General features: G+C 43.6%; 7 protein-coding genes across 10 annotated transcripts; 3 read left to right on the top strand and 4 right to left on the bottom strand.

The window, feature by feature from the left end:
* The first annotated feature begins 9,763 nt into the window (after nucleotides 1-9,763).
* On the top strand, nucleotides 9,764-25,318 carry Prp3 (pre-mRNA processing factor 3). Its single transcript, XM_084606316.1, has 9 exons — nucleotides 9,764-10,100; nucleotides 10,180-10,582; nucleotides 12,360-12,453; nucleotides 12,834-13,440; nucleotides 17,693-17,792; nucleotides 17,865-17,978; nucleotides 21,346-21,539; nucleotides 22,425-22,468; nucleotides 24,996-25,318. Exons 1-9 carry the CDS (start codon nucleotides 9,947-9,949, stop codon nucleotides 25,143-25,145), a joined length of 1,860 nt encoding a protein of 619 aa, XP_084462442.1. The 5' UTR covers nucleotides 9,764-9,946; the 3' UTR covers nucleotides 25,146-25,318.
* On the bottom strand, nucleotides 25,130-31,928 carry LOC146185373 (protein KTI12 homolog). 2 transcript variants are annotated; one of them, XM_084606318.1, is made up of 8 exons: nucleotides 31,573-31,919; nucleotides 30,892-30,943; nucleotides 30,780-30,832; nucleotides 29,600-29,655; nucleotides 29,465-29,544; nucleotides 29,237-29,402; nucleotides 28,479-28,559; nucleotides 25,130-25,270 (listed from the first exon to the last, which is right to left on the bottom strand). In XM_084606318.1, exons 1-8 carry the CDS (start codon nucleotides 31,712-31,714, stop codon nucleotides 25,142-25,144), a joined length of 759 nt encoding a protein of 252 aa, XP_084462444.1. In that variant the 5' UTR covers nucleotides 31,715-31,919; the 3' UTR covers nucleotides 25,130-25,141. The 2 variants fall into 2 exon arrangements, with proteins under 2 accessions (XP_084462444.1, XP_084462445.1); XM_084606319.1 differs by having other exon boundaries at nucleotides 25,234-25,334; nucleotides 28,434-28,559; nucleotides 31,573-31,928.
* A 650-nt stretch (nucleotides 31,929-32,578) lies between these two features.
* mRpL9 (mitochondrial ribosomal protein L9) lies at nucleotides 32,579-45,150 on the top strand. The gene is made up of 7 exons (XM_084606317.1): nucleotides 32,579-32,915; nucleotides 33,191-33,353; nucleotides 35,863-35,987; nucleotides 37,263-37,310; nucleotides 40,167-40,268; nucleotides 42,518-42,619; nucleotides 44,393-45,150. The coding sequence occupies exons 1-7, from the start codon at nucleotides 32,841-32,843 to the stop codon at nucleotides 44,612-44,614; spliced, it is 837 nt and encodes a 278-aa protein (XP_084462443.1). The 5' UTR covers nucleotides 32,579-32,840; the 3' UTR covers nucleotides 44,615-45,150.
* Nucleotides 45,151-46,119: 969 nt separating this feature from the next.
* Rfk (Riboflavin kinase) lies at nucleotides 46,120-63,325 on the bottom strand. Its single transcript, XM_084606320.1, has 4 exons — nucleotides 63,054-63,325; nucleotides 51,524-51,675; nucleotides 49,626-49,728; nucleotides 46,120-48,012 (listed from the first exon to the last, which is right to left on the bottom strand). Exons 1-4 carry the CDS (start codon nucleotides 63,169-63,171, stop codon nucleotides 47,870-47,872), a joined length of 516 nt encoding a protein of 171 aa, XP_084462446.1. The 5' UTR covers nucleotides 63,172-63,325; the 3' UTR covers nucleotides 46,120-47,869.
* Nucleotides 63,326-63,939: 614 nt separating this feature from the next.
* Nucleotides 63,940-73,558, top strand: LOC146185370 (serine beta-lactamase-like protein LACTB, mitochondrial). Its single transcript, XM_084606314.1, has 7 exons — nucleotides 63,940-64,409; nucleotides 64,503-64,569; nucleotides 64,926-65,116; nucleotides 66,178-66,267; nucleotides 66,437-66,536; nucleotides 67,183-67,348; nucleotides 72,613-73,558. Exons 1-7 carry the CDS (start codon nucleotides 64,068-64,070, stop codon nucleotides 73,136-73,138), a joined length of 1,482 nt encoding a protein of 493 aa, XP_084462440.1. The 5' UTR covers nucleotides 63,940-64,067; the 3' UTR covers nucleotides 73,139-73,558.
* A 1,785-nt stretch (nucleotides 73,559-75,343) lies between these two features.
* On the bottom strand, nucleotides 75,344-116,774 carry l(3)72Dn (UTP4 small subunit processome component l(3)72Dn). Its single transcript, XM_084606313.1, has 17 exons — nucleotides 116,454-116,774; nucleotides 108,295-108,349; nucleotides 108,109-108,228; nucleotides 104,831-104,899; nucleotides 104,337-104,418; nucleotides 101,622-101,790; nucleotides 100,186-100,261; nucleotides 97,966-98,013; nucleotides 91,101-91,257; nucleotides 89,768-89,829; nucleotides 88,827-89,087; nucleotides 86,988-87,172; nucleotides 83,919-84,018; nucleotides 79,100-79,195; nucleotides 77,967-78,146; nucleotides 76,041-76,097; nucleotides 75,344-75,481 (listed from the first exon to the last, which is right to left on the bottom strand). Exons 1-17 carry the CDS (start codon nucleotides 116,642-116,644, stop codon nucleotides 75,371-75,373), a joined length of 2,019 nt encoding a protein of 672 aa, XP_084462439.1. The 5' UTR covers nucleotides 116,645-116,774; the 3' UTR covers nucleotides 75,344-75,370.
* Nucleotides 116,775-118,867: 2,093 nt separating this feature from the next.
* On the bottom strand, nucleotides 118,868-214,652 carry alpha-Man-IIa (alpha-mannosidase 2). 3 transcript variants are annotated; one of them, XM_084606309.1, is made up of 24 exons: nucleotides 214,633-214,652; nucleotides 176,241-176,420; nucleotides 173,733-173,975; nucleotides 169,753-169,900; nucleotides 168,366-168,537; nucleotides 167,744-167,871; nucleotides 165,511-165,684; nucleotides 164,816-165,002; nucleotides 162,384-162,561; nucleotides 160,172-160,374; nucleotides 157,530-157,715; nucleotides 157,029-157,143; nucleotides 156,561-156,634; nucleotides 155,238-155,400; nucleotides 151,621-151,751; nucleotides 148,893-148,989; nucleotides 144,182-144,307; nucleotides 140,761-140,872; nucleotides 140,464-140,600; nucleotides 139,735-139,876; nucleotides 137,409-137,542; nucleotides 135,739-135,959; nucleotides 126,651-126,765; nucleotides 118,868-120,473 (listed from the first exon to the last, which is right to left on the bottom strand). In XM_084606309.1, exons 2-24 carry the CDS (start codon nucleotides 176,397-176,399, stop codon nucleotides 120,315-120,317), a joined length of 3,504 nt encoding a protein of 1,167 aa, XP_084462435.1. In that variant the 5' UTR covers nucleotides 176,400-176,420; nucleotides 214,633-214,652; the 3' UTR covers nucleotides 118,868-120,314. The 3 variants fall into 3 exon arrangements, with proteins under 3 accessions (XP_084462435.1, XP_084462437.1, XP_084462436.1); XM_084606311.1 differs by lacking the exon at nucleotides 214,633-214,652 and adding an exon at nucleotides 197,020-197,093; XM_084606310.1 differs by lacking the exon at nucleotides 214,633-214,652 and adding an exon at nucleotides 181,243-181,348.
* Between the last annotated feature and the right edge of the window lie 14,463 nt (nucleotides 214,653-229,115).

The following is a 229,115-nucleotide window of genomic DNA, read 5'->3' as shown; positions in this document are numbered from 1 at the left end:
GACACTTTCCTCCTGATACTTTTTTTCCGCAGAGGAGTATGTGCCGGATAACTTCGCAGAATTGTTTCGGATAGCCAGTGATAACAAGCTAAGAGAGCGCGTGCACCAGGAAAGGGCCTGACATACGAGGAAAAAGGTAGTATAGCATTTGTTGCCTGAAGTAACGAAGTCCAGGAAGATGAATCTTCATCCGATGTATAGTAAGGCGACACAGCGCATATGTATTAGTCAGGGATTTTTTTTTCTTTCTCTCATCGGCATCAGTATGCCATTGTCTTAAAATAGCAAACTTTTTCTCTTTAATCGTGTTATGATGGTTTAGGAAAAGCCTGGCGATCCGGGGCATCCCTCTGAAGCTGCGATAGAGCGTGAGATCAACCCCTTTATCGAAAAATTCCAGGAGCATTGCAGACTCTCCACTGGAGAAAAGCGTAAGCCTGAGCGTTGTTGCTGCACACAGTATATCGCGCGCCCCAGGTAGAGATTTCACACTGCGGAAATTGATAGCAGCTGCGCCGCTGACGACATTGTTTAGCAAGCTCGCATGATTTTTTTTTTATTTTTTCTTCGAATAAACGACACTTAAACATTTTCTGATCAATTTTACTCATTTTTATTTCTGTTATTTTTCTCAAACGCCAAACTTGCGGTCAAGTGACACAATGCAAACAAGTCACACTTACGGTCACATGACCATTGTGACCCCACCACACATCACTATGACGTCACATTCGGAAGTCGCTATTATTCTTCCTGGGTATTCGACGTCCGATTGACTTTTCTGGCTATGCTTAATTACCGAATTGCTCAATTTTACCCGTACAATTTCCCAGACTAATTTTCTCCTACTCTAGTGCAATCATTAGTTCCTTTAATTTCTTGGTAACTCTTTCAGTTACGTCGAAATCGTGTGCACAACTTTTGGGGACGCCACTGCAAGACACGGGACACTTAACGCTTACGCATTAATAAATTCGAATCGAAGACTGAACGAAAGAAGCTCCCAAGGCTGCGTGGGCCTATAGGCGGGATGATCTGCTGCTACGCGAGTTGCTCTCGAGCAATGTTAACAGCCCAGTATTTGTAATAAAATTTCCCATTCAAACATGAGTTTCAAGTTCGCGGAGCGAGAAAGTGTGCTTCGGATCGGCACCCTCAGCCAGCGAGCAACGGCTCACGTTTCGCAACGGCCCATAAACTAGAAGGGTGAGCGTGCCCATGCGGTGCTCGTCGTGCGCGCCCCTGGGTCTTGGCGCCCCTCATACGTTTAGCGCAAGCGAGTGGAAGTAGAGAAGGGACGGGACTAAATTCGCAAAGACCGCTTTATTCTTTTGTACATTTTTTTTCCTCTTCGCGGGCGTACAGACAGTGGCGCACTCTGCGTGTGCGTCTCCACTTCATTCATTGATTCACCGATTGGTATATTCATTCATTCATTTATTCTTTCTTTCTTTCTTTCTTTCTTTCTTTCTTTCTTTCTTTCTTTCTTTCTTTCTTTCTTTCTTTCTTTCTTTCTTTCTTTCTTTCTTTCTTTCTTTCTTTCTTTCTTTTCCTTGCCTGCCTGCCGGTGTACCCCGCATGCACATAATGCGGTCGCGTTTGTCCGCTGTTGGAAGTGATCTCCTGCCTTATCAGGCCACGTAGGTGACCCCGGAAATCATAAATGTGAATTTTCAAGAACAAAACTAAACATGACATAAACCTCAGATACGGTGAAGAGAGGGCAAGAACGCGCGTGTCTAAGAGAGTAGACACAAATTCAGAACCAAGCACAAAATGGTAAGATATCATCGTACGCCTGAAACTAACTCTGATAAAATATTGAAAAACTTAAACGCGTACGGCAAGAAGATAGGCCAAACCACAGAAAACAAACATAAAGCCATCAGGAAGGAGAAAATAAAAGATCGCTAAAAACATGACAGTACGCACTAGGAAAAAAATAAACTGGTGAACACTGGAGCAGACAAGAACTAAAACAGCAAACCATGAAAAGCTAAGAAGGGAGGTAAAATAATGGAAAAAGAATAGAAAAGCGAACTGACATAGCAAAAAAATATATAGCAAGGAAGGTAAAGTGAAATCGGTAAATATGTGACAGTGATTATGATGAAAAACGCGATTAACAATAGAGAAGCCAACTAACATCGCAAAACATAAAAACAGTAAAGAAGTTAGGCACCTTGCTGTGAAAAATAACAAGCAGCTTAAACACTGTTGTTAAAATGTAAAATTTCTTTTTAGAAAGGCCAACTCTCAGGCAAGAAATTGAAGGCGTGCTCACACACTGATCATTCGAATGGAGTATGCCGGCAGCCGCTATCATCTCACGTGTCAGCTTATTGCCATGCTTCTCGTTCACTGTGGTTCTTTTGAAGTCAGGCAAGCAATCTAATTCCAAAACTCTGCTGTCGCTGCAGTGAATGCCAAGATGGCAGGTCTTTTGCTGCACATTGTAATCGTGTTATTTCAGTCCCGTTTAAATCCCAACCCGTCAGACCACTGTTCTTTTTGCCGCATGACACAGGAATCGAGTAGATGACTGACTCCAAACACTGAAAAAACGCCTGCTGGTGGCGAGTGGTGCTCCTCTCTTGTTTCCTTTCGTTCCCGCGGATGCACAGACCAGATAACCGCTGAGGAGCACCGAAAACAACCTCGGCGCCTACCTTTTTTTCATTGTTCCTGGATTATGGGCAATCTTATGCTTATAAGGCACGTCAACTAATTTCTTTCTACTCTTTTGACTTCTTTTGTCGGTCCACTTTAAAATTTTTTACTAAGCTACATAGTATATCGGCGCATGAGCTCGGTAGGAAGGCAAAATCAAGTTTCTAAACTACAGAGCATCAAACAAAATCTATCACTATTTAAATTGTTTTTACAGAAAATTTGTTCAAGAACTGCTTTCTGTGCTGCGTGATGGTATCGGCGATATTATGCCTCTTTATTAAACAGTAGGACACTAAATTAAAAAAACAACGCTTTGCAATCGTACTCCACGTCCTCAGCGCGTCGCTATCAAGCCATTTTCATTCATCGCTGCTTGTGAAGCTGTCTGTGAGTGTCTACTCTATGTTTGCCTACAGTTTATCAGCTCGTCGAAATTCCACCCAGGGCTGCTGCCTTTATTCGGTCTCTCGGACGCGCGCGCAGCCTGAGCAGGTCAGTTTGAGCACCTCATTAAATCCACTCTCCCCTTCTCCTAACAATTTCTCAGAAGGGTAGAAGAGTGCTTCATGTCGTCGTTCTGTTTAACCCTTTCGCTGTCGGGTGTTTTTGGCTGTGACGCACCCCCAGTGTCGGCTTGGTTTTAGGGAACGAGCATAGCGATTTATTTTTGATTATGATTGGTATACAAATAACATAGTCAACGGAATATGCACACTTCAGTGTTCTGCAGGCATTGTAAATAACATCATCATCATTAGCCTGACTATAAATGAGATAAATGAGGATAATATAAGAAAAAACAAACACTGCTCGATACTTCTTGAGGTTCCGAATCCGGGATCGGCTCGTATTCATAAGAAGAACCATCAGTCCACAGTCGAAGGTCCCGCGCGGCCAGCCATCCGAAAGAAACCGCGCACACGAAGGGCGCACTTTCGGTGGCCTGCACAACGGAGAGAAATAGAATGTTGTGAAATCAAGACGACAGAGGGAGATGGAAAGAAGCTAAAACAACCTCATTTGCCACTGCTAGTCGCAAGCAAGAGCGCGGCAAGAGAGCGAAAGCAGCGATTAAGACATGTGCCGACCTATTGGAGAGGCAGCAGCGTACACCCCTGAACTTGATGCGTCATAGCAGATACGCCAACAGAATAGAGATAAAAACCTGTAAACCTGCCGCAGATGGCGGAACAACCTTTGAACCCGTAACCGGACGCGTGTGGAGCGACGCCCCCCAGCAAAGAAGGTGGCTGGTACGGGCGCAGTCACTCCATAGTGTTATATATATATATATATATATATATATATATATATATATATATATATATATATATATATATATATATATATATATATATATATATATATATGATCGAAATCTCCGGAGTCCTCCACTACGGCGTCTCTAATAGCCTTAGTCGCTTCGGGACGTTAAACCCCACAAACCAACCAATCATCAACCGCGGCTCTTTAACACAGCCGCCTGTAACGTAGTTGTCTCCTTCGAGCGGTCTGTAGGCCTGCAGTTGGTTTCTTGTGACGAAGCTCGCCCGTAACACAGGAAAATCATGAATGTCGCACATATTTATGCGCGGCCACAGGTCGACGCTTGCCGTGCAGTTGCTCACATCGACTGCAAACTAGTCGGTGCCGAAGTTTTTTTTTTATTGCCTAATTATTTTTTCGGGCACATTAAGTCACCCTCTATCGATTGACACTACTCATTAACCTCTACCACTTCTCACTCTACTCACAACTGCTGCGGACACGATTTTGCTGACGCGGTCTGCGGACAGAAATCTGTGAACATAGCGAGGTAATGCTTTCGCATTAATAAATTAATAAACGTTGTCTCCACCGGGAGCCGAACCTCCATTACTTGTGTCCCCAGCTGAGCGCTGTGCCACGCCCCGGATAGTGAAACGCTCTTCATAATTCCGCTTGTCTAAAGTGAGGATGATGGCGGGATTCTACGACTGACAGATACTGCTCCTTTCCTTTCCTGTAAACGAATTATAGAACGCCGGTGAACTTCGATGCGTTCAATGAAATGCTGGTTGTGTTCGACAAGGGGCGCGCCATGTACCGTCACCACAGGTCATGACGTCACCAGGCGATTTAAGGTGGACAATAAAAGTTATCCATCCATCCATGCATACATGAAGCTGACACCGCCGGGCGTCCGATACAGGTGTCCGTGCGGCGCCTTTTATTTGCTGCTTACTCGAACGCCGCACCACACAACAAACAGAAACAGACCCAGATGTCTACGAGGCTTTAGTACGTACAGCAGGCATCAGCAGCGTTTGAAATTAATTTCCAGGATAGAGAAGGCGCAGTATATGTCGCAAATCTCCGCGGACACGCGCCGTAAAGGAAGGGAGGAAGGTGGAAGTGAAAGGAGAGAGGGAGATAAAAGTGCCGTAGGGGATACGATCCACCGCGCTATAATGGCTTTTGCCTCATCACACTTTAGTGGTCCAAAGTGCCCTCTAGAATTGTTTTTCGCATTTTCCTTCCATTCACTGTGGATTTTCGCGTTACAACGAACAACAACGCCGACACCGTTTTTTCTGCGACACGGGGCTGCGTTTCTATGGAGGCGAAACGGAGAGGCGTCCCTATGCTGTGCGATGTCACTGTTGTTGTTGCGACTGTAGGACGAAGGAAAAAAAATTGCACGGGCCTGCTACTGCCTCAGTACAACAGAAGGGGCGGTTGGGAGATTGGTGGAGTAGGGCAAGGGAAGGGCTTAAAGTCGGTGGGGGGGGTCTCAGAGTGTCTGAACAACACGTCTGAGACCCCCCACCAGTATTTAGCCCCGCCGGGGTGGCGCAGTGGTTACGGCGCTCGACCACTGTTCCCAAGGACGCGGGATCGAATCCCGGTCTCGGCGGCCGCTTTTCGATGGAGGCGAATAGCAAGGCGCCCGTGTGCTGTGCGATGTCAGTGCACGTTAAAGAACCCCAGGTGGCCGAAATTTCCGGAGTCCTCCACTACGGCGTCTCTCATAGCCTCAGTCGCTTTGGGACGTTAAACCCCACAAACCAAACCAAACCAAACCCGCCAGTATTTAAGATGGGTTTGAGACCCCTTGCGCTCGAATGTATAGACAAGTTGTTGTTGTTGAGCTTTATTTTTCCACCGATGTTGGAGGCCCCCTACTTCCCGCCCCGGCACGCAGGCCTATGGGAAGGAGGCCGGGACCTCCAGGACTAAAGACAGGCGAAGCGACAGTGTGTCTTCGCGGCTTCAGCCGCCAGGCGGATAGCTTGCTGTATAGTTGGGGGGGGGGGGGGGGGACTCGCTCCGCAGTAGCAGTTTCCAGGCTTTTCTACTATTTGTTTTCTTTGGCGCCAGGGGAATCAAAGCATTGCCAGATTATATGATCCAGAGTACCTCTTTCTACGCAGGTTTCGCATTTATCGTCCGTCTTTTCCTCCACTTGCGTGTGGAAAAGCCAGACGGGACTTGGGAAATTCCCAGCTTGCAGGCGCTGCCAAGCGACGGTGTCCTTGTTATTTAGCGTTCGGTCCGGTGGTGCCAAAGACCTTCTGCTCAGTCTGTAGTGTTCTAAGATTTCCTTATACGTTTGCAGCCTCTCGTTCATCCCATCACAATCAGGTGGCTCTACGGCTGTCCGGAAATAGAGAGCTCGGGCTAGCTCGTGCGCCGCTTCGTTGCCGGGCGCGGATTCGTGCGCGGGGGTCCAAATAATTGGAATCCTTCATTCAAGTTTTCCTTTCTCTAAAATTTTGGCTGCCTCCTTCGAGACCCTCCCTTTTCCAAAGTTCCAGACAGCCGTTTTGCTGTCACTAATAACTATGCTGGCTTCCATTCCAACTCAAGCGAGTGCTATCGCAACTTTTTCAGCCGTGTCAACATTTCGGCTTCTAACGGACGCGGCGGCGGCAGGTACGCCGCAGCCGTTGACGATCGCAGCCACCGCCGCCCCCTAAAGCCCCTCACTTCCCTCCCGCCAGCCGCGTCCACGTATGACGACCTCCCCTAGCTTCATTTTCCCCACTTTCTCTTCGAGCGTCTCGGCCCTCTTTTGTCTCTTGTTGTACGCAGCTAGGGTGCATGTGTGTGTGTGTGGGGGGGGGGGGGGGGGGGGCACACTCTCGTGGAATGCCACTTTGGCGCATGTTCCTCTATCTGACTGCAGTCCCACCCAGCCGAGGATGGCTCTGCCCATGGTGGTTCTGCTCAATCTTTCTAGTCGCGAGGCGTTCAGTCGAGGTCGAGATGAGTATTCCCATGGCCCTCTTCGCGCATCGTCTGACGAGTGCGTCTATTCTCTGCTTTTCGTCTGATCTGTGTTTAGGAATGGTGTGGCGTAACATATGCGGCTAGTGATGTAAGCCTACATTAGTTTCAGGAGGTTTCGTTCCTTGCGATTCTCTAGAACAGACCCGTGACTTGCGTGGCGTACGAGTTCAGTTTCTTAACCGTTGTATATCGTACCCATCTGCTTGTAGAAACAGCCCCAGGATCCTAATTTGTTCGACTTTCGGCACTGTTAGGCTGTCTACTGTTATGTTGATGTTTATCTGGCGTAATTGCACCGGGTTGTAGATAAACAGTGCCGATTTTTGCGGAGAGCACGAGAGGTCCCTTATTTCGGCCGCGTAGGACACCACGGTGTCCGCCGCCGCCGCCTGCAAGCGCTCCTCGATGCTCGCGTCACTCCCCTGGGTGGCCCACAGGTTGACGTCGTCCGCGTACGTGCTGAATTTCAAGTTTTCCACCTTCCTCAGTTCTGCCGAAAGGTTTCGCATGGCAACATTAAAGAGGAACGGGGACAGCACCGAACCTTGCGGCGTACCCCTGCTTCCTAGTTCGACGGTGGAGGATTCAATGTCCTGAAACTTTATCTTTATCGTTCTACCCGACAGGAAGTATTTTACGTAGTCGTACGTCTTCTTTCCGACCCCCAATTCTTGGAGGCCAGTGACGTTAATGGAGATGCGGCGGCGCTGGCGACAGCAGGGAGTTTCGTGGTGTAGGCAAAAGCATGGGCCGTTTGCATTGGATGCGCGGCGCTTGCAGTGTTTTTGAGCATAATTCCCGATATTCCTGCAATGTGTGGGGCGGTTGGTTGCACCACAAGGCACAAAAAGGAAAATGGTGCCTGTTTTCACTTATTTCTTGCGGTCGGATAAAGATGAGAGCGAATGACAGAGGCGTTGAGCGCGATTGTAGACCCTTCGGCGACGGATTACCGTGGCAGCTAACGTTCATTGCACTTCTGCACTGAAACTTGATCAGTTTGTTTGCAACTTTGATTTGTCGTGATTGCTTTTCGGCCACACGACGAATAGCGCAATAGCAAACGCATGCAGCTCGTTCACGTTTTGGTGTATATACTGCCAGACCATAAGAAGTTTGGACGTGATATTCCGTGCGCGTATGATCATAATCGAACGCAGCTAGGAAACCGCGCTGTAAGTTCCATTCATCTGTGGTACTAACTGCAGTTACCTTGAGCGGTCACTCCAGCGCGATATTGCCGAAAAGGCCGAGAGTTGTGAAGTAGCTTTTCTCTGTTTTCATATTCCCGAATTTCAACGAGTGACGCACTCTTCAACAATGGTCCTAGAAATCAAGTGAACATCGTTAGAATTCGGACAAAGTCAAGCAGCGCTATTTCTCAGAGTATTAAATTTTATTTTTGAAGGTCATTAAGATCGCAATGAACGAATTAACCACGTATAGCAAGCTCTTATCAAACAAGATTTTTAATTGTGGTATACGCGGTACATTAAGTTTAATGTCCCAAAGTGGAAATGGCTATGAGGGATGAAAAATAAGCAGAATAAAATGGCGCATATTTGAATAAAAATTTTTCAAATAAATTAAGAAAATGCTCAGCAGATCGCGCAAATTGCACTGCAAGTGATCGTGGACAACATATTGCATTTGCGCTCATAGCAAAGAAAAAAAAAAGAAAAAAAAAAGAAACAGCATTCTTACGAGCCTTCATGTATATATTAACCTGTGGATGAGCCTGACTACATCTGTGCGATTAAACAGACTTCAAACGTCTTTTTGTCGAGCACAGGATAAAAGTAGATAAAAGAAGTTAGCAGCGCGCCCACTAGGCGAATGTTACAAAGAACTAGAAGATTGTGTTTTTCTTATTAAGTGAAATTCTATGACTTAAGTTGCTGGTACAGTAAGCTAAAAATATGATTTCTAGTTCAGTATAGTTGCCGCTAATTTTGGTCTATAGAGTGAAGATTATTGGAACAGCGGAAAACGTACCCATCAATATAGTCGCCATATGAAAAACGCACTTCTAATCATTCATATCATCGTCCTTGCATGCACTAACAATAGGCTCGGAAGTTGGACAGTGTTCACTATATATTAGTTTTTCTTATACATTGTGATTTCTTGTTTTAATTTAATTTAATCAGTCACTAACTACAGTCCAACGTTGCTACAGTCGCCTACCGTAGCCATGCGCTATTGAGGCCACGGAGAAGAAAGCCAATGCAGCGCTTTTCGCCAGGTAATTCCAGCAGTAATCGGCTAGTAAAGAGCTGAACTACTCTCCAGCATAGACCAAACTTACGCTTCAGAATATTTGCACGCGCAAACTGGTTTCGAAGGCGGCGTCGCTTGGCGCCCTTGTCGCTGCTGATCGCAGCGCTACCTTTATTTACAAACATGACGCTTGCCCAGCTCGCCTGCATATGTACGAACATTGGTACCAATGGTTCTAGTAACGTTGGTACGAATTCCGAATTCCTCCATGGGTACGAACGTGGAGGAAGGGTACGAACCATATAATTAATACACAAACTCTTAGCTCTATGGTACGAACACGGTGGGTACGAACATGGAGAAAGCGTACAAATCAGTCCGCCATTTTTTTTTTATTTTTGTCAGTGATTTTCCAAATATTTTTCTCTATTATTTCCGCACTTTTGCTGAAAATTTTGATGAGAACCATTAACATATTTTCGAAAACCCAAGGTAGCGAACAATAATTTCTCCTCTTTGTAAAAATGGCAAAGGTGCATCCGTCCATTCACGTCCATCCATAGGATGCCTCCATCCATTCATTCATCGGAAGCCACGAACAAGTCGCTGCGAGCCAAGACAAGTCATTTCTACACGCTTGTTCAAAAAGAAGTGTTTCGTTGCGTTTCGCTTGCGTTGGAGCGGTTGTTGTACTTTGATATGTGTCTAACAGTCTAGCGCGGGTGTTCTGCTTCAAGTGCCGCGTCTGAGTGTATGGCAGCATCCCAAATTCGGCGAAAATATGGCTGGTGTGACCATAACTCGCAAGGAAGCCGAAGAGCTGAGGCCGTGGGTCGACCGGACGGTACAAAAGTTCCTCGGCTTCGAAGAGCCGACTCTAGTGACAGCTGCTGTGAGCTGCCTTTCAAGCGGCTTTGACCGCGCCGAGACAGCAAGTAAGCAAACGCTCCGCATATTTTTTTTAGAGTACTAGGAGGGGCCTAACGGGAGGGGCCTAATGCTGATGGTTTGCAGGGAAGCTGTCATCACTGTTGGATGATGCCAAGGCGGCATCTTTGGCCGAACAGCTGCTGACTGGTGCCGTGGAGCAGCTTCGCACGAAGCAGCGCCAAGCCCAGGAGGAGGACGGGCCACGCAAGTCCCGTTTCTCAGAAATGCCGCTTGCGATGAGCCAGCCGAGTCCTGGCCAGCTGACCACCCTGCAGATCCGCGAGATGATGGCCAATGCGCAGCGCATGATCGAAGAGCGGAAGAAGGCTATCGGGGGCAGCGTGCCGACACCTGTGATTCCGGTTGCTGCGGCTGTTGCTGATAGTCGCAACCGCATCGCCGAGCTGACGGCTCAGATTCAGGCCAAATTGGGCAATCGTCCTGGTTTCCTTCAGCAGCCGGCTGCAACCCCGGCCACTGTTGCTACGTAAGATCTTATCACACTCTGCGAGAAAGGCTTGCAAGTTCGTTTCAAACTGTGCAAGCCCATGCAGAAAGCAGTTGTAGTTGGGGCCCTTGATGTCACGTTTGGAGCTGAAGTTTGCTGCAAGGAAGAAAAAGGTGTGGCTCAGCTGTGGGGTGTGGCTTGAATGTGCGCTGTGTGCATTCATACAGTCATTGTGCGCTGAATGAAAATGCTATGCAACAAACTTGGTTGGACATGTACAGCTGCAGCCTAGTGTATTTTTATACTCCATGATGCATGGTAGTTTGATGTTGTGCTTCATAAACAATGTCGTCTTCAGTTCAGTTCAGTTCAGGCGTTCAGTCGTGTCCGACTCTTCGTGACCCTATGGACCATGTCACGCCACGCTTTCCGGTCTCTCACTATCTTCTTAACATCACATAGCTTCATCTGCAATGCCTCGAGAATGCCATCTAACCATCGCGTTCGCTGCCTACCCCTTCTCCGGCGACCCTCAACCTTTCCCAACATCAAATCTTTCTCCAGCGACTCCTCTCTTCTCATCAGATGACCAAAGTAGCTGAGCTTTAACTTTAGAATTTGACCCTCCAATGAGCAGTCAGGGTTTATGGTCGACAATATCGACTGATTTGATCTTCTGGCAGTCCAAGGAACTCTTAAGAGTCTTCGCCAGCACCACAATTCAAACGCGTCAATTCTTCGGCGGTCAGCCTTTTTCACAGTCCAACTCTCGCATCCATACATCACAACTGGAAAGACCATAGCACGGGTTATACGGATCTTGGTTGGCAGACTAATGTCTCTGCTCTTTACTAGGCGGTCAAGGCTAACCATTGCTCTCTTTCCCAGAAGCAGGCGTCTCCTAATTTCATGGCTGCAATCTCCTTCCGAAACTTTTGTGCTTGAAACATCACAAGTGCTCAGCAGAGTGTAATGACTGCAAACGCAATAGCTCTGGAGATGGGGACAAGAAAGAATACGGACAAGCACTTGTCTCCGTCTTCAGCGCTATTATGTTCTCTATGTTTAACCAACCAGCCCAAACCCACACCTTGTAATGACTGCTTTGTCACATGCAATGCGGAGCAACCATCATGTGTTTGACAAAATATGTAGCAGTCACGTAAGTAACACTTGCCAAGCCTTGGACAATGTGATTAGTTCTTGTGTGAATATGCTTTACAAAACTAATTTTAATGGTAGCTGTCGTGCAAAGTTCACTAATGCATATGCATAGATCCTCACAGTTGCAACAGCACACCTTGCATCATTAGCTTTGTGTGTTTGTCAGTGCCATAGTATTTCTGGGCACAGTATCAACGCAGCACTGTTCACTAGATCAGGAGCAAGCAGGACCATCATTTTGCATGGCTTTTAGGTGCATGAATTACGAACAGATAAGTCTGTCCCGTGGAAATGCAAAATGACATTCATATTGTTTGCATTTGTGCTAATGGTATTGACACCCTATGAAGGCAAAGACAATATCAGTTTGCTTAATTTCTTAGCATAAAATTTCAGAATTTAGTGTGCTGTAACCTTGGCTTACAAGCTTAAGTTAACGGGAGGCTTATTTATTTACCTACATTGTATTTGCTTCAGAAGGTCATCTGAATTTTCGCACTGGACAAATCTGCTTGGTTGATCAGAAGTCCTTTTAAGAGACTTTTTTCTTTCATCGACATTAGTTCTGCATGCTACCTGTGGGATTAACAAAGGCTTGACTTATTCATGTCATGCTGGGTGTTATCTTAGTATTGCATGCATGTATACACAGGCGGCCTACGCCTCTCATTCTCAATGCTGAAGGCCGAACAGTGGATTCGACGGGCAGGGAAGTGCAGCTAGCCCACCACACGCCAACACTTAAGGTAAGGCCCTGCCTAGATCAGCTGCTATAATCAGCAGTACCTTGTGAACAATCTTCTTGCACCACTGTGTATTGGTATATTGCTTATCACTTACCATAACGGTGCTGTGTTATAGGAGAACGAAAAACTGCTCTGAAAAAAATTATATGAGTGGGTTTCTCATCCTCATGCTTGGGTAACCTTAGCAAGCCTGGAATAGGTTTAAAAGGTCCCCCAAAGGTCCTCCTGTAGGGCTAAAAATTAACAGCAGAATCTGACATTCGTCATCAAACATCACCAGCCCAATTCAGTCCTTGTTATACTCTCAGCACAAAGTAGGCATACCCTTGATGCCGGATCAAATTTCCTCAAGAATCAGAGCTGCGCATTTTGTGGTGCAGGCAAACATCCGGGCTCAAAAGAGGGAGCAGTTCAAGATCCATCAAGAGAAACTCAGTGAGGATGTCGCCGAGCAGAATTTTTTTGACCAGCGGGTCGGGGCCAAGCCAGCACAGCGTGGTCGCCGGGGCTTCCGTTTCCATGAGAAGGGCAAGTACGAGCTGCTGGCCCAACGGCTACGGACGCGAGCCAAGCTGGAGCGGCTTCAGCAGGAAATCGCCCAGGCCGCGAAACGCACGGGCATATCTTCGGCCACCAAGATTGCACTAATGGTGCCTGCGGCACGTGCTAAGGAAGGCAAGGAAGAGATACCCGATGTGGAATGGTGGGACACATTTATCATCAAGGGTGAGAGCTACGACAGTGTCATTGAGGCTGTAGTGGCAGGTGGGGCACCGCTTGAGAACCTTCTTGAAGGTGTCACCAACCTGGTGGAGCACCCTATTCAGATGAAGGCACCCACCCTACCACCTCGAGGCCCACCTCCGCTGCCTGTCTTCCTAACGCAGAAGGAACGGAAGAAACTTCGCCGTCAGAATCGCCGTGAGGCATGGAAAGAAAAGCAGGAGAAGATTCGTCTGGGGCTAGAACCTCCACCTGAGCCGAAAGGTATCTACGCTGTGCATGCATCTCACTCTGTGCAAACTTGACCTGTAAAAAACTCGGCTAAACTTGAGTCATGCAGATCCTCAAACATTACTTACATTTTCAGTGAGAAAGCAAATGGACATGCTGGCCTGGGGCGTATGACTAGGACACATAACTGTCATGCCATGTATGAGAAGTTTTGCAGACATCATTTGATTTACCTCAACAAAGTTTCATTTAGCCAGAAATTGCTTTTGGGCCTTGCTTCTGTCAATCAAATCAAATGGTCACAGTAAACAAGCTCTTGGCTGTACAGGAATTAAGGCTTGTAGGTGAAATGAAGAAAAAAGGGGGAGGAGGGGGCACCTAACCTTTTAAGAGTATGACGCAGAAATGTTAATGGCTCACGTCTGCAGCTCCCTTCGTGGATTCTTGTTTGTCCAAATGCGCTTTGCTACTTGCTGAATCAGTAATCCCTTAATTTGTGCCTTTACATTCTCGCGCATACTCATCAGCATACAGTCATTAGGTACTGCATTATGCAAAAGACAAAGTCCCCCTTCAGCCAAGCCATATGAACGTGCCTGCATGGCCTAGCAGTAGTATGTTAGATTTGGGATACATGGGTCTCGGACTCAATTCTCATTGCCTGCCAACTCGGCCCTGTCGTTTGGTCTTATGACGTTGCACAATGTGCTGAGCAGTCAGTGCCTGGCCACTTCACCTTCCACAGGCATGCTTGGAGTTTATTTGCTCAGCCATTAATTTGTACAAGGCCGATGTCAGGCTTCCTGCTGAGTGGAAGTGTTAATTAACACTGTTGCAATAATAAAACAACAATTTTAATAACGATTCTAACCTGTTCTGCGATGCAGCTCGACGGATTTCTTCTTTTTTTTTTTTTTTTAAATTTGCTTGAGCATTTTTTTTTTGTATCATTTCACCCCAGAAACGCTGAGCTGCATTGCAAGGAGAAGATGGTACCCATTGAAAAATCAGTGCTATGCTTGTACTTGAATTGTTTGCCTAATGAAATGTGAACAGTGCCATTATACACTACATATTTCACATGTGCTGCAGGCTTTTATGTGATATACCTGGTTTCAGGCACAGTAGTATTGTAGGTTGTCCCAGCTAAAAGCAGCATTTGTATTCTTTGTAGGATTAGGTTAGAGGTGTGCAAATAGTATCTTCCCAAAGCTCAATTGAATACAGTGTGAGTAGTAGCCCTGCTGCTGAGTTGATTTTAGTGAACAACCAAATCGACTGTGGATGAAACGCCTTGAAACTGACATTGTTATTTTGTGTATGCAATTTACAGTGAAACTTCACTTGAACAAACTTCAAGGGACCTTAGGAAGAACTTTGTTAAAGTGAAAGTTCGCTGAACTGAAATGAGTGCATGGAAACTTCTTTCCATTAGCTTCAAGAAACATCCGGTGTTCAAATCTTATCTCAACCCAATTTCCGTTTGTCCCTGCGCTAATTTGCAAGCAAAGAATGTAATGATCTTTTGCAGTACTTTTGAACTTAGGACTGCACTAGTGTTAAACTCAGTCACTGTGTACATGCTCCCATAACCCTTGTCCAGCACAAATGTCTGGTGAGCAGCAAAGGCCTTCATTTCGTCCAAGCAGATCATTGCTTCCGTAGATCACAGTTAACCAGCATGCATACCTACGCCATTCTTGGTGCTAAAAGGCTTAGTATGGCTGAACCTCTGGATGGCTACGACTGTGGAGCCAATCACGCGTACAAAGCTAGCTATGGATTCCGCTGGCTACAAGCTTACTTAAATAACCAGTTCTATTTAAAGCTCAATAGCGACCAGTTTGCATCACGCGGTAATAAAACAAGTTTCTCATTGTACCAACATTCAACAAGAAGTGCGGGTTATGCTTGTTGAAGTGCTGTTGAAGTTGGCCTTGTGGTAGAGCATCCGCCTCGCATTCCGGAGGTACCGGGTTCGATCCCTGGTGCCGCCGGTTACCCACCGGTTTTTAAATGGGTACAAGCTTTCCCCCGGCCTGGTGCTCGGCTCTTCTGGGGTGAAATGCTTGGGAAAAGGGGTCACGGCCCAAATAGTTGCGCCGATGTGGCAGTGATTCGTTCCGCCATCGGACAACAATAAGTCCGCCTTCCGCGGCAACAGCCCATTATGTGGCCCTTTTTTTTTTTTCGTTTTGTTTTTTTAGGACTGCTGCAGCTGAGGCTCTAAGGGAGCACTTCAGGTGAGGTTCAAAGGATGTACCTTTGCAAGACAAACAGAACCACCTTTGCAGGCTGCGAGGTTCGAAACTGGGTTTGGGCCCACTGCGGAGGAGGGGCGCGCAGCGGGGTTTACGGAGCTTCTCCCAAACGCACACCCCTGTAAAAGCCGAGCACCAGGCCGGGGGACGCTTGTACCCATTTTTACCGGTGGGTGTCCGGCGGTGGGTTTCGAACTGACCACCTCCCGCAGCCGAGACGGGCGCTCTAACCACTAGGCCAAGCATAACATGGGTTGACATGACAAGTATGACATGGGTGACACAAGATGACGTCGCGGAAAATGTTCGTAGAACTGAAATCAGGAATACTGAAATTCGTTATAGTGAACGGTGTCTGCATAGCGTTGAATGGAGCTTCAGCGAGGGAATTTAATAAAAATCATACAACTGAATACTTCGTTTAAGTGAGGTTCCTTTAAGTGGTATTCTACTGTGTTAAAAGCAGCAAAGTATTTCAAAAGCACTTTTACAACACCGTAATGTGGGGAGCTGCTAAGCATCTCATATCATGCCAGATTTTACTAGAACTGGAATAGTTTCTGATAAAAACAAACATATTTGATACTACACTATCATATTACCATCGCTAGGCAAACACAGAGTTATCTGAGGTTCAAGCTTATGATTGTTTTAATGAATTGAAAAATAAATGTTCAATTAGATTGTCACTTGGCACTACCAGCCTGAAAACCTGACTACTAGTTACTAGTTGTGGCCATCAGGAATTAACCATCATATGGCTACACAAAAGTTTCAGTGTTGCTTGGCTGTACCAGTGAAAGGAGAGAACCACTAGAATTCTAAAAAAATGTGACTTGCCGATTGCTCGTCATGAGTCGTGGCGTTGCAGAGGATATGCCTACCAGCACGAAGAAATTGTGCTTGCTCTCATGCATTTGTGTATTGGAATTGTAGCGGCAGTGTTGCACTAACTATTTTAGTCAGAGAGAAAAATACTAAAAGGAAAGATTCACAGTGCTGACAAATAGACACACAAGACAGGCGCTGACTCCAGCTTCTTTTTCGAAACAAAACAACATAGAAACTTCTTCAAAAAACAAATGCTCCCACACCGTTGGCAACTTATGTATACTACCAGTTTAGGCCTTCCCTACCTTAACAAAATTCAAAAGATGACTTTCACCACTAAATAGTGATACAGATGAGTCACTGATGCATTCCGAACCAAGCCTTTTTATATAAGAAGTTGGAGTCAGCGCCTGTCCTGTGTGTCTATTTGTTGGCTGTCTATTTGTTAGCGCTGTGAATCTTTCCTTTTATAAGCAATGCACCAACTAGCGCAGCATTTAGTTTTAGAAAAAAACTAAACAATGCATATGGGGATTTTAAACTACATTCTCCAAATGTTTTTTGCTTACAGCGCCTGCCTTTGGTACTAAAAAATGTACTTTGTTTAATGTTAATGTTGTTTCTTAATGTATTTCATTTCTGCAGAATTATGTCATTTTGGTGCCTGTTGTTGAGCTAAGGTGCACTGTAAAATCTTTTTTTTCCCCTCCTGCTCTTACTAACCAAATAGCCACATTGATATGTCTGGAACGCTGAACCACTAGCATAACGACACAAAATCTGGATATATGGGCCCTGTTATCGTGTATTCTATAAACACCAAGCTTTCTCCCACAATCTTCCATCATTACTAAACAAATACATACTTGCAATTTGGTTTGAATATAGTTGACAGATTAGATCTTTATTTTTGTATATGGATTAGGTTGTTGTTATTTTTTATTCTTGCACCTCTGCGAGACACCTTCTTAGTTTTTCGCCATATTATTGTTTTGAAATATAACTATATTGAGGTGCTTTTTGCTGGTTTGGATGTTTTTCAAATTCCCATCAGCTTGTTATTTTTATTGGTGCCAACCATCCTCTGGGCCTCAATCAAGCTGCTTGAGCACTTCTTAGCCCAGGAGACCACGCAGGATTTTAGAGAAATAAACTCATTTGACTTGAATTGAGAATATGTTGTGTGCATTCAGTGCGCATGTCCAACCTGATGCGAGTCCTGGGCAGCCAGCAGGTGCAAGATCCGACCAAAGTTGAGGCACATGTGCGTGAGCAGATGGCCAAACGTCAGAAGTGAGTAGGCGGCTTTGAGTGAAATATCTGAAGCATGTATTAACATGGTCTCATGTTTTTGTGGTAATGCAGGGCTCATGAAGAGGCCAACGCATCACGAAAGCTAACCACTGAACAGAGGCGTGATAAGAAACTCCGAAAACTCAAAGAAGACACAAGCCGAGGTGTGCACGTGGCCGTCTACCGGTAAGAGTGACACTTCTCTCTATCATTGAGCAGTGGTGCTTTCTCTTGGTTGCATTAAATTTTTGCTGCGGGCTTCATTGCACTTCCATGAAATAGAGGCTGAATAGCTTGTATGCCAGAGATGCCTTTGCACTAAAAAATTTATTATTGTAATCATTATCATTCCTTTTGGATCGACATCCTTTTGCTTGGAACAAGCAGTTGTGTTAGGCTGTATTAGGTGTTAGGTTATAGTCGGTAAAGTTATGACTTACTGCTTAAAGAAATAAGCACAATATTCACTGTACTCGCATTTCTTATATCTCACTGTTATCACATTTGCTATAGCACTTCAGCAACAACTTGAGTGACATCAGGCTGGAAGATACTGAATTGATAGTGGTGGTGATACTGCCCCATATCTCGTAGGTTTACAATACATGGTTTGGATGCATTCGTTGTCTGGTACTAAGATGTCATATGATCTTGTTCAGTACTTTGAATATATTGAATTACCCAGCTCTCTATGCTAATACCACCACTACTCGACTGGAGCATGCTTCGTCACGGAATTGGCTGTATCTAATTCAGGTAAAGCAAGCTACGCTTATAGACAAGCGTCATGTTTGTAAACAAAGGTGCGCTGCGATCGGCAGCAAGATGGGGTGTAGGCAAAAACGCAGCGTGCCTACGCTGTGCCACGCGACGCTGCCTTCGCAACCAGTTTCGTTTGTGCGTAGAAATAGTTTGGTTTATGCATGGAGAGTAGTTCAGCACTTTTGCAGCCGATTACTGCTGGAATTACCCGACTAAGAGCTGCATTGGCTTCCTTCTCCGTGGCCTCAACAGCGCGCGGCTACGGTGGGCGGCTGTATATAGTGACTGATTAAGTTAAATGAAAACGAGAAAGCGCGATGTATAAGAAAACCTAACAGTCAACATTATTCAACTCCCGGACCTATTGCTAGCGCATAAAATGAGGACAATGATATTGTTACGAAGAAGAAGATTGGCAGTGGTGTGAGAGGAGTCCTCGCCCTAGGCCAGCCATTAAATCATCCTTCACCATGTCACCATGTTGTGCCATTCTCTTGCTTAACGTTTTGGTTGGAGGTGCGGGGTACGTCATCCCCATCCTCGCCTTGGAGCATCGACAACATCCTTACGCCGGGACGTTCGACCGAGAGCCCTGGGATAACGCCGCACATCTTCGCCCCAGCCCTTCCTGCCCAGACCCGACCAACTACTGCCACCCAGCCCCCAGCCCGAATCTGAAGACAAGGCGCACACATGAATTGAGTTGTACTAGACCAGAGCAAAGACCCGACAAACCCAAAGAGCCAAAAGACAAAAACACGCAACCCCCACCCCGGCCAGCTGCCTGACGCGACCTTGAGCCATCGGTCCCATGGATGCTTCGGTGGCATATGGCTGAAGAGCTCCAGGGCAGGCAGATCACCTAAGCATCATTGTGGTCATCGTCATCGTGGTGGCAAGCGCATCATTCTCTTCTATCTTTTCTTGGAACATCTACACCGTCACGTCACCACCGACTTTGACGAACCAATCGGGACGATCGCTCGGTGGCCCCGGGAAGTGTTACGAAGAAGATCGGCAGTGGCGCTAGGATAGCCATTAAATCATTCTTCACCATGTCACTATGTTGTGCCGTTCTCCTGCTTGGCACCACGTAACAATATGAATGACTGGAAGCATTTTCATATGACTCTTTTGATGGGCTTTCTGCGGCTCCAAGCACCTTCACTCTAGGAGCAATATTGCCAGCAACTATACAAAACTAGAAATCATATTTCTAGCTCACTGTACCTGCAACTTAAGTGACAGAATTTCATCGAATAAGACTCAATCTTTTAGTTCTTTGTAGCACTCGTACTGCCAAACTGTTCTAACCTGCTCAATAAAAAAAGACGTTTCACATCTGTTGACCACTATCTACAAGTCATCCTTTTATGGATTCGTTTATGCTTATTTTTTTTCCTTTGTGTTGAATTTAATCATAAAATAAAGTTTGAAATCTCTTGATTTCTTCTAGGCCACACTTTGTGTGCTAAACATATATGTAATGCTTACCTGCTGACTGCACTTTTGTCTCTTCCTTAAATATTCCGGTTAATACTCATTTCATTTTAAACTTTTGAAATTCTTGAACTGTATTCAAGACATATGGTATATATACTTATTTGCCCTTGGCTGTTTTAACTTTCTTTCATATAAAAAAAATATTTATCTCTTCCTTAGTACTCAATGCTTTAACCAGGCTGACCTGCTATGTGTTCATGTCGACTATTCTCAGTTTGCACAGACAAGCCAGCTTCCTAGTAATGGCGATTTTACTGAACATTCCTCATACATGTTCAAGTGATGCTGTGGAAGTTTTTTTTTCCTTTTTGAATATGTGTACATTGTCATTGTGGTGGGTTTGCTTTAGCTGTAATGTATCTGTGTGAATTGTCTTGATGGGTTCTGAGTATTTCTGTCTGGTCACTCCTACTCATATATATTCAGCTGCTTTGTATTTGAGTGGACCTCGCGCCTTTCACCACTTTAGTTATCCTTGATCAATCCTGCAGAACGGGTACAAGTGGTTTCCACACGCTCTGACAATCTTTGCATTGGTTAATTATTGGTTTGAAGTCATGTTTGCATGTATAAATTCAACTTTTCAGTATATCTTCAAATAGATTTCTGCTGGTTTCAGTTTTGTCTCTTCCTTAATTATTTCGGTCAATACTCATTTCATTTTAATCTTTTTAAGCACTTGGAACAGTATTCAAGGCTCTTCAGTATTTGCATACTTATTCATCTTTGGCTGTTCTAATTTTCTTTCATATATATCTCTTCATTAGTACTGTTTTGTCCAGACAGCAGATTTCACACTTTTTTTTTTTCAGCTGCTTTTTCTAGTATGAATGTGGAAATATATTATCCAACTTGGTGTGGCTGTTTACTCAGTTATCTGCCATATGGTATGTCGTGAGCTTTGCAGTCATGCAAAGCATGACTATAGTGCCGTGAGGTTGTAAAAGTAGATTTGTTGAGGGGCAATATGCTAGCCACAGCACCGGGAGCAACTGACCCTAGTGATGCCACTGTTTCAGCACAAGATTTCGTGTCAGCCAGTAGCAATTGTTTATTTAACTCGGACACCCTTGAGTTCAGAGGCGTGATTGTGGTGTGCACAGTTATAAAAGCAGACATGGTAAACAAATGTCATTGTTGGCAAGGCATTTCAGGGCTCATTGTTTTTGCAATTGTGTCAGGTGTGTTGGAGCTTTATGGTTAGTGACTGTAATGTGTGGTACACTTCTATAAAGTACAGGTAGTTGCGTGCGAATCTTGACACAACTGCCTGTTGCTGTTTGTGCAGGGTGCTAAGCCTGATAAACCCGGCCAAGAAGTTCAAGGTGGAGATGAATGCCAAGCAGTTGTTCCTGACTGGCTGTGTGGTTTTGTACCGCAATGTAAACCTGGTTGTAGTTGAAGGAGGACCTAGGCAGCAAAGCAAGTACCGTCGGCTCATGCTTTCTCGCATCAAGTGGTCCGAGGACACCATACAAGGGGGTGAGCATTTCGTTTTAAGGGGGGATGCAGGACTGAAGGGTCAACTTTTGAACCATTGTACCAATTTCAGTAAAGTTTACAGGGATGGCTTTGGAGAAAGAGCAGTCTTTGGAGAAAGAGGCTGGAAATGGTAGTTTTCTTAATGGTCGTGCTCTTACAAAAGGTGCAAACTGAGCAAAATGAGTTCACAGATTTACAACATGCTATTCAAGTTTAGGGCCTAAATTAATGAAACGAAGTGGCCTGGTGCATACATTGGGCTGCCCTTTTCAACACAACACTACTTTGTGGTGATTGCTTTGAGTTGCCTCTTTTTTCTTTCAGCTTTACAGCTGTACAGCGCCATTTTCTGCGTTTGTGAAATGCTTTCCTTGGTTGCTTGCTGATTTGAGCGCAGTCCTATTATTTTTCGTTGTGCTGAGCAGTTGACTACTTGCAAAACATCCATTATTAGGTGCAACCTTAATATAGAAGTGGCAAATTCTCTTCAAAAGTGAGTGGTCTAACCTGCAGTCGCAAAGGATTTGACGTCATTACAATATAAATTGATGCCATTAGCTGGAGAGCCTCCCTTTAGAGGTGTTTGCCACTCCATTCTTGAGTTGTACCTTACTGGAGGTTTCATTGCACTGAATGCATTTTCTATGTTGTGGTGTCACCATGCACCTCCTAGCATGGCATCACAGGTGGCCAGCAAGTGCAAGGCAATTGACTGTGACATGATGACAATTAAACTTCATTGCTTAGAAGAGCCTTTTTTGAAGGACATTTGCCACTTTGGTTGAGTTATATGTATTTACACAATAATGCACACCAAGCGTGTTTTCATATTGTGCACTTTGTGTGCCCAGTGCTCATTTTGATATGGAACATTGCATTTTTCAGAAGGGGACAAGACAGAAAAGAACCAGTGCATACTTGTTTGGGAGGTAAGTGCTTAGGTTACTCGCCTCTCAATTGCTAAAATGAAATAATAATAATTAAAAAAGAAAGAAAGGTGGCTTAAAAGGCAACTGCGGGCGTTTTTTGAGCATTTTGCTACATCACACTCCTTAGAGTTGCCTCTTTTTGGTACAAAAGCCATTTTTCAAAATATCAGGCAGAAGTACTTTAATAGAGCAAAAACTGAAAAACGGAAACCAAAGGTAGGTTTCATCCTACATTTGACATTATGACTGACAGATTAACCTATGATGTCCCTAATACGACCACAAAAGCTAACATGTGTGCCTTGATTAGCTAAATTGGCAACTGTAAGTTACAGCTGGAGTCGCTATCTGTCAGAAGTGACCAAAAGCAAGCTAAAACATCTGTCCTGCAGCAAACGCAGAGCAAATTTAGACAGCCATGCATCCAATGAAGTCATACACCCAAGGTTGTCCATAGAATCTCCCTGAATGAGGCCACAAATGAAAGACATAATTTATTTTAAACAGCAAAACATTGAACTACTGTGAAAATTGGCACAAATGACTAGCTAACTGATGAGAATGTACTGTAAAAGTTTCAGTAAATTGAGGAGGCTGAGAAAACTGGAGTTGCCCATTGTGTCCTAGCATGCAGGAAGTTTCATTGCAGCTGTTATTAAGCCTTGTTAAAACAAACAGTGTTGATGAAATTATGAGTGTTACAGGAAAAAATACAATTTTTTTTAAATCCTCTCTCTGTAGGAAGAAGCTTACTACATAGTAATGAATTTTTGTGAAGTAAAATTTCATTATCTTTGTGTACGCAGAAACTTTCTTTAAACAGTGTGCAATACTGCTGTGCAGTATTTGATGCAGCAGTTCATATATTTTCCAATGTCTTGTTCCTCCGTCTTGCGAGTGCTTGACGAGTTATTGACATTGTACACAGCATTAGTGTTTTACTATATACGGCAGGAAAAAGTTGCTATCATTGGAAAGGTGTGCCTTTGTTTTGGAATTTTCAAAAAGATGAGAGCCTTTTGATTGCAAAGCTTATGTGAAAAACTGACATATTTTTGCGTTATGCTGCATACTGTGAGAACTCGGCGATGGCTGCTGTGCGAAGTGACAATCTCTCCCCTTTCCAGCTGCCAAATATTGCTCACCCTTTATTTTTGCACCGCTACCGTCTTGCGCTTGCTGCTGCATGCTCTAGCACTCCACGCTCTGCTGTATCACAGCTGCAATTTATTTTCCACCTCTCTCCAATAATCCCCTTTCACCTACATTTACGCCAGTGCCACAGGTGAGGGGAAGGGGTTCATACCATTTGTAGCTGTCCCACTTATTGCTGCAAAAATGACAATCAGGCACACCATGTAACGTGGTAACGCTTTCTTTGCAGTGACAGTTTCTTGCAAATACGTTTTCACAACATGCAGTATGAGCAAGTGCCGTCATAATTGCAATTGTGAATGAGGATGTTTATTTGGTGGGTCGCCGCAGGTCTGATCATTCCTCTTTAGCAGAGCACATTTCCTGTGACAGTTGGTGTCAATGAAGTGAAACCACAGTTACATGCCAGCCTCATTATGATAATGGCAAATTGCAGTAGAGTGCCACAGAAAAATAGGCTGCTGATCTGCTGAAAATGGAACATGGATAGTTAAAAAATGTGCTGTTGAGAGGAAGTAAAAGCGTTGGGCAGTAAGCAAAACAAGTAATAACAATGCAACACCTTTTTCTCACACTTGAGTTTTTGTGGCATCAAGATGAGTACAGTCCACCTCTTCAACGAGATGTATAAACTTCATTCAGGCACTGTGATATGAAGGGTAGTATACTTCCTAGCCAGAGCTCTTGGATAATACCAGTTGCAAAACTCCGCTTCAAAAAGGGACCGGATTTTGCATTTTTCAGGTGCTTATGAATTGTCACGCCATCTGGAAGTGGTCAAGAAAAGCTTTTTGCAATGGTCGTCATTGCCTTTTAGAAATCGCATTTTTCTCTCTTCTTTTCCATCTTAATTAAATGTATGGTTGTTATTTTTAAGAAGTTTTGATGCTGCAAGTTTTCAACTAATTTTATTTTCCATGGTGGTTATGCAGTTATCAACAATCTGAAAGTTTGCAATTTAGACACAGTTTCCTTAATGGTCATGGGCGATGCCACCATTCGTGTACACCCGAATTTTTAATAATCAAAACCGCCATTTTTTGATACATGGGCCCTATGGAAAGTTTCACAACAGCTAGTATTGAAGAGCATTGCTCCCAAGCAAGACAAGGTTTTCAAGGTCGAAACAGTGTGTACTTTCAATACCTGGTATGTTTTATGAAACTTTAGTGTCGGAAAATATCACATGCTGATAGCTGTAAAACAGTGCTGCTGAAGCTAGGGGTGGGGCACATGTACAGAGATGCCAAAGCGCCACTAAAATTGATGACATCTTCAACACTGGTTCATTTTGGCAACCTCGGTGTTCCATTAGAGGTGCATCCATGGCTTGTTGCTTGAAAGAGGTTGACCCGTTGCTGTGTTCCTCCAGGGCACGGTGAAGTCTCGGAGCTTTGGTGAGCTTAAGTTCAAGGTGTGCCCGACCGAGTCACTGGCAAGGGAACACTTCCGCAAGCACGGTGTGGAGCATTACTGGGACCTGGCATACAGCAGCACATTGCTGGAGCTGGCTGATGCCTAACTCTCGCTGCCACCACTACGGACATACTGATTGAACAGCTGTGGCAGTTCAGACAATGGCTGTGTCCCGCTCCAAGCCAAGAATTGGCGTCGCAGACGGTGGAGCTGCCCGGCAGGTGGTAGCGTGTGCAGGTCAGTGGTCAAGGACAATAAACCGAGCGGCCGTCTCCATTGTATTTTCACTGTGGTTCTGCGGTGTCATATTTTACGTGAAATGAAGGTTTATGTCATAATTACCCAAACCTTGTGATTCTTTCTGCTGAAGAAGGGCCTTGTATTGCAGTTTGCTCGTCTTAATGGTCAGTGGTGCCACTACCCATGTTTCATATTTAAAATATCTTTAGTTAGCATCGTAGTCATTAAAATGCAATACAGTGAAAGTTTGCTAAACTGAAATGAGTGTGTGGAAGTTTTTTCCATTAGCACCAAGAAGCCGTTTTGCAGTAAATAATATACTACTCGTAATGCAGTAGCTTTTTGCAACACTTTTGAACTTAGGACTGCAGTGGCCTTGGCCTCAGTCACTGTGTGCAAGCTCCCGTGAACCTCATCCGGCACAGCGGTCTGCTGGGCAGCAGAGGCATTCATTTCCTCCAAGCAAATCATGATGAACCAGCATGCATACATACGCCTTACTTGGAGCTAAGAGGCTGGGCTGAAGTTGTGGATATATGGGTGGCTATGACTGTGCACGATCCAATTAAGCATGCAAAGCTAGCTAGTGATTCCGCTGGATATAAGCTTGTTTAGATAGCCAGTTAATCTTAGAGCTCAATGACAGCCAGTTCTCATCATGCGCTAATAAAATGTTTCTCAACGTACAAATATTCAGCAAAAAGTGCACGTTGTACTGGTTGAAGTACTCAGTATGACGTGGGAGACACAGGATCACGCTATGGAAAATGTTCGTAGAACTGAAGTGAGCAACAATTGAATTTCATTAAAATTCGTACAACTGAATACTTCATTTAAGTGACGTTCGTTCAAGAGGGTATTTTACTGTAGTCTGTCAATAAACAAGCCAACTCTAGGTTGTCCTCAGTGTTTGAAAGTGTCTATTTATAAAGAGGCATTATTTGTTCTCCTGGCCTAGGTGTGTGGGTGTCATCCTAAATGAACAGTAGGACAGCAAGGAAAAACACCAAATTTAGATATACAGTCGAACCTCAATGTAACAAATTTTTTTGTATTTCCCAATCTCCATCCTATTGAAATCTATGTATTTCATTTCGCGATTTAACGAAGCAATTTTATGTCGCACTTTCAATTTAACTGATGTGTTACTCAGCAGCCATTTTGACAATGGGATGAGAGCTAAAACTTCAGCCGAGACACACCGCATTTTACATTTGCCCGACATCAATCTTAGCGGAAAGTAGACTTTTTTTTTTTTTTTTTTTTAAGCAAAAGCTACACTGCACTAGGTTTTCAAGCCGTCGGTGTGGCACCGTGCCACGTGAACACAGCCTAGCAATTGTCACATGGTATAGACCGAGAGCTGGGCCATGAGTTGGGGGAGGAAAGAAAAAGAAGCAAAAAAAAAAAAAAAAGTAGATGAAAAACATTACCTGTAGTTTAGCTTGTGGCTAAACCTGGAGTTACGCGAGAGCTATCTGCATGGCTACGCTAAGGTTTGGCTTAAAAGTAAAGCTATGGCTTTTGCACATAATAGCTTACTCTATGGTTTCAGCTTTATTTATTCCATAGGAGCACTTTTAACCACTGAAGTGCGATGAGGCGAAAGCCTCTATCGCGTAGTGTTCTGAAGCCCTCCACTACGGCATTTTTTTCTTTTCACTCCCAGCTTTGCGGTGACGCAATAGTGTCCACTAACAGCCAACATATAAAGCCCCGCTTTAACTGAGCCGTATGAACGCGCCTGTGGGGCCTAAGGATAAGGTGAATGCAAGGGTTTTGGAAGGCTGATTGTGCAAGCCATGCTTAAACACCAACTTTTTTTTTGTAGCGAGAGCTACATTGGCCACAGTCTTGCCATTTCGCCGTGCCTGTCTGAAGAGCGAAGAAAGAAGAAGAATAATATGTCGTGGGAGGAGGTAGCTGGCAGCTGACATGGCAGAGTACTAACTGTACGTAGGGCTTCCTGATGTTACATTTGGCAGGAGCTGCCAAATCGGGCCTCTCCTTTCATATGGAAGGGTGATATCACAATCAGCCTGCCAAAAGCATTGCATTCACATTTGTACGGCTCGGTTAAAGCGAGGCTTTATATGTTGGCGGGTAGCTTACACTATCGCGTCATCGCGAAGGTGGGAGTGAAAACAGACAGAAAGAGGTGCCGTAGTGGGGGGCTTTGGACAACCGCGTGATAGAGGTTTTCGCTTCATCATATTTTAGTGGTCAAAAGTGCCCCCTATGGCATAAATAAAGCTAAAACCATGTGTAAAAGCCATGTCCTTACTTTCTAGCATAGCCATGCAGATAGCTCTCACTTAACTCAGGTTTAACTACAAGCTAAACCACAGCTAATTTTATTTACAGCAGTCCTCCATGCTTCCATCTATCAGTCGTCGAAGAAAGCATGCGATCAGCCGCAATCATGACACGGTCTTTTAGCATCGTTCGCTTTAAAAGGTGTTTGCTGCTACACACATTCCAACGATTTTGTGGCAGCGGACGACACCCATCCCAATCGCTGCGTGATAAAGGGAAAGCACTGAGCAACCGGACGAGCCGAGCAAGCCACCGCCGGCACTCCTATTGAAGCCGGTGGCTCTCAGCCGTTCGTCAGTAATTTTCGGCTGCAAGTAGGACTTCGTTATATCGAGGTTCGACTGTAGTGTTGGTAGGCAGTGGGTAACTGACACTAAGCTGTGCTTTCAAAATCTGTTGTTAACGGGAAGTCTGACAGGCAAAGGAAAAGGGTGGTATGTGTAAGAGCATGCTTTTGGATGCCGCAACACTACAATGCTCCATGTCACATGAAGATCCCAGTAAATAATCTCATAGCAAAAGAAGAAAAAGCATTGTTGTTCCCCAGCTTAATATCAACTCAGTTCTGGTGACTTGTTATTTCTGCAGTATGAACGGCTGCCTGAAAAAGCACCGTCCTGGCCTACTATGAATAATAGTATCTAGAATAGGGTGATCAACAAGCTGAAAAGCATTTCAGCAGAAGCCTTGCACCACCACTGCACACAATGAAGCAACATTTAAACAGGCTGCAAAAGTTAACTATGGTACTTTTAAGGAGTAACTTTAGTTTGCAAGGAGGACAAAAATTTCCTGGTTAATGGAAGGTCAGCCTAATTACCTTTCTGCTATGCCTTACATCAACAAATTCATAGGTGCTCTCTCAATGATTGTGGAAGGATATAGGGTCAGCCGACTGCAGCATTGTCTGCACGAGGTTGCGTGTCAGCTGGTCACGCTCGTACAGGTCTGCAACCAGGGGAGCCTGCACAAACCAACCATGATGAGCATCTTTTTCAAGCTTTTCATTACAGCCGCCATGTTTGCTGAGAAAAACAATGTATAGAGAGGTAACACATATCCAAATATGTGAATATTGTGCGTGCACCGCTGACAACAAAAAAATTAAATGGCTGCCTGGCTTCTTGCATTTGCCACTGCTGCCATGTGGACAGCAGATTACAGCTCAGCTGGCCTGCGCACAGGCCTGCGTAGTTTAAAAGGGTACCACTATTTCCATTTGCATCTTAAGGTACTCCTATTGACCATATTGCTACTGCACAGAACAAAGTTAGCATATTATACAGTGTATATATATAAATCTACTGTAACTGCGTTCAATAGTATAGCAGTAGTTGCAGTGCTCGTTTTCAGGGAATGGTCAAATGTCAAATCCTGAAAGCAACAAACCATCTACCAAAGGGAAATCGAATGAATAATTTTGGTGATCCTGTAATGTAAGAACCGACATCCAAGAGGCCTAAAGAAGAAAAAAAAGCCAAGATAGTAAAAGCCAGCGTGATAAAAATGGCAGCTGAACTTTAATTTCAAAGATTCATGTAGATGCTAGCATTTTATGTCTAGATAATACTACTAATAAAAGTGCCTTCACAAAGCAGTTCGTTTGCATTTAGTAGAAAAGATATGATAAAGGGCCTTTACATTCTGCGTGGCACGGTGGGGTGGCAGTGGCCGTCGGTCCGTCAGTGCATTCTCCACTTCCTTGGCGGCTTCTGCATCATCTGCATCCCAGGACAGCTGGACAAGTGGCCGGTCCCAGCGGTTATTCGCGTCAGGAGCCTCAAGACGCTCGGCCAGGGCAGTCATCCTGGAAGCAGAACAACGGGAGAGCTCAGGATGCACTGCCAAGCAAGTGATATGGTTGCCCACACCTCGGGAATATACTGCTGTGTGGCTGGTCGCTGTGCGTTCCACTGTTCGCACTGCTCCTGGGTAGCCAGTACTTGCACCTGCAAAAAATATCTTGAGGCTGTGCCGCTGTCGGCACGTAAATTCACCACTCACTATGCAGTGATTTGTCCGGGCTCCTCGCACCAGGCAGTACAGCTCGTAACGGTACCCTGAAAACAGAGAGCTCAAGCAACCTGTAGCCAGGCTGCTCCAAAAAGGTGTCTCCACTCTTGCATCCTGACAGCGATAGGTGAAGAGGACCAAAAACATTTGCAGTGGAATCTGCCAAGAAGTTACTGCGATCATATTTGTGTGAAGAAAGTGCACATGAAGTTTTTGAACATGTGCACATTTGCAGGCAGTGGTGGCACATTGTGCCTTGAATTGTTACTCCTGAAATGGAATGCTTATTTTGCATAGTGGCTCCATGCTAAGAGTTGCGATAATGGAGACAAGTGTGCAATGCTGGGTTCACTACTGTTGCTGTCAGATGCACTTTCACACTGTCTTGGCAACAGCTGCAGTGCCATGGCACAGCTGCTGAGAATTGGCATACCCAATTCTGTAGCTTCACCTAATTTCTGTTATGCAATGCATGCCCCAGAGGAATTTGCTCACATATAGCTATGGTTGGGGAAATAAGTGTATATCAATCTTCAGCATGTCTTGCCATAGTAGTAGTTATGTTCTCTAAAAGCAGTTTGCATGAGCTAATGTTATGCACACTGCCAGATTACCAAAAACAGTGCTTACATGTTGCCACCGGCCGTTTGAACAAATGAAGATGTTTGAAAGTGCAGTAGAAGTTGTAAAAAAACAAAATGCACAGCTTCTGAAACTTATTGCTCCTAGAGGAAGCAAGGAAAATGTCTAAATTTAAATAATCTAAAATTAACTAATTTGTGCTAAGCACATTACTCAGTCTGTTATGACACTCGCAGCATTAGAAGAACCTTGTACTCATTCAGAATTGCTTGTTTTGTTGGTTAGGATTCAACATGTCAAACCTACATCATCTATGAGGGACGCAATAACGGAGAGCTCTTAATTTTTTATCCACCTACAGTCTCGGCAGTGCATCATTCTACTCCAAACATGGTAATAAAACATTAAATATATGTAGTATTAATTTTGTGCAAGTTCCATTATATGAGGTTCTGCTTGTTTTCCTGGAAACATTCATAAACGCTTGGCAGTAAGCTTTACAGGTACAGCCAAGGAGTTTACTGGCATCGGTTTTTTAATGCTGGAAAATCCAGTGCAGTTCACATGTTCAGAAAGCACGAAACCGCACCTTTGATGTAGTTTGGAGCATCTAGGATCACCAGCCGGTCTCTGGACAGCAGCCTGCGTAAATGGGGTGGTCGTCACTCAGACCAAACCAGTGATTGACTGCGGCAACATACCGTGCAACATCCGACTTGAGCTTTTCCCGCGACTGCTTCTCCTGACCTGCATCTGTAACCACAGGTATTCCTCTCATTGAGTCTCAGTACCAGCACAAAACGCAGTAACTGAAACAATATTATGGGCGCAGCGTAGCAATTATTATTACACAAAAATCTCCTAGCTGACACCAGGCGCACTTATCAATGTGAAATCTGTCTTCATTAGCACAGTTTGTGTCATTTAAAAAATACGTGACTGGAGTGCAACAAAGTACAGTAGGTTTTAATGCACTGTGTAGCTGTTCTGGAAAGCAGAACGTGAAATTCATGATCTGAATTTCAGTTCTGCTCACGATCATAAGGTAAAAAATGCCATTGTGATGAAAAGTGGCAAGTAAAAATAAAGCGCGAACATATTGCCTTTTTTTTTTTTTTTTTAACAACGCTGCACCTTTTCTCACACCTACGTCGCATTTACTTTGCACTGCGTTTTGTGCTTGAAATGCAAGACTCCCAAAGGGCAGCTGGTTTCAGGATCCAGTTTTTATGCATCGGTAATCCCAGGAAGAGTTCCGGGCGCTTTCCTCTCAGCATTACGAGCAGTAATGACAAGCTCACTGCAAGACCCTGGAGCTACGTTAAAACGAAGACGTGTCGCGCCTGCTTTTTTCCAGTTCACAAGAGCATGATAAACGGTACCTGTGTAGACCTCGTTCCGCAGGAGACCATCGTCGTCGGAGACGAGATCAACGGGCCAAACTTGCTCCAGAAGTTTCTTTAGCTGTCGTGCACGCACCGATTTCCCGCTGCAAGGAAGTCCGCACATTATCACGAGCGGCATAATGCCCCAAGTTTAAGAGCTATTCGAGTTCACTACTTCGACTGGCACGGCAGGGGAGGCATGGGTACAGCGAAAAGTATCGGGCACTGTGTGGTCATGGAGGTAGGAATCTCCTTCCAGACTCCATGTGTGCGGTAGTACATGCGGATATGGCAATGACCACTTGCTTTGGCTTTGGCTCTCATTAATCGCTCAAATATTCAAAAGCTACACATTGCCGCACTCAAGCCGTTTTTTGCTATGGCATTTTTGAGCAAAGTATGCAATTGTAATAATTTAAGTATATTTTTTTCCCTCTTTTTTTTTAAGTTGCCACCAACACCAAATTTTGCTTGCATTTTTCTTGTTAATGATACGTAGGCATATGTAACTGATTGTTACGGTGGCTAGAATGTGCAATTTCCGTCATAGAGCCAATACAATACACAAGCACTGCATAATAGGCCAATAATTTATGTTTTTCTCACCAATTTCGGTTTCGGTTTCAACATTTGTTGCGATTCCTGTTCTCGCGGAACGCTGGCTTTGGCTCTGCAAAATCCTTCTAGAACACTGTAGCTCTGCGACCATAGAGAAAGGCAAAAATTTCCTACGTGGCAACGATCAACGTGAACCTTGTAAACGTCAAAATAACGATTATTTCGGGTTTTGTACATCTCACGTGACCTAATCCACGTGGCGTCACAATCATCATCTCACTGTTGAAACCGAACCAAGTGCGAAACTTATCTGTCAGAAATACGCACGACGAAACATTAGGTATTCGTGCTTCTTTAATGTCAACTTTAACGTATTGTTATGTATTGTATTACGTTTGTTTAAATTTTGTTTCTATCATCATCAGCACGCGCCCATGTCCAATGTCCCATCCATGCGCTCGATACGCTCCGCTCAATGGGCTTTGGTGGGGAGTCGCATGTCGCAGCTTCGCAGTGCTTTGCTGCGTGTGGAGTTCGGAAACACCGGAACGAATTTCTTGAACAGTAACTGGAAGCACAAACGCCTCAAAGAGTGCAGTGGTCATCTGCAAAGCATGCCTAAAAGCCGGTCTACCTAGGACAAGGTGCTAATTTGAACTACCCAAATTGTACAGTGCCCGAGTTTGAGGGGCACAGCCGAAGTCAAAATGCTGAAAGCTGCTGCATCGTCGACGACACGTGCTTTATTAAGCGCTCAATCAACGGTTTGCGCTCAAGTTAGGGTAAGCATCTTGCACTAAACTGGCTGCTTGTAGGACCGTCTGGTTTATAGCACTGAGAAAACAGTAAGCTAGTGGACACCGCAGTGTCCATTCGTTTCGGTTACTAAAAAGCGAAATTCTTATTTCTTATTTTTATTCTTTTTTTTAATGTATGACACTGAGAGCAAGTAGCAGATTTCGAACCACAACTTCGAGTTTCTCGAAAGTTGTGTGCTAAGGTTTTGTTTGTCGCTGAAGCTTTCGTCGGTTCTCAAGCCGTTATTTCGTTTATTTAGACGACCAAAGTTCTGCGTCGGATTGTCGTACCGCGTCCATCAAAGCTGTGGTACAAGACGCCTCGAGGCCTGAGGAAAGAAAACTTTATTTACGATTATGAGGAAATCACTGAATTCAACAAGAAGCCAAACATTGATGTCATTCTTACGCAGTTCGTTGAAGGTAAGTTCGTACATTCGTTTTAAACCGACTAAATTGCATGCGGTAAAACACTTATTGGACCCGCTGGCTTATAAAACTGAAGCCCCTGAATCCACAGCACGGTTACTGCACACGGAGCAACGCAGCGCGCTGGCCCCTACAGTAGAGTCTAAAAGCTTCCTACTCTCATCGTGGTACTATTCCCGTCTTATAGGCCTTCCTAACACTGGTCTAAAAGCTCTCGTTAGTGTGGCAGAGATGTGAGGCATTGTGAGGGCTTGTGACATCTTCACACTAGATTTGTGCCTGGCAAAGATAAGGAGTTACAAATAAAGCTTTACGAAACCTAGACAGAAATTCAGTAAAATCACTCACTGAATTCTTCATTCAGCACTGGCAGGCAGGCTTCCAACTGAATGGAAACATGCCAAGGTAACATTTACCCCAAGATTTGGCTGGAGTTACCTCTGTTAAACTGATATAGTGCGAAAGCATGGGCCTTTCTTTCTTTTTTGCAGCTGCAGCTGTTTATATGGTCTGTGATGACATTGTGTAAGCTTATAAATGTTTTTACCAAATACAAATTGGAGAAAATTCTTGTACCCGCTATAGTGGCTCAGTGGTTAAGGTGTTCGGCTTCTGCACCGAGGGACCCAGGTCCGAGCCCAAACAGTTAAATCGTCTTCGATGTATATTTTTTGTGTGCATGTGAAAGCAATGGCACAAAAAATAAAAATCGGATAAGATTTTTGGTCGATGGTGGTGTATTAGTGCTTTGGCACTAAAACCAGGCAAGACCCTAAGCCTCTGTAAACTCTGACCAATATCTCTTCATGTATGGGAAAGCTCCTGTTCTTAACAACAGACTTGCTAAGTAAATAGAGGAGATCACCTATACTTAAACTCAATGTTTGGCTTCCGAGCCAAACTTTCCACTCAGGATGTACTGCTCCAGATAAAAGAGTTCATTCTAAGTCCAAATATTCTTTGCCTTATCAAAGCCATATTAGCATTAAACCCCACCAATGCTTTTGATAATGTGTGCCATGCGACTTTCCTTCAGGCACTCAGCTAAATGTAGATAAACGAACGCATATATCTGTCTGTGCCAGCCTGTCTTTCTAAACACACCACAGAAATTCACCTCGATTCTGTTTACTATCTCTCCCCCCTCCATTTCAAGGTTGGTAGCAGGCAAACACCACAAGGAGCAGCACTTTCCCTGATCTTTGTTAACATTATTCTCATCCCTTTGGCACTTCAGCTTTCAGCGATGCCCTCCCTTCATTACTCTATATATGCTGACATTAAACTGTGGACTGGGACGGGCAACTTTGGGGAAATCAAGGTCACTCTGCAGGAGGCCACTGAAATAGTTCAAGCGCATGTTCACAGCATTTGCTTAACCTGCTCTCCTCTAGATCCGAATTGCTTCTCATTTGACCCAAACTGATAGATTCCCACCCAGTCTCTATTTTAACCATCCTTGATAGAGCAATCAAAGCAGCGATGGGGGCTAGTTGGTTGAACATTTCGAGAAAATTACACACTATGCTGTAAACAGGCACACAAGGAAGCAGGAAAATTGATGTACAGAGGAAAAGCACACTGACAGGGCAGAGATGGGTGCTTTATTGAAATTGATAGGGCACCCATTCCTGAAGTTCCTGACAGCTCTATACTACACACTCAACTAAAGCATGTCATCACGTCGGCGTTGATGTTTGCACTGTCCTCCTTGCCCATTTTTCTCACTGCACCTCTCACGCTGGATATGGATGGCTTGTTGGCAGGCGTTCGTCCAGTGGGACATAGAGAATGTCCTGTTTGGGACAATGCATGTAAGCAAGGTTTCTGAGCCCCGCAAACATTCATGCTAGTGGATAGAGGTTGAATGCAATTGGAATGCTAACCACAGGTGGACTGCACGACAGGAAGTGTCCATGTTGCTGGTGTCACAGACATTCAGCAGTGTATGCTGCTGAGGCTATCGCTGAAGTTCACATTACTGTTGGTAACTACATATTCTGGGAGTCATTGATGAATGTCCTGTACCCTTCATAGAAGCAAGACACATAATGTGTGAATGGCATTGCTGCAGACCAAAATATTCATCCACTTGTGTCGGGCTGCATGTCACAACTCTTCCTTCGTGTCTTAATAAGGAGTCTGCTTGCTTGGGGCAATTGTCATCAGGTCATATATATATTCAGTTATTCAACCTGCTACAATGCCACCACAGTGGTGGCATTTGGCCACCAAGTCTAAGGTCAAGGTCGGTGTGGTCATATTTTATCGGAGGTGGAATTAAAAAAGCACTGCATACTATGTGATGTTGGCGCTTATTAAAGAACTCTTGGCAGGAGGGGTCTAAATTAATCTGAATGATTCCTCTACATCATTCCTCATAGCTGATGTCCAGCTGAGTTTAATCAAGTATCTGTTGGCAATGCCCTTTAGTCGTAATGTCTAGGTCCAACTTTGATGTTTGCTAATTGTCACAAATGCATATGGCTCTGATTCCTTCTAGGACTCGGTAACAAGTGGGATATTGTTTCTGTGAGGCCATTTTATGGTCTCACTCAGCTGATTGTGCCAGGACTGGCCATGTATGTGACACCAGAAAACTTGAAACTTCGTGATGAGATGAAGGTGGTAAGTTGCCATTCAAGACTGATATGTCACTTGACTGTCATCGCACATGCTGTATTTTCTGTGACTGTATGTGGAGGTAATTTTGTCATATAGAGCTAATCATACTGTTTTTGTTGAGCAGATGTTTTTCATTTTGTTTTCATATGCGCTTCTTTTTTTGGTGTGACTAGGCATCTCGTCATATTCATTCAGCTAATGGCCTGGGCTTGACAAATGTCTGGTGTTGAGCTCAAAAAATTAACTCGCAAAAATATAACCTCTATGCCCTGTCCACGTCACCTATTTACTGGTGGCTGAAAAATTGTAAACGTGTAAATGCACAATGCTGAAGTGAAACTTTATGCAAGTAAAAAAGGAAAGAGGCAAACCTAGTTCTGCAAATCCTTTAGCAGTAAAGATAAGATTTTTCAGGGTTTCAGTGTGATGTTGAAATAATGTCTTCCAGAATTGCTGTTGCTGTCTTTTTTTCGGGGTCCTCACTTTGCTCTGTTAACTTCTCCTCTGATTCTGCATTCTTGGACTGTGCAAATCCATCGCCTACCTGAAGAAAACCATTATACCTGTTCATCCAGACTTGGTTATTATACGAAGTTTTATTTATCTAGCCGAATATTATTATTATTATTGCAGATATTAAAGCACTGCTTAAAAAGGATTTGAAAAGTTCTACTCAAATATCATCATATTTTTGTGCTTTATTAGGCTTTTTTTTTTGCTAATCAACATGTTCTCAAAAGAGTTTGAGGTATATTTTAATCATGTGCTACACATTCCCCTCCATAAAATATATACAGAATATGCCGGAATAACAAATGTTGCAAAAAATTTGTATGATCTAAAATGAGCAAATTTCAAATGCAGAAGCATGGGAAACGCATTCTCTCAGATCTGAAGGAATTTTTTTATGGTCATGCAGCCGCAGCTCACGGCTTGCAGTGCGTACATGCGCTTGTCACTTCTGATGTCGATGTGCAGGCCGTGTGCCACTGCTAACTGCTCCTTTTGCGTACAGCGAGAGTAGCGGTCAGAGAGTCAGCGATGTATGGGCCATGTGCAGCCGTGCATTGCTTGTAGCAGTGCTCAAGGGTGCAGTCGTAGCTCGCACATTCCAGCGGGTTCACACTCAGCTCCGTGCGGTATTGTGCTCTTATTCTATACTACACGGCTAAAACTGAAATTCTTTTTAGCGTTCGTTTGTCTGGTTGCCCCATTCTCTTGTTGAGACAAAGCAGCCCTTCAAATCACAGTAATGGTAATAATGTTGTCCTGTTTTAGGGAAAGGAGGACTTAGGCCCTGTGTACAGTACTCGGTCATCTCCCGTGGTAAGTGGCATTGCTTTTTGCTAACTGGGATGTACAGCCCACAATAGAGCCTACTCTGACATATGTATATATTTTATTTAGGTTGCATTAGAGTCTCAATATATAATCTGAGTAGTAGGTTAAACTACAGTAAGCAAGGAAATGCTTGCAGGAATGTGTTTGCAGGAGATTACATTATAAAAAAATGGGCTTGTAATAGATATATATTCTATTCGGGTTCTTATTTATGTGTTTATTGGTTGCAGTGCTTGTTAAAAATAGTTATGAAATACTTACTAAAGTGAAAGTTAGCACCTACTATTCGAAATTATTTCTTAAAAGCACTGAATTGGCTCTTAAAAATAAAAAATGGTACACTAATGTGCATCTTGTTTGGTTGCAATACATTGGAGCACAGCACCGCAACACATGCATCTTTCATTGTGCTAGGTGTGTAGCTGGCACCATGAGCTGCTGCGTTAATAGGATTTACAATGGGATGTTAATAGTTTTCAGTGGTGTTTTTTAATGCTCACTGGTTGGCTGAAGCAGCAGTATTTACACTCTGCAACTGCTCTTATTGATTAGTGGGTTATGCGACATTGTGAGGCCTCATGACATGGTGGGGCCAGGGCGAGTTGGCGGGCTAGTTGGTTCAGATGGTGACAAAACAGCTCCAGGGATGAAACACAAGGATCGAAACAATGAAAGACAGCTTCCGTATGTGTTCTTTATGCATGATTCCGTTCTCTTAATGCTAGGAACCCGCAGCTTCTTTCTCTTCACTGGTTTTCTCTCTGCAAGTTAAACTGCAATTGTTGCTGAGGTGTCTACGCAATCTAAAGGTAATATACACTTACTAAAGGCAGGAATTGATTATGGTGAAGGTAATTACATAGTGTAATCGTTGTCACACTGTCACCTCCTGGCTCTGTTCACGGCTGGTTTTGCAGCTATTAAGAATCAAAAACTTCACATAATGCAACCTAAAGGGGAGCACACCCGAGGAAAGATGTTAGTAATCTATTTTAACCTTGTGAATAGAAAAAAAAAAATTCAGAAAAATTGCACTCAGGGGATTTGGACAGGTGTTTCAAATGCTGCGATAATCGGTATTAATCCATTACGCTACAGAAGTGACGGGAATGGCGAGCTTTAAATGCACTCTTATTCGTTTTGACAATAGTTCTGCTATTTGTCACCAGTTGACGCTGCTCAGGGGGCCCTACCATTGAGAGAATGGAATCACACGTCCTTCATTGTTTTGATCCTTGTGTTTCATCCTTGCTCTGTTCCATCACCTCATAACATGGCCAAGATGACAGAAGTTGTTTAATCAGGCTTTTTCTTTGAAATTAGTAAGATGGGAATGGAACCCATTGTAACTCTTGGATCTCAAGTCAGACATGCTTCTCCTAGGCCCAGCTGGAAAGTTGGCACGGCTTGGTTAAAAGCAGGGCTTTATATCTATGTTGGTTGATCTTGCACATAATGCTGTAACTTATGGCTGTTTGCTAATGAGTACACACGATGTAGTACAGGCACAAATTAAGAGATTAGTGATTAAATGCAGTCATTTAAGTGAACGGAGATCCACAAGAGAAGCCAGGAGGCGTAGTCTAAGTGTCCCCCCAGTTTTTTTTTTACGGCACGGCACATTTTCAATGTTAGAGAGCCACAGCAGGAGCACTTCTTTTATTAATACAAATTTTGGTTATTTGCAATTGCTCAATGTTTCCGTAGATGGCGTCAAATACACTATCGATGAACCGGAGCAGCCTTGCAGTGAATAATATGCAAGATGGAGATCCTGTGCCTGAAGTATTGGCGGAGTGACACAGTTGCATATGCTTCGCCTCTGTCTTTCTACCTATTGCCACCTGTAGACCAGGCCAGTAAAAAACGATGCCATACCAGCTCATGGAAATAGATGAAGCGTGAAGCTAGCTTTTTTATTGCCTCGATAACATTTATCCACTACTCACGCATAGTTGGCTTTACCAATGCAGAATGCAGTACATGCTCTCTTTGTTGTCTGTGTTTATTGTGTGGCGTATAGCAAAAACATAGTGTGCACATAAGCTATGAATGCCTCAGTGGCACTGAAAAAGAAATGTGGCTCACTTGGCACATAGCTGGGATTGAGTTATGGGCCTTGTTTCTTGAGGCCGTTTTCATACTAAGTATCCTTGATAGTCTTGCACCAGTGGAGGGTGAACATTAGACTGTTGCATTACTTGGTGAATGTTTCTTTCCACCTCGTTGGGCTAAAAGTGGCAAAAAATAACTTTTATTGACAGAACAGAACAATGCTTTACTTGGGTAGACCATCTCGTGAGGCGTGCAGGTTACCTCTTTATCTTGAACCTGCCTTGCGCGATTCATTGTGAGAAGTATGGCCACACATCTTCAGATGAGCATTTATTATCATGAAGTCTATGGGCAGTATGGCGACAGAACTTCGAATTGTTAAGTGCTATCAAAAGGCCATCATCGCTTTTTGACAGGTGAAGTTGGAGTAAACTATTCCTGAGGGGGCTACATGGAGAGACACCAGTGGGAAGCTAAGTAAATACATTGCTGTGTATTGAGTGCAGATTATAAACGGTGTCTTTTGCAGATGGGAGGCTGATTGCAACACTTTTGCACTGCAGCAGACTTCCGCCAAAGTTTCTCACTCTTCTGACACAGAATGCAAAAGGCAAACAAACTGTAGGCCAACATGATACGTGAAACCATTGACATGTCCTCTAGATTGCAGTGAAGGTCTCTGAATAGCAAATATACTGCCTCACATTTGTGCTACGATTAATTTTTTTTGCAATGTGTATTAACCTGAATTGCTCTTCCTTCCTTCCCTTTTTTTCTCGCTAACAGACCCTTCGTATGCTGAAGTCTAAAATTGTCAGGCTTCCCATGAACCAGGAACTGGGCTGGACTGTTGAGCCATGGCACCTTCGGATTGCACTGCGACAAGCGGTCAGTTACACCATTTGAACCCCTGTTTCTGTGCCAAGTGTTCCAGTTCAGCCTGCCACCATATTTTGAAAATAGGAAGGAATAGAAAACTGACCAGGATATGTAATGAGGTAATGGTAGAAATGAAAAGGTCATGCCTCATATACTATAGGATGAGCACTACAGTATCCAAGAAATGGGGATTTATAATTTTAATTTGGCACTGAAAATTACATAAAGCCAACTGAAGTGACCTCTTGCTCCGAAACGTCATAATTATCACTGTAACACCTCATGTAACCACATCGGTGCAAAATATCACTCATTTTCACACAGCACTCTGTTCACGGTATTCTTTTTTCTTATAGAGGTGCTTATCATGTTTTGTTATATCTTGCGCGCTCCCAAGTGTGCCGTTCAATAAAAACCGCCCTTCCTTTTGCATTGCCTCTTGTGCTTTTAGCATTTTTCACTAGATGGTGCCACACCATTTTGAATTCTTTAGATAAAGTGGGGACCATGACCTAATGTCTAATTACTGTCTGGCGGGTGACGTGTATATTAGTTTTCGGCACACCACTTCTGTCAACACCCAGTGGTCATCACGGTCGCTGCTCGTGGTTTCCAGTATAAGTCTACATAAAGACGAGAGCATGCACCATTATAAATTTCTTGGTAAAATTTTTTAAAGGCATTACTAACAAAACTGCTGCGAAATTGACCACTTGAGACAGGAAGCTTGAAGTGCAGTTTTCTATCCTTTGAACTATCGGACGGACGGACTTCAGCACGGCCTTTTTGTTCGAAGCTAAGCCCCCGAAGGAGCACAGCAGGGTTAGCAGAGCCTCTTCCAAATGCACACCCCTGAAAGAGCCGGGCGCCGGGCCGGGGGACGCTTGTACCCAATTTTACCGGTGGGTGTCCGGCGGCGGGTTTCGAACTGACCACCTCCTGCAGCACGGACGGACGGACGGACGCGTATGAGAATGTTTTTCTCATTATAGCAACAAGACATGCTAAGTAGGAGAGAGGCGGCGGAGTGAACGCAAAGTCTACGCTTCTCGACAGCAAACTTGTTAGAACGAAACTTTCTTTGGCCATTTCCTGCCCTGCCTCGTGCCACATGCGCACGTAAGAGACACGTGTACCATGTGTTTGTGATGAAAAATAAATCACAAGCAAAGCAAAGAAAGCCGCTACTCGTTCATGCCGTCTGGTAGAAGGCCGCCGGCGCTTGACAACACGTTGCTTGTTTGGCCTTCTGGTGTTGGTTTTGCCAGACTGCAAGTCTGTTGATGGGCCCAAGCACTGTTGCAAACTGAAGGTGAAAATCACGTTATTATATGTGACATAGCATGATTTAGTTTTCTGCTGCAGGCAGACCGCACCGTTGAAGCATGGGCAAGCTTCAAATTCACAAGATTTCTTCTTGTCCTATGTGCCCAGACGCACGCAGTTTCTATATATCAATATAGACAGATTGTGAAAGATAACGGTGACCAAGAAACAAGTGCAGCAGCACATAGAACACATCTTAGCTCGTTCACTATCTTCTGCAAATCCTGCTTGCATTTTGCCGCTTCTGTTACTGTAGTCGTCAAAACCTAGAGGATTGCTGGTGCCCATCTGCGTTTGTCACCTGCGCGTTCACAGCCAGTTATTAACTTGGGTCGTGGCACACTGCAGTGTGACTCGAATAGAGCTAGTTATAGTAACTGGCCAGCTCAATTTGAATAGTAGTAGTTCTAATAATAAAAATGCAGCGCATATTCAGTTGAATAGTCGGCTCTGTTTGCAAACTGCATTCTTAATTTTGAATACTCATACGCACCTACTAGCTGCATTTTCAGTGCAGTTTTAGTTGCTGCAGTTGGCACGTTTGCAGCACAAAGGTGAAAAACTATCAAGAGTTCTTGACATTATATCACAGGATTGTGTCAATGAGCAGTCATCTTGGGCAAGCTGTACTGTTAATGCATTTCTCATGTTTCTGAACTTACGAGTGCATGGAGTATTATTTGATGACATCCTGGTTTGGTTTGTATTATTTCTCATCATTTGTTTTGTCATCATTAGTTCTACATTGTGCGTGGGTTAGTATTGATGTCGTGCTTTTTGCTGCCATTAGATGTACTGGCTGCCGGTACTGCAGCACTGTTTTCGTCAGATTTTATCAGATGTCTGTAGAAAAGCCAGTGCAGGTAGTGCAAGGCTTGGGGGTTTCTGCTTTTTATCTGAATGTGCAGTTATTTTTTCTAAACATTTCTTAGGGTATCACCGTACCAGAGGAGTCTATAGAGCTGCCCGAAACACCAATCACTGGGCCAGACTACACTGGAAAAGAAAACAAGGTGTTTTTGGCCACCATTTATGTGAGTAAACTGATTTTGTTTGAAGATTCCACGCTTTGTATTTATGAAAGGAAGCAGCAAGGAACTTGTTCTCTAGCACATGGCTCATCTTCTGGGGCAATTGTTCCCTGCAGTGTAGCAAAAGCTTTACATTAAATGTAGCACTATGCCAAATTATATACGGAGACAAATAAAAAGTGTATGAGTGAAAGATTGTAGTAAAAGATTGACTTTGTAAGGTTCATATAACTCCTGCAGCACATTTATTTTATTTGCAAGTGTTGTCATTGGTTTGAAATTATTGGAATTCTTAGGTTTACTTCCTTTGTGCCATATGGTGAACCCAGGGACGCAACCTAACTCCGATGTCCTCAAGGATTGCTCACCGGAAGTGGGCACTATTTTGCCATAGTAGCAGGAGCAATGGCACTCCAATTAAATAGAAGAAAAGCATCGGCTGCACATGGAAACCGGCCGGTTTGGGTAGCAAACCGGTTTCTTTTACGGGTTAACCTCCCTGCCTTTCCTCATCTTCCTCCTCCTCCCTCATTTACTCATGGACCAAAACCAGTGGTCTATGCGGGTGCTTGGAACAAGTTGAATTTCTGGTATGGGGAAAGGACACTGGCACCCACAGGAGTTTTATTTTACATAAATGTGCTTATGTTTATGAAAAATCGATAGTTTTGGAGCAAGGCCTAATCTGCAAAAAAGTTTGAACCAACATCTGCTGAGGTGGATGCTATAGAAAATGGTTCTGCTTAAAAAGCAGCAGTTACTACTTATTTAACAGTGGTAATAAAAACTGAAGAGAAATTGAGCGGAGCTTTTGAGAGCCATACTGAAATGCTACTTAGAGTGTTTTAATTCACAAACCTTCCTTGTGCAATAAAAGTTATGGTTATGGCGTGCACAAAATTTTCTTTTGCTGAGCCACCATTTGTTTGTCCTTGAATGCCTTGAAAATTCTTGCATCTGGAGCTCGTGACGAGCATGAATCCTTGAGAGCCTGAAGTAAGCTGTAGTCATGCAAAATACTCAAGAACCACAGTACTCCGCATCAAATACTGTCGTGTTCATTATGAGCTGCAACGCACAAGATGCAGTGGGAGCTCAGTTGTCAAAGGCACTCAAAATTCATTTAGTTGTAGAAAGATAGAACAGAGCTCATTGACTATTTTTACCAGTAGCATGCTCTCTCTAAACGCTCATCGAGTTAAGCAGAGACCAGTTTGTTCGCTTGAGATGTGTTGCAACTCATATTAAGTGGGATCATACATTTGTATATATTGCAGTTTTGCAAGTGAAATGAAGCTATGAAACTTCTTTGAGGTAACTGGTGTGCTGTTATGCAATTATGATTGCATTTGTGTGCGTGTTAACCATCAGTTTAGCGCATTCAAATTAAGGAGTATAGTATTGGGAGTGGTACACCTCAAACGCTGCAGTGCACAGTTTACACTTTTGCTGTCTTGAGGCCGCAGGGTTGGCTCTGGGTTGCGGTGGGCACATTGCTGGTCTTCTCAACTGCCTGGGTCATTACCTGATGTGTACCATAAAACTTGGGTCTCAAGAAGCTGGTATGATGTAGTTCTGCTCTTTCTTTTTTCACTGATTGTGCTCACTGGGAACGGCATATTAATGTACTGCTCATCCCTGGTCTTAAAATCATGACTTCTGCTCTTGTAAGTGTGCTCACAGAAGGGTGTTGAAATGTAGGTACGGTTCTGAGTTTCAAATCGTTCACATTCTTTGTAGTAGTTCTTGGCTGTGACTGTAATTTCCTTTATACAGATCAACAAGGTTGACAAAGGGGTAGTCCCCTTCCGGATCCAGCATGTTGGCAAAACTATCAGAGTCGATGAGAGTTCTGAGGTGCCATTTGAGAAGCTGCCAGTGCAAGCCCTGCTACCGGAACAAGAGGCGTCACTTCAGGAGCTCTTCCCCGCTCAGTTCAAACCATGTGAGCATATTGCCACGACCGCAGCACCAGTGAAGCCAAGTGCCTCTAGCTAGCATTTTGTAGCCTTGACGGCATCTAATAAATGACGAATTTAGGAGACCATTCTGCTGAAAGTGTTTAACAGTCTGTGCTTACAGTCCAAGAGATGTGCATTACTGCAAGATTCTTTATAGTCGGCACATTTGTGTGGTAGTGAAATTTGGACGCTTATTTTTACATATATTGCAGACAAAACATGGTCTGAGCAGGAGGTCTTTCAACACTGAAGGTGGTTTTGCTTGAGCTTCATATCATTAAGGCTTCTTTGCTATCATAATGCTTTTGTGAAACTGTGGCATAACATCATTTTGTGCAATGAAAGTAAGAAAACAAAATGACCATACTGAATAGGAGTGCACATTTTGGTCCCAGACATCTCTCATATCGTACCTAGCTTGTGTGACTTACCGTCCAGTGGTGTGCACGTAGTACTGGCAAAGGATTTGATAGTGCTGACTTCATCCATTTCATTCAGAATTGAACTGTATCATAATAGTTTGGATGTCTGAACTGATGGAGCTGGATTAAACGTATTGGTTGTGTGTGATAAGCAGTGGTCACCTCTGTTCCATTCATACATGTGAAGTCTTTTTCATAGGTGGTGATATCGAATTGTCAAAGGTATTGAGTATGACCGGAATTGGTGTGCACAATGGAACAGCAGGGAGTAGGTTGCACACACAGGTGGAACATATGGTGTATTGCAGTATGGGGCACTGTTGAATGAAATGTGAAAATAGTGCAGAATCAGTATTCCCTGGAGAGTTTTGTAGACTACTGGTAGTGTTTTGCTGTGCCACTTTTATATGCCCTGCATGCTTTGAAGAAATGGGAGGAGGCAAGATATGTGTGAACATTTTTAATGAAGAACAAACAGAACAGTAAGTACTAATAAAACGACGAATCAACACAACAGAAGTACCAATTTATCAGATCTTTCTAGAAATGCAATACAATGGTGTGTTATAGTGCATAAATAATGAGTCCTGCTGGGAGGTTTTATAATGCCGACTGGCTGCATTAGTTGCATTGTGGAATAACCTACTTCACGCAGGTCACCGTAATCTCAATGGCTCATGTTCTGCCACCAAAGGAAATATGGGGGGGGGTCAAAAGTTCTCAGGCCACAGGTTTTGCTTCTGGTCAGCATATTCTGACACTTGAGATCCCATTAAAGCTATAAATTATCTCAGAGGTTAGAATAATGCTTCTCCTACCCTCCACATGTATTTTGAGATCTGGGGCCGTTGTAGCTGCCTAACTATACTGCTCAGAAGCAGACCCTGTGGCCTGGGAACTTTTGACCACCTCTGCACATTCAGGTACACACAGAGAGGGAAATGCATTACTATAAAGAAGCTTAAATAACTTTCGGAACTAATCAGCTCTCACTAGTTTACTCATGTTGTGCTCAGGAAAATGCCCGCCTCTGTGATGGCAGAGCAATGTAGTATACAGTCGAACCCGGATATATCGGAACTCGAAGGGGATCGCGGAATAGTTCGATTTGCACCGAGAATTTGAAACAAACAAAAAAAAAAGCGTTCAAGACCAGCTCGCTCACATGCAAGTGATTGAAGCAATCTCAGCGACTAGCGGCAGTGACAGAGCGAAAAATTTCCAACTTGTTGGAACTGCGTCCCTCTCTCCGCTCGAGCCACCGCGGCAGCTCAAAACAAGGTTTCTGTGTCGCCGCGGCGGAAATCGCCAGCGTTTTCGCTTGCATGTTGATGGCGCGCGCCACTCCGCTTCGGTCCTCTCATCCACAGCTCTCATTTCATGGCAGCGTGCCAAGATGCTGCGCAGCGATAGTCGCAGCGTGTTTATCTTTTGATAGCTCCTGAGGTGGAGGGTAGCAAACTTGACAGAGTGCCCGTGATGGCTTGATTGCACAAGCCTGGTTCGATTTATCACGCCGCGCTTGGGGCGGGTGTAGTCCACTGCCACAAAATCTGTAAAGCATGATAGCTAAATGCTGTTTGAAGCGAAAAATGCTATAAGCCAGTGTCATGATCGCAGCTGACCACATGCTTTCGTTCATTCATACATGCAAGGATAAACGACTCCCGCAAAAAAAAAAAAACAACAAAATAACCTGCCGCTTCTTAACGACCGCAGACGCCATAGCCACGTTAGCTGCCGCGCACAGAGGGTTCGCTTTGCAACACACCTTGTAGAAAGCGTCCGACGTTCTGTCTGAAAACAGGCCGGGCTGGCTTGGCGCATGCGTAGCGTGTGCTACTGCAAACGAAGACCGGGAGAGATAGCTCGGCAAAAGAATGGGCACACCCTTGCGCTTCGTTCTATCGCGTTTTCCCCCTCTCACTCCCACCGGTTCTCTCTGGTTCATTCACGCCCATGGTTTGCAAACGTCACGTGCTGCCGCGCGGGAAACAACCTCAGATGCGCGCGCCTTTGGTTTGGGGAATGGGCGCGCCGCTGCACTAGACCAGCCGTCGCCCAACTGTCCCCTCTCATTCCTTTCGCTCGTGGCTTGAAAACGTCACGCGGCAAACGGCCGAGGGTGATGCGATCGATCGTCTTTAGGGAAGGCACACTTTCCAGTGCGTGGTGCGGAGTTCGATATATCGACCTACCGGTGAAATTCAGTTCGATATGTGACGCGGCTTTCCTATACTTTTACATGGAATTTTCAAGGGGATATTCCGTCAGTTCGATATAACCAAAATTCTATATATCCGGGTTCGACATGTGATGTGTGACAGTAGACTTCCTTTGCTGAATCAAAGCATTGCACAACAGCCATCGACACACTGCAGCTTATAGACTATATGTATATTTCATAGGAATGCTTCCAAAAATACTGAACTGCACACGGTAACTCGGATGACAAAAGTGGAATTCGCCTAGCTTAGTTTTAAGTACATTAAATTGAAGGCCACTTATTTATCACAGGACATAAAACCTCCATTAATTGAATGAGGCCACACAAACATGCACACAATGCCAACTGCTTTGAACTCAAGAGACTGAGTTAAAATTGACGAAATGCGAATGTGCAATCGAAACATGCACTAGACTATTTGGCCCATTACATTAGGGAAGCAGTAGTGCTTTGCAGAACTATACTGAATTTCTACTTGTTTATGATGCTGATGTTCCGGCAGGGCACTGCACCGGGATTAAAGGAATGTGTCAATATCTCTATGAGTAATGAAACAGTGAGAAATAAATAATTTCATAGGGCCACAATAGGGAACTTATAAAACATGCTGAAATTTCTAGAGGTTTTTCTAGGCTGTCCGTCATCATGTTTGTTTGTCTACAATTTCAGAGCCATTTGAGATTTTCTCGCTGAAGAACTTGTGGTCCTTGAAGTGCTGCCACTCTGCACGCTCCAGGGTTTCATCCGCATCCTGTATATCCTTCCTAATTGCTGTCACAAGGTCATCTGCGCCAGATGGAATACATATTAATGACCACTGAAAAATAATACTGAGATTCACACATGCAATGCCTGTTCAGTACAATCCTGAAGTCGCACACCATCCGCTATATACAGATCATGTCAATAATAGGGTACGACACATTCCCAACCATACCATGCTAGATAAGGCATGATTCCTCGCTTTCACTACAGATTATGGAATGGAGACATGGATGTCTTTGCTATATAGAACTGCAAAGGCTACCATTTAATGTGTAATTTTCACGCCTTGAAACATATTTCATACAGCGGTAAGACTTTGCTGTAATGGACCACAAAAGGCAACCATTCAGTTCACACATTGAAAACTAATTTCGCAGCTCCGATGTTAACTACCAGTGAAGTTCAAAAGGCTGCTACGACCGGGCACTATCACAGCACTGCGAAAAATGGTAAGCAGGATCTTTGCGCCTGCACTATTATGTAATCATGATATTCTGCAGATGTGCTGGCCAGCTAGGTTGGGATGGCCAAGTATAGCAATATGAAACATCCATGCTACTGATAGAGTTATGGACTTTCATTAATGCTAGTAAAGTGATGCAACAAACAGGAACCTCATAATTGCACATATTGAAGCAGTTGCTGTCATTTAGAGTACAGCCATACAGCAAAAAAAATGGCAAACATGTATTAGTGCCGCAGTCAAGCTACAGAGAATGAAACAGCGCTGTCTGTGTCTGTGACACTGATGTATGAAGAAGCATCCCTAGTTACATAGCAATGATTCTCTCCAATGACACATATTCGAAGTTACTGTCGTGCGGAGTAAAGACAGATGATGAAAATATACAGTGGAATGTGACTTTGGTATTAGTAGTGCAAGAATTCTTTCTGTAGCAGTCACACCAATACTTGAAGAAGCATCCCTAGCTACTACACTGTAAAGGTTCCACTATCACTATCACATGCTGAGTATATCGCATTGTTAAGTTACCGAGGAGAGAGAAGGTGGAGCATCACTTCAGCCACAAAAAAAGAATGAAGTATGTAGTCCTGCACCAGTCGCAGTGATGCATGAAGAAGCATTGGTAGTCATCACACATATTCACGCAGTTAATGTCTTGTGGAGTACGAAAATATCAAGGAGAGAGGAGCGTAACTTCAGTGAATAAATTAATGTAAGTGACATGCAGCAGCTGTTTTCAGGGGCGGAAGTAACTATAGGAACACTAATGAGAAGTGCTTGGTGTTTTGTAATTGTACACTCTGGAACTTTCTGCAATTTGGAACTACAGTGGTGCAGTTTGTGCGGCTGACATTGCGAGAATAGCAGGAGCTTGGAAAAATGTGTTTGTAAAAATGACATGACTGTGCTTAAGTCTGCATATCTACACTACAAAACTAAACTAACTATACAGTATCTACTGGTCATTCCAAACCTGAACATCTTACTCTTCAGAAGGAAAAGGCATTGTGCAGGCAGCAAAGACACCCAACGGATGAAAGAACACTAACTAAGGTGCGGAATTCGGACAGGGCTGCAGTGCAGAGTGCAGCAGTCCTCCACAACAACATCCTGCTTTCGAATCTGTGCAAGCTATGTGTAACTGCAGCAATATGTGGATTCGTCTTACCAAGACAGCTGAAATTCTTTTCTGGCCTCAAGTAGCCCAGGACCACTACTTTCAGCATCGCCCCATAGAAGTCCTCATTGAACTTGTGCATTATGTGAGTTTCCTGTAGTACAGCAATGAATATAAATTTCAGAACACAGTGATCCATGCAACACATTCACATCAGTACAGTTGTTTCTCAGCTCTGACCCTGCCCTGCCCGTGCAATGTACATGAAGCAGAAGCTATCAGTGACATGAGGTTGGATGTGAAGTCTTACCAGCTTGAGGAAGACAGCTGGAGAAAGGGAAACTAGCAGATAGGCAGGCGACCTTACATGAGCGGTTCTGTTTTATTAGGCACCTTTGGTGTAGTAGGTGTTATCAAAGGGCCGTGAGCCAGCACAGTGCCAGTGTGCATAAGCTTGATTAGCCCCGACACGGAGCAGCTCGCCTTTAGGATGCCTGATGGTGCTAGATGCCCACAGTAAGTGCATGCCCGCTGCATAGAGGCTTATAAGATTTGGTGTCCAATAACACAATTGTAACACAGTACGCAGTATGCTAAATGTGCCCTTCACCTCAAGCTTCCTCGCACGCACATTACAGACTTTAGCGTAAGGTACCACTCCATGTCTTTTGCTATGTGGAGTTTTAGAATAAGGTGACATCATCGCCTCCTCAATAATCGTATCCACATCGTCGGCCTGCCCCTCACTAGCCGCTACAGCCCTCAAAAATGAGTACATCAGCTAAGAATCCTCTATGCCACACCCGTGCTCCAACTGTCCAATACTGCTAAGGTCAAATGCCTTCATCGTGCAACACTATGCACTATTACCGATCCACCTAAGCACACTCCTATAGCTGAACTTAAACGTTTGGCTGTGCTTCCACCGCTCTCTACAATCTTTTCAGAGTCCCAGACGCGTCATCAAATACAGCTTTACAACACTGTCCGAGGGCGTTGTCTGCTGGCCTGTGATCAACAGCAAAACACACCAGTCTTATATGTATCACTCTCCCCTTTAGAGATGCCAGTGATCACACACCTCCATCACTACCGAGAGTGGATCTCTGATATGCTTGACAAATACACTAACAATGCAATTGCAAACTACGAATTTGCCTTTATGGGCCGGGCATGCGGTGACAGCCCTTCCCTCTCCGGCACTTAAGCTTGCTACCTACCTCAGGGTGCCCTCTTCATGCCCAGCACCTTCGCTATCTGGGGAACCCTGTCGGGGGTGCCTTGCAGCGGTATTGAATCATTTTGCGTCCTTACCAATTCATCCTGCAATGTGATTGCTGCTTGCGGTTTGGCAGACACGACTGCCATGGTCATACAGTGCATTCTTAAACGCCACCAACTTGTGACCGGAGCCATCTTTATTCACTGAACTCCAGGCCACAACACGGACAAGTCAGACAGCAATGCTGCGGCATACACCTCGGCTGCCTCGGCAGGTGGAATGTCTACATTTACCTCCCCATCCCACTTGCTTCATCCTTACTCGGCCATGGGCGGACAACACACACACCCTTTCTCTTGCCATTGTGCACTATGCATGGACCAGTCTTCGCAGATTTAGTCAGCATCGCAAGCAGGTGGCCACACCCGACTCATGTTTTACATGCAAGACCCATCTCACCCGATGTCGGGAGGTCTTGAATAAGCTCCTCGCTCATGCGGCATACACGCCACATATTATGGCTCGCTGGCATTGGCACACACAGGAAATTAAGTGCACACACTGCATGACTCTAATGTGCGGCGGCACATTCCATCTTTTCTGGGATTGCTCTGTCTTAATATATTTGCTACACCGTACACTCCGACATCGAACCCTACCGCTTCAACTACTGCCGTTCCCTTCTAGCAATGTACTGTGCTTAGAAAAAAAATACAGCAGTACTTACCATGGACTTCTTTTCATTTTTGTAGTAGGGGTTCCAGCCAACACTCATCACCATTTTGTTCACAGGTCCATCATTGACAGAGGCCCAGCCATAGTACACCCCACATTCGAGTTCAGCTGGGGTCTTTGCAACCAGGTCTTGTGAGAAGTTGGCTGGAAAAGGAAAAGATAAAACCTTCACTCAACCATTTCTTCCTTTAGGGCAAAAGTGTATATGACAAAAAAAGAAAAAAAAAAATATATATATATATATATGCACTGTAAGAAAAAGAAGAAGAAGAAAGTTTGTTTATTCATAAGAACAGATAACGTAAGTAGAAAACAGATGGCAAACAAAGAAAATCTAAACAACTTTTTCCAGAGCTTAGAGAGCAGTAAATATGCTTTGCTATATTTAGCAGGCAGACATATTTAAAATGAAATCTAAAATACACAGCCTCTAGTATCTGCCTGTTCACTTTCCCAAAAAGTGGTGTGAGCATTAAAATCCAGCTTTTTTAAAAGTTCTTCCTAATCATGAAGTGTGACTGTTGGGTGTGGTTCAAAATATATGGAACATATTGTACGTTATTCTTTTAAACAGAAGTAAGGCCTCTCACAAAGGAAGACTTCATACTTTGAGATTTTTTTTTTTTGTTGGGGTCCTCGCAAAGTGCCACCAGGGAAAGTGAATTTAAAAGTTCTGTTATGTCAGTGCAGTTTTTTAAACGTCTTCGCCAGTGCCAGTACGCCATGCTTAAAAACTCAAATGGGCAACACAAAAACCTAGGTCACTGGATTTTTCAGACCTGTTATTGGGATTTGGTCCCTTTTATGCTCAGAGGAGCTTTGTCAAGCCACAAGTTGTGTCTATCGTCTCACTAGAGGCGCTAGTGTTCTGCAAAGTTGTGGGCGTTGGTATTACAGGCCGCTCCACAGATGTAGGGAAGTCTTGCGGGCGCTGCTGACTTGGGGATTGGCAGGCTCTTTTTAAGGGCGGCAGGGCAACTTGGTGCAATGTGCTGCTCATGTGCATCGCATTAGCAAACTGTGCAAGGTCTGTTTCTGCGGCGAACGAATAATTAGTTTGGGCTACTTGCTTTCGTGCCTCGCAGTGAATCGGAAATTAGAGTGGGGCTATTCTTTTCTATAACTCTTTAAAAGTTATGTCCTGTTTTGTCTTTTGACAGTAATTTTTTCCCATGATGGACACGACTGCTAGTATACTGTTTGGTTCTCTTCCCAGTTTGCACAGTTTGGTGTAGAGCTGCAGTTGTCAGACTGGTGCTCATCAGGTGCACACCTAGCATAGGTTTGATGGTCATAACAGCTCTGGGAGTCATGGCTGAATTACTGACACTTGAAGTATCGTTGGGGGTGGGTATATAATGTCAGACATTTATTTTCATGAAGCCCACTTAAGTCCAGGACAGTGCTGGATGCAAAAGTAAGAACAATGTGCTTAGTCGGGATTTCTTTGTTGTCTTCTCTGACCTTTGTTCTGTGAACATTTATGATATTGTGACGGAGGAACGAAGACGAAGTATTGGAAGGACAAAGGTGTGGGTGGTGAAAGAAGCGGAAGTGGTGTGCTGAACGGGATCAAGATCTGCCTTCCAACATCTGGCACAACCCCGTCCTGTGTGAAGGCTTAATTCACCTCGTAACACTATGTTCTGTTCGGCAAAGCTTTCGAGCATTTCATTTTTTCATTTTTTTCTGAGATCACACCACAGATGTTTAGGGATCTACCTATGAGCTGTGATTGAAACAGGTATCTCCCCAGTGGACACTATGTTGGACAATTACAAATATTGAATACTGTGATACCCTGTACGCTGGCTCTACGGCATCAGTTAGGCACTTCGATACTAGGAATGAGGAGATTGTTCTGAAAGTTTTCTCTGTTTCTTCACTATAAGCACACGGCATTTTTGAAAAAAATTATTTGGTTTTTGTGGAAAACTGGGCTAAGCATTCGGTCTGTCGTTTTTACTAAGGCAATGATCCTGGTATGAAGAAGAAGCCATAAATCACCTATCATGAAGACCAACAAAGGGACAGGTAGGAACTCGAAAGAAGTCCTCCCCACGCCAGCTGTACACCACTGCTATAACCAAATATGGGGAAACTCAGAGTAGCCATTCCGTATGAGGATAAACCTAGCCACAAGAAAAAAAAAAAGAAGAAGAAGGAGAAAGGACAGGAATATTATGAGAAAAAGGACAAGAAGAGGCGACTGCCGATTTCCCCCGGTAGGGTAAGCTCGGAGGTGGCGTCTATGGGAAGCTGAGGCCAAAGTGGTGTGTTGCCTCTGCCAAAGGGCCGTAAAAGGTCCACACACTCGGCATTCGCTCAACCACCAGGATCCCCTCTTCCCCAGACACGGTGATGCCACGCACAGCTAAGTATGAGTGCTCAGGGTCTGTAGTGTTGCACAGCACACCAAACATCTGCTTTAACACATGCCCCCTAAGAGTGTTTTAATTCTTTGTCTAGTAATTTAGTAATATAATGAATTATTTAAGGCAGCTATTCAAAGCTCTGTGGAAAGCCACTCCTTGTGAGCCAAAAGCCTTGGTTAGGGCCCTGCCCGTGCTTTTCAGTATTTTGTTTGTTTCCTCATCGTCCGCAAGCCACAATGGTTCAGAAAGAATGTGTTTCTCTTCCTGAAATTCACAGTCACTGCTGTAAATGTGCAACCTTCTTTAAAAAAATTCAGCCAAGGTGCAAGGTGTTGGCTGTTATGGGGCATATCGGTACCGTTGTCACCTCTAGTCAATCTCCCACATGCGCAGTTGTGTCCACAGTACCCTGGATACCACAGTACACAAAATGCTAAAAGTTAGCTGCACAGCATGTACCACAGCATATACCACAGCCCCAACCATTACTATCCACCAGCAATGGCAGCCCCAGTACTTGGGCTGAGTTGGGTTTAATGGCACATAGGCTACTAAGGCCAGCATGCTCCAAATGCAAGGTTTAGTGTGTTATATGTGTAGGAGAGACCTAAAAAGTTTTTTTAAAATACTACAACAGGTTTAAAAGGTTTGCTTCCTTTAGGAAAGACAACAGATAATGTATTGAGGAGTGAATAGTGTCCTATATAGGCATGGATGAAAAGGATTATGTACATCAAAGAATTGTGGGCAGTTTTTTTTTATAGCTTATCACATTTTTTTGCATTAGTATGAAACTCTGATCATTTTCATCTCTTCTTCACATAGTCCACATGTCAGTCTTTTCTGTTTGGCAAGAATAAAGGTGTGTGTAAGGTGCGTGTAAGGTGTGTGTGTCCGATGTGCAGGCGACATAAGATGACTTATATGAAATGTTCTTAATAAGAGCATGACTTCCATTCTTCTATGGCAGGTTTTACTAGGAGTAGCTTATTTTTCACTTCATTAATTCATTCTGACTCCCATTTTTCTTTCAGCCTGCAGTGTAGTAACATTGAGCTGTCTTTGCAGGGAATGTGTACTTTCTCAATTTCTTGATGATGTGCTTGTGCAGCATACACATCTGCTCTCTCATTTCTATTAATTCCTACATGGCTCAAAACACAGCACAATTTTATGCTGAGTTCCGGTGTTGTGGCTTTTGTTATATTGTGTATGATATCGCCGATAAATTGTGTAATGTGTAAATGACACTGTTCTTCGCATTCTAGTTTACTGCTGTTTCTACTACCATGGACACTGTCTAACACTCCACAGTAAAACAGAAGCACATTGAGGCAACCTTACTATTTTTCTTGTTTTTCATTAACTATGGCATTGCCTACACAAAATGGTGTTTTAGAATCATCAGTATAAAATGAGCTTCAGTATTTTTGTTAATTTTTTTTTTGTTTACGGTCAAGAACTCCTGCAATAAGTGTTCATGTGGTGTTCGGTTTTTGTGGAATTTTGTAAGCGTGAAGTCTCATGCACTGGGCAAACTGTACAATGGCGGCAGTGGGTGGGGTAAATGCGCAACAGTGGGTAATGTATCTAGTATGTTTAATCCTTTGCACTTCTCTTCAAAATGAATCAAGATTGGCTTTACTGCTTGAGGCTTGTTTATTGAACAGTGTCCTGGATGAAAATTTTGTAACTATTGTGTAGCAAAGGTGTTTTGGTAATGAACGAATTTTCAGGGTATAAGAAAATGTGAGCGTGGTTCTTTTTCCTGCAAGCTCAAGGTGACGTCCTGTAAGCACCAGATGACAGACTCAAACCTAAGTTATGAACTGGGTTCAGTAATTTCAGGTACAAGGCTCTTGTAGACCCATACACCATGCAACCGTAGTCCAAGCTCGAGTGTACAATAGAACGATAAATCTGCAAAAGGCATGTTCTGTTGGATGCGCAGCATTTTTGCAACAACACTTTTAGTATGTTCAAAGATTCAGTGGCTTTTTTTTTTTTAGTGTGTTTATGTGGGAAAGGAATAAGAGTTTTCTGTCGAAGGTAACGGCCAAAAATTTGTTTTCATGTTTTACTGGGAGCACAACACTGATGAGATAGAGGGTGGGGCCCATTTGCAGGCCTCGTTTGACAGAGAACAGCACAGCCACCGCCTTCCGGGTAGAGAATTTCAATACACTTCTGTCTGCCCATGTTGCTAGCTTATTTACCGTCAGCTGAGTTTGCCTCAAGCAAGTTGTTAAGCTGGAGGATGTGCATGCAATTTGGAGATGATCAACATAGCTAGAGTGCATTATAGACATTGGAATTACATTTGCTATGGAGTTCACTTTTATGGTGAAAAGTGTAGTGCTCAATATTTACCCCTGAGACACAATTTTCTTGCATAATGATCCTCGAAAGAGCTGCTCCGAGATGTACTCCCCAGGTGGGTCAGACCTGAGGTGCCGTCTATGGAAAGTATGGTCTAAAGTGGTTTGCTGGCTCTGCAGAGAGGCTTTAAAGGTCGAAACACTCAGCCAGCTCAACCACCAGGATCCCTTTTTCCCAGACACGACGATGCTATGCATGGCTAAGTGCGGGTCTTTTAGGTCTGTGGTGTCGCACAGTACATGCAAACATCTGTTTTAACAGAAGCCTCCTGCGGTAATAGCACCAGTACTGGAGTGCATGGACAGATGGCACTGTGTGCCTGTAAGTATAAGAGTTGCTGTAACTCTAGTATGTGGTAAAGTCACATAGCACCTCTGCACATTTGAAAAAGTAGCACCATATTTGTGAAGTCGGATGCGCGCTGCATCAAACTGGAATGTCTGATGAGCACCATGAGCAAAACAGTTGCGTAACTGTGTTTTTTTACAGACGCATATATAGGAACAATATTCAAAACTATTCAGGAGTGCACAGTGGCATAATGTGTTGTGCCGGCTAAGACCCAGTGCTGTCTGCTTTCTCTCATGACAACATAAAAGGAGACCTCGCATACCTGAGAGCCAAATTCACTTTTCTCGTGGGCAGTGCATTATAAATATACTGGAATCTTCAGGTGAAACTTTTACTGCAGCAAACATCTCCTGCATTTACTAAAATGCCCCTTTCTCCCTTACTGCCGAAATTGGACTAATCTAGATTAAATACCAATGAATCGCTGCTCTTCCCGACTGACAAGTTGTTGAAAAGATCTATGCCAAGTTGTGGTCTGTCTTTGGCAATTGAGGAGATTTTGTGAGTACTTGCTGGCAAGCACTGCAGGCTAATAGAGAGTGTATAGCCATCGAACTTCGAAATACATGCATATTCTGATAACAGTTGTTGGCATTAAGCATTCCTTCTCAGCGTACGAGCTTGTTCTAAGTGAGAAAAGGCATAACTTCGAGCTCATCATTCTGGAGATGGTGCTGTATGCTAAAAATTTCACGTTTCGTAGCTGGCGCAGACCTGCTCTTGTAAAAGGCGAGCACTGATAGTCACTGCGGCTTCAGACAAAAACTAAAAAGTGGCCACATATTTAAAGATGCGTCAGCAAAAGTTAGTTTTTGTTTGAGCGAGTATTTGAGTGAGTATGCTCGTAAATCGTAAATTGATAACCGCATCAAGTTCTGAACAAATGGCTTCCTGTCAATTTGATCAGTGTTTGCTTGCAGCTTTAGAGCATGAGAGGCCTGTTTCCTGGTGCTGAACATAGAATAGCTTATCTTTAAATTAACTTCAGGAGCTTTGGAGAATTATTCATACTTTACTGCTTACTGCCAGGCCTGTCAGAAGTTGTAAAAGGGCTGTAACACTGTTTCCTCAAGAAATTCCTTGTGGTAAAAAGAATGTGCCCCGGCCCTTTTCCTTGCTGAACTATAGTACAGTCTAAAAACATTGCCCGTAAAGTTAGTTTATTTATGATCCAAAAACATCCCCCTCTTTTTTTTTAATGCTGCAGATACTGTGCACAGATGTTTTGATCTGAAATAGGTTCACCTTTTCTAAGGTTTATGGTGCCTATTTTTGCAGGTTCCTGTCCTAAAATGTACTTTGAAATGCTTATTTTTGGCACTTAACACTTAATTTTTAGTGACTAACAATCTGGCCTCTATTTACAACATATAGCTCATATTTATTCTGGAGGTTGATTTCATACAAAAAGGCATGTGCACGAGTGATACATTCATTGTGTTTCATGGTAAGTGACAGCACTTCTAAAAAGAACTTATGATCCAAAACCATCCCACTTAAAAGTTAAAAAAGAGAGAGAGAGAGAAATCCCCCTATGCTCTTTTTGGCCTGGCTGACTACTGGCTTCTTTCACACGTGTATCACAATAAGCCCCTAATTTTTCCTACATCAAAAGGTTACCGATATTCAAATCTGAAATAATTTGCACTTCTGCTAATGTTTACAGTGCCTATTTTTCCAAGTTTTAGTTCTAAAATTTACGTCTGCCTGTCTATTCCTGGTGCCTAAAACTTGCTTTTTCAGTGCCTAACAATCCAGCCTCTATGATTTATAGCTCAATCTCTTCCTAGAGGTTGATTTCATACAAAAAGGCAGCGTGTGCATGAGCGATGCATTCATGTATTTCATAATAGCTAGCAGCATTTATAAGAATGTGCTAAATATACTATAAAGGTCAGACATCAATTTCTTGTTTAATCCTTGTCTTGCCCAGGCAACAGATGTGCACATATCCATAATTGCGAAAATGAAATGAGAGCTGGCAGTTGGTGCAAGTCCCCTCCATTAGTGTATTGTATAGCTCTCTGAGGATAACATAGATGCATCAAATAGTCCAACATCAAAGTCTTCTAAGCCTTTTGTGTTTTCAAGTAGACGTGATGCTCATTCCTAATCATATGTCACACAGTCATTTAGAACCATCAGACTGACTTCCATGGGGATGCAGACAACCCTTAAAAAATGCCCAACCTTCCATGGTCAAAATAAACCTATGCTTGTGCTAGAAATTCAGATATTAAAGCTTCAAACTTCAATGATGAACTAGTTGACTTCAGTACCAAGTTTGTAAGTTACGATGCCACACTACAGTTTGTGTTGGCAACCATTTGCCTGTGTGTAGGCAGGCAACTTAGTATGTATGTGCAACTATTGTGAAGAATGTTGAAAACGGCATATTATAGGCCTGTAAAGGATGTTAATGCTGTGCACAGCGCTTCAGATAGTGGGCTGGAAATAGTGATCCCCAATAATTATTTCCAAACTAACAGGCTTGAAGGTGATGTATCTGTGTTTGTCTGGTTCCAAGATCTACCAGGCCACCTGTCTTCCCTTGCAGCTAACATCTGCTCTGCAGAAGATTGACGCACACTGCACTTGGGCTTTTAATCTGAAACAGAGTCTTTGTTTCAAGTAACAATGAACCACAAGTGCAGCCAAATGTTTACACCTAGTAGGTACACGTGGAGCCACAATGCAGACTTCCCAGATAATCTTCATTTTCTTGAAAGCCTCAGTGTTTACAGCTGAGTAATGTCATACCGTGAGGAATACAATACATAATAAATTTGACTGTAGACAGAGCGTTAGCAAGATGACAAATGCTGCTCAGAAGGCACAGCTGTTCCTCAAGGCAGGCCAGCTCACAACAGCTGTGCCTCATAGCACTGTTGTTAAAATCCCTCATAGGGTGTTCTTGTAATTCTCATCCTTGTGCACCAGACAAGCAGCTGCACTCATTGTATCAGTGATTTATGACACAGCACAGAGCGGAAGATATATTGCTGCGATGATACAGGCGAGATGAAGGGAGTACCACCTGTGCCAAGGAAAAGAGTGACGCAAATTGGATGACAGCATGTTTCAAGGCAGCTGCAAGGAAAGGAACTACTTGAAGTAGATCTGATCAAAAGGAAGCTTGGAATGCCAACTAGCTGTCTACTATTACATCCCACAAGTCTCTTGGCAATAAAAGAAATGTGAATTTCACTAGGCAGTTTAAGATAACAGCATTGGAAAATAAACTGTCCCATGATATTTCTTTCCAAACGGAAAACTGCACAGTACTAGAGATTACAAAGAATATGTATGGCTACAAGGCTGTTTCAGCTATAATGAAAAAAGAAAGGAATGTGTTTTCAACAATTTTTTTTCTTGTTTCATCCGAAAGCTCCATCTCCCAATTAACCAATACAATGCTGTGGAGATGAGTTAGAACTCAAATTTCCATACAGTAATTTCATTTTCTGAGTGGTAGACTGTGTCTGCAAAATCATCCAACGACATACAGTTCGTATGGTAACTCTATGCAGCTCTATGAACATAAAGACTGCCGTGCGACCTAATAAGCATGCTGAACATGTCATTAAATAAAATGCAAGGATTTTGTTAAAACTGTAATTGAGAGTACTAAGATAGCTTTAGATAGAATGAAATGAATATATGAATTAAGTGAGACCATAATTTAGCGGTGCTGAATTATGGATCTTTGGTTGTGTGATTTTGTTTTGAACGTATTTTAAAAGCGAATCAGAATCAGCAGTGCCAATATAATTAAGGACCAAAAAGCCAACTGGAAAGGTCAGGGCCAAAGTGCTTTAGGATAAGGAAGGTGTTGCCGTACCTTCCTGACTAAGATCAATTGAGTCATTTAGACCAATACCGTGGGTTAAAGGATGCACAGAAAGAAAAAAGAATAAAAGCAAGAAAAGGTCAACCCTATGCTCCAAGGGCTGAAAAGCTGAAAGATGTTTTGACAAATATGGATTGTATCATATTTATTGTATGGTATTAATTAACATTAGAAAGTGACGATGGCTATCAAGGATGCCGTAGTGGAGGGCTCCAGATTAATTTTCACCAACTCGAGTTCTTTAATGTGCAGGATGCCTGTGTGTGTATTTCACATCCATCAAATGGTGACCATGGTGACTGAGATTGGACCTGTGACATTGGGATCAGCAGCCACTGCAGCAAGTTGATGGGGATGAAGTGCTTTGGCCATACGCACTGTTCATTAGGTCTCACTCCTTATGAATTATTGCAGTGCTTTGGAGGTGGATGCTTCTGAGGAACAGTTTTTCAGTGACTAGAATTACAGGTTTATTTGAATGGGTAAACTTAAAAAATGGGATGAATGAGTTATATAAACAAAAATGTCGCAGCTGCAGCCAAATTTCTTCTCAATCAGGCCGAGAACTTTTCAACATTCTCTTGTAAGCATTTCTTAGCTGTGATGCGGACAAACTACAAAAGCACCTAGTCTCGAGATCTTTTGAAACCCATGAAAATCATCACATTCTTGAGTAGCCATTGCATGCCCCATTTATAGATGCCTATTTCCAAAACCTGGCTGGCACAGTATATGTGATTACAGAAGCGCTACTAGCAGCAACACTGCCATTGCATGAATAGTCACACCAAGACTGTCCCTATCGTCCTGGCTTTTTTTTCTTGGGAGGTTGGGCATTTTACAGCCTCCTTAAGGATTGTTTACATTCTTATAAAAATCAGTCTGATGTTCACGTAAAATTAATGCGTGCTACATGAATTGGAAATGCTGTTATCTTTACACAGCATGTGAAAATGCTTAATAGCTGTGTACAGGGTCATCCACTTCTAGCTATAACACGGCCGCGGCTTTCAAAGCAACATGTCCATCGCAAGCATGTATTGAAGCAAAGCGATACACGCATAGAGGGACCCTGAGCTGGGGCTTCGCATGGCCTGCCACTTAGCTTTAATGCGTGGTGGGGTCAGGCGCGATGCCGCTTTAAAAGAGGCTAGAAGTGGACGACCCTGTACGCCAAGCTGATGTGGATGTGTATTAGATACAAGTGCTTTGTAAACCAGTGCATCAAACAGTAGACGTGTGGAGAATGAACTACCCAGAAATCGGCTCACTGTTATTATTCTGTGCTTACTACTCTGTCAAATTAGAGACAATAATGATGGGTTTGGTACATCAGATATCTCTATGGCTGCGTCGTGAGCTGGTTCAACCTCGCAGATGTTACGATTCTCTTCTGGTGACGACACACACGCACACACACACACACACACACACACACACACACACACACACACACACACACACACACACACACACACACACACACACACGCACGCGCGCGCGCGCACGCGCACACACACACACACACACACACACACACACACACACACACACACACACACACACACACACACACACACACACACACACACACACACACACACACACACACACTGCTTCTTGGTAAAAAAAAAAAAAAAATGTGATGCTAAACTGCTGCACAGGCACTTAATTCACTCCTCTCAAATTATCTTCACTACGCATATGCAGGAATAGTGGCCACAATTTGTAAATGCGCATGTGTACTGCATTTAAAATGCTTGGCAGGCGATCAAAAAAAAAAATATCGGTAACGACATACTACGGCATAAGACACTGCGTTTGATGTTGATAATATTATAATGACGCAAGGGCGGCTTGGCCAAAGAGCGCCATGACAACTTGGACCCGCTACATACGTGATAAAAAAAAAAAAAAAAAAAAAAAAAAAAAAAAAAAAAAAGGACTGAGAAAGACTTTACGCAAGGTGAGCTTTCGGAAAGCGTCTTTATTATGTGTCGTTCCCTGTGAACGTATTTTTTATGCTTTAATTGCTTAGTAGCACGCGCTCAAGCAAGTAGATACCCTTCAAGTTTATTCAAGAGCACACGTAGTACGTACGGTGTTTCGTTTCTGCCATGTGGGAGGTAGTTCTACAGACAGCCTTCACTTTTTGGTTTAGTACACCGAAACAGCTTCAGACGATTCGAGGAAAAGAAGCGGAGATGCTCAAGCAACACAACGCGATAACGAAATATGCGACACAGACATACGCGCCACTATACCGTGAGAGACCTTGCACGCACGTCTTAAGCACGAGAAATCCTTCGCTTGTTCGTCGAACCGTGGTGGAAAGCTTACAAGGAAAATACGGTGCCATCCAGACGCGGTTCACGGAAGCCGCGTGAGCCCGGGTGACGTAAACGACGCTATCATATTGCCAATTCCTTGGGTGAGCGAAAGTGATTTTATATATATATGAAGGACAACAACTGACACCAGACTTGCGAACCAAAGTCCCAAAGTTGTCCATGTGTTCGCCTTGACATCTATTCAAACGAGGACAGAGAAACCACGGAGGCACTTACCGGTGGGTATCCCCAACTGCTTGCTGCCGCGGCCGTAGCCTTTTACCACAGTGCCGCGTATGAAGAGCGGTAGGCATTTAACGCCATTGGAAGACAGCTTGGACGGAAATACTGGCATTGCGAACTTGTAGAGAACAATCGGACGCGCCAAGAGAAAGAACAAAGCTAGCACAACACACCGAAGCGACAACTACGAGTCTGCTCTGACGCTTGAGCACCGCTTCCGAGCTTGCGAGCCTGTGCAGACAGACTACTTCGTTATTCTTTGTTGTTTTTGCCTTCTTTGAGGATCAAGTCGACTTCTAGTCGGTCGCAGCCAGAAAAAAACGAAAATAAACAATAAAAAAGAGTTGCTTACAAGCCACTGCAAAAGGCCACTGTGCTTACAAGAAGGTTGCAAAAAAAAGAAAAAGAAATTATTATTTTTAATTATTTTTCATATAAAACCACAGCAATATTTGTGAAGAAGTGCTTTAATCCACATCTCTCTTCAATGTGCAAGTACCACTCTTGTCTGCAGCGTCTGGGTTCAATGTAGCACAGACCAAGTAGGGGCAGCACATTGTAACATCAATGCGGCACTGTAAATTAAGCGTTATTCATTAGGGCAAAATAAAATAATGAAACAAGGTGACGATTCAGTGTACGTACAGGGTCTCCTTCAAGACTGCAGGGCTTGGACCCAAACGAGTAATCGTAAAACATTGGGTACAGGCTCGGATCGTATTCAAAGTCGCTCGGCTTCATGTCCGCAGCTTCATTCAGTACGTTTAAGAGCACCAGGATGATAACTGTAACGACAAATAGCATGCATTAAACATTTTACTGTGCAACCAACCAGCAAGCATCACCATCAGCTTGATCGGCTTCACTTGTTTTTAAGCTAGAGATCCAATCCAATCCAATCTAAATTATGTCAGTTTTGTTTTTGTGTTGTTATTGCAAAAGTTTGCCTCCTAAGTTCGTGTGACTTTTCCGACGTTTCAGTTTAACTTGACATCTGAGCTACATGGAATGAAACAACTCAGGATGACCAAATCACTATGTTTAATGCGACAGTCGCTTCACCATCGCATCCATGACATAAGGCTGTCAACGCAGAGGCGGCTGCTGCACAGTGGCACGCGAAGCAGTCATTTCTACAAAATTTCGGTGATCTGCGGTGGTGCTGTCAGCCTTGGCATCGGATGTTATATAGCATGGGCTTGCGAGCCAAGGCCTTTGCCCAAAGTTTTCGCGCACTCTCCAAACACGGTGGAGTCATTATCTGTGAACTTCGGTACAAAGGTGACCAAACGGCAAACGCAACTGGAAAATGCCATTAACTATGCCCGTGAGCTATTAATGCGAAAAAAGGTTGGTGGGAAGTCTACGTCTATTCTGGTAAAAAGCTGCCATTGTACAGTCCTTTCAATCGAACCGTTTCTAATTATTTTGTGTGCATTTTAGGACGATTGCGGTGTCCCTGGAATCGCCGTGGCAGTGAGCGTTGACGGAGAAACAGTCTGGGCTGAAGGTGTGCTTGCAGTAGTGACTCGTTATTACATTACATTTACCGCGTAGGAAGAAAAAAAAAAAAAAAAAAAAAAAAACAACAACCCTGCTTAGTGATAAATGACGTTCAGCTTTTTTTCTTTTCTTTTTTGCTGCTTTTCCATGTTTATTGTGATGTTAGAAGTGCTACGAAGTAACTGTTAATGTGTTAATGAGAAAGACATTAATTAAAGTGATTGTACTGATGCAGTCTACAGCAATATGATCTGCCGCAGTGAAGCGGAAGGCATATTTTCTGGCACTTGCAATCAGTGCTCGTTTGAAGTACAGCCAGTTTTGGTGTGGCTAATGAACAGTGCACTTCAAATCTGCTCCTAGGCATAGGCTATGCAGACATTGAAAACAGAGTGCCATGTGGGACCAATACAGTGATGCGCATTGGCAGCATCAGCAAGCCAATTGCTATGATGACGGTTGCAAGACTGTGGGAAGAAGGAAAGGTTAACTTAGACAAGCCCATCCAAGAATATGTGCCAAGCTTTCCCAAGAAAACTGTCAACGGCAAGCCGGTGTGTTTTCACTTTTATTTTTCTCCCTTAGTTTGTTGAGTCATGACGTGATTCAGTTTTGGTCTAGGCATATTTAATGGCACAGAGCAGCTGCTTACAAGTACAATTATGACTCTCGATAATTTGACGTCTGGAGTGTCTTTGAACGCTCTTAACAAAGTATGCTTGACAAAGCTCAACAAGTGTGGACATTGAGTACCAGGATTAGCAGATAATTGAAGACATAGATTGTGATGAGTCAGAAAAACACACTGCTGTCGAGTCATGATTTTAACTTGTACCCTTCAAACTGTTCTCCTGATCAAGTTGCTCGTTGAACAGTCAACTATACTAATGCTATAAGTGAGATGTTTCTCATTGACGCTACCATCATTCTTAATAAGGAATTGGAACTTGGTCTGTAATGGTGATCCATGACATGAGAAGCGCCTGTGTTGTGTACCCTTTCTGTGTCTTTTGTCTTTTTGCGCTACGTTCTCATGTCATGGATTAATAAGGATATGTTGACATTTCTTCCCTTGGACAGTAGTGGTGCAGGCTGAGACACATTACTTTTCATTTTAGGTTTGCCCTCAAATATGATAAATGTTAGCTTGAGCAAATACATTTTAAGTGAAAAGAGAAGATAAAAAGAAAGCTCCTCGGGTATTATTCTTTTGAGGCGCTTATGCCCTTGACAGCTGCATAAATGCATTTCTTGTCTGTGAAATTCTTTGCGCTGATTTTCATTTGCGAAAATATGTGCCTAGGTATTTGTCCACAACAGGTGCTAACATAGCTGTAAACCCCACATCTGCATGGTGCTGTTCACTCACATAAAGCGGAATTAATTACGACATTGAATATATTAAGTTAAGCTACAAACCTCTATGCTGCCTTCAGTACCCTTGCATAACACTTGGAGATGAGGTGGAGAGTTAAAGCAGTTTATGCATCATGATATCAAGGGCATAGGTGCTTTACATATCAACAGCAGTAAATGAAAGATTGTGAACTTTTTTTTTTATTTGTTACATTTCACTGTCTGCATTTGTTACGAGTAAAACATGCAATGGTTGCAGGTTGAAATTACCTTGAGGGACCTGGTTTCTCATGTTGCTGGAATACGACACTACGCCACTGGCAAGACTCCACCTTCAAAAAATGTGAACGTAAGTGGTTTGCACTGAAAACTGCTATAGCACTTATAAAATTTTCTTAGGTTGTCAAAGGAAACCTGATTTTAATGGAACAGAAAGTTATTAACTGCAATTATGGTGTAAACAAGGATGTGATGGTAGTTTTCAGTGACATCAACTTGCATTGCCTGAACTGTTTCAGGCAGACACAGAATCCCCAGAGTTCTTCAGCAACAAAAAGTTTAACACTACTGAAGAAGCTTTAGAAATGTTCAAGAATGACCCCCTTTTATTTGAGCCAGGTAAGAAAGCTTGCAAGCAAGTCACTGAGGCATAAACCTGTATTATGTTCTTAAAATGCAAACATGGTTTTGATGCTTCTGAATTTACAACCTAGCTTTAAACTCAGCTTCTGCATGGTGCACTTCATTCACATTAAGTGGAACTGGTATTGACACTGCACATAATAGGTACTCAACTTTTGCATTGTTCAGTGTTTTGTGATAATTTCCTATTTTCATCCACCCGTCTGACATTCTGATACCCAACTTTTGCATTGCTCAGTATTTTGTGATATGTTCCTGTTTTCATCCAACCGTCTGACTTTCTGCTACCCCTTGCTATACTTGCCTTCTCTTGGCTTCCATCTCATGCCTGAGATGATAGAATGAACCTTTTTGCTAGTGCTCTTGCTCTTTTTTTTTTTTTCTTTCAAATAAATGCCAGGGTGAAATAATGTACCTCAATCCTTATCTAAAAATGCTTCGTGCAAAGACCTTTAGAAACTTTTGTCTTTTGCTTGTCAAGTTCTTGAATCCAACAGTTTTGGTATTTCCTGCTCTTTAGTATGTGTTGGCCGCATATGGATCTCTAGCTGTCTGCTGGACTCGGCAATCATGAAATCCTCTGCATTGTGGCTCAGCAACTGTATGTGTTTCTCGCGAACAGGTACAAAGTACCACTACACCACATTTGGTTGGACATTGATAAGCGCGGCTGTTGAAGGTGCAAGCAAGGAGCCCTTTGCCAGCCATCTAAGGAGGCTGCTGAAGATGCTTGGCATGAAAAATACGTTCCTCGACGAGAACGAACCTATCATTTACAATCGCTCAAGGTGAGCAGCATTGATATGCTATCTAGAGATAGCCATGCTTTATAGAGAGAGTATTGAAGCAAACACTTTGAGTGCTTTCGAGATTGGGCATCACCGTCTATTAGAAGTGTGTCGTGAAAATAAACCGGCCTCCTTGCACTTGTTACATGATCTTTCTGCGATGACCGGGTGTTTGTTGAAGTACTTTTGGCTGCTCAACAAATGGCCCGATAAGATGTTGTTTGCGACTGTGCTTACTTCATTGAATGCAAAATGTAGCATCTTGTTGCTTTTTCATACATGTCGACAGAGCCAGCTGCTTAGAGTGCTAACTTCTGCATTGGAAGAAATGCTTAGCTCAGAAGCCATGATGCATACACTCGATTTAAGAAAGATATTTTTTATATTTACTCCTTGATTAATGTGTGATTTAGTGGAACTGGGTTAACAGAAAATTTTGCCACTTTAAATGTACATCTTTGACACAGTGTCCTGTGTTGCAGCTAAGCTTGTTTTCCCGGTGAAAGTGCTATTTTCAGTATTCTTGCATACTAAGCCAAAAAGCCAGCAAGGCTTTTTTCTGTATTGTACTGCATCAACCTGAGATTTAGTAATAGAATACAATTTTAATATATTGGACTGCAGAATTTCGGGCATGCAAGATGCAGAAGGAAATTTAGTACTGCGAAGAGCTCTTTCTAAGCTGGTTTTAAAACTTCAGCTTTTATCTAAGGAGTATGGAAAAAGTTATCAGGAGTACAATTTATGGTTGCAGTAATGAAAAGAAAAGCACTTACATTCATGTGCATTTTATTAGGCAATAAGGGACTTTTAATTAGATAAGTTTGAGGCACTTTGCATACAATTGTGTACATTGCTAAGTCACAGCTTGTTTATGGGAGTGCTGCCTACCCCTAACACCAATTTCCTTTGTTGCATACAAGTTTGGAAACATTTATGTCATAAATTTGTAGTATGTTGCTTTATGTAGTCAGTTCAGAAAGCTAAATCTCATAAAATAGGCACCCATGCTTTAACATTGCCATGAAGGCTGACTTTGCCATTTTGTTTTAGGTTTATGGTTCTTACTAGCTCCAAAAATTTTGTTTGATTTCAGAATCCTCACATTCACCAGTCCAACCAATAAAAGTGTTTCACAGCAAATACTACAGTAACCTTTTTATGGCCATAATTTGTGCATGCACACAGATGTGTACAGAGTGCCTTGGTGGAACTGATCTGAGTGCTTTCCAACAGTGGGCATTTATTCTCGCTCAGTCAAATGCTTATATTGTAACATCACGAATGGTGGTGCCATGATTTAATAGTGGTGGCAGGCATTGCATGAGCACTCCTTGCCACGCCACTGGTCTTGCACAATGTTATTTAAATTGGGAATGTTTGAAAAACATATGAAAAGTCCGTGACAATATATTCATGAATCATTGAGTGCTTTTGCATAGATTATTTTCTCTCCTGCTTTCTATTCCCCCCCCCCCCCCCCCCCCCCTGCCTTTTTCCTTCGGGGAAAAAAATTCACTTTCTACAAGGTCAGGAACGACCCCCGCATTAGCTCTGGAGAAAAAGAAAGCGAAATAACAAAGTGTGAATATATTATGCTACAGCTACCTTTTCACATGTATGTGAAGAAGTGAAGGAAACATTCAAGCCAATGCTGCTACAGCCAAAAGTAAAATAATGCTGAATGAATAGAAGCCTCCTACCAATTGGTATAGAGCTTTTATACATTTCATACTCATTCTTTTCATGAATCTACAACCATCAAGGCATCTTCATACTTTTGCACATACTCTTAGAAAATAAGTTTTAAAGTTTGGTCATTGTATACTAAGTTATCTTAGAAAATAAGTTTTAAAGTTTGGTCATTGTATACTAAGTTAAACGGCTTTTTTTTTTTTCGACAAAAAAATTTCTAAAATTTTTTCATGTAAAAAATGACCGGCACCTGAAAGGGTTAAAGACCCAACAGAACTTTTAAGAAAGCAGGCAGCACCCAAGTAGCAGAAGCTCTAGAGTTGTTTTTTTTTCTGTTTCAGGAAAACCTCACAATTTTATTGTTATTGGGCATTTCTGAGTGCACAGCCAAAAGTTCGGAACACAGCAAAAGCAGTAGCTTGTTTTGAAACCCAAATTAATATGATACCCAAAACACTAATAAATAAAAAAAATCAGCAATTTCTACAGAGTTGCTCGCAAAATTAATAAGAAAATGTTAATGGTGTATTTTAGTCTAGTTATGAAAAAAGATATCAGATAAAATATATTGTAAAAAGAAAACATCCTAGAAGTTGGAAACAAACAGCAAATGAATGCTGTAGCACAAAAAGCATGTGAATACAAGCAAAACATTGTGGACCTTTCAAGCTTGAACACTGGTACTTTCAGGAAAACGCATCAATGAATTCGCAAAGTGAGCTGTCTTTGAACAAATAGCTACGCATGACCAAATGTAAAAAGCAACTGTAACCGTAGTAGCCTATTGTAACCATTTGTAAACTGAGGCTATTTCCTGCAAATATCATAGTAGGTCTTTGAATTATATTGAGGTATGGTACAATTTGCACATTGGAGTTGTTAGATACTGAAAGAGACATATAAAACTAATCTACTTGTAAAAAAATACCATTTGCGATTGAACAACAGTGCCCTTTGCATTGTGCACACATTCAGCAGGACAATGCGTGTGAACTCACGTGTTTCACCTCCTCCTCTTTGCTGTCACAGTGCAAGGATTATTGACGAACAGTGCTAGTCTTATACGAGTGAAAACTCTGGCTGAACTTGATGCTCAAGAAAGCAAATGAAGAGGGGCTTTTCGGAAATGGAAATGGCTGTGCTTACTTCAAGCTGCATCTGAATGATCTGCATTGAATACTGATTGAAAAGGAGTGGAAGGGCCAACACTCTGGCAAGGAGCTTCTTTTCACAGCATGGCGTGTTTGTAAAGCACAGAGCATTAGTACATAAACTGGGAAGGACGTGCTCCACTATGAATGCACAACTCTTATATGCCTCAACACAAGCTGTGAGAGCCTTTGAGCAACTACCACCTGCTCAACTGATATTAAAACTAAGAGGGCATGCCGCCTAGGTATGAAAGAGCATACAGTGTGGTCTGGCAGCACAGATAGTATGCTTCATGCACTCCAGACATTAGTATTGAATGAATTATTTAATAAATGTGTCAAGTACATGCAGCATTCTAGTTGGAAAGCATTAAATCAAGCCCCAGCCTTTTCATCTTTAATTTTTTTGTTTTGAAAGCATGTACAGCTGTTTTGATGTAGTCAATGAATGTCTGTTACATTTGGCATCACTTCTGGACAGAATTGTGGGGCTGGTTCATGCTTAGCAAAATAAGTTTTTAAAAGCAGGTATAAAAAAAAAAAGCATGGTCATCATGAAGACTTGCAGCAGAGGTTCTCAAACCTTTTTGCCTCAAGGAACCTCAAGAACCATCAATATGGATCAAGGAACTACCCCCCCCCCCCCCCCAACACACACACACTTTGCCCTCACAATCAGGCGATGTTGCTTGAGAACGAACCCATTTTTTTTTTTTTCTAGGTTAGTTCACTTTTTGTAAGCATTTGTTGTTGTTTTCGTTTTGTTTTGCTTCTGGCTGACAGCTTTTCATTTACTGCCCACCTCTCACTTAATGTGGCCTTTACACGCAAAACAAGAATGCAGAACACTAATTACAAAGCGACAGCCTCGTAGCATGTTGGCGCAATGCCTATCTTATCGTGGCGCCTATGTTGACGTGAAACTGAGGAAAGAGCTAGGATTAAAAAAGCTATTGCTATAGATTGGGTTTACTGAAAATAGGAATTGTACCTAGTTTGCATGTAACATGGAGGAGGGGGGCAGGCCATTAGGAGTACATGCAGTACATTCCCTTGGGTTCGTGGTGGAACCCAGTTTCGGAACCTGTTCTACAGTATGTGCAGAGGTGCTCAAGCTTCTTTTCTTACACGATGGAATATTTCACGGCAGGATACTGTAGTTGAGTTTCGTTGCACAAATGCCAATAATTGGTAGGGAAGGCAACTGTGCATAAATGCTTTCTTTTTTTCCTCAGAATATAGGGCTTCAATTTTCTCAGTGTGGATGTATGCAGCACGCATAAATTCCTGAAGTTCCTGAGGCTTGCATGTTTCTGCGAAATTGGTGTTTTAAGTATACACACGCAAATTTTCTCACTTTTCTTTATAGTCGAGCAGGATATGCATCTGAAAAGATTCAGCTAGGCCGTCGTGTTCCGAACACCACATTAAAAAGCTTGCATGATGTATGTAAAAGGAACAAAGGCTTGAAGTTAAAATTGATTTAAAACATTCCCTTGTTTAGCTATTTTTGTCCACAATTGATCTTGGATGGGATCTATATGTAAACTACAGTGATCTTAGATCTATATGTTAACTGCAGTGAAGTGGTTTATCCCTTGTTTCTCAGGTTTTCTGCACATGTATAAAATGTGGCCACTATGATCACATCTCTGCATTTTTCACATTGCAAGTTTGATTTTTCTCTTAAGTGAGGCTGCAACTAAGACAAATGGAAAGACAGGAAGGGCAGCATAAAACCACTTAAATGGATTGAACATTGTCAATGTCGACGTGCCCCCATCATTACCAGGTGCTACTTTCTGCAGATTGCAGAATTCCACTACAGTCTGCAATTTTTTCTTCAGTTTTCTCTCAGTCAGCTTTATAGTCTTTTTAGAGCATGTTTACTTTCTGGACTTTCTCAGTGGCTCTCTTCTTGCCTATCAGATGCGTATAGTAGTTATTAGTTGTGCAGTATGCGAACAGGCTGCTTTTAAAGGACAAAGAAGGTTTCAGTCAAAAAATGCAAGGAACTCTGGAAGGCCTATTTTGATGCTTCACAAGCCCCTGATCTAATTTTTAAGTTTTATTCATTTGGTTTGCAGCAAGGTCACCAAAAATGTCCTAGTCATTTTCTTGTGCAGTGTTCTTGTCACCAGCTTCATTAAAAAAGTGCACATTTTACTTGTGTCCTGCCAGCTTACCCTTTCCCAGCTCGTCTAGTATTTTTAACTTACCTTGTCTGGGTATAATTCCTCGCACAATCTCTTGCGGCCACATTTTAAAGGAGGTAAAATGCAAAAGCACTTCTGTACCAAGGTCTCACAGCCGAAATTAATCCAGAGTTGTTCACATTGGCACACTACAAAATTGGTGAGTGAGTGACCATTCCTGGCAGAAAATCTTGCAGCCTTCTCATAGCCAGTGCTGTTGCAGGTTCTACAGTCGTGACAAGTTTGGCAGCCTGGTGAATACCTCACCTGTGGACTGTTCCTACAAGTGGGCTGGTGGTGGCCTTCTGTCCACTGTGGAAGACCTCATCTGCTTTGGCAATGCCATGCTATACTGTGCACAGGCTGACGGAACAAAGTACAAAACTGGCTACCTGCGGCCAGAAACTGTTCGCATGTTGTGGACCCCGCACGCTAAAGTGCACAACTATTGGCAGAAGACATCTTTCAAAAGCTATGGCATGGGGTGGAGTCTGACAGAGACAGGAGAAAACCCCGGTGGCTGTGTCGAGTGGCCTGCGGCTGCAATGTACCACACGGGGGGCTCTGTTGGTGGAACCTCCGCACTTGTACTCCTGCCCTCTGCACAGGACCCCAAGGAGACCAACAAGCTGGGCTCACAAAACCCACCTCGAGGGGTAGTTGTAGCTGTTATCGGGAACGTCTCCAATGCTACTTATGGAAGTGTGGCCCTCGGAATAGCAAGACGATTTGCAGAGTTGTGCTCATAGTGCCAAAAATATGGACAGGTTTCACAATGTGCAGTGGATACTATTCATGTCCGGACTACTTTCTAAAGTCAAGTTTGGTCATGTTGTTAGGCTGTGCGCAATGTTAAAAAAAATTCCAATGTTGGCTTTGGAAACGGGAGCATTCCTACTTTGTGCTCTACTGTACGTAATGTTTCTCATATGAATACGCACCACAAGATACTTTATGGTGAAGCATGCCATTGCAAGTCCTCATGGTGGGTGTTGCTAGGCTGTGCTTGATAAAAAGTATCATTGTCAATTTTGAAAGCACAAGCTTTCCTACTCCAATTTAAAGTGTTGCTTACATGAATATGCACCAAACAGGCTGCTAAGTGTCTTCTGAAATGTATTTACGTGGAAATAGAGAGCAGCAAGAATGGTTGATGGCCATTGAAGAAAGGATCTCGATCCACAGTCAGCAAAGCTGAAATGGCGTGAATAGTGTGTGAAAAGTGCACATTTCTGAAACGTTTTGCTTTCCACCACTATATTTTTAATTTTCTTGCTGTGCCAATGTAGTGCAATTGTAATGGCTTAAATGATATGTACTTATACTGGCTTAGAAGCATTTAAATCCTTCATGCAGGTTGGAGGTGCAAAGATAAATAAAAGTGTTATTTCTTGCCCTGTATGCTTACTTGGATTAGTGAAGGAACCAGTAAAAGAAAATTAACTACTTCCTGGTTACATCACACAAGTTTGAAGTCTTTATTGTCAGTAAAAGAACAGAGGCTGCTGAAGACTTAAGCATGTATGCTCATAGAATTTAAATGTAGAGCCATGATTTAAATTTAGTAAAAGTATATGTCCCATTAGCATAACAGCCAGCAGTGGTGGTGTCCATGACACGCAAATCATAAGTGTGCCTTTGACAGGTGACATGGCTAGGCACAGAGAGGTGCAATTTAATAAATGGAAATTGCCATAACATATTAAAAAATTAGCATTAACAGCCATTATACAAAGTGTCATGACTCGGCACTTTATGAAGTATAACAATGTAAACCAACATATAATGGTTTTGCATTCTCACACATACGCAGTCTAAGTTTTTGCCAAATTTACCTCTGCTTCATCTTGGGAGTGATCGTGTGACGGCAACGCATCCTATACATGGGACACTGTAATGGACAACTCCAGAATAATTTCGATACCTCTGGTTCTTTAACCTGCACCATCACAGAGTACAAGGGCATCTTTGTCCTTTGCCTCCATCGAAACATGGCCGCTGCTGCAGCCAGGATCAAACCTGCATCCTAGAGCTCGGTAGTCTCGCACCTAAAAGCCGATTCACACGGCGGACGAACCACCCGTGAACGGAGCACCACGTCATCCGTCACTGGCTCCGCTTCATCCGTGGGCGGCAGACGAGGCAGTGGACGGAAACCGCTGGTGGCCGAAGCCGCACTGCTCCTTGCAGCTTCGCCATCGCAGAGGAAAATGGCAGGTGACGGTATTCCAAGCCAACTACGCATCATTGTTGACTGGGATGCCTCGATGGCAAGGGAGGTGAGAGCATCGACGCACCCGATTCTGGACACTACAAAAGCGCCCCCATTAGGTTAAGAAACGAAAATACCATTGTTGCCTCAGAAGATGTAGTTCTGCTACAAAAATAGCAGACGACCCCCATATCTTGACAGGGAAAACGTACGCGCCAGTTTTTAACTTGCGAAGGCTGCGCCGTCTGCGGACAAGGCGGAGCCAGTGACGTCGGGTCACGTGGCGCTCGTTCGCGCGCGGACTCCAGCGATTCCATCCGTCGTGTGAATCGGCCCCATCGAGCCACTACAACAGGGCATCAATCCGAGAAGGGAAATCAGATGAATTATCAGAAGAGGGCATTTACAGATGCTAAAATTGTTCATGATATGTTTCCAACAAATTGCTTAAGTGGATGAATTGTCCTCTATCTTTTATGTAGCTTTGAGTGTGTCGGCTAATGCATTACTGAGAACCACTGCAGTAGACGTGAACAATCAGAGCTTTGCTTTGAAGCAGTGATGAATCAACTGGAGGACTGAGGGTCACAACATAACAGAAAAAAGCCAGCACCCCAACAATCACCGACACCTAGGGAGGCAGAAGACTGGTGTTTTAGATGAATCCCAACAATCACCGACACCTAGGGAAGTAGAATACTGGTGTTTCAGATGAAACAAGGGTGAAAACACATAACAATGATACAACAAATAATGACTTTTATGTTGCTCAAGTGCCATATTTCTTCTTCCAAAGAGGTGACTGTAGTTGCAGGAAGTGTGATGGTGGTACCTCTACAACTATCAAGTCATCTTGTACTTGGTCAAACATCACCAGCAACTGGAAATAAGAAAAGGAAATAATGAGGAAAGCGAGATAAAAGCCTTAGGCATGATGAAGCTGCCATGCAAGACATGATATATGTGCAACAGTGCAACAAACTAGTACCCCCTGCAGTACCTGAAAAACATATACGATGGTTTGACTTTCCTTAGTTTAGTATTCTGGACGATTCAGACAGCCAGCATGGTTTCTAGTCAATGTCCATATATTCATGGCATCAGACACTTCTTGATTTGTTTGTAACTGGGTTCATGCTGGTTAATTCGGATTTCCATCTCAAGGTATGTGATGATGCAAGCCAGTGTCACCAAAAGATTGCTAGCAGAGTCGCAGTTTGTCTTGTTTGCCTACGCTTTGCCCCTGTTGGTGGCTATCAGTCATTCATTGGTCATCTAACAGAGTGCATCTATGCACTGCCTTAAGTGCTAATTGAAATGTTGTTGGTCCCAGCCTTCCCCCCCTTTTTGTTTCTGCAAGACACTGCAGTTTCCACGCCACATTCAATGACACCGCTTTACTACATAAGGACCAACTCATGACCTTTGAGCTCACATACCTTGAACTCCGTACTTCTTCGCACCGCATTGCCACTTTTAATGCCTTCCTTGAGAACCTGCGATTACAATAAAAAAAAAAAAAAAAAGAGCAAGCTTGTTTGTTTCTTAACCCCATATAGCCTGTCATTTACATTTCAATTTACTGTGCGCTAACTTCATTCATTAAAGACTGTACTGCTATGCCCTTGTGTAGCAGCTGCGTGGAGGCAACTTTGTCAGCATCCGATATAATAATAATAATAAAATTAAAAAAAGGGCACGGCGGAAACTGCCACTACCCCGTTTCAATAGGGCTACTCATATAGTCCGCCCACACACACAATTGCTAATTTTTTAGTTAAATGCAAGCTGCACAGATTTGGAAGATTACTAGCAAATTTCATAGCCATAGCTTTTATTACGACTTATTACGACTACTCTACAAGAAATAAACCATTTTCGCCTTACTTAAGTGACTTCAGATTTCTCCGAGTTATGCATACAGCACCTTCCTGCTTGTCAGCGAGGATTACATATTTATTAATTTATTTACATACATACTGCAGACCATTGGCGAGGTCCAAGCAGGAAGGGCAACAGCAGAGAACAATATATTAATATACAATAATGACATACAGTGGCAGTGCAATATTAATAGCGAAAATACATAATGCAGTAACTTCAAACATGGCTAAAAAAAAACAAACACATGTTACAATGTTCAAGGCTGCGATGGTTCGAATAGTGAGTTCCAGTTGTTGATGGTGCGAGGAAAAAAGGAAAACTTGGAACGAATTGGTTCTTTAAAAATATGGTGTTAATAGAGCTTTGTGATAGTGTCGTGTATTTCTGTATATTCTGTCACAACACATCATGATATTGACTAAAACGCATTATAACCACGCACAATGTCTATGACAACTTGAAGACTGAGAAGACCAAAGTCTAATAGTCCTTTCAGATGGCTCACCCACATATAAAACTTGCCATGCATAAGTGTTGGCTTCTTTACACAGGTGGAACAATGTTCTCAGCTTGTTCCTGTGCCAGCAATTCCGCAGACCTTGAGTTGTTGACTGATATGTTCGCTCTTGGTTGTGTACTAGGCTCGCTAGGTGTTCGATTAGCCTTTGCAAACGTTCTCATTTTATTCTATCGACCTCTGTCTCTACTTCAAATGCTCCTTCTGCCATTTTCTTCTTTTATTTCTCGCTTTTTGATATGCTTGCTCTATACTAAGGACTAAAGAATATTTCTAGAACAGGCTGTGTGCTTTCAGGACAGCATGGCAAGCATTCCTATTTGTAGCTGGCTACTGCATAACACTACACTAGGCAATGCAAAAGAGCTTTTGTTAGCCTGCCTTCCTCCTACCTAAAGATTTACTGTGTACTACAGTTTCTTAACCATCACCACTCCGGCAGCAAGAAGAGAAAAGTATTTACACCGGTCGAAGACTCTGCTGCATGTTAACTTATCGTATCGTAAAGAAAAGAATTTGCAGTGGAGAAATGTGGCAGCCTAAGCGTTGCTGCTGCACACAGAATATTGCGTGCCCTTTGTAAAGCTTTTGCTAGCCAGGCCGGGGCTCGTGCTGCACAGTGGAAATTTCCTTCCCTTAGTGCATGTTTGTTGCAGTGCTATATATTATTATCAATTGGTTTACAGGAAAGGAAAGGTGCAGTATCCATCACACCTCCTCCGGCAAGAGTGAGTTTGGGCTGTACACCATTACTCCTGTCACGTGGCATTCCTTGGCGCGCGTTCAAGTGTGGGACTGCAGATGGCAGAAACACCAGACAAGGAGAACACATCTTGTGGAATCTCGTGAACAGGTCTCACGCACGCGAGGTTTTGATCATGGGCCAAAAAAACTATTTTTTAGGCTTTGCCAATCACGGTCTCTGTACTCAATAGCAAGCATTAAATGGCCATGTACACATTACCTTTGCTTTATCAACCACGATCAACTCGCAGTCACTGTGGGCAAAAAAAATGTCTTCCTTTCTGGAGTCGAAGGCAATGCCTGTGAGTGCAGTTTTGGTTTCCAGTGTCAGTCCACCCAGCTTATGCATATCTTGGCACCACTCGCTGTATGACTTGCTTTTCACACTGAATTCCACAACCTAGGTGAGGATAGAATAAAGTGGCAAAAAAAAAAAAAAAAAAAGAAGAAGATGTGAAGGCCTCTCAGTTCCATTGTCACATGTTGATTAATATATTGCCAATAGAATATCACTTTTCTGTTAATGCTTTCATTCAAATTGCATCAATCCCCAGAACTCAATGTGTGCAGACATGGCTTCCAACCATTTTAATTAGCTACCCTCACAAGTACATATAAAAAAAAAAAAGCAAGGTCGAAAAGCAGATGTTTTACCCTAGCAATTACACACGACAACATACATGGCAAGGCAAGACAGAGCATCAATTATTTATCATCATTACTTATTTAGTCATACTGTAGGCCACTACAGGCACATACAGGAGTGGGCCTCATATCTTTATGACCCCAACATATGCATGCAAACAACAAAAATAAAGTGAGGAATAATAAATAAGCCTTTGAAAAGGTGGAAGCATGTGAAAGTTCCTGCAGAGCTGTACAATTGAACAGTTACAGTGATTAAAATTTTGTCATACCTTTCTCATCATTCGCTAACGTCAAGTAGCACTAAATGGCATGACATCGCACGTGAATGGGAAACACAGAACACTTACTGCAAGGTGCTTAGAGTACACTTTACAAGGCTGATAGAACATAGGGAGGTTGCTTTCATTTCAACAGGTCGTGAATGGCCCGAGGAGTTGGGAACAAGAGGAACAAGGCAATTAAAGTTATAAGTAAAAGAGAGAGAGAAAAACAAAAAAAGGAGTAAAGAAAGATCAGGACAGTAAATAGGGATATGAGGAAACGAATGTTTCACGTCATGAACCCTGTTCCAGAAAGATGGCCAATGTGTACAGAAAGAATAGGAAAACAGGTGCAACAATTTGAAGATGACCCGGAAGAATCTCAAGGTTGCAGGGTGGTCAAAACATGAGTATCTGATTATTGCTGTAAATTGCTGCTACAAACCTGATTATTGCTGTAAATGACCAACAAGTTGCACGAGACTGGGTTGAACCTCATGGCTGTTGGTAGGTACTGAGCCTTTGGCAACTGGCAAACAATCTAAACAGAGGGCATAGAAGCAGGAACATGTTAACAAAACGGATACTTTGGGTAGCCTCATACAGGTGTCAAATGAGAAATTTTGGAGTCACTTCCAAAGAATGCACTTTGCATCACGAAATGTCACTCTGGTGGTCACATGGGTAAAAAAAAGTGTGATTCAGAATAGATATTTTTTCAGATAACAAGCTGCACATGCGCAAAGCTTCTTAGTAGACCACTTTTGGAGGAAAAAGTTACTGAACTTATTCATCCATAACAGGCGTTTCCTCAAGCAACAACACAGCAGACTCTGGGACAATATATCAGCTGCACTGCTGGCATCTTTGATATGCATGCAGTTCTCGCACTCAGCTGCCTCAAGAAGAATGTGGTTTGGCTCACTAGCATTATCACATCAGGGATTAAGAGATTAGGTGCAGCTTTAACAGTGCACTTCATGGCAGGCCCATCAAAAGACGGCAAGCATTGCGCTGTTCAGAGATGGAAATGCCGGCCCTGCTTTGAACATTTTGCAGAAGGCTGCATTGGCATTGTAAGCACAGCAATTTTATAATCTGAAACTGCATGCAAGGTACTGGACACAAGTGAAAGAAAGTAACAGTAAGAGAGGATAAGAAAATCATGAGGGACCATTTTTTTTTGCTTTTTCATTTAACTTCTGTTGGCATGAATGAAGAGAAATAATTTTTATTGCTGAAAGATAATTAAATTCATAGCAGAGAAAAAAAACAGCAAGCTGCTAGTAAGATGACTTCTGAATATAGTGTCCGGTGCTTTTATCAAATGAACTACGGCACTGGTTGTTCAATCTTCTACTTTGTTTGGTATTGATGTTGCCGGTTACTGAATCTTGAGAGTGTTCACCAGAGCCCTCTCATCCACTGTGGTGGACGTATAACATCCTGAATTACTGCGAGCGTCGCGTGGGACGCGATTGACAGGGATTGCAAGAGCTAGACAAGAACCCTGTTACGTTGCCTATGACTTCAAGACTACCAGAACAGAGACCCTCACTAGCTAATAAGCGGAAAAATGTAGGGATAATGAGGAGCTCGTTATGATACACAAAGGAAGCCAACAGTCAGAGGGGCAAAGGAAGGCATAGAGGATGGATTTTTTTTTTTCTTTTGATTTCTGCTGTTGACATGATTTTTTGTCTACTGATGTACAGTAGACAAAAACAGGGGGCGACAGAAAGTTAGGTGAGTGGATGAGGTTAAGAAGTTAGCAGGGGTCAAGTGAATGCAACTAGCACAGGACCAGGCTAATTGGAGGAATATGGGAGAGGCCTTCGCCCTGCAGTGGGTATAGACTGGTTGATGATGATGATGATGTACCATCTGCCGAAGACAAGTGTCAGTCGCTGAAAGTGCAGTGTGACAGTGGTCACTAATGGTATTAGTGAAGAAACAAAACGCACAAGCACTGGGTTCACACAGTGGCTGAGCCCAGGCATGCACACAGGCACTGTAGTGGGATGGCAATGGCATGTGGGATGTGGAATAGTAAATAAGCACATTAAATTAGTTAAATATGACCCTGTCTTATTATTTATAAGGCATAACATACAGTAAAATCTAATTAATTTGAAGTCACTGGGACTGCAAAAAATGCTCCAGCATACAGAGTTTTCAAATTACCCAAACAAAACAAACACAAAATCTGGCCCAGGGCAAAAAAAAGTTTACTAAAAGAATGTGCTGTGCATATGGACTCCCCCTGGCCCAGAAGGCTTCTGACAAAACAAAGTCTCATGCCACTTTGAAGGGAAGCTGCAACGGTTTTAGATTTCAATGAGTTTCGAGCGGTTGATTAATTATATCTTGCACTTAAAGCAAGAGAAATATCTTGGCGCTAGCATTTGAAACAATGGCGCAATTAACAATTAAAATCGCGATGGCTATAAGGCTTCACCGTACTGCACAGCGACAGGTGGGGGACTCATGATGACGTCATTGATGGTATCAGTATGTTTCCTGCATAGACACACTTGGTTAGAAGGGACAAAAAATTAAGGCTTCTTAAAACAAAGCCCTAGAAATGCTGACTGGCACCGCCAGAAAAGGCGCCGTAGGACGTGGGTGAAGGCAACGAGCATTAGAAATATTACCGTCCGTGACGTCATCACCGAGCTTCTCCGCAGAACTTCAGTGCTGTGAGGAGAAGCTCGAGGTTTAATTGTCGATTACGCCATCAGTTTGAACGTAGCGCAAAACCACTTTGCCAGCATTACCTACAGCCTATAAGATTTGGACCCTTGAATATCGCGAAATTCTCGAAAAGTGATGCAGCTGCTCTTTAAGGTCTTAAAGCGACGTTGCCCAGGCTATGAAGGACGCCGCAGTGGAGGCAGCAGAAAATTTCGACCATCTGAGGGTCTTTATAAGTGCACTGACATTGCGCAGTACAAAGGTGCTTTTTGTTCTGCCTCCAATGAAATGTAGCATCCGCAGCTGGGTTTTAATCCAAACAAATAAAAATTCCAACCTTATGCCTTATGCCTGTCACCTTAATCTCTCAAATAGAGCACCACAATTCAAGCTTACTTTTTAGTCAAGTAATATATATACAGTATAACCCCATTATATTAAACACCCTGTGGAACAGTGACATCACGATACGTGAGCAGCCTAGAATTGCGAGACCAACATTTGAAGGCAGGCGAAACCGAAGATGACAAAACGGCACCTTCAGAGATGGCTTATTCACCATGCTCATAAGCTTTGAGGAGATGCCAACGTTTCAAATGTCTTGGAGCTGTGAGCCAAAATATTCGGAGTGCAGGGACAAAAAAAGTGGCCATGACCATATAAAGGCGCCAGCGCGGGCAGCTGAGAAAGTAGAAAAAAAAAGGATAAAAGAAGGAGAAAAAAAAATGGCGGTGAAAGTTCGCAGCATTGGGTAGCATGAAGAACGAGGCAGCAGTGGCAAGAAATGGAGACACAGTGATACTGCATGTGGAATTCTGCAGTGCTCAACTTAAGCACACTTTTATTATATATTGCTATCTAAATGAAAACGAGGCTGCGAAAGACGATGCCATATTTACGCAAAACTTTGGCTTTCACGCGGAATCAACATAAAATGTGATAAGTGAAAATAAATCATTACTACATAAAGGTACAACAAGAAGTGGGTGGACAGTATCTGTGTTTCTTTCATAAGTCAATACTATTATGTTTAGTAAAAGCCTACTTAACTCTTAACTGCACGTTATTATGGCGGGGTTTTACTGTACTGTACTATATGCATCTTATATATATATATATATATATATATATATATATATATATATATATATATATATATATATATATATATATATATATATATAAAGTAGTCAAACTCAAATATAACGAACTCGAAGGGGATCGCGAAATAGTTCGATATATCGATAATTCAATACACGGAAATCGACTTGAGTTGCCGCTTACGATCGTGAAAATACCATATTTGCCAAGTAATCAACCCATTCGCATAATGAACCCACCCTCGACATTTGCCCCCACCCCTGAGAACTAAAACAAAAAAGCATTAAAGCCGGTTCACATGCAAGTGATTGAGTGAATTGAGCGACAGGTGGCAGCGAGAAAGCGAAAAATTTCCAAATTGTTCGAATTGCGTCACCGCGACAGAAATCGCAAGCGGTTTCGCTTGCATGTCTGTGGCACATCCATACGTCGCGTTCACAGCTGCGCAGCGATAATGTCGCGGCATGTTTATCTTTTGATAGCTCCTGCGGTGGCGGGGAGTGAACTTGGCAGAGTGCTCGTAATGGCTTGACTGCACAAGACTGGTTCGATTTATCACGCCGCACTTGGGGTGGGCGTAGTCAACTGCCACAAAGTCATTGGAAAGCGTGATAGATGTAAACGCCGTTTGAAGCGAACAGTGCTATAAGCCGGTGTCATGACTGCAGCAGACCGCGTGCTTTTGTTGATTCATCGATGCAAAGATAGACGACTCTCGCAAAAAAAAAAGAAAAAAAAAAAAGCCACTCCCAGTACGTTCAGCACGACAAGGATGGACGACTCCCGCAAAAAAAAAACAAAGTGCTGCTTCGTAACGTCCGCAGCCGCCAAGATTACACACGTTCAGCACGACGACACGAGACGCGCATCGCACATTAGCCGCCGCGCGCATAGGGTTCATAAAACACGCTAGAGAAAGCGTCCGACGTTGTCTGCCATGGGCTGAGCTGGCTTGGTGCATTGTAGCGTGTGCTGCTGTGAACGAAGACCGGGAAAGAGAGAGGAAGAAGAGGGAAAGAGCGGCAGAAGAATGTGCACTGCGCTTCGCTGTATCAAGTTTTTCCCCTCTCCCGAACGTCTGCTCTGTACCGGTCGTTGCCAAACCGGACCCCTCTCGTTCCTTCACGTACATGGCTTGCAAATGTCACGTGCTGGCGCGTGACAAACGATCACTGCAGATGTGCGCGCCTTTGAGGAAAGGGCGCAGCGTGGCCCCAGACCAGCCGTCGCTGAGCTGTTCCTTCTCTTTCCTTCCGCGCGTGGCTTGAAAACGTCATGCGGGAAACGGTTGAGGGTAATGCAATAGTCTGTCAGGAAGGCGCACCTTCCAGTGCGTGGTGCTGAGTTCGATATACGACGCAGCTTTCCTATACTTTTACATGGGATTTTCAAGGCGATATCCGTGAGTTCGATATAACGAAAATTCGAATTATCTGGCTATACAATGAATACAAGAACTGTTCACATACCTCAGAAGACTTCAGGTCATAAATCACAATATTACTTTCACTATCCGCAACTGCAAGGTGTCCTTTTCGTGACAGGCATGCCAAGTAGGCATGTGCCATGCTGCCTGCAAATAGAAGCCATCCATTTAGGACATGTTAACATCCTCTCTCTCTCTCTCTCTCTCTCTCTCTCTCTCTCTCTCTCACTCACACACACACATACTATATATATATATATATATATATATATATATATATATATATATATATATATATACACCTATATACATACATTATATTCTTGCAACAAGTCTTCACAGTTAGCTGGGGTCGTGCACTTTCATATCAAACCAACATGTGCTGTTCTACAGTTGCTGAGATTTTTCAAACTCAGTGGGACCCGAAAGATGTTCTGAACAAATAATGTTCAGATCGCATTTGAGCTGGAGTCCTGCCTTCATGTCCAATGTCACCTTGTGTCATCAATATTAGGCTGTGGGATGCGGTCGCAAGCCATGCTGTGAATGTGGCACTAGGCATGTGCCTGTCTATGAAAGGTGCAACGATGGAGTCTGTTTCCCTGGGCAGTAACAGTACAGAAAAGAGAGACACGGAACCTGCGTAAAAAGTGGGTGCCTCCAGCTGCACTACGAACCATGCATGACCCCATCAGTCCCACATAGAGAGCCTAGATATTGCGCTGCGGCGCCGGCTTAGGGTGGGGACATCTCATGCCATGGTTGCCTATTTCGGCCAAAAATGGCCGTCAAGCTTGGTGGGCCACCATTTTGGTACCCAGCTTACGAGTGACACGCTCTGTATATATAGAACTAGGCTGAGGCTCTAAGAATGCTCTAAGAATCGAGCCACGTCCACGGTCGCCGCTTTTCGATGGAAGCAAAAAGCAAAGTGCCAGTGTGCTATGAAATGTCATTGCATGTTAAAGAACCCCAGGTGGTCGAAATTTCCAGAGCCCTCCACTATGGCTTCTCTCATAGCCTGAGTCGCTTTGGGATGTTAAGCTCCGTAAACCAAACCAAATCAATTTTCAGTCTTTGTTAGTACCGTTAATTACATAAATTTTGATTAACATTCAAACTTTAGGCTACAATGTCAAGTCATATATCACGGCGTGGCTTACGTCGAGTACGATTTCAGTACACTAATTGTGGGTCGTAGTTGATAGCCATTAATATTTAGTTGTGATTAAGGTTTGAAATTTAGGCTATATCAGATCATATCAGGGGATAGCTTATATCACATGAAATTGCAGTATGTTCATTGCCGGCCTTTGTCTATAGCCACCAATTAGTTAATTGTGATTAACAAAATATGAGTCATGAGTCAGGCTTATTAAAGAGTCATGATTAGACGTAATGATTACACATAAGAATCTACTCATTACAGTATGGTACTTCGTTGAGTCATGCTATGTTCCATGTGACTAAGAGTCATGAATCATGATTAACTCTCAATCATGATCAGAGGTAATAGTTTGCAGACTGCATACCGTACAGTATGCAACTTTGTAAAATGCTTAGTCATGCTACCTTGCATTATGATTGTGGGTCATAAGTGATTATGACTCTGGGTCCCACCTCTTGCAAGTTTTCATTTTCACAATTATTTCAATTGATTGATTCATTACATACTTTAAATTTATTAATCAGCATCATTAAGCATCGGATTTTCATTCTGAGCATTTTGACACCTTTGAACTCCTTCTTTCAATTTTTCATATTTAGTTACTTTAAATATTTTTTTAATTAAAATCATCAAGCATTGCCTTTACATTCTGAGCATTTTGGTATCCTTGAACTCCTTTTTTAATTTTCTTTCAATTATTTCAATTGATTAATTACACATTCTACATTTTCTTAACTGGCATCATCAAGCATTGTCTTTACATTCTGAGTATTTTGACACCTTTGAACCCCCTTTCTAATTTTTAAATATTTTTTAAATTCATCAATTAATTACACTTTCTTAGTTCATCGCTTATCACACACCAATCAATCATCAATCACTACTAGAACCACAAATTACCACGATATGATTTTTACGCAGCCCTCGATTGTTTCCGAAACCCGCTGCAAGCTACTACTACTACTACTGCTACTTCGTCAACGGCTTTTCAACCAAACAAGCTGTATAACCTATCACTTAATATTTGCGCAACTAAAATTTCATGCAGTGAGCAGCGAAGAAAAAGTTGATCCGCCGCAATGTACAAGCGCCAACTTTTTCCTGCACGCAGAGCGCCCGTCACCATCGGTTTATTTGGGAACCAAAATTACGCTGTTAGCTCAAATGGCAACACTGGTTTTTAGCAGGTGGCGGCAAGTGCCCCTTCAAAAATTGGCACCACCCTAAGCCGGGAGCCGCAGCACAACATGTAGGCTCCCTAGTCCCACACCGCAAGCAGCACTATCTATGCAGCATGGATGCTGCTGCTGTGCAGTTTTTTATGCGACTGCACACTCTTTTTAATAGCATGCCATCAAAGTGGTAACAATGACTGGAACAAAGAGCCACGTCTAAACAATTTGGTAACAGCCAAACCTAAACAAGTTGGCAATAGCCAAGCCTAAAGAAGTCGGTAGGTTTAATATACAAGCGCTGCCTTGTTCAGTTTGTAAGTGATGCAAAGTGCCGTGCCCCTAGGATAGCAACCTCCGATGTCAGAACATAGGCATGAGATATGTAGCCCCTTTAATGCTTTATGAGAGCATTTGTTCAGCTTTGTCAAGAAAGCATTAAATCGAAATGTCACACTCAACTTTTGTTTACGAAATATTTTACAAAACGTAAAAAAGTTACTCTATTTGCACCCATGGGTATGATGACTGTTGACAACGAAGAATAAAATCAATTTTGTCTTGGATTTACTAACCTCTGTTTATGGCTGTGCTTTGTGTGAAAAGATGTTCATTTTTCAAAGCTGTGCCCATTTTAAAAAGTCTGATTCCACCTTCGGCCAATTTCTATTATTAGGACTTGCTTTGCAACCAAAAATTAATTCTTTCACTCCCCTACTATAATAAATAAGCCTTTGCATAAATAAACAAGCCGAATGAAGTGAAAAGGAACTTGCCTGATGGAGGTGAAATGGTGTGCAGATGTGACGGTGGCATGCTGAACACATGGATGGTCCCATGGTGGCCTATTGCCACCAGACGATTTCCATCAGGGCTGAAGAGCAGCTGTCTGGCAGGACCCAGATGCTCCATAAATGGGGACACCTTTGTGAACACAGGCGTAATCCCATCCGCCTCCTGTGGACAGATCAACATCACATGCGCAAAGTGACCCTGTAGCCTGTCATGCACATGTGGCCAACTGTTAACTGTAATTTAAATGCTGCCTTTTTAATTGTTAATCTCCTCATTTGTTATAACCAAGTGGTACTGCCATGGTTTTTCATTTTATCTGAAATGCTGCGCCAGAGCTCTAATGCATATTTTGACAGTAGCTTCACAAGAGTCTGTAATAACCAAGGATTCGTCCTAACTGCAGCCGTTATATGTGAGCTTCACTTTATTTATGCTCAAAGGCAACAACTACAATAAAATGAAATGACAGCGTGCCGATGTAGCTACAGTGCTGAAATGATGCAAGCTTAAGAATGCCGTTTTTTTTAGCACCTATACTATAATGCCAAAGCGATTGCAATAAAACAATGGTTCCCAACAAGTATACACGGTGACATGGAGAATTAGCTTTCCCCAATCAGCCTTGCAATACATGCAACAACACAACAGGCTTTCAAGCAATCCTGAAAGGAACAGAACACTGCCTTCTAAGCGTCCAATTTTTTTCAGCGCAATGTAAAGCTTCCCGTTTCGAATGGTCGATTCCGTAGCTGTTTTACCAGAATAGTGTATAAAAATCTTAGAGAATTTTTCCATCAGTGTATGCGGCCGTGCCGTTTTTATGTAGTCCGATGCTGGAAACCATGAGTAGAGACTGCGATGATGACTGCGCATAGGCAAAAGTGATGTACAGAAAACTAATATAATTTCAACCATCAGACAGTAATAAGACATTTAGTACACAGTTGTGTTAAGTTTAGTTCTATACTCAAGGGTGTTATGGCACAGGAACGTACGCATCATCAACTAAGCTTTAGTCGGCTATGGTCACCGCTTCATAAAAAAAAAAATCGGAACACTGTGGCGCCATCTTGTAACAAATGCTAAAAGAACATAGACAATGCGAAAAGAGGCTGGTTTTTGATGACTGGCGCAGTGGAGAGAACGCAAAATATAATAAAACAACACAAGCACTCTTCAAAGAATACAGGACACTGTGCACTTATGAAAGTCACCGACATTTTGCCAAGATGTGATTACGTGGGTTACTACAGTATTTGAAAGTTTAGTTTATTACACAAAAATTTGTATACAAAAGTAAATCGCGAAATGTAATCACAATGATGTCGTCTCTTGTGGCAACATCAGTCATTTTCACGAATTTCAGTGTCCAATTAAAATTACAAACCCTTGTTTCTTGGATATTACAGTGCTCGATTTATACCATACACGGCAAGATCTTTTTATTTCCACCATAATCACATTACATATTTTGGTCAGTGTTCTGTTTGTGTCGGCAAACGTGGTACCTTAAAAACTGCAGAGTGTCTCGTGGCCAAAATCATTGCCATAAAAAAGAAACAAAAAGCACTGCACACAACTTATTTGCTCTCTCTCCCCACAGGATGCAACAATCTGAACCACTTCAAGCGTCTGTGACCCCATACTGCTTTGTTGGACAGCACGGCGTTCAACATACATCTCTGCATGAGTCCTTGCCCTTATGATAGTACGTACACTGGCTATACAAATGATACAATAGTTTATAACGCTTGTTACTTGTCTTCATTTTTTTGCTTTCCCCAGAAGTGCAGCGTGCATTCAGCTGCCTACTAACCACATCGAGGCGATAGAGTGTGGTTCTGTCCATGTCCGAACATGCCAACCAGTGACAGTCCTGTGCCAAGGCCACGGTGTGAAAGCTGGCCCCAGCCCGTGCTTTGATGCAAGCAAGCTGTACAGGATGAGAAGCCAGAGGAAGTGGGATGCCATGGGGCCCATCCTTGTGAGCGGTAGAGCCCAGCTGCCACAGCTCAAGGCGCTCACCATAGTTGAGCAGGATACGGCCACCTGACTCGGCCAGTCGAACTGGCGACAACTGTGGGAGAAGCGGTGTCATATCATCAGCCAATCAAAGGGTTTCAGCTTTGTAACTACAGTCATCATGCTAACTAAATTAAGGCTGCATAATAATAAATCATCAGTCTGGGTGGCCTTAGCAAGTGCTGTAGAAGCAAGAGAGAGTATAGTTAGGAAGGCAACTACAGCTCTTTCAAGGTATATTGCGGCATTAAGAAAGTGTGACTGTGCACCCAAATGACATACTGAAATGGTATCAGCAGTAATGCACCATCGAATGCCCTTGTCATAGCGAGAGTAGAAAAGAAGGTTGGGGGCAGAAGAGACAGGTTCAGAGCAAGCTGCTCATGTCTTTGAGCGAGAAAAAAAAGGGAAGCAGCTCGAAACATGCACCGAAACGTCCGTCGATCAACGGTAGTCTGCATTTTTGGCATAAAAACTACACTATGCAAGTCTGCATTGCCATGAAAAAGTCATGTTCATTATAAGGCTGAAATGGGTGTTAACAATTTGAAATGATGGCGATGACCACGGCTCCATCTTCCCGAATTGCAAGTACACAGCACCACCTAATTTAACAGCAGCGAGTTTGGAGCACTTTGGTGTAATATTCCCAATTTCACCAGGAAGGCACAGCTTTTTTTGGTTTGGCGCATGTGGTGCAAGGGTTGCGTCAATGTGAATAGATGCTAGCAATACCTGAAATGGGGTATGGCTCACAAGTGTAGTCTCCGTTGACACAGCAAGGAAAGAATCCAAACCTGGCCAAAAAGACAAAAACCCAAGATTTTTTTTAACAGGGCTTTTCGCAATTCCCCACAACATGATGCCGTGGTTTACTTGTGTGGCAACGTTCATAAGTCAGTCGGCAATGAGAGAGTATTCAGCCATGTTTAATATGCATGCCCTTTAGTGGAAATCAGTGCAACATCTTTTGATAGCTACTGCTTTAGTTCCAGGGCTTACAGAACCATAGTTAGTCAGTTCAGTGTCTCGCAAAAGTATTACTTTTTTCACTTTTGAATGAATATCACAACCTGAGTGAATCACAAAAGTATTTATATTTGTATTCAAATCAGTTAAGAGGCTACATTATTCATATCTGATTCACTTTATTGTGCTATTTACACACTTCTACCTTTTTTTTCAATGGAAAATCAGCTGTGCATATTCCTTTGTACTCAAACTTCGAAAGGAAGAAAAGACACCCATACATTTTTCTTATTCCATCACAGATGAGAAGTTAGCAAAACAAAAAGATCTGTGCTTTGCAAGACACTCCGAGAGATGCAACAGCGTAACTTGGTAAATTTTATTCCCCTGGCAAGTTATATCATACTGACATAATGAGGCAGCACCTAGAAAAGTGCAATACAACACGCTTGCAAGTTATTTTGCCTGATGCACAAATACAGTTTGGGCCCTTCACTTCTGAAAAAAAACCAGATTTCGCACGATTCTGGCAGACTGAGCAGAGTAATGTTCAATACTTGGGCTAAGATAGATTTTTATTCAAAAAAGCATTTAAAAAGCCAGCTTTTCTGTTTGGCCTTGCATTTTACTCACTGGGCAAAATTATTAACTCTCACTGTTGTTGCAAGGGCTCAACAGTGACTGACATGGGTCACAGAATCCACAGCGCAAGACCCTTGACTAGAATTGAAAGCAAGTCGGTGCCAGCATTCAAAAAGCACACAGTTCAATGCTCCAAGGCTTAAAATTAGCACCGAATGTGCCTGCATGACATGCATCTATGGCAAAAACTATTCAAAAAAGCATTTAAAAAGCCAGCTTTTCTGTTTGGCCTTGCATTTTACTCACTGGGCAAAATTATTAACTCTCACTGTTGTTGCAAGGGCTCAACAGTGACTGACATGGGTCACAGAATCCACAGCGCAAGACCCTTGACTAGAATTGAAAGCAAGTCGGTGCCAGCATTCAAAAAGCACACAGTTCAATGCTCCAAGGCTTAAAATTAGCACCGAATGTGCCTGCATGACATGCATCTATGGCAAAAACTAGTCAAACATACCTCCAGACAGAACTTTTCCTTTGGCAAAGGCAAGTGCTCGAACATCGAGAGCATGGCATGTTCGTTGCCTTGACTTCGCCCACTTTTTTGTGTCACTGAGTCTAGTAAATTTCACCAGCAACGGGTCCACACCAGCCACAAAAACATGTTTTTCATCCTGCAAAAAAATGAAACAAAATACAAAAAAACACAGTGATGATTCTGATCAAAAGCAGGAGTACTGCATATAGGAAAACTGTACAGAAAACTAATGCCACACGAGCAGCAACACCGGTAGTTTTAGTGAAATACAGTCAAAGCCTGTTGCAATGAATGCACATAATCTAGAAAAACAATTTCATCGTATCCGGTGTAGGTTTTGTGCGAAAAATGATAGGCACAAAAATAAAACAACCTTTTGCAATTTCATGATATCTTTTTTATTTGCTTAAAAAAGGACAGCCCCAGTCATAAACAGACAGAGCACACCTTTGCATTGCATTTCTAGTAAGTAGCTTCATATTATCAGTAAAGCATATGTTTTGATGATCTAGAATCCCTTGATTGTCTCAATGCACATAACAAGTTTGCGCGAAACCTTGTCAAAAATTTTGGGCACACTCAAGTTTTGCCTTTAAGGGTTTTCGCCTGCAGCTCCTCTTGCATTATTCATGTACATACATTTCACTATATACTTAACCGCCAATCCTTTGTTTTGTGCCTCTACTATCTCAAAAATGCTCATTAGCATCCACCTTTAAGCTACCACATTATATTCAAGATCACCGGGCAAAGATATAAGGTCTTGCTTCACACACCAGTACAAACATGCCTGTTTTGCCTAAGGGTACCACATATGACTCAATTGAAGCACACCACAGGGTTTGAGCCCCATCTCGCAGAAGCTGCCTGAGTTAGCAGCTCTTGCCAACTCAGTCATGTCATGCAGTCTGATGACATCATACTGTCCGACAACCAATCAATACAATCAATCAGTGTCTGGCCAAGTGACCTACCAACTACAATTTGCTAGAAGCATGCCCTTGACCCCTCGCTCACAATGCTGGCACCGGTTTTCACGGAGAACGAGGCCTTTAACACAGCCATATTAAAAACGGATCTTTTGCAACAAATTCTTATTTTGTAGAAGGGGGTAAAGGTAAAGGGAAGTAGGCAGAATCTTCATTGTTTGCACAGGTCGTCACTCAAATTATATTGCTCTGACCAGGCAACTAAGGCAGCCATACTTGGCAAATATTATTTGTGTGTTAGCATCAGTTTCTAGAAGGAAACGTAGTTCAGGTGGTAGGGTTTGATCTCGGAGCGTCCAGTAGAAAAAGCAGCGCAATCCCACAGTAGATGAGATATGCCGCCGCGCGTCAGAGTCGTACAGTGGGGGCACGTAATCATTTCGTATACTGATGCCAGTGGGCTATAATATGTGGCGTGTAAGCCGCATGGGCGATGAGCTTATTCAAGAAGACTTCTTGACTTCGGGTGAGGTGGGTTTTTTCGCGTAAAAGGTGGATCTGGCGTGGCCACCTGCGTGCGATGCTGACTGAGGCTATGAAGACTGGTCCGTGTATAGTGCATAAGGGCAAGAGAAGGGGTGTGTTGTCCGTCCAAGGCCGAGGAAGGATGAAGCAAGGGGCTGGGGAAGTAAATGTGGACATCCCATCTGCCAAAGCAGCCGCGGTGTGTGCCACCGCATTGCCCCCTGATTAGTCAGAGTGACCTGGGGTCCATTGAATAACAACAGCTCTGGTCGCGAGCTGGCGTTTAAGGAAGCGCTGTATGGCCGTAGCAGTTGCACATCCATGGCCATGAGCCTTCCTATTCAATAAAGGATGTTCAATCAATCAATCAATTTTATTACGTTTATTTTTATTAATCAGTTTGAAAAACACTCAGTAATGACAGTCTGCCGCATTTCAGATCGTTTTAGAAAACCTCCTTTAACCTTCCACTGCACTCCTACTAGAGAGCTGCAGAACTGGCAGATGGCATTGCGATAAAATTTTGCTATTTAATTTTTTTTTGTCCTGTTTTCTCTAGGGTCCCACAATGCCAGCACTGGCATCAAAGCAGAATGGTTTCCTTTAGTTTTAATGAAAAAGTCGGTAGTACAGGCCTTGTATAAAAGAAAGTTGGAAATTAGCATTGGAAGTGTTGGAATTAGATTGGAAGTGTTCATTTTACTTGACCTCCACCCACTAGCCACATTCGGCTAATATGCAGGTTCAAAGGCTGGCAGATATGAATATGAATTGAATAACAAACATAATCGATTTTTGTATTCGAAATTTCAAACATTTGCACATCCCTAATTTTGCGAGCTGTCTGTCTTGTGTTTTGCCAATGCCACGCCTCGCTGTTCATCAACAATTAACACTGTTCCTCCAGTAGGGAGGAATCCACATTTGTATGCTTACATGACAGCATTCAGTAAACTCCCTTTCATTGCAAGCATTAAGTTAAACTGTGATATCAGAAGTTTTTCACTCACAAGAATTGTTATCAAACTGTTATCAAACAGTTGTACACAAAGCATTACAGCATGATTACTGCTTTCTTATTAATGCCTGGTGAACCTTACAGGTACAACAAATCAGAATGCTGACGATGAGTGAAAAGAATTTCTTTTGCACTATCGAGTGCTTCCTTTCATAGCTGTGTTTTCTAAAAATCATAATTTCAAACTACTTTTACTAAAATTCAGTTCGCAATTATTTTTTCACAATTTGTATTCGAATTTGTTATTCGCACAATAAATTTGTTTTCTTTCTGGCCATGAATTACAGAAGAATTCGTTTGTAATTTCTAAACTTAGCAGTAGTCTGAACGTTTACCCTTCAGATACATACTGCAGGGATGGACCCCAGACGAATAGTTAAGCAGCTTTAATCTCTTGGACTATACAAACAAAAGTAGTGCAGATGCAATGCAATCACACACACAACTGTATGCATAGAAAATACACCAATTAAATACTACACTGTTGGAATTTCTTTACAAGATCAACACATACATAAGTGAACGGTCGAGGTAATATAAAGGACAGTAAAAAAAATGTTGGATAGTATAAAAGAAGACCAACTCATATCTGTTAACAGAGTGGAACTCCAAATCCTTACAAGAGAATGTTACAGTCGAACCGGGATAATTCGAATTTTGGTTATATCAAACTCATGGAATATCCCCTTGAAAATCCTACATATATAGAAGTATAGGAAAGCTGTGTCGTATACCGAACTCCAATTTCACTAGTCGTTCGATATATCGAACTCCGTACCACGCACTGGAAAGTGCACCTTCCCCCAAGGCAATCGCATCACGCTCGGCCATTTGCCACGAGAAGGGCACGTGACTTTTGCAAGCCATGTGTGTGAAGGAACAAGAGGGAACTAGTTTGGCAATCGCCGGTATGAAGCAGATGCAGCCAATGCAGCTGTGATGTTCAGGAGAGGGGAAACAATGCAATAGAGCAAAGCGCAAGGGTGTGCCCCTTTTTCTGCCAAACTTTCTCTCTCTCCCCTTCCTCTCTCTTTTCCGGTCTTAAGCCAGCTCAGCCTGTGGCAGACAGAGCGTCGACGCTTTTTCCAGCATGTGTTGTGAACCCTCTGTGCGCAGCGGGTGACGTGCGATGCGAGTCTTGTGTTGCCATGGTGAACATGTGGCAAGCGTAAGACATGGTGCACACGTTAAGAAGTGGCAGGTTTTTTTTTTAGAGAGTCGTCCATCCTTGCATCTATGAATCGACGAAAGCATGCGGTCAGCTGCAATCATGACAGCGGCTTTTAGCACTGTTAGCTTTAAATGGTGTTTGCAGCTATCAAGCTTTCCAATGATTTTGTGGCAGTGGACTCCGCCCGCCCCTAGTGGGGCATGATAAATCGAACCAGGCTTGTGTAATCAAGCCATCACAGGCACCCTGCCAAGTTCGCTCCCTGCCACCGCAAGAACTAACATCAAAAGTATAGCCAAAAGATTAACACGCCATGACGTTATCACTGCACAGCATCTTGGCGTGCTGCCAAAATGAGCGGGGGTGCGACAGTCGAGACGGAGGGATGCGCTACCGACTAACGCTTTCTTTCTTCAAATTTTAGGCGGCAAAAGTGGAAGGTGGGCTCATTATGCAAGTGGGTCGATTATGCAACAAATAAGGTATCATCCTTCATGATCGCAAGCGGCGTCTCAAGCAGATTTCTGTGCATCGAATTACAGATATATCGAACTGTTTCGCAATCCCCTTCGGGTTCGATATTATTCGGATTCGATTGTATTTTCACATTTCTGGTGTATATGCAGTATTAAGAACTGCAATGTTTGCTTGCCATAACTAATAGTTCCGAGTGTGTGGAAGAGCCAACTTATCAGTGTCTCACATAATGCTACCTGTTTAGATGTTAGTTTGGCAAGAAAACTGAGAAAATTTAAAACAGTACAGTAAACAATAATCATACAGGCAATTGACAGGAACAACTTGGTACTGAAAGAAAACTCAGTGTGTGCTCAATGTAACCAGCAACAAGCCAAGTTTCTTTTTTTTAAAATCCTTTTTTACGTAACCAGTAATATGTTAAGGTTATGTTTTGACGTCGTTGACCATACTAGATGGCAGTACAATCAAACCTCGATATAATGAACACGCATATGATGAATTATTGCAGATATCGAACTCTTCTGAAATATTTTTGTCAAACACATGTATTTTTAACTTCCCACAGCAAACGCCAGTTCGACATAAAACGGATATAACGAACTTCGCGACGCCAAGCATTACCTCATTTTAATAGCAGGAGGCAGGCTTCGTTGCACTACAAGTGTGTCGTGCGGCACAGCAAATGTTCAGGACTACCTCGCAGGAGCTAACGGATGCCACGTCAACGTTGAGAGTTGACAGCCAAGGAAATCGTTCGCATCTCACAATTGCTGACAGTGCCGGGTCAGCAGCGGCGCGATCGAATGTTGCTATTGCCTTTTTGTGCCTTTTGCGTCTTAGTGTTAGCAGCGGCGTGGCAGAGTGCAACAGTGCCCCAAGGAAAAGTCACTGTGGTGACTTCCTAGCAGTGTGAATAATGAATATTGCATATGGACAGCTTTGCACTAGCACCATGACTACATATATATATGACCACAGTGGCCACAACAATGCAAGACTGACTGCCATTGTGCATTAACTTTAAGAAAGATTTCAAAATGATCAACAAGCTCATTTTTCAGAAGTCACTTTAACCACACACAAGTATCAAATAGCTTCCAGCAACATTTGAGAAGGTAACTCTCTTTTAAACATAGTTTTATATAAAGCATAAGGAGCATTTGCACTTCAGTTGACCAATACAGTACAAGCTCATTCATTAAAATTTCAAGGAAATAACTATATAGAACCTCCGCCACCCGTAAATTGCCAAGAATGGTCTAAATCATGATGAAATTTTTCGGTGAAAAATGGGGGCTACCTTCCCGAATCTGAAGTGAGAACATTGAAGAAATGGCTATTTTTAACATTTCCATCAATGCATTATTGCATGCTTGATCTCAAAAGTCCTGGAGCTGAACTGCACAAAATCGTACGGGCCTGCTGCAACCATCTTGATGCAGCTTCACTAGCTTTACTGCTACCGCATCACACCAGTTTTAATGTGGAAGCATTACTAGCCCCATTAGGCTAGAAAATCTTTCGATGAACATTGTTCCTCTAAAATGACTCATCACGCCGCCTCCGAGTAAGGTGCGCACGTGCAGCCCGCTTCGACTCCAACTAGTGGGAGAGGTCAGCAGGTGAGGAGGAAAAGCGACATATGTTAAGTGACATCAGCTGATGAATCCCCATGAGTCTGGGGAGAGCAACTGCAATGGCACTTCAAGGTCAAGCGTGCTGCATAGATAAGAGGCTGCGGCGAGAGAATGTAGCTGCTGAGGCAACAAGGGCGTGACCAAAGCGGGTATCAAATTCTAGAATCAACGGCTGTCACACCGTAATTCTTCTCCTTTTATTGCTCTGCAGCTCGAAGTTTCGAATGCATGCTGGCATTCATGCACAACGCATGTACATAAACCATCTTGAAGAAAGAAATTTAACGAAAGGAACTCAGCTGCACAGAGTAATGCAGGCAGGTGTGCAGATGCCCTGCATTTTCCGCACTGAAAAGAAAGCTTCTCCTTTAAGAAGGTGCACTCCTGCAATACAGCTTCCTTGTGTTTTTGTGCAAAGAATCATGGAAGTCATTGTGTGCGGGTACGCTTTACTGCCATAGACGCATTTCATATGCCTTTTTTTTTCTCGGCAGAGCTGTGTGGACGTCTCATGAGTGCTGCTGCGAGCGGCCATTACAGTTAAAGGTGGCTGCAAAAGTTAAATCTTATTTAAAGCACATGTGAGACTGTTAGTTTTAGGCCGTTTTTCTTTTTTTACTCCAACTCCTATAGGCAACCAATAAATTGGCCTCTAATTGTTAACCTTGTCCAAATATTCGCCTTGATGAAGTCTCCTGTACTGTTCCCTACGAGAGGCGAAATGACACCGCATTGTTTACTTCATTATGCACGTGTCTATACAGTAGGAGAGTTTACTATAATGAAGTTCTGCTGAGTCACAAGCTCCGCAGCAAACATAGTGTGAGCACTGGGTGGCGTTTCATCTTCCACACGGCTGAACATGCTGCTTCATTTTCATCCTGCTCCCTCTTGTAGATACCCATCGTCATCGCGGAGTGTGTTTGGCTGCAGTGTGCGACCAAGGCTTCAGGTCTGCAATAAAGCCTGATCTCCCAAGTCCGACCTTCCTTCGCGTTACCTTACACCTACACGTTATGCACCTACACTGACCCCGAAATTTGAATAAGATCAGAATCCTCCAAAGAAAGAGATATGCACTTACCTCACTAAGGCAAAGCGACAGAACATCAGCGTTGTGCACTTTAAAACTCTGAAAAAGCAACAGTAAACAACAGAAGTGAGGCAGCTGTTCAGTGCAAACAGCAGTCCACAAAGTATGATGGCCAAGATACCTTTCTGCACATGGCAGATAAACAAAAGAAGCCATTGAACAACAATTAAGCATCATGCTATGCGATATCGGAGAGAGAGCATATGTCTTACTGACCTAGCCAAAATGTCCAGACAGTTTGCACTTTTGCTGTTCATTCAGAAATTAGAAAGAAAAAATAGCTGAATACTATACGCCCAAATTTAAACATTAAAACATGCAATATTGTGCCCATCCCTAAATAGCATCACAATCAGCTGATGTCAAACAGTGATCTGTGGTTCTGGCACTTGTATATTTCTTTCCAAACATACATTTCCTCATTTTTTGAGATGCTGTCTCCATAGCCAAGGCGAAAATCTCTACCAAAATCTTTTACATAAGTGCTCAGTTGAATTTAATTCACTGTGCTTCAAATGGGGCCGTAACGTACTAAATTAAATACTTTATCCACCATGTTCCTCAATGCTTGCTTTTGCAAATGCACTCTTTCACAGCAGTTCATTTGATTGTAATAACCATAGAAAATAGTGCTAACAATACGGTTAATTCATGACTGAAAAATAAACAAGTTGATGGCACTTCACTCAACATTACTTTCTCAGCATTCAACACTCATAATGCAATTTATGTCCCTGTTATCTCACACAATGTCATTTGCATGGCTGTAGGCTACCACATCATGTGAAAGACTCCCCTACATTAATATAAAACCCCGCTTTAACTACACCATATGAGTGTGCCTGTGTGGCCTACAAGTAGCGTGTCTGATTTGGGTAACAATAATTCCGAAAGCTTCATTTCCAATCTCACCCTCCATAAAGCTCCTCGCGAATGGGCCATGTCATGTGCTCTCGTGATCACACAATCCACCAACCAATTCACTGCCCGGCAAATGTCATTTGCCAACTCCCACCTGCCAGCGGCATGATCATGATCTTCACTCACAACGCTAACTATGATGCTGATGGTAGGTCTTCTGCTGAATGGGACCGTTAAAGCATGTTGCGTTAAAACCCCTCATACACACTTGCATGAGTACACTAAACCCAACTGTAACATGTCGTAAAAAGTGAAAGCAATTTCCTTTTGACATTTTCAACCTTAAAGACTGTACTAACCGAAACCAACTTCTAGACCACTTTCATAACATACTGTGCCCATAAATATAAGTAGGCTAGACGACCCTCCTAAGGAACATATAGGCAGTTGTTAATCACAAGCTAATAGTAAGTGCTTCAACTGATTTGAAGGTGAAAGCCTTAACTGCAACATTGAACAGTATTCCTGGGACCGAAAATATGGGCATCAAAAAGGTTTCACTAAAAGCCGAACGTAACAAAGTGTCATAATATGAGGTAACTAAATACTGACTACACCGTCATGCATCGCTGCTCACTCCACATCAGTTGTGGCTCGGTCGCGTCACACTTGCCATATCGACTGTGCCATTGAAGTGGCAAGCGGTACAACAGCGGGCACAACAATACTTCTGTGGCCTTCCACCCATTTGTGGCCTCCAGCATGCCATTTATTTGTAAGTCATCTATTAACGAACCTCCATCTCGCAACCAGATTTCTCCTCTCGGATTAAAATTGTGATTCGACTGCCTCTGCAGCATTCTGGGTGCTGTCACATCATTTCGCTGCAGAACTGGCAAGCTTGTGCTAGTTTAGTTCGCAATAGGTATTCGAAGCGACGAGGACGTGTGCCTCCAAACGTATGCCCTAATCACGTTACTACACCACCTGACTAGCACAGTGGGCACTTTCGGAGGAGGAGTACAGTGGATGTTGTTATAGAAGGAGGAATGGAAAGGCACAGAGGCCGGCAAGCTACTGGTCACGTGGAGACATGCAGAGGAAGGATGAGAACTGGGCACAACTGCGTGAGCAAGCTTTCTTTCGCCTTCATACACGCATACGGTCCTTATTCTTAGTGTGTCAAAATTTTTTCTTCAGCTCTCAGCCCTTACTACTCAGTATGACAACTTGCACCCTTTGCACTAAAGCAAAGCCAGCCATAACAACAAGAATGAATAAACTAACATCAACTAACATTAGACACAATCAATTTCATCACCACATTCTTTAATAGAAAAAGTCACTTACTGATATCAATGTGGCAGTTTTTCCATCCCAGAATGACGTCCTCCCACACGAGTCACCGGTGATTATTGTGGAGTCCCTGCAGGTGTACAACAAACTACAAGTGAAGTCATCAATTTGCCAAAACTGGCTGCTATACACCATGCACTGGCAAAGTTCTGTTAAGAGTTTCCTCCGTACTAACTTCAAATTCACCAGGCATCATACGCCTCTATGTCCTGCACTTTAGCCGAATCTACAATATGCTGCATGGCAGGTTGACTGTACAGCTGCATCCTTCCCAAGGTCAATTTTTTCAGCATGAGTTTAATGAACATGCTGAACAACCACACCATACCACAACGAACAATAGGAAGCCCAAAATATTACGAAAAGGCAGACAGTGCAATGAAAGCCTGTGTTTAACAATTGTCTACAACCACGCCCACAAAATTCCTCAGTGAAGTAAACATTTTCTCTGGAACTGAAGCAAACCATAATGCCTACCACCATTACCTGTATGCACACCAAATAACTGCAGCAGAAAGATAAGGAAATTCCTAAAATATGCAGGTGAGGGCCAACAACATTCCTTAGCAGGCAAGATATCTCTTGAGCCCAGTTATGAAGTTCACTATGACAAAGACACTCCTGTTACTGCTTTGTCAAGGTGGAAGCTGCTAAGAACGTAACTCAAGAAAGCCACTTTGAACTACCACCAAGGCTCTATTTGCTTCATCTTCTCAAGATAACTGTTGGTCAGCAGTGTAGCCTTTAAATGCGCAGCCCACTGAGTTTGCTTCTGATATGAGTAGAACGCTGAGCCAGCTGGTGACACAGTATCAAAAAGCTTAGCCTCCTACAAAGAAATGCCTGCACATTCCTTTAATTTAATAGAAAATCGATAAAAAAAAAAAAAAAATGACCAGTGAAGAACAGCCGTGTGGAATGCACGTCTCTGAGCCATGCAGTGCGACATTTTTCATTGTCAGCATTCTAGGGATCTGAAAAATACGGAAAAACCTTGTCTTCACTTCACTCCACTAAGACTTCCATCTGGGCTCGAGAACTTCACGGCACACAACAGACAAGTGCCATGGGCTGTAAATTTTCAACAAAGGTTGCACGTGAAAGCTATCTCTTGATCTCGAAGAAGTGTCACTACATTTACTCATTTGTAGCCACCAGGCATCCTGTTTTCAAAGGTCAAGCCGCCCACAGAGAGGAATATCTTGCCGCGTGTTTGTCTCAGAAAAACACCATCTTATGGAGAGAACTTCATTAGTGCTCCCACTGCATTGCAGGTGAAAGATTATACAGGCTCCTTAGGCCCCATAAGACAAGCTCAAAAACAACTGAAGCAAGGCCGAATGGTGGGCCTGTCGGTAATTCATATTCAGAGGGTAAACCAGCCAAAAAAAAAACCCCAAACACGAGAGAGAACTTCACAGGACACTGACCTTGCAAGTGCTATGCACCACACAAACGTGTCCACGTTCTTCTCTAGCCTTCCCACTGAAATCCTATCCAGAGCACGGCCTGTCTTGACGTCCCACGTGACAATGGCATCTGTTGTTCCAGTAGCTATAACGTCCCCATCCTGGCTCCAAGCCAGGCAGAGTATTCGACCTGAAATGTTGAGAGACAAATTAGAATGCCAGTAAGCAACATTGCAGCAACAACAAAAACAGAGGTGGGCAAAAAGCAACGTGTTCAGAGACATGTTTCTGTTCACACTGCGCATTAATGTTTTACAGAGCGTGATACAGCACGGTGTTGCTGCTGACTGCCTGCCCCTTTAGTGTGACATTTTATCCTAAATGAAAACTCTCTCCATTTTCTTTTAGGGCAACAGAACACTGACCAAAATATCTAATGAGATTATGGTGGAAATGAAAAGATCTTGCCTCGTATTGTATAGATCGTGCGCTACATTATCCAAGAAATGAGGGTTTGTCATTTTAATTCGGCACTGAAAGTCACATGAAAATTACTGCTGTCGTCTCTCGCAACGAAGCACTGTAACTATCACTGTACTGATCCACATGACCACATCTTGGCAAAATTTCAATGGTTTTCATAAGTGCACACTGTTCTCTATTCTTTGACGAGTGATCATGTTGTTTTATTATATTTTGCACACTCTCTTTTGTGCCCTGAGCCTCTTTTCGTATCGTTTATGATGTGCTTGTAGCGTTTGCCACTAGATGGGGCCCACAGTGCTTTGAATTAATTTGGATAAAGCGGCGACCATGGCCCACTAAATGTTATTAAGTTCCTGTGCCGTAACACTCATAGGTGTAGAAACTAAACTTGAACCTACTGTGTACTAAAAATGTCTAATTGCTGTCTGGAGGGTAAAATACTACTAGTTTTCGGTACATTACTTTTGCCAATGTGCAACTGTCATTGTGGTCCCTACTCATGGTTTCCAGCATTGAACTACATGAATACGGGCGCATGCACTGATCGCAAAATTCTCGGTAAAATGTTTCTACAGCATATCTGGCAAAACCGCTACGGAATCAACCACTTGCGAAAAGAAGCTTTATATTGTGCTGAAAAAAAAACTGAATGCTAAGAGGGCAGTGTTCTCTCTCTTTAGTATATTATTTGTAGACTATCTTCAGTCGACTTTTTTTCCAAGCGTTTTTCTCCATGAAGGTTATTTTTCGTGATGGCATAACTGCTACTTTTGGTCATAAATATGACACACTTATGCACTCAACAGTTACAACAGTCTAGAGTAAACCCCCACTAATTTGAAGTTATCTGGACTGCAAGAAAAAAAAAAAAAGAAAAGAAAAAAAAGAAAAAAAAAAAAGATCTGAATAAACGAGTTTTCGGGATAACCCAGCACAGCAGCACAGAAAAAAAAAAGGAAAGAGCGGCCCAAGGATAATTTTGTCACGGAAGCACACTATCTTTATTAAGGCGAAAGCCTTTATTGCCTCATCACTGTCGTCAGCAAAGGTGTGACGCTTTTGCGGCGGCTCTGATTGGTCGAGACGGGATAATGTCATGGAGGTCTCGACCAATCACAGAGCACCACCACAGTATGCTTACCTTATATAGCCATGTCAATCAATGATCAATTATTAATTAGTTAATTACTAATTAATCACTACTTAATTCATTACAGAGCAGATTAATAATTGAACTATTAATTACTAAATAATAACCACTACTTAATTACTAATTACTACTTACAGACTAATTTATTCATAGTGAGTAATTAGTGACAATTTCATACTTAATTACTAATTAATGTAACGCACCTGGTAAAATCAACCATACAACAGTAAATGTAGAACTGTGAAGATACAAGGAGGGTGATCTCATCGCTGCCAAGCAGAATTCACAGAATAAATGCACTTGCAGAATGTGAGAGAGTAGTCGCTCGCTTTACTCGTAGCAGCATTCATCGCTAATGAGTAACAGTCGCGTAGCAGAATGCAGCACTCAGGCTTTTGCCTTTCCTCACCTTAGTTGCCAAAGTGTCCTAGAATTTTTGAGATGACCTTTGTGACTACCATACATTTTAGCCTAAATTTGGCCTTAATTCCCCACAACAACACAGTAATTTCATCCTTGTTCGCAACACAGTAATTCCACCTGATGGACACCTGCACGAAGGCTGTCTGCATTTAAGATGAAACCAAAGTGAGAACAACATTTTTTTTCCTGGTTTTATCAAGTGTTCCGCTTTGCTCACACTGTTGGGAAGGCATCTTCACAAAATGTCCATATCGTATTATGAGGATGCTTCACTATACCATCCACGAGGCCAAGTATTGTGGCTAAACAGCGCAGTGCAGTGAATTAGAAAATTTTCAGTGCATTCGGCAACTTCCGAATATTTGGAAATTTTGAACATCCCCTTTTCGAATATGAATACAAACTAAACAACAGACATACTCAATTCATATGAGAAATTTCCAATATTTACACGCCCCTAGTTTGAACACTTGCTGAGCTACATAAATGAATGCAGCAGGAAAACTATAGATTAAAAGCCGAGGACAAAAGCCCAGCTTTCATTCTTCAGAAGAAATGGAGAAACACAAAATAATTCACCTGTCAAAAAAAATATAAAAACTCAGAACATGCACAGAGAAAATGCCTGCAAGCACCAATTGTGTGTATCTAAAATATGCATAGCCATGAACACTCACTTTGCAGCTTGTTGAGTGTTTTGCAGAAGTCCAGGCTATCCTCTGTTATTTCATAGATACAAACACACTCTTCTGTTCCAGCCTGCAGCATAGAATAAAAGTAGTTCACCCCACTGATGCAAGCAAACAAAGCACTGATACAACTTGCTTAGCATCTTACTGAAAGCATGAAACCTTACTGATTAGGCGAAAAAAAGGGAAAAAATTGAAGCCATCAGCCATTACAATCACGAATGAAAATACAGCAACATAAAATAACAAATCTGTAAGCAAAATAATTCACACCACATAACTTAAACCGCTAAGCTCACTGGCGAGGTGAGTGAACTAACATCCAATTCCAGCACTCAACTATGTCGCAAAATAATCATAGACATTAGGATGCAATACAGATATAGTTCCTGTACCATAAGAAGTCAGTCTCTGTGTGCACATGTCTATATCTACCCTGGGATGAAAATCAGGTGGCCACCATACAATGGACATCCACTCACAGCAAGCTTTGTCTTCTGGTGGTCCACTGCTAGGCACCAGGCAGCTCCCGATGTCACTGCAACAGAGTACTGAGAACACGAGTCATTCTGTAATGATGTCCAATAATTCGAGTGGTAAAAAAAAAAAAAAGCTACTGACATCCTAAATGACAATAGTAGTCTTCAAACAAAAAACCTTCTATTTCAATGCATGAGCTGCTTCTGAAGAGCACAGCAGCTTCCCGCTGCTAATGGAACTTACTGACCATCAGATGATTGCTCAGTTCCCAATCTTTATGTCTCAGACAAAAGCAGCTGATGTGACATATTAAAGCTGCATACACAAATGACTGTGTGGCTTAGCAACTGGGAAGAGCAATCAGAAATGTAAATTTTTGATAAGCGAACGTCACTTTGCCTTGACAGTGTCTGCAAACCCCCGATTTTTTCGACACAATGACTGCCCAACGCCTAGGCATCACTGTTAGCACAGCAGTAGCCTGCATATTCAAAAACATCTGAGGTGACCAAAAAGCAGAGTTAAACAATTCAATAGTAACTGAAAAAAGAAGCGGCAGACAACCCCTCAAAGAGAATTTTTCAGCCAACAGCATTAACCGTTTGCCATGATGTCACCATTATTACCCAAGCGTAGCATTGCAAGAGGCTAACAGATGCTGTGTACTAAAGTGCGATTAACTGTGATGCACAGGAAAGTCAATCGACGCCATTGGCTAGAGGGTTTTCTACGGGGTCCTCTAGCTTCCAGTCTTTAAGCAGTGTTTGTCGCTTGGTTTTCAAGTTGTACCTGAATGTAACTGCAAAGAATAAATGAAGGTACTTGAAGTTTTTCACATCAAATAAAGCCATCTGCACTTCAAACATTCCTATTTATAACTCCAGTCCACTCTCACTAAAGCTTTATCCGTCAGTGTACAGAAATTTCACATCACGACTGTCATTGCTTTATTAGAGCCATTACTTGGCTGCAAAGGTTTCTTGTAAGGGGCTTGTAAGGACACAGTGATCACCTGCGAGCTAAGCGTAGCCAGCAACCATCACGGCAGCGCCACGCACAAATATCTCCAAATAATGCCACGTTCTGTATTTTGCAAAGGGTCAGTGGCACTTTCTTCGCTGCTGTCATCATGAAAACTAAAAAATCCCAGGCACTCAGCCTTGTTACCCGTTTCAGCTACGGTAAGCAAGAAGGGGTGCAAAAATTCAAAAATATCAAAAACCAAACTGAATAAAATTGTACAAGATTACTCAAACAAATTGAATAGCCTATGTTGAAAGTTATTGAAAGCAAGTAGGACATGTTATTAACTTATCAAATAATTAGTATGCAGTTTAAATAAGACCGCCTTCATTTTTCTTCAATTACTAGTCACACACCGCCGTGGTCATTAGGCACAGAATGAAGGGTCCAGCACCACAACATGGTCCATTCTTGCAGCGACATTCATATATACAATGTTCCAACATGGCCCTTAAGAATGGACGACGTAGAAAGGTTCAGGCGTTGATGCCCACCTTGGAGACCGAGGCTCATAAAAAGCTTCGAGATCTTTTTTTTTTACAAAGCAATTGCTCCTTTCAGTGTTTGTTCTGCAGCTGAAGGAGCAATTGCATTTACACCCCAAAGCCAGATAAACTTGTTTCAACATAAAAGGTCTGGTTCCAGCTGCTCAATGTTCCAAATTGATTTAGGTGATGAGAGATGCTGTAGTAGAGGGCTCCGAATAATTTCTTCCACCAGGGCTTTCTTTTTATTGTGCATTGGCATTACATGGCAGCCTTGTGTTCTGCTGCCATCAGGATCAAACCCAGGTCTTTTAGCTCAGTGGCCGAACACCCTAACCACTGATCTAACAGAGTGGCTTAAGTGAGCCAAGTGTATGTGCGTTCCTCTGCCTGCAGCTTCTTTTAGCCTTTATTTGATTTTTGTATAATCTAGGTTGGTCCAATCACTCCCTTACTCTTACTGTTCCATTTGTATACATGAGCATTTGTGCACTATTCATAGAGGATCAGCTGCTCTTACTAACAAACAAGCTAAGATAGGCTTTATGTGACTACCTGCACAGGGTTGCCCATATATTGATTAAAAAAAAAAAAACTTTTTTGCTTTCATGGGGCACAAAAATGCAAAGAAAATGAAGCTAGAAGTTTTCAAAGAAACACTGCAAATGCCTCTAAACTTCTGAGTTTAGGAAAATACAGACTGAAAAGTCTAACTCCCAGTTATAACTTAAGGGGTGCCTAATTTGCTAGAAGTAAGGACGAAGCACACATAACTTCACAGATTGCAAAGTTTAGTTGCTCTTCAGCAGCAGTCCCAAATACATGACAAGGATTTGCCGAAGGCTGGGCTTGACATAATGCAACGCAGCAGCATACTGAAAGTGGTGTGAAATGCCTGAAGCTACACAAACAAGCTGACAGCACTTTTTGGTGTGCCGAGAAGCATACCAGGCAGCACAAACCATTGGGCCAATATTGAAGCTTGTTGGCAATCCACTGGCCCTACGTAAGGCCAGTGGATTGCCACAAACTCCAATATTGGGCCAATAGTTCGTGCTCCGCTACAAGTCCCCCAAGCTGAGCATCTTAATTGTGCGTGCTATCACTCTGATTGGCTAAGCTGTTTTGTGACATCATTAATGTAAATGATGTCATTAACCGTAACCATAGCAACCTGCATTGGGACCCTAACAGCCCCGTTTGAAGCTCGCAGCCTCAAAAAACCACGAGCATGCATCTGGCAGGCGGCAGCTGGCAGTTGACAAGACCGGCACTTATTGGCCAACAGTTTGCGTGATGCCATGATACCAGATGGCATGGTCGAGTTGAATTAGCTACCATCTCGGGCAACTCCTTCTACATGGAAGGGTGAGATGAGAAACAAACACCTCTGAACATCATTTGCCATTGCTCTGATTGGCCAAGCCGCTATGTAACGTCACAGTCAAGAGGCCCTTCATAAGTAATTAAAACCAGCGCAGTACAGCTAACCCCATGGCTGATCAATGAAGGAATATGACCTGACCTTAGATTTAGCCTTTGACTTTGACTCTTGGCACACTGCCATTGGCATAACCAGGCTAAGCCTCCGCTATTTTTTTTTACCAGTTAGCTAAAATACACAAATCTGTTCAAAAGAACTTCAGAAGCCTTACACATTAGCAGCAGGAGCTCTGAGCATAAGCGAGTAAACATTCCACTGGTTTACTAGAGAAAGTGGCAGAAGTGCCCAAGAAAGCCATATGCATTAAAATAGTGAACAATATGCCTACCTTCTGGTCAAGAGTGGCAAGGTTGTATTCTACAATACGACCATGCAGGCCTGTAGTGAACAGCCTTCCTCTGACCCACACAGCCGCTTCGACCGAATTGCTGGGGTTGCCAAGCACGACCTGGACAAGCAAGAGCAACAATACCCAATGAGACGCTGGCGTAGCCTTGCGAGAACAGCCTCTTACCCCTTCCACAAATGGCGTGGACTTCATGTTCCAGATCTCAATGGAGAAGTCCGACCTGGAAATATCAAACTGTTTTCAGCACAGTGGAAGGTGCCATCTGAAAACACAGTGCCTCAGATCATGCTAATAGCAACATGCCTGGATATGGACATATTACCCTGGACCACCATTGTAAGTGCATGGCAAAAAACACCACCCCTTGGCAGCAGATCTGATCCAAGTATGGTCACACTTGAGCCAATTCTGCCTGCCAGCATTACAGCCAACTTTGGAACACCACAAAAGCTCTGTGACTAGTTGACTATTGCAGAAAACGCATCTCCCAAACATAGAACCATAAATATCTGCCGCTAATACGCTTTCCAATGTCACATGCTGATAAGCTAGCAACATGAAGTAGCATGAAACAATCTGAAGTTCGCATGTTAGGGCACCCTCTTTGGAGCACAGGCTAACTTCCATAGTGTACATCAGAACCGGTAGGCAATAACCGGCTTATGAAAATACCCACGTTTTTGCAGCAATTTTGAAATAAAGACGGCAGTCACTACAGCATCAGTACAAACTATGTATACTCCAAAATACTGCAAACGTGATCAGTTTTCTATTATTTCATCAACTAAATGAAGCCACTCTCTCCTCTCCATTCCGGAGAGCGCCATGGCTGTCACAGTTTGTATTAAGTGCAGTGATTAATGCTACGATAGATGTAAAAGGAGTCACTTTAACGATAACCAGCATGGACACCTGAGAAAGGGCACAACATGCAGGAGGAATGCTTTGTTAGCCGCCCGGGGTGAAGTAGCAGCGCTGAAACATGGGCTGCGCATGAGCTGTGCAATCACTTTGCTGCTATTTTTTGCATGTGATGAAACTGCTAGAATAGTTAAAGGGCAACACTAAGTTGTTTTTCAACATTTGCATATTCTGGCAAAACGTTTACTGTTGCCTTTTCTCTCTGTCCTGACGCTCCTGCCAAGTTTGGGAGCTATGCAATAAATTATTTATACGCTACTCGATTTTAAAATGTGCCATTTTCGTGGACTCAGTTCAGTTGACCACTGCGAGCAATACTGCATTTGCAATGTACCAAGCATTATACGGATGTTACTACCCGCTCCCCACGTGAACAAGATTTTGAGGCCTATATTGGGCCATCTTGGGCACTCTATGAACTACGCCCTGATTTCCAGTCCCTATTTCCGCCATTCAACATGCGTTTGGGAGTTTTTCCATTTCTTCATGTGACATTATTGATTCGTCAACTGAAATGCCATTAACGGCCATGAAATCAGTTTCAGTCATGACTTGCTGTTTTTCCTTCTTAAAAACAGTACTACATAGAATTTTGAAAAAGGGTTTGTTGTGTAACAGACAGGGGACACGAAGGAATGTGATGCAATAAATAATTCAAAATGATGGAAAAAAACTATCGAAGTTGTCCTTTAATGAAGGGGCTACTCATTTCAGGCATTGGAAATTACTACTGCAAATTAAAAAAAAAAAAAAGGAATGTGATAAAATCAATAACACACAATGATGAAAAACTGCAGCAGTTGCCTTTTAAAGGCGTTTGAATTGATCATTGCCATTTTTTATGTCTCGCTGCAGACGTTGCGTACACCTGAGAGCAGCATGCGACGTTTGTATCGCTATCTGATGCTGTTTCAACATTTCTTCTCCCCATGAGTAGCCACAAACTGACCATATGAGACCCGATGACAGGTTTGCGTGCACACTTTCTAACAGAGCTTGGTGCAATGCAGTTCTCTCCTGCTGCCGAGAAGCACAAAATAAACTCTATTAAAAAAATTGGTTTATAGGGTGTGCTTTATAGCGTTCCGCATTCTGAAGCGACAAAGGCTAAGATAAACACTGTAGTCAAAGCTCTGGAAGTTTTGACCACCTAGAGCTAACACACACCGACATTGTGCAGTACACAGATGCCTTGCTTTACATCTCCATCGAAGAGCAGCCACCGCGGTCGGGCTTGACCCAGTGTGCTTGGGTAATCACGTGTAGGAAAACAATATGCATGTGAATCAATCAATCAATCAATCAATCAATCAATCAATCAATCAATCGATTAATCAATCGCTCAATCATTCTTTTAACTTCTCTGAATTAGAGAAAGAGACAGGCCTAAAGGCTCACAAACTTGACAGAGGTCCTGCCCCCTTTTATCCCATTGGTATTGCATCAGACAAGCGTCATCTTTCATCACAAACATTGCAGCTTGTGGTTCCAATTAAAGGTTTTTTTAACAGGTTATGCTCATATTAGTTCATCACTGAACATTTATCTTATATCCTCAGTAACCTGTAATCAGTGTTCTTGTGCCCTAATCCCTGCATGAACATGTGTTGAGTAAGGCACACATATATTCATTAGCCTAATGATCTAAAGCACTCCAGTAATTACCAGCGAGAAAAACAATGTATACAGCAGGCTCAAGGATTTATTCTACCGCATATGAGTAACTAACTTTACAAGTAAAAAAAGAACACGCACACACACACACAACAGAAAAAAGTTTGATTAAGCCAGGAAAAATTCAACAAGGTACTATATTCACAGTGTGAACACTAATACCGAAGCTTTATGGCATCAAATGATATCATGATGCACCAACACATACAAACTGGAAGGGTGTTAGAGTGATAATAGATTGTTTTCAGATGTCATTTTTTTGATTTTATTATCACTCCCTAGAAGCCCGTGATCTGCATGATCAATTAATCAATCTGAAATAACCAGAGGTGCAAAGGATTCTTACAAAACTGACATGAATCTCTGTGAATCGATCACGGTACTTCGCGGTACATGAATGGTACAAACATACACGGCGGAGATGGTTCTGCAGTTCCCCCTTGTTTTTTTAATTAACCTATGTACGCAGCCTTAAAAAATAGTGCAAGTGAAATTTTTGTATTCCGTGCTCTACCAGCAGGACCTCACGATCGTTCCCTTGAATAGGGCCTTGGAAGAAGTGGAATATAGTAAATGTGCTTCTTCCATTCAGCTGATTTATGATTCAAAGTTGTTTTTTCTTTTACACGTGCATCAAAACAAGACTTCTAGAGAGATTTTCTTGGTGTGATAATGATGTGCATTCGATCGGCTTCTTGAGCACAAAAAAGAAAGAAGACGGAAACGGTAGAGACACTTTTTAGTTTTGAGGTAGCTGCGGGATATTATGATACCGTTATGCACCTTAAAAGCAACCACCTGCTCTCATGCATTCGGAGCATGGTCATCACAATGGCCAATCTTGTAGAGCACTATGACATAGAGCTAATGCCTTGCTAATTCCCTGTGACAGGGTGGCTATGGCTAGCATTAGACAAGCCTCTGTCCTGCAGCCTCATTGTTGACTCCTAGAGCAATCAGGGAAAGCAGTCAGCAAAAATGTCTTGCACACACATACTTGCACACAAACCTTTGACGCATATTCAAATGAGATGGTTTTTGTAGTATCGTAGCAGCTTGCAAGAAAACAAAAAACACCATAATGCTATACCTCTGTTTCATCATTATAGGAAAATTCTGCATATCATGGTGGATCCTCATTAGCATATATACACTTTGCAACTCACTTAATACCTTAACTTGCACATACTCTTTAGTAAGCTGTCATTATTTGCAAGGTCACCTGACATAGATATAAAACTCTGTCTAACCAAGTCATACGAATGTGCTTTTGTGACTTGGTGGTTTCCAAGGCAATACTAAGGGATCTAAGGGTCTGTCTGATTTCCCTCACCCTCCCAACTCAAAGAGGGTTCTTTTTGGGCCTGCACACTCTCGTTTTCTAATCAAATGTTTTTCACCACCACCATCGTTCCAGTGTTGATCTAAATTTCATATTAAAACACTGCAGCAGCCCGTTCACAGCACTTTTGGTGCAATATTGCTTTTTGAAGAAGGATACAGCAAGGAAAGCAGTTTGGAACAGAATGGAGCAAATAGAGCAGCACTTCCGCTATTGTGGTTTGGTATTGCCAGTCTATGATTTGTTCGGTTTTGGGTGGAACACTCTGCTTCAATATGACTTTGATACAAAAATGGGTTGCTCTCAGCGAGGCCTTTTGAGCTCTCGTCAGGTTCGATGCCTCATCGGTTCAATGCCACAACGGTGAGTCGGGCCATTTTCAGACCAAGTGCAGCCCACTCCTGTGATGGCACTGCGAGCTGACCCCATGCCTGGAGGTATGGGATGAATGACGATGATTGGCCAACAATGAGTTATGCGTGACTCTAGGGTAAGGCACCTAGCGAAATGCCTAGACAATGCAACTCTACCCCATGCAAGAAACAAACTTCCAAAAACTAGCCAGTAATATAAAGGTAAAACAAAAACGCAATACAGAGTTTCCAGGCTTTTTGGTGCGAAAGCACTACCTCACGAGGTGAGTAAGAATGACAGGGAGGCTTTATATATATATATATATAAAGCCTCCCTGTATATATATAGCCTCCCTATATATATATATGTATATATATATATATATATATATAAATATATATATTGTTACGATGAAATAGCAAAGGGGTGTTTATTTACAGTGATATGGCAGTGGGATAAGGTGAAGCCTACTAGCCCCAGGCACCAACGCTTCGTCTTCTTCTTCTGCCTCACCATCACCATCCCTCATCGTCGTCATTAGCGTGACATTTCCCCCCTACTCAGACGAAGCCCTCTGGGCGTGTTCGTGAGTCGTGCGAGGCTGACACGGCTTCAAGCGGGCAACATGACACAGTTCGGTTTTGGCAGACCGGCGACCCGATGCTGTCAGGCGGGCTATCCCATAAGTTAAATCACTAAGGCGTTTGATAACCACATATGGGCCGTCATAATGGGCCAAGAGTTTTTGATGTAGGCCACGGCGCCGAATTGGACGCCATAGCCAGACTAAATCACCTACAGAGTACGTGACCCGCCGGTGACTGGAATCGTATCGCACTTTGGAACGTTCTTGTGAAGCACCAGACCGTAATCGGGCGATTCTCCGAGCTTCTTCGGCGAGACAGAGGGTCTCAGCCAGGCAGGGGTCTTCACGGCTTGTGAAGGGCAGGATAGTATCCAGAGAGTAGCGTGGCGGTCTGGCGTAAAGCAGAAAAAATGGACTGTATCCAGTCGTCTCATGCGTGGCGGTATTAAACGCATACGTGATGAAGGGCAGTATGGTGTCCCAGTTCTTATGCCCTGCGTCCACATACATGGCTAGCATGTTGATAAGCGTTCTGTTGACGCGCTCAGTCAAGCCATTTGTCTGGGGATGGTATGGCGTCGAGTGTCGGAAAGTTACGGCGCATAAACGCATGAGCTCTTCAACAACATCAGCAGTGAATTGTCGGCCCCGGTCAGTGATGACAATTCGTGGCGGCCCGTGTCGTAAGATGACTGAGTGCAGCAAGAAAAGCGACACCTGATGCGCCGTAGCAGATGGAAGAGCGGCGGTTTCACAGTAACGTGTGAGATAGTCCACGCAGATTACAATCCAGCGATTTCCATCCACGGACTTCGGAAACGGACCTACGAGGTCAATGCCTACTTGATCAAACGGTGCTGTCGGGGTCTTCACAGGGTGCAGCAAGCCAGACGGAGTTGCAGTTGGACGTTTGTGGCGTTGACATTGCTTGCAACTGGCAACGTATTGTTCAACCGTCGAGCGCATTCTGGGCCAGTAAAATCTTTCTTGAGCACGGTGGAGTGTTCTAACCGATCCCAAATGCCCAGAAGTTGGATTATCATGCATAACACGCAATACGTCCGTGCACAACGTCTTGGGAACTACGAGTAGGTATCGCTGGCCGACAGGCGAATAACTCTTTTTCCATAGGAGGCCATCATGCACACAAAAACGGCTTGTAGGTACGTTGGCTTGGGCAAAGAGAGGCTGCAGACTGGTATCATTTTGCTGTTCCGTTTTGAAAACATTCGTGTCGGGGAACGCTGGCTCGAGGGTCGATATATAATTGTCGAAATCGTCGCTTTCAGGTCCAGTCGTGGCCATTGGCATCCTAGAAAGACAATCTGCGTCTGCATGACGCCTCCCGCTTTTGTAAACCACGGCAAAGTCATATTCCTGTAACCGGAGGGCCCAGCGTGCGAGGCGACCACATGGGTCTCGAAGGTTCCGCAACCAACAGAGTGAATGATGGTCAGTTACGATAGTAAACGAACGTCCGTACAAATATGAACGGAAACGCTGCACAGCGAAAACTACAGCTAGGCATTCCTGTTCGGTGACTGTGTAGTTTCGCTCCGGCTTGCTCAGGGTACGACTTGCGTACGCGATAACATGCTCTCGTTCATTGTGCCGTTGGACAAGGACTGCACCAAGACCGATTCCACTAGCGTCCGTGTGTACTTCTGTCATTGCAGTAGGATCGAAGTGACGTAAGATGGGTTTCGATATTAAAAGAAACTTCAGTTGACGGAATGACGCGTCGCAGTCTGGTGTCCAGTTAAAAGTAGAGTTTTTGCGGAGAAGGCACGTCAATGGGTAAGCAACGTCAGCAAAGCGATGTATAAAGCGTCTAAAATACGAGCACAACCCTAGAAAACTGCGCAACTCCTTCACTGTCTGCGGGGGTTTAAAAGACTCAGCAGCGGCAGTTTTCTGGGGATCCGGCATTACACCATCACCATTGACAAGGTGTCCTAGCACCAGCGCTTGGCGCTCTCCAAAGCGGCACTTTTTGGAGTTCAGAATTAGGGCGGCGTTGTGCAGGCAATTCAAGACACGTACTAGACGGTCATTGTGTTCTTGGAAGGATTTCCCAAATATCACGACATCGTCCAGATAGCAAAGACAAATGTCCCATTTTAAGCCGCGCAAAACTGTGTCCATAAAGCGTTCGAATGTAGCTGGCGCATTACACAGCCCGAATGGCATAACATTAAACTCATAAAGGCCATCTGGCGTTACGAAGGCTGTTTTTTTCTTATCTGCAGGGTCCATTGGAATTTGCCAGTAGCCAGATCTGAGATCAAGACAAGAAAAATAGGACGCACCAGAGAGGCAGTCGAGGGCATCGTCTATACGAGGAAGAGGATAGACGTCCTTTTTCGTAACAGAATTTAAACGCCGATAATCGACGCAGAATCGCCACGAACCGTCTTTCTTGCGTACAAGAATAACAGGGGCAGCCCAGGGGCTAGATGACTCCTGTATCACCTTTTTCTGTAGCATGTCCTCCACTTGCTCATGAATGACTTTGCGCTCAGATGGGGACACGCGATATGGCTTTTGACGAATGGGACGAGCCGAACCAGTGTCGATGCTATGATGGGTCCGATGTGCAGGGCGAGAGGTTGGTCCATCTGTTTCAGAAAAGTCAAACATAGGCGAAAAAGGTAGAAGAATATCCACAAGAGTACGGCGTTGAGGTGAGCTGAGATCGGCGCTGATCATGCGGGAGATTGAAGTTTCATCAGCAGGCAAAGGTACGATGGCACTCGTAGCATCTGTGACCAAAGCAACGACGTGGGGCGCATCGGGTCCACAAGAGGCAAGCTTCAATCCCGTTGGTAAAACTGCGGGCTCGGACGATGGGTTGATGGTCCATAACGAGGCACTACCATGATGCACGGATATCATACAGTGAGGGATAATTACATTTTTCTTCAGGCATGCTGAGTGAACTGGGTGCACCATGGGTTATAATATATTGGTGCACCATGGGTGCACCAATATATTATAACTACAGAGCATACAGCATGGTGGCGTGCTTCTGGCAGGTGAAGCCAGTTGTGGGCAGGTGACTGTTGGCAGGTGACATGGCCAGGCACTGACTGGTCGGCGGTTTTCGTGACGTCACTACAGTAAACCTGTGTCAGACTTCGGCAGTGACGTATGTAGCACGTGGTTTACCCGTACAAAACAGCGATATGCCGCCGCGCCAAGCGGCGTGAACAGCGAGCGAGAAGGTAGCAACAATGTCATCTGCATCTACCAGGATAAACTACGCCAAACTAGCGGTAGCCGCGTTAAACCTCGACAATTATTTTCCGGATCACACAAGAACAATTAATACACGTCTGACATGAAGTTTATGTTGTGGAATGACACCAAGGGAGGGAGCGAAACAAACAAAAAACCCTGGAGTTAAAAAATAAATAAATAAAAAGCACATTACAAACGCATACGTACCTTGCCACAGCAAGTTTTTCGGTCGTACTGTCATAGGCCAGAACATTGATAGGCTTTGGTGATGGTTTAAAATACCTCACCGTGTGCAGTCTATACCGGAGCTTATTACTACTGTCTCGTTTTCTCTTTGAGCCGTCTGCTCGTGCATTTATACTCACAACTTTTTCAACGCGTGGGGAAGAGGCGGACATTTTCGCGCGTCAAGAATGAAAACACACACACCACACAGACGCGTACCGCACAAAACACATGCACACCACACGCAGCACACGACACGACTGCACGGGCACGCACGTGAAAATTCAACGCAACTATGGATTGGATTGGATTGGACTAAGTTATGTTGATGATCCATCGGCCATGGTGAGGGCCAAATCCCACATGCAGAAGAATATGAGAAGAATCCCACAGAAGCGCTTAGTGCTACATGGTTGCTACATTGATTTATTAACCGCAGCGCTACAGTTTAGAAAATTATTCGCAAATAACAAACTGAGGGATAGAATCATGCACGAGCACGAACAGCAACCTTTTTACCTTAGCGCTTTTACTTTTGGTTTCGGAAGCTACACATCTGCTTTGACGTTTTATATGCACTTGCGAAATATTTACTTCAACGTCTCTGAGTGCAAAAACGCGTGAACAAGTCCTAAATGTGCGAAGTACAGTTGTGGTCCCTGGACTATAGTGCCTAGAAATATACTGTACATTTCTAGGCACTATACATGCACAGTACACCAGGCAGAAAAATAAACAATAGACGAATGAGAAGCAGAAATGGCATTTGAGCAATCAAGGAATAAAAGTTCGCAATACTTTTTCCAAATGTTAAAATAGATTAGGCTTTAAATGAGGTAATGTTCCTTGTCCATAGCACAAGACACCTTATTTCCATTTTCCTGTAGCAATTTGCAGACGTCAGAAAGAATAGCTTTGTTTATACTTTTGAAACTACCATTTATTAAACTACAAGTGTCAGCAATGTCGAAAAAAGTGCTCATAGCAGACAGTGCAGCTTTGCCACCCAAATGAGAAAAAAAAAAAAAAAAAAAAAAACCTACTAACTCCAAGAACTCCTTCCAATCATGTAACCAATGCATCAACTTTCATTTTCCTTCTTGCTATTTTTATTATACTTGTCACCTCCAGCCTCTTTTCAACTACTCACATTGACGTATAGCAAACATCTTTTCTTTCTTTAGGCTTTTTTTCATCAACATCCACCGCACACTTCATGTGAAAACAGCCTCTAAACTAATTAAATGCCCTGAATCTCTCTGTGGAGACCAAGGCATTATGAACCGGGAGAAAAGAACCTACTTAAAATGGCTGATATTCAATTTTGCAGCTCAAATTTTCATTCCATTCACCCTTCTTCCACGACTTGCACTCCGGAAGCATTGTCCCACTCTTACCAATTCACACTGTTCCCCTGAAGCCAATTGAAGCACATATTAATAGTGACATGTGCAGCAGCTAAGAAATGGAGATTGTACTGCACTCTGTTTGCAAGTGCTATGCCCTATGTAGTATCATCTAAACTTACGAGATGGTCACTGTGCACTTGTCTACATGTTGAATGTGATAAAGCACCCAATTTTGGGTATTGTGGTGACATTTCAACAGTGTACATAACACTATTTCAGTGGCCCACAGCATAATTGGCAACGATTGACAAGCCAATAGTCATCACCAATAGTAAATGGTCCCCACAGGATACAATGCTCCTGCATATGTATAGTAAACATGCATCAGGTTCCAAAGCTATAAGGGGCTAGTACCTCTCACTGATGGCTTGAGGTGGCCACTCCAACAGCAGTATGAAAAAATGTTTTTCAATGAACGCAGCAGATACTTATAGTTTTCAAGTACATGCACTACAAATTTATCGAGTAACACATTAAAAACTGGTAGACGTCAATTTACTCTCTTTTCAGAGTTCAGACCTATGCATATAGTCCCAGTCATAATATTACAAAGCTTGCTCAACTGACTCTTCTCAAGCCCTACTTAGTGAAAATTAGGAAGACTTTATACATAGTCAGCATGTGCTGGCATCTCCGGATACAAGTCCAATAAGCTATCATATCTTTTTTATGGAATGTCAGCAGATTCCCATTGCTGCAATATGATCCGTAATATTTTGGCCACACGTATATTGCAATAATATAGTGAACTGTATTCAGAGCGCACACATTTGTTACTTTGTTACATAAAAATATTTATCAAGTGTGCAATGTCACAGCTGTCTACCATCTGTTTTATTCTTTTGCAGCGCAGCATGCAATGTGGTGGCTGTCTACCATCTATTGTTTTTATTCAGCAGCACATAGCCTGGAAAACGTCTGTGCACAGCACAAGACATCCATAGTAGCTAGTGAAACACACTAACAGGACACAACAGAAGATACACAGCAAGGAATCTAAGCGCTTTTATTTTTCCGTGGCTATAGTTCTCTCACTTTCATCCTTCCACAACACGAGTTAATTATTCAATGTTATTTACAAAGAAAAAACAGCCCGTCATGTACTGGACACTGCTCTCTAAACAGTGCTATGGAATGGTTTGCATCACGGAGCACACAAACATTGTAGACTGCCTCTAATGACTCACCGGCAAAATACACAAGGGGACACATGTTTCTCCCTTCCTTCTAATCACAGAAAAAGTATTAAAACATCCTAAACTAAATCCAGTGTACACTATTCACAGTTGCTCTTTATCATATAAGTCACAGTTCTGCCTAAGTGATACGCCACATATGAAGGAGCAGCTCTTAGTAAAAGCTGCTGTTGCTGCTAACCAACTTCTTCAGGTTGACACATTATTATACATATACACACAGACACGAAGCCTACAGGCTTTGATGGACTGTGGACTGTGCAGGAAGAGATGTTAGCACAGTAACCGGTGTCTTCATTAAAAGTACTCCAGTGCCATATAGTGTTGGAGGGCTAACAGTGTGTCTATAGTGCAAATCACACACTAATCTTGCCTGACGACACCTTGCAAGAACAGTGAGGGAAGACGAGCAAAAGGCAAGCTTTTAGTGCTTCCAGCTGCCTTTCAAGAGTGTAATTGCACACATATTTACTGTGCAAAACAGTTCTGAATCACCGGTACAGGTCCCAATTAGTCGCCGTGTTTCTATTTGAAAAATAAATATCTACACACAGAGCTAAAGAAACTCTAGACTTGCAACCTAATTAAAATACCCTTGACCCAATCATTTACATTTTGGCAGGTGAAACAGTGAATCCTTAGAAAATTCTGCTTCATAACTCAATGGCTGACCTACAGGATGACAGACATCTGGCAACCCAAACGTCAAATGTCAGCACAGCACCAGATCAATGCAATTGCGTGACTGGACATAACATAACTATAACCTACAAAAATATTTTTGGTTTGCTGCTCAAGCAATCTGACACACCTTAACCCCCCCCCCCCCCCCCCCCCAGAAAGGGAAGAATGGAATCAAACATAGCAATGTATGGTAAACATGAAGTAGACAGGTAAAAAATAAATAAAACTTGGGGCAACGTCACCGTCAAATGAGAGCAAGAAAACGGCAGCATCCACTAAAAAGTAGCAAGAGGCCCGACATTAGAGACATTAGGCAGGGGAAGACTTGAGCATCAGGCGGCCAACATGAGCCAAGTGCTCTCTGCTGTGTGGTGCCCCATGTTTGTCAGACTGGGACATATCCCCATACATATCATGTGGGACAGTGGTCGGCTATGGCCGTTCTTCCTCCAGAGAAGTGAAAAGTTCCTCTCCCCCCCACTTCTTCTTTTTCTCTCTTTTTTTTGGCAAGCAGCAGATGTGAAATGGGAATGGTCAATTGGAGAGGAATGCGTTCATCGCCGCTGAAGTTTGTATGCGGCTATCTCGGCTGGTGGAGGCAAGGTGAAGTGAGAGGTCTTCGTGGATGTAGAAGAGATCGTTCGGAGGAGTGAAAGAGTCGTCTCCTCCACACTTGGTCCAAAGTAATCAGGAAACATATCAGCCAGTGTTGCCTGGAACACAAGAAATATGGCCCTGTCAGCGTCGGAGCAAGAACAAAAGATACCATAACCTACCCACTGCTGTAGGCCAAGATGCAAAGATGTCTTGAATAAGAAACAAGAGTAAGTTAAGTCTCATTATAATTCAGGTAACCATACAACTTCACTTCTTAGGCATTAGCAATGTGTTTGGCAGCCTTTATGCATTTGCGTGCAAACACTGCCAATCAGTAGAGCATCTCTGCAATCTGCTGTTGGAGCCAGCCACTGTTTGAGATTTTTAAACGGACACTGATGACAAATTAAAACTGGTCCGTATTGATAGATTTTACCAGTTCAATGCTAAAGATGCTCTTTAACTGAAATGGAGCACTTATAAGCTGGAGAAGGCAAAAGACTAACATACATGCATCACCATCGCCAGCTGAATTCAAAAGTATAAGCCATAATATGTCAAGTTTTATTTTTTTTTGCAGATCTAGGCTATACCACCATTCACACCAAATGGTGACCATCTGTGCAGACAATATCAGTTTAAATTGAGTGGTGCAAACATTTTTAAATGCAATTTCTTTGGCAACAAATGCATCTTTCTTTTGCTACCAGATAAACATCCAACATACCTACGGAAAAGCCACAGAACTGATTTTTACTAAGAAAAAACACTTTACGCAGCTGTACTCATAAGGCCAGTTATTACCAGTTTTTCTCAAATGGTGGGCTTTGAACAGGCATTCTGAACGATTCTTAAGACACTCTGCACGAGCATTTCACCTGGGAATATAGTTTAACGTCACGGCGGGAAAATAGTGTGCCCATTATAAAATTTGTGGGTACCTGCAGAGCTCAAGAATAAACTCAGTACCTCCTGAACGTGATCAAAAGACTCTTTCCAAGCATTTGAGTACCTGTGTTTCCATGTGTAGTCCCTACTAGCACTCTTAAAGCACCACAATGTAACGACGCAGCACAGTCTATATACAGTCTTGTATACATGCACTCGACAGAGCCGGGTCGAGTCTGCCTGTCGAGTAAAAACCAGCTGTCGGGTTCGTGTACACGCAGTCAGGTCGAGTAGAGTAAGCGGTGGAGCGAGTCGAGTTAACTCATCTGCAGGCGGTAGGTTAACTCGCTTGACCCGATCGCCTAAAGGCATGTAGAATCTGTCCATTCACGAAGCCAAGTAAGAAGGAACTCTAGGATCAAAAGCTTCCAGCGCAGCTAGCAGCGACAGATAAATTGAATGTTTTCTAGCTTTTATCAACGAAAAAATAATAAGCAAATGTTTTGATGAAGGCAACGAAATCAAACCGTAATTTGCACTATCTTAATCGCTAGAAGAGAGTTCATGCAGACATAACCAACCGGGTCGAGTAATGGTGACCTCGCTTACCCGACACTAATTCGACCCATTGCTGTCGAGACCATGTATACAGGACTCATGTAATTTCATTCAGTCTGGCCCTAGTATCTAGCAAGTGCTGTTCATGTATATAACTAGCATCAGGTAGAAACAATGTTTACATCCTTGCTGTGATGGCCATGTGGCCTGAGCCATTAGTCGAGCTAGCTACTCGGTTCATATCACAGCGAATCCAGCTCAGGACACCTAGTGTTTTGTTCTCTCATGCTGACTACTTTTTATACAGGTTCACATCAGTGTGAACTTTGCTGCTATTTTGAGAGATTATTTGACTAGTTTGCTGAGAAAGGAACGCCAAAGCATCTTTAACAGTACGATGCAACAATTTCAATGGCTCCTGTCAATGTTAGTGACAAAACCCTTAATGCGATTGCATTGAAACAAATTCTAGAACGCATTTAAAACAATAACAAAAAAACTCCTACTCGAGGAAATTCTTCAGATCTCATTATGTCCCGCAGGCAGACTTTCCAGCTTGTACTTAGTGTGCAAATAACAAAAAGTGGGCTTAAATGCACGCAAAAAAAAAATAGAGCAACATTTAAAATTTTGTGGGCTTGCCTCACAGCTAGGGCAAAAGAAATATTTTCTCTATGGCAGCAATGCAATGGCAGCAGTGATGACCAAGCCGGCACGCTTGCGGAGGAAAAGATAGATCACGAGGAAAGTGAGTTTTCATTTGGTGCTTGCACACTTGAGCTTAGTAAACACTCTTGTATACTGTTACCTCAATCTGTTTGTAAATGAGTTTATACAAGTAAGCATACATGCCACAAGTGATTCTGCCCGCACAGATGGAGCACAGCAGTAGAGTGTTTGTACTGGCAGCTCGATATGTGTAATCCACGCATTCGTAACCCATTCAGTATGTTGTTAGCTCTCAGTTACCAACAAACAGATTGTCCTTTATTTAAATGTTGAGGGTTTGCCTCGCAGCTAATGCAAAAGAAATATTTAGTTTACAACAGCAGTAAAGGAGCAGTGGCGGTGACCAAGACAACATGCCTGTTGATGTGAAGGCAGATCTTGGAATAAAGGCAGCAGCACCGGACATTGCCAGAGGGGTGTCTGATCATGCGGAGGACTTCCACATGACATGCAAAATCTTATGCCGATGCAGAACCGAGCAGTGAGGCAAACAACATGGCCAAAACGCTTTATACGATGGTGCTGCACTTCGCTTCCTGTCGTTGCCTTTGTGCTATTGTGAATTCCTAAAATACAGCGCTCCAATCACTGATGACACCAGCAGAGAAAACCCACATGGATAAAGCTCTGCAGAGGGCTGCTGCGTGGTAGTAATGCTCTGCCATTTGTCAGCATGTCATTGGCCGAGCCAGTGCACATGGTACTGCCTGCAGGTTGTCAGCTGAATGTTCAACATTTCCCCTAGCAGGTGAAGACGTCGGCATTAAATGTTCTTGAAAGGATTTGCCTTGAGTGCAGGGGCAGCTCAAGCCTAAACTCTCATTAAGAGGATGGCAAAGTTCACCCATTGGGAAATACAAACGGAGAAGGCAGGCAGAGCAGTGTCAGCGAAGAAACATTATGGTGGAAGGGTTCAGGTGCACGCTAAAAAGCTGGATGATTTTGGTGTCAAGCGTGGTGTGAAGGGTTGTTCGCGGCTTCTTCTTCGAGAGGGGAACTTCTACCTATCTCCAAGGCGATGCAGCGCTTCGACCAGGGCGACATGCTACCTATCATGCAGAGAATGCTGAAAAAGATTGGCTTCCGAAACAGGAAGCCCTCTGGAAATTTGCTGCTGACTGAAGCAATACACAGTGTCACTGCTGGCACCTAAGCAGACAGTGAAGCTGCGATGCTAGGGTGGGTGTATTTTTGCACGAGGGGTAAGCCAGGAGATCGCCGTGTGTGTCACAATGACGTTCAAGGTTTAGCCAAAGTCAAACCTTCAGTTACATTACAGGGGCACCAGGAAAAGGTCAAATATCAAGGTAAAAGGTCACATGCACAACCACTGAGCGCGACTTGCTGTGGAGGCACTGTAGTCGTGACATCACGCCGTCAGCTGTATGTCAAATGGGGGAGCGCAGACTAGCATTGTATGAAGCTCCAGTTGCCGCACGAAGGAGTCACGTGACCACTGTGGCTCCAAGCCGCGAAACAAACAAAGCTTTGCCAGGCGTAGCCACATGAAGCTACCACTTCTCACCAGGTTTAACTGAAGCTAAACCACAGCTCATTTTTTTCACTGATAAAATATAATGTCGGCGCCCACCATACACATAGTCGAGAGTGGATTGATGGCATTATCCAATCTGTGTAACGTGCTCGTCGATCCAGACTGTTGACTGGTTTTCAAAATTCCAATGGCGAAAGCGGCAGTCTTATTGCGATATATTATGGCAGTAAATGCGGTTTTGTCAAAGGCGCAGTGGAAGTTTTCTGAGCAAAGAAGAACTCGGGCAATTACCATGAGGAGATGAACAGGAAACGTTACGAAAAGTGGTTTTCACAGAAACTGATACTACAATTGTCAGCAGGCAGTATTATAGTGATGAACAATGCACCATATCAATGTGCGAAAAAGGATAAAGTGCCAAGCATGAGTAACCTCAAAAAGGACATACAGGCTTGGTTGACCGGAAAAGGTGTTGCACGGAGGAGCGACATGGTGAAGACAGAGCTCACAAAGTTTGGTTTGTCAACATGAACACAGGTGGACAGTGACACCACGCAAACTGCATCGCTGAAACTGCTGGCCACTGCCTTGTGCAGCTGCCACCCTACCACTGCCAACTGGGCCCGATAGAACACCTTTGAAGCGACATGAAGGGTTTTGTGGAAAATACAAACAAGATGTTCAAGCTTCAAGACATGCAGCCTCTGGTTTCGTAAAGGCTGGTTCACATGCAAGCGATTGAGCGAACTGAGCAAACTGAGCGGCGAGCGGCAGCGACAAGAGCGAAAAATTTCCAACGAGTTGGAACTATGTCGCTCTCGCCGCTCGAGCCGCCACGACAGCTCAGAACAGGGTTTTGCGTCGCCGCGGCAGAAATCGCTAGCGTTTTCGCTTGCATGTGAACCAGGCTTAAGACATTAGGCAAGTGACTGCCAAGAAATGAAAAAGTTATGTGCAGCACATTCTCAATCAGGAAAATGAGATAAGAAAATTGGACCACATCAACAATGTTGTTGACCAACGACTGGCTGTTGTACTCAACCCGGAGAATGCCACAACCAACAGTGCAGGTCCAAATTGTGAAGAGGATGAAGCTGGATGATTAGGTGTGAGCTCCTCTGATGGGCTAATGTGTGCGTACAAGTCAGCATCATTCAACATAGCAAACGGCATAGAGGACGGCTCCAAATTAATTTAGATATTTTGATAATTCGTTTGTGCCTTCACAATCGCAGGGCATGCACGCTTGTCTTACGTTTCACCTTCATCAACATAAAGCTGCCAAGCTCTTTATTTGATAAACCTTCCTTGGGGTTTGATTACACTGGAGTAACCCAATCAGCATTGCAGGAATACTTAAAAGAAGTGTGCGTGACATCAAATGATCTGATATGAAGAGGTGCTGGAAACTAAAAAGAGAGAGTTTGGTCAGCTCCTGATAATGAACATTCGTCTGTTCAAAAATAAAAATAAGAAAAGAATAAAATACATCAAGCAGCGCATGATATAAAGATAAAGAAGCTATATACTAGTACAGATTTTATAAAATCACAGATGGGGTCACATGTCAAATTGAAAGCGGTGACATGCGTGTAGGAACCCAGTTTCACAGAGCAGCTTCCACAGAGCTGCAAACAGCTTGCGAGACAGAGTATAGCTCTGCAGTGCAGCCAAAATCTGCAATGTGTAATATGGCTGCATCAGTGCATTCTTGTGTAGCAGGGTGCAAGTGCCGTGATGCACACTTATTTCGCACATCATTACAGTTAGTCCTGGATATAGTATTGAACTCTAGACATATATAGAATTATTGCTTGTATCGAACTCTCAGAAAATCCCCTTCGAAATTCTGTGCAAAAGTATAGTAACGTTGTGCAGGTTTATCAAACTGCAGTTCAGTGGGGTATTCAATATAATGAACTGTACGTCATGCTGCTGCGAGGCATACTTCTCCTCCCGCTCACAATCAATTTTCGTGTACAGTGCCTGGTTGGCTTTGTGGTCTTTGGTACCTGCTGGCAATGCTAACATTATATAAAACAATGTGAAGAGATGAGCGTCAAGTCCGCTTGAAAGTGACCTTTAATCTGGTGTTCTTACTTTGAATGTGACTCCGCTGGCATGCAGAGAAACCGGCATTCAGTACTCCAATTGTCAAGCAATGAAGCCAGCCTGACCGATGACTTGCGGCGGCTCCTGCTTGGCCAACTTCGCCACTGAAGGCAATGCTACTTTTAAGTGCAGTATATTACAGTAGCGGACTGATCTTTAGGATGACAATAATTTGGACTTGCATAATATTTCGGAGTACTTATCTGTTTTTATGTTATCTACATCTGTTCTCTGCAGGTAAATTTGAGAAGTCATTCACACCACTAGACTCTAGTAGGGATCAGTTATGTCCACGTTACCCTGGGAACTGTCGTAATAGATTGCAGTCTCACGATATATAGTTAAGAGCAGCCCTTTATGCTCCCCTTGACTTGTTCAGCCCCAGTATCACATACACCAATATGTTGTGGGTCACTTTATACAGAGCACAACACTGTTCCTGTTGCAACACTGTCGGAGTCGCAGTGCTGACCCTCAAGGTACTCAGTAACATAAAAATGCAGTTACAAACCACAGATTCAGTCTGCAGGGTACAGCGCATGGCATACGACCGTAGCCGACAGTCATGGGGAAGGCGGTGCAGGAACATGGCCGTTGTGTTGCTAGGAGTCCAGGATGACTCTGGCCTGCAGGGCAGAGGGAGAAGGAAGAAGGAAACAGAATATGCACATGAGCAAAAATGTTAGACTGTGACAAGTACCACCATGCAAAAGCACAGATGCTGCGGATATTGAAAGCATTGTAAAAGAAAAGTCAATGAGAGTTCCCCAGCCTCACCAAACTCTCTCCTAAACTCAACATTTTTACCAACACAACACAAAGAACACCCAAAGCCCTCCCTGCAAAGGTAGTCTACTCGCTTTTCGACACATCAGGATGTGTATCTCCTCAGTGTTACACTGGCTTCCTGCCTGCTTCAGGTTCAAGCTACAAGTCATTGAGGGAGGCTGCAAATATTTCATGGATTCCCAGCCTCACAGCCAGCATTAATGAAATTTGGCACCTTCGGTGTTACTAGTACCTGCAATGAAGCCACAAATCGACGTTTTCACAAGTATGCATACAGCATGATGTGGCATTTTTTTTTTCCTATAAGGCAATGCAAATACAAGGTGCTAACCTCAACGCTTGGGGAAGCAGTTGAAGGAGGCAGAGATTTGCAGCATTAAAGTACTACAGACACCAAATTCAGGTGGCATTTTTCTTCTCGTTAATGATGCGAGTCATTCCTGTATATCGATCCGCACGCAGTTTTTGCCTACGACCGCTAAATAATTTATAATTGAATTCTCTTTTCTCACCAGCTTCGGTTTCGACAGCTGAGAGACAGCTGTGACGTCACAATCATGTCTTTATGCATGGCATAAAAAAACAGCAATACAATCGCTCATTCTTCACTTGTAATGATTCCTGTTCTTGAGGCAGGCTGGCTTTATCATTGTAGTGAGCTCAAATGACACAGCAATGATTATATTGCTGTATTTTCATCCTTCGCGTGACCTAGACTTGACTGTGACATCACAGCCATCACTCAGCTGTTGAAACCAAAATCGAAACAGGTGAGAAAAGAAATTAGATTATAAATTATTCAGCGGTCATAGGAGAATGTGACGTGGTGATCAGTGTACAGTAATGTCCTAGGCATCATTACAAATGATAAAAAACGCATGTTGCACGCACAAGAATGACCACTCACTTCTTTACACATAGGCAGTTTGTTTAACCAAGTTTCTTTCAGGTTATTTTTGGTGTAGAAATGGGAGTGTGTGCCGGGTTCCATCGCATATACAAGGCAGTAACGGACTATGTCAACACTTGGACTACTATGGACTATGGACTACACTATAGCAACCACAGCGGCAATGCAAGATGAAAGTGTGCGATGCTGGCACTGCTCAGAAAGCAAAACTGCAGAGAAAACCGCGACTTTTAGCTTTCAAAAAAGCAAAAATTCAATCCAGCGCCTGGTTCAGCAGCAGTAAGTGGAGACACGCGATTCCAATAGGTCGACGCTAGCGCCATTTGATCCAGTGGTGGAGCTCGCTCCCAATACTACCTCTAGCAATGGCTCCGTTTTTGTGGATGATTTGATTTAGCTACCATGTTTTCGATACTTTTTAAATGGCACAACAATGGCAAAAAAAAATGTGGAAGAGTGCCACATAATAGAACTAATAGTTTTTAATCGTGTTTCCCTCACTGACATAATTTGCATTACTGCTCTCTGATTACTGGAAAAAAAAATGAATGCTTTCTTTCAACAACAAGACTGAGGATAATATAAGCAAGACATGGTAAGATAAATTCTGAATGAATCAAAAGACTAGATGTAACCGGATGATGGATAAACATTCATAACGATAAAGAAAGCTGGAAAAAAAAAATTTCACAGAATATGACTTTCCTGGTCATCAAAATGGCTAAACAGATAAGTTAAGTTACAAAGGGACAAGCTAGATTAAAATTTCATACTACAACGGACAACGGCATCGAAAAAAAAGAGGTGTGCGAATATCACATTTTTAGTAGCAAAGCAAATATATGCATAATAAAATCTGGTTTGGTTTTTGGTTTGTGGGGTTTAACGTCCCAAAGCGACTCAGGCTATGAGAGACACCGTAGTGGAGGAGTCCGGAAATTCAGACCACCTGGGGTTCTTTAACATGCAATAACATTGCACAGCACACAGTCTCCTTGCTTTTTGCCTCCATCGAAAAGCGGCTGCCAAGAATCTGGTTGTGAATGTTATGAAATAGTTTTCAATATTTATACACAAGGTATTTTTGAATAGTTTCGAATATCAGTGCTGGTGGTTTAAGTTAAAATAAACGCCTTCCTTGAAAGCAGTGCAATAATAGGAAAAAAAGACATACAGCTTTGTTTTCACTCCTTATGGGCATAATTTAATATAGAACAATGCCAAACTGTGCTGTAGCTGGCTGTAATAATAATAATAATAATAATAATAATTGCTTCACAGGAAAGGAAAGGCGCAGTAGTATTTGTCACACTTGCTCTTTGGACACCTGAACCACGCCGTAAGGGAGGGAGGAAGGTGACAGTGAAAGTGGCAAGAGAGAAAGGGGAGCCGTAGCGGAGGGCTCCAGAGTAATCTCGACCATCTGGGGATCTTTAACATCGCGATCGAACCTGAGTACACCGGTACAGTAGTCGGGCGTCTTAAAAACCTTTCTTGTTTCAAGGAGCACACGAGGCAACTGTTTGTTAATGCTCGTGCAGTACTTAAATAACAGCAGCTTGACGAAGTATGCTATATTATTTCGAAGTGATCTTTTTGAAATGCAACAATGTTTGTTGTGAAGCTGGACATAACTCCGAATGGTGCTCTACACACTAGCTATTTCTATGTATAATTCAAGCTTCTAGTGCAATCCAACATGGGACCTCCTGCACTACAGTTCGCCGCAAAAACAGTTGTTGAAAGCAGCTATGGTCGACAAGTTTGCACCAAAGACAATACTTAAGCAGTGTGACAAATGAAACACACACTGTAGCAGACTGTGGCACCACTAGACCAACACCATGTTTGCGAACGTAGGAGGTACTCCTGGATGCTGGAGGCTGAGGTGGTTGCAGGTACAGCCTGTGTAGTTGCCTGCTACAGTGTAGTGGTTTGCTTTCGTTTTCTTTGGCACACTGCTTAGAACTGCTTCTTCACATACTGCTGCTCCAAATGCAGCATTCATGACGGCGTGTAGCCTGCTTAGCCCTTGCGGGTCAGTTTCATCGGACTGTGAGGCCCATGATGGGCCCAAATACTGTCACAAACTGGTGGTGCAATAATGAAACACATCAAGAAACTGCACCAACAACTAGTCTGTGTGGTTGTCATGGTTTTGTTTTTCCTGCACGAGCCACAGGGTACAGTAAGCAGCTGTGCGAGCTGGCTCCATCGTTGATGTTTTTTTTTCAACCTTTCTTCTCGACCTCTGTGGCCAAAGAAATGCAGTTTTTAGACTGCAATCCACTAAAATTGTGAAGGATAAAAGCAGGCGCCAGAAGAAACAACATAGAAATGCATGCACAGCAGAGCCTTGCCTGTTCCGCTATCCTCTGCAAGCCCCGCTTCTTTGTGCATCATGTCCCTCATCATCGCGATCAAAAACAAGTAGCTCACACTGGTGCCCATTCAGTATTGTTACCGACACGTTCACGGCTAGTTGTTGACGGCATCACCTGCAAGCCAGTGTGGAGCTGCACTTCATTTTCCAACCCACGACCACACCATGACACCTTTGGTGGCCATTTGGTAAACAAAGCTCAACATTACCTCGCACATGCTTCTGTCGTGTTTGGGCAGCCGGCTACACGAGGAAAGAGCATGTTAACTGATGTGACAAGTAAGAATTAGTGCAACCAGCAGGCGCTGTTTGAATACACTGTGCAATGCAAAGCTGCAAACTGAGATGAGTAGAAATTTCGTAATTTTCCAATGTTTAGAAGAATCAAGGACTTTGAATAGTAAAAGTGTAGTGCGAATTGGAATGAATAGTAGATACTATTTATTAACCAAGTCAAAGTTTCCAATATTCGCACACCCCTAATAATAATAAAAGAGAAACTCCACTGAGCTGCAGAGTCTAAAACATGCAAGTGAGTTGTGAAGGCAACTCTGACAAGATCGTAGAATTACTTTTTTTCACAGAACGGAGCCATGGAACCAAGAAACATGGACAGAATGTAGCACAGTGAAGTAGAAAAGAGACTTGGCCTTGAGATAGGTGTCCTGCACAGAGCGATCACAGCATGCCGATTGAAGGTGGTTGCTCACTCTTGAAATACGCTGTAGCATTTCTATTGCTGATGAGGTATTTTTTTTAGCACTGGTTAAACAAAAATTGCGCTCAATGTAGCACCAATCCCAGAAATGGGCTATTGGAGTGATTTGTGATGCACATTTCATGTCTTTTCATCATTTTACAAAGCTCCAGTTAGCCTACTGCATAAGAAAAATAATATAGAGGTGCAGATAAAGCTGAATGAAACATATACTGCTGCATTCCAGCTCAGCTCAAACTTTATCCATAGAAAAATCGGACTGCACAAGAGTAAACAAGCTATTGTAATCCTAAAAATACCATACATAATCGCGTAACGGACTCACTTTTTCATAAGAAAACTAACATACTGACTTCACATTGGAGGGTGGGTTCATTAGGTGGGTTAAAAGCTGAGAGAATTTTATCGCGAGAGTCAAATTTTACGTCTGTCATCACCCGCCGGTCCATCAATTATCAACGAAAGTGAGCGATCAGCCATGATCACAAAGTTGGTTTTTGGCATCATTCACTTTGAAAGGTGTTGCTAGCTGCTATCACGCATTGTAATGGCTTTGCAGCAGCGGACGGCACCTGCTTCCATCGCAGCATGACAAAGCGCAAGTGCTGAACACCAAGCTGCCACTGGCACCCTCGTAAGGGCACACAGTGTCTCGGAACTCAGTCAAATTCACCGTGCAAGTCAGTCCCCCCCCACTGCATGAGCTAATGTATTAAGGTAAACACGCCATGACATTACCACTGCACAGCATCTTGGAGTGCTGCCAAGGTACATGCTGTGGACTGCGATGGCAATGGTGTGAAACTGAGTAAATATGGTAGTTGCTACTGGAACTGCCATGAATGCAACTGGAATGGCAGTGAATGTTCCATTTACTTATAAGCTATCACTGCAGGTCAAAGTAAAAGCATCTTATTTACTTTTCTATACATGTATACTACTTTCCCCCCTTCATGGATCACTGCCTTGTCGTGGCGGAGGGGCTTGCAAAACTCGATGAAGTTGTGAGCTCTGCTGTGTAGGGTCACTCAAGATAGACAGGTCACGGCAGAGAGTTCTGACAAAATGTGATTCGCTGGAGAAGGTAATGGCAACCCACTCCAGTATTTCCTGCCAAGAAAACCCTATGGCCAGTCACAATACCATTAATGATATGACGCCGGAAGATGAGCCCCCCAGGTTGGAAGGCGTCCCACATGTTACTGGGGATGAAGAAAGGGCGATTCCTAGTAGCTCCAGGACGAATGAAGCGGCTGGGATAAAGCCAAAAGGACGCTCAGTTGTAGATGTGTCGGGAAGCGACCGGAAAGTCCAATGTTGCAAGGAGATATATCACATAGCAACATGGAATGCAAGATCTATGACGCAAGGTAAACTGGATGTCGTCAAGCGAAAAATGGACAGATTGAACATTGATATCTTGGGTATCAGCAAGCTCAAGTGGACCGGAATGGGAGAATTAAACTCAGGCGACCATTATGTCTTTTATTGTGGGCACGAATCCAAGAGAAGGAATGGGGTCGCTCTCATAGTAAAAGGAAGAATGGGTAAAGCAGTGCTAAGGTACAACCCCATAAACGACCGAATGATTTCACTTCGGATCCAAGGTCACCCTTTCAACATAACAGTTATCCAAGTCTATGCACCGGCCACTACTGCTGAAGAAGCTGACGTTGAGAGATTTTATGCGGACCTACAATGCCTTTTAGACCGCACCCCATCATCAGACATCGTTTTTCTCATAGGAGACTGGAATGCTAAGGTCGGGAGTGAAGAAATATCCGGAATTACAGGCAAGTTCGGTCTTGGTGAGCCAAATGAAGCTGGGCAGAGGCTAGTAGAGTTTTGTAAAGAAAACAACCTGACTATAGCGAATACTCATTTTCAACAGCACAAGAGGCGCCTGTACACATGGACTTCACCCGACGGTCTGTACAGGAATCAGATCGATTATATTCTTTGCCGGCAGAGATGGAGAAGCGCTATACAAGCAGTAAAAACAAGGCCTGGGGCTGATTGTGGCACCGAACATCAGCTTCTTGTTGCCAAAATTAAGCTTCGATTGAGGAAAACACAGAAAACTAGAAGGCCTTTCAGGTATGATCTGGATCAAATTCCATTAGAATATGCTGTGGAAGTGAGGAATCGATTTCAAGAATAAGATCTAGAAGACAAAGAGCCCGAAGACATGTGGACTGATGTTCGTGATATAATACAAGAAGTTGCTACTAAGGTAGTTCCAAAGCAAAAGAAATGCAAGAAAGTAAACTGGTTATCTGAAGAGGCTTTGCAAATAGCTGAGGAAAGGAGGATGGCAAAAGTTATGGGGGAAGAGAAAGGTACAAGGTTCTCAATGTGGATTTTCAGAAAATAGCAAGGAGAGATAAGAATGCCTTCCTGAACATACAGTGCCAAGCAGTTGAGGACAACAGCCAATTAAGGAACACAAGAGCTCTGTATAAGACAATCAAAGATATCAAAGGAAGCTTCTGTGCTAAGCTGGGCGTGATAAAGGACAAACAAGGCAAGGACCTCACTGAAGCCTCAGAGATAAAGAAGAGGTGGCAGGAATACACAGAAGAACTGTACAAGAAGGACCTGAATGTGCAAACCCAACATAAGACGGTTGTGATTACTGATCTCGAGCCGGGCATCCTGAAGAGTGAAGTTGAATGGGCCTTAGCCAGTCTTGCTAAGAACAAAGCTAGCGGAATTGATGGCATTCCAGCTGAGTTGCTTCAAAACCTCAACCATGACACTGTTAACATTCTGCATACATTATGTCAGAAGATTTGGACAACCCTGCAGTGGCCACAGGATTAGAGGAGGTCAGTTTACATCCCCATTCCAAAGAAAGGCAGTGCCAAAGATTGTTCCAACTACCGCACGATCGCGCTTATTTCGCATGCTAGCAAGGTGATGTTGAAAATCCTCCAAGGTAGGCTGCAGCAGTATGTGGATCGGGAGCTTCCGGACGTGCAAGCTGGGTTTTGCAAGGGCAGAGCAACTAGAGACCAAATTGCCAGCCTTCGCTGGATCATGGAAAAAGCAAGAGAGTTCCAGAAACCCATCTACATCTGCTTTATTGATTATGCGAAAGCGTTTGACTGCATAGATCACAGCAGATTGTGGCAAGCTCTCCAAGAGATGGGAGTTCCAATTCACCTCATCTGTCTCCTCAGGAACTTGTATGAAGGGCAAGAGGCCACTGTCAGAACTGGGCATGGTCTTACTGATTGGTTTCCGATTGAGAAAGGAGTGAGGCAAGGCTGCATACCGTCGCCCTGCCTATTTAACCTATATGCAGAGTGCATTATGAGGAAGGCCGGCCTGGACGAGTCTTCAGCTGGAGTGAAGATTGCTGGAAAACGTATCAACAACCTTAGATATGTGGATGATACCACTTTAATGGCAGAAAGTGAAGTGGAACTCAAGAGACTTCTGATGTGCATACAAGAAGAGAGTGAGAAGTTTGGGCTTAAAGTGAACATTAAAAAGACAAAGATCATGGCGTCTTGCCCTATCAAGTCCTGGAGTATCAAGGGACAAGAAGTGGAAGCGGTGACAGATTTTCTCTTCTTGGGCTCCAAGATTACCTCGGAAGGAGACTGCAGCCATGAAATTAGGAGACGTCTGCTTCTGGGAAAGAGAGCAATGGTTAGCCTTGACCGCCTAGTAAAGAGCAGAGACATTAGTCTGCCAACCAAGATTCGTATAACTCGTGCTATGGTCTTTCCAGTTGTGATTATGGATGCGAGAGTTGAGACTGTGAAAAAGGCTGACCGCCGAAGAATTGACGCGTTTGAATTGTGGTGCTGGCGAAGACTCTTGAGAGTTCCTTGGACTGCCAGAAGATCAAATCAGTCGATATTGTCGACCATAAACCCTGACTGCTCATTGGAGGGTCAAATTCTAAAGTTAAAGCTCAGCTAGTTTGGTCATCTGATGAGAAGAGAGGAGTCGCTGGAGAAAGATTTGATGTTGGGAAAGGTTGAGGGTCGCCGGAGAAGGGGTAGGCAGAGAACGCGATGGTTAGATGGCATCCTCGAGGCACTGCAGATGAAGTTATATGATGTTAGGAAAATAGTGAGAGACCGGAAAGCGTGGTGTGACATGGTCCATAGGGTCACGAAGAGTCGGACACGACTGAACGACTGAACTGACTGACTGATATTACTCTCCGGGGCATCTTTTGGTATGATGCAGCAAGAGTGGCAGAGGGCACTTGGGAAGGGTAGTCGACATTAGTTCATTTCCCCATTTTGTTTGAAACAGTGTAAAACAATGGACGAAAAGACAAGACAAATTGCACTACAAGCATTGCCAGTGTCGTCTGCTGTCCGCCTGCTCATGTGTGCCCTTTTGCACTGCTTGAAAGGAAGTGGTAACAAGACTACTGCATTGAATCCATGTGGTGTTACATTGAGCAGTTAAATGTTTGGCACTTTTATACGTCAATACATCATTATAGGCCAGACATGTTACAGCATTAGACCTAGGTTAAATGACACGTCAATTTGAGACTTGCTCCGGTGCATACTATGTGTGACAAGTAGCAGCGGAAGCAGCAGAGAAGCATATAAGTGCACAAATTCAAAACCTTTCTCTTTTATATGTATACGAGGCAAGCTCGCCGACTTGTCGCCTTCAAAGCATGTCGCTGCACCGAGTAAACAAGGACATATTATAAGGTAGGTCAAATTTATGACTAATTAGCAACTCAATAAAGTAGGCCCAGTAGCCTAAACGAATATATAAAAAACAAAGAAATAAAGAGAGAGAGAGAGGTGGGAACTTACTTGCTTCCAGCAGCGGGTGAGTGGGGAAGGGCCAATGTACGCAGATTCATGAGATGCACATCACAGGGCAGGGGACCCCCAAGGGGTGTGAACGAGCTCTTGAGGGGTGGGTCGGACATGCGCTGCGGCCGACTGTGGACCAATGTGAACAGTGGGTGCAGCAGGCTGAGCGACGCCTGGTGTGCCAGCAGAGACGGATGGTTGATCAATGATGTCTCCTTCTGTTCAGAGATACGTGAGGACGAGATATGTTTACAATCCTATCCACCAAAAAAAAAATGTGTCAACATGACATTACGAAAGCACAAGCCTAGCCCATGGCCAAGTGCACTGATGAGTATGCAGTTGTTATTCAGTATTCTGTGATACAAAAACTTTTGTGAAGTGCAAGAGCCAGAGTACCCAGAAGTCACTGTAAGTATGCAGGACAACAAGGAGGCTATCAGAAACATCAGCAAGTCTATATATATAACACTGCTGGAGAAAGAAGTTTGATACCTGAATTCACTGAGCATGCGATATACCTGCAGTTGCCTGCCATGCACTGAAGCAACCTTGGTACCACTCAGCTATGGTTTGGTTTGGTTTGGTTTGTGGCGGTGGGGGGGGGGGGGGGGGGGGGGGGGGGGGGGGGGTTAACGTCCCAAAGCAACTCAGGCTATGAGAGACTCCATAGTAGAGGGCTCCAAAAATTTCGACCACCTGGGGTTCTTTTGCTCTGACATCGCACAGCACACGGGTACCTCGCTTTTCGCCTCCATCGAAAAGCAGCCACCGAGGCCGGGATTCGATCCCGCATCCTTGGAAACAGTAGTCGAGCGCTGTAACCACTGCACCACCCCAGCGGAGCGCCACTCAGCTACAAAAATTAACTATTTTCCTACTTGGGAAAAGAAAAGACAGAGGAAAAAGGAGTAGAAAGAACAGATGCTATAATGCGCACTTCAGATAAGCAAAAAAAAAAGTTTGCGTAAGGAACCAAAGAGTTTTTGAGTTCTGCCCATGTCTTACTGTAGTGCATTGACTCCTCTGCCTAATACCTGCACCATCAGCACCAAGCTAACAGTATACACAATGAACTCCTAGTGCAGTAGCCATGGCTAATGGAACGCAGATGCTCGTTGCTAAGTCATATGCGCAAGTCCCTCGCGTTTATCCACATACTGCTTCCAGTGCAGTGAAACACCGCACTGGACACGTGCATTCACTGCACTGCGTGCTTCACCACGTAGTCTCTGTGGTCAAGCGTCCACAAAATGCGAAGGGGCTCTTTTGTAAAGCACCGCTGCTACTGCATCGCACTGGAAAAAGGGTGGCAGAGGTTTTTACAATTTCAGAGCACTTTTTAATTAATGTTTCCAACAGTGTGCATAAAGTAAAGTACTTGAATAAGCTGGGAAAAACCACTGTTTTCATTTCAGTTCCATCTGAAATGCAGAATCATCATGCAGCTGTTCATTACATAAACTTACTGCGATGCAAATGGTTTTTGGCAGCTTTTTCAGGCCTTTTGATAATTTGAATTTTTGGTTAATTCAAACTATTTTCCTGGCCCCTTTAAGGCTGAATCAAGGGGAATTTACTGTATCAAAAGTTCTCAGGCACCCCTGACAAAAGGGTGCAAGAAACCTGGAATCGGAAGGCCCACCCGCAAAGTGGCACCCACTGACCTGAGATTCTGCTGTGAACTTCTCTACCAGGATCCTGAACTGACTTGGTGTCCTCAGGTTGTCCAAGACACCCTGCTGCAAGCCACGCTTGTCGTCCTGGTTGAGTCGTCGATCCAAGAAAACATCTACCATTCCTGCAGCGGCAGAGAAAAGTCACACTGGTTAGCAGCATGAATTTAGATCAATAAGAGACTAAGGAGTGTTAATTTTTCTGCCCAGCAGGATGTCTGCTTACAATTTTAAGTTACAAACATAGACAAAAAAGGACAAACATTGCTCCTTACTGCGGTTACCACGATTCAAGGGGACGTTGAGGACACAATTAAGTTGACCTGGTTAACATATTCTATATAAAAACACTAAGACTACTGAAAACAGAGCATTATAAGCTAGAAGATGCAGATGTTGCCACCACAGTAAGATTTCACAAGTAAGCTACCTACATCTACAGTTTTCGTGCATGGTTCCCCAAGGCTAAGCTACACTGCCACTGACATCAAAGTGATGATCTCAGAGCTTTTTGCTTTTTTTGGTGTAGATGCTAAATGTTTGGATCAAGCTGCTGGAATTATATTTTAATAAATTTTTTTTTTTCAGAAACAGATGCATCCCTTGCTGTTTAACAAACATCAATATATTTAGAATGAGCCACTAAATTATCACTGAGAATAAAAAGTGGATGGAGTTGTGATCAGTAATCCTTTCAAAAAGAAAACAATTTGAAATGTTTACGCTTAGTTAAAACAAGCAATAAATGCTGCCATCATTAAGTTATTCCAAACAATCAGTGATGTTTTCCCCAACATATCTGGAAAAAAATTAAAAAAGGACCTTTGGAAGATAGAGTCCTGACATATCTACATACCCTAATGCACAAAAAAAGACAATAGTATGATAGTGATGGGACAATTGGATGTAACTTTGAAAACCTATATTGACAACAAATGGAATGTAAACAAGACAAACCAGAAACAGCAAAAGGAGAAGATTTAAGATGAGGGAGACTGAATATAGCTCACTGAGGACAGAAACTACAGAGGATACTTAGAAATTTCAAGGAACGTAAAGGTAAAAATCGAGATTGAGAAAATCGTTAAACATTTTGTATCTTTCATTTGCATTCCATGATATCAAACTTTCCTAATACATACTTCAATCACCATAGCACATATCTTCCACATCCACTTCCTGACACCGGTTATGATGAATGGCATTTCAAGCTGCTCTAGCCTCTTCCGCCGCAGTATACTTTCTCAGCCTTCCCCGCCCAGGACTGGTGTCTAGTGCGCTGTCACTATAGTGATGAGAAATGAAGCTCTGAGGCCGTGCAGCAATGTGTACAAAGCGGGCGAGCGCATTGCAGGCTGCTGCCGTTGGCTTGCCTCTCCATAGGCGACGCCCTACTGTACCACCAGCGACTATTCCTCCTCCTCAGTGATGCTGTTTTCCTTTCCCTCAACATCCTTCGGCATTCTCACGCTACACAAGGAGAATTATGGACTCGTTCATAGGAGGTCAGAGTAAAATTGTGGTTAGCACACTCAGCTGGGACATGGAAAGATGGTGGTTCGAGTCTGGCATGGATATGATTCACTTACTCTTAATTTTTTATTCACATGGTCATGCGACCAGGTCAACTTTTCATACGGAATTTTTGCGATAGCCTCTGCGGGCAACTTCCGGTCTCAGATTTCGCATCTCGTGGGCCATTAAGGCTTTAGCCTTAATAACTAATCAAGAAATTAACTAAAAGTAAACCAAACGTCTTGTTCCCTGGCATACTCTCTCATTCTTTGAGAGAGAGAGAAAACGTGAGTGTGTGTGCACGCGTGCAAGTTATTTTCTAAACTGCACTGCTTGCTTCTGCATAATTTTCCATTCCGAGACAGACGAAGAACCGAGGGTCGCGAGAAGAAAATGAAAAATCTAAACTTGCTACCAGACTGGCTGCGCTTCAAGTTAGTTTTCTGCCAGCATTGCTGACATTAAATACCTACCTTTTACAATAGAAATAGAAGCAATTGGCAGTTAATGTAACATGCTAAAGCAGCTTCTGCTCACATGTAACTTTCACATCCACACAAAAGAATGCTTTGCGGGCAGTAATCTTTGATACATGGCTGAAATCTGTACCACACTGGAGATGAAGATAAGGAATTCCTGTACCTACGGGAATATTAACTAACTGTGCACCCTTGCAAAGACGGTTGTTACGGGGACAAATAGGTGCGGTCTGTTTTGGTAACTAGCTTCACTGTCCAAACAATTAAAATGCTACATGTACGCTGACCAACAAAAACTATGCACTGCCATTAGAGAGCCTTACCGGTGTATAGGCTGGTAGTGCCGAGTGGTTGGGCAGACAGGACAGATAGCCTGGTGGTGTTGTCTTGAATGAACATCATGCTTGGCATTGGATAGACATTGCCTTGCAGAGTCAACTTAGCCAAGGTGTGTCTCTTGGTCATCTAGTCAAAGCAAGAGAACAACTACAATGTTTCTACTGCATTTTAAAAGTAAGAACAAGTAAAATCAATTGAAAAAGTGAAAGAGAGCAGACAAATTTGTGGAGTAAGCATCAGTTCTGAAGATGCTCTGCTACAAAACAAGCATTACATTAGCAATAGTACAGAAAACTTTCACACTGATGACCACTTACAGGCAAGACCCTTAAGCTTTTAAAGATAAATGTCAGGCACTCAGTGTAGACTCATTAGAGCTGCCCACAATAGCTAAGGGACAAGCCGCTACTTTCGTACTACTCCATCATTAGTTATATGTAGTCAAGTGTCGACCAAATATTAAAACCTCCTCTGAAACAAGAAAAGAAATGGATGCACAAAGTGCTTGCATGCAAGGGAAAGGAAATACAATGTTCTTAAGCCTCTTTCTTTACTAAAAGCAATAGATGCTCAAATTCATTAGCAGCTTTTGTTCACTTTTTTGCTACTGATGCTTTCAGCACCACTCAAAAAGGTGGCACGCTATCATCTGGAAAAACACACAAAGACAAAACGTAAAACAGAGAATGTGATAATCAGAATGAAACACAAACCAGCAGTCCATTGACATCTGTGTAGAATTCAGGTCCCACGTTGTGGACGCTTGTCTTGAAGCGCATGACCAGTTCTTCATTAACAGATTTGGTTATGTCCACTATGTTTTGGATGTCCAGGCCAACTCCATCGATCCCTACAAAAAAAAAAAAAAAAAAAAAAAAAAAGAAAAAAAAGAAAAAAAAAGCAGCAAATAAAGAAGGTTTGAACAAAACATTGCAGCTTCCCAATTTACAGCAATGGTGTAATCTGCACTCCTATCATTTTGATACATGGATAAAATCTTGTGGACAGACCTGGAGAGTTTTTGATCCGGACAGAAAAATCAACGCATGGAAGGAACACCATGACTTCAGTGTAGAGCACACCCTCAGTGACCCGTATGTAGGGTGGGTCATAAACCAGATCCTGCAAAGATAGAAGGACAAACATCAGCTATTATCATTTATTAGACTACTACCAGAACTAAAAAGTTTACCTTGTTGTACTTAACTATAAATTTTGTCCCTTTGCTTTTGCACAGTGAACTGTTATACAGAGCACACCCCCAAGTCGTGAAGTGACTGAAGTCCATTAGAGGCTACCAATATTAAAACAGCCAGGACTTGGCCCATGTGATGTCACACATGGCGGATTGCAGTGAATAAAGAGTGGATTGTATTAAGGCGAAAGCCTTTAATGGCTCATCCTCGCGACCACGATCGTGTCTGTCCATCCTTCCGTAACGCTTTAGTTTGATGACTTCATCAGTGGTGCAGTATGTCGTACCTCGAAATAAACGACGACGTCATCAGTAGTGTAGTATGTCGTGCCTTAAAATAAATGACGTCATCAGTGGTGTAGAATGTCGTACCTTGAAATTAATGATGACATCATGTGTCGCACCTTGGAATAAACGATGATGTCATCAGTGGTGTAGTATGTCGTGCTTTGAAATAAATGATGATGTCATCAGTGACGTAGTATGTAGTACCTTTAAATTGATGATATCATCAGTGGAGTAGTATGCCATAGCTTAAAATAAATGATGACAACAGCGGTGTAGCATGTTGTACCTTGAAATTGGTGATGTCATCAGTGGTGTAGTATGTAGTACCTTTAAACGGATGATGTCATCAGTGGTGCAGTATGTTGTGCTTTGAAATTAATGATGATGTCATCAGTGGTGCAATATGTCGTACCTTTAAATTGATGATGTCTTCAGTAATGTAGTATGTCGTACCTTGAAATAAATCATCCGTGGTGTAGTATATCATGTTTTGAAATCAGTGTGACTATGACATCATCATATGGTGATGTCACGACTAGCGATGACGACACCTGGAAATTCATGCTTATGCGAAGTTGACCCCGCCAGGCGTTCGATCCAGGCGTCCGTGTGGCACTTTTCATTTGGCACTTCCTTGAAAGCCATACCACACAGCACATAGAAGCAGACGCAGTACAGCAGGCATCAGCGGCATTTCAAGTTAGTTTCCAGGAAAGGAAAGGCGCAGCATCTGTCACAATTATCCGCGGACACCTTAACCGAGCCATAAGGAAAAGAAGGAAGGTAGGAGTGAAAAAAGAGAGAAAGAGGTGCCATAGTGAAGTGCTTTGGCCATGCAACAGATGCTTTCGCCTCATCGCACTTTAGTGGTCCAAAGTGGCCCCTAGAGTTTTGGTTTAGGTAGCAGCAGGGTTAATTATGGTGGAATGAGACAGATTAAGGGCAGATTCTAGTTGACTACATAGGGTGGAGTAAGATGGATTGTGGTAGATCAAAAGTGGGTTAGGCTAGATTAAGGTGGTTAAGAATGGAATAAGGTGGATTGAGTTTGACTGCAGTGGATTAAAGGTGGGTTGCGCCCCAGTTCCTGCACATTACATCGTCCAACGTAAGTGACCTCAAGCTGTGGAGTGCCACCATTGCCTTACCGACATCACAGTGAAAAAGGCAGGGAACTCGCTTAGAAAGGCAGGAGAGCATGACGTGCCTCCTTTTCCATTCATTTGTTTGCTGCCTAACTTCAAAGGGGTAGCAAGCGGCAAAAAATGTAAACGGCCGAGCCGGGCTGGCTCTTGAAGCTTTCATGGGCAGAGAGCATGGTACCAGATTATTTGTTTTTCTCTCTCAGGCGGATTCATGAGTTTAAGGGGAAAATACAGATGCCTCGCTTGCATCTCTTGTGCTACATAAGCTAGATCAAAAATTTTTGTGAGGATCACAGGCGCTTCAATATCTATCAGTTTCATTGGCTCTTTTTACACTTGGTGGACACTCCTTCAGTGCTCTTTTAAGGGTAGCTTATGCTGAATTGGGTTGAATTAAGGTTAACTACAATATATTAAGGGTGGACTACAGTGTATTAAAGGGTGGATTAAAAAGTAGTAAATGTTTTTACCTTACAGTGCCTTCACAGACCTCCATAACTTTTTCTGACCCAGCCACCTTCCTCCTAGCTTTGCGCCTTAATTTCTTTATTATTTGAATGAAAGGTTGCTGCTGAGAAGCAAAAGTACTCTAGAATAGGGATCTCAGCCAAGATTTGCTCTGCGGGCAGCCGGAAACAAAAATAATAATAAAACTGGTGTGTGCAAATGACACTGCAGTTGCAGCACCGCACTGCTATGGTTGATGCGGAGGATGCTCTTCGTGCCTGTGAGGCTCGATATCAAGCAGACAAGGTAATTTTGTGCAGCCCATTGAGGCCAATTGGTGGCATAGCAAGATGGAGATGCAGTGCATGATGGACTGTATAGTATGGTATAAAGGGGCATTTAAATTTCAAAACTGCTGTTCTGAATAAAGCTCATGCTAGCATGACCATGCTGGAGCAAGAGAGCAGGAAGTATTAGCATGAAGCAGCTGCTGCCACTGGTCAACCGCGGACTGATGTCGATTGTTTAACTAGGCCATTGCCTAGTTTAGCGAATTATTTAATACAAAAGCTTTCTCCAGCCCCACTAATTGAAAGAGCCATTGACATGCTGCCACTTTCACAGTACCGATACCCATCTGTTTGTCAGAATCGGGACAAATACAGCGGACACGTGTGGCACAGATGGACCACTTTAAAGCACACGTGCGAGGTCATGTAGAGTCTCAGGAGTACAATAAGCGAGCAGCGCGTAGCTGGTAAGAGCTGGATAACTCGAATCTCTCAGCGGCTGGCAGACTGGTACCTCTTCCCCATGCTCTCTGCAGGCCATGGTGCTTCTTTCACTTATGGCAGCGCATCCCCTAAGTTGCAATGGCAGGTCGACATGTGCAACGCTTTGAAGAAAGGTGTGCATTCTTAGAAATTAGGCAAAGTGTCAAGAGGCTTCTGTAGCCTTTGCGGTTGTTCATAATTTTGCATTATCACATTATTCGTTTCTATCAAATTTTCCCACCAAGAATCTTTTTTTCTTTAGGTTTTTTTTTTTTTCACCACAACTTTCCGATTTCACAATCCTAATAAAATGCGATAGTGTAAAGGATTTGGCCATAAAAAAAGAAAATACCGCTAAAGAAGGCAGAAAGACTGGCCCTGGTAAATTGCAATGAACTGGCTGACATGAAGGCCAAAGTAACCAGCACATGTTGCTTGACCATGCAAGTATGGCTATTTTTGATCACAGTATATCCTATTGCACCACATTTCCATTGCTGTAGACCTTACACTGCTAGCCATACGTTAGGAAAACTTGCACGTTATAAAACAAAATAAGAGAGCAAAAGCCCATTAATAATACCTTGGCCTTTTCGTCGGGAAGAAACAGGTAGGCTCCACTGCGATCCCTGTTCTTGGGACGAGTGCCATATTTCACAAAGCCGGACTCAATGTCGACACTGATGTTTTGATCCTTCACTTGTACATGCTGTAAAAAGAAAATAACTTGGTTTTCCATGTGCCTAATTTGATAGATCAGGTTACTGGCTACACAGCTGTTTCAAGCCCTTCATCACCTTAAACAATATGACAGTGCCTGTGCTAAAACTTTTAACACCCAATGAGTGTCCACCCAATGAGTGTCCCTTTATACCAACTTGGCACTTTTAGCACAGGCAAACAGCAAAAGATATATACAAATAAGCATTCGTAGCTGCAGCAAAACAGTACTTATGGCAATGCCTGCTCTTATTTAGTTCTCTTAGGCCAAACTGAAATAAAAAAATTCAATTGATAAAGGCATACAAACTCATAGTCGATACAGTGCTAGCACAAAACTAAATACAATCACTGCGCAAAATAAGAACACAAGAGCAGTACCCACTCAAATATGTTCCAATTGTACACATAAAGTTTACATTTTTTTATATATATAAATATATGCTGTGTTTACTTTAAGTAAGCACAGCATATATCTCAGAAAACAAAAGTGCAGTTAGAAACATCTACATTGTAAACGCATCCTATTTTGCTCATCAACAGCCTAATTCTGAGTATAAGGCACACCAGCAATTAGAGTGGCATTGAGGGCAATCCATCTAGTTCATATCCTTTGAATAACACCACTGTATTCAGAGAAAAAAATTATGATGCGAAAGTTTGATTACTGCTCGCATGGAAAAATGTTAAGAAGCATAGTACCGGGGCCCTATCTCCCTACACTGGTGAAGTGACATAAAATGCTGCTGTTACTAGGGGGGCCACGGCGCAGCACTGGCAAAGTGCGACATGATGGCTTACAGAACAGATGGAGAACGGCTGCTCAGGTTACAACACAATTGCTGGCAACCATTATATGTTCCCTTGCAAACCAAGGGCGGAGTGCCGGAAGTGGAACACCGCAGCAACCACGGCATGAGATGAACCATCGCATATCAGTTTTTATCGCACTACAAGCTCTGCAGTGAGCCAGAATGGTGCGTGTGCGAAACCGTACACCACAGAAAAGAGCATGTGGGACAGGCAGGCTGGCTCCGAGGCTATTGTTGCTGTGCACTTTTTCTTGTCCGCTGTAGCTGAAAACCCACTTGTAGGTTCTAACCGATGAAAACTCTGCAGTGTGAAAGTAGTCAAAACACACACACACACACACACACACACACACACACACACACACACACACACACACACACACACACACACACACACACACACACACACACACACACACACACACACACACACACACACACACACACACACACACACACACACACACACACACACACACACACACACACACACACACACACACACACACACACACACACACACACACACACACACACACACACACACACACACACACACACACACACACACACACACACACACACACACACACACACACACACAAAAAAAAAGGGAAGCAGGCCTCAGCTTTGCCTGTATTATCTACAACACTTGAAGTGTGAGCAGTATGGCCAAAAAACAGAGTGCATGGCCAAAGGTCTAACCAACACCACCTGCCTGTCATCGTCTGAGATCGGCGTAATAATCTGGTTCGCAATAGTTTAGCTCTTGTTTTTATGGTGCTTGCTTTCGAGCTTTGCCACTTGAAGTGCCATGTTTATACTTTCCACCAACTGCAAAGCAGGCAACCCAATTTTGCTATGGCAGCGGTTGCGGCCTGTGTGGGTGAACTGAGTGCTCTTAGATGGTTTATGTTAGGTTTATGGGGTTAAACGTCCCAAAGCGAGTTAGGGCATGAGAGATGCTGTAGTGGAGGGCTCTGAAAATTTCAGCCATTTCAGGTTCTTTAATGTACACTGGCATCGCACAGCACATGGGTGCTTTGCTTTTCCCCTCCATCGAAAAGTGGCTGCTGCCGCGGCCGAGATTTATTCCTGCACACTTGGGCACAGTAGTCGAGCACCCTAACTACTGCACCCCCACGGCAGGGCAAGTGCTCTTAGATGCCCGGCTCGCAGTGCTTCAGTTTTGCCTGTCATTGCTGTGTTATTAGTGTTTGGTCAAGCTGCAGTGATAAAATGAGAAAGCTAATAAAAACAAAAGCAAGCACAACTATACCAAACTGGTCGAGCACACCTATGTCTGACAGCAACAGGCTTAGGCCTTTAGCACTAGTGAGCGTTAAGCCTGGTAGCCATACAGGTGTTATAAATTAGCGCGTTACCCTCAAATGGAACTCGAAGCGGATCCAAAAAAACATTTATTAGAAGTTTCATTTAGGCAAATTACACATATTTCACAAAGCACAGCTGTATTTAAATTGCACCAGCCCTTACTGATGTGGGTACAGAGAAAAAGAAAAGGAATAAAACGTGGTCTGCTTTACATTCTAGAGTTAATATTTTACAGAGCAAGTGTGGATGTCTGAGAGGCTGGGAAGAAATTTTGCGCACCCTTTGTGCTCAAACTAGTGCTGCAAAGAACCATTCCATCTCTAACCGCACTGTCCAGCACTGCACTGGGCTCAGCGTCCTCGCACTAATTGCGGGAGGGGGATTGATCCTCAAACTGCACTTCAGCGATCATCGCCTCAAGGCTTTCCTCGTGATAGGTGATCACATTTGCATCCATTGCCACTGTCACAAGAAAGAGATGAAGGGCACTACTTGGCTACATTTCGGGGTACTGGTTTTCATGCTTTGAAGCCTGCACAGTGGAAGGACCTTCCGCATCTATGGCCTGCCCTTGTTACCAGGCATGGGCCGACACTGAAAGAAAGTTTTCTTCCTTGTCAGTACTAAGCAGCATTCGACGAAGTAAATGGAGATGGTAGTGGACATTGGCATTCTGAATTACGCCATGCGCCATTTGTTGGATGATGACTGTCACTGGCAGGCAGGAATTCGAGACTGGTTGACTTCAATCGTAGTACCTGACCTGGCGATGGGCACGGCAATTATCTACAATGAAGACCACTTTCCTGCACTGCTTCCTCCCAAAGCCAATTTTCAAAGACTGCCATCGGCATCCACACTCTTCCATTAGCATGGTAAGACACAGGAAGATCTTGAATGCCCTTGAAGCAACGTGGGTGCTTCGACTTCCCTACCATCAACAGGTTCAACTTTTCGTTTCCCGCCTCGTTTGTGCCCCACCTGTAGTCTTTGCAGGTGAGAGTCTCCGATTGAAGCGCAATGTAAAAACAAAACCATTTCATCAACACTGAAGATGTCTTGTGGCCCATAGAGCTGCTTAAAATCTCCTGCAGCCCCCACTGTTGCCAGCTGGTGCAAACGTCTCCATTCACTGCTGCACTTTCACCAGAAATGGTCTTGAACACCGGGCCAAGCGCGCTTTTTAAATTGGCTCAGCCATTCATTGCTGAGACTGAAATTTTCAGCTTACATTTACAGGGCTATCTCCCGGGTCTTCTGGTCCATAATGGAACCGCTTATCAGAAAACTGACATTCTGTGCGAGCATAAACCACAGAAAAAGAACCATTCCTGATTCATCACATAGCATTGCTCTCATCTGCATTCGGTTTTAAGTGAAAGTCCTATTCTTGACAGCCCCTTGAACAGAGACTGCGTTTTTCGAAATCTGTGACAGTGTTGATTTCGGGATGTCGAACTTCTCTGCAACTTCTGCTTGCAACTTTTTCTTTGAACTTAAACATCTTTGGAATCCAGGCTTCCGCAGTAATCGCACTTTTTAATTTTTTTATTCACAACAAAGATTGCACATAGGCCTAACGCAGAGCAACAGAGACAATAAAAAAATGATAGAGAGGATAACTATTGATTTGGCATGTCCCAACTATACAGTTGGCTAAGAAAATTTGTTCATGGCTGTGATACTCTTTTCGGCATGTGTGAGCACAAACATACCCAAGCGGATTCCAAACGTTTAGCTTTTGTGTCGTTGAACTGAGGGCAACAACTAAGCAGCGTTTCAATCAACCGTTGAATTTTTGCTACTGCAGACATAAGAAACCAACCAAATAAACCTATGTAGTTCTGTTTATCAGCAATTTTTGTTTTCTCGAGTTTAATTTATTGAGAGTTGCTGTATTCTGATGACTGATGAAACTATATTTTTGCAATATAAATATTCCTTTCCACATCTATATTTTGTGGCAAAATGTTCCTCTTTATTTCAACTATCAGCACTAATTGTTGAAATAATTAAAGAACATATCATTTGTGGCCAATTTTTAATATTCCAATTTACTTATCACCTCTAAATGCTCTTTTTCTGTCTATGATTTGCAGATTCATCTGTAATAACTTGGCAGTGTTATAAAAATATTCAATTTGATACACACTCAGTTCTTAATGTTTGAATTTGTTTCACACCTCAAATTTTTCTTTTACACAGGACTAGCAATTATTCATCAAGTGTGCATTAGTTACTGATACAAATCAAATAATTAAGAAAGTAAACTAGCAACAAATAATTTCGCATTCAACATATGTTCACTCTGTGTGTGTAAAATTTCCCAAAGAAAATCAAAGCATGGATATAAAGAGACTGTTACTAAAGGTGCTATAATCCAACAACAAACTTGAAATATTACTGCAAAGTATGTGAGCCAATTACCTTCAGCATTCCCGTGGTGGGTGAAAATGTAGCAGCCAGGTATGGTGTTTGTATCCGAAAATCCTCCCTTGAATCGGAACGCGATATGGGAAAGTACCTAGAGAAGAAAGGGGAAACCCACTTAAGTCGAATACATAAAACTTCTAAATTGAAAACATCATGTTGTTTCTGCATTATGTTCACTGCTGCTACAGTTCTGCCCAGCGACAATAACTTGGCCAAAAGCATCATGCTAACAATTTCACAGAAAAAGATTTTGAGCATAGCCACTTGATTTTTGTATTAATGTTCTACCAGAATCAGGAACATATCACGCTTTTCACCCACTTCCAAAGACTAAACCTAAAGTCTGAAGTGTAGCAATCAGTAGCTCAGTGTGAGAAAAAAAGTAAAGGGTTATTGAAACAAACAAAAATTCGGTAAAGACTAGGGGTATGCGAATATATTCGAAATTTCAAATACAAATTGGTTACATTTGTTGTTAGATTTGTATTCGTATTCAAAAATCTGATGTTTGAAATTTTCTAATTCACTGCAGTTTTATTGAACTGCATGCTTCACCAGAATGCTTAAGTCCTTGATGAAACTGGGAAAAAAACGTCCTTCTTGCTTTGATTTCATCTCGAATCGGATAAAATTACTGCAAGACAAACAGTTAATTTTTGTGAGCTTTTTTTCAGGTCCATTCAATAATTCGAGCTTTCAGTTTGAAGTTAGACATTTTTTGTGGTCTCTTGAAGGCCAAATTAATGAGGGTTTACTCTATTCAGCAGCAATATGACAGCTCCACCTGGTTTCATGCAGGTCCTTCCTGTATAATAAACTGGTATACAGAATCCTGTATAAAATTTATGCTAGTATAGACTTCTGTGAAATTCTAGTTTAGTAATTGTATTTACAAATATATCATGCGAATTCTGGAATAAGCGAGACAAAAAAATGTTCACTATATTTTAATTTTTATTTAATTGATCAAATATTTTTTATTCGGTTTAATATTTGAAGGCATTTCTTTTCCCTGTATTCGCATTCGAAAATTTCAATATTCGCACACCCCTAGTAGACACACCTTTACGTATGAGAATGTAAAAGCATCCCTTTTTCTTGTGGCCACAATTTCGCTGCTAAAATTTCTAAAAATAAAGTTCTTTCTTCCCCTAAAATATTCGATCAACACCATTCCCACTTCGAGTTATAGATCAATTCGCTCTCGCCCTACCATCCGATGTGCTAACCGTCCTGGTTAGTTCAATGGGTAGAGCGACTGCCCCGAAAAGGCGGTGGTGCCGGGTTAGATTACCGGATCAGGACGAATTTTTCTTTAACTACGAAGTTTCTGAGAAAGCCGTATGGCTGCGCTTGGGTGGATGTTAATGAGTAATTACTCCCTTATTACAAATCTACTCCACCTTGGGGGATTCTGCTAAGATATTCAATCAAAACTCTTTCTTATAATGTGTCTGCATACATTTTGTACACTAGACCAGCAATGTTCAAACCTTGTCACTACAAAGTGATCAGAGTTTCCAAGTTTGCACGCCCTGGTAGCAAGACATGGTCGCAGTGCATTCGAGGTTGCGTTTGTGCTTATTTCATGCAATGCTTAAGTGCCTTAAGTGTCATCAATCACTACGTAGGACGAGTATTAAAATGAATCAATGAGTATTAATGTAACATCAGCACACATACCCCACACAGACACATAAGTTATACGCACTACACTTTCACGAGGTGGCCCTCTAAAACGCTCCAACCAAATAGCCATTGCGGCCTACATGCTGTGTGTCTACTGGCACGCAGAGTGCCTGGGTTCAAACTCCAATGTTGACCAATTTATTTTATAAAGTTACGTCTATTTTACAGCCATCCCACTCAACACTAAAGTACCACCGGTGTTGACAACACCAACTACAACAACACCAGATGGATTTTCCCATAATGGCGCTAATAATGCTTTCACATTAAATCAGATTTCAGGAGACGATCACAACCATTCCTAACTGCTTTAACACTAAAATGGTTGCTGTGTTGTCCCTCTAATGACAGTGCTAATGAATCCCCCATCCGGGGCTCCCCTTGCAGATCTTACTCCACATATATGCACTTTGCAGCTCACATAACCCATAATCCCTTCATTTGTCCTTCTATTATCTCACACATACTCATTACCCTACAATTTTAATCTAACATGCCATATGGACGACTACCTGACATAGACATAAAGCCATACTTTAACGAAGCTGTACGAATGTGCTGCGTATCACAGGGGTAGCATGTCTGACTCGGGATTCAAGCATCCCAGGTTCAACTCTCATCTCAACCTCCCGTCTAAAAGCAGATGCGTGAGCTGGCAACTCCTGTCCTCTAGGCCATGTCATGTGGTCTCTTGACGTCACACAACCTACCAGCTATCAGTGTGTAGCCGTACTACCTGTAAACTATTACCTACTAGAGGCACACTTGCGATTATTCACTTACAGCACTTATGTTGGTGCCGACAACGGTGCCTGCGTCGGATTTTCTGCAGAAAAGGGCCGTTAATACCGTCGTAATAGAACTGCACATAGTTAATACAGCAGCTGTACCATCAGTTTACTGCAGAAAGAGAAAATTCCAAATAATGACTTCATCACTCACCCTAGTCTTAGAATCGGGTGAATGACGTGAATGAATGACCAATTTCATGCAGGATGGTAGAAATACAAATGAGAAAATTAGCATCACTTACAATGTGTCAGGAGATGTGACGGTGTTGTAAAGTGTGACAGAAGCACGAAACACCATTCCACTGATTCCCTCAATGTGCTCCACTCGGTACGTGGCCAAACCAAGAGGCGGAACATCAACCATGAATGACAGCTGGAAATAAACAAACACATTTGCTCCTAAAGAAACAAAAAAGACTTAACTGCATGAACAAATAGGATTAGCACTATAGCAGAGCAGTTTTTGCAAAGAGCCTCAATGCATCCAGGAGCAATATTAGAAAAGCAAGATTTGTAGCAGCAAGCATATCTATATTGTGTGTCATTGAAAAAGTAGAATGCCCCTTTACCTCCTCAGCTACCTCAGAAGACTGAAAGTGCAGGCATGGCAATGAGTGCATGCATTACAAAACAACTTGCTTTTAATTTTATTCAAATTAAGACAAATTACCATGTAATCTCAGCTCCTCCACATAAGTCCAGTACTTCAGTGTAAAACATCGCACCTTAATATAATGAAACAATTTGCCTTTATTGCTGACTTGTTGAAAGAATACTGGGTGTTTTTCTAGACAGCCCAAGATTAAAAAAAAGAAAAAGAAAGGTCTTTTGCTTTACTTCTACTTTAGCTCGGGGGGCTATAGGGGCTGAGGTGGGCACCAGGTAGGGTCAGACTGCTTTAATTAGTTTGCTAATTTACTAAATATTTTGTCAACTATTTTCATTTTTATTTTAGTGACTATGTTGTATTTGCCGAATTCGAGCTTGCCAGGGACAATAAAGGAATAAAAAGTTGTAGCACATGTTATAAAGCATAAAAATGTAACTGATAGGTGGCGTCAACACTGTAACAAAGCAGCAGCATTCATGTGTGACGCAGATTGCTCCACCCAGAGACGACGTCACTCTGCTGGCATCACCTCAGGGCCAGATGGGCGCATGGTGGTTTGTTATCACTTTCGCTAGGCCTGCAGCCTCGCTGATTGCCGCTGTGTCAGTACCCAAAGTGCGAAGTCATTTCACTCACAATCCAGCTGCAAAGCACAGAGGCAGGACAATCTAAGCCAGACGCACTCAATGCGGCTATGTTACAGAGTGAAGCCGCCTACAGTCGAATCCCGCTACAACGAAATTGACGGGACCCGTGAGAAATTTCGTTGCAACGTTACTTCGTTGTAGCAAAAAATAACCTAAACATTGCAAATTGGACTAATGAACATCATAAACATCAGCTAATGAACGTCCGTTATTTAAAAAAATCTGTCAGTGGTAGTCTCTTGTTTCGTAATAGGAGGTGTGGCGCAATTCCAAAGGGCTCGGGAGATCTAGCACAGTGCACATATTCACGCAGTAAACACAACCACTACACCTGCAATCAAAATGCACCTTTTTTTTTTAGGCACATTAAAAGTGTCCCAGCTTTCGTCCTGGAGAGCCCTGCTTGAAACCGCGTTGTCAGGGTATTTCAGTTTGAATGAAGTGCGCATGTGTTCTCAGATCATTGTGCATTAAATGTGAGTCACATACACATCGAAACTGATGGTTTGAACAAGGAACCATACATGGGGTTTCTCTGATTCTTATAACATGTTTTACTATGCACAGTGTAGACATACAAGTGACATTTTGTTCCATTTCTGCCATTTATGTAGCAGTACTGTGCGCCAGAAGGGGAAAGAGCTAACTCAATGCTTGCCCACGGAGCAAAAGCGAAACCATTCGAGCCAGCGGCATGCTTCAACTGACGTGCTGTCCACCTCCGTGCTGGGCGCCAGAGGATTGTGCACGCCACTTGCTCTACGCTGCTAGACCCATCTTCACAATGAAGCTACAGCTCCACAATAAAAGTGCTTTAGGACTAGCCATCACTTATCATGAAACATGACTGTCATCATGGACGCAGTAGTGTCTCATTAAAATTAGCGCGCAACTGATTTCCATTACGCCTCCGCTAATGAAGCAAGCGAAAAAGCCACAAGCCGACTTGTTCTAATAAGCATGGTTCGCAAGCTCAGAGTTCGAGCTGAGACTGATCGTCGTCTACTGCAGACTTTTCTCTGGTATGCTATTTAAATATGTTGGCGAATGTCTTATTTCATTTCGGCAACAGCTCCCACCGAGACAGCAGCCATCTGCTTATCTGGAAGTGCATATTGTAAGTCTCGCTCGCAGTGTTCATCCGACGCCAGCCGTCAGCCTTTGGGCATGTGCGCATCCGGGCGAGACAGTGCAGACAAGGTGCCGCTTTTGTTCATCGAATTGTCATGTTTTTATGGCACTTCATCCACATACCATGGGTTTGGATCAGAGCATGCCTAGGGCACTGCCAGCTAGCATTCGCAGCGTGCCTGCGCTCCCGTTCCAAAGGAAGGAGGGCCCAGTTGATTCAGAGAACAAGTGTTTATTACACGGTATCACGAAATCGGCACACATTTTCGTCAAATCAACACGACGTCTGCGCAGAACGTTCCAGAGCATTAGAGAAATGTCTCCTTTTCTTCGCGGAGAGAGCATGTAGCCTCACGCGCATCGGCGTTGCCTCCTCATCACTCAATGGTGACGATAACTCATCCAAAAATGTATTGGATGTAATGTAAATGTAAAAAAACCTTTATGGTACTGCATTTCACTGACATTCAAGATGCTGACAATGAGTGCACAAAGTTCCAGTGTGGACATCGCAATCCTGAAAACAATGTAACTTGAAAACAAACTTCAAATGCCTGAGCATCAATGCCATTTAGAAAAGCAGTAGTCTGTGGGGATTCACAATCCCCTGCCCCCATTATAACGACCGCGCGTAATTAACACGCGTGATTATGCTGGCTGTTAGGATCATGAGGAGAGGGCACACTGGCCACCCATCACAACCTCCCAGGCTCCCGTGGCGGCACCGCACGGGTTTCCTTCTTTCCTCCCGGCCTACTCGGGAAACCTCATCTCCCAGCTCAGAGTAGAGAAGTGCATCTGTCGCAACTCGCTCGGGGCTTTTTGGTGGTTGAGCGTACACGCGCACTCATGATTTCCACCGAGGAGACCACCGCCGTCATCGAGAATTGCACAGTCACTGTAAGCACCTACCACAACGAGCTGTGAGCGCGAAGTCGCGCCAGGTGAGCAGACTCTTCCTCTCATCTCCTTGCGTGCGCTTCCCCATTAGGTGGTTTATTTCACCCCCGTGCACGAGCGGGATGTCCACTCGCTACGGCGGTTGTATTTGAGTGTTGTGCTTTGCCGTGTACTCGAGCACAATAAACTTGTTCGAGTACGTAACCTGGTGTCTGTCCCCTCTGGCTCGAACCCTCCACAGTAGCGACTTCTCACACTGCGGGTTGGGGGTCACAGCTCTGTCTGTTAGGACTACACGCCGGGGCTAGGAGGCGAGAGTAAAAGGCGAGTAAAAGAGCAAAAGAAGAGATAGTAGAAGGCGAGAGAAGGCCCTGTGGCGCATTCTTGCGAGAGTAACCCCCATAAGTTTTTAAAAGGTTCCAAACATAGTCACACTAACAAACATCATAGTTGGAGAACTTGTTGCCACAGCACTGGCATAACACTGTCGAAACAGCAAAATTAAAACCTCATGGCTCATGTCACTACAGCAGCAAATGCTTCAACACCATATCGAAGTCATACAACTCACCTCAAACGTGCCCCTGACGAGCTCCTCCCTGTCCCAAACAGGGGACAGTTGGCTCGGCACGACACTTCCGTTCGAGTCTATCACCACAATGGACGCTGTGGACACTTGGAGATTCACAATCTCATTCCTCGGAACGGTCAGAGAGTTGTAGAACACAACATACCTGTATTGCATGCAGTGAGAGGACAGAATAGATGGTTAAGCCCACACTTTCGTCACTAACTCGTTTTTACGTCTGTAAGGGTTTCACACTGCCATGGTGCTGTACTGCCTCTACAGATAAACATAATGCAAGAGCCGTAAATATGATAGCGACAATAAAATATGGCGATCCATAATATAAATTCCACTACTATACCATAACAAAATCACATCGAAATTAACAGAAAGGCAGCTTTCATTAATTGTGGCCTTTTAAGATGACAAATATAAATCAAACCGTCCACCAAAATTGCAGTCAAGAGGGACATGATCATACATTAACAGGACTGATCGAAATTTAAAACACACTCGGACATGGTGCGCAAATAAAATTTCTGAGAAAAAAAAAAAAAAAAAGATCTAAGAATGGTCACATATGCGTAGCATGAATCTCTGAGCATTAACTTACATATATACACCCTTTTCATTTTCTTTCTCTGCCACAAAGCCAGAATGCCGGAGGTGAATATGGACTTGCCCAAAACTACAGCAACAGTCTGAAGTAAACTTCTATTGAAAAATAGTTTACAGCAACAGTCTTGCTCAACACAGGCATGCTCAAGTGGCAGTTAGCCAGTACGTCTGCTGAGGCATGCTGGTTAGAGCATATGAACTGATACCCCCTATCCGTGAACACAAACATGAACCACTTCTGTAGACTAAGGTGTCTGAAATGAGTTTGCCTCCAAGAGGGCTCAAAGAGGCTAGCAGGGCTCTTCCAAGCTCACAATCCCTAGGAAGCGGGGCGCCAGGCCGGGGGATGCTTGTACCCATAGTTGTCTGGTGGTGGGTTTTGAACTAACTACCTCCTACAGGCAAGGTGAATGCACAAACCACCAGGCCAGCCACTGTAATCACCTCCTAAACTCTCTCCCTTCTCTCTCCTAAAAGTGAAGAAAGAATTCGTCCATTTTGCTGAGGTAGGTTAGGCTGTGGACGCTGATGCTGAAGACATGAAATTGAGGAGCGAGCTAACAACAGCTCAGTTTTAGGCATGGTACCAGCATCACAACAACATGGATACACATAGGTTCCATGTATGCCAGTGAGTTATGAACACATGTGCACATGGAAATGTGCATACACACACACTGTTATGCACACATCAGGTTTCTACTTTACCTGATCCTTCCTTCTCTAGTAAATGTGAGGGGCTGCTTGTGAGGGATCCCATCGAACGTGTCCTGAGTGTTGTCCTAGAATAAAGCACAGTGTATGATGTATAGCACATGCATGCTCAAGCTCTTTTGCTTTCAATCTCCTGCAAACAAATGGTCGTGCTTCACGGGCAAAGTTCCAGTGTCTTAGACAAGCAGAATTTTGACTCAATGGTACAAATTTCTTTGTTAGTGCCAGCTTGCAAGGCTTAAAATATCCGAGACGTGTTTCACAACGGTGGCATGCTCATGAGAGAGAAAAAAGAAAAAGCATCTATGAAGGCTTGAAAGGAATTATGTTGAAATGGTTGCCCTTCACTCCACTGATTCTTTTCACTCATCCTCACCAAATGTCCATTTCAGTGTAAACTTTAACAACTAAATATTTGACACGCGTAAGAGCACAGTGATAAATTCACAACACTTCGCTTACCATCTGAAGAACAAAGAGGTCATCTTCAACACCACCATAGGAAGGCACGTTGAGAAGCAAGTACAAAGCCCCCTTTGTTATAATATCTCTCAGGTGCTGCAAGGATTTGAATAACCTAAAAATTGACAAAAAGATGACACTGAGAAATAAACAAAAATATGACAAGGACAAACATACGGAAAGGTTTCTTGAAAATTTTAGGGCGTAACATTCTGAGAAATAAATTTCTAAAGTTGTGCATTATACAATGTACACATATTTCAATATATCTTCCAGGTCTTTAAAAAGGTATTTTCTAATGAATATAATATTAAACAGACGACATAGGCATTCTGGAAGTTATTACGTTTCTCTGCTTACAAAGCTTTGGCCAAGGACTCGGACAGAAATTAAGAAATGATCTGATAACAAGATGAATGAAATGACTGAATGTCAATTAAGCAATTAAGAAAGGTTCGTAAATACATTCACCAAATGGCCAATATAAAACTCAATCCTCACCTGACTCCATAGTCAACCACCACAATGTTTTTAGCCGTCCCGGTGATGCCATCGTGGTGCTGGAAGAGTCCCAGATTCCGCCGGGCATAGACCAGGCTGTTCATCATGCTGTTGGCCAATGGCAAGTAGTCATTGCCAATGTAACCCATTCGCGCCCACACGAGAGAGAACAGGATCTCGGCACCCCTGCAGCGACAAGAGGTCACAAATTAGCCGATGCAAACAGCGTGAAGGAGATGTGCACAAATGCTGGATTAGAAATAATGAAGTTTTGGACTATTTTTGCTCGTCACGCAATATAGGTACATTGCACAAATGGGTGGCTGGACAAGCATGTCATGTTTGCGGTGCATTGCTTAGCAATAAAACTTCAGTGTTATGGAACAAAACTTTCCATATTTACTCACGTATGAGCCCATATTTTTCATGAAAGCTTGGCCTTTGTTCAGGGGGTTCGGTTCATTATGCGGGAAGAAGTTTCAACAGATTTTCTGGAGAGAGTCGAAATTTCATATGTACATTTGCCTGCCTGCCTGCTTGAAAGTTCCAACATTCATTCATCATCAGTAAAAAGCATGCCGTCAGCTGTGATCATATGGCCGTTTTTCAGTATTGCTCATTTCAATATGTACTTGAAGCATGCAACTTCAAAGTGTACAATACTGGCCAATCACGGTAATGTAAGTGAGCATGCTGCTTGGCGAGATAAAGTGAAAATGCTGAACGCCAGCACTGAAGATCAGGTGCGTTTTCTACGTATTATTTAAAAAACTCTCATGAAGGTTGCGAATGTGTAATGCTAGGGTGTATTGTGTGTTGAAGCACTAGCTAGGGTGTGAGAGGGGTTAGGCAATTCCATTCCTGATCTCGAGCTTGCTAAATCCCTTCAGGGTTTGAAAGTCCTGCTTTCTCCGTAGCATTTAAGTGTTCTACAGTTCTACAGTGCCCTGGGCCCACTTGCATGGGCCTCCTTCCGAGATGGCGCACTGGTGTAATGCAGCAGCCAGCGAAGGTGATTTCACTGTGTTGGCCTGAGTCTGAAGCCCACTAACAGAAAGCTTTTTTTCTTTTTTCGAGCAGTTGCTTGATGGAGGATTCAGAGACACCCTGGTGAAATCCAAGAATGTGGGTAGTAATGCTTCTGCAATAAAACAGGAATGCTTCTGTTACCATTTTGTGTTATGCATTTTCAGTACAGTACTAGCATTACCGCCCACATTCTCGAAAAAGTGCGTACATGTCGCTCTGAAACCAATCCATGACCTCTGTCAGCACTGATTGAACAAAAAAAATTCTTTTTTTTCCATCAGTGGTGTTGCTTTGTGACAAGGCAAGCAAATCAGTCTCATTGGCCACTGTGTTAAACAATTGCACCATCTAAGTTGCCGGTTTCTTCACATGCCAACCTGCTAGTCTTCCATGCTGTGCTTTGGATGTCGCTATCTTTATCTCCTCTAACCTTAAGATCGAAACGGGTGATATTCATTTTGAATGTGTGGCTGCATTTTGACACTTGGCATTGAGGCAGTGCCTGAAGAGGGTAATGTTGGTGTCTCAAGGATGATTTTAATTAGTAATGCTCGGTTTTCCTGACCTATTGATAGCTGCATCGGACAAACCCGTGTCATGGCGCAGTCTACACGTCTGCGCAGGTTGTGCCTAATTTCTCGCTCTAGCACGGAGGCTAACCAGAGCTCATTGAGACTGTCTGATGCAAAGTACCACCATGCTCGAAGATGACTGAATGCAACGAGCACACCATTCCAGTGAGGCCAACAAAGTATGTCAGCGGCGATTTGGCACAACAAGCTCATGTGAAGTGTTCAACAGTATTAGTGCACATGTTCCATGCTTAGCCATGCTAAATCGGCTGCCATTTTTTTTTCTCTCTCTCTCTCTCAAGGTGCACCATTCCCTCAATACCAAGACAGGGTTTGGATTGGCAGTAAGACTAGACCAACAATTAGACCATCTAATTTGTTTTGCTCAAGCAGGCCTTTGTTTAAGCAACTAGGTTCCCTTCTGATGCTCGAATGTGCACCAGCTTTCAAAGCATACACTAGAACAGCAGGACACATAGCAGCACGTTAGCAAGCCACATTCACCACCTTTGCCGGTGCTCTGCCAAGTTCTCTGAGCCAGGGGGTCTGACCAAAAGATAAACACATGGTGATGTGCTGTGATGTTATATGCATGTAGCATCTCTGCTTGTTATCAAAATAAATGGGCATAAAACTGAGGAACGCAGTTCAAAAAGCTAACACTTTAAAAGAAAAGTTAAATTATCTACACCAAAGAAGGGGTGGGGGGTCACTAGTGAGTGGGTCTATCTGACTAGTAAATTCGATATTCTGTATTGCATTAAATGCATTGTCACCATTACATTCTTATGTCGCACAACTGTTTTACATGCAGAGGAAATGCTTTGCAAGCCACCTCCTAACTGATGCCATTGTTTTTAGAGAAACAATAATGGCCACAGTGACAGGTTTTACTTTGGGCTTGAAAAGTTCTTGTTTGGTTTTGTTAACTTCCCTTCTCAAAATCTGCTGAATGCTGTCCAAAAGCGCTTCATGCTTAATGTAAACACAGATGAGGGTCAGATGCAATGAATACTAGGTAACGGTTCACAAAAGACTTGCCTGAGATGTGCCTCTACAGTGCGGTCCATGTTTTTGTAGAATGGCCGAGATGTGTAGTAGCCGCTCCAGTAGTTGTCATCCCTGTCCGCATAAGTGAAGAAGTCACCGCTAAGCGAAGGAAAGCCCAGCGGCATGTTGTTGCTGTCCACAGAGGAATCGGCCCGTAACGCAGTGAAGTAGTCCTCCAGGGTGCCAAACTGAACCTGCGAGAATCATAGAAAAGAGAAACAGAAAAATTGTCATTCAACAAAGCATAACCACAAAGTAGCCTATTCAGTTTTGCAACGTTAAGTATATTTTTTTTACCGGCCATAAAAGATGCTAACTCCCACCATAAAAAAAAAGCTTCAACACAACAGCAATGCTGCTTCAGCATCCCAAGACACACCTTAAAGAACTAAACCTGCATTTCTTGGAGTGCTTTCCCCAATGGTGCTTTGCGTATGCACAGAATGAGAGACGTGGGCCAGCAGCTGGTCACATAATATTTTTGTTTGAAAGAAAGTAAATAAAGCTGCGTGAATGATACCTTAGTGCAGGCATTGCAACTAGCTCGTTTTTCACGATTGTTTCAGACTTTTTGATTGGCTCTTTTTTTTTCTCAAACACAAATTAAAACCTAGCAACCAACCTTTACTAATGATTAAATTTGAAAAGCAAAACAAAATACCGCTGACTATGTCAGGAGACTCTAAACAGCCCTTGTTGGTTCCATTGGGCGTGGACATCTGGAGTAATGGTCAGGGCAATTTTATGCTAGCACCTAAACAAAAAAATCGGCAAGAAAGCTACAGATGGAAACAATTCAGAATCGCATATGAATGCTACAGCAATGTTAATGACGCTATGCCCCAAAACCTAGGATATGCCTTTCAGCAAATAGACTAGATCAACTCAGGTTTCTGGTTCACAGAATATCTGATAAAATAAATATATGTGCAATAAAGCAGTTTGCTTTCATTAAGATTTCAGCACATCACATTAAATTCCTATGGGAGAATGAGAAAAATGAGTTTTTGAAAAAACAAAATACACACAACAAAGTGCTAGATCATTTCGGCAAAAAAAAAAGAATAGGCAAAATTAGTGAACTTAAAAGAGAAGCTTAAGGGAATAGTAAGTCAGCAGGAGCTTGAACTTTTACACTGACAGCCTACTAACCATTGAAAATATGGATCCTTTCACCTTGTACAAACAATAAACAGAACTGGACACTGCCCAAACTGGTACCGTCTGTGGCAGAAATTTGCAGCCCAATGCGCCGGGCAGAGTAGCAGTATCGCTCCCGAGAGGCGGCGCTGCGCCCGCCGGCGCTGCGCCCGCCGGCGCTGCCTGGTGACGCAGCTATAAAGAGTGAGGAGGCTTGTTCTCTTCCTTTTATCTCGCGGTTGATATCGCACATCTTTGCTCTCAGCAGCGGGATGAGGGGAAGAGAACAAGCCTCCTCACTCTTTATAGCTGCGTCACCAGGAAGCGCCGGCGGGCGCAGCGCCGCCTCTCGGGAGCGATACTGCTACTCTGCCCGGCACGTTGGGCTGCAAACTTCTGCAACAGACGGTACATCTCTAATGAACAGACCTGGAAATGATTATGGTGTCTCAAAGGGAAGTGTTGTTTGCATTGAAACTTTACACAGAGTATGCATTCTGTGGTGGATTTTACTTGCTGCTATATTTGGCAATAACAGCAGGCGTTATTTACAGGGTCATCAAAATAGCCTCCACATTACTGGTCCTATTTTGTATTGGGCAGGTCTTGCATGACAAGAAAATGACAAGTCGGATGAAATAATGCAAACAAAAAAGGTCAAAAGATAAGATAAACACATCTTTTGGTGCAATCATTCATCTATTGCTTTAAGAAAATAATAAACAATTTCATGCCCAAGAATAAAGAACTGCTCACAGTTAATCAGCAGTAAAAAGAAAAACAAGAAACAAGATAATTATTAACAGATTCTTGTAAAGGTGCATTTTAACCAAATTAGAATTACCAATATGCTGCCTGATGTTCACTCCCCTCCCTCTGTTTTTCTCTTCCATTTTAAAGAAAGCTGTCAGCATGGAAATGAAGTAGCTCAAGTATAACAATCAAGTATAATCAATAATCAAGAATAATCAATTACAAAATGACCAACAAAACTGAGGGCAGTGCCAACAGCTTATGCTGCTTTTGAAACTTGCTGGCCACTTCAGCCATCATCCATACATACCTCAGCGTGCAGGTTTTCATTAACATTGATGTAGTCGAAGAGTTTCTGGTAATTATTGAACTGGTTGTCCCACTCATTTGCCTTGTCGAATCTGAAGTCATCTCCAAGCGGCACCAGCACAACACGAGTTCTGAAGAGCAAGGACTTCTTGCGGTACTGGTCCAGCAGTAGCAATGCTCTGCACAGGAAACAATACTGTGAGCACAAGATCCGTCCTGTTATCTACAACATAATTATTCTCGTTTGTACTAGCTGCAGCGCGGTACTGACACAGCCATTGCACTCGTGTGTTGCCATTGTACTCAGAACAGCAACATCGGTGTCTTTCCCCAAGGGGGAATGAAGCTTTTAGCAAAATGTTTTTGTCTCTGAATGTACTCATATATGCTGAAAATTTTTCAGCATATTAGAAATAGTTACCTGACTACTCTCACAAAATTTCACAGTCATACCTCGAGAATGTTTTCTACTGTTTATTCTTGCCCTGAATCTTGTGAAATGCCTCAAAAGTAAAAAAATTCTGGCAAAAGGTGATTCAACATTCAGAGCATTCCTACCAGCATGCCACGCACCAAGGCATGATTACAGTTCCTTCATTCTTTTTTTTTTCCTTTTGAAATTTTGTGAAGCAATGTTCGTTGCTCTGTCTAGGCTGGGAAGATAATTTCATGCAGGAAATATAAAATAAACAAATTTCTTGACTTGGAGTACAACAAAACAAACGGGGTCAGAAAAGATAAAAAATAGAACATAATAAATCTGATCTACAAAGCGAACAACTATTCAGAAAACCCGAACAAAGGAAAACGCTGGTTGCTTGTGCAGTTCCTCGATATATAGAGTCACTGTGGTTCGTGAAAAAAAAAAATTTTTTAGAGTACTTTCTGTTGGATTGCAGAAGTGAAACTTTGGAACAGGAAAGAAGACGAGGCATACAAGCAAATCCCAACATTACAAAAAAAAACATTTCTGGCCATTTTTCACGACTTCAAAGCCACAAAGCTTCCCTCACTCCACCTACACCAGACTATCGTTTACATAGCCCACCACAACTGACATGCAATTCAGAAAACGCTTGCAATTCTTAAATCACTCAAGTCAGAATGCCGCATTTTAGTGCCCACATAATGTTAGCGCATCATCATCATCATGCTCCCTGCAATGTTTCATAGCACACCACAACGTACGTGCAATTCAGAAAAATGCTTGCAAATCTTAAATTACTCAAGTCAGAAAGTAGCACTTTAGTGCCCACATAATGTCAATGCATCATAATCATCATGCTCAGCTAGATTAGATCTATAACTTCCTTTCCTAATGCTCTCCAAGTATGCTCTATCTATCCCACTCATGCTGCAACTGCCTGATTCAGCAAGCTGTCCATTGTCCTCACTCTCTAAATGACTGCTGGCAGGCCCTGGCAACGTTTATTGTCATTTAGAAGTGAGCTATTTTCCTAGCCACAAGTTAACTCATGTGCTTCTTCCCACAGTGCAGGTAGAACAACCCTGTTCAACAAGGTTCTCAAATTGCCTTTTGCCAGCTTCACACAGTTTATACTTTTAGGGTAGCCCATTAATTAGAACCTCGTTGATACGTTCCCAATTGATACAACTTCCAGTTTCATATGCTCCAAATCGCAGGCAGTAAAACATCTCCCACAGAGCCACACTATTTTTTTCCCGGTTAATACTTTCCCGGGATAACACGATTTCTGGTAACTACATTCGAAATTTTGACAAATAGTGGCTGTATAATACATTTTGTGATCAGCCGAACATGTGCTCACAAGCACTCGTGGCATGAAAAAGTAATCAACGGCGCTCGTCCGCCAGTTACTTTTCTGCAATGCCTAAGTGCAAAGAGGCAAAGCATCAAAGAACGACAACGAGCCAACGTACGAGGCGCCAGCTCCTGTGGAAACATGACTTCATGAGGAGAAATGTGGCGGCTTCTTTGCGGTGCCTTAGGGGAATAGCTGTGAAATATTTGATAGCTTTTCACGTGCATATGAGCAGGCCAGGTCTGGGGAGCACACACATGGGCAAGAAAGTGGTGACTGTGAGACATGGTGATGGCTTCCCCGCACGTCATTGGGGTAAAAGGGTGGAGTCTGGAAATGCCTAAGTAAGTGATCTTGCGGCTCATCATTCTGGATATGTAACTAAATATCTTCCCCATTGAAGGCAACACAAATTAGAATGAATTCTACGAAACCTAAAAAAAAATAGAAGACCAGTGCATACTTGGTCTATAAATGCTAATCTACTCTTATGCACTGAAAGTCTCAATCCTAAATGCCTTTGTATATCATTCAGCAGCTAAAGTTTTCAAAATCAGGCAGTTCGGATCATACGTTTTTCACCACATTCTTTCAAAAATATATCGAGATTTTACTGCATATGAAATGTGCAGCTGTAAGAAAAGCCCACCTATCAGCTACATTATGGTCGGTGATGGCTACTGGAGGCACTTTCCAGGGGCAGTTGATCTTGTTGCCAGGAAGCCGCTTGAAGTCGAACTGGCAGCACACCTTTGGGTCAGGCCCACACGTGTGTGGAACATCGTAGCTGTAGAAGGGCATCATGTGGCACAGAATGTCTGTTGTTTTGTTGTGATCTGGAGTTACAGTATATAGAAAAGAGAAAAGACCGGCATGGTCACAATCAAGCATTTCCTCTTCACATTTAACAGCAATAAAAAATAACAATTTGGTGACAGTGCCGTCACAATATTTGTGCTTCAGTTGGCTATATTTGTAGCAATACTAAGGAGTGGCCTGTCAAAGGTCAGGTTAAACTGGCATAGCATGTGTACAAGAAACAAAGAAATGGGTTCATTCAAGAGCCAGTGGCAAAGAGGTGCGAAGAATTGAACCATCCAGTAAACAAACTCTAAGCAGCATCACCGTTTGCTCTTATGTGGCACAAATGGCTACACCATCGTCTCAAAGGGAATAAACAAAAATAAAATCAGACAGTCTGCTCTCACATCTCTTGCTTTACAATGCAAGGAAGTAGGGTGGGAGAACAGAATTTGATACTGAGAATCACCTACCAAAATCCTTAATGCGTACCTGCAACAATTAATAACTTCAGTGAGCAATCAGAGAAGAAAAGGCACATACCCCACGGCTGCCGCCATACGAACTCGACGGCTCTCTGCTTTGCCAAATACTTCTTTACCGAGTAGTGCACTCTTTGAACCACCATGTTGGTGAAACCCATTCGTTTGAGAAGGTATGGCATGGTTGATGAGAGACCGAAAGGATCAATCGCCCAGCCATTTTTTGGCCACACTCCTGAAAAGAAAACGAAATGTAACAAAATTTAAAAACATGACACAAACCAGATATATAGCAACTGAAAACACAATCTGCAAGTAGATTCGGAATATAACTTGCAAATTCATAGGACAGAGACAGAAAATGGCTGTAGTCTGTGACCCTGGCTGCAAAACTAGGAACTCGGATAAGTTACTGGGCCAGTGTTTGTACCAACTAGGATTACTGTTAGAAGTGACCCTCCTGCTGCTTCCCCTCATGAATGCTGGCTTTGGTGCAGTTCACAGACCTCCCCTTCCATTGCCAGGGCCACAGACCACGGCTATTTTTCAAGTCACATTGATGTACAAAGCTAGAATCAGCGACAAATGAATTTTTGCATGAATCAGACCATGAAACGTGTTTCCCTTCAGAGACTCAACCATATGATTGATGTGTGGATACAGGTAGGTTTTCACAGCCATGAGAAAAGTAAGAAGAGTTTTCGTATGCACATATCGAGGTCAAGCTACACGGAATAAAGCTTTAACAGTTCTCCACTCATGTACATGCACATTGGTAGCATGGCTACACAAAAGGATATACCAAAAAGATGTTTTAATTTCAAGACATGGGGCCCAGTACAGATAAAGTGACGCAACTAAGCCACATATAGTTTTTATTACAGCAGTGTGTCGAGAAGCAAAAGTAGCAGTGCACGTTAAACAGCAATTGACACATACCCCGACTATATCGAACCTACTATCGAAGGTACAGTGCCCCAGCACATGTGCATTCGAGGGAACCGCACCATTAAGTAGAGCAAAAAGGAAGTTTAACACAGACTGCCAACACCAAAATCAGGAGCAACACTCTCCAAGGCATGCACACTGCTGCAACGTGTGCCAATAATTAGCCAATTCTACTAGCTCATTCTTTCACATCCGTAAGCGTTGCCTGGAATTACAAGCTCGTAACAGAGCTATATGCTCTGATTGCTATTCAAACACTAGGCATTAGTAGATTAAAAGCATCAATAAAAAAATTCAGCACTGATGTAAAACTTTGCTAGTTTGGACTTCCATGGCAGTGGAGAAAATGACCAAATCATCCAAATGTCAAATTATGACCGGCCCTCCAAAACTGCCAGAAACTATTCCTGTGAAAGCTAACTTTATTTGGCGAAAACCTGGGCAATAGTAATCTTCCTTTAAGACTAAAACTACGCCATAATGACAATTTTTCACAGTTCCATCATATGCTTAAGCTCCTGCCCACTATCTAGAGCACTGAATAAAAAACTACTCAGTAATGATAAAGGTCTCTATGGCTTCTTTCAGAGTACAATGCACTGGACTAATGAAAATACCATGTGGATGAAAGTGATGGTTTGGTTTGGCTATGAGAGACGCCGTAGTTAATGACTGTAGTTTATGTTATTGAACTTGATGCATAGGCTGTTGCCATCTTTAATGCTAATCGCTAAAGAGCTAGTGCTCGTACTCCCAATTTTCAAAGTACATCTTTAGTAAAAAATAATAATGGCGGCCATGCTTGCTACTAACCTATGCCGCACGGTTCTTGTAGCATCACTAGAAATCCTGAACTACAGAAAGACAAGGGTGCCAGATCCCATTCTGATAACAATATACTATGATGCTATGATACTAAGGTATGATGACAGTACTATCAATTGTGGAAGACATCTTAGGCACCAGCGATAACCCCACTGCCAGAGGCACAACAAGCTTGGCAGGGCTGAAAAAGGAATTTAATTAGAATGAAAAGCCAGTGAGCAAGCTGGCACATGTTCAGCAGCTTACAAACTGCAGCTGCAGACAATATAAGATGTAACAAAGCTCAAACATTTTGCTTGGCAAGCACACAATACAATAGAAGTGTCTGAATATTGTTGTCTTTGAACTGTCTACAGCAGTGCTTCCAATACTGTCTCAATGCTTAGAACTGAGCACTGCAGTGAGATGAAAAGTATATATCTGCAACAAGTCTCAATTTCAGGTGTTTCAGAAAAGGCTTTTTTTTTTTCCTGTGTCCCTCGAATATTACTCGCAGCTTTCATGGCAAACTAGCACCTTACCTAGGTTTCGTTCCAACCACTGGTGTCCCTCGACCATCTGTTCTACCATGGCAAACACGTGGGTGTTAGCCTCGTCATTCATCACCCAGCCACCTGTGACTATTTCCAGTTGGCCGGACTGCACATAGCTGCAAAAACAAACAATGTGCCTTGAACACTAACAGCAGCTCTCACGTGAGCAGTGAGTTCACAGCAACTGATAAATTATGATAACAAGCGACTCCTAAGTTGGACAGCTTGTTTTGCGCAAGTGAATGAGCACCTGCACGAAAATGTATAAAAAAAATAAAAAGTGTCAAACAATTTAAATCTCTGTTGACAATATGCAATTTGACCATTAAAACAGTTTCTCCATTAGGATGCATTCAAATGTAGAGCAAAGATGTCTGCAGGCCAGCTTTTGCGGAAGAAGAGTCAGTATAAAAATTAAGGTCAATAAAACTAATTGGAACAAGTTGAATGACCCGTAATATGTGCAAAATTAACAAACAACACATAAAGCTCAAATAAAGGAAAAAAAAATAAACAAGAATAAGGTGCAGCACCAATCATTTGAAAAATAAACATAAAAAATCCTTTTTAAGTCCAAGCTGCCACAAGACACTGAATGTGGTACACTAACCCCCGCACTTTGGACTTGACCTCCTCGCTTTGCTGATCAAACCAAAAGGAAAGGTAAGAAGTTTCAGCCCAGATAAAACGCCTCCGCTTATCTACACCCAGCTTGATGACCATGTTGTCCAAAATATGCCGTGTTTGGTCCAGGAAATACTTGTCAAATGTCTTGAGCCAACCTAAATGTAGAAACAGATAATAAGCAATGGTAAGGTAAAATAGGAAAGCCAATACCCACAACAGTGGTCCAACTACCCTCCTACATAATGTAGTAAGGATTAAGCTCAATGTGCAGCATGCTTCCTGAGTTCATACTTAAGGTAAAAAATTTCTAGTTTCACAAATCTCATCTTTTGGCTGGTTTAACATGAACACTTAGGCCTCATAGCCATGTGCCAATTACTCTTATCCTTGTACACGTACAATAAAAGGGATATAAATAAAAAGTGGCCCAGGTACATTCTGCCTGTTAAAAAAGCTTGCAATGATGACATGCACAAGGGTCAAGCATTAAGTACGACTTTCATGCTCAGATGTGAATGAAACCATTTGCTAAGGTGGATGAATGCAGAGAGAAAAAAATTTGTGCTCAGGCAATCCAAAATGTCCTGAATTCACCGCAGCCTTTCAGTATCTGTGACACAGATACTTTAGAGCCCAGACCACATTGTTACGTCATTAAAGCATGCAATGGTGGCTCCGGGGTAGCAGCTTAAATATTGCCACGTACCCAGCACCTCCACCAGTGTCACGTGGCAATATGACGGCCAGACACATCCCTGGCTACACAGCTTTCCTTTAATTGTACACCAATGGTACATCAGCAAAGCTCCGCCATTTATCAGGACAGTACAATAGGCCCCACTGCTTTTGCTGGTACTACAAGTGTACTATTTTATAAGCAAGACCGCTTGGCTCCAACTTCAAAGCTATGCAAAAGGCCTGCAATGCCACACTAGTTTTTTGAGGCTTTATTAAATGTCATGAAAGTGAGTCATGGCTGCATTCTCAGTTTGCCCAGTTTTCCGAAAGTAACAATGTGTGTGCTTCCTAGCAAAGAGATTTCCCTATCATAACATAAACAAGCTATCAATGTACACCACAGCTATGCATGGCTGAAAGTTTGCTGAAAGAATTCCCTGAACTACAACACTTGATGTTGTAAGTACTGCAAATCTTGCCCACAGACCAAATTCTGCACAGTGGTTGCAGGCAGATGTTTAAATTAGTTAGCAGAAGCAATACTTCTCACTAGCTTTTGCTGCTACAATGCTGCTGTATAGCTGTTCAATAACAATTTCACAATAGAAAAAAAAAATGAAGGAAGGAATGTTAAAACTCCTGGTACCCCACATGACAAAAAAAAAATGCACTAATGAGAATTGGCTTCATACCTGGGTCGTTATGGGAATGAGGAACAACAAACACCCTGAGTTTCCTGTCTTTTGTCCACATTGACTCCTCGTACTCAAGTTTCCAGCCCTGTTTCCAGACGCCTCCATCGGGGTTATCAAATGCTAACTTTTCACATACGTCATACATCTGCACAGAAGCCAAGAAAAGAAAGAATGAATAAGGCTTATAATTTATTAAGTGCCTGCAAACCCTTCTGCACCAGAGCACACTGCATCACAAGCAGCAATCTGGTGAGCAGCACTGAAGTCAACAGCATGAAGAGTATACAACAAATATATACAGAAATATAGAAATAGAATATATAAGACAAAAGGATGCTAGAAAATTGCTGCCATTTTAAAAAAGAAAAAGAAAGAAAGAAAAGAAAATGCCTACATTAACCTTGACTGGGCTGAATGGGACATGCACGTAATAATAAAACATCCCATGTAGAAGGTTTCATACTGAAAGAGGGAGAAACTTGCAAAAATACCTGGGATGGGTTCGTAATTTCAGTTTCATTTACTAACATTTGCGATCTGACAGAACCATAAAAGTAAAAACGCATGGGATGGCACATTGAGTTTGTCCATAATCCATTAAAAATGAAGAGCAAATGATTGCAAACGGTGAGGTTCACCAGCATGAAGCAACACGCAGGCTATGAGGGATGCTACAGTTGAAGCCCACGTTTAATTTACATCATCTGAGGTTTCTTCAATGTAAGGTGGCATTGCACAGCACGAAGGATATGTGTTTCAACTCCATCGAAATTCGGGTGCTCTAGCTCAGTGTTTGAGAGCCACAATCATCAAGTCCCTGCTCAATGGGTTAAGCTTTTTTCTCCCATTATTTACCTGCTAATTCAACTGAATAAATAATCACAGATGCAAGACAGAAGAACAGAAACCAGCTAGTTCATCTATATATTGCAGCAGAAAATATGTTATCAATCAAAATTTTACTGCATAACAAATTATATGGTTTAGAATGAATCCTGCATGAAAATACCTTTGCTGGTGATCTAGTTAAAACGCTGAATGATATATTTTTCCGTAAAAAACAAAAACAAAAAAAACAACTGAAGCGAGAATACCTTTGCCTTTCCCACTGTAAGATCAAATGCAGATAGGAGAGTGCCAAGATGTACGCGTGCAGGGACAAAGAGACACTGGGTTCACACAGAATGACATCGAAACTAAGGTAGGTGCCATGGGAATTGACAGTAAAGAGGAATAGCACTGAGATAGCATGGAAGAAACAATTTGATTATGCACCCTTCCTCAAGAAAAGGAAACCATATGAGTAACAGTGCTACAACTGTATGTATAAGCTGGAATGTACTAAACGGATATAATAAAATTGAATTGAATTGAACTCTCCCCCATATATGAGTGGACCCACTCCCTAGAGTACCTGCACAACATGACTACAGGCAGAGCATCTCAGCAGCAATTTCCCTCATACAAAATTTGTCAAAATATTAATAAGTTGAACCAAAAAGGAAGCAGGCTGATACCAGAGGTGCTTGAGAAACAGTCATCAAAAGATAAAAAAAAGTGAACAATACTGATGTAAGACTGATTTATGACATTGATTTGCCTAATAATTGGAAAATGGCCTATGTTGTGCCAATTCATGAATGGGGGCCACGCAATCTGGTTTCAAATTATTGCCTGGTGTACCCCACAAGTGCCACTTGCAAGCTTTTTGAGCACATAGTTTTTACCAATATTGTGCCTCACCTTAAAAGTTTTCCCTCATCAATAACAATCAATGTGGGTTCCGTAGCGAATTCTGCTTCACACAGTTAACCGAACTCGTAACTGCTTGTTGTTTAAATAAAGGGGTTTCTGTTGATTGCATGTCTCTCGTTTCATGAAAACTGTTGATGTTGTAACGCATAATTATCATTGTAGAGCATCAACAGTAAAGTGATAGCATGGATCAAAGCGTGCCTTCATTTAAGAAAACAAGGACGGTGGTTAGTGGCGAAATCTCGCAAGACGTTACAGTCACCTCAGGTGTCCCGCAAAGGTCAGATTTAGTTTGTAATTTTTATAAATTACATTTTCGCCGGTTATATCATATTGAGACTATCTCTGATACTTGTGTTTTATACCGAAATGCCACTGATCCTGCTGACTGTGACACTCTACAATGTGACCTTGGCAAAATCGCTAACTGGTGTGATAAATGGGGCATACCATTAATATCCAGAAAAGTCGACTAAAAAAAGGTCGCCTTGTAATATTGTTTATAGTATTAATTCAGTACATTTGTTGTCTGTCACTGACTACAAATATCTTGGTGTTTATTTAACTAGTTATATAACTAGTGAAGTGCATTGGCAAAGGCACACTAATTACATCACTGCGAAAGCAGGTCATGTTTTAGGTTTCCTACACAGGAATGCCAAGTGTTTTCCTTCAAAAAATGAGGAATTGTTATAAACAACTAATGTAAGGCCTATACTAGAGTATGCGTGCACAGTATGGGACCCCAAAACTAGAAATGATATTGATAAATTAGATAAGGTGCTGTCTGTTTTGTTTTAAATAATTACAGCCAGATTTTAAGTGTGTCAACCGCACAGAAATCGTTAGGATGGGTTTCACTACAGAAACGTAGATACATACTTAGGCTGAAATTCTTTCATAACATATTTCATACTAAAACTGGCATTGACCATGGCCGTTATTTATAGCTGCCATACTTACAAAGTGAAGAAATAAAGTCGAGAACAAACTTACTAAAAATGTCATCTTTTCCAAAAACAATAAATGAATGGAATAAGCTGCCCCAAGAAGTTGTTTCATCAAAATCTAATTAAATGTTTGCCACACTGCTGTAATATGTGTACTTGTGTTCGCTTGTTTGAAATTATGCTGTACTGTACTTCTGTGTAGTTTTTTTTTCCTACCAGCATGTAGCACTGTTCATGTTGTAATTCTTTCCCTCCACTGTAATGCCAAAAGGCACAGTGGGTACTGTGATAAATAAGTAAAAAAATAAATAGATTAAGATCTAAAACATGCAATAAAAATATGTCACAGTTACAAGATAACTACAGATTTCCATGGTTCAGTTGCATTTTCTGTCCTAGTTCAGCAAGTGCAGCACTCTCAGATCTGACTTGAAGGCATGATATAGGTACATGCTACTTGCATCACTCAATTTAACAGTGCACCTGGGCTGATTGTACTGTTCCTCGGTTTCTCATGCACCGTTCAGAAGTGCCTGCAGAGTAAGACTGCCCAGCCTGCATTCAGACCATGCAAGCATTGGAGATGCTGTATGTAGCACAAAAGATGACCCTTCAATTGCTGATTACCAAGAGAGACCTAGGTATGCCAACCACTTGCCACTTAATAAAGGTCCCGGGATAGGCAATAGTGACAACGATCAAACACATTTTCGGAAAGGGCAGTTGACAAGAGCTGCTAGTGTGGGCTCATAACTGTACCTGGGGCCTTTTCACAAAAAGCATGTTAATTTTCTTGCACAGCCAGGTATGACTAATGCTACCACAACAATGCTGTCACAAAGTAACTAAACCAATACATTACAGCAACAATGCTGGATCATCTCTTTACTTGGAGCATCATAATTACAAAAATAGCCCTCCATTCTCAGTATAGTACCTGAAGATGTGTCAGCCATGAGCAAGCATACTGCAACTTGTGAATGCACATGGTACTTATATGCCCTTCAACTTCAGTTCCCTCTTTCATCTCCTGTCCTCATGGTACAGTTCATGCATTGACCCTGAGTGACACAGTAATTGCCCCTTTGCTTTCCCATGGCTTCCGTGATCTCCACCTTCATTCCTTGAATTTGTACCACATGAAATTTTGCGCATAACAATAAGCATACAGGTGTCAGCGGTGCAGAAAAACTGAGGAAGCCTCTTGAAGAGACTTACTACTTATTATTTACTATTATTTTAAACAGTACACTGCAGAAGATGAGCACCTACATTGTAATCTGTGCTGGCTGGTGGAGAGCTGCAGAAGGCGCAGTCCGCTGGTGAAAGCATGATGGCTGTCCGCGAGACATTCTGCAGGGCTGGGGGCGCTTTGGGAATGCCCTTCCAGCCTACACCGGTGCCTGCACTGAGGAAATTGCGCACAGTGTCCCGGATTTGGGTCAGCATCGCATGGTTGTTGCGCAGCTCGCGTTCCAGCCGCTGGAGCCGCTGCTCCAAGGCAGCCATGTCCATCTGCAATTTGACAAGTTTTAAGCCACAGGTTAGTGAGATAATGCAGTCAGTAAACCAAGGCATAACTTAACACTTGCAACCATTTTGGAGCAACTTTGGAGCAGTAAAACAAGAGTTTTGAAGCATGCTAACTATGTTTTGGAGCATGTTTTTAGGATCGAACGCTTTTAATGATTGCAAATATATATTCAGGACATACAAAAAATCCATTCTGATTCCTTTTTTTTATAAGTGCAATCCTCGGTTTGACTGTGCATGCATCTCTGATAAGGCAAGATGAACAACCAAAACCTGTACGGATGCTTAAAATATCACAGCTGACCTGAACAATAATTTGGAACAACACTAGCAAATGAAATGATTTTTTTCCACGTTTCAGGTCCAAAAATCAAGTCTGATTGAAAGCTTTTAACCACTTGATAGATCGAAACGTGGAGTTTACCAAACTACTTTGATGCACTTAAGCACCACTAGTTTGCAATTCACATCAAAGAGCAGCACATTTATGCTATCTTGTACACATTCTTTTCGTTCCTGTGCTTGCGTCAATAAATTCCTGAGCACTGGTCACTGCTCCCTGCAAGAAGGATTGACCGCATTCATGGGTAGTCTTTTCTGCTCTTTAGATTATTTACTTCGTAAGGTTCTGCCAGTGGCTCCTCATGTTTTTCTGTTGTTGTTTTTTTTTATTTATTTAGCAGTGCTGAGGCTACCTTAAGTTCAACACGTTAACGATATGCCCTGTATGGCTTTCCAACACTCTTGAGAAAATTTAGAGAGATTTGCACCTTCGTGGCATCGCCCTGTAACGCTTCAAGTGTGCTTTTGCCTCATGTTGGTTTGGCACATTGGTTCTTAACTAAGAGGCTCGATGGTGAAGTATGCACTTGTTTTCACAGCAGAATCATTAGAAAACCTCGTAGTTCATTGCCGACAGAAAAGTTTCCTAGGTCCACTGAGCGGTAAAACCAGGTTCTGCTAAATTTGATGGCAAAACATTAAGGTTTGGAGCAGTAATGCATTTTGGAGCAGGATGGAGCAGGGAAAGCAGTTTGGAGCAGAATGGAGCAGCGCTTCCACCTCTGCAAGCAGCAACAACTCCCATCTTGGCACAGAAGAAACAATAATGTTATGTGCAAATACAATGGGAATTTGTAAGCAGTGATCATGTAGGAGATGAGGAAAAATAAATATATGCAAGCTACTTGCGTTTGTACAAAAATATTGAGAGAAAGGATGTAAAAAAAATAAAAACAAGTACTTGTTAAATAATAGTGCTAAGAATGCCTCAACAATTTACTTAATTTTTGGCACTAAGTGTACCTCAAATTCACAAAAAGGTAGAGAAAAATGCATCACAAGTACATTTTTGCTTTTGTAGCAGCAAACATTAGCACTCAGGTTCTGTGCACGCTTGCAAATCAATGGAAAAGGCTGACAATGGCATGGGTCGTCCAGCAGCTGTGTAGCAAATAAACAGGTGGCAGGCAAGCTGACCGCTCCGTTTTCTTTTTTTTTTTTTTTGTTTTTTTTTTTTTTTCTTGCTGTCACTTTGATGGATGATCGAGACTCTGCGTAAGAGTGAATAATGTAGATAGAGTTATTAAGTAGCGGCTGAGATTCTTTTCAGGCTGCAGAGACTCGCTGACAGACTGCTGTATGCACGTCGTGCTTAATGTGGGTTGGCCCAGGCCAGGTGAACACCGTTACTGTAGTGGTACTAATGGTGTTTTTATTTCCGTTTGTAAAACCTGGCCATTCCATTGATGTAGAATCCTTTCACGTTTGTATAATACTTTGAAAGCGCAATGCTAAACTATACTTTGTAAATCTAACGTCCATCTGCAGGTAAAGCACCCGAAACATGCAGCACTATGAAAGAATGAAGCAATTATAAGCTTTTTTTCGACTCTAGTATGGCGGCATATCAAATAACGGGCCTTGTCAATCCAATACAACGTTTTCCTGCGATTTAATTTCGCATCTTCTCGCAGCAATGCCAGTATTGCTTCGCATTGCAAGGCCTGTTTTTACTCAATCGCAACCAGCTCTAGTGGCACGAATATCCAGTCATACAACGCTCTGTCTAGCAGACGCGTTGTATACGTGCGATACAAAAGTGGTGCTCGCGGTCGGAAGACCGGGATCAAAGGTGAATGATTACTACGGGGCCTAGAAACGAGCGCATCCCATTTTCTAGGCCACTAGGTTCGATGTGCTGCGGCAACAGTGACTATTACTACAAGGAAATAAAAGCATTCGTACCTTGCCTGTAGGCCATCCCGCCAGACTAGTGGAGCTTGGAAGGAGCCTGCTGAAGTAGATGTAGACGGCTGCGAAGCTCACGAGGACACAGGCGGCACCGATGCAGGCCGCCGATCTTCGGACTTGTAAGATGGTAGTGCCGAACCGCAGGCGTATCATAGCGCCCGTGTCATGCTGTCGCTGGGTCGTTCCGAAAACAAATTAGAGTGCCGCTTACGTTGACAGCCGCCAAAGTTAAATAAAGAGCCGCTAAACGCAACCATAGCAGCACCGTCCCCAAACGAGCGGCGCGACCACCGCAGCACGCCGTACACTCAGCTGCTATTGTAATGGAACCGTTAAGAGCAGGTTCATTACGGCGCGAAGTCACGCCGGTCGTGCAAACAACACACCAGCCATCTTTTTTCAGTAACCGTCTCGCACTGTTTTTGACGGACGGTACGGGCCACCGCACAGAACCACCTACACATGCATCGACAAACACTCACGCACACGCACAACGTAGAGGCAAGGAAATGAGCATAATACACAAAAAGAATGAAGCCGCATGCGAAGGGGAGTCAATGTGGAGAGGGTGAGCTCTGCCCTTCCACATTTTTCCGCTGAGTGCGCCATCTGAGCTGGCTGGCGGAGTGTTTCGGTTTCGCTAGCGGGAAACAGGTTGCAGCGGCCCGATTCAGTATGTCTTGCATTGCTCGACTTAACGCTGTTCTAAATTTCTTCGGCGTGTGCGTGTTGCGGAAATGCGAAAACATTGAAACGAAAGATGTGATAGCAGGTGCAGAATGAAGACGGGTATAAGGACAATAAGAAGAAAGCCATACTTTACAAAAAAGCCATATAATAGGATATAGACTAAAATAACAAAAAAAAAAAAAACACGTAAAAACGGAATCTTTACACAGCGTACGCAGGTACCAGAAGCGAATATTCCGCGTCTGGAGACTGCCGAAAGTGTCCTAGCTTTCAACATAAGTCCATGCAGTCGTCATGTTTATTTATGTATTTTTTTTGTTTTACGGAGCCATGTATTACTTTTCGACAGTAGCTGCAAAACGCCGGAAATATGGCGCCTGTTGACGTGAAGCCAGTCACCCTAGCTATAGTGCTCTAGAATATTCTAGAGCACTATACCCCAGCAATTCTAGAACGCTATACCCCAGCCTACGGGAGGAGACACGGGCCCCTTCACCATCCAAAAACTTCACCCACCAGCAGCCGCCAGGCTGACCCAGCTCCTACCAGTGGCGACGTAGATCTTCCGGGGGGTCTTGCCGGCTCCCCTCGCCGATACTTGTTCGCGTACATGCACTTTGTAAGTCTCTTAAACAGTGGTCTTTTATTTGCGCCTCTGGTAATTCGCGTACACTTATAGTATACACAATCGTAATCTACCACATCATTTGAAATACTAGCCGATATATATACAGCCCCGGTTTAACCACGCCGTGTGAACGTGCCGGCGTGGCCAAACGGCATGCAGCGAGCGTTGAGGTCCAACGGTCCTGATAGTCTGGATTCCCATCTCGCCCTCCCACCTCAAAGGCGATGTATGTGGCCTAGTGGCATCCCCCAACCCGACGACCAAACACTGTACGGCCACTTCACCAGCCAATTACCACATGCCACAGCCATAACTGGCATTTTTCTCAACACCAACGCAGTATTTTGTGGAGAATTTGACCTTTAACGGTATCGCAATAAAGTATGTATCACTTAAAAAAAATTGGCAGTTGCTTTAAGCCTGGTAATTGCGAAAGAAATAGTTATGGCTACGCCTAGGTTCAGCTGGTGGTGTAGCTGGTTGTGGTTCTTGTGGTTATAATGCCTATGGTTATGCAGTGATTCACTCTGGCCACGGCATATGGTTCAACTATTGTTTATTGCGGGGTGCTACCTGGTTATTCTATGTATAACTAGTAGCGAGGCAAGGAGTGCCGTGGCTGCAACGATATACTTTGTTGTGGGTGAGGTTAAGACAAAATGTACAACTGCCGCTCTGGCACCGGCTGCAACGGCATTCTTTACGCCAACAGAAATGAAAGCATTCCTGGAGACTGCGTTGGTTCCACCTGCCGCTAGACCACCTCCTATAGTATCCAACGTTGCACCCCCGGCGGTAGCTGCGGCTGCAGCCCCATAATTCTTCTTAGCTTTAGGAGCATGTGGCACAAATGCAGCTCGCCCGGCCGTAGATCAACGTTGGGCTTAACTCTGGGTGTGTAAGCGCGTATCCGAACTGGCGTCCCAAACGTCGTTCTAAACGGTCTCACAACAGTCTCAGGGATGACGTCACTCCGGCTGTAGCGCTCCCTCACGGAGGGAGCAAGAGTTAGGCCGCGGCTGGTAGCTACCGCCTCGCGAGCAGACGGTTGTTGTTGTTGTGGCTGTAGGAAGAAGGAAAAGAAAATGCTCGGGCCTGCTACTGGCTCAGTAGCTGAGCCACCTCCGCTGCCTCGTGCAGACAGAAGAGAACTGATTCATTTATAGGAAGGGAAATGCGCGGTAACTGTCTCACTTGTTTGCTGTGGACACCTGAACCGCGCCGTAAGGAAGGGAGAAAGGCGGGAGTGAAAGCGGAAAGAGAGAAGGAGGAGCCGTAGTGGAGGGCTACGGAATAATTTCGACCACCTGGGGATCTTTAACGTGCGCTGACATCGCACAGCACACGGACGCCTCTTCGTTTCGCCTCCATCGAAACGCAGCCGCCGAGGTCGGGTTCGAACCCGGGTACTCCGGCACAGTAGTCGGGCGTTTTACCACTGCACCGAGACAGAAGAGAAAATAGAGAAGAAAGAAAAGAAAGAGGGAAAGAAAGACGTGCGCCGCAACAATTCAGCCGTCGTCCACCACCGAAGCGATGACGGGTGCAATGACGGCCTACAATAGATAAAAATTCGGTGGCAGGATAGCCCTCGCCGCTAGCGGCGGTGACTTACCTGCCCCAGCGCGCGAGTTGGAGCCCCTGTTTTAGCGGCAGATGGGATGACGTCACTCCGGCTGTAGTGCCTCTCGTGGGAGAAGCGGGAGTTAGATTATAATTATTATTATTATTATGACGTCACTCCGGCTGTAGCGCCTCTCGTGGAAGGAGCGGGAGTTAGGCCGCGGTTGGTAGCTACCGCCTCGCGAGTTGACGGCGCGAGTTGGGGCCCGTTTTTGCGCAGCTGTGCTTGGCGGCGCTCCAAAGGTCACGCTAAAGGTCAATGATAGCTTTAGCCTCGCTACGCGAAGGGCTGAAAAGTGAAAGTAGTATACGGCGCCTTTCCCTTCCTGTGAACCAATTATTATATTATTATTATTGCTTTCGCAATAAAACAAAAAAAAAACGAAGACATTGTTTTGAGGAAAGAGCACATCTGCTGTCTCTCATTCCCAGTGGACCATTCAAATGTCTCGTAGGGTAATGGGATGAAGGAAGGAATGAAAGGAGGAAGATGGACAGTGCAGGGCGCTCGGTGATTTTCGCGCTGACATATTGCACACCGTACGGGGACCTTTTATGTGTCGTCTGCAGTAGCCAAGCGCCCTACCCTATGAGACAGCGACGGGTCGAAATTGGATGAATGCCCCATGGCTTCAACCTGTTGTCTACTATGATATTGGACGCGCAGCCCGGGAGGGCCCGGGCTGCGCGTCCGTGTGCTGTGCGATATCAGTGCACGTTCAAGATCCCCAGATGGTCGAAATTACTCCGGAGCCCTTCACTACAGCACCCCTTTCTCTCTTTCCGCTTTCACGCCCACCTTCCTCCCTTCCCTTACGGGGCGGTTCATGTGTCCACAGAACAAGTTTGACAGATAGTGCGCCTTTCCTTTCCTGTGTACCTATTATTATTATTATTATTATTATTATTATTATTATTATTATTATTATTATTATTATTATTATTATTATTATTATTATTATTATTATTAGCACTCGGGCTCGGTCTCAACCGCCGGCGGCTGCGTTTCGGTGAGGGAGAACCAAGGAGGTTATTGAGAACCGAAGAGGCTTCCGTGCGTTGTGCGATGTCAGTTGTGGCTGTAGGAAGAAGTAAAAGAAAATGCACGGGCCTGCTACTTGCTCTGTAGCTGAGCCACCTCCGCTGCCTCGTGCGGACAGAAGAGAAAATAGAGAAGAAAGAAATAAGAAGATGGAGAGAAAGACGCGTGCCGCAACAACAGCCGTCGTCCATCACCACCGAAGCGCTGGCGGGTGCAATGACGTCTACAACAGATAAAATTCGGTGGTTGGCTAACGCCCGCCGAAAGCGGCGTTGACCTACTGTCCTAGCCCCGGTGGACCAGGAACTGTCATCCTTCACCACCACTTCCTCTCAATACCTGCCATGTCAGTGCACGTTAAAGACCCCCAGGTGGTCGAAATTACTCTGCAGCCCTTCACTACGGCACATGTTAAAGATTCCCAGGTGGTCGAAAATACTACGCAGCCCTCCACTCAGCTTCTTAATTTCTATTTTCACTCCACCTTTCTGCCATCCCTTACGGCACGGTTCAGGTGCCCACAGAACGTGTGACAAATAGTGCGCCTTTCCTTATATGTAAACCAATTATAAGAAAAATTATGAGTAGACCGCGGATTGAAAAGGCGGTGTTACAGAGGCTATCGCTGCAACACACAGCTTTCGCTCTATCACTAGGCTCAAGCGCTATGCTTAAACTCCAACCGTGTTCTTTGGCTGTACAAGGCGAAAACTTCGGAGAACACAATGAAGCGAAGACGGATTGAAGAAGGAGATGACAAAAAAGGCGAACTATCCTTCAAAACATGCCCCCTATGTGGGTATGTGCTTAGAGAACAACAACAACAACAAACGCGAATGTATCGCTTTCCCATCAGTGCTAAATCGTCAATTTCAAAAACCGCAAAAAACAAACAAACAAAAACAAAATCGCACAGTAAAATGAGACCTCGTTTCTACTGAGAAAACCATATAATACACCCGCACGGAATTATTGTTTTCTAGAGACCTTGTGGAATTGCCATTCAAACTCACGTTTCCTTTGGCATATATGGAGAGCTTGGGTTAATTATTACTTGTTGATGAAAGCTTGCCTCCACAATTCGTGTTTTGAGGCTCACACGTGTTTTATACCTGTTTTATCCGCAAAAAAAAAAAAAAAATGAAGTGGCGGTTAGCTTGGATAAGCATGGATGTACGTATATATATGAAAAGTAGTATTTAGCACTATAGTTTTGCTACGCACTGCTTCGTTCACCTTTGCTTTGCTTTCTCGTGCCATGTTTATCTAGGTATATATAACAAGGGGTTTAGGCTATATGTAGGAGGCTTTATTAAGGCCTTTAGTACAACGTTGTTAAAAGAGATGAAGACGACGACATTTTAAGCTCTGCGTGAGTGCACGTGAGTTGGTGAGGTCAGCTTGGCTCATTAAGGAGTAGGCTTCCTATATGTATAGCGCAGCGGCCCAATGCAGTTAATTTGGGAGCGCGGTTATTCGAAAGAGGGTTAAGAACCAACCCAGCGAAATCCAAGAATGTGTGTGCTTGTGCATTAAAGGGCAACTCCGGTGGTTTTTTCATCATTTTGTGCTTTTAATTGAATTACATTCCTCGGCACGTCCTGACTCCAACACAAAAAACCGTTTTCCAAAATTCCAATTAGAAGTATTTTTAAAAAAGAAAAACAGCAAATCGAAACCGAAACTGCTTTCACGGCCAGAAACGACGTCACATTTGACGAAACGGTGACGTCACACTCAGTATTAGAAAAACACTCGTACGTGCGTTGGATGGTGAAAATAAAGTATGGAAATCATGACGCACTGCATAAAATGTCTGAGGTAGTTCAATATAAGCCTCACAATTTCATAATCACGCGGGAAGTGGACATTAACGCCTGTATACTGTTTGTGACGTCAGAAACTCAGTGTTGCCCGCAGAAATACTCTCAACTTAAGCCATGAAAACGGCATATTTTAAAGCCGTATTGCGCCTGAACGGATTATCGTACGGCACCCAAATTTTGTAGAATGCGCCAGGACGGAGAGAAGAACCTGTGGTAAAAGTTTCACTACAATATTCGAATGTCAAAAAACCCCCGGAGTTGCCCTTTAAGAAACTCCTCCTGTGCGACTTATCTGGCCCAGCAACATCGCGCCTGTTATGGAAAATGGAGCAGTCATTTCCGTCTAAGGAACAGTAAATCTCACCGTTCGGAGGGAACAGTCCTTCGAGTCGCTATAGGTCCGACCGGCAGCTCGGAGTAGCGTCTAATAAACAGCGCCGATTCGCTGCAACAGCTGTCGGCGTTAGCGAACGTTAATAGGCGCCTGCCGGTTCCGGGTCGGGCGGAGGGGCTACCGTCAGATGGAACGTTAATAAAGAGAAATAAATTAACCATAACTGCTGCGAAGGAACGACTCTGAGAAGCGCTATGCACCTCGTCTACTCTGTAAACAGATGAAAAAAAAAAAAAAAAAAAAAGATCCGGCATATGTGGAAGGATGGGTTAAATGAATTACTTGTTGATGAGAGCTTGCCTCACAGTTTGTGCTTTGAGGCTGACGCGTTTTACCTTAGCCTTTGTTTGTTTGTTTGTTTCTATCCAGGTGTGAACTCTCATTTCCCGTGTTGAGTCGCGGCGGTACGCGGGCGCGAATAGCCTTTGTTTTTGGTTCAGAACAAGAGAAGCGGAAGTGTGCACACTTGCGCTCTAAAGCACAACCTTAGTTGTGTGAGCACGTGCAAGCACGCTTGTCGGCATGTCGTGCTACGACGGCCATGGACGCGAGAGCACTGAATGTTGAAGCGACAAAAATGAAAACAAAACAGTGGCAGCCGGAAAGAGAAGGAGAGGGATAAAGGAGATGAGTGGTCGGAAAACGTTTAATGAAACCGCTCAGGTCCATGTTGTGGACATGACGAGTTGACGGGAGTAGCAGTGACCTGTGTGCTAAGGAAAACGAGCTTTTGACACATTATGTGTGGAAGTTTTCTTGCGATTCCGCTACGGGAGGTAGTGCAACTGCTATATAGAGAAATTTTGCTTGCCGGAGACATACTAGGGCAGGTGTAAACCGGTTTGACGGACCACTCCTGCGCACGCGCATTGGATAGCGCTACTGCGCTTGCGTGGTAGAGGTCCGGTAAATCGGTATGCGTCCACAGTAGCACGCCTCTGTTCTGCTAAATCTGCCTATTGCCTCATCTCACATTGTGCATTTCTTGGATGAATTCGCTTTTTCCTTCCTTTCGTATTCCAGCGGGAGTTCCTTATATGGTTACTGATGAGTACGAATTCATTATGTCCAGAAAAAAATGAACGGTGGAGATCGCGCAAGGAAATTTGTAAACGTTATCGCCAATTCAACCATATTGGAAATATGCTCCGACTGTTTCAAACAGTGCGTGGCAAACTGTTGCGCTGCACGGATCTATACAGAGATAAAAGCTTGGAATACCGGCCTCCACCTATTTATCAACACGTGGAAAGCCGAGGTGCAGGGCCATCGGACGAGCTAGGGCGTCGTCGTGGCATACATGCACGAGGAAAATAGCGAGATATGTTTTTCTGTTTTTGTTCAGATTTCACTTCCGTTTGAATGGTGCGCACCAGGTGTGCTCATATATATAGCGAGCGAGCTCCGTCGATTTTGCTGCGTACGCATGCTCATGGGCCTAACTTTTCGTCAATGGCGCACAGCTCTGTGAGAGAGGGAAACCTACGTACCCAGGATGAGCACTGCAACACTGCGCATTATTGAAACTAAATCTTTTCGAGCAATATATGTGAGCGAAACTTCGGTGCGTCAAAGTTTATCAAAATGTATTTCTCAGATCCGAATTTTTTTCATGAGATACACAGTCCACTAATAACTCCTGCAGCTGTGACGAACTCTCACTTATTGCGAACAATGATGAAACTACTGCCTAAATATGTATTGGGGATATAGCACTACGTCTCAGATAAAACGAATAACCATGACAGCATCAATCCGTTATAACGAACGAAGAGCCCCTTAAACTATATCTCTGAGGTCGAAAAAAGGCCTTTCCAAACAGCACGATCAAAGATAGTCTTCTGGAAGAGTGGTACCCTTTTTTGCAAAACATGAAAAATAAAAAAAAAATAAAATAAAAAAAGAGAAGCAGTGAAAACTTTGCCAAGACACTTAGGACTGCTTACGTGCACGAAAGCGAAAGGTCGCTCGCCACAATCGGATTTCTCTGCCTGCTGCGCTGCTGCCATAACAGACGGCGCTCAGACCGCAGACAGTCCCATCACTCTATAGCACTATAGTGCGTAGCGGGAAGTGCACACTAATTAATGAAAGCTAGGATCACACGTTAGCTCATGGTTTTCGGGAAAAGTGCTAAATTGCTTGTTTCCCCCTAGGTTTAGGTCTAAATGGACATACTTTCCACACAAATGTTGCGTCGAAATCCTGGTATAGCTGCTGGAAGGTGCACCCTAATTGGAACGGTGAACCTCCCTTGTAACGTAAAGGTAGCTCGCACTGAGCGTTCTGTGTGGACACGCATTGTGGTAGCTTCGTCACTGAACCATTACAAGTTTGCCGAGGTTCGAATACGAAGTTCTATACTTTCCGCCAGTAGCCGTCAACGATTCGTCCCCAAATCAGGTCTCGGCCAGGATCATATGACCAAGTTTGAGAAAAGACTTGGCACACGGCTTACTTTGAATAAAGGAACGTGCGAGCGTGCTTTTCGAAGTAAACAGCAATTTTGTCCTACATTGTCTTTTCCTGTAATAGGGCAAATCCATTTGCGACGAACTTCGAATACGACGAACGCGATCAGCGTTAACATCAGCGGACTCTGATTTCTGATTCAGACCTCTATGATTTCAAGAGTAATCATTGCCTTATGACGTAAGTTTATTTAAACATACACATAGAATACATGACGAAATAAAAAGCACTCAGGACACCTAAGCTCCTCGACCGCATTAATGGCCCCCGTCTGCTGGCGAAATCCCTTGCGGATCCTCATTCTCTTTATGTGCACTTTGCTACTTGAATAAATAATAATCTCTTTTTGCCTCGTCTCATATTTGACGTCCAGGAACTCGGCGGCGTAGACATATAGCATCCAAGTGACGTTTATTGGTGCTTCTTGGAGGCCTGCAAGTAAGCTACATACTGAGCGCCCGTACAGGCAGCCTTTTAAAGCAGTAAGGACTATCAGAAGGTCGATAGCCAAGGAGTGCACATGCATGCGCATATCGCGATAAGGACACATGCGCGGTTTCGCGCGCGCACACCTCCGTTATCTCACACATGCTCGTTAGCGTTGTCAGCTATGACATTATGTAAAAGACCACTCGACGTAGTTATTGTTACGATGCGGCAAACCGATGAAGAAAGACGACAGAACATGACCGATGGCGACGGTAGATGACGTTTAATGAAATGTTAGCGGGCCTAGCGCGAGCGCTCCTGCCCGCGCCACTGCCCGCTTCTTCGTCGTTGCCCGTCCGTAACAATATAAAGCCTCGCTTTAACCAAGCCACGCAAATGTTCTTGAATGGCCTTGGGTTACCAAGTCTGGAGCTACCCGAGTTTGCATGGCTCCGTGACGTCACAACCCGCAGACCAGTCAAAGCACAGCCATGTCACCTGCCAGCTACTGCATGCTATAATGACATGCTAGGGATTTGTCGCTCTCGACGATTTCTACAATGCTGACGTGCATAACAAAGCCGTTAACGTTGTCGCGTTAAAACTAAAAATAACTCGCAATGTGAAGCGCGAAAAACATTGAAATTATTTAGTCGCTATACGTGTTAGCTGATTTAAACAAAGCGGTCAGTTTCGGTGGCTGTTTAGGTTGGTACACGTTTCTTGAAGAATTTGCTGCGTGATAGGGCAGCACTTCTATAAAGGCACGTGCTATGGTACGCATGCGCGATGAGAGAAGCAGTAGCTGAGGGTTCCGGATTATTATGCGGCTCTAACTTCAGCACTCATTCTGCAGAACTGATGCTTTTATTTTTTTAACGCTGCGAAACGACAGACGCGCATTTTAATGTAGACGCTGAGTCTGACGATCAAAGATATTACATTCTGACTATGTTAGGTGAGATCAGGCTGCACTTTAAAATCGTCGCACGCTAAATTATCGTGCACGAGACTATGATTAAATTTGAAAAGATTAAAGTTCATTGTTAAACAATTTTTTCAGATCACGGAGCAGGTAAGAAGACTTCAATATTACCTTTGTTCGAGTCATTAGTGCATGAACATATTCATGGTCTCTGTCACAACGCAAGAGCAAGTAAGTCTCGAACTTTCCGCCATGAGCAAAAAAAGAAAAAGAAAAAATGAACCAAGATATAAATCAGCAGACGTGCCAGAATCTACTCCGCACGGGACATTAAAATGAACATGCATGATGTAATAATCTTCTCTTGAAGTCATATTTTAAAATAATTAATTCTGTCACAAGAATACTTTATAACGAAGGCGTTTAATTTGATCATTTAGCCCTAGGCCCACCTATCAATAAATCCCTCCCCTCAACCCTCCTCGCAGTGCTTTCGTTATGCATGTGCCGTCTTGAATACATTATATCAGACTCTTTGGCATTATCGTGCACCCCGTCCGTGCATAACGCGGATTATATTGATTTATTTCCACTTCTTGCAGGCAGTTCAGAACTGCTGCAACGAAAAATCTTGGGCCTAGAGCAGAGCAGTCTGTTATTTTCGGATATAGGAGATAGTATGCTGTACGAGGCTCAGTGCATGCTTTTTTTTTTTTTTTTTTTTTTGCCGGATAATCCAGCATGAACTATAGACATAGTAGTTTCATTAATCGTTTCTTTGCAGCAATTAGTTGAAGCACAATGCATTTGCATGTAATTTATATTCCGGTCAGCTCGGAAGTGCAAGACTACTATAAAAATGCAGGAATTGAGGTCCCAAAGTCACAGCAAAGCTTGCTTATACTATTAGACACTAGGTTTTACGATATGCATGTTCTCAAGAATAAAAAAAAAAAAACAAAACAATTATTACAGCCCTGTCTCGCGACCCGTCTACCTAACAAAAAGTCCCCAATTGATGAACTCGACCCACGCATCTTCAGATGTTTCAGGCGATTGGCTTCTGTGACTGGGTCGACACAATGTTTTCTCCGCGCACTTGTATCCCTTACATTTTTGGGACCATATATAATACAGAGAAGAATGCTTAAATATCGGACCATGTTGAAATATTTTTACCCTTTAAGTGCAGTTCTAAGGCCCACAGCACTGTTGTGGCCTTAGAACTGCACACACCTGTGGGCCTTAGAACCGCTAAGGCCCACAGCACTGCTGTGGGCCTTAGCGGAAGGAAAGCGTAGCAGGGGGCGGCAGAAAGTTAGGTGGGCGGATGAGGTTAAGAAGTTCGCAGGGGTCAAGTGGATGCAGCTAGCACATAACCGGTTTAATTGGAGAAATATGGGAGAGGCCTTCGCCCTTCAGTGGGTATAGTCAGGCTGATGATGATGATGAAGATGACGACGACTATTTTGCTGAAAGCGCATTTTTTGTTAGTTCAATTCACTGCGTAACAAAATTGTGTCGTCCATAAAGGCAACTGGTCTGTAACAACCTCCTATAGGCACACATGTTTCTCGTGCATACTGTTACAGGAAATAGATACTTGATGCTTTCATTTCTTTTTTCTTGCACAATTCATGCTTCAAAAAAATTTATATTGCGAGCACTTTTGTCTAACGTCGATATATGGAACACTTTATATGTCATCGTGTGTTGCAGGACTCGCTGCCCTCAGACATGAATAAACACAGTTCTACGTATATATGAATAAGCTTAAAACATTACTATCGTCTCTAGGTGGCATATGGATATAGCACGTAGCCAGGGGATGTTTGTCTAGATCTGACAAAGAAAATCTCCGTTTCTCAAGTGGGGGAAAAAAACGAACATTTAAGTTCCATGAAAACTTCGTGATTGTTTCCTTATATATATATATATATATATATATATATATATATATATATATATATATATATATATATATATATATATATATATATATATATATATATATATATATATATATATAGCAGGCTAGACAGGCTAGGCTAGACAACGTAGACAGCGTGGTTTCAAACGAGTGACGGCTTGGAGCTGCCCTCGGTAAAGCAGTATGCACGCTTGCTTCCTTTCTTCTTTTTCGCTAGCTGTGAGGTATGGGCTGGTTTGGCTTGAGAGGCAGCGGAGGGAGTGCTGAAGATTTGCTGTCGTTTACCTGGCTCAATCAGCCGCTTTTGCACCTTAAAAGTTACGCCTCAATTATGTACATACAACAACTATATATATATATATATATATATATATCCCACCATCGGCACGTTGTTTTTTCTTCTACTTTGTGTCTAATTATCTTTCCCCTAAACAGATTACATTACTAATTTCTGTGCTTATCCAAGTAAACATAAAAAAAAGACATAAAAATACCATCCCCAACGCTTTCCTTGGCCTCGCCGACTGTTGGCTTCTTTCCTTCATGTATTATAACGAGCACCCTCATTTCCCCTTGATTGATCTGCTTGTAGCTTACGGGGGTCTCGGTTCTGGCAGTCTTGAAGCCGTAGGTAGCGTAAGAGGGTTCTAGCACAGCTTTCGCCCTCGCTCTTGATCACGTTCTACGTGACGCTGGCGGTAACAAAGGACGTCCCACGTCCGCCGCTATGGCTGAGGGTGGCGCTGGTGAACACTCTCAAGGTTCGCATACAGACAACATAAATACCCAAGAAAGTAGCAGGGGGGACAGCGGCCGATGTAGCTCAGTTGGTAGAGCACCGGACGCGTTATTCGGAGGTCGTGGGTTCGGATCCCACCATCGGCACGTTGTTTTTTCTTCTACTTTGTGTCTAATTATCTTTCCCCTAAACAGATTACATTACTAATTTCTGTGCTTATCCAAGTAAACATAAAAAAAAGACATAAAAGTACCATCCCCAACGCTTTCCTTGGCCTCGCCGACTGTTGGCTTCTTTCCTTCATGTATTATAACGAGCACCCTCATTTCCCCTTGATTGATCTGCTTGTAGCTTACGGGGGTCTCGGTTCTGGCAGTCTTGAAGCCGTAGGTAGCGTAAGAGGGTTCTAGCACAGCTTTCGCCCTCGCTCTTGATCACGTTCTACGTGACGCTGGCGGTAACAAAGGACGTCCCACGTCCGCCGCTATGGCTGAGGGTGGCGCTGGTGAACACTCTCAAGGTTCGCATACAGACAACATAAATACCGAAGAAAGTAGCAGGGGGGACAGCGGCCGATGTAGCTCAGTTGGTAGAGCACCGGACGCGTTATTCGGAGGTCGTGGGTTCGGATCCCACCATCGGCACGTTGTTTTTTCTTCTACTTTGTGTCTAATTATCTTTCCCCTAAACAGATTACATTACTAATTTCTGTGCTTATCCAAGTAAACATAAAAAAAAGACATAAAAGTACCATCCCCAACGCTTTCCTTGGCCTCGCCGACTGTTGGCTTCTTTCCTTCATGTATTATAACGAGCACCCTCATTTCCCCTTGATTGATCTGCTTGTAGCTTACGGGGGTCTCGGTTCTGGCAGTCTTGAAGCCATAGGTAGCGTAAGAGGGTTCTAGCACAGCTTTCGCCCTCGCTCTTGATCACGTTCTACGTGACGCTGGCGGTAACAAAGGACGTCCCACGTCCGCCGCTATGGCTGAGGGTGGCGCTGGTGAACACTCTCAAGGTTCGTATACAGACAACATAAATACCCAAGAAAGTAGCAGGGGGGACAGCGGCCGATGTAGCTCAGTTGGTAGAGCACCGGACGCGTTATTCGGAGGTCGTGGGTTCGGATCCCACCATCGGCACGTTGTTTTTTCTTCTACTTTGTGTCTAATTATCTTTCCCCTAAACAGATTACATTACTAATTTCTGTGCTTATCCAAGTAAACATAAAAAAAAGACATAGAAGTACCATCCCCAACGCTTTCCTTGGCCTCGCCGACTGTTGGCTTCTTTCCTTCATATATATATATATATATATATATATATATATATATATATATATATATATATATATATATATATATATATATACATAGTACATATACCAGGCGCGACGTTCTCGGAAGCAGGGCGTGGTATATTTAACGCCTACACGCTAAAGCTGTACTATATGCAGCCTAAAAACGACAAGATAGGAACACGGTTGAGAATTGAAGGCGCGTCGGGACCGACTCAGCAGCGAACGCTGCAGACACAGAACAAAGCACGGCGTTCATCTTCCAACGCATTTTTTTTCTTTCCTTTCTCTCTATCTCTTTCTTTCTGTGGGAGCGCTGTGCATTGTTTGGCGCTAAAGAAGTACACGCTAGTTCGCTCTTCACCTTTCAATGGTTAGCAGCTCGTCTTTGCATTATTGGAGCATAAGCGCGACCCGCGCATCTTCTAGGGCATATCGATTTCCCCTGATCTTATAGTCCAGAACGTTAAACTTGTTTTTAGAAATATTTCACTCCACAATCACCCCAAGAGCGCCGTAAATGATAATTCCACCTGTGCTTTGTTTTAAAGGTACGCTGCTGGCAAAGGCAATTTGTTGAGATGTGCTTTTTCAATCCGACTTGCAAAAGGGGGCTCATTTACCTAAGGGGCCTCCTCACAGGACATTGCAGGGATGAGGGGTGCGAGTCAAAAAGCGACTGTTAACGAAGAATGGTTGTGTACGGTCATGTTCGTTTTGACGATTGCTTTAAAGCCATAATGGTCTCAGTTATTGTGCCATCTGGACGGGAAGGACATTCAGGTCTGTGACTTTGTTGCTGTGACGTAGCAGTATGCATGTGCTGAGCACTAGCAGTGTTGGGATGACTTTGCCAGCCTTCTGTTGTCTGGACTTATTGGTCATAGACGAAGCCAGCGGCAGGCCTTGCCCCCAAAGAGCAAAGACGGTAGAGCTGCGGTCTTATAGACCATTTTATGACCCTTGGGGAAATCGCTTCGACTGGGCTGTTAAGTGGGGAAGTCCTCAACACGTTCCTGTGCTAGGATAGCAGCCCAGCTCCCCAATATGGCAGCACCCTTCACCCCTTTGTAAAATCGTGTATACCGAGCGCTGTGTTGTTGCTGCGACTAAGGGAAGAAGGAAGAAGAATGGGCATGGACCTGTCCACAGGATCCAACTGAGCCACCGTGTGCAGTGAGCGGAGATGTGAAAAGTATAGGTGAGACATTGTTTATGGGATTTAATCTCTCAAAGCGACCCAGACTGTGAGGGACACCGTAGTGGAGAGCTCCGAATAATTTCCACTAGCCTGGCTCGTTTAACGTGCCGTGCGCTGACATCGTACAGTTTACGGGCCCCCAGCCTCAGCCAACACAAATATGTGAGCTGGGCCGGGAAATGCCTTTAGTGAAAAGTTACATGAAAGGTCACAAGCGTCCCGCCATTCAAAAAGACGTCAATATATTTAAACGACTGCTTCACACAGCTGACGCTTTCTGACACTTTGTCGGGAAGCGTATGCATCCTCTTTAATGCCGCTCACAGAGTAAATATATGTGCGACCAAGCACATTAGCGAAAGTTCATTTACTGGCACTTTTGTTTTGTTTTGTAGGCTCGCCATTTTCAAGTCGGAGTGTCTGCAGCTCCGGCCTCTGCGAGTATATGGGCAGGCTGATGGGCATGAAAGACTGACTCGCACTTGTGGGATAGCGTTTCTAGACCTTTGTAGCATCTCCTTGTGTTGTGTAGATATCAAATGATAGCATGAGAAAACGTGTGCAACCGTGTCAGTCATAATTTAGTGGACCTATATTCTTAAGACGCCCGATAGTTCCAAAGACGAAGGTGCACATCCAAATTTAGGATGAAACACTTAAAACGGTTTTGCAAAATTTGCTCTAGAATTGTCGTAATATAGAAGCTAAGGTCGTGAAATTTGTTAGCATGATTGTTAATGCCTGCAGCTAGCATCAGAGATAAACAATAAATAAACATTTTGCATGTTACATATATTTTTTAATCCCTTTTATTTTTTGTACTGACATATACTTTTTCACCAAATCTGCTGGATGCAGCGTCTTGAAAGTTTTTACGTGATTATAAACAGTTATGTTACACAGCCACGAATACAATTACTCGCTTTCAGCGATAAACAGCTTTATTATTTTTTTTTATTCCAAGCGCAATAAAATTGCGCACCACAATTATTTTTGCTCAGCCATAAAAATACAGATTGACTTCTTATGTATATGTTTCAGTCATGTCCATTTAAAAGGCATCGAGTTATATCTGGGAAACATCGTCTGTGCTTAGACTACTTTTCGTAAAGAAAAAAAGGAACATAATCTCTAAGAATGCTGTTTTAAGAAAAATGGAGAGAAAGACTGAAGACTCTCTCCATTCCGCTAGATGTGTCTCCGAAAAGGACGGAAAAAATTTTCAAGGACGGTTACGTTATTCCCTAATGCGAAAGTTGAGCGCAGCTATTTCTGCGTTTTTGCGATATATTTTGAGACATGACTGTATGTGCGTATGTGCGTTTACAAAGCAATCTATTATTTTTCTCGCGAGCAAAAGAGACTTTGTCAGAAGAAGAGACGAGCGGCGGCAGAGCTCGTGGCTCTTCTTTCCTTTCTTCTGAGAAATTCTCTTGTGGCCCGTGACTCTTTCACTCGGTTACACCGGCAACGACGGCGACGCGGTACAGCCTCCGAACGGGCGAGTAAGAGCTGCGCCGTGAAGAGCAATTTCAAGTCGTTAATATCCAAGTGTAATGTGTTTTCTGATAGAAGAAATGGCCTATCAGGAGCTTGCCAACCTTAAAAATTTATTTTTTTCGTGAAACAAGGAGACTAAAATAAAGCATCTGAACACTCCCACCTTCTTGCTCAAGACTATTGATAAAGAAAAACATTAATTAGACCACGAATGCCTAGTTTTAATATATTCTCTTAAGACTAAATAAACTATCAGGAAGTTTCCAAAGACAAAATACATTTTCTTGAGAAAAAAAAGAAGTTTAATGGCACCTTAATCTTCAAGATCCCTTTTTTTAGAGTGAAACAAATGTGTAGTGCCTAGTCCTAGAGAATGAAAATTTCAACAGAAGAGGTAGACAAGCAAATTTTGGTGTCTCAGCCGGAGCGATTTCCAGAAACAAGAGTTACTAAACATTCCACTGTCAGTAAACAATTACTGGGAAAACAATGTGCTTAAAAAAATAGTAATCCTATAGCAAAGGCTGATCAGTAGTATTTTCGATCCTTTAGCACATTTCATCTACACTTCTAAAGACAGGCAATCACGGTACACGTAGCTGAAAGTTTGCCAGATACTCATTCCCGATTAGTTTAATCAAGCTCTGGCCAGGTTTTTCCTTCCTCATTGAGAGTGTCTCGAAGCGAAAGTACATTCATTGTCATATAGAGCATAGGTCGGGTATCTCGCAACTACTTCTACGCATTGTCGCCGTAGAGGTGTGGCTCGCGTTGCTCATGTACGGTTCACAAAATATGATGTGTGTAGGAATGGAGGAGAGGCGGAGAAGGAAGAATAAATACGGATGGCCCGAAATACAGCTTCATCACTTTAGACGTTCACCCGATATCGTGACATAATCTGCGTGCCATCCATCGAAATGAAAACAAATATGAATGAAATATGAGAGCATGAAGGAAATTGTGGCTTTGTCAAAAGACTATAGATGGACAACTGTGACAGGCAACTGAGCCGTGTATCATCTATAAGCTCATTTACGTTCTGTGTTCGCCTCAGTACATTAACATTCGTTTTAATTCCGAATTGTGCACTTGTGTAAATCACAGTCCGGAGTATTTTTTCACTACGTCCCTTTTTGGCGATCTCAGTGAATGGATGAACTTGGTCAAAACGATGCTTCGGCGTAGCAGAAAAAGATAAAATGGAGAAGAAGTACAGATCACTGTTGCTGATCCCATCAATAGCACTTCGATTAATGAAACGTAGGATATTACAACTCCTGATGACATTCGGTGTGCAAAGTGTTCTCTTAAGTACTTTCAAAAGTGGCGGGTTTGGATTCGGGCAGTACCGTAGTAGACTGACGTATACATCTGAGGAGGCTCGAACGACCTCGGCGACCTTAGAAAATGTGCAGGAAATTCGTCACTCGCGACATCTTTAGCCTTAACTCAGTGACAAAAGCATAAGCTAAGAAAGGGCGCTGACGTCAAACTAGATTTAAAGCAAGAAAACAAAGATAACAGGAAGAATTCTTACTGCATTTATTTACTCTGAGCACCCGCTATACGACAGCTGAAGCTATGCAGAAAATTTGAAGCAAGCTTCGGCGAACTGAATTACTTTCGAGGTTCACTACTTGGTATTTTTATAGTTCTGTCTTATAGGGCAGACAATTTAACTCCAGCCAGCTGCGCGCGAATAGAAGCCAATTAAACTTATCCGCCGTGCCGTATGTAGGTTGCTTAACGAAGTAAAGCTTTGTCAATGTAAAGAGAGGAACGAACAAATGCCCCGGAAAGCCGGTGAAATGTCCTCCACGTTTAATACGAAGCAAATGAACAGAATTTTGCCTTCTTGTATGCACGATGTCTATAAAATTAAAAAGGCTGACTTCTGCGCCCCGAGAAAACAATTTTACACACTCCCACAAATGTTTGAAACCAAATTACACAAATATAAACTCCAACAAGGGTGTTTAAATATCTAAATTAAAAGCCGCGCTTTGACCCTGTCAAGGGGTTGCAATCCTAAACGTCTTCTCCTAATAATACTCTGAAGGATACATAGTGAAAGTAATCAGATACCAGCACTTATAATCACGAGCAAGAAAAGTTGCAAGATAGCTGTAGCTGTTTCCTAAATAAACTCTTAAGTTAGCGCTAGAGGTACCTATTTCTTTGTGACTTAGTCATTACTCTGTGCCGCGCTGGTTAATTGTAATTCATTACAGATTTGCCCGACTGTCTATTCCACATCTGCGAACCATGGCTGCGAAGTTTAAGCAGCGATCGTTGTGTGCAGTATGAGAACTGAAGTGCAGCTTTTAGCACTGCCTGGAGCAGGTAAGTATGTCTGTGTGCCGGCACTCGTTACCACACAGCGCTACCGCCTTTCAAATCCTCTCCACTACGGCGTCTCTCATAGCCTGAGTCTCTTTGGGACGTTAAACCCCAAAAAACCAAACCAAGCCTTTCATAATTTATCTCCTACGATCCGGAAATGAAAGTTGCGATACTAAGGAATGATGTCATTGGTGAATTTATGTTCAAAGATGGGGCAAGTTTGCAAGTGTTAAATAGCCGCAAGGGTAGCATCTACGCTATCGGTTATTACTGCGGAAAGATTCTTGGAGCATAGAAAGTTCTACAAAACTGCGATCGAAGACACAACTTCTGCGAATACTTTTTTCTTTTTTTGGCGACGTCTGCCTGTAAAAGAAGTAATCTATCAGATCAAAAAGAATCAATGGCGCTACTTTTAAATTAGCGAATTTTAGTAATCTTCAATTATCTTTACATCTAGCCGGGCTCTCTTTCTCGCCATAATCTTAGCCAGAATTTATCCGGATCGCGTTTTTTAAACAATTCGAATTGCTGTTTTACTTTCCTCGGCTGTTAAAATAATTCTGCACTTCTCCCTTGTAGTAGGGAGGTGGGAGAGGTAAAATAAGCGAATATGCATTCTATTCTATTCTGAAGAAGTATTGCTCCTTATTACTTCTGTAAGCGCCTTCCTAAAGAAATACGCTTATGCATTTTCTGCTTATTAATCTGAAAGATCGTCGATCGTCTTCACAAGATCACAGAAAGCATGCAGCGAATAATGGTGCAGAGATTGCCCGGAGCATATGATGAGCATTGCTTAGGTTCTGTGTAGAAAAAAAAATAACACTAGATTTCTTCGCGTGTCAAGCCTTTAGAGACGAATTTTTCAGTCTGCAGAGACTATATGACATCGTTTTGTACACGCCTGCGAACTTGCCGTTGGCTTTAGTTACCAGGCTGCTTACTGAAACGTATATAAACTACATTTATTAAGTACTACTAGCGTGGCTTTCATTATTGCGATGTGCACCGCGAATCCCACTTCGTTTCTGAAAACTACTGTCTTCGTTTTTCAGCAAGCTTATCTTAGGGACGCTTTAAAACTGTTCGCCTAAACACTCGATGTATTTTCGCCTGTCCCTCACGTTATTCTGTAATATGACTGACGACAAAATGGCAGTCTATTGTCGATTACTTCTGACAAAAAAAAAAAAAAAAGAAGAAATAATATGTTCTCTCGATTATCAGACATCTTACGCTGGCCAGATACCGTTGTTAGCGGATGCCTCAGTAAACTTCCAGTGGCCAAAATGAGAGTGAAATAATTTATTCATAATTATGGTCACCAACATCGCTTTCCCTGAATACTGCCCAATGAACTCAGAGCTCCGTTATCGCTGTCGGAAAGAAGCAGATTGTATTCAGATAAGAGCCGTTGAAGAAATAACATCGGCTCCTTCATTCCTTTCCAGTCAATATCAACGGCAAACAAAAAATTCTCACAGACAGCCCCATATTCAAAGAGAACTTAGCGATGGAAAACCTTCTGGTTCAGAAGTTTGAGAATACAGAACCAAGCAACCGCAGCAGAAGGGATATTAATTTCGAGTGCTGGTTTCGGCTTCTCATGCTTAGGTTGCATCGGGGACGGGTTCGTAAGAGATAAAAGTAAGAAAACAACTTCAGAAATATCGCATCGATGGCATGCGGAACGTAAAAAAAAAAAAAATAAAAAATAAAAGTGCCTACCTTATTTTTTTGATGATAAAGCTGTTCGAGAGCAGGTATACACCGTGGGGAGCGGTGGAAACTACATGAAATGTAGCGACGTAGGTAAGAGCGGACTGTTCTCCGCGAAACACAGCAGTCGGCGAACAATACGCGTCACGCCGGGCGCGGCAGCAAGTGCTCTGAAGAGCGGAGAAAAAAAAAATACTAAAACCTCGGCTGCCGCGTGTAGCGTCATCAACACTGATCTAGCAGCAGCCCTGCTGGCAGCTGTTGAGTTTGCGCATACACATTGCGGTATGCAGCAGCAACCACAGAAGCAGGTGCAGCAGCAGCAGCCGTGACTTGCATTACTAAGATATATCGACACTTTTCGGTTGTCGCATGCATTGCTCGATTGGCATCCGCAGGCGCTTTTTGTCGTTCATATTTAATGCTTGAATATTTTTTCTAACGTTATGCAGTCGATAGTTCTCTCTTTGTATTGGGCGTTCAATTAAGCGAGGGGGACTTGACGCGCGTGCGCAACGTGCAAAATGAAAGTATACAGCGGCCTAAATATACGAAGCCTGTGCGCTGACCTTTAGTTAAGGCGACGGTGTGTGACGTTTTGACAAAGCTGCTTAGGCGTCCGCCGCCAGCTGTGGAGATCACTCGTTTAATTGTCGGATGCGAAGAGCGAGCTCCGGGGCATGACATCCGCCACGTGATCTCATGACGGGGCGTGACACCCAGATTCCAAGAATCCATGGGGCCAACCCAAGTCAGTAGACAGCAAGACGGTAAGCTTCGTCAGCAAAACCTCTCAGGCTGAAAATAGAGAGATGGAAAAATTCAGAGGGGAAAACGCAGAACATAGAGAGATGATCAAACAAATGAGTCGCAAAATTCAGGAACTTAAATCTAAATTCACCGAAAAGCCCACTGTTAAGAGCCCGCCGTCAAATCAATCAAATGAGGTAACAAAACAACAAATTCAATTACTACTAATTCTACTTCAGAGGAATCAAACGGTATGAACTTGGAATTCACCCGGCCGCCACCCCAGAAGCGTAAAGGGGGAGAGACCGATCCGTTTATAACCCAATTAACAGAAAATTTGAACAACGTAATGACAAATTTGATAAGCATCTCGAGAATATTAACACGCTAATCCAGCAACTTATAGGGGCTCAGGGACAGATGCAAGTGCAGATTCAAAATCTCACTAAACAAATGCAGGAAGCATCACAGGCCTTCTCTGAATCCAGTAACAGAATCGCAACACTAGAAGAAACAATGGGTAACAATCATGAACAAAAGCCATAATCAGAAAGACAACTCCACGATATGGCAGTGGAACTGCCGAGGGTACCAGAGAAAGCGAGCGCTATTGCAACAATACATAGAACAAACTGCCGACAAACCCATAGCTATCATGATACAGGAGACTGGGAAAAACCCAACCAAATTGTTTGAATATCAAATCCACAGCAGCGATAGGGGCGAAAAATCCAGTCACGACATTTATCCAGAGAAACATAGCCGCTACTAATCACGAGATCACATCTCGGGATATAGAAGCAGTTTTAACCGAAATCATCACTGGAAGAAAAGACCGAAAGAGTATCTTTCTCTTGAATATATACAGCACTCCGAAGCAAAGGAAGTTAGGTTTCAAGTCCTATTCCGAAAAGCCCTAAAGATCGCAGGAAGTAACCCGCTTATCATAGCGGGTGACTTTAATGCAGCCCATCAGGAATGGGGGTACGATCGGCAGGGTCCTAAGGGCAGACAATTATGGGAAGACATGCAAACACTAGGACTCACCCTGCGCACTGATCCAAGTGCACCCACACGCGCGGTTAATAGCGTCAGCAGGGACACCACCCCCGACCTGACCTTAAGCAAGAATGTAAGTACAGCGGACTGGAAAAACACCAAGCACAACCTAGGTAGCGACCACTTCGTTATTGCATTCACGTTAGGAAAAGCAATCAAAATTAGAAAACCCAAACAACCCAAAATCACGGAATGGGAAAGATTTAGGCAAATACGAGAGACCGAGGGAATTGAGAAAATCGACGATATCGACAAGTGGTCAGAAACGCTGAAAAGACAGGTGGAGGAAGCAACAGTCACTCTAGAAGAGGAAGATGCACCGCCGAGTATCGATAGCAAACTCCTAAACATGTGGAACAAGAAACCGGACCTAGAGAAAAGCCTAAAAACACAAAGATGGAACCGTAATATTAGGAGAGCGCTAGCTCGACATAATAAAGAGATGGAGACATACGCCATCAAACTAAATGAGCAAAACTGGTGTAGCAGATGTGATGAAATGGAATAAGGCATGAGCCTCTCGAAAACATGGAACATTCTGCGACACATGCTCGATCCGGAAAAATCTAAAGCACAAGCCAACGTAAATCAAACGAAAGTTAAGAATACCTTCGAAGGCTCGGACGAACAATTGATGGGTAAATTAATCGAAATCTACATCGGACAAACGGAAACCGAAACGTTACCAGCATATGAGGGGAAACCTAACCTAGACTTAGACGCCCCCATCACTAAGGCTGACGTCCGAGCTGAAATTATTGGATTAAAGACAAGATCAGCCCCAGGACCTGACGGTATCACGAACGCTATTATCAGAAATCTAGACGACGAGTCAATCACAGCCCTTTCAGAATACATGAATAAGGACTGGACAACTACCGCAGGCATAGAAAAATGCCAGTATAGTCTTCATACCCAAACCGGGGAAGCCGCCAAACCTAGAAAACCTAAGATCCATATCACTGACCTCGTGCGTGGGAAAGCTAATGGAACACGTTATTCAGACGAGACTTACCAAATACATGGAGCAAGAGAACCTCTGGCCACACGAAATGATGGGCTTCAGGCTGGGGCTAAGTACACAGGACGTGATGCTCAGACTTAGATACGATATCATAACACATGAATCTTCAGATGCAAAGACTATTCTCGGACTTGACCTAACCAAAGCCTTCGACAATGTAAAGCATAAGGCAGTGCTCGAAGGTCTCCAAGAAGTTGGGGTTGGAATCAGAACCTATAACAATATCAAAGATTTGCTCACTAACAGAGAAGTCACCATGAGCTTTCAAAGCGTCAAATCACCCACAGTCACCTTGGGTAGCAAGGGAACGCCACAAGGCTCTGTCTTGTCTCCCTTTCTATTTACATTACTATGAGGGGGCTACCAGCACAACTAAAGCAAATACCGGACTTAAAATTTAGCATGTACGCAGATGACATAAATCTCTGCAGAGATTTATGTCATCTGCGTACATGCTAAAGGTAGCGATGCAGAGATAGAGAACAAACTCCAGGTTGCCGCAAATAAGGTGGTTGAGTACGCTGCGGAACGCGGTCTATCCTGCTCATCGTAAAAGTTAGAACTATTCATCTACAACTCCAAATATAAGAAAAATAAAGCAGACATAAAGATAAATGTTGAAAACTACCCGGTTCCACAAGTAGAAGAAATTAGAATCTTAGGAATGATCCTCCAAGCAAGAGGGCAGAACATAAACACCATCAAAAAATTGGAGAACTACGCAGCCCAAACTATGGGCATATTCAGAAGAGTAGCGCTTAGAGGACACGGTCTTAAGGAACGCAGACTACTCAAAATGACACAGGCCTACATCATCAGTCGCATATGTTATGCCACACCTTTTCTCAATCTCAAAAAGACAGAACGTGAAAAAAAATCGACGTCATATTTCGAAAATGCTTCAAACGCGCACTAGGCCTCCCTGTCTCCACATCAACAGACGGGAGAAAATGGGGATTCATAATACATGGCAAGAACTCACTGAAACTGTCAGAATCTCTCAACTGGAAAGACTAAGTCAGACGGAGACAGGCAGAGCCATCCTAGACTAGGTCGGACTCCAGTCAGACAGAGGCGCACAGACGAAAACATCTATCCCACCCAACGTAAGGAAACACATACTGGTACCACCCTTACCTCGAACATGCACCAGACTACAACAGAGAACGCAGAGAACACAGAGCCAAAGCCATCGCTAAAAGAATGAAACGCAAAGCAGTCGATGAAGTTGCTTATGTAGGATCATCATGCGGACGACACGGAGCAGCTGTCTCGGCAGTAGTAAATGGAGAAGGTGCACCTAATATTCCGGCCTCAACACGCACCCGTGACATTATTACAGCTGAAGAGGTCGCAATAGCGCTCGTATGCACTGGTGCACTGGCCAAAACTATAATCAGCGACAGCAAAACGGCTGTATGGAATTTTGCAAAAGGACGGATCTCAGAGGAGGCCAAAAGATTCTTCCCACAAATCCCATCACTAGAACCATATCCATCATATGGATACCAGCACACGAGTCTGTCCTTGGTAACGAAGCTGCGCACCTGCTGGCCCGAGATCTCTACCACCGGGCAGCGGTAGAACAGCCCGAATGCAAGGGAATTAAGATTGCGCTATCACATACGATGAGATCACAGAATCTTACAAACTAGATCGAAAAGTATACCCTCCCCCAGATCGGTCTCTCACTAACAATGAAGCACGCATCTGGAGGCGATTACAAGCCGATAACTACATCTGCCCTGTCTGGGTTTTCTTAACACAGACCGGGGAGGAAGAAGATTCTAAATGTAAAAATTGTGGCCAAAAAGGCACGCTAGATCATATAATATGGCAGTGCGCCGATTCCCCAGGCGGCGGCATTAACATTGATAGTAGAGAAGCCTGGGAGGTTTGGCTGCGGAGCGGAGATCCCACCGTTCAGCGGCACGCGACCCGCCTGGCGGCTGAGGCCGTGAAGAGTGCTTGTAACCTCACCTGACCTCAGCATGCGGGGCCCTCCTGACCCGCTCTCCGACCCGCGTGCCGGGGGCGGGAGATGAAGGGGTCCTTTTCGGTGGAAATAAAGTTTTAATTAATTCATTCATTTCCGCCCAGAGAAGGGTCCCACGTGGAGATCAAGACCCTTGGAGGTCGTTTGTCGTGGAACGTTGTGAACAAATATATAATTCCTAAAAGCGGTTGACGATGGAGCTGTAAGTTTGTCTGATTTACAGAGGCTAACAAATCGACTTTCGACAAGGAGGAGGAGGAAACAACTTTATTTAACGCATTGCATTAAGCGTTAAGAATGTCCTGGGCCAGGGTCACCAAGGCCAACTGATCTTGCAGCTGGTCAGAGGCTAACCAAGCCCGCCACGTTGGGGGAGGAGGGTGTGGAAAGTGAGGAGATTAGAGGGCGACAGGGCATGAAAAGATGCAATGCTCCAAGTTTGCATAGTGTTCTGGGCAATTTGGGCATGCAGGGGAATGTATGATTATGTATAGAAAAAAAAACGGGCAGGAGTAAGCAGTGTATTTAGTTGTATGCGTCTAAGAATGCGGATTTGCGGGGTAGTGAGAGATTTATCAGGAAGAGGAAGTGTACGGAGTGTTTCTCTAATGTTGTCGTAGTGAACGTTGATTTCTTTTTTGTAGTGAAGAGTAGTGTCCCACGTTGGTGGATAAGGCCAGGGAATCCCAGGCGCCCGGTGTTGAAGTTCGCGGGCGAGGCGATGCACTACCTCATTGCCTGGGATTCCAGCGTGACCAGGAATCCACCTCAGTGTTACAGTGTGGGGACGTAGTTTAGTAAGAGCTCTGTGTAGATCATCGTGTAGTTCTTCAGGAATGCGACCCGTGTGAATGGCGCGTATAGCTTGTATTGAATCAGTGTATATGGTATATCCTGAAGGGTTAGGGGGTGCTTGTGCGAGGTCTTGAATACTGGTAACTACTGGTAGGGTCTCGAGAGTCGCTGTAGGAGGAGGATCTATGTAAGGACCGAGGGTATGCGTCACTACATCGCTACAGCTCTTAATTGAGTAAGCAGCCGCTCCGACGTTAGTTCGTGATGCATCTGTGTAGATGATCGTGGAATCTGTCGGGTGAACATGGTTGGAAACGCGAGCGGAACGTCTGCCTGTGTTAGTGTCGGGTGCAACGTTTTTTGGAATGGGAATTATTCTGAGGTTATCCGGGAGCGAAGAAGGAAGGGTAATTATAGGGAGGTCTATAGGTTTGAGTGCAACCTGCTGTAGTATCCAATGTCCTTGTTTGGTGCTAGAAAGACGTGCCATTTGCCGGTCGCGATGTTGTTGTATCAGGTCTCCCAGGGGCAAGAACAGCCCCGTAGAGTATAGGCGCTCCGTGGACGTATGTACAGGGACGTTAAGGGCGGCCTTGTACAATATGTGAAGCGCAACCTCAATCTGATGTCTTTGGCGACAAGTTAGTGTAAGGTAAGGAATCGTATATAAAATTTTGCTAAGTGCTAATGCATGGACAAGCTGCCTGACTTGACCCTCTCGTAGCCCGGCGTGCTTATTGACTATGCGGCGAACTAGATGCGTTAGCTGATTGCAAACTTTAACGGTTGTAGATACATTGGCCTGATTGGTTGACTCATGGATATGAAGTCCGAGGATCCGGCAGGATGATACACGAGGGATGGGGTGACCTGCCATTGTGAGATTGATCAGCTGGTTATGTTGGCGTTGATAGCGAGTTTTTGCAATCAGCAGCAATTCGGATTTTTCAGGTGCGGGAGATAGCCCTACTTTATCAAGGTAACTAACGACTGCATCGATACCTTGCTGTAGGGTCTCCTCTACTGCTCCAGGAGACCCAGAAGTGCACCAAAGAGTAAGGTCGTCTGCATAGAATGTGTGTTTTAGGTTTGGGATAGACGCTAAAGTACGAGATAGGGGAGCCATTGCAAGGTTAAAAAGGGTGGGTGACAGAATAGCGCCCTGAGGAGTACCACGTGTGAGGGGGAAAGGATCAGATATCGAATCGGGGAGACGGAACTTGGCCGTACGGTCGCGGAGAAATGCTGTGAGGTAGCCATACATCTTTGGACCACAGCCAGTAGAGGCAAGGATGTTTAATAGAGGATCGTGGGCAAGGTTATCAAAAGCTTTTAGCACATCAAGGGCCACTATGGCTTGGATCTGGGAAGTGGGCGGAGGGTCAAATTCGTGCATGAGGAGAAAAAATAGGTCCTGAGTAGACACACCTTTTCGGAAGCCAATTTGTTGAGGGGGAAAGAAATCTATGGATTCAAGATGAGTCTCGAGCCGATTGAGCACCATCCGCTCCATGGTTTTTCCCAGGCATGATGTTAAAGAAACTGGGCGGAGGTTTTGAAGCGCAGGTTTTTTGCCTGGCTTTGGAAGTAGGGTTATAAGTGATTGTTTCCAAGATGCTGGGAGTGTGCTTTTTTCCCAATGCAAGTTTATAATGCTCAGAAAATGTTCTTTGTCCTTGTCAGAGAGATTTCGAATGAGTGAGTATGCAATCTGGTCTTCACCTGGGACTGACTTCCGCTTTAGCTGTTCTAGCGCCCAGTCGAGATCCCATAGAATAAACAGCTGATCGAGTTCTACATTGGAAGCACCAGTGTACGGAGTATAAAGGCTGGGTAGGGGAGGAGGAATGTAGAGATCGCGGAGTTGGGCTGTTAAGGCATCCGCGCCTAGTTGAGAATAGTGCTTCTCGAGAGTGGGAGCAGGCGCCGGTTGAGGCCCGAGTAGTTCTCGGAGTAAATGCCAGGTTCTTTTTTGATTTAGTGTGCCGTTAATGGTGTTACAAATTTTTTTCCATTGATTGATGTCAAGTGTAACGCAGTGTTCTTTAACCTGTCGCGTCAATTCGGTTACTCGGTCGGAGAGGCGAGCATTGTTGGGCTGAGTGCGAAGAGTGCGCAATTCGAGTTTGATGGGGACCGGTAATTAGTTCAGAAAAACTGGTTAGCATTATGAGGTGTCTATTTAATGCACCAAGTAAGATACCAAACCGTAAGTTCGCCCACCGGGGTGGCGCAGTAGTTACGGCGCTCGACTACTGTGCCCAAGGGGGCAGTATCGAATCCCGACCTCGGCGGCCGCTTTTCGATGGATGCGAAAAAGCAGGGCGCCCGTGTGCTGTGCGATCTCAGTGCACGTTAAAGAACTCCAGGTGGTCGAAATTTCCGGAGTCCTCCACTATGGCGTCTCTCATAGCCCGAATCGCTTTGGGATGTTAAACCCTACAAACTAAACCGAAACCGTAAGTTCGAATAAAATGACCTTTGGGATTAACAAGAGTCCACTCATATTTTCAATGCCGGAGATAGCTGAAGGCAGCCATCGTTTTCGTCTAAACCACTACATCATTCGAGTGGATATCTTTTTTAGCGCAATATACACAGGACGAAAGATGGAGAGGCGCAGGACAAATGCTGCATTTCAACTGATGGTTTATTGGCAGGAACATGAAATATATACAGTTGAAGTTTGAAAACACCGCCTCCCAAGCACATGTCCCGTAGCTTCGCCTCCGCTTCATCAGACAGGTTAATAACTTCGCAGATTCACCTGGGCTTACGAGTCGTTCTATTCTTGGAAAATTCAGTTCTTTGGCTGGCAAAAAAAAAAAAAAAGGAGATATCGTTAACACATGTATCGCCTTCATAGCGTATTTTAAAAGCCTCGAAGATTTCTCTGCTAAAATGCTGTTTGAAGCTGCGCAAGACGCGTGTGTTGCTCAACGATGAAGTGCACGATGGTCCAGTAAGGCCAGGACAACAGTTGCATTGTTCGGCAAGATGGCTACTCTTTGCATGGAGTTCGACTGGTGTTCTCTCTGGTGTTGTCGCAATCTGCCGTTGATATCCATCTGTCCATCTGTCCGATGCAGGTTTTTCCTACATGGCAGAGGCAACTTATATATGACCCCTGTTTTACCGGGGATGAAGCAGGTCTCATGATACTCCTTGCAAGCGTCAATGTCACTCTTTTGCCTGTTTACGCTATGGCAGGACCGCGAGAACTTTTCTAGCCCTTTTTTATCTGAATGAAAATCCTGTAGACATCAGGAACATTTTAAAGAAGTAATTATACGTCGCTTACGCATTGGACACACCCCCCTCACCCACAATTTCTTACCGACAAAACAAGACGAACCTCTCTGCGAAAGGTGCGGTGATGAACTCACAGTTAACCGCGTCTTAATTGCGTGTTCAGAACTAGAAGATCTAAGGAAAAAAATATTTTACATTATTTTATAAAGAACACACCCCATTACACCCCATGCTCCTTTTAGGCAAACAAGCACTTCTTAATTCTGCGCATATTTTTAAATTCCTTAATGACGCAAACATTTTAAACAAACTATAAGAATCAAGATATACCATTTTAACATCGTCAGTCTTAACCTTGTGTTTGGTGCAGCATAGCCTTGGTCTCTTTTGCGCCATATAAAGCCCCGATATAACCTAACCTTTTCTAGGACAGAGAAGACGATTGGGACGCCCCACTTCACTGCAACCTTCTTTAAGCGGTGGGAAAATGCATTGATGTATAGGAACGGCAACAGGCCTTGCTTTCTGGCCTCTGGTTTGCTGTGGCCGCCCGGGTCCTCCACTTACCGCGCGACAGTTCATCCACTACTGAGAAGCTCGTTCAGGTACCCCGCGACTTTTAGGCGCTCGAGATGGCGCTGCCCGCTGGGGGCCATAAGGTGTGCACACGACTCTGCGAGAGCAGCGCGTAGGGCCATGTAACGGCAATTCCTCTTTTTACTAGTTTAGATTGGGCCGAATTATACCGCAAAACCTCTTATTTTCGCTCGCGGCCTGTAGTTCCGATATACAATTGCCTCACGGAAAAGCAAACACACATCGAGAAACTAGAGTCTGTCGTCCTCTGGTAACTCCCTCCTTTTCACGACCCTCAAAGAAACCGGTCTGATTTGGCTGTTAGGTGAGCATTCGTCAATCCTTTCTCGTGCACACACTACATCTCTCATAATCTGAGCTGCTTTGGGACGTTAAACCCTAAACTAAAACTAAAATAAAGCTAAACTAAAACTAAACTAAAACTAAACTAAGACTAAATAAGGCTAAACTAAGACTAAACTAAAACTAAACTAAAACTAAACTAAAACTAAACTAAAACTAAACTAAAACTAAACTAAAACTAAACTAAACTTTCCTCTGCTACGAGTGCAGCCCAGTGTCCAATATGGCAGAGCGCTCCACACCTTTGTGAAATTGCGGTAAAATTTAATGACAAGCGAATGAGTCAGTGAGTTCCAGGTTAATCTAACAGGGCGGTTCTCAAATCGTATTACCAAATTAGCGGTTTAGACAGACTACGAACCCGGATTCTATATTTTAGCACAGCGAGCAGATGAGGGAGCTAGCTGACAACTCTGTTGGCAACTGCCGGCAGCCGAAGCGTACGCTGTGCAAACCTCGCTCGCCACCGGCCCTTTTAGAATGACGTGTACTTTGTGCCATGCTGTATAGCTTGCCTCTTGACAGTTTGACCAGAAGATAGTAAACAGGAGCTTGCGGCGGCGAGCAGGAAACACAAACGCCGCCGCCGAAACTTTCTTTGGCCAATCGGCGCGTGTGTTGCGACAACATTCATGCCAGTTAATTTGCAAAAATGTTCAAGCGATAATGGAAGCTTGTCAGAGTCAAGAGAGAAGTCTGCGAAAACAGTGAAAAGTTTTTTTGCGCATGTTAATCGCATTCCGACACGACCCCTTTCGATGAGACCGCAGTGTCAGTAGAGTATGAGACCTGAGCCGCTCTCTTCACACAAATTTACATTTTGTGAATCGAAAAGAGAATAAATGGCATCGAAGCATCAAACGTGCACTACATATCGATGAAAACGCTTCTGATTGCCAAATAGCGCCGCCAAAGAAAAGAAAGAAAGAACAAGAAAGAGAACGCGGTGGTTTATTTTTGCTAAAGTAGGGAACATATAGACACATTTAGAGAAAACCTTCAAGGTATTTCCTATGCGCAAAAATTCTGCAGGGCCATGTTTCCCCTATACCGACTCTGTAATCTATTCTTTGCGGAAGGGAGAAGAAAAAAAAAAAACGGACATCGAAATTCGCTGCTTCGTGGAGCAGCTGCAAAGTGTCTCGCGTGCGTAACAAATATTCATTAAAAAAAGAAAAAAAGCTCGTCTGGAAATATCAAACATCGTAGCCCATCTGTGCAGCGTGCTGCAACGTCCAGGTACATATCATGTTGCAGACGCCACTACTTTCCCTTTGCCGTTGATAACATGAGTCATTTCGATTAATATGCACAAAGCTTCAAGCAAGCGCATGCATTGCATGTATATGGGCGACGTGATTTGATCCAAGGCTAAAATCATAAAAATTCACTTCAAAATACTAGGTAATAAGCGACAGAAAGAAAAAAAAACACATAGAGCCCTTACAATGCCTTGTAAATTGCATAAGCATTTCAATCAAAAACTGAAATGAGCCAACTGCATGACATTTCTAGCAAGTAGCCCTGTTCTTATTTGAGTACAAAATGTCTGTAGCGTCTGAAGCGAACTTATCCGCGGTATGAGGTGCCCTTTCTCGTATTATGGCACTGCCTATAGGGTGTTTTTCTCACGCTGCACCGTTAAAATTCGTGCGGAATTTGTGTTCTCGGGGCGAACAACGGCAATGTACACTACACAGTGAAGAAATAGTGCGGGGGCTGGAAAATTAAGCAAGAAGCCATTTGCGAGGCTTTAAAGTCCATACTGCACTGTTACAGAAAACATTCATACTGCTGTATGCGGCCAATAAGGGGCCGACCTGCAGATTGCAAGGGTGCCTGACAAAGACTTGGCCAGTCCGCACGAACGCGCCAAGCTAGCTGCGCAAGTGTGGAGTGCAGTTGTAGGGTAACGCATCTCTATTGAGCATCCAGAGTGTTCAGTATGGCAAAGTTTATCGACCGAAACGAATACATACTCCAGATTAGTTGGATAGCTAGATACAGAACAGACATCTGGATAGCCAGTTTCTAAGATATCAAACCGCGTTGATGTCTCTGATTGTTATGAGTCAATGCAACGTGTTAAGGATTTTCTCAGTGACCAAAGCGCCGCACGGCAATCTAAAATGGAATATTTGTCTATCTCACTGAGGAAAGCGAGCAAGTGTGATACATACAGTTGGAGTGCCGAAAGGCGTATGTTCATCTATCGAAGCCTTGTTTACGACAACAGCTCAGGCTTAGCACGAGTGTCTATTGATGCAGTTTTCTAAGGGATCACTCTTAATTGTAAGGCAACCGTTGGGCAATGTAAGATTTTGTTATAGAAATATTGGCAGTGAAGCTCTAATATCTAGAACCGCTGAAAAATCTTACTTTTAAAGTTGGTCCTACACTCGCAGTTAGTAGTTAAGGCTGCAGTACAAAAAAAAAAAAAAAAAAAAAGGAAACAGTGCAATGCGTTTTTTTTTATGGCAGCAGAGACCACAAGCGTCCCGAGGAAGTAACTGTGGATTTATTAACGCGATAATGTAACTTCTTTGTTACTAATGAAGTGTGGCACCGGCGTTGCGGCGTTGTGAACAAAAAAAAAAAAAATTAGTTGCGGCTTAGCTCTGGTTAACCCTAGTTGAATTGCAACGGCCGAAGATTCTTTTTCCTGCTGCATTATTCCCCTGTCACGACCTATCAGTGTAAGGTGCTACATTATTGGGGACACTTAAGCTCATCCTTTGAGGGTAGACACGAAAGCGTAAGCCGTATGGACGTGCCTGCGTGTTGTATCGAGAATGCAAACTGTTCTGGCAGGCTGATTCTGATATCACCCTCCCATATGAAAGGAGCGAGCAGAGTTGGCAGCTCCTGCCCGTTGCACAGGGGTAACGTGAATTCAAATGTCATGGCAGGCTGACTTTTTTTTTTTTTTTTTTGAGGAGACTGTACCTACGCCTCTTCATGGTGTAGCTACGGCCACCCGAGGTCTTGAAAACCTACCACAGTGTAGCTTTCGCTACAAAACAAGGGCATGGCGCTGGCGGGTGGTAGCTGGCATGGTCTGGCAGTGATTCTTCGATGGTTTGGGCGACTTAACGAAACCACACCATATCAGAAAGTTGGGAAGAGCCGCCAACTCGGGCTACCCATTTTTAAGGTGGGAACGCTCAACCTTCTTGGATGCCGAGGAAACGAGGAGCCGCTATCGCGTCTTACCCTTGAAGGCTGAGTTTAGCGTGTAGTCTTATGATGTGAGAAAAAAATGTTTATAATTTGGCAAATAAAAAATATGTCACTTACAAGAGCGCAAAGAAAAAAAAAACAGAACACGGACACAACCTATTTTTGGGAGCACCGTAATTCTTTTCGCACATGAAGTATATATATAGAGAAAAATTATGGAAGCTTATTTTATGAGACATATGGTGACACATCAGTCGTCCTTCGGTGGGGGTGTAGAAAGGAACTGGACTTTTTAAGGACTGCCCATGTCGGGCGATAGGTTCTCGGTGTGAACTTATAGTACGTGTTCTTTGTGCGAGTGTTGGGTGTAGATATACGAGTCTTGTTGCCTTGCGACACGTGGGTGCTAGTTTGGACTGTGTATGCGTGTTTTTCCGCATTTGTGTTTTTTTTACGTGCTTTTAGTGTAATTTGTTTTCCAGTTTTCATTTTATTTTCTTTGAGTTTTGTCTTTTTAATCTTCTGTGTGACACGTGGAACATGTTGTGATGTCTTTTCCTGGTTTTCTATGTATACTGTTCTCTTACTGGGGCCAAAGGAAGCTTAAGTGAGCGCTTGGTGTGTCTATGTCTCTGCTGCCCAATTCTTGACCGATCCACCTGTTTGTGCGTGTGCAAGTGTGTGTGTGTGTGAGTGTGTGTGTGAGTGTGTGTGTGTGTGTGTGTGTGTGTGTGTGTGTGTGTGTGTGTGTGTGTGTGTGTGTGTGTGTGTGTGTGTGTGTGTGTGTGTGTGTGTGTGTGTGTGTGTGTGTGTGTGTGTGTGTGTGTGTGTGTGTGTGTGTGTGTGTGTGTGTGTGTGTGTGTGTGTGTGTGTGTGTGTGTGTGTGTGTGTGTGTCACCCGTTAATAATTGTAATTTATTAACGATGTGCCACTATTGGTATGCACGCTACCAGGCACCCTTAGAGTCTGTGAGGACAACTGTTCCGGTCTCAAATGAGATGTCCAGGACATCTTGTCGAGGACAGAAGGGGGTGGCCGTCTGGTGCCCAGCTTTCGCTGCTTGAAGCCAGAGAAAGGGTCACAGTCAGAGTTAACAAACAAAACAAACTTTATGTACAGCAAGAGACCATACAGAAGAATTCACTTAAAACACTTAAAATACTTACAATACACCGCACGAGGAATTCACAAAGAACAACGTAGACCATACAACCAGAGAGGCTCTAATAACAAACACAGGGTGGCTTCGAAGCAATAAACAATGCGCGAAATAGTCAGAACAAGTAATCGCCAAATCGTTCACCGGGAACTGTCGCAGACCGATGTGTGTAGAGTCAAGATGTGGCCGTCCATGTTGACGAGTGCCTCTCCTTCGCAGATTAGTAGGCTTGTCGAACAGCGGGTTCACCCCGGGATCCGAGCCGTAGCACTTGACTCGCTGTAGTACTCGCTGCAATACTGGCTGCAACACTGGCTGCAACGCTGGCTCTAACCCTGACTAGCTTGCCGATAGGATGCACCGCGTCTGTCTGTTACAACGTGCCAATGCAGGCGCGCATATACACGTATCACAGTTCAAACGTCCTCTCCTCTCCCTGTTGAGATGAGTGTGGTCATTGGTAAGCTTCGGCCGAACTATAGTGAACTAGACTATTCTAGTTCGCTCTAGGCCCTGGAGGCATCCAGTTGCTTCTCCGACCAGATGAGTCATCGTCGCCGCCAAGTGATGAGGAGGGGATGACGCCGATGCACGCAAGGCTACGCACTTTCCTTGCACGAAAAAGGAGACATTTCTACGATCCAGAGGAAAAGGAGAAAACAACAACAACAACAGCAATTTCTGGACAGTGGGTATAGGTCCCATATATTATTTGGTAAGCCACAATTATGTCTCTCTGTGTCGGTGCTTTTTTTTTGTTTGTTTGTGCTCTTGTAAGTGATGTACGCATATCAACTCGCCCAAATATCTTCTTTGAAGGAATGCGCTCGTATATAGCTTCTCGGTGTTACGAAATGATTTGAATGTCCGAGAAAATATGTATGGTTCTATTTTCTCCTCACTGCGGCCCCTGCACGCGTTGAGGTCACGAAAGCGTGCCGTAGAGAATGCCACAAGTTCGAGCATGAACTTTACAAGCAGATGTTTACCGCAAAAAACGCGTCAGGAATACGCGTACGAGAAATGTCAAAGAGAGAATCGACAGTCACTTGTTTTTGTTTATACAACTATATAAATTTCTTCTTGACGCATGTATTTATTTCTCAGTTCACTGCGGAATTCAAAATAGATCTGCTTTTTGGGCGCAAATTCGCAGTTACCTTTTGTATTAGTCGTCCGTGTGCCTCCCACCATCCCCAGTACAAAGCGCAAGCGATGTAATAGCGCTGTTTTATTGGGCTCTTCGCGTTGTACTGACCAGATATAATAGGTGGCATCAATAAGCCCAGGCATTTGCCGTTTCCAGGCGGCGCGGCGTCACTACGACTGAATGAGTAAATAAGCAACTCAAGTTTCTGCAATCGAAGTGCGCTGTCAAGAATTTAACAGCCGCGCCGTACGTTCATGTAATCGCATCTATGCTTAAATTAAGCGTCGACGTACTTATGCGCCTCGATATTCCGGTAGGGCGACTTGGTCACAAAATAGTGTTCTAGCTTTCTTTGACGTAGCTTCCATATATGTAACGCTGTCTCTCAAAATGATGTTAACAAACGTTGCTGGGTTATGCATTTTTAAGACTTGCGCAAGAACAATGTCACAAAACATTGTACGCGAGCTGCATCACAACTGCCATCGCAATTTAATGAACCAATGACTGCGACTATATATAACTAGCCGTTTTGTAAAACTTGGCTTGTAACTTACTTGGACCAGTCAGTGAATGCTTTTGCGTGGAAGGAGTTCGGTGGATTTTTAATTACTTTCTTTTAAGAAAAGGAGAGAGATTTAATGCGATAAATGGCTGCTTACAACGACGTATTTTACTCCGCTGATCCGCTGGCCGTATATGTGTTAAGCCATACTATTACGCTGCAGTCGATTCATAAGATAAGGCGGACCACTTTGGAGAGAGAACGAGCAAAACATTGACTGCTCACCACAAGTTAGTTTAGATAAGCGCGACAAAGGTGCTCGCTTATGTATAGATATCGTGACCTAGAGTTTCGTTTATTCTGCTTTGTCCTTTATGACTGCACTGTCACGGCCTTTTTTTTATGACATCCCAGTAGACAAGTACAACATTCAACAAGCGCATTGCCTGTTCCTGTATGGTCATCCCCACGCCTTTGATATTCAGAGCGCAAAACCTGAGCCATTTCCACAGCCCTTCCTCTCAGGTACAACCAAGAGGGCACTGACATTATAACCTACGTCATGGTGATAACAAATGACTCCCATTTTAAATAGACCATCGATCACAATTATCATTAACCAGGCATAAGTTCAATGCTCACCCCTTACTTAATGGTCCATATGACGGATCGTTGAGGTTGAACAAGCAATAAAACAATCAAAGAACGAAAGAAACAAGGAAATAGCTTTCATTGTCCAATTTTCCGTCAACAGCGGGGATTCGCCAGCTTTGTTTTCCTACTCTCCTCAATTTACACATGCAATATGTACTAACGAAGGCCGGTATATTCGGCAATCAAGGGTTCAGCCGATCAAAGCTTTATCTCTGTGTAGTCGTGGCCATTTACGAAGCTGTAAATAGGTCTTGGCGATAAGAACCACGTTTAGGGAGTCATGGGAAAATGAGGTAAAAAGAAACACGACGCGCGAGAGAAGCACACATAGAACGAGACGGACGAAAAGAATAGCCCAACAACTGTTGTTAAAGCATTGTTTAGGGAGCTTTGTCGTCCATCACCTCGTCAAAATAAGGCTCAGAGGCTGAATTGTTTACTTGCTTGGAAACCGGATAACAAACGAGTGAAGTTAATCACGTTGGGATTCGTCGGCACGCGCCGTGATCCGCAACTTATTCCACGCTAGCCAGCGAATCGAGGTCGATTGGGCGTGTGTTATATTGTACAGAAATCTTAAGTGGAAACTGTGGCATATTAGATCTGCAGCAATCAGCAGGCTGCCATATCGTCACTACTATTGAATCTGAGTCAATATTGAGTCATGGATAAACTCTAAACACAAATATTTTGTGACAGTCGAGGGCTCAGGGCCGCCAAGCCTGCTGGCGGGAGAGGTTTTTAAATTGTGCTGCCAGGGCAGGGTGGAGGCAGAACAGGGCTATGTTTGGAACTGTTACATATGGTCTTATTGAGAAGTACGCAGGAGGGGACATGTGCCTAGTGTACAGGGGCCAACACGGAGCCTTGACTATGGAAGTGAAATATACATAAAGGACATTTATAGCTCACCATAGTGTTACCACTCATAGAACTGCATGATTAGCACTTATACAGTTAGCGCGAAAGAATCCTAGAACACATTTTCCCTTGCGGGCGTAGCCCAGTTATGTCTATGAAGCCGAGTCAGCTTTGTTTGTAAACACGGCAATCTTTCACGGTACTCATCGCTGGCCTTGACGCTAAAGCGGTGGCAGACGTGGCGGACTATACGAATCAGGAAAATCAGACTGGGGCGTTCAAAGAGCGTTCACTTACTTGCCGAGAAGTCGCCGACGTGTTTCTTCCGTAATCCTTAAGCCACAGAGAGAGCGAGTGAGTGCCTTGCAGGTGTGGTTTATGTGACAGACGTCTTGCGATGTGCCGGCGAGCAGACGGCGTAAAGCCCCGCATTCACAGAGGCGACGGCCGCACTTTTCCCCCGCACTGGTCAACCGCTTCACCTCCCCTTCTCTCTTCAGCCCTGACTTCGCGGCCGAGCTCTATTGTTCCTTATCGCAGCTATATCGATGACCAATGCTTGTGTAATAACTGCGGCAGTCTAGACAAGAGGTAGATAAAGAGGAAAAAGCTATCGATGATAAAGGTGCTTGAAACACTTCATGAAAGTTAGGTTCTCGGCTGACACAGCACGCTAATAACATTATGGGCATACCGCGAGCGCGCCCTCAAAACGGCCAATGCGCCACTTTATCTATCTTTGCGAGAAGATGAGTCACAGCTTCCTGCCTTGATGATGCAATATTTGGATGACCCTTTCCTATCTGAATCCTCCGTTCAGGATCGGTTAATACGGCTGGCAGAATACCATCCCGCTACGCACTGCCCATCTTTTCGCAGCCTAACTCGAGTAATTTGGAGTTACATGGGGTACACAACATAAACAAACGCACTTCTCCAGAGTTCCACACAGCCATATACTCAGGGTATTTCGGCTGTAGCCTCGAACAGCGACAGTTTCTTTTCTTGGAGTGATCTTATTTGACTTTCACAGTAAGTGGAGTCAGTTTTAAGCTACTGCTTTACGTCAAGTTTAGCTGACCTAAAAGAAAAGTTAACGCATTTGCAATTCAGGAGGCAAGCTTATATAGAGCCATGAAAGCGCGTTAAAAGGAGCTCCTCACCACCACTCTGGTCAGGTTCTCTTACCCGGTCCAGGTACACTGCTCCCACAATAGCTTTCAGAAGACAGGAGGGGATATTCGCAAGAAGCACTTTGTCTAAGTAGCAAGGCACGCGCCAGAACCTGTGGCGAATGTGTGGCTCTTAGCGTGATCGATATCCAGTGTCTCCACCTAACGATCAGAAAATGTACCGTATGGGCGAAGCAGAACACTGTATCGGCGCTGTACCCGCACATGAAACAAATGAATGAATGAAAAACTTTGCTCGGGGATAGGGAGGGAATGTTTGTTTAAGTTTCCCTGTCCTAGACCAAAGAGGATATAATACGATTCCGGGACTCCAATGGCCGCGGCTGCTATCCGTGCTCGTGTTACGAGCGCCTTTTGAAATACGAATACAGAACTGGACATGGCAGTCTCACGCATCAATAGTTAGCACTGCCTTCGGGTTATCAGATGGATTGCTTGGGCAGGTCCACATCATTTGAGATACGCCCGCCTTGTACTCGCAGAGTTTGCGTTTGTGGGTTTGAGGACCCAAGTGTGCTAGGCTTAAACAGACGGGTGAGTTGTAGGTTCTGGTCTGAAGACGTGGCCATCTAACCTCCTCCGCTAGAACCCCTTTTTTTGCTGCCGGATATTTTCTGCGAGAGAATCTGCACTGTTGTAGAATCTCCACGTACGTCGCTATGGAGCCGGCGTTGGTTGGGTGATTGAGGAGTCGAGAGTCGTCAGAGGAAACCTCTGGAAGTGGTTCAGGCGCATTAGTTATTTTCCACGTCTTGACATCTTGGTGTTCAGACGAAGAATCAGTCTGTTTTGTGGTGGCCATGATACTCCAGTGCTCTTAGGCTGTGATTGAATCCTTGATGATATGGGTGCAAGGGTCATGAATAGTGACCAAATCAGCGGCCAACTCCTCCGCTGTTTATATTTTCTTCTCGGCGAAGGTGAGGTGCATCAACTATATATACTTTTTGGCGGATGACAGCCGACACCGTGTAGCAATATGAGAGAGTTTGAGCACCCTTATGCGGTAAACACAGCAACAACGGTAGCTGAGAATGTACGGCAAATGTGGCTATGCAAGCCTGTCAACAACTTGTCCTCCTATTTGCTGTACGGCTTTCCCCTATTCTAAAGGTCCCCAATAGTTACAAGGATCTGTAGTTCAACGGTGCCGAGTAGTGTCATGCAGATCAGTAGATAACAATCTCATGTGCAGGGAAGAGCTGTCACCACTGTACGTGGACGCCTCTGGCCCTCACCATGGGGGCTGGTACATGGCCGCAGTCGTCCATCAAAAAATTGTGGTGAATGGTCTAACGTTCCGAGCTCAAGACATAACACACGCGAAAGAAGTTGCCATCGCGTTAGCCGCCGCAGACCAGGACTCGCAAGTCATCGTCAACGACTCGAGAGGGGCCTGCAAAAATATTAAACAGGGGTACATTCCTCTCTTTGCGCGCCGCATCCTTCAAAACAGTGACTACCTCAGGGTCCCCGCGTCTCAAACGATATTATGGGCTCCAGCTCACATGGGCCTCGAAGGCAATGAAACGGCAGACACCGCCGCCCGCACGCTCACTCTCCGGGCAAAGCTTTCAAACCCTTTTGGTACGGATCCCGAACCCAATCCGGCCCGCACTTTTCGAGAAATTACTGAATTATATCAATTCGGCCAAGCAATTTATCCCAAGCCTTGTAAGGGCCTTACAAAGGTGCAGGAACGCACACTGCTCCTTTACACCAAAACGCTGCTGTGCCCGGCAGTTTTAAACACCTTGATCCTGCCTGTACTGTGCGGAAAAATCTTCGGACATCTTCCACATGGTATGGGCCAGTCAACCCTGAACCTCGCCCCCAAACCACCCGGGAGGACTGGGAGGCAGACATGATCGGCTGCTCCGACCTGGCAAGCCAGAAGGCCCTGTTCCACCGAGCCCGAGCGGCGGCGGTCGCCAATGGGCTTTTAATGAGGAGCCCACCTAGTGATTGCGAGAGGTTGCCCCGGCTACCTCAAGCTTCCTCTCTGAAATAAAGTTTTTCACAAACACACACTGTAGCAGTCTGGGCATGTTGGTTATTCATGATGGAAAAATACAACACAAAGAAGGACAAGGACAAAATTGAAGATACATGGGGCACACAGCGCTCATGTGTCCCATGTATCTTCATTTTTGTCCTTGTCCTCATGAGCTGTCATCGACGAGCATGTGGTTTAAATACGGTAGAAGCATCAAGAAATATACTGCAACTCTGAGGCAGGTGTGCGAAAAATGCATGCAAAAAAGCATGCATTTTTTGCAGATTTTTTTTTTGTAAGAAATGTGGTTCAGTATGATTTTTCTATGAAAAATTTCTCACTTAGAAAATAGGGAGGTCCGTGCTTTTTCCTCAACCACTTATATCCTCCCCAATTGTGGCTGTCTCTGACACTTTTTTTAATTGGTTCACAGGAAAGGAAAGGCGCAATATCTGTCACGCGTGTTCTGTGAACACCTGTACAGCGCCGTAAGGGAAGGGAGGAAGGTGGGAGTTAAAGTGGAAAGAGAAAAGAGTGCCGAGTGGAGGGCTGCGAAGTAATTTCGACCACCTGGGGACCTTTAACGTAGACTCACATAGCAAAGTACATGGACGCCTCTAGAAAGTAAAAAAAGAAAATAAGAAAATGAACTGTCATGATGGTGGATTTCGGCACAAAATTTGTCCTAAGAGAGAGGCAGATTGTTTTGCTAATTGCAAAAGCTTGTAGGCCCTGCCGGGGTGGTGCAGCGGTAAGACACCCGACTACTGTGCCGGAGTTCCCGGGCTCGAACCCGACCACGGCGGCTGCGTTTCGATGGAGGCGAAACAACACCTCCTATACTTGTATATATAGGAGGTGTTGGGCGAAACGAAGTGGCGTCCGTGTGCTGTGCGATGTCAGCGCACGTTAAAGATCCCCAGGTGGTCGAAATTACTCCGTAGTCCTCCACTACGCCTCCCCTTTCTCTCTTTTCACTTTCACTGCCACCTTCATCCCCTCCCTTACGGCGCTGCTCAGGTGTCCACATAGCAAGTGTGACAGATACTGCGCCTTTCCCTTCCTGTGAAACAATTTGTTATAAAGCTTGTAGCCCCTGGTTTCCAGCTTATTACACGAAGCGTATACATCTAGTTCGGTCCGTCGGTCTAGAGCAGCCTCTTAGTAGCAATCGACACCGCGTGTCGTAAATTGTGCGCAAACATCCTGATTGCTCTTTCAGCTTTCACTCCCTCCTTCCCCCTTCCCTTGCGGTACGGTTCAGGTGTCCGCAGAAACAAGTGTGACAGATACTGCGCCTTTCCCTCCCCGTGAAGCAATTATTTTTATTATTATTCTACAGGGTTACGACTTCAAGACCTCGTGAAGAAGTTTCAAGTACCCCTCCTTCAATGAAACTTTTGTCGCCATTAGGGTTCAAATCCAGGTTCGATGAATGCTAGACGGTCACGCAACGCATAGGCCATGGAGGGTCTCCTCTGTTTTCTGTCTTCGACACAGCCCCGCCGGGGTGGTGCAGTGGTAAGACGCCCGACTTCTGTGCCGGAGTACCCGGGCTCGAACCAGACCTCGGCGGCGTTTCGATGGAGGCGAAACGAAGAGGCTTCCGTGTGCTGGGCGATGTCAGCGCACGTTAAAGATCCCCAGGTGGTCGAAATTACTCCGTAGCCCTCCACTACGGCTCCTATTTCTCTCTTTTCACTTTCACTCCCACCTTCCTCCCTTCCCTTGCGGCGTGGTTGAGGTGTCCACAGAAAACAAGTGAGACAGTTACCCTTCGTATAAATCAACTAATCTCTTCTGTCTACGACACAATACACACAACACAAAATAACATTAACAAATAACTTCCCCTTGCAAGTGGGATTTTATCATCAATCAGCCACAGTCGTCATATTAAAATTCCTTCAGAGGCTTACCTTCAAGATCCATTCAGGAACTTGATCAACAGCTCATGAGTGGCGTCAGTAGAAAGCGTACTCAAGATGCGTCCGCGAGATTCTGCAGGATATCGGTGGGGTTCTAGTATACAGTGACCGATAGTTATTGTTGCAGATTCAGGCAACATCTGCAAACAGAACGAAGACAAGAAAGAATACGAGGTTTGGAAGCGGCGTGCGAGAGATAGGAGACTGAAGTATATTAAAAAAACAAAATTCTTTGCTACCCAATTCTTGGCCGATCCCCCTCTGTGGGTATGTGCCATAAGTTATTTGGACAACAACAACAACTGAGCGCCACGTTGGCAGATTGAGAATTGTGGAGACAGCCAAGAATTAAAATTACCGAGAGGCGGCCTTGGCGTTCACCCTCTTTCTTCTATAATTTTTGATACCGAAACCCTGGAGGGTAATGTGAGCTCCTCCATCGATCCTTCCTGGAGGTTGACAACGACCCTTCAGGAAGTTACCACGAGCTTCGCCATCGAACCCTGCCGGACAGAGAGGAGGGCTTCAGCGATACGCCATGGACCGTATCGAAAGAAAGCGCGTCATCCAGCGAGCGTTTATGACCCGGCTCTTGCATGAGGCAAGAGAACTTTTGAATTCTAATGCAGTAAATATTCTTGCGCTAAAGCTTCTTCACGCAAGACTAGAGGAATGCACCGACGGCTTGCGCGAACTGAGCGAGAAGCTGCAGGCTTTTAAAGGCGACGTTTGTGCAGATGACGCCGCAGCTGAATTAGATTATCAGAAAACTATCACAAAGACATTGACGCTCCTCTGCCATCACATCGTGAACGTTAAGGGGCCTACTATTGTTGCCGACAGTTGTTTCATGAAGACAGCGGTAGGGCTCCCTGCAGCAGCCTCATTATATGTGAATGCAGCAGCGGGATCGAATGTAACATAAATGTGCAGCTCACGGCGCGAAAACAAAGCTTCCATTCAGAAGTCATTCTCTGGACAGGTAGAAAGCTGCAAGGAAAGTTTCAAAGAAGTGACGCAACGTAGGGAGAATTTATGTAACGGCGCGAAGAAAGACATCGAGTCGTTTCAGACGACGTCAGCCCCCCAGCCTCTTCTAGCTGCAGTCCGCACAAGCCCTTCAAAGCTTGAATCGTTGTTCGCCGAATCATCTATCAACGGAACCGCCGATTCTCACATTGTTCTTAAAGATATACAAATCGAAAGTTCCACTACGGTAATACCAATGCCTGACTTGCTTCTCCCGTGTCAGCTCTAAAGGCCCAGTACACCGAAACATCGCGGAGAGTGATTGAAAAGAGTGATGATTCTAAGTGCGCCCAGAGCGATGTCAGTAGTGACCGAGGAGCGGCTGCCGTACTGGGGGATTCACCTCTTGAAGAAGCGTATTACTATTTCGAACCTACCCAGACGGGGCTCTCCAACAGTACAGAAAGCATCGAGGCAGTTACACGCGTTGAACGGCGGGCAGACGCCTATGTGCTGTGTACAAGCGAGATTGTTTTCGGACCGCCATCGGAAAAAGACTTTGAAAGAGCGCAACATGTTGATCGTATACCTGATGGCATACCCTTGGAGCGAGCATCGAAAGAAATCCACAGAAGTGCCCTAAATGACCCTGTACAAGACAAAGAAAGCCAAGAGCAGATAGCCTCCCTCGAAGAACTCAGAAGTGGAATTTTTGAAAATAATGTGCGGAGGAAAGATACCTCGACAATGATTCTAACAGACACGCCGACTTCTGCAGAGCTTGCGAAAGAGGCCGAGGTGGTAAACGAAAAGCTTTTTTCCAGAAGTTTCGCACAAACGAAAGAATGGGGTCGGGCAATGCCGCAAGCACTTATGCAGTGCGAAAGAGAAAGGAAGAAAGATAACGAACCATCAAACAGCCTAGAAAAGTGGTGGCAACAGTTTCAGTTCAGTTCAGTCCAGTCGTTCAGTCGTGTCCGACTCTTCGTGACCCTATTGACCATGTCACGCCACGCTCTCCGGTCTCTCACTATCTTCATAACATCACATAACTTCATCTGCAGTGCCTCGAGGATGCCATCTAACCATCGCGTTCGCTGCCTACCCCTTCTCCGGCAACCCTCAACCTTTCCCAACATCAAATCTTTCTCCAGCGACTCCTCTCTTCTCATCAGATGACCAAAGTAGCTGAGCTTTAACTTTAGAATTTGACCCTCCAATGAGCAGTCAGGGTTTATGGTCGACAATATTGACTGATTTGATCTTCTGGCAGTCCAAGGAACTCTCAAGAGTCTTCGCCAGCACCACAATTCAAACGCGTCAATTCTTCGGCGGTCAGCCTTTTTCACAGTCCAACTCTCACATCCATACATCACAACTGGAAAGACCATAGCACGAGTTATACGGATCTTGGTTAGCAGACTAATGTCTCTGCTCTTTACTAGGCGGTCAAGGCTAACCATTGCTCTCTTTCCCAGAAGCAGGCGTCTCCTAATTTCATGGCTGCAGTCTCCTTCCGAGGTAATCTTGGAGCCCAAGAAGAGAAAGTCTGTCACTGCGTCCACTTCTTGTCCCTTGATGCTCCAGGACTTGATAGGGCAAGACGCCATGATCTTTGTCTTTTTAATGTTCAGTTTAAGCCCAAACTTCTCACTCTCTTCTTGTACGCGCATCAGAAGTCTCTTGAGTTCCGCTTCACTTTCTGCAATTAAAGTGGTATCATCCGCATATCTAAGGTTGTTGATACGTTTTCCAGCAATCTTCACTCCAGCTGAAGACTCGTCCAGACCGGCCTTCCTCATGATGCACTCTGCATATAGGTTAAATAGGCAGGGCGACAGTATGCAGCCTTGCCTCACTCCTTTCTCAATCGGAAACCAATCAGTAAGACCATGCCCAGTTCTGACTGTGGCCTCTTGCCCTTCATACAGGTTCCTGAGGAGACAGATGAGGTGAATTGGAACTCCCATCTCTTGGAGAGCTTGCCACAATCTGCTGTGATCTACGCAGTCAAACGCTTTCGCATAATCAATAAAGCAGAAGTAGATGGGTTTCTGGAACTCTCTTGCTTTTTCCATGATCCAGCGAAGGTTGGCAACTTGGTCTCTAGTTCCTCTGCCCTTGCGAAACCCAGCTTGCACGTCCGGAAGCTCCCGATCCACATACTGCTGCAGCCTACCTTGGAGGATTTTCAACATCACCTTGCTAGCATGCGAAATAAGCGCGATCGTGCGGTAGTTGGAACAATCCTTGGCACTGCCTTTCTTTGGAATGGGGATGTAAACTGACCTCCTCCAATCCTGTGGCCACTGCAGGGTTGTCCAAATCTTGTGACTTAATGCATGCAGAATGTTAACAGCGTCATGGTTGAGGTTTTGAAGCAACTCAGCTGGAATGCTATCAATTCCGCTAGCTTTGTTCTTAGCAAGACTGGCTAAGGCCCATTCAACTTCACTCTTCAGGATGCCTGGCTCGAGATCAGTAATCACAACCGTCTTATGTTGGGTTTGCACATTCGGGTCCCTCTTGTACAGTTCTTCTGTGTATTCCTGCCACCTCTTCTTTATCTCTGCGGCTTCAGTGAGGTCCTTGCCTCGTTTGTCCTTTATCACGCCCATCTTAGCACAGAAGCTTCCTTTGATATCTTTGTCTTATACAGAGCTCTTGTGTTCCTTAATTGGCTGTTGTCCTCAACTGCTTGGCACTGTATGTTCAGGAAGGCATTCTTATCTCTCCTTGCTATTTTCTGAAAATCCGCATTGAGAACCTTGTATCTTTCTCTTTCCCCCATAACTTTTGCCATCCTCCTTTCCTCAGCTATTTGCAAAGCCTCTTCAGATAACTAGTTTGCTTTCTTGCATTTCTTTTGCTTTGGAACTACCTTAGTAGCAACTTCTTGTATTATATCACGAACATCAGACCACATCTCTTCGGGCTCTTTGTCTTCTAGATCTAATTCTTGAAATCGATTCCTCACTTCCACAGCATATTCTAATGGAACTTGATCCAGATTATACCTGAAAGGCCTTCTAGTTTTCTGCGTTTTCCTCAATCGAAGCTTAATCTTGGCAACAAGAAGCTGATGATCGGTGCCACAATCGGCCCCAGGCCTTGTTTTTACTGCTTGTATAGCGCTTCTCCATCTCTGCCGGCAAATAATATAATCGATCTGATTCCTGTACAGACCGTCCGGTGAAGTCCATGTGTACAGGCGCTTCTTGTGCTGTTGAAAATGAGTATTCGCTATGGTCAGGTTGTTTTCTTGACAAAACTCTACTAGCCTCTGCCCAGCTTCATTTGGCTCACCAAGACCAAACTTGCCTGTAATTCCGGATATTTCTTCACTCCCTACCTTGGCATTCCAATCTCCTATGAGAAAAACGACGTCTGATGATGGGGTGCGGTCTAAAAGGCATTGTAGGTCCGCATAAAATCTCTCAACGTCAGCTTCTTCAGCAGTAGTGGTCGGTGCATAGACTTGGATAACTGTTATGTTGAAAGGGTGACCTTGGATCTGAAGTGAAATCATTCGGTCGTTTTTGGGGTTGTACCCTAGCACTGCTTTGCCCATTCTTCTGTTTACTATGAAAGCGACCCCATTCCTTCTCTTGGATTCGTGCCCACAATAAAAGACATAATGGTCGCCGGAGTTAAATTCTCCCATTCCGGTCCACTTGAGCTCGCTGATACCCAAGATATCAATGTTCAATCTGTCCATTTCTCGCTTGACGATATCCAGTTTACCTTGCGTCATAGATCTTACATTCCATGTTGCTATGTGATATATCTCCTTGCAACATCGGACTTTCCGGTCGCTTCCCGACACATCCACAACTGAGCGTCCTTTTGGCTTTAGCCCAGCCGCTTCATTCGTCCTGGAGCTAGTAGGGATCGCCCTTTGTTCATCCCCAGTAACATGTGGGACGCCTTCCAACCTGGGGGGCTCATCTTCCGGCGCCATATCATTAATGGTATTGTGACTGGCCATAGGGTTTTCTTGGCAGGAAATACTGGAGTGGGTTGCCATTACCTTCTCCAGTGAATCACATTTTGTCAGAAGTCTCTGCCGTGACCTGTCTATCTTGGGTGGCCCTACACAGCAGAGCTCACGACTTCATCGAGTTTCGCAAGCCCCTCCGCCACGACAAGGCAGTGATCCATGAAGGGGGGCAACAGTTTCACAAGCCCAGAAAGAAAGCACGGCCAGTGCGCAGAAAAAGAACACGGTGGAAACCCAGAGTGTTTTGTGAGAGTGTTGTGTTGTGCCAGAGTGTGTGCCAGCGTTTACATCGAGAATGTGCGTAGAAACTTCGAGATGCAGCTGTGAACTTCCTGCGTTGAATTCACCATTTTATGCTGCCTATCATGCTTACAGTGAAGTGAGGCAAAGTCGCAATAAGACCTTCATGCCGGGGAGTAGGGATCCAACCCGCAGATGCGTCCAAGTCCTGCACCCCGTCCGTGTTGCGCCAGCTGTTCCACATTAACTATATCGTGCCTTACACGACAGGAACCAAGATGAGTGAGAGCGAGCAGGAGCTTTACGAGGTGACACGAGGTGGCACCAAGCCACGTGGTCTTACAGCGGGAGAGCGCATGCGTGGCGGCTCCTGCGGCGGCGGAGAGAGCACCCTCGCCGGCGACGCAACCACCACGACGAGTGACTTGGCCAGTCACATGGTGGAGTCAGTATTGCCAGCGCGGCTACGGGTTGCTTTTTAGAGCGCAGATATTTGGCGCCCGTTCCCGCGTTTCGCGTCGTCATCGACGTCGCCGTTGGCGTTGTCCCTCGTAGCCAGCTCCGCAGCAGGGGCAGGCACAAACGCACAGAAACAAAAACACTAGAAAGACCGACGATACGAACCCAGCGCTGATTGCATAATGAGTGTAGGTTCTCTTTCTTCTTCTTCAATCAGAATAAAAATAAAAAAAAACACATGCACAAAAAGAAATAAATTCCATTTTTGTGCGTGCGTGTTTTGTTCTTCGCGAGAAGCTTCGCCAACAAGCCTGTCAAAACGCTTTGACGGGCGGTCAGCTATTCAGCTTGCTGAGTGCTGACTGAGTGTGTCTCACCGCTTCTAAATTTTGGAATAACTAACGGAATACCGTTGAAATAACTTTTGTTAACAAAAATTTCCTTCAGAACGTTCGCCGTAAACATGTGCATTTCTTGAGGGCAAAAAAAAAAATGTATTCTATTTTTATTTCATAAAAATGAAACAGAAAACCATAATTGGCGAGATACAAGTTGCAACACTGTGTATGCGAAGAATGGACCCACGAATCATAAGATGCGTAGCAGCAACAAATGCCGCGCTTTCACATTTTGGGGAGAATGAATGCCTGCATTCAAACCTGCGGACAGTTTTTGCGGTCTGCGAGACCGACTTATCGCAGCTTGCCCTTCCTCCCGTGTTTGTCTTCACACAGCGTGCAAGGTCAAGCGCGTCGTCGGCAGAGGAGGTGCGGTTCCCGCGCGTCTGTTGCCTCTCTTCTAGGGAGACTACGGGTTGTGCCGCGGCACAACATGTAGGCTCCCTACTCGCGTCACGTTTCAAGACCACCCCGCGCAAACTTCACGAGGCCAGCGTCGCCATGGCTACGCGCGATGCACCCAAGCGAGCAACGGGCCTTGTGCGTCAAGGCACACCGAATGCGTGAATTCGCAGCACGCCACAGTGGGTCACGCGCTGTCCGGCAGCTATGCGGAAAACATCCTCGTGCCTTGGTCACCACGGCCGCGGCAGCCGACGTACGGCATACACAACGCGATATAGGCTGTCACGCCTCGGAACCGAGCTGGGAGCGGGTCTTATGATGGCGACTTTTGTCCGGCAGCTCGGTCGAAAATACAGTCATATTTATTCATCCATTCATTACTTAATCAATAATTACTCATCTAAATTTCTTTACTGTAGACATCAAAGGAACCATCAATCGATAGCCCTCTTGAGAATTTTCTTTAGATTTCAGAGGTGCGTACATTGAATCTGGGTTTTTCGTTTCCCATCAAGAAGAGATACTTCGTCTTGCTAAATTTTTAATATGTCCGTGATGCTGATTTTGTGGTCGATGAATCATACATAACCGGTAGTACTAAGAGCTATGCCCCACAGCCAGAGAATGAGGGAAAGGATAAGTTCTTGAGTATCGCTTGTTTTAGTTTTAGGGCTTAACGCTTTAAAGAGACATCGGTCAGATGGGACACAATAGTGGAGGGCACCCCAAATTTTGACCAGCTGGGGTTCTTTAACGGGCACTGACATCGCACAGTACACAAGCTCCTTGCATTTCGCCTCCATATTAAGGCGGCCACTGCGGACGAGGTCGAACCCTTATCCTCGGGATCTGCAGTCTAGTGCCCTAACCACTAAGCCGCCGCTGTCAGATTCGACGAGCAAAGAAGGCTGTATTAGCTAACGCAGTGAGGGATATCGGATAACTCAACCGTGGTATTAAATTCAAGCGGTGCGGAGAAAGACAGAGAGAGAGAGAGAGAGAGAGAGAGAGAGAGAGAGAGAGAGAGAGAGAGGGGACTTTATTAGCACCAGTCAGAGAATTTGACAGGGAGTCATGTAACATTAATTTCCAACCATTTCCCTCTAGCCGTTAACCCGGATGTATTGGATCGCAAAGGTAGCCATGGCCAGACCGATTACTTTAAGCTGGTATCTTTCTTCCCGGTTGAGCAGCAGTTCCTCCCAGAATCTCTGCTTCTGTTTGGCTCTCCAAAGTTAGGGCAAGTCTACACCATTCAAACCAAGTCCGCGATTCCATCGCAATGTTTCGCACCGAGGGCTAAACGCCTCGTAGTGCCATTTGCTTAAAAGATTCGGATTTGAAAAGGCTCCCGTTTGAAGTTTCCAAGCTACCCCTTCTCTCTCTGAGAGTTCCTTACTTTCTAGTGTTGTCTTGTGTGAGGAGCGCCTGTAGCTCGATGAAGAGATAAACACGTATCAGGAGATCCTTAATCATTCCAGGTTGGAACGTCAGTTGTATCCAAGGGCACACAAGAAAATCTCAAAGCAGTGCGGAAATTTTCGTCGAAGCTCGTTCGTGTAACTTTGGGAACCACAGAGTTTACGGTTTTACCAGAAACAGCCGCGCGTGTGTTCGAAATAACATCTCGCGTACGCTTAACGGCGCTTCAAGGAGGCGTTGAGTTTACCCTGAGAGTTCGCAGACATTCCGACAAGAAATATTCGTAGCCAAACTGCAATCAGAACGAGCGCACTCAGCTTACCGACCACGTGCGATAGCGCACCGGGAACCTCTTGCAGAGTGATTACGCCAGCCGTCGCCAAGTCTGCCGGTCAGTGAACGACGCTGGGAGACACGACCGTTGCGATGAGTTCTGCAACGTCGTCCCTGAAGTGTGACCTGCCGGCCACTTTGATAGCTGCCATGCAGTGTGTATTAATTACAAAATATGAGCGTGATAATGCATGTATGTTGCAAAATGTTGCCGTTTACGAGGATTGAATACTGACTTAGATAAGTCAACATTGCCATGGTCGAGGACGAATTGGAGTGTGACAAGCCAGTGGCACTGCAAACAGTTCAGCGCAGTATGAGAGCATTGCAAGGTGGCATCGACGTTTTGGAGGACACAAAACGTCAGTTTGTGTGCAGCACATTCACGCGAATAGACTTGTCATTTGGTACAGCTCTTCCCAATCGAAGTTATCCTTTTCTCACAACTTTTATATCCACTCATCCCCTTCCCCCAGTAAAGGGTAGCAAACCGGTTGCTTTTACTTGTTAACCTCCCTGCCTTTCCTCCTCATCTTCCTCCTCATCCTCCCAATCGAAGCAGCGTTCTCCGTGGAAGTTATACTAGAAAAGTTTACTCATACACTCTGGAAGCCTTTCGAACACGCCCTGCTACAGTCTGAAAGTTCTATGTGCCAAAAGGCTTTGCGCAGGTCTTTCGATCATAATTTGGATTGATGGTGCTCGTGTTCCTTCTTTATACTGAGGTTCACGCACTTCAAGAAATTAAACCAATTTATTTATATACTCAAAGCGGAGTTACTAAAGCGGGAGTCTAGGAGAGCGCGGAGATTATTTTCAAGAGCGCTAGTGCGGTGTTGAAGGTTTCCCATAAGAATGAGGCCAGCATAACACTGACGTTGTCATAGAGTTTAGTGACGTTTTGAGGATTGGTGAAGCAAATACAGTTTTAAAGGGAGGTTACGTGCTATCTTGTGGCTAAAAACAACGCTAACATAAGGCGAAGGAGAGAGGGGGGACACGACGCTGTCCCCTTCGTCGTGTTTCCCCCTCTCTCCTTCGTTTCGTGTTAGCGCTTTTTTTTCGCCACATGATCTTGCACCTACCAGTCCAAATTTCCATCCTGTTAACGTACCGCAGTATGTTCACAGAACATCTCACACAGTCGAGAACTACGCGCTTTCATGATTCTTGATCATTAACAATATAGCTGTCGACATCGTCAAATCCTTCAGCATGAACCCGTAGTCAAAGTAAAGAAAGAAACATCCTCACAGGTTGTTATCATTCTTTACCGCGAGAGTCCGCGACAGGGATTCATGTTGCAAGGTTGAGCTTCTCGCGATATGTTTAGGCAAATAATTCCAAAGTGACATCCACATATATAAATTCAGAGTCCAGTCTTTTTATTGACTCATGTCGCACTTCTCCCTTTCCTTGATTGTGACGAGGGATAAC

The sequence above is a fragment of the Amblyomma maculatum genome, chromosome 6, assembly GCF_055883805.1.
Source record: "Amblyomma maculatum isolate TAMU_Amacu chromosome 6, ASM5588380v1, whole genome shotgun sequence".
NCBI lineage: Eukaryota > Metazoa > Arthropoda > Arachnida > Ixodida > Ixodidae > Amblyomma > Amblyomma maculatum.
Note: the sequence above shows the minus strand (reverse complement) of the source record. Positions and strands in the feature narration are given on the sequence as shown.

Bases quoted from the DNA above. Each gene is read 5' to 3' on its own strand.
- Prp3 (XM_084606316.1), top strand. From the start codon at position 9,947: ATGGCTGGTGTGACCATAACTCGCAAGGAAGCCGAAGAGCTGAGGCCG. The intron at 12,454-12,833 runs GTAAGGCCCTGC...TTTGTGGTGCAG, and splicing joins ACCACACGCCAACACTTAAG to GCAAACATCCGGGCTCAAAA. The intron at 17,793-17,864 runs GTGAGTAGGCGG...GTGGTAATGCAG, and splicing joins CAGATGGCCAAACGTCAGAA to GGCTCATGAAGAGGCCAACG.
- LOC146185373 (XM_084606318.1), bottom strand. From the start codon at position 31,714: ATGCCGCTCGTGATAATGTGCGGACTTCCTTGCAGCGGGAAATCGGTG. The intron at 30,833-30,891 runs GTATGTTGCCGC...CCATTTACGCAG, and splicing joins CTCAAGTCGGATGTTGCACG to GCTGCTGTCCAGAGACCGGC. The intron at 25,271-28,478 runs ATATCCTTCCAC...ACTGACCTGCAC, and splicing joins TGCTGCAGTCGGCTGACCCT to ACGCTACCACCTGCCGGGCA.
- mRpL9 (XM_084606317.1), top strand. From the start codon at position 32,841: ATGCTGAAAGCTGCTGCATCGTCGACGACACGTGCTTTATTAAGCGCT. The intron at 33,354-35,862 runs GTAAGTTCGTAC...GATTCCTTCTAG, and splicing joins TCTTACGCAGTTCGTTGAAG to GACTCGGTAACAAGTGGGAT. The intron at 42,620-44,392 runs GTGAGTAAACTG...TCCTTTATACAG, and splicing joins TGTTTTTGGCCACCATTTAT to ATCAACAAGGTTGACAAAGG.
- Rfk (XM_084606320.1), bottom strand. From the start codon at position 63,171: ATGCCAGTATTTCCGTCCAAGCTGTCTTCCAATGGCGTTAAATGCCTA. The intron at 49,729-51,523 runs GTAAGTACTGCT...GCTGTACTACAG, and splicing joins AAAATGAAAAGAAGTCCATG to GAAACTCACATAATGCACAA. The intron at 48,013-49,625 runs GTAAGACGAATC...CATCTGGCGCAG, and splicing joins AAAGAATTTCAGCTGTCTTG to ATGACCTTGTGACAGCAATT.
- LOC146185370 (XM_084606314.1), top strand. From the start codon at position 64,068: ATGAAACAACTCAGGATGACCAAATCACTATGTTTAATGCGACAGTCG. The intron at 64,570-64,925 runs GTGTGCTTGCAG...ATCTGCTCCTAG, and splicing joins AGAAACAGTCTGGGCTGAAG to GCATAGGCTATGCAGACATT. The intron at 66,268-66,436 runs GTAAGTGGTTTG...GAACTGTTTCAG, and splicing joins CACCTTCAAAAAATGTGAAC to GCAGACACAGAATCCCCAGA.
- alpha-Man-IIa (XM_084606309.1), bottom strand. From the start codon at position 176,399: ATGATACGCCTGCGGTTCGGCACTACCATCTTACAAGTCCGAAGATCG. The intron at 169,901-173,732 runs GTAGGTGCTCAT...GCTTCTGTGCAG, and splicing joins CAGCCAGCACAGATTACAAT to ATGTATGACGTATGTGAAAA. The intron at 167,872-168,365 runs GTTAGTGTACCA...TTGTTTTTGCAG, and splicing joins GTCAAGTCCAAAGTGCGGGG to CTATGTGCAGTCCGGCCAAC.